General features: G+C 46.8%; 5 protein-coding genes across 8 annotated transcripts; 4 read left to right on the forward strand and 1 right to left on the reverse strand.

The window, feature by feature from the left end:
- The first annotated feature begins 18175 nt into the window (after positions 1–18175).
- LOC118087908 (C-signal-like) lies at positions 18176–33662 on the forward strand. Its single transcript, XM_035120978.2, has 6 exons — positions 18176–18317; positions 21881–21932; positions 23195–23382; positions 25063–25218; positions 30055–30165; positions 31472–33662. Exons 1-6 carry the CDS (start codon positions 18177–18179, stop codon positions 31583–31585), a joined length of 762 nt encoding a protein of 253 aa, XP_034976869.1. The 5' UTR covers position 18176; the 3' UTR covers positions 31586–33662.
- Positions 33663–34911: 1249 nt separating this feature from the next.
- AURKAIP1 (aurora kinase A interacting protein 1) lies at positions 34912–38927 on the forward strand. Of its 3 annotated transcripts, none has more exons than XM_035120059.2 (4): positions 34912–35002; positions 36287–36352; positions 37427–37896; positions 38800–38927. In XM_035120059.2, the coding sequence occupies exons 2-4, from the start codon at positions 36301–36303 to the stop codon at positions 38908–38910; spliced, it is 633 nt and encodes a 210-aa protein (XP_034975950.1). In that variant the 5' UTR covers positions 34912–35002; positions 36287–36300; the 3' UTR covers positions 38911–38927. The 3 variants fall into 3 exon arrangements, with proteins under 3 accessions (XP_034975950.1, XP_034975952.1, XP_034975951.1); XM_035120061.2 differs by having other exon boundaries at positions 34948–34985; XM_035120060.2 differs by having other exon boundaries at positions 34982–35118.
- Positions 38928–55571: 16644 nt separating this feature from the next.
- Positions 55572–83779, forward strand: MXRA8 (matrix remodeling associated 8). The gene is made up of 10 exons (XM_035119669.2): positions 55572–55979; positions 65328–65351; positions 66337–66645; positions 68447–68548; positions 70521–70982; positions 77540–77698; positions 78253–78283; positions 78752–78828; positions 80497–80574; positions 83423–83779. The coding sequence occupies exons 1-10, from the start codon at positions 55799–55801 to the stop codon at positions 83446–83448; spliced, it is 1449 nt and encodes a 482-aa protein (XP_034975560.2). The 5' UTR covers positions 55572–55798; the 3' UTR covers positions 83449–83779.
- An 11250-nt stretch (positions 83780–95029) lies between these two features.
- Positions 95030–196741, forward strand: DVL1 (dishevelled segment polarity protein 1). 2 transcript variants are annotated; one of them, XM_035121026.2, is made up of 15 exons: positions 95030–96375; positions 130631–130700; positions 140763–140884; positions 152235–152347; positions 173066–173204; positions 177491–177584; positions 178076–178145; positions 178848–178987; positions 180195–180271; positions 181213–181280; positions 183396–183545; positions 189189–189320; positions 191345–191512; positions 191719–191925; positions 195855–196741. In XM_035121026.2, the coding sequence occupies exons 1-15, from the start codon at positions 96206–96208 to the stop codon at positions 196289–196291; spliced, it is 2157 nt and encodes a 718-aa protein (XP_034976917.2). In that variant the 5' UTR covers positions 95030–96205; the 3' UTR covers positions 196292–196741. The 2 variants fall into 2 exon arrangements, with proteins under 2 accessions (XP_034976917.2, XP_034976918.2); XM_035121027.2 differs by having other exon boundaries at positions 95033–96375; positions 183396–183473.
- An 8898-nt stretch (positions 196742–205639) lies between these two features.
- Positions 205640–214293, reverse strand: LOC118086828 (taste receptor type 1 member 3-like). Its single transcript, XM_035118824.2, has 5 exons — positions 214103–214293; positions 212319–212622; positions 210304–211074; positions 209247–209462; positions 205640–206536 (listed from the first exon to the last, which is right to left on the reverse strand). Exons 1-5 carry the CDS (start codon positions 214291–214293, stop codon positions 205640–205642), a joined length of 2379 nt encoding a protein of 792 aa, XP_034974715.2.
- Positions 214294–218723: the final 4430 nt, after the last annotated feature.

Below are 218723 nucleotides of genomic sequence, written 5' to 3' on the forward strand. Positions count from 1 at the left end.
GTGGGGGGTACAAAAAGAGAATGGGTGGGGTCATACAATAACATGGGACAGACTTGAGGGCAGCAGATGGGAGGAATCCTTAGGCATGGAAAGATGGGCCTCTCAGTGTGTGGTGGATGAGTAACATTGCCAGTAGTGTTGGGAGCTTTCCGTATGGATTGCAGGCAGTGGCTTTCCTTGGTGCCAAATTTACACCAGCGGGGTAGAAGTGGATTCTGCTCCTGGTTCCAACTGCCATTTTGCTGAAGTGTAGTGGCGAGGATTTCTAGTTATAAGTGAGGCTTTGGGTTTCTGAAATTTTAAGACGGTCTGCTTTAAAATGGGACTCCCCCACTTTAGCTTCTGCCTCCTAAAGTTCTGCTGAAAGACAGAAGCTCAAAGAAATTTCTGAAAACGAAAAGTCTTGCCTACTCTAGAAGCCCTCGCCATAACACTGCCCTGTTTGACCTAATTTAGAGGGCAAGCTGTGGCTCTGGCTTGCCTTGAAATGCATGCTGACCCATTTGGCAGCTGAGCTAGTCACTGCTTATGCTATATATTTAGCAAAGAGTCCTTTATGGATAGCTTTATTTGTATATTTAAAATGAGACACCTGCATAAAAATAACCACAAATGTTTCTATCTTATAGCTAGAATATGTGGAATATTTGGGTTCTGCAATCCAATGCTAGTCGTCTTTAGATTAGACCCGTTCAAATTAATTTGAACAGGGGGACCCAGGTGGCGCTGTGGGTTACACCACAGAGTCTAGGGCTTGCTGATCAGAAGGTTGGCGGTTCGAATCCCTGCAACAGGGTGAGCTCCCATTGCTCAGTCCCAGCTCCTGCCCACCTAGCAGTTCGAAAGCACATCAAAGTGCAAGTAGATAAATAGAGATCGCTCCGGCGGGAAGGTAAACGGCATTTCCGTGCGCTGCTCTGGTTCGCCATAAGCAGCTTTGTCATGCTGGCCACATGACCCGGAAGCTGTCTGCGGACAAACGTCGGCTCCCTCGGCCTATAGAGCGAGATGAGCGCCACAACCCCAGAGTCGGACACTTTACCTTTACCTTTTTTAAAAAAAGTTGTCTCCAACCCTATGTTTGCAACTGGAAGAACTGTTAAGAGCTGCTGGCAGCAACCAGGTTCACCTGCCAGGTGAGGCACTAGTAAGTCCTGGCTGCCAGCTTAACAGGTGGAGCAGCGTTTGAACTGCTCTACAACCACAGCATTGAGATGAGCGATCAGGGAATGAGCACTAGTGGCTGCTGTTGAGCTTCCAAACTGTCTACAGTGGATCTTGATGCTGCTGCAAGGAGCAGATTGGAAAGGGAGCCTGGCAAGGACAAGCTGGGATGTAGTAGTGGCTGTTTCAGTCACCATGCATAGGAATTATATGTACAGTATAGGTGTTTTGAGCCCTACGGTCAACATGGCAGGGTAGAAATTCTAAAATGTTATTCCATGGTTGATGCAGGACAGTACACCCCAAAGTGACTTGCAAGAATTATTTATTTATTGCATTTATACCCCACCCTTTTATCGAAGGCACTAAAGGTGGTAGATACAGTTCACCCTGCCTTTGGTTACTCCCCACAACCATAATCCTGTGAGGTGCATGATGAAGTGGGGATTTGAACCCTGGTATGTGGCTATGAGACCTAGCAGTTCAAAAGCACCTCAAAGTGCAAGTAGATAAATAGGTAACCGCTACAGCGGGAAGGTAAACGGAGTTTCCGTGTGCTCCTCTGGTTCGCCAGAAGCTGCTTAGTCATGCTGGCCACATGACCCAGAAGCTGTACGTCGGCTAATAACGCAATATGAGCGCCGCAACCCCAGAGTCTGTCACGACTGGACCTAATGGTCAGGGGTGCCATTACCATTATGTGGCTATGAGAGAAGGTGAGCCCTCCAGAACTGGACACAATGTGGGAGTTGCACCATAAATTTCTTCAACGGCATTGATCCTGCCACAAGCTGGGCCAAAAACCTTGAATCCCAGTGGGATCTGCATTGTAACAACTTGGGAGTGGCCCTCTCCTGTACTTGAGGCTGAAGTGCAGAATAAGGGGGACTAAATCTGAGCAGTACCACTGTGTCCGTAAAAGGTCTCTGTAACCATCCCTTCAAAAATCCACAATGTGAGTCTTTGCTCTTGAGTTCCTCTTTGCACAGGCTCAAAGTCTCCTGCACGGAACATGGTCACATTTCCATTGGCTGCCAGGACTGCACATCCACCTGCCTTTCTGTTCCAAGCAGAAGAGGGATGCAAAGAGCTTCTCTTTATGAGCGATCGTGGTACCGTAACTGAGGTCGGTGCCTTTCCCGTGGACGGACATGCCCATACCATCTTGCGGTCTTTTCTCTTTCTGTCTCATAGCATTCTCTTCCGGCAGCCGTTTTGTGACTATGCTTTCTCAGCACCCACCAGCCCCAAAAGCTTGACCACCCCTGTAAAGATTAAGCTAATGATCAGGCTGGTGCACTGTTTGCAGGCAGACCTTCCAGGTTTCGTAGGCCCAGGAAATGAGAATAGACTTGTCCTAGTGTGTGCTATTTATTTTTAACTCGATAATCAACCTTCCCTTTTGATCCCCACACGTCCTGGGACAATAGTAGGTTATGGCTCAGTCCCAGCAGTTGTTGGCGCCAGCTCACGGAGTGCTTTAAAAACGGAAGCTTTCAGGACAAACCAGGGAATCCACATAATTGCTGGGTTCTTTGATAAGGCTCACCCTTAATGGTGGCAGCTGTGTGGGTGTGGGCAGCCCTGTGTGGAGCCTCAGTCAGCTTGCAGATGGAGCTGTTGGATTCAGGAGAACAAAGGGACTTGTGGGATCTCTAGGCTGCTTTAGCCAAAATAAAACCCCAAGCCCCTGGAGCCTAAAATCTGCCTTTATATGTGTGTCAAGAATTGGTGGTTCCCATAAGAAAAGGATCGGACAAGCTGGGGGGCGGGGAGAAAACATATTGTTCCAGGAGAGAATGTCTGCCTGCACATGTTTCTAGTCCTATAATTTGATCCCTGCCATCTCCACCTGAAAAAGGATTTTAAGTAGCATAAAACATCACTGCAAAGAAAGGAAGATGATGATCTAGCTAGCGGATTGAGAGATTGTGTTCTAGATCCTGCTTGGGACTATGATTTCCATCGCATTGGCTGGTTTTAAAATTTCTGTCCTGTCCATTCTCCCAAAGGAGCCCATGACAGCGCACAACAATGTAGGAAAACACTGCAATTAAAATAAAAGCATTAAGAATACTGTGTCTCAAAATATGCTTTAGTATTTTTTTAATAGTCAAAACAGCTTTACAGCTAATCACCTAATGCCCCATTGCACAGGTTCCTTCTATATACGGTAGCTTAGTTTCAATGGTCTTTGATACAGAGCATCTCTGACTGGCAACTTCTGCATTCCTGTGGGCTACTTTTGGCTGAAAAAACCTACTGAAAAACCTCCGGGAAACCTTGTCACTGAAGAAGCCCAATGGGCGAAACAAGGGTGTATCCTGAGAACTGCCTTGTTACTAAGCAGTTCCGTTTGTTACACTCTCAAGACATAGGATGATGCAGAAGGAAAATATCAGTATGAAATGGCATTGCCAATAGGAACTGTACGTTGTAATCATTGAACTTTACAATCCTTGGACTTTACGACAATAAATACATATAGAAGATTAATAGTAATATGATATGTTTTTGCCATCAGGAGCTGTACTTTTCCATTTTTTGATATGATGATTAAATTAGTTTTATTACATACAGTATATGTTATTTTACAGCCAGTTACGTGTGTGCTATGGTGTTCTAAATATGATTTACATAATGAGGCAATTGTGGTGTTTGGTATCTTGTTCTCTGTTTGACTTAGTGTAGTTACGATGCTTGGCCGATCTCGTGTTTTGTTCATCCTTTCTGCTGCGCTGGGAACGGTAAGAGCACATAGACTTGTGCATACTTCCACTTAAAAACAGTTCACTTGCTCTCTTAGGAAACGTTTAGTAACTGTACAGCTCTAACTGCGCAAAGTTGTTTCAGAGATGAAATAAAATGGGGAGAGTCTCCTACAGATACACCTCACCAGAGAGAACATTCCACAAAATGGGGAGCCACCACTAAGGAGGCCCTGTCAATGATCAGCACTAACCAGGTAGCAACAGCGCCATCAAGAGGGCTGTGCTGGCAGGGGCTGATGGGAGCTGGAGGCCCACAAGTTCTCCATGTCTATGAGTGGGGGAAGACTTTGATTCAGTTCCTACTTAATGCACAATTCCCAAAATGATACGTGAACCAAAACACAGCTAGCCTTTGAGATTTGCCCTGCTCTGAATTTAGCAGTGCCGTTCTCCGGACAAGTAATGTTTACCAACATGCCTATGCTAGGGTAAAGCATGCATCTAAATGCAAGTAAGTGAAAATAACACACAAAAGCACATTACATGAGGCAAACATGCATACAAAAATGTGCCTATTGGAAATTTGCATTAAAATACTGGTGAACAATCGGGAGGATTTAAAAAAAAAAAAAAGCAAAGCGATGAGGAAATTTGGAGACCTGAACTCAAGATTGAAAAAATGAGGGACTGAGTGAAGTTGAAAGTGACAGATTTGCCCACCCCTAGCTGTGCCCAATCCGGACCCTATGTTCTTTGGCCTCTGTTATCCTTAGATAGCCTTTTCTTTTGTTCTTTATTGTGGTGGAGCATTTTTCTCCACCTTTATCAGGTGTTGAATTTCGCCACGTAATTGTGCTTGGCAGAACACAGTGTCACAAGAAAGGTGACTCATCTCGAAGCAGATGCTCCCAAACTTTGTCACGTACCTGTGGCAAGCGGTAGTTCTGGCAACGTGGACTTGAGGGTTGGATTACCGTGATGCGCTGGGCGTGGGGCTTCCCTTGTGCTCAGTTCGGAAGCTGCGGCTAGCACAGAGTGCTGCGTCACGGTTGCTTACAGGCATGAGAACCTCTCGGCATATAACACCTCTGCTCAAGAGATCAGCAGTGGCGGCCCAACTTCAATGTGCTATCAAAGGTATATAAAGCCCTAAACAGCTTGGGACCAGTTTACTTGAAGGATCGCCTTCTCCCCGTACATGCCCACTCAAACGCTTCGATCTGGAGGTCCCCTCACTGCGAAAAGTGAGGTTACAGGCAACCAGGCAGAGGGTCTTCTCAGTGGTGGCACCTACCTTGTGGAACGCCCTCCCTTCAGATGTCAAGGAAACAAACAACTACTGTATCTGACTTTTAGAACACATCTGAAGGCAGTCCTGTTTAGGGAAGTTTTTAAATGTTTGATGTTTTATTGTATTCCTAATATTTTGTTGGGAGCCACCCAGAGTGGCTGGGGGAAACCAGGCAGATGGCCGGAGTATAAATAATTTATTATTATTATTATTATTATTATTATTATATTATTATTATTATTATTATTTTTTATTATTATTATTTAAATACTTGTTCCGCACTTGTAAGAAATTGGCCTTGTAACATACACTATGGAACTCCTGCTTAAAACATTTTTTTGTATAGGCAAGCCTAGGCAGTCATGTCAAAATTAACATGTGTTTATTTCTTTATTGCCCTCTGCAAGAAAGAATAGCTGCTGGCAACTCTATAGACCCCACCGCTGATGGAGTGGTCCTGCTTCCCATTTTTCTTTCTGCTGGAGCTTGGTGAAACTCTACATTTAATCCGTTTGACTGTAGCATTGACACCATTTTTGTTATTTGGTGTGGTGGGGAACCGTCGGCGCTCCAGATGTTGCTGAACTACAACTCCCAACACGCCGGGGCGTTGCCAAACACTTGCCGGGGCTGATGGGAGTTGTAGTTCATGAACATTGGGAGGGTCAAAGGCTACCTGCGTCTGCAGTGAGAGGATAAAATGTTTGAAGTGTGGAGGCTAGAGAGCGACAGGAATGTATTCTGTGTGAGTTCTACTTCAGCGTTAGTTTTGGAGACAAGTCAACTGATAGTTCGCCGCACCACAACCAGGGGGGTGGGTTAGCAAAGGATGCGGAGACCCAGCAGACTCTTCAGAGATCTCCTGCTCCCAGCAGAGCGACTTCTTCCAGAGTCCCCAGTTAAGAGGAAAACTCTTCCACACAGTTCAAAGCAGCAAAAGGTTTATTGTTTCTAGACACAAGACGGAGCTAAACACTGCAACCTACTATAGACAGTTCTTCTGGTCTTTGAACTAAAGAGACATATGTATGGACAGATCCTCAAAAGCTATCCCCATGCTAGCTAACGCTGCTATGTGAAACTCACAGCCTCTTCCCCTGACTCTCACAGATTCAGAGTCAGACCAAGGCAGCAAACAGGACATATCACAATTTTATCATATGTGGTGGTCTTGTAAAGCAATAAAGGCTTCCTGGGAAATGATATATACCGGTGATGAATGGGGAAAAAAATGTTTAAAATAACTTTTGATTTAAAAAAACCAACCCAGAAGCCTTTCTATTAGGAATTTATAGGTACCGACATTCCAAAGGAACAGAAAAAGACTTTTTATGTATGCGACAACAGCAATATGGATGCTGCTAGCCCAGAGATGGAAAGAAGAAAGAGAGATGGCAAACTAAGCTGTTAGACTACGCTGAAATGGCAAAACTGACCGAGAAACTCAAGAGACCAAGAAGACAAGCAATTCAAGAAAGAATGAGGAAAGTTTATAATTTATTTAGGAGACCATTGTAAGCAGAGGAAAACATTAGCAGGATTTTAATACCACTAGTAATGTAACAAATATTATGGATAATATGGATAGGTACAAAATACAGACTATGAAATAATATGCAGTTGGGAATGTTGACAATAGGACCCATGGAGGGGATTTTCAGTCACAAGATTCAGAGAAATCTCATCTTATGGATATGCATTTGATAGTGTAACTGATTTGCACTTGTAAAATCAAATAAAAATGATTTCAAAAAAAAAGGACATGCCACAGGACATAATGAAAGCAATGCCCTAGAGCAGGCATCCCCAAACTATGGCCCTCCAGATGTTTTGGCCTACAATTCCCATGATCCCTAGCTAACAGGACCAGTGGTCAGGGAAGATGGGAATTGTAGTCCAAAGCATCTGGAGGGCCAAAGTCTGGGGATGCGTGCCCTAGAGACTATTACTGTATGCCCATATCTACATTCCTGAGCCAATGGGAAGGTGAATGACTTGGCAAGTCATACACTCGACCTCGGCTCTGTTGCCGTGGTAACCCAGTGCACCTGACACCCTTATTTCAGAAGATCCAGACATGGAGGGTGTGCTCCTCAAAGACATGAGGCCAAGCACTGCGTGATTTAACCCAGTGTTCACATTACACCAACAGTTTGTGCGCACGAATAACTTGGGTTTATTAATTTTGATGGAACTACTCTGAATTTGACTTAGCTGGATACAACAGACCTTCTGGACCACAAGGCATTGCTTGGAGATAAGCCTTTAGGTGGGAACAAAGATTGACTCTTAGAGGAAGTCCTCATGGTCTAAGCCTGTGAGAGACAGGGGTGGGTGAGACTCCTCCTTCAGCTATGTGTGTTTGTGGGCAGGGAAAGACAGGTTTAGGTTTTCAGCTAGGATGATGTAGGCCAGGGATGGGCAACTTTTTGAGCTTGGTGTGTCAAAATTCGCCCAAAAAACGAGCATAACTCAGGTGGTGTGTCACTTCGAGAAAAAAACCATAATTTCACGAAATTTATAGTTTAAATAACAAAAAGGTATAATTGTAATATATAACTGTATTTAATAAACCAAAAACTAATTATTTAACCAAACCAAACAAAAAACCCCTTATTTATCACAAACTGCCCAGAGTTGTTGAGCTATTTGGGGGGAACTGCTGACAAAAGTTTTGGAGGATTTTTGGGGGGGTGTGCAAAAGTTGCTTTGCTTTTTTGGGGGGGGGGTGCCCCAAAGCTGCTGCGCTTTTGGGGGGGGAAAGAGAACAGAAATAAATGATGAATAATACCTTTGCTGGAACTAACACGCAGCACCGACATAGTCTGCCAAAGCGCCAAAAAACCCAGCACAGAACGGGTCAAAAAACGAACGCTGTTACACCCAATCATAGTCTGCCAAAGCGCAGGAAAAAACCAGCACAGAAAGGGTTAAAAAACCAATCTCTGGATACCAGCAGCAACAACAACAACAACAAAGGATCCGGGTTTTAACAGCGGAGACAAGCTCTAGCGGAGACAAGCTGTAGGGGGAGCGGGAGAACAAATGGGGGGAAAACAACAGCACAAATTTGCTGATAGGGCGCATGCCAGCAGTGAGGGCTCTGCGTGTCACGTCTGACACGTGTGTCATAGGTTCGCCATCACTGACATTGTAGGCTGAAGGAAAATTGTGGCATTTTCCAAGTAACAAAGAGACAGCCAGAATGGCTGGCTCCTCTGTAGACCTAAGCCTGCCTGCTCCTATGAGAGGAGCAAAGAAGAACCATCTTGAGATGTAAATGCTGAGAGCCCTCTCTCCACTGTCATCTTCTCCTTTGGTGATCACTCGTAGCAGAGTAAGATTGTCTTCCATAAACACGGTCTTAACAGTGAGTATGTAAGTGACTGGGGAGGCCAATTCTGGATCCACACATCCTTCCACAGTGGGGACAAAGTTTTCCGGGCGGATATTGATCATGGTGAGGGTTTGCCAAGCGTGCCTTCCTCTTAGCACGTTTCTCCCTTTCGTCCTGAGTTCGAGTGTCTTCAAAGCCCATGACACCTTTGGTAAAGGCTGTTTTCCAATTGGAGTGCTTGCAAGCCAGTTTTCCAGTTGTCGGTTTTCATATTACATTTTTTTTAGATTTGCCTTCCTTCCTGTTATCTCTTTCGGCGCATGCAAAAGCCAGGGAAAGGGTTTCTGTGGCAGAACTCAGTCAGGCGTCTTCACAAATCCTTCCTTATTCATGTGAAATTTCTCCCCGCTTCCCTTTCTTCTCCAAACAGTCTCCAGTAGAGAATCGGTACCTGTCACAGATGGGGATGAGTGCCGAGTGCCTGTTCTCAGTGCATATGGGTGCAAATATTTCAAGGCACATCAAGCACCATAACCATCAAGGGTAATATTTTGATGGGAAGCCACTGGAAGGAGTTTGGGGAGCAGAGATGTGTGTGAAATTGTTGAAGCATCTGGGGTGAGGAAGGATTGCAGAAGCTGGTGGCAGTTGTTTCAAGCGGTGTTAATTTTTATGAAGGATCAGGCAGGAGTATTATAAAACAATAAACGTTATTTGAACAAGCTTTCTTTAACTGCTAACTCTCACGAACCCTCCTGCTCTCTCCCTATACTTAAAGTGCTGAATCACTTCCTGGCAGCTCTTCCCTTAACCTGTGCTCTCTCTCATTGGCACTAAGGGCTCACATGTAATTGCCTTTGCTCTACATTTCTAGGCAGAGGTCCAGGATTTTCAGGTCTGTGTCCAAGCGCTTATTTCCCACCCCATCCCCCCACTGTTTCCCCTGCAAAAATCTGCTCTTTAATGCTGGACCGGAACAAACAGCAGCCCATGGAAAACCCACAATGCTGCTTGCTCTGATTCAGCAGTAGAGATCAGGTTTTCTTGGGGAATGTGGACGGTTGAAAGAAAAACACTCAGGCATGGACCAAGACAGTGCAGAGCAAAAGGTAAGTGTGCAGAGCCCTGAGAACCTCTCCTTTACTACTGTCCTAACTCCTAACCCTCTTACGTAGTTCTATATAACATGGACACACCTTTCCTTTATAACTTTAACAAAAGAAACCAATTACAGCTAATGATATAGTTTAAAGGGGACCCAGGTGACGTTGTGGGTTAAACCACTGAGCCTAGGGCTTGCTGATCAGAAGGTCAGCGGTTCGAATCCCTGTGACGGGGTGAGCTCCCGTTGCTCGGTCCCAGCTCCTGCCAACCTAGCAGTTTGAAAGCATGTCAAAATGCAAGTAGATAAATAGGAACCGCTACAGCGGGAAGGTAAACGGCGTTTCCATGTGCTGCTCTGGTTTGCCAGAAGTGGCTTTGTCATGCTGGCCACATGACCTGGAAGCTATACGCCGGCTCCCTCGGCCAATAATGCGAGATGAGCGCGCAACCCCAGAGTCGGTCACGACTCGACCTAATGGTCAGGGGTTCCTTTACCTTTATATAGTTTTAAAAGTCCATATGCCCCCTTGGATGTAGACATCATCTTTTAAGTGATGGGGTTCCTGTACTAGCTAACCTGTCTGGGTCTTTATCAGTTTTGCCACGGGAGACGTAATTCTTTCCTGGTGGTGCTTGAAATCTGTGGTATCCAAACAGGATGGTGTGAACGCTCATTCTGCTTGCGCATGATAAGTCTCTAGGCTGTGGGCCAACTGCTGTGGGCCAACTCTGCCCACCAGGTGTCTGGTCAAAACTGATTTATTTTGGGAGGCCTGAATTGCTTCTTGGGTGTTCTATTCTCACCCCCCCCCCTTTTAAAAAAGATTTTAAATTTCAGAGGTTTTAAATTGTGAAGGGTTGACTTGTTTTACATTGTGTATATTGTGTCATTATAGGGCTTGGGGGTTGGTTTGGATGATGCCTGTGGGTCCCAACCAAGCCAGTGATTTAGTATTTGGTTAGAGCGTACAGTGGTACCTTGGTTCTCAAACTTAATCTGTTACGGAAGTCCCTTCCAAAACCAAAGCGTTCCAAAACCAAGGTGCGCTTTCCCATAGAAAGTAATGCAAAATGGATTAATCCGTTCCAGACTTTTAAAAACAATCCCTAAAACAGCAATATAACATGGATTTTACTATCTAACAAGACCATTGATCCATAAAATGAAAGGAATAATCAATCAATCAATCAGTAGCTGAACTGGGTTCCTCCACACAGTCACCCCCCAAAAAGAGCCGCAAAAACAAAAATGCAAAATAAATAGCAAAACCAGACAGACCTCAGCGAAACACTCAAAACGGAAGTGTGGCACTCAAATCGGCTTCCGAAAAAAGTTCACAAACTGGAATACGTACTTACCGTACCTCTGGGTTTGCAGTGTTTGGGTTCCAAGTTGTTTGAGTACCAAGGTGTTTGAGAATCAAGGTACCACTGTAGTTTATAGTAGGGGAAAACTGCAGAACTGGCGGAACCAGTCTCTTTGTTAAGTTAATCTCCCCCACACCTCCTCTGTCCTTTCTATAGGCACCTTGCCTTTATAGCTGGGCCACTCCCCTTTGTCTCCTTTTGTCCCTGCAAGGAGGTGACGCCATTTCCCTTGCTTTGTTTTTCTAGAGCATGAAGTGAGAGAATGGAGGATTAAAAAGTACAAAATCAGTCCTGTAAAATTCCCATCCTTTGGTGCTTAATTTATTGTGGGTTCTTTGGGAGCGCGGGCAGGTTGCGATTGCTTTTAAATTAACACAATTTTAATAGTACAGAACAATCTCCTCCTCATTTCATAGAGGAGAGTCTAAAGTATAAAGAAGGCAAGCCCAAAATATTAATCCGTCAGTACAAGCCATCAGGAAGTATCAAAATTCAAGTCCACAATGTTCAGAAAGTTTTGTGTCACCTGGGAGATGTCTTTGTATTTCATCTTAGCTCATGTAAACAATAACACCAGGCCACAAAAGAATCTTTATACCACATTCTTTTAGTCAGAGGTTAGTTATTCGTGAATTTTTCCACCAACGCAACTTGCCAAACCATCTTATACCAGTTAACAAACATGGCGTCCTTTAGGTCTTTTCAACATCAAACAACTAGCCAGGCAGCTAGGTAAAGATAACCAATTTGAGGTTTGAAATGACAAATTTCCCATTGCCATTTTTTTAAAAAATGGTTTCACAAGGCCAATACTGGAGGTTTCCAATAGTTGCCGTCCCCTTTGTTTTAGGAATTTCTGCAAAGAACACAGTCCCAAACTGCCACATTTTCCCACATACTTTGGAATGACCCTGGTTCCTTACATGCTCAAGTACTCTTGAATTAGGGCCACATTCGCACCCTTTAAAGACCTATCACACCACTTTAATACAAGTCATGGCACACACACACCCCAAATAATTATGTGAAGCAGAGCCAGATTAAGACCTTTAAACACTGAAAATATTATGGTGTCCCCCATAATAAAAATTAAAACAATCAAGAGCAAATCAAAACTTATCAGCTACATAGAACTCAGAATAACATATATAGCGTACTGTACATTTAATGCAATACGTGAGAGGATCCACCAGGAAAGAATTACGTCTCCCGTGGCAAAACTGATAAAGAACCAGACAGGTTAGCTAGTACAGGAACCCCATGACTTAAAAGATGATGTCTACATCCAAGGGGGCATATGGACTTTTTAAACTATATAGTTAGCTGTAATTGGTTTCTTTTGTTAAAGTTATAAAGGAAAGGTGTGTCCATGTGATATAGAACTACGTAAGAGGGTTAGGAGTTAGGACAGTAGTAAAGGAGAGAACCTCAGGGCTCTGCACACTTACCTTTTGCTCTGCACTGTGTGTGCGCGTGTGTGTGTTTATATATATATATATATATATATATATATGATCTCACACTTCTGTATATAAGACTAGTTTGTTTGTTTTTACTTTAAAATAAGGTTAAAAATCTGGGGGCGTCTTATGCACTGATAGTGCATATGCCCATTTTCTAAATTTGGGGAACCCAAAAGTAGGGGGTGTCTTATGCATGAAAAAATATGGTGTGTGTGTGTGTGTGTGTGTGTGTGTGTGTGTGTGTGTGTGGTAAAGATGATTAAGTCCCTTCAAAGGCGACTATGGGGTTGCGGTGCTCATCTTGCTTTCAGGCCGAGGGAGCCGGCACTTGTCCACAGACAGCTTTCTGGGTCATGTGGCCAGCATGACTGAACCGTTTCTGGCACAACGGGACACCGTGACGGAAGCCAGAGCGCACGGAAACGCCGTTTACTTTCCCACCACAGTGGTACCTATTTATCTACTCGCACTGGCGTGCTTTCGAACTGCTGGGTTGGCAGAAGCTGGGACAGAGCAACAGGAGCTCCCTCCGTCACAGGGATTCGAACCGCCGACCTTCTGATCGGCAAGCCCAAGAGGCTCAGTGGTTTAGACCTCAGCACCACCCGCATACTGGGTTGTATCCAGTGCTGGTCTTCCTCAGAGGGATCTCACTGGGTGCTCTATCCCTGCAGCGAGAGGTCCAGCGCTTGCCCAAGCAGGAGAAATGACCTCTGGATAACCTTGCGGTCCTTGTTTATTTGGGAGAGGATCCCTTGCGCAGGAAAGGCCTCTCCCTCAAATGACAGGTCCGCCGTGTTCCCCGTTGTTGGTTTTGCTGTCCAGATTGAGCTCAAGCGCACACAACATGTGTCAGCACACAGCACCCTCCAACAGCTGGCATCCCTGAACCGTTCCTGTTGTGTCAACATGCTCTCGGAGAATGCCAGTGCGTCTGGCACCAGAGAGCTTGACTGATGTGCTGACAGCCAGGATTAAGCAAAGAGCAGATTCAAAGGTATCTTAAGCCATTAATGCCTGCTCCGATTGGCAAGGCGGCAAAAGCTGTCACCAAAACAGCCCGACGACGTGGGGAAGGCTGGGGTTTTCGGTGTTATGTAGGATCTAGCTTTGGTGTGAGGAAATGATGGACCTTCAGATGTGGCTGAACTACGACTCCCATCATCCCCGGCCATTGGGCCCGCTTGCAAGGGCTGATGGGAGTTGCACTTCAGCGACATCTGGAGGGTAAATGTCCCCCCCCCACTCAGCCTTGGCCAACCTGCTGCCCAACAGGTATTTTGGACTTCAGCTCCCCACAGTCCCAGCCCCAGGAAAGGGATAGCTTAACGACTGTTATCTATGCTCTGGTAACCTGAAGGTTAGATTCCTGCAATGTGTTATATGTAGGGCTGCCTCTGAAGATGGTTCGGAAACTTCAGCAAATGCAGAATTCAGTGGCCAGGTTGCTCACCAGAGCAAGATGCTTTGAGCATATCACCATACCTGCCAAGTCCTGGACTGCAGAATCCGGGACTGGGAGCCGCGTGACACCGGACGTTGCGTAGACGCAACGTCCGGTGTCGCTTTGCCCATCTATGGGCACCAAAAATGGCCGCCGCCGACACCGGAAGTCGCGTCTACGCACTTCCGGACATGCGTAGACGCGACTTTCGGCGCCGGCCATTTTCAGTGCCCATAGATGGGCAAAGCAGGGGGGGGGAAATGGCCGCCGGCAGGAGAATATAAGGGAGAATAACGGGAGACGAAGTGATACGGTGGACCGCTGGGAAACGGTATGAAAAAATGGGGGTTTCCCGGGGGAAACGGGGTACTTGGCAGCTATGCATATCACACAGATTCTGGTCTGACTGCACTGGCTACCAATTAGTTTCCAGGCCCAGTTCAAAATGCTGGTTTTGATCTATAAAGCCTTAAGTGGCTCGTGACTGCAATAACTCAGCTCTTTCCATATTAACCGTCCTGGACCCTGAGATCACCTTCTGAGGCCCTTGTGTGCCTCCATGAGAAGGGGCCCTTTCTGCAGTGGCTCCGCATTTGTGGAATGCTCTCCCCAGGGATGTTTGCCTGGTGCCTTCAGTATACGCCCTTAGGCACCAGGCGAAAACATTCCTCTTTAACCAGGCCTTTGGCTGATTGACATCCATTCCCTTTTAAAAATGTGTTTGGGATGGGGTGTGTGTGTTATTGGGTTGCTTTGTTTTTGTTTCGATTATGTATTTTATGTTTCTGTATTGTGATTTTATGTTGTAACCATCCTGAGACCTGCGGGTATAGACCTGTGGGGTCTACAAATTCAATAAATAACAATAACAAATACAGTCATACCTCGGTTTAAGTACGCTTCGGTTTCAGTACTTTCAGTTTAAGTACTCCGCAGACCCGTCTGGAACGGATTAATCCACTTTCCATTACTTTCAATGGGAAAGTTCGCTTCAGGTTAAGTACGCTTCAGTTTAAGTACTGCGCGGACCATCTGGAATGGATTAATCCACTTTCCATTACTTTCAGTGGGAAAGTTCGCTTCAGGTTAAGTACAGACTTCTGGATCCAATTGTGCACTTAAACCGAGGTACCACTGTAATAGGAACCTAGGAAACTGCCTTATACTGAGTCAGAGTTAGCCCATCAAGCTCAGTAATGCCTACATGGACCGGCAGTGGCTCTCTGGGGTTTTAGGCCATTCACCTCTTCCAGAGCATGCCAGGGATTGAACCTAGAACAGTGATGGGCAACCTTTTGAGCTTAGTGTGTCAACATTCGCCAAAAAACCGAGCATAACTCGGGTGGTGTGTCACTTCGAGGAAAAAACCATAATTTCACGATATTTATAGTTTAAATAACAAAAATGTATAATTGTCATATATAACTGTATTTAATAAACCAAAAACTAATTATTTAACCAAACCAAACAAAAAAACCCCTTATTTATCACAAAGTGCCCAGAGTTGTTGAGCTTTTGGGGGGGGAGCTGCTGTCCAAAGTTTTGCAGGTTTTTTGGGGGGGGGATGCAAAAGTTGCTTTGCTTTTGGGGGGGTGCCCCAAAGCTGCTGCGCTTTTTGGGGGGGGGAGAGAACAGAAATAAATGATGGATAATACCTTCGCTGGAACTAACACGCAGCACCTACATAGTCTGCCAAAGCGCCAAAAAACCCAGCACAGAACGGGTTAAAAAATGAACACTGTTACACCCAGTCATCGTCTGCCAAAGCGCCATAAAAAATAGCACAGAAAGGGTTAAAAAACCAATCTCTGGCTACCAGCAACAACAACAAAAAAGGATCCAGGTTTTGACAACGGGTTTTAGCAGCGGAGGCAAGCTGTAGCGTGAGGAGGAGTGGGAGAACAAATGGGGGGGGGACAACAACAACAGAGCAATTGGGCCGATGGGGCGCGTGCCAGCAGTGAGGGCTCTGCGTGTCACGTCTGACACACGTGTCATAGGTTCGCCATCACTGACCTAGAACTTGCTGCATGCAAATCTGCCCCAGGTTGAGGCTGCTGAACATACTCTGGGGCTAGGGGAAATTCTGGGGATCTGCCACAGTTGCCATGCCAAGAGGGGCTATGCTCCAGCAGGTTCCATTTCGTTAACCCTGGGTTTGCTCTTGGGTGGATAAGCACAAATTTGCAGCTATAAACAGCCATGGTGACTCCTGCCAATTGTTGTCTTTATGGGCCGAGACCTTTCGGAGTTGGCAAGGTGTTTGGCATTGCATGCCAGCCACCCTTTCCCATGGGCGGGTCACGGTTTGTGAACCGTGCTGAGTGAGGACAGTCATTTTCCCCCGGCAAGGCTGAGCTGGATTCTTTAAAAAAAAAAAAGATGGGGGGAGTATAAAGCAAAGCACAGAACTCATTATCAACTTTTTAAAGATCTTTAATATCCCCTACTGAACATCTCCCAAGATAATAATGCCCATTTACAGCACAAAGAACTCATAACCCACCTACTTTCAGCAACCAGAAACGTCATAACCAGGCATTGGAAGGACCTGTAAGGAGTAAGCATGGGCCAATGGTACTGAAGAGTATGGGAAACAGCCTTACTAGAAAAACTAACCAACAAGCTGAAACTGACACGGGGACAAATAGAAGAGGATGCCTTCACCCCGGTATGGTTCCCCTTTATCACACACACAGCCCAAGAAGACAATGACAAATATCTACTGACAGCATACGAATCAGTATGGCTAACCTGACCCAAAACACCCACCCACCCCACTCACACATGAAAACAAAGACCACCACAGCCAAGCAGAAATGAACAACCACACCCTTGGCCCAACCCCAATCTCTCTCACCATCCAAAGAACACAAGCGAATAAAGGAGTACCAACACAAACAAAGCTGACATCAAGCCCTACATATATTCAGCAAAACAGAAACATCGTCACCTGATCCCACCCCCATCCACCCTCCCACCCCCTATTTACATCGTTTCCCCTCTTTCTTCTTAGTGTCTCAACAAATGAAACCGATTTACAAAAAGGATATATGTAAAAATATGGGAGGCACTGCACACACCTTTGTAATTCAAGAAATCTTTAATAAAAATATATCTTTAATATCTATATATGTCTATATCTGTATCTATGTATCAATATTAATATGGGTATCAATATTGTTATCTATCTCAAGGATGAGGTGGGTTATCAGTGTTGGGGGAAGCTTAACTTTAGCAGTGGTTCAATGAAAGCCGCTAAGTGCTGTCAGAGGAAGGATGTGCTCCCCCCCCTGTGCTCCCCCCCAGCTTGAGAGCACCCTGCTGATTTCAATTTCAAATAGTACTTCAAAACTTCTTTCCCCCGATAATTTTTCACTGTTCTTTTTGTAAACCGTTTTGTGGTTTGCTTGTTTTACAATCACATTGCATGAAACAATGATTAAAAAATGAATATAACTCAGAAGGAGGTTGGTGGTGCTTATATTTTTGGACACACGCCATACCCTCCAACATTTCTCCCATGAAAATAGGGAGAATGGTAATTTCATAATGGTAATTTTACCATTTATACCCCACACATCTTACTGGGTTGCCCCAGCCACTCTGGGCAGCTTCTAACATATACAGGTGAAACTCAAAAAATCAGAATATCGTCGAAAAGTTCATTTATTTCAGTAATTCAACTTAAAAGGTGAAACCAATATAGGAGATAGACTCATGGCATGCAAAGCGAGATATGTCAAGCCTTTATTTGTTTTAATTGTGATGATTATGGCGTACAGCTGAAGAAAACCCCAAATTTACAATCTCAGATTCACAAAATGTTTAGGGGTATACGTACCCATGCGTACCCCCAGAAAAAAGCACTGGATAACTCCATACCTTCCAACATTTCTCCAGTGAAAATAGGGGCATCCTGAGGAAAAGCGGGACAATCTGGAATCAAATCAGAAATCAGGGATTCTCTAAATCTGGGGAAATAGGGGCACTTGGAGGGTCTGACACGCCTACATATGCAGAGTGCATAAAGGAATCAACCAGAGCTCACGTGGGATCCCTTTTTTTTTTTTTTAGGACTCCCTTTTGATTAGGAAGCGGAAAGACTTTTTTTGCCGCATCAAGAAGTAAATAAACAAAAGCCTCTTCTTGCCTGGCTCATCACGATGTTTATTGAACGGCGTCAAGATTAGGAGGGGCGGGGTTTGGGGCGGGGCCTCGCGGGAGGGAGGCGTGGCCCACCTTTTAAAAAGCCGCCTCGGCGCTCCAAAAAAAGTGCTCCCCGCGCTCTGCGATGGATCAACCGCTCTGCCGCTCCGTGCTCATCACCGGCGCCAACCGGGGCATCGGCCTGGGCTTGGTCCAGGGGCTCCTGGCTGCCTCCCCCTGCCCAGAAGTCGTCATCGCTACCTGCCGGTGCCCTGAAAGCGCTCAGGTAAGGCGGACACATTTCCTTACACACCTGCACGCACCCAAATACCCCAAGCCCATCTGGTCCAGGATCCTGATCCCCCTGTGACCAGCCAAGGTAACAGAGTGGTGTAGTGGTTAGAGGCAACGCCGGCAAACTGGGGTTCGGATCCTGCTCCCCCGCCCCGGTACTCTGCCATGAAGATCGCTGGGAGACCTTGGGCTAGTCACCGGCTCTACCAGACAAGCCTACCTGGCAGGGCTGTTTTGTGAGGATGAAACAGAGGGCGGGGGAAGATGAGAACTGCGGAGACCGCCTTGAGTTCCTTGGGAGGAAAGGGAGGATATAAATAAATATTGAGACCCTCCTCTCTCTCCTTCCCCCCCCCCAAATCCCAGCTCTGGAGGGAGCATCCTAAATCATGCTCCTTATGCAGATAGTTTTGGGAGACACCTTACCCTCCTTACAGTGGTGCTACCGGTATAAACCCTTCTGAAGATTTCCACTTTGCTCCAGAATGGGGAGACCCTCAAGTTCCCCCTTTCCAACACATTGTATTCCTGTAGTATGAGAGACACACACACACACCCCCAACACACACGCTGCTTATATCAGCAATGGAGTTCTGGGGTCTACTATCTGCATTTCCCTAGATGCTAAAGAAAACGACACATATTTTTTTTCATAAAATTATTATCCGGCTCTCTAGGATAAGTGAGGTGAACAAAACCAGCCAGTGAGTGTGGTTGCATCATGGATTTATATAAGGGCTAGAAGACCAGTTTTATTTTAAATTTTTAACTCTACCCACCCAATGCAGACTTTGCCTGTTGCCATTGCTCTTCCTGAGTGAGATTTAATTACGGTATTGGCAGACTGGCAAATTCAGGATTGTACAGTTAAAGTTGACATACAGCATGTACTTTTATTTGTACTGTACTTTTTATTTGCCGCTGCCTTTCCAAAGTTTGCAACATGAAAAAAAATACATAATTATGACATAACAGAAGCAGTCATAAACTGTTAATAAAACATTTTAAAATGTACAACCAAACAGAACAATTTTGACATAAATCACAAGAAGATCTAAAATAAAGATACAAAAAAACAAACACCCAGCAGCAACATCCGCCCAACACAAAAAACGCAAACACCCCATACTAAGAGGCTGTTCAGCAGCCTCAGCTTTTGTAGCTGGAGTCTGTCCAGGCCCCACCCACCCCAAGCTAGGTGGAACAGGCCTGCAAGACAGGGAGAAAATATTCCAGGACTCACAGACAATATAGTCTTTGGCCACTTCCACCTCACTTTATTTTTATTATTGGCAGGTCTCACGCAACAAACCCGCTTCCCCAAAAGGTAGGACTTTTTGAGCTAACAAAAGTGGTGGGGGGCGCAGATTGGAAAATGCAGGCTATGGCTTGCTTTGAGGCAACATCGTCCAGCTTCCCAGAAACAAGTGGGTGTAAATGCTCATCATGCCAACATCATCTAATCTCCCCACAAGCAAATCAGAATGAATCTTCGGTGAACAGGTTCTTGGAAGCACCTGCTTTCATCAACCTAAGCTGGTGTTTCTCAAACTTGGGTCTCTAGCTGTTGTTGGACTACAACTCCCACTATCCCTAGCTAGCAGGACCAGTAGTCAGGGATGATGGGGGTTGTTGTCCAACAACAGCTGAGAAACACTGATGATCCCAGGAACTGTTTCCTGGCCAGTCCCTCCCAAGTCAGATCTCACCAATTGGGATAATTTCTCTTCAATTTACCTAACTCTACACTCGCTTAGTAGACTGAACCCTCTCTGCTATTTCAATCCCTGTTCCCCTGGTTTGGAGAGATCCTTTTTTGCACCTCGCTGCTGGGCAGATGAGTTCTGTCTGTGTCTATTTTGCAGGGAGGAAAGCACATTCTGTACTTTCCAGTTCCCTGGGCTGCAAATTCCACCGGGAAGAGCTGCCACTCAGTGTGGTAGAACAGTAGCTTTGCTTCCAAAGGTCCCAGGTTCAATCACTTACATCTCCAGGTGGGGCTGGGAGAGACTCTCAGATTTCCAAACTCAGGAAAAATGACTTGCAGTAGAGAGAAGGACTTGCAGAGTAGATGTTAACATTGTAATTAGCATTTATTGCCAAGGAGGAAAGGGTGGAATCTAAATAACTATTTAGGGTGGTATTGAACAAAAGCGTTTCGCCACAAAGCACAAAGATTTCTGCTTTCATTGACTTGCGTACTGCAATCCCCAAATCTGTTTCCTGGTCAGTCCTTGCCAGCTCGGGGTGTGTGTGAAGTTGGGATTCTTTTTACCTTGACCTGCCTCGCTCCACACTCTCTTAGTTCAATGTACTAAGTGTTACCTAAATAGTAAAGGTAAATAACCCCTGACGGTTAAGTTCAGTAGCAGACTCTGGGGTTGTGGCACTCTTCCTGAGGGAGCCGGCTTTTGTCCGCAGACAGTTTTTCCGGGTCATGTGGCCGGCATGACTAAGCCGCTTCTGGCGAAACCAGAGCAGCGCACGGAAATGCCGTTTACCTTCCCACCAGAGCAGTACCTCTTTATCTACTTGCACTTTTCGGCGTGCTTTCAAACTGCTAGGTTGGCAGGAGCTGGGACCGAGCAACGGGAGCTCACCCCGTCGTGGGGATTCGAACCGCCGACCTTCTGATCGGCAAGCCCAAGAGGCTCAGTGGTTTAGACCACAGTGCCACCCGCGTCCCTAGCTAAATATTAGGGGTGTTCAATTCTCCCTAGGGGGTGGAAAGGCAACAGCTCAGTTAAACCATCAACAGGAGAAAATCGGTCTTGCCTAGGCTGGATTCAAACGCAGATAAAAATTGAGAGGCAGGTGGTTGCAGTCCCTTGCCGCTGCCCCATACATGGAGCATATTGGGGGTCCTTCCTGTTGCATTACGTCAGGGTTGGAATACCTTAAGCACCGCCTCTCTCTATATGAACCTGAGATCATCATCTAAGGCCCTTTTCTGTGTGCCTCTGCCATGAGAGGTGCAGAGGGTGGCAACATGAGAATGGGCCTTTTCTGCGGAGGCTCCCTCTTGTGGAATGCTCTCCCCAGGAAGGCTTACTTGGCACCTTCATTATAAAATGCCCCTCTTCAACCGAGCCTTTGGCTGATTAACGTCCAATGTGCTTTGAAATGTGTTGTGGGTGGGTGGCAGCGCCGTCTTAAGCGCCTCTGTCGCCATGGTGCGCCGGATCTCTCCGGCGCCCTTCCGCCCCATTTCCCAGCGCGGTGGGCAGGTGGGCGCCGCGCGCAGCGGACCGGCGGACCGGCCGGCCAGCGGGTGGGCACAGCTTGCAGCGCCCTCCTGGCGGGCCGGCGCCATGGTGCCCTGCGCCACCGGGGGTCTACGTAGAGCCGGGCCTGGTGGGTGGGGTGGGTGGGGTGCAGTTCCTCCCCCTCTCTCGTAGCCCACTGGCTGAGCATCCAGGGGGTCCAGCCTGCCAGCCCAGAAAGCCCACCCCCAGGTGAGTCGCCCACTTTGGTTGATGCTGGCAAGGGCTGCCATTAAAATTCATTTAGCCAGATGGGATGTCCACAAGTGTTGGTCTTGTTCTTTCTTTCTAGGAGCTGCAGGAACTCTGCAAGCAGTACAGCAACATCAGGGTTCTGCCACTTGGTAAGCGGAAAGTTTCCTCTTCTGCTCTGCGCCTGATGGCCCCCATGAAGGTATCTGAAGCTTGGGTCCCCCACCTGTTGTTGGACTACAACTCCCATCATCCCTGACCACTGGTCCTATGAGCTAGGGATGATGGAAGTTGTAGTCCAACAACAGGTGGGGGGGGACACCCAAGTTTGAGAGAGACTGAAAGAAATGGGATTGTATCCAGTGTTAGTCCTGCTCAGAGTAAGCCCGTTGAAACTGAAGGACAAGGGGATGTGACGAATCCCCCATTAGGAAGTATGGGGTTTTCTAATTGAGAGAAAGGTGAATCAGAGGTGGCATGATAGAAATTTACAAAATGGCATGGAGATAGTGGATAAAGAAAGGTTTTCCTCCCTTATTCAGAAAGATTACGTGTTTTTTCTTCTTCTCTCGGAGCACGAGAACTTGGGCACGTCCAATGAGGCTGAAAGCTGGAAGGTTTAGGACAGGTGAAAGGATGTACTATTTCGTGCAGTGCATAGTTTAGCTATGGAACTCACTGCCACTGGAAGCAATGATGGCCTGCCACCGACTTGGATGGCTGTAAAGAAGGGCTGAACTGATTCCTGGAAGGTAGGGCTCCTAGCCATGATGGCTGTATTCTTCCTCCACTGTTGGAGGCAGTAATGCTTCTGAATGCCAGTTGCTGGAAATTGCAGGTGGGGAGTTAGGCGTTTGTGCTCGGGACTTCCTGTGGGGGCAACCTGGTTGGCCACTATGAGAACCGGACAGTGGACTCGATGTAGCCCCTGGCCTGACCCAGCAGAGTCGTCTTATGTTCTTAGCATAATTAAGACGGGCCCATTAATTTCCATGGGTAAAACATTGGTTACAAACAACCGTAGGAGAAAGGCCATGAATTACACATCAGTTGCAAACGCAAAGAACAACAACAAAGAGAACAAGTTTCCATTCTTGCACAAAGACCGGCATGTGAACTGCAGCAAATTCTACTTCGTTTCTCTGCAGAATTCTCTGACATCCCTAGTTGCCGGTCTCTATAGACAAGGCTGGCCTATGGATCATTGTTCTGGAGCAGTTACTCCTTAACACCTCAGTGAGAGAGCTTCTGCTTTGCATGCAGAAGTTGACAGGTTCAATCCCCAGGTAGGGCTGGGGATGTCTACTGTCTGAAAATCCCTGCTGCCAGTCAATGTAGACAGTATTGGGCTAGATAGACCGGCAGTCTGACTCTCTCTATTATGCGGCATCTTCTCCTGTGTTCTCAAATCCAGACGTGGTTTCCGAAAGCAGCATCAAGGAAACGGTCAAGGAGGTGGAAGACATTGTTGGGGAGAAAGGGCTGAACTGCCTGATCAACAATGCCGGCATCAATGTCTCAGCCTCTCTGGAAGATGTCACCACGGAAGCCATGCTCAGGACCTTCGAGACCAACACTGTTGCCCAGCTAATGCTCTCCAAAGTAAGAACACAGTCGGTAAATCTGGCATCTACAATGTTCGCCTGGGGCAAGTAGTCCTCTGCCGCAGGTGAACAGCCAGGGACATTTAACCAACGGGAGTTCTTCTGTTTGGTTGCTAAGCTGCCTGTTGCTTGATCTGCATTTATTTTGTAAGATTTATATATCGCTAGAGTGTGTTTTTTTAAGAAAGAAGAAGCTCAAAGTGCTCGAACCGGTATGTGGACCTGTCAGTTTTGCAGTCTTAAGGCTGAGTTAACAGGAAATGGCCTGGGAAGAAGGTAGATTGGGGTCTGCGGGTGGTTTGCTCTGGTAGATTGTCATAGTAGAAGGGCTGTAGCTCAGTGGTAAAACGTTTGCTTTGTGTGCAGAAGGTCCCTGGTTCAATCCCCACCAGCATCTCCAGGCCAGGCTAGGAAATATTCTCTATCTGAAACCCTGAAGCGCTTCTCCTAGTCAATGCAGGCAATCCTGGTTAGTTGAGTCAATGGTCTGATTCAATCTCCTATATGTCTGATTGGCAAGAGTTTCTGACTCCCAAGTCGTTCTAAACAATTATTGTATTCCCTCCCCAACCCCCCATCTAAAGTATGCTCCTAAAATTCCTTATCCACGATAGCTCAGTTAAACATTGCACTTCAGTCTATAGGTCAACCTAGTGTATCGCTCACATTGGCTTGGCACAGATTTTGCATCTGCCTCCACACCCAGCTGCCATATCACACTTGGCTACTGTAGATGGACTTTGGGACTCTAGGCAGTCAGTCATGGGTGTCTTGGGGGCTCCTCATTGCAGCTCTGTTTCACATGGGTGGTCTTGAGAAACAGTCAACTGTGAAATTGGCTGCAGAACTTCACTTCAGTGAGAAATCACAACTTTTGATCTTTTTCCCCAAAATCAAGTTTCTAGTCCTTATTATGTTCACAATAAATTAATATACAGTGGTACCTTGGTTTATGAACACAATTGGTTCCGGAAGTCTGTTCATAAACTGAAGGGTTCATTAACTGAAGCGAACTTTCCCATTGAAAGTAATGGAAAGTGGATTAATCTGTTCCAGACGGTCCGCGGGGTACTTAAACTGAAGCGTTCATAAACTGAAGCGAACTTTCCCATTGAAAGTAATGGAAAGTGGATTAATCCGTTCCAGACAGGTCCACGGAGTACTCAACCTGAAGCGTACTTAACCCGAAGCATGGGTGTAATTGGTTCCAGAAGTCTGTTCATAAACTGAAGCGTTCATAAACTGAAGTGAGCTTTCCCATTGAAAGTAATGGAAAGTGAATTAATCCTGTCCAGATGGGTCCGCGGCGTTCGTAAACTGAAAATTCGTAAACCGAGGTGTTCATAAACCGAGGTTCCACTGTATAGATAAATAAATCGAGTTTCTATTCCTTCGGACCTGGAGGATCGGTTTGAATCTCAGAATTGCCTGAATCTCAGAAGCTGGAAGAGTTTCCAAATAAGATTTCTCAGGGCAGGAGATGGGAAATAAGAGGATATGCAAATCTCCTTTAACTTGCAGAGTGTATCCCCCCCTTTTGTAGGATTTGCTAAGTTGCTGAAAGGTTATGTTTTTATTTATTTTAAGAAAATGCTAACCATATGCTCTTTTTAAAAATATGTTGCTTGTGCAAACGTCACCTTCTGATTCCCCATTAAAAATAAATAAATTCCTGTAGGCATTTCTGCCACTTTTGAAGAAAGCTGCCAAGCAAAGTTCCACCATGGGGTGTCATCGTGCTGCAATTGTCAACATGTCATCCATCTCAGCCTCCATAGGGCTTGCAAAACACAATGACATTTACCACGTGATATACCCTTACAGAACTTCGAAGGTGAGTGTTCTTAGTAGGTAATTACCGGAATATTGGGAGATTGGAGAGGGGGTAGGCAGGGGGAGTGGGAAGAGATGTAAGATAGCTTTCAAAGTTATGTGTTTCATCTGATGCTACTCCTAACTTGGTGTACACCTGTTGAAGTTAATGGATCTACTCAGCAATGCTCCAAACCATGAATCCTTAGAATGGATGGATACTGACAAGCTGGAACATGTCCAGAGGAGGGCAACCAAAATGGTCAAAGGCTTGGAAACGATGCCTTATGAGGAACGGCTTAGGGAGCTGGGTATGTTTAGCCTGGAGAGGAGAAGGTTAAGGGGTGATATAATAGCCATGTTCAAATATATAAAAGGGTGTCATATAGAAGAGGGTGAAAGGTTGTTTTCTGCTGCTCCAGAGAAGCGGACACGGAGCAATGGATTCAAGCTACAAGAAAGAAGATTCCGCCTAAACATTAGGAAGAACTTCCTGACAGTAAGAGCTGTTCGACAGTGGAACTTGCTGCCAAGGAGTGTGGTAGAGCCTCCTTCTTTGGAGGTCTTTAAGTAGAGGCTTGACAGACATCTGTCAGGAATGCTTTGATGGTGTTTCCTGCTTGGCAGGGGGTTGGACTGGATGGCCCTTGTGGTCTCTTCCAATTTTATGATTCTATGATTTTATGATTACATAGGAGCGGTAGCAAGAAAGCGTTCAAGTAGTCATTAGCCTGTGCCTGTGAGTACTTTTTGTGACCTTTTGTCTTGAGCGAACCGGGTTGGGTGAATAGCATTATTGACTGATGAAGCTTGCTGCAAAACCTGGTTAATATTCGGAGAACAGGTCTCATCAATTTGGCTTCAATTGACTATTTGGCTTTGCGCTTCCAGCTAATGACTACTTGAAGAACGCTTTCTTGCTACCGCTCCTACGTGGCATTGTGCTTCCAGTGAAAGACTATTTGAAGAACGTTTTGTTTGGCCCAAGCAACGAGAGAGACACTGGTTCATTATATGTTTGAGTATCTCCAGGCTTGGTTATGCACATTGCACTTTAGCTTGCTCATTGTCCAGGAGGTTTATATACTTGTTCTAGTAAAATTGTCCTTTATATTCATAGCCAGTTCTGGTGTTGTTGGTTTGTTGTTTTAATGATTGTTATTACACCTGATAACTTTTTTGTGTATACCTTCTGTCTTTCCCGCCACCCTAACAGGCCCCCTTGGTGGGGATATGGGAGAGGGCCTTGTTGGTGGTGGCTCCCAGGCTTTGGAACTCCTTCCCTAGAGAAGCTAGACTGGTTCCCTCCTGGCTCGTCCCTCTGCTGGCAGTTGCTGTGAACCGCAGGAGGGGAGAGGGCTCTGGTGTTCAAACCCTGCTTGTGGGTTTTCCACGTACATCTGTTTGGCCACTGTTAGAGAACAGGATACGGGACTCTATGGGCCATTGACCTCATCCAACAGCTCTTCTTATGTTCTTGATGGGATGGAAATCTAACTGCACAATAAGAAAGGAAGTTGGCAAGGTAGAAGGTAGTGAACCAGGATAGAGAGGTGACTGGGTTTGAACAAAAGAGCACCTCAAATTCCGAAGAGCTAGCATATTACCATAGCTTGATATCTTCTGCCCAGCCAGTAAAAGTTGATTTCCAAATAGTGGTTCCAGTTGATATCATCCCTCATGTTAGATCTGTGGAGCTGGGTTCCCAACAAACAGATCTAGTTTGACACCCGCTTTAATCTCTAAGGGTCTTTTTTAGCTCTTGTGCGGAGATGAGATTTTCAGAAACAAACAAAATCATTCCTCCCAGTGCATGTTTAGTGAGTCAGCTACAAACGCCTAACATTCCCTAGCCAGCCAGGGATTCAGATATTAGGTGTTGCCTTGACAGGAATGATATTGTATTAGTTGAGGAAGGTTGCAGCACACCCTCTGCAAATTTAAGAGCTGGAGAAAACTATGTATGACAGAATAGGGGACAAAGAGCTGAGCGCTCTTATCGCCTCTTGACGCAACGTGAGATTTTAGGGTCAGATAGGAATCGCTGGTATTCTTCAGCCTTTTATGGAGGGGTATCATTTCAGACTTTTATTGTAGGTAAATCTCTTGGAATGTGGCAGGACTAGCTAACAAAATAACTGGTAAGAAGGTGGTTACCCTTTTGAAGAAATATTACATGACCGGCCTCCAAGAAGCCAGGATAGGCTTGAAGAAAAAGAATTTTTAAAGAAATCAAATTGCCAATAACATAGCCAATTACAATTCCGCCCCCTTTCTCACCTCCCATCCCTCCCTCTCCCACCCTCTAAGGCAGTGTTTCCCAACCTTGTGCCTCCAGCTGTTTTCGGACTACAATTCCCATCATTCCTGACCACTGGTCTTGCTAGCTAGGGATGATGGGAGTTGTAGTCCCAAAACAGCTGGAGGCACAAGGTTGGGAAACACTGCTCTAAGGCAGGCACAGGCAACCTTGGCTTTCCAGATGTTTTGGAACTACAACTCCCATGATCCCTGACCACTGGCCCTGTTAGTTAGGGATCATGGGAGTTGTAGTTCCAAAACATCTGGAGAGCCAAGGTTGCCTATGCCTGCTCTAAGGACTTCCCTCAGCTCCCCTCTCTGATTTGTTCATACATATTGCTTTCTGCATGTTACAAAATTGTACATATCATTAACTTATCTATCATATGTTCTACTAATAAATTGTGGGTGTTTATTCAAAATGTGCCAAGGAGTCCAAATCCTTTTGTTGTCTTTTAAAATCATGGGTCCCCAAACTTACCTCGCCGAGGGCCGGTGCCGCCAGCTCCGATCGTGCTGTTGGCCGGAGCACGCGTCTGTATGTGTGCGCACATGTGGTTTTCGACGCACTTCTGGGTCACCAGAACACCGGAAACAGCTTGTGCGCATGCGCATGGGCCTCCTCCGGCCCAGAAGCACACCAGAAATGCCACTTGCGTATGTGCACAAGCTATTTCCGACGCTCCGGCAACACGGAAGTGGGCAGCCATTGCACGCCGCACAGTTAAGAGCGGGCGGCTGGGGTCGCCGGGGGCCGCATAAAAGAGCCTCGCGGGCCACATCTGGCCCCCGGGCCTTAGTTTGGGGAAACCTGTTATAAATAGTATGTAAAAAGTTCCCATTCTTCTTTGAAGTCATGGTTGTCCTTCTCACATAGTTTGTATGTCATCTTTGCCAACACTGCATAACTCATCAGTTTTTCTTGCCATTGTTCTTTCGTTGGGATTTCCTCATTCTTCCATCTTTGTGCTAGAAACCAGGATAGGCTTGGACTAGACTGACATTAATATGAAGGGGTCTAATTATTGGATAAAACCTGCCCACAAGTTGCTAAAGTATGGTCTTGGGGCTTAATCACATGTGTATCTTCTAGATATGATACATTATATGATTTGTGCTGTATTTGTGATCTTCTGTTATTGCTTATTATGCTATTGTTATTTATTGTTTGTAAGCTGCTTTGGGATTCATTTGAATGAAAAGCGGCATAGAAATGCAATCCTGATTTTTCAGCAGCTTTTGATTCACTCAGGCATAATTGTCGTTGGGATAAAGATTGATAGAAGATTACTGATGCTGATGCAAGGACTTCATTGGGATACCAAGATCCAAATTATGATAGAATTTATCTCTAGGAAGAGATCAGTAGTCCCCGCTTGAAACTATGCTTTCTTCCTTTTATTTATATTTTAAACAAAAACACTCTATCTGACCTTGATAGTTTGGGATACAAGTCAGAGAGTGAATTTGTTCACATTAGCTGAAATGTGACATAGCCTCCTTATAATAATTTATTATGAGTTCTTTTTAAAAGGCGGTGGACGGCTGCCAACATTAGTCTTACTCAGAGTAGACCCGTTCCAATTAATGGGCAGGATGTAAGTTGGCTTCATTAATTTGGATGTGTCTTATCTGAGCAAAATTTAGCTATAACTCTATATCAATATATGTTGGGGGGAAGTGTTAATGCATAATTGCTATTATTAGAAATAAAAAAATGAATAATTATCAGTGGGAGCTCCTATGAGTTGCGTTCAATGAAGTTTGACAAGCTGGAACGTGTCCAGAGGAGGGCAACCAAAATGGTCAAACAATGCCTTATGAGGAACGGCTTAGGGAGCTGGGTATGTTTAGCCTGGAGAAGAGAAGGTTAAGGGGCGATATGATAGCCATGTTCAAAAATATAAAAGGATGTCATATAGAAGAAGGTGAAAGGTTGTTTTCTGCTGCTCCAGAGAAGTGGACACGGAGCAATGGATTCAAGCTACAAGAAAGAAGATTCCACCTAAACATTAGGAAGAACTTCCTGACAGTAAGAGCTGTTCGACAGTGGAATTTGCTGCCAAGGAGTGTGGTGGAGTCTCCTCCTTTGGAGGTCTTTAAGCAGAGGCTTGACAGCCATCTGTAAGGAATGCTTTGATGGTGTTTCCTGCTTGGCAGGGGGTTGGACTGGATGGCCCTTGTGGTCTCTTCCAACTCTATGATTCTAAGTTTTACTCAGAAGACTCAAATTAATGAACGTGATGAAGTTAGGTCTATTGACTCCAATGAGTCTGCTTTGAGTAGGGCAAGCATTGGCTTTGACCCGATGTTTCGGATTCCTAATGTTACTGATGTGTTGTTTGTTGCTTAAAAGTGGTTTATTGCTCAATAATAAAATAATTTTGCGAAAAGAAAAAAGGTGAATTTTCATAAAATTGTAGAGATAAGGGTCATCCGATCCAGTCCCCTGCAATGCAGGAATCTTGCCCAAGGTGGGGCTCAAACCCACCACCCAGAGGTTAAGAGCCTCATGTCATCTAACGCTTTCCACTTCTCTCTCTGACCTCCCTCCAAGGCGGCACTAAACATGGTCACGAAGTGCCTTGCTACGGACCTGAAATTGGAAGGGATCCTCTGCATAGCCCTCCACCCAGGCTGGATCCAAACAGATATGGGAGGGACAATGGTCAGTAAAGTCTATCTTTTCTCCCCCACTTTGGTTTAAGCAAGTTCTTTGCCCGCCACATGTTGTTGTTCCCTCCGTTTTTGGAGTTTGGGGTGGGGTCGGGTTGAGCTTGTTTGCAAGGTGCCAAAGACACAAATTCCCTTTCCCTTAAAAAACTGGAAATCTGACAAATTTCCATCTATGCAAGATTGGATCCAAACATTGACTGAATATGCGGAGTTAGATAAAACTTGTCTGAAAAAATAAAGAATAAACCAAAACAGGTATTTGTTTCAAAATGGGAAGTCTTTAAAATATATCTGAAAAACAATTATAGGAGTTTAAACTCTGTTGCAACATTTGACTAATTTCAGTAGTAGTATCAAGAAGGATGTGAGATCAAAGAAAAACTAAGAATAAGTTAAACCATGATAATAGTTTTTACCGGCAATAAGTTATATGTAATTGAATTGAGGAGTAGACGGGAGGTCAGGTCTTTAGTTAAAAGACCTCTTTTCTTTTTGATATAATACTTTGTGTTTTTTGTTTTACTTCGTTTATTATTATTTCTACTTGATTTTTGTTCAGTTTTGATGTATGGCTTTTTTCATTGAGCATTAATAATAATAAAAATTTACGGAAAGGGGCGGACTGATCAGTGTCTTATGAACACATAACATTGCCTTGCCACTGATCCAGCCCATTTATCCTTCCTATCAATGGAGGCTGATAAATTGGGGTGCAGTGGGCACTGCCCCACCAGCTTCAAGTCTGCCCTCTGCCAGGCCTCGCCTGCCTACTAACTTACAACCAGTCTAAGGGGTGGCCCTGCCTGCCAGCTTCCTCCTCCATAGTCCCAGTGTTGCCCCTTGTAGAATTCAGCATGGAGGAGGACGGGGGCAAAACTAGAATGAGTTGGCTCTGCCTATCGTTGGCTCTAGTGCCACCTACTGTTGGCCTCCCTGCCTTCCGCCCTACCAGTTCCCACTGCCTTCTAGTACTGTCCTGGCCCCAAAATGGCAACTAGGCATTCCATTTTGGTGACTGTAACCCTGGTTTAAGGAACCGTTTGGTGCCTAACTTATATATCTGAGTTTCTAACACTGGCTACCAGTGGACTACTAACCGAGGCCATTTAGGGCTTTAAAGGTCAGCACCAACACTTTGAATTGTGCCTGGAAACATGCTGGGAGTCAATGTGGGTCTTTTAGAACCGGTGTTGTGTTTTATGTGTGGGTCTCCTTTATTTTATTTTGAAGGACACTGCTGCTATAATAAGCTTCCCCCTCCCCCTCCCTCCCCCTCCCCTTCTCCTCTGTTCTCCTAGGCTCCGTTGAAGGTGCAAGATACCGTACCCGCGATCATCTCTCTCTTAGCTCAGCTGAGCGAAAAAGACAATGGTGCTTTCCTGGATTGGGAAGGGAAAACTTTGCCCTGGTAGCAGTAGCTCCTGGATTCCATGAACCTGAAACAACAACTTGAATCTGGATATATACATTTTAATAGGAATGGACTTTGATTTGCTCACTGGTGTTCCGCCTCACTGTGTTTTTAACACATACATAGCAATAGCTGTATTGAATGTGGTCCAAAGGCCACCTCCGTCCATCGTAGCTAGTAGCTGTTGACGGGCCTCCCACATAGGAAGTTGCTTCGTATCACGTCAGACATCGGTCCATTCTAGTTCAATATTGTCTACACTGACCGGCAGCAGCTCTATAGGGTTTCAGGAATGGGACATTCCCAGCCCTCCCTCTGAGTTAGGCCAGGCTGCATCCATAACTGGGATAAGTATTCTACCACACATGCAATCAGAAAACTCTCTCAGCCTATCAAAGCATGGATTACCTCAGCAAGGATCATGCCAATCTGAGTAGTTGCTCGGCGACACCTCCACTCTCTGACAGTTCGCCTGGCGAAATGTCAATAATGAACACTTAGCTTACTAACTGAATGATCCCTGCTGTTGTATTCCCAACAAGGTCATGGTGAATAGTGTCCAAGAGGACTCAGATTAATTTGGATACTCAAGGCAGAAAACCCCACTGATGTATTTCCTCTTTCCTGGTAGTAAAAATACAAAAAAACAACAACAAATAAACAAATCATTTATTAATTGCTTCCCACAAGGCATGACAAAGCAATTTACAACATATAGTCCATAAGTTTATTGTTCTGGCCAGAGGCTAAGACAAACTTGTAGCAATAGTATTAATAAAGTAATACAGAACACACATCTATAATATAGGCCAACATCCATGATGTAACAGAGGCAAGATAGCAGAGATACCAAAAAGCTTAAATCTAGCTTGATTTCAGATTAAACCTCCGAATGACCACCACAACTTATAGTGATTTCATCTAACTCATTTATCCTGGTTTATTTTGCACCCAGTGCACAGAGGGCCACTCTGTGTGTGTTGCAAAGCTATTATTGTCACTCGGAAGAAACCGAACCATTTCTGTCAGGCTGTACCTGCTTGCTTGTGTGAACAAAGGTTTCAGAAAGTGATCTTGGGGTCTATATAAGGTGCAGGCTAACAGATAATGAATGTCTGTCACCTGAAGTTGACCACAAATACAAAGTCTATCTGCGTACAGGACCTTGTAGCAGTCATCCCAAACTGCAGTGGGAATCACTTGGAAATGCAGCTCAATAAAGACATTTCTTTAGGAAACTTGTGAGAGTCTGGTCAGATAACTATCTATCTCTAAAATGCTCTGTTCTCAAGAGCAGATGCCAAGGGGGAAATCTGGTGTTTCTAATTAGTTGCGGGTCCCGTAGCTGACACTCAAAGTCAATGCAGAGCTCAGTTCTGGAAAACAATAGTCTGAAACATCTTGACAAGCTGCTTTACAGAGTTGCTTATCACTCAATTCCATATTACACAGCAGAGGGGGAAAATGATTGGCATGGTAGCAATCTTGCCTTAATTGTTGACCTGCTGGATTCTGTACGAAGAACTGATGCTGATATTCCTGATGGTAGAGTGTATTCCGCACAGTATCCAAAATTTAAATGGAGTTTGAATTGGAGCACCAGATCTCAACACCATAGAACAGGCATCCCCAAACTTCGGCCCTCCAGATGTTTTGGACTACAATTCCCATCATCCCTGACCACTGGTCCTGTTAGCTAGGGATCGGATCATGGGAGTTGTAGGCCAAAACATCTGGAGGGCCGCAGTTTGGGGATGCCTGCCATAGAACATTTGAGTAAGCACTTTACAGTACTATGAAATATCTTTAGGGTTCAATCAGCTGCCCTCCCTTTTTGTAATAAAAGTTCATCAATGCCCCCATAGTTTGCTTTGCGTTGACTTTCACTGCCTCAATTTGCCACTTCCAAGAGAGGGTTTCACTAATTGCACCCAGATATCTAAATGAGGAAGCTTGTTCTAGAGCTTGCTGTTCTTAGTATAGTTCCTTTCATGGTTCCGAGTGAAGCATTGGTCAATGGTACTGTGTCTTCCTCTGACCCCTGCTTGTTCTTCATGAATGATGATGTAACTTTGCAACAAGAGATACACTGAGCACAAAGCTTTGGTGAGATATCTAATTGTCTAATAGTTTTGTGGGTTATTCCTATCTCCTTCCTTATAAATTGGGGAAATGATACTCTTACCATCCAGAGGGCATTTGGCCTGTGTTGTTTTAGTGGTAAATAAGCCAGCCAGGCTAGGCATCCACCATTCTATGTATTTTTATAGAGCAGGCAGAAGCAAATCTTCTCCAGGAGGTTTATTTGATTTCAGGCAGGAAATAAGAACTTTTATCTCATTATAGGAGACTGGCTGCTATTCAGGTCGGTTAGCGAAATCCTTACACACTGTTAGTGCATGTGATTGACAGACTGACCACTGAAAATACTGCAAAAATATTTAACCCAATTGGAGGCAGGGATGGAGCCTTCCTTTGATGATCTCCCACTGTTATTGGGTCAATGACATATTGCGGAAGACACTCTGGAGTAAAGGGGAAACAAACCCAGCCTGGAAAGGCCCTTAATCATCCCGTCCAATATTTCCTTTAATCCAGGGAGGTGCTGGACGATTTCAAGTTCATTCTTCATAAACAACTTGAGTAACAAAGCAACAGGACAACCACAACTTCATACAGTGGTGCTGTTTGGTAATACTGTACTAGGGTTGCTATGTTTCAATAAGTAAGAACCAGGACACCCCAAAAGTTGATTCAGGACAAAACACCACCTTTCAGAAATCCCCCCCCCGACATCAATTCTGCCGTTGAAATTCTGGTAGTGTCCAGGAAAATCTGGACGCATGGCAGCCCTAGTTTGTGGAGTTAACAGTCTGGGCAGGGTGATCTTTCAATAGGATTCCTTCAAAGCATTGCAAGCAGCCAGCCCTGCCATTTAGCATGCGCACCTGCACACACACAAACCTTTCTGCTGAGTGTAGCGCTGGACTTCTTCCCATAAGTCCACCTTATATAATGAGTCACACCGTTCATCAATCTAGCCATGAGATGGGGAACCGTGACCCTCCAGACGTTGATGGACTCCAGTTCCCATCACTTCCAGCCAGCACAGCCAATGGAATCAGGGATGGTGGGTGTTGGAGTCTAGCCAACATCTGGAGGATTCCGACTGGCAATATACCTCTCCTGCTCCTGAGCTGCGTTCCTATCTGGTTGCTAGGGCGGGGATTAAGCTCACTGCGTTGCTATCCCACGGACTACCGCCAGAGGGGAGCAGCGGCAAATGGGTAAAGATATGTAGGAACTTTTTTTGCGCTGGAACTTCCGGGTGACCGGGAGGGACCTAGCTGCTCTGCCGGAAGTTGCCCGTTCAAACGGCCCCCATCGTCGCGAACAGGATGGTAAGCCCTTGTGGATGGTAAGTTAATATCGATGAGCAGCGCTTCTTCTCTGCCTACACCTGGAAGTAGGGCAGATTGACTTTAATAGAAGCCGTGTATTCATTTTGGAGGCTACATTAGTGCGTTATTTATGGTAAGAGTGCTAATAAGAGTGGCTGTTAATACTGTATATACGGAAAGGCTTTAAGAGGCGGGGAGAGGCTGAGTTGGGGTCCTATCTTATTAAGGGGTAGCCAGTGATACGTGGTTTACGGTAGCCTACAGCGGGAAGGTAAATGGCGTTTCTGTGCGCTGCTCTGGTTCGCCAGAAGCGGCTTTGTCGTGACCTGGAAGCTGTACGCCGATTCCCTCGGCCAATAACGCGAGATGAGCGCCGTAACACCAGAGTCGGTCACGACTGGACCTAATGGTCAGGGGTCCCTTTACCTTTACGGTAGGGAGGGTCTAATTCTGGGGGGATTGACTGGGCAGTGGGGGCTCACCATGAGGAAGGATGTTTCTGGGTGTGTGTCTGTGTAGTAGTAGTAGTAATAATAGTAATTATTATTATTAATACCCTGCCCACCTGGCTGGGTTTCCCCAGCCACTCTGGGTGGCTCCCAACAGAATATTAAAAACACGATAAAAGATCAAAAGTTAATAACTTCCCTAAACAGGGCTGCCTTCAGATGTCTTTGCAAAGTCAGATAGTTGTTTATTTCCTTGACATCTGAAGGGAGGGCGTTGCACAGGGCGGGTGCCACTACCGAGAAGGCCCTCTGCCTGGTTCCCTGTAGCCTCACTTCTCGCATAAAACATCAAACATTAAAAACTTCCCTAAACATGTGACCTTTAACACATCAGCATAGGGAGGTTCCTTACACATGTCCAAAAAAAGAAGGCAGAGAATGAAATGTGTATCAAAATCCACTGCTGCAATTTAAACAGAGGTGCCATACATCACAGTGGGTTGGAGAAGATTTTGGCCTCGTAAGTTGCATGCCTGCCTACTCGGTATGTTGTTCAGGTGCTTAACTTTTATCCTGGGACACAGGAAGTTGCTTTGTGCACAGTCGGTTCATTGTCCTGTCCAGTCTACGCTGACGAGCAGCCAGAAAGCCCTGGGTTTCAAACAGGGGCACTGCGTCATCTCTTCCTAAAGATGGCAGGCTTGCAAAGAAGGTACTCTACCACTGAGCTACAGCCCATGATTTCTGATGGTGTGTGGTTATGGGCACTGTATTTGGGGAAGGAGGGAACACAGTCCTATAACATTTAAAGGTTGTTTTTCCCTTTAAAAAAAATCTCTTGATTTCTGCTAGAGTGGTCCTCCAGTATGCTGCTACCACGACTGACATCTCAGATAGCGAGGGCCTCTCGATTTGCAGGTAAGCGCAACCGTTCTTTGGGAACATCAAGTAGATGCCATGCACCAGGTCAGACTATTTGCCCATCCAGACTAGTAGAGGCTCTCCAGGGATTCGGACCTTTCACATCACTTGCTGCCTAATCCTTTAAAATTGTTGGGACCTTCTGGATATGAAGAACTGCTCAATGGCAAAACTGAGTTACTCCAGCAGAGTTTTCTTGTGTGTATGATTTTTAGATATACTGTACTATGAACTTTAGTGTAGGAAACCTTTTTCTGTGGGGGTGAGGAGTAATTCCAGCAAAACTCTTCTGTTTCATACAAGCTGGGGTGCTACTTGAACTGCTTTGTTCTTCCTTTGAAGAGTGGAATAGGATTTGTACTTTTTAATAGTATTGTTGGGTGAGCACTTCAGGAATTTTGTGTGTGTGTGTAAAGCAGGAAATAAATGCTGCTAATAATAATAGTAAAATCCAGGATCGTGTAATACAGAGAATAGATTTTCTATAGCTGGGGTTACTAGGATAGAGAGGTGGCATGGTACCCACCACATTCCAGGGTACCCATCTGTGGTTGTGTGTTGGTTCATGTACACTGAATTGTACATGATCTCTCCATCAGTCATAGCTTCATTATACACACAGCCTGTCATTATGCAAGCCATTTTGTTTCCATGTGGGCATTAAACCAACCGTTCCCTAACTTTATGTCCTTCAGATATTAGACTCCAACTCCCATCATCCCCAGCTAGTACTGCTAATAGTCAGAGATGATGGGAGTTGGAGTCCAAAATTTCTGGAGTCTGTTAGGTTGAACCCGGTCATTGAGCACTTCTTTCTGTGACATGAAATGTTCCCTGCAAAATTTGTTTTATTTAATCATTTTTTTTACTTAATTTATTAACAAACTTGCTTTTAAGAAAACCTCAAAGCGGTTTACAAAAATATGACATGAAATGTCAAAATTATTGATTAAACATGGTTTTAAAAAGGCGTTTAAAAGCATTCGAAAGATTATTGAAAAAGTAGCTCATGCATTAATTTTTTAATAAATAATGAATGCTCACGTATTTGCAAACCGTGCTTCCACACAGAACGCTTTCTGTTGAGATCAGCCACCTCGCTTCCGATTCCTAGACTTGCCGCTTCCGCAAATTACAGCACACTTCCCTCAAACAGAAATGGAGCCCAACCCCAGCAGTGGTATGCGTTGGACCCTGAGCTGGAAGAAATCCTGGTGCCAAGGAAGATGTCGATCTCCCCCCTTGAAAGCTGGTTGACGGTCCAGTATGTCCTCCCTAAAGGTGGAGGTGCCGTCCATGTTTATGAGAAGCTAGGCTATGAACCCAACCATCAGTATGACCTCCCCCCATCTTCCCGGGGTGCAGAAGCTGAGGATGACAACGAGGAGGGGGGAGGCGAGCTGAACCGGGGCAAAATGGAATGCAAGAACGTTCTGAAGATCCGGAGAAGGAAGATGAACAGACACAAGTACAAGAAGCTGATGAAGCGGACAAAGTTTTTGCGGAAGAAGGTCAGGGAAGGTCGGCGCCGGAGAAAACAAGTGAGTGCGGGAAGGGAGGATTCTGGGAACTGGTGCTGGCATAGTCTGTTTAGCTCAGGGATGGGGAACGTCAGACCTGGGTGCTGAAACGTGGCCCTCCAGGCATCTGTCTCTAATGCTTTCACTAGGCTGCACCTCCTCTCTCTAGCCACACCTCTCACTGGCCCTGCTTCTTGCCTTGGAGTGCCCTGGGTGGAATGCATCCTTGAACTCTGGTACGACCTCTCGCTTATCTGGATGGAGGATAGAAAGGTTTGCATGTGCATATAGGAACTAGCCTACAGAATGAAGGCAAAATTCACATTTGTTGCTGTACCCACTTTTGCTTCTGGCCCTGCCCAACACTGGCATTGGCCCTTGGGAGGCTGCCCAGAGGGGAATGTGGCCCTTGGCCTGAATTCGTTCACACCTAGCCCCTTCCTGATTGTGCCCAGTCCTGTAGTTGAGCATTATCATAGAATCCTAGAATTGTAGAGTTGGAAATCACCACAAGGATCAGCTGCTCTAACCCTCTTTTGCCCAACTTGGGGAATCTTTTGCCCAACTTGGGGCTTGAACCCATGACCCTTAGATTAAGAGTCTCATGCTCTAGCGACTGAGCTATTTCCCACTATAGTGCAAATAGATGTGTCAGAAGTGGGATATGAACCTATGCCTCTTTATGTTCCTGTGTGATGCTGGTTCTTCACACCATACCTCCTTATCCACTTGTCAATTTCCTATAGACCTATTTCACTTTTGATGTCCCTTCATCATTTTCTTGACCCACACATAATTCTGCAGTTCCTAGTTCTGCACATTAATAGACTGCATCACTGCCATCCAGGACTTGCTGCCCCAAAGTAAACAATATCCTAAGGGAGATGTCACTAGATCTTGGTTTTTTATGTCTTGTCTTTACAGAAAAGGTTTGAACTAGATCTGAAACGCATCTGGAAGAGAGCCGGACTGAAGAAGGCTCCTGAGGGATGGACGGCACCCAAGATATATCTCAAGAATCTGAAGTCTGATTGACGTCGCCATGAGGTTTTTTTTTAAAAAAATTAAACAATATTTAAAGCAGAAGGGCAATTTCTTACTTAGTTTATTCATTTGTTGTTTTTATACATCTTCCTACTACCAAGACACACAAGGCAGTTTACAATTTAAAGCGCTAAGACAAATGATAGAACATATAAAAGTGGGATGGGGGTAGGCTGACTAAAGCAGGCCCTGTTGTCTGTTGTCCCCTTGCATTCTTTCCCCTCCTCATAGGGCAAGATGTGTCGCCTGTGGTGGGGGGAATGGAACAGTCTGAATGGGATAACCTGTTTTTTCCAGAATCGGTGAAGAAATCTAGCTGGGATTAGGCAACTGGTGTGTCCGCCCAACATCTGCAAATGAATAAAATAACAACTCTGAAACAGGGCAATCTGTGACCTTGAACAGAAGCACTTCCACACAGCAACATTTTGTTGGAGGGCCTCATCTGTGTATGCAAATACAGTGGTACCTCGGTTCTCGTAATCCATTCCAGAAGACCGTTCGACTTCCAAAACGTTTGAAAACCGAGGTGCGAAGGGCTGTCTCAAATTTCAATTGAGAAAATTGAAAAACACGTAGCGGAAGCCGTTCGACTTCCGAGGCGGGTTCGAAAACGGAAGCATTTACTTCCGGGTTTTTGGCATTCGGGTTCCGAAACGTTTGTCAGTGCGAGACGTTCGAGAACCAAGGTACCACTGTACCGCACATGTTCTCAAAGTGTGGATCCTTAGATAGAAGAGGGATGCTGTCAGAAGGCTTTGGGATCCTCCCAAAGTTTGCAGAAGTACAAGAAATATTTAGGAAAAACCCATGGTGGGAAGGGGACAGCCCCAAAAAGCCTCACGAGCACGGAGCGTGTTCTGTGGGCATAGGATGCTGGTGGGATGGATGGAACAGGAATAAAATGGAGGAGGGCGAACGGAATGGAGCATACTGGAAGGAAGCATGGCTGGCTGGCTGTGCAACACACTGCAACATTTTGCAACAAGCCCCAATGCATTTCTACATTATAAATTAGTCTTTTTAAAAAATCTGATTTCTGTTTACCATGGGACCTGCCTCTCCCTGGCACTGGGGGCCTCAACCCATGGTTGTACTGTAGGCCTGCCACCCTCGCCCCAGAAGGAGCATTCATGGTAAGTATCCAACGCACATTTAAAGCTGCCCATTCAGTGTCCTGCACCTGCATTTTTTAAGTTCATGTGTGAAAGGTGGAAATGAAGTATAAAACCCCATGTTTAGCGACTTTTTAGTTTAGAAAAATGGTGAATAAGATGGGGGAATGTGATAGACGACTATAAACTTGTGGTCCCTCCAGATGTTGCTGGAGTCTCCAGCCAGTGATCGGAATTGGGGAGATTCACCAACATTTGATGGAGGGCCACTGGCTCCCTACCCCTGAAAATAATTTAATGACTTTTTCTGTGGAGAAGTTAAGACTCCTTCCCCTTCTGTGGCTGACAGGATTAGTAAGTTTTGGCAAGGGAGCTCCCCTCTGTCTAGTGAGATTTTCCCCGCTCTTTTTGCCCTATAGCAGAAGAGGATTTTCCCGCTCTTTTTGTCCTGCGGCCAATAGGCAAGCAGGACCAGAAGGTTTCTTTTCCTTGTGGAGCTGCCTCTCTGGTCTAGGGAGCCCTGATATTGCTGGTGTGGGGAAGCACTTCCAATGGCAACAGCCGCAGTTTAGATAAATAAGAATTACCTCAGGAGTTCATGAAGTTTTGAAAAGGGTTCATCCCCATAAGGGGCAGCCCTGTAGTATATAAATTTGGAAGCATTCCCTAGAGGCAACAGAGTTTCCCCAGCCACTCAGGGCGGCTCCCAACGGGATGTTAAAAACACGATAAAACATCAAAACATTAAAAACTTCCCTAAAAGTCAGATAGTTGTTTATTCCCTTGACATCCACAGGGCGGGTGCCACTACCGAGAAGGCCCTCTGCCTGGTTCCCTGTATCTTCGCTTTTCACAGTGAACCGCCAGAAGGCCCTCGGGTGAATGATGGGAGTGGAGATGCTCCTTCAGGTATACTGGGCCAAGGCCGTTTAGGGCTTTCAAGGTCAGCACCAACACTTTGAATTGTGCTCAGAAATGTACTGGGAGCCAATGTAGGTCTTTCAGGACTTCACATGGCTGTTTGCAAACTGGGGTGGTGAGGCGGAGTGGGGAGAAAATGCATGCATTCGTTTTGCTTTTAACTTTTTAAATGATTTTATTGTCTGGTTGTGCGTTTTTATATTGTTGCCAACCGATGTAACAATTTTTTTATCATACAGCAGTATACATTTTTAAATAAAAGAATAAATGCACAGAACAAAGGCACTTGTGACTTTCCAGATGTTGCTTGGACTATAACTCCCCACATCTCTGATGACTAGCCAGCCTCGCAAGCGATATAAGGAAGGGGTTAGGATGAGCAGCAGAGGGAGCCAAAGTCCAAGGAACCCAACAGCGGATAATCCAGAAGTTAGTGTTTCCCAACCAGTGTGCCTCCAGATGTTTGGGGACTACAACTCCCATCATTCCTGACCACTGGTCTTGCTAGCTAGGGATGATGGGAGTTGTAGTCCCAAAACATCTGGAGGCACACTGGTTGGGAAACACTGCCTAGACAGCAGGTTTATTGAGCATTTATCATGATTTGCTTTGTAGGCTAGACTAGTGTTTCCCAAGCTTGGGTCTTGCGCTGTTTTTGGACTACAATTCCCATCTCTGACCACTGGTCCTGCTAGCTAGGTATGATGGGAGTTGTAGTCCAACATCAGCTGGTGACCCAAGTTTGGGAAACACTGGGCTAGACTATAAGCCCTTCAAGGCTCTTGCCTTCTGATGTTATTCAGTTGCATACTTGCAAATTCAAGCACATAATATTTATGATTTGGAAATGGTGTACAGATGGTTGAAGCCTGTGTTTTTCATTTGGTGAGGCTGAAGAGAGGGGTTAAAATATTTGCTGTAGTGTTGTCGTGAGAAAGCTGAACAAATGTGCTTTGAATAGTTGCAGAATATGAAGATGATAAAGACTGGCAACAAGCCTAGAACAGTACATTCCTCTCAACCATCCCGATAAAACCGAGACATCCCTTTTTTCGCACAAGTGCACAACAGCCATTTTCGGCGCCATTATCTGGCCACATTCTCGCAGGGCACCCCAAAACACATGCTTTTTGGGCACTGTGCCTGAAAAAGCACTTTTTCAGGGCCATGATATTGAGTGGATCACATGAGTCACATGGGAATGCAGCCCTGGAAGGTGGCGTCTTGGTTTTTCACCGCATCATGTTGGAGGGTGTGCAGTGTTTGAGATTTTTTTTTGCCAACAATGAAAAAGAAAATGAATGAATGATGAATGTACGGGGCCTCGGGTCTGGAGAAGGAGAACAACCATGAAACCAGAAGGATAGGTTAAGGTGGAATTTCCCTTCTAAAAATCTACTATCACTAAAGGTTTTGGATATTCCTTTGTGTGCTTGTGCAAGTATGACTTGAAAGTAGGGGCTGCTGTCTCTGCTCGCCAACCTCTGTTGGCCACGTGGACTGCACCATGACAACACCGTACATTTTTATGTATACAAGAAGACTAGTGAAGCGCCCTGAGATCTTGTGATGAAGGGTGGTATATAAATTTAATAAATAAAAATAAATAGTGTAGTAAAATTGTCACATTGTCAAAATAGTGATAAAAGGTAAAAGAGTGAAATTGTTTGGATTTCTCTCTCTCTCTCTATAAACATTCCTGCTATCTATTTCTGGCTATTGGTTATGATCACTCACCGACGATGCTCACACAACAAACCTGCTTCCCCCAGAGATTGAACTTTTTGTGATAAGGAAAGTGATGAGAAAATGCACAGTAGAGAGTTGTTTAATCTCCAAATAATAGAATAAAAATGTTTTTATAGAGTTGGAAGGGACCCTAAAGGTCAGGATGAATGCTCACAACAGGTCTTCTGGAAGCATAGTCTAATCTTTATTGAACATTAGTTTTGATTGGTTAATGGGGCAGTTATATGACTTGGGACTCAGATACAGGTACATTAGTAAAAAAACCCAACGATTTGCATGCATTATAAACATGCAACACCAGATGGCGCCAGAGAGCAGAAAGCTTTTCTACACAAATTTCCAAAGGGTTTCCCCCCTTTTGTTATAACAATCTAATTTCTGACTTATTTATAGTGTTTCTTTCCTGTGTGTAGATCCACCAAGTGAGCATTTGTCAAGCATGCTTTATTTGCTTGCAGGGTGTTTACATGTCTCCCTGTAAATCATTTGTTCATTCCACACTATTCAATAGTTTCCCCATTCCACACTATTCAATAGTTTCCCCATCACTTTTCAAATGGCAAAAAGTTCTTTTTTCTCATTTTTAAGTGTATTTGTTGTGCTAGGGTGACAGAGCGCTTTATCCACTTTAATAGCACAAATCTAAATTTATGGTTTGAATCCCTCCCACAAAATAATGGCTGTCTGGAGCTGCCCTTGGTCCCACTGAAGAAAAGTGAGGTGGTAAAGTGGGACATATGGCATTGCAGGGCTGTAGCTCAGAGGTGGATCATCTGTTTTGCAGGCAGAAGGTTCCAGGATCAATCCGCAGCATCTCCAGGTAAGGCTTGGAGAGACTCTGGGTCTGAAACCCCAGGGAGCTGCTTCCAGTCATTGTAGACAATACTGAGCTAAATGGAGGGCAGCAGGGTGGTGAAGGCTTGCCAGCACAAATGTTGAATCTCATGCACAAGTGTCTGCATAGGAGGGAGTATGTATGCAAAGCAATCACAGGCGGGTTTTATGGGGAACAATGAGAGCTTCCCTCCTCAGTTACCTGGCATGAGAATCCCAAGCAAGAATTGAGAACATCTCACAATGCTGGAGTTGACTTGTAAAAGGGACCTTAATGGGAGTTGTAATCCAGAACACCTGAAGCACACCGAGTTACGTACAGCTCCCATTATATGGCTGTGCTGATTCGGGCAAATAGGAGCTGTAGTCCAAAACAGCAAGTGCTCAAGAGGAGAGCTGTGAAAATGCCTTGGTGCTCTTTTCACTGGGGAGGAGATGTCCCAGAAGCCCTTTCTCTTCGTGTTGACATTTTTATAAGGCTGGGAAGCTTTAGCCAAAGCAAGCAAGCAAGCAAACAAACATGGACTAAGGCAAATGTAGGAAACCTGTGGCTCTGCAGATGCTGTTGACCTGAATCTCCCAGTATTTCTGACCATTGGCCATGCTGGCTGGGGCTGATGGGATTTGGAATCTTAACATGGCTAAACTACATTTCCCATTATTTCTTACCCTTGGGGCTTGCTCACTGTATCATGACGGGAGCCAGAATCCAACAACATGATGAAATTACAACTCTCACCATCCCTGACTGGGACTGATGGGAGCTGCAATCTAGCAACATGGTTCAACTACAACTCCCAAAATTCCTGATCATGGGCCACACTGGCTGGCTCTGATGAGACATCAGCGCCTAGAGACCCACAGGACCCTCGGCCCTAGACTTGGGCAAATCGGCAACTGTGATCCAGGGACAACTGTGGAAAAACTGACATGTAGCAAGAGGCTTTTCCTACCACCCCTCGCCTCACCTGCTTTTGCATGCCAGTTTTTCCTTGCCGTTTCGCTCCCTCACTTTCTACAAGCACCTGGGATACAAAGCAGCCTTTCAAAAAGAAAGCAGACAGGTTTGCTCTCCTGCTGTGGATCAGCCAGCTTTCTCGTCTGGAGTGCCCCAGGAACCCCAGCTGCCCTATGTTCTATTAACAGGAATAAAAGGGGCCTTTACAGTTGTGAGCTAAAAGAATGGTTTTTACCGTTCTTTTGTACGGTTAAATAAAAATAAAATAACGCCAACCCAATGCTGGCTTCTTTCCTTTTAGCTCTCTGAACAGTGGGGCAGCTAGGTTCTTGAATTTGAACCATCTACTGTATTGTTGGGAAAGATTGAGGGCACTAGGAGAAGGGTACGACAGAGGACGAGATGGTTGGACAGTGTTCTCGAAGCTACGAACATGAGTTTAACCAAACTGCGGGAGGCAGTGCAAGACAGGAGTGCCTGGCGTGCTATGGTCCATGGGGTCACGAAGAGTCGGACACGACTAAACGACTAAACAACAACAACTGTATTGTTGGATCCATGATGAATATTAATATTATTAATGCTGTTGTTGTAGTAGTAGTAGCAGCAGCAGCAACAACAACAACAATATGGTATTAGTACTACTACAACTCAGCACAGCTAAACACATTATATTGACCAATGATTTCACAGTTACTAGGAACTAGAACTGAGTGTAAGAGATGATATTGCTAAAACAATATCATCAGTGTCCGGGCTGAACGATGGGCGTAGAGACGCTCCTAAAGGTATACAGGGACGAAGCCATGACTGACAGTGACTCTCCAGGATATCAGACATGGGATTGAACCTTAGACATTCTCTATGCCAGACAGATGCTGTACCACTGAGCTTATGGCACTTTCCCAGTGCAGCCATATTGAGGGAATTAATATTACCACCGAAAGTGGGGTGATGGGGCCTGTACGGTGACTAAAGTCCAAAGCCTAATAATACCTTACTCCACCAGTGAGGCAATTCCTCTCAGCTTGCAACTGTCTATTTTCTCAAGAACGTGTGTGTCCAACCCATTCTGTGGGGGGTGGGGAACTGCTTAAAGAACTCACCAAGAGATTGCAATGTGAGTGAGATGGAGGGATAAGCTTTTGCAGCTGGGGAAGAGTGACTGAAGAGGGAAAGTCATGGATGATGATGTGAGTGTGTTTGGGTTGGGCTGGAGTGCAATCAAAAAGTGAGGACACCCTGCAAATACGCAGATGTGGTGACTGGGCTTCTAGCATTCAGGAATGATCAGCTCCTTGAGTAACTCTGAGTCAAATCCATTTCCCTTCCAGCCTGTGTGAGGTCACCCCAGCAAGGCTACCCTAAGCCGGCTGGAGACGTTTTGCTGTCTGAGGCAGAGCAACAAATAGTGCCCCTTGTAGTATTCCAACAGACTTGGCTTTCAAGCAGAGGTCAGGAACCTTTCTCAGCCCAAGGGCCGAATTCCCTTCTGGACCACCTTCTGAGGACCACATGCCAGTGGTGGATGCAGGGCAATAGTTGTGAATTTCGCCTTTGCATAGTAGGCCAGTTTCTGCACACACACCCACACACCCCTTTTAATCTTCCATCCAGACCAGCAAGAAGCATTATTACAGTTGGAGGACCTATTCCAGCCAGACAAATAAATTATGGGTGTGACATAGGGCCAGTGAAATGTGTGACCCTCCAGGGCTCTTTATATGGCCTTTGGAACGCTTTCCAGGCCACAGCCCTCACTGGCCTGGCTTCACAGCCTCCTTGAGTGATTTTTGCCTAGGTGAGAAGTGTACTGCCTCTCCAGTAATGCCTCTCACTTGTCTGGATGGAGGGTAGATAGGGGTATTTCATATTTCCTGAATCTTCTAACCTTCAGCTTAACTGGATGGCCCCGACTTCTAATGTTAGGAAGGAAGGAAGGAGATCTATCTTCAAGGTTAATTTCAATTAGGGTGCATTAACGCCACACGGTTGAAGCACACTTGTGCCACTTTTAAGGTCTTGGAGAATCCTGGGAGCTGTTGTTTGTTAAAGATGATGAGAAAACTATGGACCTGCAAGAGGTCTTCCAACAGCCCTTAACAAACCAGGGTTCTTTGAGGGAAGCCATGATTGTTAGTGGTATAAGAGGGCTTCAGATGCTTGGTGTGGGTGTGATCACTGTGTAGTAATTCTGAGTTGAAATGTTATCGTTCAGATTTCTCCTTGTTATCATTCTCCTTTAGCTTAGCAACTCCAGATGTGAGAAACTGGCCATTCTCTGTCGCCATGCATCTAAATTTGGCGGTGGGATGGTCTTATACCAATCAAAGCATATTTTGCACAGCCTTTTTCTTAACCTAAAAAAGCTCCTCTTTTTATAAAGCCTGAAGCGGCTTGGAAATTCCAGGCAAGTGTTAAGAAACAATTTTGGTGTGCCGCGATCAGGAGAAATAATACTTGCCCTCTTGCTCCCTGTAGAGTTTTTCTGTCCTCCTGCATTTCTGGGACTCAGTTGGGCCATGATTATGGGCAGGTTTGGAAGGTGGGGTGCAATTATGGGAGGGAATAAATGCTCTCCTTCAAAAGGTTGCAGCAACCCTGGTGTGGTTTGTGGGTGGAGTGGGTGGGGATGGTGCAGTTCAAAGTGTGAGGGCCTTAGGCTAGCAAAGTAGCATCTTTCCACCCTGCCACATGGCTAGCTTCCATCTGTGTACACACCATACATTTAAAGCAACCATCCCAGAATCCTGGGAACTGTAGTTTACCCTTCACAGAGCTACAATTTCCCAGCAGCCTGAACACTACATCCACCTTTTCCTCTGGCCCCACCAAATACTGGGATGTGGCTCCTGGAACATTGTCCAGAACGGAATGTAGTCTTTGGACCGAAAAATAGTTCCCCACCTTCTGTTTTAAACACAGTTTTCTCACTTCTGGGAGATCGTCTCTATCGCTGACCAGCACAGATGAGTAACAGAGCAAGGAATGTCACTTTCTGGCTTTTTGTACTGAGTTTCGGAGAGCGAGTAGACTGGGCAAGGCCTCTTGGCGCTGATTTGATCTCTTTGTTATTTCCTCCCAGTCCTCTGCCTTTGATCCATCCAGAACGGAGGAGTTGGAGGAACGTTTCTCCGCAGAATCGTTAAGGATAGGAACATAGGAAGCTGCCTTCTACCAAATCAAACCATTCAGCACTGTCTGCACTGACTGGCAGTGACTCTCCAGTGCCTCACCTGGAAATAACATGTGAAATAGATGCTCTTAAGAATCGCCAAGATAGCTCAGTCAGTAGCGCATGAGACTCTTAATCTCAGGGTTGTGGGTTCAAGCCCCACATTGGGCAAATATTCCTGCAGTGCAGGGGGTTGGACCAAATGACCCTTGTGGTCCCTTCTAGCTCTACAATTCTATGATTCCTCTTCTATTGAGCTGTAGCTTCTCTCAACAGTTACCACCTTAGGCTCCTCCGGGCAACCTGTTTATTAAGCATTCCTCCTGGGTTTGTTACTGGGTAACAGGTTTCTTGTACAAAGCTAACATGGAGCTTAGACGGTCCGCCTAGCCCATCATCCTTTTCTCACAGCGGCCAAGCAGGACCTGAGCACAAGAAACCCTCCTGTGGTTTCCAGCAACTGGTATGGAGGTGCTGTGGTCTGTGGGTTGCCGATCAGAAGGTCGGTGGTTCGAATCCCCGCAACGGGGTGAGCTCCCGTTGCTCTGTCCCAGCTCTTGCCAACCTAGCAGTTCGAAAGCACGTCAAGTGCAAGTAGATCAATAGGTATCACTGCGGCAGGAAGGTAAACGGTGTTTCAGTGCGCTCTGATTTCTGTCACAGTGTTCCATTGCGCCAGAAGCCGTTCAGTCATATTGGCCACATGACCCAGAAAGCTGCCTTTGGACAAACACTGGCTCCCTCAGCCTGAAAGCGAGATGAGCGCCGCAACCCCATAATTGCCTTTGACTGGACTTACCGTAACCATCCAGGGGTCCTTTACCTTTACCTTATGGAGAAGCATTACTGCCTCTAACTGTGGAGCTAGTAATCACCCTCCTATTTGAGGATGAAATATTTGTCTGATAAGGGGTGTTCCTTCTACTCATAAAAACGAATGTCCTTTGGCAGTGGTGGCTGGTGTGTGTGTGTGTGTGTGTGTGTGTGTGTGTGAGAGAGAGAGAGAGAGAGAGAGAGAGAGAGAGAGAGAGAGAGAGAGAGAGAGAGAGAGAGAGAGAGAGACCATACTTTGGTTTAATGTGGATTGTGAACCTTGTCCGTGCAGCATTCTCCTCGCAACTCCTGCTCTCCCACACTTTCTCCTTCCTAAAAGCAGAGATTCCCAATGCCACTGATGTAGCTCTCATATTCGGATTCTCAAAGCACGAAGCCCAAAGGGTTCACAATTCACATTAGGGAGAGGTATGGATGGGCTATTGGCCTTAAATTAAACAGCATTTTCTTGCAAATGGTATGCGACCGAAATATAGTAAAGCAAATACCAAACTCCCCTGCTGTAACACTCTTTCCTCCCAGCTGTTTTTGAAAAGGTTATATAACAGTATAGGTTTTTATAGCAGTCACCAACCAGGCATTTTTCTTTATATCTTTTTAATTTTATGCACCCACACAAGTGGGGGGGAGGGGAGAGACAATTTCCTAAGTTAATGTCTGGATATAACTCCTTTCTTTTAGAAGGGTTTTAAAAATTGCTTTCCTAGGCAAGTCTTCTGTTTTTCTAACTGGTTCCTATTAATGGTTTTGTTATTAATTCCAGGAATTCATAAAGAGGACGCTTGCCAAAAGGGGGAGAAGAGTGAATTTTGAGAGTGCTGTTCCATCCCAAGGTGTATAAATGAAAATGACTATCTGGACTGTGGAATCAATTGATGGGGGATAATAAACAATAGTTAAGCAGCAAGATCTCAAGACTGTGCCAGTATTTTATGCCAGGAGGAATTCAAGAGCATGCCAGAACTTTAGGTTTGCACAGTTAAAGTAGATTAAAGTGCCTTCCTGCCCCAGCACAACAATGCCACTTTTTGTTTTTTTAAAGTACTTTATGCTGTTGTGAAAGTCATGGGGAAATGTACTGGGGCCAGAGACAAGAGCAAAGAAAGCAAATTTCACCCTTCTTCAGTTGGTTAGTTTCTGCACACACTCAGATACCCGCACTGTCCTCCAGCCAAGTAAGTAGGAATCGTTATCAGAGTTCAAGGACACATTCTGCAATAACACTCCAGGAGGATGTGAAGCTGGGGCTGGTGAAGGGTGTTGTATGTCCTGGGGGGAGTTCTGAGGGCCAGATGAAGAGGCCTGGAGGGCCACATCTCCTTTCCCTTCCCTCCTATGTACTTATGTATAAATATGGCTCCACTAGCCGAAGTCTATGGCTCTGACTTCTGAGTAGGCATGCGTACATCTGCATTGTTGGTTCTGCCATGGGGAGGCTTCCATGTGGATGGGGCGCTCATTTGTGCGGGGCTAATCAGGGGCTGTAGTAGATGGTAATTAGAACACAGAAAGTACTCTGTAACACGGTGTCCATCAGGGATTCCAGGCCTGGTGAAGTCATGGGAATAATAGAGGGTTGCAGCTTGCAAGCCTGTAATTGCGGCTACATGTCATTTTGCCTTTGCCGCTCAAGGAACCAGGTCCCCTCAGTTTCTGTGTCAGCCTTGCTAGCTGGATTCAATTTAAGATGTTGCTTGATGGCGTGTGACACCAGCAAGCAGTCCTAAGATTTGCTCCAACTGTCCCTATGGTCTGATATCTGGTGAAGGACTCCCTCTGTTTTGGGCCTTGAGAGCGCAGGACTTCACCCAAATAATCCTGGGAACTGTAGTTATGAACACTGGAAGCTGTAGCTCTAGGTAAACCACAGTTCCCAAGATTCTTGGGGAGGGAGCAAGATTCTCAGCTTTCATTGTACAGTGTATATGCAGCCTTGTTTTGCCTTTTCCAGAAATGTTGGCATTCTTGAAGTTAACTCTTTGAGTTGGGGTATTATTTATTTATTTAGTTAATTAGTTTATGTACTACCATTATCTTCCAAGGAGCTCAAGGTGGTATATAATTGGTTCTCCTCTTCCCCATTTCATCCTCACAACAACCCTGTGAGGTAGGTTAGGCTGAGTGGCAGTGACTGGCCCAAGTGAGATTCATGGCTGAGTGAGGATTCGAACCCTGGTCTCCCAGGTAATAGTACAACACTCTAATCATTACACCACACTGGCTTAAAACAGGGCTGGCTCAACCATAGGGCAGGGTGAGACAGGACAGTTGATTATGGGTGTCATGAAAGAGCAGAAAACCAGTGCTTTAAAAACTTCTTATTACATTATTTTTACTTACGGGAAGAGATGCTTATGGGATTTTTCTGCAGCAGGTGCCGAAATTCCTTGGTCAGCCTTGGCTGCTATGCAGCTCTTTGATTGAAGGGGTGCCCTTTTCTTGTTCTGCCTCAGGCAGCCAAATGTCTTGGGATAGCCTTGTATCTAATGCATGTAAAATAATTTGTGTGGACAGAGCATAACTGCATCCAGTAGTGTAGTGGCAAATTCAGAGTGCAGCATCCTTTCATGATGCTCACACTATTGACCCTTCATAGACACCCCCTTCTAAGATTATACAATAATCTTATAATTTTACAATGATGCAATAATAACAATAATTAGGAGTGCATTGCAACCATCGGTGCAGATCTCACATGCTGCCATTCAGCTAGATCTGCTATTTTCTGTGCACGTACATGGGCAGATGATTTGGAGGGCTACAATACCTTCTTTCGGAGCGGCTCAGGTTGTGTTTTCTCTGAAGCTCAATTGTATGTAGCAGAACTTGTATCCCAGTCATTTGAAACTGAAGCCCCTTCAGTTGCGCTTTGGAGCATATAGTGACTAAAAAGTGTACCTATTATGCTGAGTCTTATGCCCCCCAGGTCCCAGACCACTACACCACTGTTTCCATCTCATCTCCCAGAATCATATGCATGAAATATGGGCAGGCTTTCAGCTAATTGGATCAACTGCAATTTCCCCTCCCGTTTCCATTTCTTGATGGAATTCACTGATGGACTTACAGTAAAACTCCCAAAATTCAGCAGCAAGGGTACGGAGCAAAATGGTGACTCAGGTTGGAGAAACTGTTTGAAACACAAAAGCACTTGCATGTTTTTGCAGGACTGGAAGGTGTCCTTGAACTCTGATAATGCCCCTTATTTGCCCTAGATGGAGGATAAAGGGGTCTGGGTGTAGAAACTAGTCTACCACACAAAGCTAAAAATTGTCTCTGGCCCCACCTTTCATTGGCATGTAGCTCCCAGAAGGTTGGACAGAAGGATTTGCGGCCCTGGAACTGAGAAAGCCCTAGCCCAGGCATCGCCAAACTTCGGCCCTCCAGAAGTTTTGGACTACAATTCTCATCATCCCTGACCACTGGTCCTCTTAGCTAGGGATCATGGGAGTTGTAGGCCAAAACATCTGGAGGGTCGCAGTTTGGGGATGCCTGCCTTAGCCCTTGGGCTCAGCTACATTAGTAAAGAAAAAGCATTTTATATGTGTTATAACACTGTGGCACCAGATGGCGCTGTGGAGTGCCGTCTTTCGCTACCGTGATTTCCCATTATGAAGTTTACAATGCTTTTTTTGATGTGTCTAGATCCATTTTGCCCACCCACCACACTGCACTCTGTATTTTGCAAAACACCGTGTCAGTATCAAGTAAATATTTTTACAAACGAGTTGCACTCGGTGCTAGTCATCGCCCACTTAAGTCCATTAATTTCAGTGGGTCTACTCTTGAGTAAAACCTAGTTGGATACGCAGCCAAATGTTTTAACATACCCTATTTTGGGTTGGGGGTTTCTTTTTGCATTTTCCTCTTGAATGCGTGGAAAGACAGGCCTGCTCCGCCTTTCAGACCTTGCAGCATGTCTGTCTTGCATGACCTCCCCAAACATGATCCCAGGGCCTCTGCTCTGACATACATCCCGAATCGCCGTGCTGGCCAAGAACAGCATGAAAACCTACAACAGCAGCAGTGAAGCAAAGCAAGGGCCCCCTCAGCCCGCAATGTAGCCAGCAGTGCTTATAGATTCCAGAGCTTTGCCTAGTGTTACTTCCGCCTTTCTGCCTTTCATTCTCCTCCAGGGAGAATTACCCAGCCAGCCTTCTGGAAACCAGGAGCACTCAAGTCATCCTATGTTTCCTATACCTCTGCTGCCGCCTCTTGGGGTGTGTGTGTGTGCGCGGCTCCTGGTGATCACACAAAGAGTAGAGGAATGTTTGCTGTTGGAAAAGGGACCCTTTCACATGGAATCGTTTACACTAGATTAGCAAATCGTGTTTTTTATATAAAAACACACACACACACCAACAACAACAATCAGAACTTCCCTGAACAGGAGAGTATGCAACATGGCCAAGAGTTCGCAGATACAGCTCCTCTCCTCTTTCCAACTCCAGAAAACATTATGGCCTGGATCCAGCTCCTGAGAACCAGATGCTGGGAGACAGAATCGAACTTCCCACTCGTCCCCTTCATCTGTTTCTAGGTTTCTCGTCCTCAGACCCAGCTGGCATGTGCACTAGAAACCTAGAGCTGCGTCCTACTAAATCACACTCAAAGTAGGCTTATTGAAGTCAATGGACCTAAGTTACCCTACTCATTTCAATGAGTCTAGTCTAAGAAGGCAGCCCTGTATTGGGAAGTTCCTAATGTTTGACGAAACCCAGCCAGATGGGCGGGGTATAAATATAAATAATAATAATAATAATAATAATAATAATAATAATAATAATAGTGGTGGTGTGGATGACTAACATTGGCTACAACCCCTGTTTTATGGCTTCACTTAGAAAAAGCACCTATTGCAATTCAACAATACCCACTCCCCTGAAAACTAATTATTGGTGCTGTTTATGAATTGCAGCACATGAAGAAGCATACTGAAGTGATTTTCAATATAATAACATATATAAAACAGCTACAGGTATAAAAAACAGTTAAAACGATTGAATTAACAACAACCACAATAACAACATTCTTTAAAAAGCAGGTTGTAAATATAGAAAGAGTTTAAAACATCAACAGCCCATGCGTAAAATCAACTCGAATCCAAGACAAAGAAGAATATAGGAAGAGCCTAGTTGCTAGATTAGGCCAAAGGCCAATCTGGTCCAGCATCCTGTTCTCACAGTGGCAAACCATGTGCCTATGGGAAACCCATAAGCAGGATCTGAGCAGATGAGCACTCTCGCTTCCTGCGATATTCACATGCGTGCTGCTTCTATCTGAAGGTAAAGCATAGCCATCATGGCTAGTAGCCATTGACAGCCTTCTCCTGCATGAAGAAAAAGAGCCATTGATAGCCTTCTCCTCCATTAAAGGAATACGAGTAAGGCTGGATCTAGACATATCAAGAGAAGTGTTTCAGGAAAACGCGTTGGAAGCTTTGTACGTACTGTATGAGAATCTCGTTGGGGGGAAAAGAACTCCACAGCGCCATCTGATGTCACAGTGTTATACTGTACAGTGGTACCTCTACTTACGAATAACTCTACTTACGAATGTTTCTACTTATGAATGGAGCTCCTTCCGCCATCTTGGATGCGGTTTAGATAGGATTTTTTCTACTTACGAATTTTTAGATAGGGTTGCTTCTACTTACAATTTTTTTCTCCCAATGCATCCCTATGGGATTCGACTTACAATTTTTTTCGACTTATGAATGTGCGTTCGAAACGCATTAAATTCGTAAGTAGAGGTACCACTGTACAATGCATATAAAAAGCCTTTTCTTTACCAAGCCAGCTGAGTCCTAAGTCTTTACCCCTCTTGGGAAGAAAGTTGTGGAGCAAAATGTGTAGGTACCTTCTAAGCAATTTATGTGAAATGAGAGTGTTTTAACAACCATGCGGAAGGCTGCTGCTTTTAATGGCTTGTGGCTACTAGCAGCTTCCTTGGTGTGGGATTGGTGAGAAAACTGTTTTGACATCTGGAACGTACCAAGGAAATGAGACAGAAGTCTGAGCTTGCAGCTGGTGGCCAAGAAGAAGCTTTTCAAGGGAGGGGAAGGCATGCTGTTTACTTTTCAGAGGCAGGGCAGGGGAGCAGGAACTGATACTGTTTTTAAGGCTGCCACAATACGATTCGGATCTGTCAGTACCTCAGCTTTATGTGGACTGTGAACCTCTTTGATTCCCCCTTGTTTTCCTCCAACTGCTACTGTCCCACAGTTTTTCCTCCTTAAAGCAAGAGATTCCCTATGCTTTGAAAACCCAAATGGGTTTTCAACTGCGTACGGAATCTCCGGATTTAGGAAGAGGAAGGTGTGGAGGAAAATGCCACATGGACAAGGGGGACACACAACAGGTTCACAATCCACATTAAGCCGAAGTGTGGACAGGCCCTCTGTTGTTCTGCTGTAGTGGAGATCCCTGGCAGATACAGTGAAAAGAGGCGTCAGGTTTAGGATTCCATTACATAGGCACTCGCTTGCCCCCTATCAATGTTCATTTCAAAACACACCAATATTAACAAAACCATCCTCAGTCTCTCCACCACTCTCATATCCCAAGGAACTTGGGTCTCTGGAGGGGTCTGGCCAGCTGTAAAAAACGGTTGTGTCTGTGTGTCAAACAATATTAGAGTGAAGGGGCACTGTTATTTCACGAATGCCTGGGGCCAGAATAGCAGATGTGGCCCCCTCCAGATGTTTTGGACTATGGCTCCCAGCGCCCCTGACCGTTGGCTGTGCCAAATGGTGTTCTTGGGAGTTGTAGCTCAAAACATCTGAAGGTCACCGCGGTGGCTACCCTGGCTGCAGTAGGGCTTTGTTAGGGCGGCAAAAGTGAGTGTTTTCCAAGTGATCTTGTAATAGCTGCAAAATTAAGCGAAAGGAAGAACAGCAGAAAGCAAGGAGAAGGGAATACAGTACAGAAACAGGAACAGAACCCAGGCAGACATCTGGCAGAATGTCAAGGCGAGGAAAGAACAGCTGGATTTTGTAAATGCCCGAGAAAATTAATCCCATACCCAGGAGGGAGGCGGGTGGGGTGGGAGGTTGTTTTTGGAACTCTGGGGCCAGCAAAAACTCGCTCTGTTAACATCAAAAAGGGGCTTGGGAGCTCCTTGCAGGGGGAAGTGTTGTTCAGAGAGCCCGTGTGTTATGTAGAAGTTGAAGCTGCGCAGCGAAGTGTTGGGGAGAAGAGAGGAGGGGGGGAATGGAGAAAGAAGGCAAGAAGTAAAAAACCTGTAGGTGGGGGCAGGACTGCTGCATGCCCATGTTCGCTGGGCTGTAAACTGATGAGATCATGTTTTCAAGCAAGGAAGGAGAGCAGGGAAGAGCAAACTGAAAGAGGTTGTCTTTTGGGCAGGGAAGGAGGGAGAAAGAAAGAAAGAAAGAAAGAAAGAAAGGTAGAGCAAGCAGGAGACATGAAGCACGCAACCAATTTCCTCCTGGGCCTGTTGCTGTTGCTGCTGCAAGGTAAGTTTCAAAACAAGTTCTATTTGAAAGATAATAGTTTTGTTCAGGTGGGCTGCTAGGAAGAATTCCGTAGAGGCCAGAGTTGTTGTTTTTTTGCAGAAAAGCCAGCACTATCTGCTTGTATTAGGAATATTTTGGAGGAAGCACAGCAGGCAGAAATCCCACAGGCCAAACCTCACCACTGCATCTGCATCCTTGGGGATGCTGCACCGATTTAATTTCTGCACACACTACTGTATGGAGATGCTGCGGACAGAAGAATCAGTCCTGTATCACTGAGGTGAAAATTGCGTAGGATTTCACTTACAAATACTGTTGCTTTTGTTTTGGCTTAGCTGCTATGCCATTAAACACAGCCCGAAATGCAAAAATCAAGCAGATGCAGCTTTTCCGGTTGTAGCGTTGAGTGGTAAGAAAAGGCTTCATTTGTTGGGTCTTCTCTGTGTTAGGTTGCTGTTAAAAGCAAAGAAGCAGGATCAGTAAAAATAATAATATTGCAGCGACCTTAGAACACCTGGGGAAGCAAAGTGGTGTAGATAGAGAGCTACCTGCAAAGGTGTCTCATTTTTTTTCCTGTCTTGGACTCAGGGGAAAAGCATCTCTGTCTTTCTCTTTCTTTCTTCACCCCCTCTGCCTCAACTCCCCATCTGTAAAAACAAACAATCTATAAAGTATGCTGTATGTTAGAGAGGTTTGCCAAATATTACATACAGTATTGTTTAAAATCAGACAAAGCATGGCAAGTCAAAAGAGGAGGGGGTCAAAAGCCAGACTGATACAAATGTTAGACAATTTGTATTTGTAGATTAATCAGCTAACTGTGGGAGCAGCCCTAATTATCACTGGTAAAACATTTAGGGCATTGTTGTTGATGGCGTTTCCCTCTATCAGTGAGTTTCTTAGCTCACATTTAATCCTTACAATAATTGGGCAACTTTTAATACTCTATAGTGGGCACACAGATCAGGGGTGGAACAGAAGCTAATGATTGATGCAGAGCAGACTCTCATAATACTACAAATGGTGAGGCTTGAGTGAGTTAGGGAAGAGTTTGTTAAAGAAAGTTCAGAAAAGAAAAGATTTGTCATTGTAGAAGGATGCAAAGTTTTGACTTAAACCGAGTTCCTACTCATGCCAGTGAAGTATTCTGTATAACCTAAAAGCTTGCTTACATAGCTACAGTCTGCTCAAAACTGGTCTGCTAAAAGTTTTTTAGCATCTGTCTTTTCCATTCCTTTATTCTTCTGGGAGATGGAAATAGTTACTGGCCCAAGATCCCTTAATGGGATGGATAGTTGACTCGGGATTTGAAAACCAGGGACTCTTCAGTCTTACATAACACTCTTTTATACCAAAATCTCTTTAGCCTTTCCCTCTCTTTCTGCTGCAAAGTGTGCTGCTGCTGCTACTTTCTTTTTCTTTTTTTAAATGAGGTTTCGCAAATACATCCAAAGCAAAGAGACTTTGCCTAGGGAAAGCCTAGTGGAAAATTACTAGAGACGAAGGAGAAATTGGATTCCGTTTGCATTTAATGATGAATTTGCTTAATTAACACTTTCCAAAACAATACACACAAACAAAATGCAGCCATTCTTCAAAACTCATCCTTCTCAGGATCTTGCAATGCAGTTCTCCAGCCAATTTATGTGTGCAAAAATGCATATACTAGGGTTAAGTATACATTAAGAGGCATTATATTAGGGGAACTTGCTTCGCAAAAATGTCTGTATCAGGGAAAATTGCATTCAGAAATGTGTGTGCGTATTAGGAGAAATTTTCACAGGAAATGCTGATGGGTTATCACCACCACCACCACCACCACCACTGATTTATTAATCGCCTTCTAAACCACCATCTTTGGGACGCGGGTGGCGCTGTGGTCTTAACCACAGAGCCTAGGGATTGCTGATTGGAAGGTTGGTGGTTTGAATCCCTGCGACGGGGTGAGCTCCTGTTGCTCTGTCCCAGCTCCTGCCAACCTAGCAGTTTGAAAGCACGTCAAAGTGCAAGTAGATAAATAGGTACCACTCCGACGGGAAGGTAAACGGTGTTTCCGTGCGCTGCTCTGGTTCGCCACATGACCTGGAAGCTGTACGCCGGCTCCCTCGGCCAATAACGCGAGATGAGCGCCACAACCCCAGAGTCATCCGTGGCTGGACCTAACGGTCAGGGGTACCTTTACCTTTTTAAACCACCATCTTAAGGTGATTTGCGTATAATTAAAAACATTCTAAAAGAAAAGCAACAAATACATTGAAAAACAAGACTGAAAACCCAAACAAGTGGAAACTTGTCGCAATGACCCATTTATCCAGCTGGGAAAGCCTGTTAGAACAAAAACATCTTCAGTTGTTTCCGGAAAGCGCAGATAGTACATTTTCATGAGGATTCTTCCTTTTCTTAAATTGCAAACTGATGTGGAACTGAAGACTGAAAAAATGAGAAATGGAGAACCCGAAACTTGCATATTTACCAATCCCTATATATTACTGAGCTGTGTTGAACAGTTGCTGGCATACTGAAAGTAAATCAAGATTTTTCTAGGAAGACCCCAAAAGTTGAGTGTTTAAGGCAACCACTCTCCCTCCAGTAATTGGCAAGTTGAGAGCTGCTGAAAGGTGCAGAGCTGAATGGGTGGACCAGCATCCTCTGTACAGCTCAATGTGCACTGGGCATGGGCCTGATCCAAGCTGAATTCTTGCATGACCCTGCTAGAAGGCTATTCCGGATGACCAATTCACTGAGCACCCAACCCAATTTGCTAGCACAAAACTGACGTGGAGGTTAGACTATCAGCTCCTGCAGATAACCTCTTTACTGAGCATTCATTCTGATTTGCAAGTTTTTGCAGAGTGCCCAGGGGTCAGCAAACTTTTTCAGTCCACTGTCCCTCAGACCTTTTTTGGGGGGCTGGACTATATTTTGAAGGGGGGAAAAGAACGAATTCCTATACCCCACAAATAACCCAGAGATGCATTTTTTTAAAAAAGACACTTTCTACTCATGTAAAAACATGCTGATTCCTGGACTGTCCCTGGGCCGGATTTAGAAGGCAATTGGGCCACATCTGGCCCCCGGGCCTTAGTTTGCCTACCCATGGGTTAGACTATCAGCTCCTGCAGATGACCTTTTTACTGAACATCCCAATTTGCTGGCACAAAAGTAATGCAGAGGTTAGTCTATATAAGCTCCTGAACACAGCCTGCTTATTGAGCATCCTTATTGAGCTGTGTCTGGTCTTTGCTGTGATTTGTTTGCAGGTCAGCTAAATGGCAATGAGCACTCCTCCTGATTTGCTTGGGGGGGGTGTTTGCAGGTCCTCCCGTTAATCGTTTTGTCACCTGCCCCCTAAATTTTCCAGTGCATTTCTCCATCACTTTCTCAACCCCCAAAAGTCTTCCTTTTAAAGTGGGTAGGTTGTGCTTGGGGGAAAAAGTGCTGCAATCCACTTTAACTGCTGAAATCTGAATTTCTGGTGTGCACCTGAATTCTTCATGCAAAATGCCGACAGTCTGGCAATCACCAGAATATGCAGATGTTTCAAGAAAGAGGCAGGCAGGGAAGGAGGTGGCCCCCTTGTACCGTTCCAGATGCTGTTGCACCTGGGCTCATTCATCCCAGCCCGAGGGCTTCCTTAGGCACTTGGCTGGCTTGGCAAAGGAGGGAAGGAGCCCCACCCTCCCAGACCCAGCAAGCTCTTGTCAACTCTGATAGCATCTTTCCTGGGCTTCGGACCCTCCTAGCTTTGCTACCCAAGTTCCAGGTAAGACCTGTCAGAAGATTGAAACTAGGTCATCTTACATGCAGGGTGTGCTGAACCTGGGATGGCTATGTGCTCCTTTAGAGGAGAGTCCTCTAAAGGAAGAGCTGTCAGAGGGCACTCCTCAATTTGAAGAAGACCTCTTTTTGAATGCATGAGTCTGTTTCCTTACTCTTTGCACTGTCTCAGCCTCTCCTGCATGGAACATGTCCCCTTTAACATGCCCACATTTCACTGGGTGCCAGGAGTGAACACACACACATCTGTTCTGGAGTGGTGCCAATGGCTTCTCTCTTGTGTACAAGTGTGACAGTGACGGATGGAGGTGCCTTTTCTCCATTGATGGGAGCGGGCACATCTATACGGTTTTGTGTCCCTGTCTCTTTCCCCCACACTTTTAGATGTGATTGCCATTTTGGGTTAGGCCATGTCTCCAGGGCAGCCATTTTGTTACTGGCGCCCGCAGGGCCGTCTTAAGCAGGTCGGGCGCCCTGGCGCCGTGGTGCGCAGATCGCTCCGGCGCCCCCACCCCGTTTCTTCCCACGACTGGTGGGCAGCGCCCCCTGCCAACCCGGCACCCTGGCGCCCCACGCCACCCAGCCTAGCCCTAGAGCCGGCCCTGGGAGCCCGCGTCACTTTCTGAAATTTCCATAAATGTGCTTGGTGGCCCCCAAAAGTTGGCAGCCCCTGCTCTACACCTTTCCTTTCTTTAGCCACCACTTTTGTGTCTGGACAGGGCAGTTTAAAACATACACAAAGCACTAGGCAAACATTATTTACAGGTGGTAAGAAAAAAGCACTCTGCCCAAACTCAGAGGTCCCCTTGCCTCCAGTTCTTTTGTTTTCCTGGTACAGAACACAGGTGCTGTGACTGATCCTTGGTGATATTTGCAAAGCCTTTTTTTTTTTTTGCAGTACAACCAGTCTTTGAATACATTTTCAGAACATTTAACAACCGGGCAATTGTTTCAGCCAGCTGGGGCGATAGGATCACCTGCCCTGGGTTCTGCCTGGATAGAAGCCCAAACGGACATCAAAATGCCATGCCACATATTGGTGAATGGTTTTCTTTTCAGGATGGAATGAGTTGGTGTGTCTTCAAGCTGTCAGATATAGCTTGCTCAGAGGCTCAGCGAGGGCAGCAGGACGGGCAGAAGCGGGAACTGTTGCAGCTTCTCCCTTTCCCTGTGCTTGTAACCTAATTCAGTAAAGCAGATTCAGTTGTTGAAAACTGCAGGCAGCTAGTTATAGCACTGCAAGCATGTCACAGCCTTGCAGGAGATCTAGGACTTGGGTGGTCTTTTATCGTGCTAGTAGGTAAGCCTGGCACAATAAAACAGCCCAGAAGCAGGGTTAAATGCTATTCATAGCTCAAGGATTGTGCTGTTCCAATGAAAAGGCACATCTGGCAAGTTTCCTGCTTTTTGGAAGGACAGCCAATTATATTTATTTTTTATTTTGTAATGATTTGTAAGATATTGGGTCTATGGGATCTGCGAGGTAGTTGGCATTTGTTGCATTAACCTGAAAAATAGAAACAGCACGTGTGTTTTCACACACATGCCTTGTGGAAGGGCCTTGCCACTTCCTGTATCTGAAAAGGCAGGCACCATGTCATGACTTTGAAGCAGTGATGATGAGACTCAGGTCACATCCATACCATCCATTTGAAGTCGTCTTATACCCAGAGATGGCCCAGCCATTAGGCAGGGTGAGGTCATTGCCTCAGGCGGCAGAAGCCCCCTAGGCGGCACCTCTGCATGTGCCCTGCCTCCTCCTCCAGTGGTAAAGCAGCAGCGCCGCTGGCGCCAATTTCAGCACCAACAGTGGCAGGGCGTGCAGCAGTGGCAGGAGCAGGTAGGTGGTAGCGGCAGGGTGGCACTTCCTGTTTCATCTCAAGCAGCGAAACGGGCCACACCGCCCCTGCTTATATCACAAGTGTGGGAAACCTTCGGCCCACCAGAGGTTGCTGAACTACGACTCCGGCCATTATACATGCTTGCTGAGGCTGATGGGAGTTGGCTGGCCAACAACTTCCCTGTTATACCACGTTAACAGCATAGCTGCCAAGTTTTCCCTTTTCTCACGAGGAAGCCTATTCAGCATAAGGGAATTTCCCTTAAAAAAAGGGATAACTTGGCAGCTATGGTTAACAGTCACGGCTTTCCCTTCCTCAAAAGAATCCTGGAAACTATAGTTCGCAAAAGGTGATGACCACACAGAGCTACAGTTTGCAGCACATTTAACACCCCTTCCAGGAGTAGGGCAAAGTGAAAAAGTATGCTGAGATCTACAGATAAGGGGTGGTGTACAAATTAAATTAAATTAAAACAAAAGAATGAAGAGGGGAGCAAGTTAGTTTCTCACACAAAAATGGGAAGACAGTTACTTTCTCTCTTTTTAATGAAAGCTGGGAATCTGAGGATTACACCGGTAGTTCCTCGGAGAGAAGGAAACAGCTGCCTCTCCCCATTGATGCCCGTGCTGTCTGCTCAGCTATCCACTCAACACCTGAAACAAATAGCACATAAGAGTTTGCCTTTGCTTGTAATTCTGGCAATGCCGAATTGCATAGTGCACACTTTATTAACATTAGCTTTTCACACTGGATAAAATGTACGGAAAAACTGACCTCTTTTCCAGGCATTTGATGGACTAGAAGGATGTTTGTTAGTTATGATGATTTTGTTGCAGCTTAAGCTTCTTCGTACTATATAATTTTTTAAAAAAAGAAAAAGTGGTTGCATTTTTTTTAATAACAGATTTTTTTTAATTTACGCTCTTAAAATGTTTTTGTAAGTCCCTTGGAGACCTTTTGTGTGTGTGGCAAGTGACTAGTAAATTTGGATAATAAATTATATCAGCGTTTCTCAACCGCTGTTCCGCGGCACACTAGTGTGCCGCGAGACGCTGGCTGGTGTGCCGCGACGTGCGGCGACGAGAAGGGCGATTTGCATTGTCACGTGCCTGGCGGCCGCCAATACACAAAGCTGACCCACCGGAAAGCAATATTTCTCCTCCTCTTTCCCAAAGCTCAGTGCAAACGAGCCTGGCGGCCGCCAATGCACAACACTGACCAGCCGGAAAGCAATATTTGGCAAGTGTTTCTTACAGTCATAATTATAATATAGGGCGGCACAGAGTTAAATTTTTTAACTTTTTTAATGGTGGTGTGCCTCGTGATTTTTTTCACGGAACAAGTGTGCCGTGGCCCAAAAAAGGTTGAGAAACACTGAATTATATGACACCAGTGCCCATTCTGCAAACAGTGTGAGTGACTGTGATTCAAGAAGATCCCTGCGTGCAAACTGGGAATGTGACAGGTATAAATCATGTGTGCAAACGGCATGAAATGAGCTGCAAATATGCAAGGTAACAAATTAGGCAATTCCAAAGTTGAGCTTGTGGAAGGGATGAGGCCAAAGAGTAAGGGATGAGGCCAACTTCCCCCGCCACTAAAAGCTACCCCCCCGATACCCCCTCTGGCTGCTTTTACCCAGTGGTGGCTGGTACCCACTGGGAGTACCTGCCCCATCTGCCCAGATGTATCAGCCTCCACTGCTTTTAGCCCCTCATGAGTGTGTGTGGGGGAATATGGGTAACAGCACCCCAGCATTTCCAATGTGGCACCCATGAGCAACACAAAGCCCTCAAGACACCCACATTGGCACCTTCAAACATCCCTTGATGCCCCATTATATAATTAAGAATTAGTTGGGAGGGGGCTCTTTTGCTGTGGGAGGGGCTTGTCTGTTTCTTGGGGGAGAGCATTGCCTACTTTTTTTGTCTTGCATTTTGTCTCGCAGAGGTGTGGGTGTGTGGGTGTTTGCTCGTGTTTTGGGGGGGGGGTTGGAGAGTAGGGAGGTCCGAGCATCACCAGAAAAACTTTGTTGTTGCAAGTTCCTTAAGGAAGAAAGGAAGGCCTTGAAAACCCTCCATGTGTGATTATTCCCATCTGCATTCCACCCTCATTGCTTCTTGGCACCAGTGCCAGCGAAAACCAAGGCTGCAATCTGACCTCCTCCACGGAGCAGTAATTTGGGATGGGAACATATCTGCTGCCGGCACTGTTTAAAAACAAAAAAACCAAACCAAAAACGCCCAGACTTTCCAAGGGCAGAGAGGGGAGTAAGAACTCTTTGCTTATACAGTTGGCTTTTCCTTTTCCAAAATGTCCGCTGTGGGAGGAGATTCACCCGTGAGAAAAACACTGGGAAACGTGGAAGGCCAGGCCTTAGCACAGTAATCCCCAAAACAATGTGCAGCGAGAGGGAACCACAAGAAAGAAATGAAATAGGACTGTAGGACTGTAGAAAGCTGCCTTATGCAGAGTCAGACCACTGGTCCATCTAACTCAGTATTTTCTACACTGGCTGGCAGCTAATCTCCAGGGTTTCAGGCAGATCTGCCTTGTGCCCTGGAAAGGAGCGTAACAAAGCTGCCTTATGCAGAGTCAGACCAATAGTCCACTTGGCTCAGTGTTGTCTACACTAACTGGCAGCAGCTTTCCAGGGTTTCAGGCAGGGAGCCTCTCCCAGCCCTACCTGGAGATGCCTGGGATTGAAACTGGGACCCTTTGCATGCAAAGCAGAAGGTCTACCACTGAGCTATGGGTCTACCTCTGAGATCATATTTCTTGAACAGCAAATAGACCTGCAAAAAAACACCTGTTGCAATGTGGTACCAGCCAGTCTCTTTATCGATCATGGGTGCGGAACGTATGGCCCTCCTGATGTCGTTGGACTCCCAGCTGCAAAGGGCATGGCCAACACCCAAGGGTGATGGGAGCTGCAGCCCAAAAATGTCTGGAAAAAGGCCACAGTTTCTACAACTTGCCTTTCCATAAAAAAAACCTCCAAGGACCCTTAACATAATCCGTAATAACAGATAATGTCATTCGCAAGCAATGAATGGCAGTAAGTTAAAAGCATGTTAGATGCCAATTAGTACACAAAATGGCAAGGCGACACAGAAACCAAGCTGGCTGGCTCTGTGAGGTTGGCCTCTTGACAGAAGGTTATCAGCAAGCGGGTTGATGTTACAGGATTCCCATGTCCTGTTGGAAGCCTGGTAATTTTGGGGATGACATGTCTGACGGCTACAGAGTTGGTGCATCTGCTTGGTGGGGATCTGTGTCCCTGAATCTAGCAGGATTTTGGTCAGGCCTACTGGGGAAAGGGCAAACATCCCTTTGAGGCTGCGTCTTGGCTTGACAAGTCAAATCCCTGAGAGGAAACACAACTACAGTGGTACCTCGCAAGACGAATGCCCCGCAAGACTAATTTTTCGCAAGACGAATGCGTCTTGAGATCTGATGGTGACTCGCAAGATGAATTCGTTTTGCGACAAATTCGTCATGCGAATCGCGATTTCCCATAGGAATGCATTGAAATTTAATTAATGCGTTCCTATGGACAAAAAAAGAAATTTCGATGCATTCCTATGGGAAACCACGATTTGCAAGACGAATTTTTTGCAAAATGAATTGACTCGCGGAACGAATTAAATTCGTCTTGCGAAGCACCACTGTAATCAATGCAGATCCACCTATTGTGTCACTAATATTTCCTTTTCCTTTCTCCTTTCAGAGTCTGTTGTCCATCCCTATTCAGGTAAATACAAATATTTCATATGAACTTCAGCTGGTTTGTATGAATTATGTTAATGGTGTAATAATGTATTTATGTTTTTAAACTTGTTGTAAGTCACTTGGCAACTTTTGGTAACAAGCGACTAACAAATCTAAATAATAGTAATAGTAATAATTACTGCAATCAAACCATGTTGCATGTCACAAAAACTTTATTACTTTGTGGGCCTGGTGGTTATGGGGTTGGTGTAGATCGGGGGTGGGGGTAGGAATCTGTCTCCATGACCTTAAAAATCCTTATAAATTGTTATAGTGGTTATTTATTTTTACATTTATAACCTCCTATAAGGAGCCAAAGGTGGCATATGTAGTTCTCTCTCTTTCCCCATTTTATCCTTACAGCAGCAACAACATCCTTGAGAGGGAGGTTAGGCTAAGAGAGTGTGCCTAGTTCAAGGTCACTCAGTTAGCTTCATGGCCAAGTGGGGATTTGTACCCTGATCTCCCAGGTCCTGATCCAGCACTCCTAACCACTACAGCACACTGGCTGGACTAACACCCCATGCACACTTATCTGGGAGAAAACCCCATTGAACCAAATGGGACTTCTCAGAAATAAGGCATGTATGGGATTGAGCCGCTATGAGAGTTTACAGCTGAGATATGATCTGCTCTAGGCTAGGGCTGCCGGTGGTTAAGCTGTTAGCCATTACAGCTATTGTTGCAGCTCCACTGCTGGAGGCAATACGCTTCTGTGTACCACCGATAGACAGGAATCACATATGAGGAGAGCAGGTCCTGCTTTTGGGCTTCCCATCGGGGTATCTGATTGGCCACTGTGAGAACAGGATGCTGGGTGTTTGGCCTGATCCAGTGGGGCTCTTCTTAGGCTGGCCTCCATGCGGTTGTGGGTTCAAGTCCTGGTGGGCAGAGAAAGACAGGCTTTCGATTGCGGGTGCATCTCCCCACATGGCTTCTTCTTCCCCCCTCTCTCTCCCATACGACAGCCCCAGTGGATGCTTCCAATCTCGAGAGCGTAGTAGTGTCTGTGCAGAACATCACTGCCAAGGCGGGCACTCGAACGGTCCTCTCCTGCAAGAGCTACAGGATGGTGTGGACCCAGGACCGCCTGAATGACCGCCAGCGTGTGGTCCACTGGGATCTGTACAGGAACCAGTATGGAGACTACAAATCTGAGCGACTGTGCGACATGTATTCGGCCGGGGATCAGCGAGTCTACAGCGGCTACAACCAAGGGCGGATTTTCATGCCGGAAAATGCATTTGTGGATGGCAACTTCTCACTGGTAGTCAAAGGTACCAGGTCCCAAGATGGTTACTCTCTCTCTCTCTCTCTCTCTCTCCTGGGTATGAAATGAGCAGACAGGAAGAACCGTAGCTCAGTAGCAGAGCATCTGCTTTGCATGCAGAAGGTACCGGGTTCCATTTTTCGCATCTCTAAGTAGCGCTGCCAGCCAGTGCCAGCAATGCTGACCTAATTCGATGGGCCCAATGGTCTGACTCAATTATGAGGCAGCTTCCTATGTTCCAAATCAATCCTTCTTTTTCTTTTACAGTACAGCACTCCCCCCCCACAAAAAAACCAGAAGTTAACAAAGAGAATAAATATTTTAAAAACAAACAAAAGCAGCATTTCTAAAAACCCAAGAGAAGTAAACACTGGATCAGTAGAAATCATAAAGCAGGACCTTTTGTGATTTCAAACGTATTAATTTTGTTTCTGTTTTCGTTTGCCAGTTTTGGCCAAAGCAGGGGTGTAAATATAATGCATTAATGAGTAGCTCATCATGTAAAAGATCTGATTAGTTAGTACTGGCAACAGGGCCTAAAGCAGCCCAGTGGGAGCTGAGCATGCTCTGTGGCCACAGAAAGCTGCAGTTCTGTTTTGGGGGAGCGCATAGCTGTGTACAGTGGAGGCTGATCCAGTCCCAGTCTACCCTGCCAACCCCACCTTCCTTCCTCACATCCCATCAAGGGGTGGTTCTGCTTGTCATTGGCTCTAGCTCCACCTACTGTTGGTCTCCTTGTCTGCAGCCCCACCAGCCCCCATGAGCACCAGCCATCAGTGTGTGTGTTTTGTCTTGAGTGTAAGGGGAAACCAGGGGGGAATGGAACGGAGTATCCCAGAACTGGGGTCTTTAGCATCGTGAGCGAGCTTGAAGTTTGGCTTGCTAAATACCAGCTCTCACCACACGAGGGCCCAATTATCACCTTGTGGTGAATTTTCCATGTTAGAAAGTACTGTAACATGATGAAGCTGGGGGAAATAGCTCCTTCCCCCACCTTTCATCATCTACCACTGATCCTTACACAGGAGGTGCTGATTGTTGGTTTATTTAGGATAAGCTACAGTTCCCAGGAATGGGACCCAGGTGGCGCTGTGGGTTAAACCACTGAGCCTAGGGCTTGCTGATCAGAAGGTAGGCGGTTTGAATCCCTGTGACGGGGTGAGCTCCTGTTGCTTGGTCCCAGCTCCTGCCAACCTAGCAGTTCGAAAGCACGTCAAAATGCAAGTAGATAAATAGGAACTGCTACAGCGGAAAGGTAAACGGCGTTTCCATGTGCTGCTCTGGTTTGCCAGAAGTGGCTTTGTCATGCTGGCCACATGACCTGGAAGCTATACGCCGGCTCCCTCGGCCAATAATGCGAGATGAGCGCGCAACCCCAGAGTCGGTCACGACTGGACCTAATGGTCAGGGCTCCCTTTACCTTTACCTTTACAGTTCCCAGGATGCTTTGGGAGAAGGCATGTGACCAACTTTGGGAGGTGGTGGGCTCACCTTAGCTGGATATATTTAACTGGAGGTTGGGCAGATATGTGTCAAGAATGCTGCAGCTGCAATACTTCTGCACTGAGCAGAGGGTTGATCTAGATGACCGTCAGGGTCCCTTTCTTCTCTAAAATCCGATGGGCTGTGCCCAACTAAGTTTGGCTCATAGTGGACTTGTGCAAATTAAGGAACTGAAGTTAGTCTTGCCCATTAACTTGGATGGGTCAACTCTGGGCAAGACTAGCATTGGCTACAACCCCCATGTTTTTGTGGCCTGGATGCCAAAGTTCTCCCTCTCCCTCTCTCCTTACTGCATTTCAATCAAGACATCTCCAGGAGTGACCAAGGCATCTACTCTTGTAACCTCCACCACCATTACTGTCACCTGTACGAAATTGTGAAGATACAACTGGATGTAACCGAAGAAGGTAAATGTTGTTGTTGTTGTAAAAGATCTGCGGCAAGATGAAAGCGGGAGGGTGTGTGTGTGTTTGTGCTTAGTGTTTTTGCTCCCCATCATGTTCCTCTTTTGTAAACTCGCACAAGTCTTGTTTGAGGCAGCCACATGTACAGAGCAAATGCATGGCCAGGGAGCTGTAATTAAGATGTTTGTGGGCATCAGAGCATTGCCTGTCACAAGGCTGCATCAAAGGGCTTAGAGGAGCATCAGCTGTACTGTGCCGAAAATGAGGCCTAGGGTAATTCCAGGCTTCTCCCTCTCTGTGCGGACTAGCAAACCCTTTGCAACCAGGAGGATCGCTTCCCCCTATCTGGCGTCTTCCACTTTTTGTCAGACTACAATTCCCAGCAGCTGCAGCCAGAAAGTTCATCAGAGATGATGGAGTCCAAAACATTTGGAGTCGGGTGGTAGCATCAGGTTGGGAAAGGCTGATTTAGGGAGTAGGGAGATTTTGGACTTTTCAAAAGACTGTATGGGCTTGTGCCCAGTATAGTTCTTAGTAAGCCTCACCTCAGAAAGGATATGGTAGCGTTAGAAAAGGTTCAGAAAAAGGGCACTCAGAATGAGGCTAGGCTGGCAGATGGCTCAGATGAGTGGGGGATTTGAACTCTGCTCTTCCCGGTCCAAATTTGACACCTTCTCCTCACTACACGCTGCAGCTTTGTCACGATTTGTTGTGATTCACTATGCTGGGAAAAGCTTGATTCAGTTTGTACCGTCATGCCATTCATCTGTGCAATAGCTCAGAATATGGCTCCTCTCCTGGTTTTGTGGAGGAGAAGATAAGGAGCAACAGATGTGTTCTTAATTGGCAACATGGCTTTGGTCGCTCACATCTAAAGCTGCTTTGGAAAGTACCTTGAGTCATCTTGCACCAGCCAGTTCAAGTCTTGCTTTCTGAGCATCTGTGGGTGCAATTCCGCACAGCAAAGTCAACCACAGGCTGGAACCTTGCCCAGAGATGTGGAACAGGAGCCCCCCAAGTGCTGTTGGACTCCAGCTGCCATCAGCTCCAACCATCATGGGCGATGGTAAGGGATTATGGGAGTTGTAGGGTAGCAACATCTGGAGGACCACAAATTCCCCATCATTGGGTGGAAGGTTCTTGGAAGCTGGGATCACTCTCCAGAAAGAAGACTCCCTCCTGTGGTTGCTCTGGCTTTTATTAAGACAGATTAAAACAGGGATGGGGAACCTGTAGCCGCCCTGATATGGTTAAGCTCCCAACTCCCATCTCTCCCAGCCATCATGGTTAATTTGTCAAGGATGATGAAAGGCTAGCATCATCTAGAGCAGGCATCCCCAAACTTCGGCCCTCCAGCTGTTTTGGACTACAATTCCCATCTTCCCCAACCACTGGTCCTCTTAGCTAGGGATCATGGGAGTTGTAGGCCAAAACATCTGGAGGGCTGCAGTTTGGGGATGCCTGATCTAGAGCAAGGTTTCCCAAACCTGAGTCTCCAGCTGCTTTTGAACTACAACTCTCATCATCCCTAGCTAGCAGGACAAGTGGTCAGGGTTGATGGGAACTGTAGTCCAAAGAAGATAGCTGGAGACCCAAGTTTGGGAAATCCTGATTTAGAGGGTCAGTTGTTCCCCATGCCTGGTCTAGGAAACACAAAGTCAAGTCAAAATACAATAAAACACTCCAGAACCAAGCATAGAAGACCAGAAGCTAAAGTCACTGAGTAGAGGTCAGGGAAGGTAACTGAGCTTCTCCGTGGCCTCATAGTTCTAGGAGATATGGGCCTTTGTTGGAGGACACACCTATTTCCATGTCTTTTTTTCCCCATAGCATATTGGTGAGGAGAGTTGGAGCTATAGGCTTGGCACAGCAAAGGTTGCTCTGAACTTCCCAGTGCTTGGAGAACAGCACATGTCAAATGGTATCTCGTGAATTGTAGGGTTTATATGTATCTTTTCTGTGGTTCTTTCAACAGTCGAAGAAGCGCAGAAGTTTTGGGATGGGGAGAAAGTTGTGATCGTGGCCCTGAAGGGAAGCGCTGTCTTACTCCCCTGTATTAACCGGAACCAAATCTGGACCGAGCGGCATGATGAAGAGGATCAGCAGGTGGTCCACTGGGACTGGCAGCCCCCAGGGGTGCCTCACGACAAGGCTGATCGACTCATTGACCTGTATGCCTCTGGAGAGGGGCGCTCTTATGGCCCCTTGTTTATCCGGCAAAAGATGAATATCACTGACAAGGCTTTCGCCCAGGGAGACTTCTCCTTGAGGATATCCGGTTTGGAAGTGGCTGATGAAGGCACCTATTCCTGCCACCTCCACCACCATTACTGCGGCCTTCACGAACGCAGGATCTTTCAGGTCTCCGTTGTGGAGCCGGAACCGGAAAAGAAGGTGGTCGTGGTGAACTTCACTCGTCACAATGCGCCGGCTGCAGGTAGGTAATTCCAACACAAACATGCACAGAGTCAAAATTGGTCTTCCATCAAAGGAGGCACTTTTTGCTGCTTCAAAGGAGGCAGTTTAGCTGCAGGAAAATATTTGCCCCCTCTTGAAAGATAAGGAACTTTGTTGTGAGAAGAAAATAGCTACCGGTACTTCTTTATCTATCTATAGAAGAGGTTGATGCCAACTATGTTTTACTCATAGCGGACCCATTGGAATGAATGGACTGAAGTTGGTTATGTGTATTAATTTCAGTGGGTCTACTCTTACGTATGATTAGCACTGGATTAGCACAGGAACTTGGTTGAGAGATATTGGCTGCCCCTTGAACAAATTATTGTCTCCTCGTGAAAGATAAGGGTCTTTGCTCCGAAGAAAATGGCTGCTTCTTCAGCAACAACAAAAAAAGCCCCCTTAAGAAAGGCAAGGATCTTCCTTGCGAGAAAATGGATGTCACCCTCACAATGATTTCTCCACCACATGAATGTAAGATACTTATTTTCGGGGGGGGGGGGGATGACCACCTCATCATAAGAGTTTGCCCACTCATAAGAACAAGGTCTCTATAAACTTTTTTGTGACAAAAGGGCTCCCACTCAACAAAATATTTTCTCTCATGAATGAGAGTGAGCTTTGTTGAAGAAGAAGAAGAAGAAGAAGAAGAAGAAGAAGAAGAAGAAGAAGAAGAAGAAGAAGAAGAAGAAGAAGAAGAAGAAAAGATTGCCTTGTCACAAATATACTTCATGACATATTTGTTGTGTGGTGATGCCTGTTTCCTGAGAAGATGTAACTTGACCCTCAGAATTATCTGAGGTGACATCTCCTCATGTAGGCCTCAGTTCGGAAGGGAGGTGGTTCAAGCTCACCTTCCTACCCACCCCCCCCCCTGTCCCAATAAGGATAGGGATTCCTTCTCAGATGGCTTTTTTGCCACCTGTGTTGGTTCCTGCTCTGGTTTTAGGAGTCCTGATGTGGTGGGGTGTCTTAGGTTCAATGAACTCTTGTTCCCCATCATCAAGCTCAGAGCCAGGAACATGGTCCAGCTCCTCAGCCCACGGTGACCCTGTGGACTTCAGGGTCATGACACCATCATGGAAAGGTGAATCAGGTGTGCAACCTCACTTACATATCAGAATCCTTTGCAACAGGGGTTCCGTGACAAACAGGTCAATGTGGAAAATGGTTGCCTAAAGCTCAAAAGAGCCACATCCTTCTCAGTTTCACTCCATTCCATGTTTTCCATCTCTGGAATAAGTAGGTACCTTTCAATCTTGTTCTCTTTTTAAAGATATCCCAATCAAAACAGTGAGAAATATATGTGGAGTTTTGAAATCATTTTTTTAAAGAAAACCTGCAGGGTACAGCTCTATGCTTATTAACATTTTAAAATATTTATCATGCTTTTAATATTTATTGGCTGTTTAATACCGAAGCTGAAGATGGCATGATAATTTTTTAATGGGCTGGTGATGGTAGTTTATGGAGCACCACAGTGTGTGTGTTGGGTTCACGAGTGGGGGAATGGGGGGAGAAATCAGATGCTATATGGGAGCAGCTGGCCTTATGGGAATACGTCAGAAGGCTCAATTCAAATTTGCACATGGAAACTTGAAAAAACAACAACCAATCATAGAGAAACTGAATGAGAAGAAACCGTTCCCATCCACACACCCCAAACAACGAGTGGAATTTATTTCGATTACAACCAGATAATTGTCCCAAATCCTGAGGGAAATATATTTCTAAGCAGTGCATAACAAAAATGGGTGGTTTTTTTGGGGTGTGTGTGTTTGTGTGTTTCATGCCCCCTTCCACAGCTCAAACTCCTGGGTGGAGTTTTCCCTTCTTTTCTTGCTGAACCAACGGGAACAGTATTTATTTTACTTCTGTCTTTTCGCTTCAGAAAGGCAGCTGGAAGTTCTCACCGGCTTGTAAAGATTACAAGAAGAGCTCTGCGGGATCAGACCTTTGCACTCAGCTCTCCTTACACACGCACTCACCCAAACATCCCACTAATCCTAGCAATAAACAGGAATAATGCCCATCCTCCCATTACATCCAGTCCTGTATCCTCTTCTGACAGTGCTCAACCTGGTGCCCCTGGGAAGCCAACAAGCAGGACAAGAGGCCAAGAGAACTCTCTCTCCCCTTTTGTGATTCCCACCAACTCGAACCTAGAGGTTTACTGCCTCTGACAGTGAGGGAAAGTACATAATAATAATGGCTTCTAGCCATGGGTAGCCTTCTCCTCCATGAGTTTGTCTGATCCCCTTTATAAGGCACTACCTTTCACGGGATCAAATTCTGGTGGTTTAACTGTTGCGTTGTGTGAAGAAGTACACACAACAGAGATGGCTGCTAGCTTCGATGGCTATCCTCAGCTTCCACTGCCAAAGGCAGGCATGCTTCTGCTGGAAACCACAGGAGGGGAGAGTGCTCTGGCACGCAGGGTCCTGCTTGCTAGTTTCCCACAGGTGTCCACTGTGAGAGAAGGATGCTGGACTAGATGGGGCCATTGGCCTGATCCAGCAGGTCCTTCTTATGTTCTTACTTTCTTCTATCTGTCGTGAATCTTCCCGCTTCACTGCCTGTTTGGTTTTCCCCAATACTGGGGAAAAGCGGCAGAGGATGCCACTCGGGCGCCTGGGGCGGCATGCCCAGGGGTGGGGCGAGCCGGGTCTGCCTGCCTCCTCCCACTCAGTCGCCCTACACCTGGGGCGGTGGGGGGGGAGACAGTGGGTGGACTGTTTGGGCAGCGCGGAGCCTGCACTCGCCCAAGCCACCACGTCTCAGACGTGTGGCTCGGGTGTGCTGCAGGCCCCGTGGTGAGTGCCACCTGGGATTTTGTCACACACACCCCTCAGTGGTGACACTCGGGGCTGTCTGCACCCACCGCACCCCCCTTCCTCCACCCCTGAAAAGCGGCGCAGTGGGAAATGGATTTGTGTTTACTCAGCAGCGAGAGTTGCTGCAATCGCCTCTTGGAAACCCCCCCCCCCCGTGTGACCGTGCAAACTCCTACAGGGACAGAGCCTTAAAACACACATGCGCACGTAAGGAAAGATAAAGAAAAATCATAGCCACGAAGCTTTTCCTTGGATCCTCTTAATCCTGGGCGCAGCTCCAAATCTGGAACAGTTCTCTAGACAGGAAATGTTATTCTGCTTACAATATCAACATGGCCTAGTTCTATTTTGGCTGATCCTCGCCGTCAAATCTGAAGTTAACTCTATGGCTTTCAGTGGAAGGTGCTTCTCACCCCACCCCACCCCCACCCCACCACCACTTTTTCTTTTTAAAACCACAACAGCAATAAGCCATCTGTTCCCTGTTTTTATGGGTTGCTCATATTTTGTGAAAAGGGAAGGTTAGCGTGGCGTTATCACCACCAATTAGAACATCTTCAACATATGTTGCGGCGTCTTTACTGGCCTTGTAGGCTGCCTCGTAGCTTAAGTTTTAGTGGGAAAAGAGTTGAAATTTTGCCTAATTTTGAATTAGCCCTGCTTGATCAGATCAAACGCCTGTCTAGAGGAGGAGGCTTGCCATGGCTACTTGCCATGATGGCTCTGTAAATGGTATATAAATTTAATAATAATAATAATAATAGTAAATGCTTCAGCTGTCAGAGGCAGTATGCCTCTGAATACCAGTTGCTGGGAATCACAATCGGGGAAAGTGTAGGCTTTCCATAGACATCTGGTTGGCCACTGTGAGAACTGCTAATCCCACTTGCCTGCATTTTTACTCATACAGTGGTTCAAGAAGTCTGTACTTAACCTGAAGCGTACTTAACCTGAAGCGAACTTTCCCATTGAAAGTAATGGAAAGTGGATTAATCTGTTCCAGACGGGTCCGCGGAGTACTCAACCTGAAGCGTACTTAACCCGAGGTATGAGTGTAATTGGTTCCGGAAGTCCGTACTTATCTTGAAGCGTACTTAACCTGAAGTGAACTTTCCCATTGAAAGTAATGGAAAGTGGATTAATCCGTTCCAGACAGGTCCGCGGAGTACTTAAACTGAAAATACTCAAACTGAGGCGTACTTGAACCGAGGTATGACTGTAACCATTCCAGGGTGTGGCACTCCCCTTTAGTCTCAGACGGGGACAAAACTCGAATGAGTTGGCTATGTCTCCACCTACTGTCAGTCTCCTTGCCTTCTGCCTAGAGAAGAAGATGGAGAATTCCGTCGGAGACAGAAATGGGAGGGTTGATTGCCACAATCTGTAGGTTTGCCCCAAGGTCAGGAATGGAAATCACGCAAGCGAAAACGAGCTGTGTTTGCTATCATTGTTTTCTTCTTCGCAAATGTAACATAAACCGTTTTGTCACTTTCTGCGTTTCCCTCCCCTTGAAGTTAATTAAGTATTTAATTTAATGGGGTTGTATCCAATGCTAGCCCTACTCATAGTAGAGCCATTGAAATTTTCATTTTTTCCCGTGGGCCTACTCCCGGTAAAAATTTGTTGGACGCAACCCAGTACTTATTGCATTAGTTTCGGCCATAGTGGATAGCCAAATGAGCAACATAGGTTTTAGTGGAACCAGAACTGAAGCAGAAAGGAGGAAAGGCAGGGCGGGGCAGAAATCTCAGCCTCCTTGCAGGCACTTCATCAGTCCCAATGGGCAGTAGCCACCACTGATAGGGACTGCGGTACAGACTTGTATTGGGTGTGGGCGGTGAGACATTCCACAAAGCAAAAAGATCTCCTGCCCTAACCTCCTACCCCACAAGGTAAATTAAACAAAACAAACCCAGACTGCCGCTACCAGCCGCTCATCTGGATTTGTCTAACCCCTTTGAATGGCTCCAAACTCTCTTTTAAACATGACCTGCCTTGCTAATCTGTCCAGAGAAATACATTCCGCACTGGCGACTTACTCTAAAGTTTCCCTTCTCCAGCTCAACATACGCCCTGCAAAGGAATGGATTTCTGGCTTACTCCCTGCATTGCTGTTCTTTTTTCAGTGTGTGCATGCATGTGTGGTTTTATTTTGTTTTATCTAAACTCGCTCTCTTGGCCTGCGTCAACATTCCTTCCCCTTGGTAAGGTTTACAGCATATAAGGTTCCTCTGAACGATCCGTTCTGATTTGCCTGCAGGAAGCTTACACAGAAGTTAGATAGGCTGTGCCTGGTTTTTCTTCAGGATTCATTCTGAATTGTTGGTGGATCAGTTATACAGCAATGAGCACTCATCCTGATTTGCTTTCGGGTTGTTGGTTGTAGAATTAGAATTGAAGAATCACAGAGCTGGAAGGGACCCTGTGGATCATCTAGTCCAACCAGCCCCCTGCAATGCAGGAATATGCAGGTGTCCCATACAGGGATCGAACCTGCAAACTTGGCGTTATCAGCACCACACTCTAACCAACTTACCATATCCAGCCTCCCGATATGGAAATGTGCAGAACTGGAGTTAAAATTTGGGGAAATGAGAAACTAGTTAAAAATTCTCAACAGCAAGTGATTGGATAAACTTCTGAGAGAGTTGCTGCCGATTAAAGTATCCCAGATTGACAAGTGGTGTAACTTGGTATGATGTGCTCCACGTCATTTTGTTCCATAGATGTTAGTGGCGGCCATTAAGAGTTGAGCCCACAGTCTAATGGAAAACATTTATTTCCCCCCTCCCTTTCTTCTATGAGGCTCATTGAATGAAACTGATTTTTCAGGAGAGTCGAGACAGGCAAAAGGCAATACTTTTCAGTGATAGGGCACGGGATTAATGTATGGAATCTACTGCCGCAAGGGGATTAGGCAAACGGATGGAGGAGGATCAGTCTATCAATGGCTATTGGCCATGATAGCTAAGTGGCGCCTCCATTTAGCAGTATATCCCTGAATATGCAGCCCAGGAAAGGGCTGTAGCTCAGGCCTCTAGAGCACCTGCCTTGCATGCAGAAGGACCCAGGTTCAATCCCCAGCATCTCCAGGTAAGGAGCTGAAATATTCCTGACTGAAACCCTGGGATCCTGCTGCATGTCCCAGCATTAAGCTTCTTTCTTTCTCCAAACCTTTATTAGGCATTACAGATATAGACCATCTTAAAACATCCATATACAATTTTTTAAAAATATATACAAAGAAGCAGCCTTATAAGATATATAGTAACAGAAATTTTCATTGGAGTGTCATCTTCCTGCTAAACAGTGCCATCCATCACTCTAAGAGATACTATTGACAGAAGCTCAGCCACCCTTGCAGTTACCTCTGGGATAATATCAGACAGGTAGAATCTGATATTTTTACTGTGCCATGAACGCACTAAGCTAGATGGACCAGTGACCAGACTTGGGATAAGACAGCACCCTATGATCATGTGCTGAAGGGCAACCATTGGAATGGTCTGTTGCCAACATGCCCGGCCTATGCGCTTCCCAGAGGCTAAGGCTATGGCTTCCTACATGCAAAGCATGCGCTCTATACCATTGAGCCACAGTCTGGCTTGTTATGAGCTGTTAACCTAGTTTGTTAGTTTCTTCCCCTCTGCAAGAAGAACCATTGACCCACCTCTTCTTCTCGGTTTCCCTCTCTGCCACCCAGATCCAAACGCCGGCCGTGGCCACAACGTGATCAATGTCATCATTCCTGAGAGCCGTGCTCATTTCTTCCACCAGTTAGGGTACATCCTGGCAACGCTGCTGCTCTTTATTCTGCTCCTGATCCTTGTGGTACTCGTCACACGCAAGCGCCGGAGAAGAGGTGAGGTTCTGGGTGTCTGGAGCCCTCCTGGTGTTCTACTTATTTTGTGTTCGTGATGATTTTGTGCTCGTGATTGTGTTGGGGCAGTTATATCCAATCCCACTTTCAATACTATTGCAGGGGTCCCTGCTCTCTCCCAGGGTTCAGTTTCTTTGGAATGAAGGTCATTGGAGACTGGAGTGTCTTTATGATTTTATTTACACATATATTCAACTTGAGCCTAGGATGGAGGGGCTCACAACACCCTTCTGAGTAGAGGAGTGCATTTATTTTGCAATTAATGAAATCCATTCCTTGCATCCATTATAGCACAGATTGCAAGAGGTATGAATGGGGTTTCCCAAAAGAAAGTACCCTGTCTGATTCAGGCATGTATGCGCACCCTATAGTATCTTGTCAGTTCAGAATGGATGGCTGCTAAAGTGGGAACTGATTCGATCAACAAGCATCATGAAAATGAGATGTGAATTGGTTTGTGACTGCTTATTCATGCCTGCAAAAAAATAGTTCCCTGATGTCAAAGCCCTTGAGTGACTTTTCTTTCTCTCTTCTAGGTTTTGAGTGCAACGTGAGAAAATTTGATGAGTGAGTAGAAACTGGTTCCTTGCACCAAAGAGACTTGTTGTCCATCAATAAGTAGAACATTGAAATTACGAATGCCTGAGGATTTCATTTGTTAAAAAAATCCAGTATGAACTGATCTGATATGCCATTCCTGGACTAATGTCTCACTTGGGTTATCCCATCAGATGTTTCACTTCTCCAATTTATCATCTAAATAGCACCTATTTGTTTACTTATGGGGATCAGGCAAACATCCTGACAAAGAGTGTTGCATTTTAAAGCAGCCTCAGTTTATATTAGCTAGTAGCCATCAATGTTCATTTAAGCAAACATTTTTTCCTAGCCTCTGTGCTCATCCTGAGTGATTAAAAGTTCAAAAGTGTCAAGCAGAGTCCATTCCCATCCGTTGCACAGGTGTGATGATGTATAATCTAGTGCTAGAAATGCATCTGACTTAAAAATCAGAACCCTCCTCTTTTGCTTTGCCAGGAAAGAAGTGAATCTCAGTGAGTTCCCAGTCCACACACCAGATATATCCAACTACAAAAGTGAAGACATTAAGCTGGGTAAGTGTTGGAGGTTGTTTTGGAGTAGTAGGCATGCCCTTTACACATTCTAGAGCTGAACTCTGAAAACTAGTATTGCCTTGGAGCCAGCATGATGCCTGAACAATGGGGAGAAGAGGCAACATGGCTTGAACTGGTGTTTAATTAGCTGTTGCATTGCACAAAGTTTCTTAAAAAAAATACAGAAAGAACATTACTGTGGTATCTTGGTTCTCGAACAGCTTGGTTCCTGAGCAAATTGGCTCCTGAACACTGCAAACCTGGAAGTAACCCGGTTTGCAAATGTTTTTCGGAAGCCGAACATCCAACCTGGCTTCCACTTGAGTGCAGGAAGCTCCTGCAGCCAATCAGAAGCCGTGCCTTGGTTTTCAAACAGTTTCGGGAGCAGGGGCGTGCCCAGGATCAAAATTAGGAGGGGCACGGGGCGGGGCCAAGACATGGGAGGGGAGGGGCCACAGTGGGAATGTGGGCGGGGCTACATGGCCTGCGCCTCCCAGCTCTTCCAAGGAGGCGGCCCCAGGCTCCCGCTGCGAAGCTCCAGAGGTGCGCGGGGAGCGTAAGCCTAGGGCCGCCACACTGCGCCCCTCAGCCTTTTGCCCCTGCCTACGCCCATGTTCGGGAGTCAAACGGACTCCAGGAATGGATTAAGTTCGAGAACCAAGGTGCCACTGTAAGACAAATTCTGCAAATTATGAAGCTGGGTTAACAATACCCAGCTGTGACTTCTCTTATTCATTATTTGTTTATTTTAAAAATGCATATCCTGCTTTTCACCATGCACTTTAGGTCTCAAAGATGTTAACAGCAAATAATTAATAATAATAATAATAATAATAATAATACAAAATTTAAAACATAAATCTCAGAAATGTAATGAAAGAACAACAGAACATTCGTGATGCAAAGTCCTCCTGAAGTAAAATGGTTTTAACTGGACGTGTGAAACTCAGCAAAGATTCTGGCTGACTTCTGGTGGGAGGGAGTGCCACATAGCCCATTGCACTGAAAGGACAACTTTTTGTTGACACAAGTGCTTCTGGTTCATGAGGAAGAACCAATAGTGTTCCCCCTGGATGCTCTGCTTGGGACATACAGGGGAAGATGGGCTTAAGTTGCTCATGGCTTTGTATACTAGTACCAGAATCTTAAACCTGTACTGCTAGCAGATGGGAAGCCACTGTAGGTCTTTCAAGACCGGTGACATGCGTTAGCAATAGCCTGTTCTTGTCACAAGTCTAGCCCCAAGGACTAGCCCCAAAGATATTATGTTTATTTCTTTGGAAAGTTCACAGATGGTCTGGCCTCTTTGAAAAAGGTAAAGGTAAAGGACCCCTGACATTTAAATCCAGTCGCAGACGACTCTGGGGTTGTGGCACTCATCTCGCTTTACAGGTCCGCGGGACCTTCCCGCCAGAGCGGTACCTATTTATCCTCTTGCACTTTTTGGTGTGCTTTCGTTGCGGGGATTCAAACTGCCAACCTTCTGATCAGCAAGTCCAAGAAGCTCAGTGGTTCAGACCACAGCGCCACCCGCATCTTTACCCCCCCCCACACCCAATAACCAATCTGCACACTGTCTTTGGAACTTAGATGGGTGTCTTGGGGCTTTCGCCTCCACCAGCTTCTGTTCAGTGCTGCTCATTGAACTGAGATCTTTTCCTGATACAGATTACAAGAACAATATCCTGAAGGAGAAGGCGGAACATAACAGGGTTCTCTCACCTAAGAACATTGACTTAGATAAAGGTAAGAGAAGGAGGTGAAGTTGGGGCAATTTGTGTTTTCCTTCCCGAAGTTCCCCACTGCATGATGGGAGAGGGTGTGTCACCCTCTGGTGTTAGCAAAGCCGGCCACAGATGGAGAAAAAGAGTTTCCATAGCTTTAACCCTCTCATCATCCCACCACAGCTTGCTTTGTTGTTGTTTAGTCGTTTAGTCGTGTCCGACTCTTCGTGACCCCATGGACCATAGCACGCCAGGCACTCCTGTCTTGCACTGCCTCCCGCAGTTTGGTCAAACTCATGTTCGTAGCTTCGAGAACACTGTCCAACCATCTCGTCCTCTGTCGTCCCCTTCTCCTAGTGCCCTCAATCTTTCCCAACATCAGGGTCTTTTCCAAGGATTCTTCTCTTCTCATGAGGTGGCCAAAGTATTGGAGCCTCAGCTTCACGATCTGTCCTTCCAGGGAGCACTCAGGGCTGATTTCCTTAAGAATAGATAGGTTTGATCTTCTAGCAGTCCATGGGACTCTCAAGAGTCTCCTCCAGCACCATAATTCAAAAGCATCAATTCTTCGACGATCAGCCTTCTTTATGGTCCAGCTCTCACTTCCATACATCACTACTGGGAAAACCATAGCTTTAACTATACGGACCTTTGTCGGCAAAGTGATGTCTCTGCTTTTTAAGATGCTGTCTAGGTTTGTCATTGCTTTTCTCCCAAGAAGCAGGCGTCTTTTAATTTCGTGACTGCTGTCACCATCTGCAGTGATCAAGGAGCCCAAGAAAGTAAAATCTCTCACTGCCTCCATTTCTTCCCCTTCTATTTGCCAGGAGGTGATGGGACCAGTGGCCATGATCTTGGTTTTTTTGATGTTGAGCTTCAGACCATATTTTGCGCTCTCCTCTTTCACCCTCATTAAAAGGTTCTTTAATTCCTCCTCGCTTTCTGCCATCAAGGTTGTGTCATCTGCATATCTGAGGTTGTTGATATTTCTTCCGGCAATCTTAATTCCGGCTTGGGATTCATCTAGTCCAGCCTTTCGCATGATGAATTCTGCATATAAGTTAAATAAGCAGGGAGACAATATACAACCTTGTCGTACTCCTTTCCCAATTTTGAAGGTTGCTTACAGCTTGCTTACAAGGGGGTTATTATGAGCTCTGTGATTGATTTTTGGTTGCTGGTGATGAGTCACTGTTTCCCTGCAGGAGAAATGCCAGCACGCTGGTTTCTGATGTGCTAGCAGAATCTTCTTGACACTTTCTTCCACATTCGAGAATTCTCCCTGCCGTTTACCATGCACTTACTGAGTTTTCAGCACTGGGTATTTAATCCGCGTTCACACAGCATTATCCAAAATGCATGTGCTTCCTGCCCTTTGCTATAAACTGCTACTTTTTAATGCACTGTTTCCCAAGCCAGCTGGTGCTCTTGTCTCGCTGTGGAATGGTGAGATAAATAGAGCCGTTGAAACAATTGCTCCTGAGTGTCCTTATGGTTGCAGCGAGGCACGCAGGTTGCCTTGGCATTCCAGTGACCTGCATGCTATGAAACAGGAGGGTCGGTGGCTAGAGCGCAGGTCGTGTAAGTTGCGATCTGAACATGGGTGAGGCTGCACCATCGTGCCGACCACATGGTGGTAGCGGCATTGAAGAAAGCTTGCTTCTCGGCTACCATTGTGTCTGCAAGGAGCCCTCTGGCAGAGCTTTTCTGGGTGGTGAATGGGCTTTTGTTTTCTGGCCGAGAGAGCGTTGCTCTGACATCCTGCGAAAACAACATTGCAAGGCACTTTCGGGATCAAATCACTCAGAATGGGTCAGAGTAGGATGCCACAGTTAGAGGTGTCCAGAGCATGGTCTGCCCCATCTATACTGGGTCAGTTTAGTTTATTGCAGCCTGAGGTTGCAGACAAACTGCTTGGAGAAGTATGGCCGACCACCTGCCTCCTTGACCCGTAGTCATGTTGGCTGCGTAGAACTAGCCATAGCAAGTGTCAGGAGTAAGCAGTACTGTACTCCATCAACATGCCATGCCATTTCCAGGCAAACCCAATGCTTTTTAATTGCCGTGGTTGCTTCAGTTTGGTTTTGGAATCATTCTGCTTGCTTTCCTATTGAGAGTGATTTATTGCATACTCTTGTTATCTCCCACTTGGACTACTGCAATGTGCTCTACGTGGGGCTACTTTTGAAGGTGACCTGGAAACTGCAATTAATCCAGAATGTGGCAGCTAGACTGGTGACTGGGAGTGGCTGCTGGGACCAATGAGAGATCTGCATTGGCTCCCAGTACGTTTCCGAGCACAACTCAAAGTGTTGGTGCTGACCTTTAAAGCCTTAAATGGCCTCGGTCCTGTATACCTGAAGGAGCGTCTCCACCCCCATCGTTCAGCCCGGACACTGAAGTCCACCGCCGAGGGCCTTCTGGTGGTTCCCTCATTGCGAGAAGTGAGGTTACAGGGAACCAGGCAGAGGGCCTTCTTGGTAGTGGCACCCACCCTGTGGAACGCCCTCCCATCATATGTCAAGGAAATAAACAACTATCCTATTTTTAAAAGACATCTGAAGGCAGCCATGTTTAGGAAAGTTTTTTAATATTTAATGCTGAATTGTTTTTAATACTCAATTGGGAGCCGCTCAGAGTGGCTGGGGAAACTCAGCCAGCTGGGCGGGGTATAAATAATAAATTATTATATTCACTCAAACATAATATTTGTTATTTCTCTTTTTAAATTATTGGAAGCTCTTTGCTACTTTGGATGCTATTTTTTCCGGAAGGGGGCATATGTTCAAATTTGGATACATGCAACTGTGGCTCAGTGGAATCCTGGCATGAAATCCCCCTGATCCTCCATCTCTTCTTTTTGATTTCAGATTTCAGGAAAGAATACTGTAAATGAAAACAAGGATGCAAAGCTGCTGGCTGGACCAGAAGCACCAATCGGAATTGAAATGTAACAAGAGAAGCGTCGTTTTTCCTTATTGCAACATCCTTCTAGTTACCAAAGAGCTCTCTGCAGACTTCCTTCCTGTCTTGGTGGTAGCAAGGACATAGATGATAACTTACAGCGCCATTCTATACATGTTGACTTGGAAGCAAATCCTATCGGATTGTACTCAGTGTTAGTCATACTCAGAGTTAGGGCTGTCAGAGATTTCTGATGACAACAGAAACAGGAGCAGAAATTGCCAGTGTTCGCTTAGTTGTTCCTTGCCAGAACAAATCTTTTTTTTAAAAAAAAAATATATATAATTAATTTTACAACATACAAAAGTTCAAAAAAAGAGAAAACTTGAAAGGCAAACCATTGATCATATATATATATATATCTCTTATTTAGACTCCCCCTATCTTTCTGCGGTTCCTTGTTTTTATAATATTTTACTGGAATGCCCAGAACAGAAATCAATCCAGTGAATACAATCAGTATTCACTGTTGCTGTATTCAGTCCACAAATGATACATAATTGATAACCTTCCCCAACAAAAAAAATGCATTGTGTTTCTTTTGCACTGAACAAATGGGGTAGAATAATGTAATGACAATGTAATAAATTCTGTAAGTTACATAAATTGTGTAATTTTGTCGCAACAGACAGTGAAACAAATAATGTTGTTTTTGGTGGATGGTGAATTGCAGCAGAGCAGAAACAGTGCTGCCTGCAAAGAGTACAGGGCAGAATGGTAACGATGTCTTCATACATCCCTACTCAGAGTAGACCCATAGATAAATTATGACTTAGGTCCATTAATTTCAGTGAGTTTGCTCTGAGCATGACTAACATGGATACAGTCCATTGAGTCCAATGAAGCTTATTCCTTTTCTTCTGTACACACTTATCTAGGAGTAAGTCCCATTGGATCTCAATAGGACGAGGGTATAGAATTGCACTGTTTAAAACTTCCTCTTTCTTATTCTATAAAATGATCATTTCCCCCCCCCCTTTTCATAATTATTTTGTTGCATTTGTATATATCTTCTGAGAATTTTTTTAAAATTGTCTTTTTCTAAAATGAGCTTAAAAAAGTAGGAGCTTGGATTACTGTTAGACACAGAAGAGATTTTGCAGTTTTTCTTGTACCAACATTTAAATGATTTTTTTTAAAAGATGGCTATCGACTTAAGCCTGCTTTTGCGGTTGCTGAAACATGCTGCCTTCCACGTTAACACAGAACTCTTCCATCAGACATTTGGGTCAACAAATCTGAATTGGCCCACCTTTAGCTCTCCTAAGGAACATAGTGAACTGAATTGGACCAATAGTCCACCTAGCTCAGTACTGTCAACCTTGACTGGCAGCGGCTCTCAATACAAACTTCTCTCCCAAGCCTACCTGCAGATCCTGGGGATTGAACCTGGGACCTTCTGCATGAAAAGGAGACATTCCACCATTGAGTTACAGCCCTTCCCTTTGGCGTTTCCGCACCGCCTTTAAATTTCCTGCAGCCTTTCTTGAAGGGGTGTGGGTGTCTTGAGGCATGAGAATATAAGGTGTGGGTTAAGTAGAGGACCCTGCAAGATCCTCTGGTGCCTTCTTTTAAACCTCTTTCCAGTCCTGCAGATCCTGATACCTCATTCCATGGTTAGAATTGCAGAATTGGAGGGGGCCTTGTGACCAATCTAGTCGCTCTCTCCAGTGAGAGTAACCCTACCACACATCAAGGTAACTGGTTTACACTGTCAAACCGCTCTTCCTATTAAACAGTGTTTTGCTGAATGTACCTCCGAAACCTGCCCTCCTGATCTGGTTCTCTGCCCAAGTCCTGCCTTCTTCCGTGTGACAGCCTTTGGGACTTTAAAGAGTGCTGTCGTGCCCTGCATCCATCTTCCAGGCTCTGCCCAGTCTCTCACTGTTTCCCAGTGGGATGTAGCCACAGACTGGCAAATGTAGGTTGTACAGTTACTATTGATTAGGAGTTATTGTCGTGTAATAGACTTTTCACAATCAGGCAAGTGTGTGGTAACACTGGTTTTTGACGAAACATCATGTAGCCTCCCCGTAAACAAATCAGAACTAATGCTTACTAAATAGACAACACTGTCAAATCTCTCTGGAAGCAAATCAGGATGAATGCTCAGTAAACAGGCCCCTATTCTCTAGGCTAAACATGCCCAGTTCCACATGCTAAGTCAGTTCACATACACGCCATGCATTTAAAGCCCTCTTCTGCTGCTTCAGCTGTCATAGCTTCCCTCAAAGAATCCTAGAAATGGTAATTCATTAAGGGCTCTGAGAATTGTCAGAAGATCTTTCCTAGAGCTACAATTCCTAGCACCCTCAACAAACTGCAGTTCCCAGAATTCCTTCGAGGGAAGACATGGCTTGTTAAAGTGTTTTAAAATGTATAGTGTAGATGTGACCCCTCGTTGGTTATAGAGTGAGAGTTTTTTCTAGCTTTTGCTTTCCAAGGTTGGTAGATAACACAGTAAATAAGATGGCTGCTTGGAGTCCAGTGTTCTTTAGAAGAACTTGGCGATCATCTGTGTCTCTCTCGGAAGCCAAAACTGCCTTCTTGCCATGGACGGTGGCGGCATCTCATAAGATCCCTTTTATGTCAGTGAGTCAAAAATCAGATCACTTTAAGCTGCCTGTTCCAAGCACAGCACACTGGCCAAGACTGAAATGGGTCACTTAATCATCAAGCTCCTGCCACGTTTTAACTTCTTTCAGTTCACCCAATGCTGCAAAGCTGCTTAGAGGGGAAAGGAAAGGAAGGTGTCTATGAGATCTGGACTGAAGTCATCTTCACACATGGCATAACTTCCAGAACAGTGATTGCTGCCCCCAGATTTCTAGTTTTAGGGCAGTATTCTATAAATAAGCAGATAGAAGTTTAAAATGTTACTAGCCTCCTATGAGTGTTCACATCATAGATTCATAGAATTGTAGAGTTGGAAGGGACCACAAGAGCCATCTAGTCCAACCCCTTGCAAATGCAGGAATATTTTTCCCAATGTGGGGCTCAAACCCACAACCCTGAAATTAAGAGTCTTTTGCTCTACCGACTGAGCTATCCCAGCCTTCGCCAACCTGGTGTTGTTCAGTGGTTTTGAACTACAAATCCCACCAGCAGCTGGCACTGATGGGAATTGTAGTCTAAAAATATCTGGAGAGCGCCTGGTTGGCAAAGGACAGTTTGCATGCGGGACATGGAAGCTGGGAAACGTTTCCATGCCAATCACTGAGGAGGGAGTTTCTTTCCTTAGACTAGCTCAGACACCAAGCGAGCTGGGGAGGAGGGGTAGAGTAATCTGCCTTCTCTGCCAGCCTGCTCATTCGCTTACATGGAATCCCCTGGTCGCCTGAGGTGATCAAGTTAATTGTTCAATACATGACTGTTTTAGGGGGAACCATTTCATGTAAACTTGTCTTTCAAGTAAACCCTGCCATGGTAACAAAGGATTCTGGGTATGGTAGTTTTTCTTGAGCATGTGCATCACTGTTTGCTCTTCAAGAATCGTCCTTGGCCATAGTTTGAAAGTTACATTTTATAGAAAGTGCTGAGGGCTTACCCACTTGCTAAATATGTTGAGCACTGGCAAAGCATAGAGGCTGGGATCCCCTGCCTGCCCCAAATACAAGCCATTTTCTCTCTCATCCTCAGCTCCAGAACTGCAATATGGAAGATGAGGGTACTGACCTACCTACCTTACAGGGTTGTTGTAAGGATTGCAACATGGTGATATCATGCTGGAAATGCTTTCACAACTGGGGGGGATCAATTCATAATAAATAAATAATTCAAAAACCCACATTAGGGCAATGCCTTTATTTGGCCAACCAAAATGCCACAAGATTTCAGGTTCTCCGTAACTCTTCATTAGGCTAATTCAGATGAATTTTCATGGGGACTTGAAAAATAAATTGGCAGACTGATGTGGAAATGTGGAGAGCTGAACTTAAGGCTGGAGAAATGAGAGAAACCCGAAATGGCAGTTCACCCATCTCAAGCTGTAAGTCTTGCTCATTGCTCTGGAGTGGACATCAAAGGGACTTGACTCTTAACGGCATCCCACAATTAATTACACTGAGTAAAGCTGGCTTGTTGGGCATATTTCATCCAGTAAATATTGAGATTTCTTGTTCTCCAGCAAAGATTGACACATATCCAAATTTATTTATTTTGCCCCTTTAAAACTATTGATACCACAAGCAAATATTCATTTCTTTAAAAAATAAATAAAAACTTGATTTGAAAAAGAAAACCCAGATATTTTTTTGCATCCTGTTCCACCACCAGCTGACAGTGCGGAAGTGAGAAGCATCTGCTACAGCCATTACACTGTTTCTGGGGGGAAACGGTATTTTCATTTGGAAACAGTTTACATCCTGCTGTGTCCTTAAAAAGGGTTATGTTAAATGTCGTTATAACTCAACTATTCGGAAGAACGCGTGTTCCAGAAAAGAAAAAGAAAAAGGAGGGGAGGAAATTCTTTGACACAGAAAAGAGGGGCTTAAAATAAAAACACCCCAAAAATTCATCTGGAACTCTGGAATCAATATTTGCTTCTGTGGCTTTATAGCTGGTAAGAGTGCAGTCCAATCCTCAGGATATATGACTGTTGCCTTGGTAACAGAGCTGACAGCAGCGGCCTGCTTTGGGAGAAAATTCCAGGCCTTTGGGACGGAGATTTCTTGACCTTCAATACTGAAAGAGGGGGCAGCATTTTTGCTCTTGAACTTTTCAGAGCAAGTAACCCAAGTTTTGTTTCTGTGTAGGCTATTATGAAAAGAAGCGGGTTGCATGGAAGCTGTTTTCAGTGAATAGGGCTTTTTGTCAGGGCCTATTCTACAGAGTAGAAGGCTAGTCTACTAAGGGAATTGGCTTAAGTGCCCTCTTCTGGCATATATGGGAACAGGAGCACGCAACACCGGCTCCAGCGATTGGCTGGCAGTATGAAGCCTTCGGATTCGTCGGGCCTGGTATATAAGCAACACAAAGGTTGGCCTCTCACACTGTAGTCAGGGCAGCACAGCAGTGACCTCCTGCTGACTGGACTTTGAGCAGCAGCCCCCAGGGACTCTGGGAAATTTAGCGCCATTAGGGTGGGTGAAAGTGGGTTGGTTTGTTCACTAGCGGGCTTTTTTTGTGGTTAGAGAAACGATGGGGGAACTGAATTGAAGAAAGTGGGATGAGCAAATGACCAAAGGGAAGACATATGAATATCGCACAAGTGAATCTGACCGAATGCTCGATAAAGACCATAGTCTAACCTCTGCAATCTAGACGACTGCTTGATAAAGACCATACTTTAACCCTGTGGTCCCCAATGTGGGACACACGCCCCACAGGGGTGCAATTTTATTTTTAAGGGGGCAATTCGAGAATGAGTTATTAACAGTAAATGGCCTTTTAGGCTTCCTCCACGTGAATAGGTGTTCACTTTTTGAATAATAAGAATTACATGTCAAGGGGGGGGCATCAGGATTTTAGAGATGCTTATGTGGGGCATGGCCAAAAAAGGTTGGGAACCACTGGTATAACCTCTGCAATCTGGATGGCTGCTTGATAAAGACCATAGTCTAACCTCTGCTTAAGCGAATCAGGATGAATGCTCATTGTTGTGAAACCTCCCCACAAACAAATCAAGATGAATGCTCGATAAAGACCGGACATAGTCTAACTTCTGCTTAAGCGAATCAGAATGAATGCTCAATAAACAGGTCAGCTGAAACAGCCAGTACTTCCAGCTTGGCCCTGGTAACCACTAGAGACTAAGCCTTCTTCAATCAAGGAAGGGAATGGGACCATGCAGCCTTGTCCCCTGCTATCAATGGGACAAAGCCTCTGAGTTGTTATAAATTCTAGGACCCAGGCATAGCATCACTGGGAACCTGCTTTATGCCAGGTCAGACTATTTGCCCATCCAACCCAGTTTTGTCTACTCGGACTGGCAGCCACTATCCAGGAGTCTTTCCCATTGCCTATTATCAGATCCTTCAAACTGGAGATTTGAGGGATAGGACTTGGGACCTCCTGCACATGCTCTAGCGCTGAATGAAGCTCTCCTTACGGTTCCAAGAGTCGTCTGGTCACCAGAACAGTACTAAAGGTAAATATGGTAAGGTGTGGAATAAATGAAATGCACACTCAAGTTTAGGGCTGCAAGAGTTGACTGGGCCCTTTCCTTCCCATCAAATGAAACCAACTGACCTGTGCCCATAGACCAGGGTTGGTAAAACTTAGGTCTTCAGACCATAGATCAGGCATCCCCAAACTTCGGCCCTCCAGATGTTTTGGACTACAATTCCCATCATCCCTGACCACTGGTCCTGTTAGCTAGGGATCATGGGAGTTGTAGGCCAAAACATCTGGAGGGCTGCAGTTTGGGGATGCCTGATATAGATGGTCAGTCCTTATCCTTACAGGCTTGAAGTATAAGTCTTTTAGTGTCCGTGATGGCTTGTAAAATCCATTTTTGTATCCCCTTCTGTGTGTTTTGCCTCTTAATAAATTTGCATTTTAAAAAATCAACTAAAAAAGGTTAGGGTTAATCCAATGCTGGTCCTACTCAGAGTATATCTATTGAAATTAATAGACACAACTAAATTAGGCCTATCAATCTCAGTGAGTCCACTGAGTAAGTAGAACTTAGTTGGCTACAGCCGTCAGATCCCACAAGTGTCATTTAGGCTCCACTAGAGATGAGGGAGAAATTCAGTTCAGAATCTACCTAATCCACAATACGTGAACTGGAACACGCCTCTGAATTTTGCAATGCCATTCTTGAGCCAAGTGACTTGTGCAAAAATGCATATGCCAGGGCAGGAATGCATATCTTGGTGAGAATAACATACAGTGAATTATATTAGGGGAAACTGCTTTGCAGAAAATGTGTAAAGTGGGCAGAACTGCGTATAAAAGTGTAGTATATCAGGAAAAATTACCACAAAAATGCTGATGAAATTTTGTGAGGACTTTAAAAAATAAAATCAAAGTGATGTGGCAATGTAAGGACCAAACTTAAGACTAGAAAAAAATGAGAAATGAAGAATTGGAATTGACAGATTATTTTATCCCTAAACTCCACCCCTCCGTTAGGGCAGGCACACCCCCTGCACAGTGTTTGAGCCCCAGGGGACTCCAGTGTATTTTGATTATCTGCATGTGCATTGCGAGGATTGATTATGTGGTGGGGGTGGTAGGGTGAAAATTGCAAATCAAAATTGTCCGTAATTTTGCCATGTTGGGGATTGAAGTGGATAATTAATTCATATTATTATGAGAGTCTAGGCAGGCAGGCTGATCTTTGCCACAAACCAGCCCAGATCTTAGAGACCTAATTTGCAAGACAGCTTAATTGAATGCAGCTTGTTTGGGGGGGGGGACCCGTGCAGGTGTGGAAATAAGTGGAAGTGCCACATTTATCCGATGTGAACATTTCACATGCCCTTCCCCATTGCGCAGCTGTGGCTCGTCAGCAGGACGTGCTTATTTCCGGTGGATGATTAAAAATGTGTTAATTGCTGTATCTTTCTATATGGATGAGAGCTTTCTGTGGGTGGGTGTCTTCTCACACTGCATTCACTAGGGACAGTGTGGGGCGCAGCCCATAGCTGCCAAGTTATCCCTTTTTTACAGGGATTTTCCCTTATGCTGAATAGGCTTCCTTGTGAGAAAAGCGAAAACTTGGCAGCTATGGGCGCAGCCACAGAAGGAAGCTCCTTCTTGGAGATTAAAAAGATGCTTTTGAGATCACATGCTAGGAATGAAAGGTGTTTCCAGACAACCAGTTTACTGAGTATTCATCCAGATTTCTTTGCAGGGAGATTAGAAGACATTTCTAGTGCATCTCAACTTTCATTTCCTTCTAGGAAAAAGCCCATTCTTTCAGGAAAGTGGGTTTGTTGCGCAGGACTTCTCTATTGACAGTAATTGCACCACACTTGCTAACAGGAGCAAGATCCTGTCAGCATCTAACAGCTTTGCTCAGAGGCCCACACTGGTTGCTGATTTGCTGCTGGGCCCCATTCAAGACAACTTGGGACCAGTTTACCTGTGAGATCACCTTGCTCCATATATGTCACCTCAACCGCTTTGATCTGCAGAACTGCCACAGGTGCCAGATAATACTTGTTCTGCATTTGTAAGAAATTGCTCTTTTAGCTTGATAGCACCCACACTCTATAGACATCAGGCAGGTGCTTTCACTGTACAACTTTTGGTGCCTGCTCAAAACAGACTTGCTTAGGCAAGCCTATCCAGAGATGTAGAACGCTGACTTTAATGTTTCAATCTGACTTTTAGTTAGTTGTTGATTTTATTTTATGAATTAAATAGCTTTTAGTTGTTGTTTTTCTTCTTGTTGTTGTTCCTGTTTTACTGATAATTTCATTGTTTTTTTCCCTTCTTACAAACCACTTTGAGTTTTTTTTTGTTTTGTTTGCACAATTCAAGCGGTTTATAAATTTTGTGCGATTGTTTCCTGGGTGTTTTTTATTTCCGTGTGGGATTCCAATACCCAGTGTCTTGCAAAGCTCATATGTGCAACAAATGGGAGCGAAATGAGTTACTGCGGATACCTCCAGACCGCTGGTATGTTACAGGAGGAATTCAAGTGTATATAGAGAGATGCACATTCGCTCAACAAATCCACCTTGAAAAAAAAAGAAACTAGCTTTTTGTAGTTAGGAAAGTAACGCAGAAAGGCATTAAAAAGTCCTAGATGGATTAATGAATAGCAGGAAGGTATATAAGCACCCTGCAAGCATTTCAGGACGAAAGCTTGATAAAGTATGGATATAACTTTACCTTTGTGCAAGGAAATCCGGGTGAACGCTTAGTAAATTATAAATTATACTCAGTTTTTGACTTAGTTGGGCGCAAGTTACGTGGCATATAAGGAAACGGTTGTTTGAAATTAGGGTTTGGGTGTTTTTTTAAAAAAATAATAATTTGTTTTATTGGCTTTAAGGACACCTAAGAAGAGCCCTGCAGGATCCAGACAATGGCCCATCTAATCCACTATCCTGCTCTCACTGTGGCAGAGCAGATTTCTCTGGGAAGTGTGCAATCAGGACTTGAGTGCAACAGCACTCTCCCCTCCTGCTCTTTCCAGCAACTAATATTCAGAGGCATACGACTTCTGACAGTGGAGCAACAGACACAGGCATTGTGTCTAGCAGCCATTGATAGCCTTCAGCTCCACGAATCCCAAAGACTCCTGGCCTTCCCCTTGTAAGAGACGTAGGAAACCAGATGATCTCCCTTTCACTGTGCAGGAGTCTGGTCATTTGGAACTCTCCGGTGTGATTCCTCCCACCCCGTGTGCTTGAGAAATGAGCTATTTTTCGATGAAGCATAGCACACAAAGCTTAGATACATGGTACAAAAGGAGCACATTAAAAAGGTCACCTTATCAGTACTGCCTCCATTGTTCTCTGGGGCTAACCAAGCAACTAATCTGTGGAAATACGCCAGCTTTTTGGAAACGGCTACGATCCCATGACCTTCTTAGGTTCTTTAAAGTACTGTACTGTAGTTCCCCGACCTACTGCAGCCAGTAGATTCAGGCAGGATTTGCTGCAATGCCTTTGCTACACCCTAGTGGCCAACTGATTCTTTACAAGCTCTCTGAACGTAGTATTGTTGCATCACAGTGTGCAGGCTGGGCTTAAATTTGCACCTCAGCCCGATTCCTGCACATCCCTTGGCCTTGAAAGACTGTTCCTGAGCATGTGCAGAGTGCATTTTGTAATACTAAACCTGGGGGTCTCTACATGCACAGCAGGTTCTCGCTTGCACTGACCTCCTTCCCATCAACAACCCCTTCAGCGTAACATATTCAGGGGCTTTGACGCCAGGCTAAGAAGGGAGGGCAGGTGTGTGCGTGTTGAAGTTGCCCACCTAGTGATTCAAAATATCAAAATGGCTGCTGAGCACCAGCCCTTTGTCAATTGACATTTTCTCTCTGGGAAGGGCCTTTTCCATCCTGTGCAGGCAACCGCACACTCTCCAGGCAACAATATCTTTTTCATCTTGACTTCTTTTCTACCCTCAAAGTCAGAAATCACTTCTATGTTGTTTTTTGAAGAAGTGGGGGCATCAGGTTCCATAGAAGATACAGATTGTATGGGATGTTATTTCTTCTGTATTTAAGACAACTCCTTTCCACAACCTCTTTTGAGGAGTGTACTGGATTCACTTTCCTTGGAATGGGAGTGGGCCCCAGTCCAAGTTCCCTTAATCTCTTGCCCTTCAGCTCATACCTCTGGCAAGCAGGAGCTTTTAAGGTTACCTGGCGAGGAGAAGGACAGCCTCAATGAGCTTAACAGGCATGGCTGGCTGGCTGAAACAGGGACATGCCACACAACTAAATTTTGTTACATGTCCCCACTTGCCCATTATATTATACAGTGGTACCTTGGTTTAAGTACACAATTGGTTCCGGAAGTCTGTACTTAACCTGAAGCGTACTTAACCCGAAGTATGAGTGTAATTGGTTATGGAAGTCCGTACTTAACCTGAAGCGTACTTAACCTGAAGCGAACTTTCCCACTGAAAGTAATGGAAAGTGGATCAATCTGTTCCAGACGGGTCCGCGGAGTACTTAAACTGAAAGTACTCAAACCGAAGTGTACTTAAACTGAGGTATGACTGTACCTGTATATAATATAATGCCTATATATACAAGCATTTATAACCCACTCTTTAAGTGGAAAAGGTGCCAGACTGGCCTACACATCAATTAAAAATAACAACCTCACAGCCCCTTCAGGCTCACAATCTACAAATATGTGACTCATATTTGAGGAAAAGCTAAACCTGCTCTCCCGTTCCAACCTCTTTACATCATTAAAATTTCCACGTGTTTTAAAAAAACAGTAAAAACAAACGAGTCATAGACTATGAAAGCTGCAGTAACGACAATGGGTAATAAGACAACATCTATATATGGACAATATTCTTATTTATTATATTTATTTGTTGCTTACTACAAAAAATTGTCTCAAAGCGACTTGCCATTTAAAAGCACACACTAAAAAAATATTGTAACAAAAAATATGTATCCATTGTAACTGACAAGGCCCAGATGCAAAAGAAAGTGAGATATATCTGCAGTATTTCAGGGATAAGGACTCCTTCGGGTTTCTCTGTATGGCCTGCAGGACTCTCCCCACGCCACCCCCCTTTCCTCTGACCACACCCCTCTACCTTTGGCCACACCCCTCCTCGTCCTCCTTTTGCAATCGCTCGCCTTGGGGTTAGGCTGCGTCCTCGAACTCTGATAACGCTTTTTGTTTGTTTTGCTTGCGTGGATGGAGGCTAGAGAGGGGTGTGCCAGTATGTAGAGAAACAAGCCTGCTGTTCAAAGCATATAAAGAGCACCCGCTGCTCCACCCGCTTTGGCTTCCAGCCCCGCCCACCGCTGGCATGTGGCTCCTGGTAGGTTGCCTGGAAGGGAATGTGGCCCTGGAGCTGAATAAGCTTCCCAGATCTCTTACCTACCTGCTAAAAAAATCATAATCAAACAAGAACCGCAGCCACTGGGCGACCTTAAGGCTGCTTGTGGAAACTCGCACATCCAATTGAGGGAAGCAGGAAGAGGTGGACTAGTCACATGATTCCCCCCCCCCCTGCAAATCTGCTCTGTGTGACTCCAGGCAGGAGGGCTGATCGCGGAGGTTTCCGCTCGGTGCTTCATGCAACACCTTCAAACGCGTGCCTGCACGACCGGGCCGGCGGGAGCGTTTTGTGGCATGCGCCCCTCCTTCTGGATCTGACCTACCCGCGGCGCAATTGTTCTGCTTGCTGCAGCTGCTGCTCCTGCGCGCTTTGGAACGCGGGCGCGCCTTTTGCCCGCGGACGGGGGCGCGCGCGTGGTTGCAACAAAAAAACAAACAAACCCCGTGCCGTGGCCCTTTAAGCTGCGTGTGTGGGGAGGAGACTGCCGAGAAGAAGAGAGGACTTTGGGTATAGAGAGAGGGCATTTGTGTGTGCGTGCCGAGGAGAGACCTCTGGTTTGCAGTTTGGGGAAGGATCTCTAGACTCCGCCGCCACCCTTCCTCTTTACCTCTCCGCCAGCAACACGCCTGCAAGCCCGCCTTTGCAAGCCAAAGGCTCTTAAGATCTCTAGGTCGATCTCACCGTTGCAACATTTTCTTCTTATTAAGTGTCATTGCAATAAACCAGGATTTTGTGTGTGGGTGAGAGCGATCGCTAGTACCGGGGCGTTGGGGAAGGGAAGGCACGCATCTCCTTTGTGGGTCTCCGGATTTTGGAAGCAGGTTTGCAAGACAAGGCGGGGAGAGGAGGTCGATTTTGATGCTGTAAGCATCCAGCCCCCAACGTTGGGGATAATGCATTCTGGCGAGCCCACATCCAGGTGCCTGTCTCCGTCTGTGCCGCTAAGGGGCGGTGTGGGGCATGACAACCCTTCTGCGTATGGCTCGCTACGGTAGCATTCCGCAGACACTGACATTTCCCTTCCTGTTTGGAAGCAAGCCTTGCATTGTAAAACGAAGGATCTGAGGGACTGGCACCTTGAACTTGGCCTTGATTCCCCCCCCTCACCCACCCCCTTTTCTCTCCCCCCTTTCTTTCTCTCTCTCTCTCTCTCTTTCCTCCCCTCCTTGGCAGATCTCCTCACACCCCCAACCTTCCCCTGTTCCCCCCTCCCCTTCCAACCTCCCCCAACACCCCTTCCTTCGTCCATGGCGGAGACAAAAATAATCTATCACATTGATGAAGAGGAGACCCCTTATCTGGTGAAATTGCCCGTCTCCCCGGAAAAAGTCACTTTGGCAGATTTTAAAAATGTCCTCAGCAACCGGCCGGTGCATAACTACAAATTTTTCTTCAAATCTATGGATCAGGATTTTGGGTAAGTTGGCATTCTATTTTTATTTGGCTTTTTTTAAAAAAAAAAAGAGGTGGGGGAGGACGTTTGGAAACCCAGATCTGCTTTGCCACGTTCCTGTGTGTTTGCATGACTGCCTGAACGCAGCGTGACTTGTGTCTTTCTTAAAATGTGGCGAGCTTTCTCAAATCTGCTGGGGTTTGCGAAACAGCCCCCACTTGCCCCTATCACCAGGTTTACGCAAAGCTACTCTGAATCCACACCAGAGGCTCCCCCTCTGCCGTTATACATGTCAACCTTTGTGGGGTTGGAGGGGGGAAGGGTGGTGTTTGGAAATGACATACATTAATATCACGGTTGTAAAAAAAAGGAGGGGGGTGACATATTCCACCCTCCCCTTTGGCTGTCAAAGGAAAACTGGATCTGAAATTGTGGATTTCTTTCTTTCTGGTGGCTTTGATCAAATAAAGGGGACTCTAAGGGAAAGGGAAAGGCTCCCGATTTTACGTGGTTTACCGTTCTGGAAGCAGTGGGCATTGCCAGGTTGGTGAAGGTTTAAAGCCTGGAGGGGATGACTGCGGGGCGTCCGGATTTCCCGAAACGTGGGTCTCTGGGTAGAATCGGTGGGTCCAGCGATGATGATCATGGCTAAAAGTTCCGGGAGCAAAAAAGGGGTTGCCTCCAACTCGGACCCTCCTCAGAGTAGACCCATTGAAATGAATGGGCCTAAAGTTGGCCATGTGCCGATCAATTCCCATGTGTCTGCCCTCTGAGCAGGAGCACTGGATCCAACCCAAAAGGTGTGAGGGGCCTCTTTGCCTTACCTGCTCATAAAGGTGTTGCTTTCTGAAATCTGGGTTGCTAGTAGGGGTTTGTATTTGGCCTTAGACTTCTGGGGCCAGCTCTTTTTTTAAGGAGATGCTAAGCCCCCTCCACTGGGCAGTTTAGGGGGGCTGTGGGTGTCCCCTCTCCCAGATCTTTTGGGGTGGAAGTGGTGTGTGAATTTTTGTAGGTACCTTTGGTGGGTGGGGTCCTTTTTTCATTCTTTTTTTTACTGTTTCTGCCTTGGCAGTGCCCCAGAGATGAACAAATTGTAATCCAGGGAAGGGCCATGGCTTGGGGGGCAGAGCATCTGCTTTGGCCTTAGAAGGTCCCTGGTTCAAATCCCAGTGGCATCCCCAGATAGAACTGGGAAAGGCTTCCTGCCTGAAACTCTGGGGAGCTGCTGCCAGTCAGTGTAGACAATACTGAGCACGATGGACTAAAAGTCTGACTCAGTGCAAGACAGCTTCCTATGTTTTGGTGTGGGGGCATATCCCTTAAATTTAGCTTGCCAAGGAGAACTAGGAATGCCTATTCAATTCATTTTGGCTCTTGAGAGGTGGGGAGACTTCCATCAGGAAGTACTGGGGTGTCTTTCTAATTTTTTTTACTTCTTCTGCTTCCTGTTCATCCTCTCCCATTTTGGCAGCTGCAAGGCCTGGTACCATATATGACAGTGGTCCTCCTTTAATGTCTGGGGGTCTCTGTGAAGTGGGCCTGATTGCCCTCTTTTGGGGTGGGTAGGAGCAGGGTATAGAATCATAGAAGTGTAGAGTTGAAAGGGACCCCGAGAGCCATCTAGTCCAACCCCCTGCAATGTAGGAATTGCTACTAAAGCATACCTTTAGAATCACAGAAGTAGCTTACTGGATTGCATTAGACCAATCCGTAAAAATGGAAGGCATTTCCAGATGTGCTGGGGGGGGCGCTTCCTTTTTGTTTTATTACTGACTGGTGTCAGGAGATGGAACAGAAGAGGGATGAAGAGTGTGCACAATTTGGGGGACCCGATAACCACTGGAATTCATAATACAACAACAACAGGAGCTTGTTCCTCAGAAAGGTAGAAGGAGGGACCATACTGCTTATGTTTTTTGAGAGGAGGGGGCGTATCGTCTTGTCTTGGGCTGAATTGATCACCCCCACCAGCAGTAGTGGACAAACGTATATAAATGTTAGCTGGCAGGAGCATGGCAGTCTGTGTTCCCCTGACCAACGAAGGGGTTGGCACGGAAGGGGGTTAAGACAAGGGGTGTTGTGGGTGCTGTGCCTTTTTTGCACCCTCACAATGCTTTGCTCCGGGTGGTGGGTTCCAAAATCTCCCTGCAGGAGGTTGAAGAGCTCTTTGCTTGTCTCTGGGCTGTGGAGAAAGTGGCCAAGGTATGTCCAGAGGGGAAAGGGCTCTGCCAATGCCTCCCTTGTTGTTTGGGCATCGAGAAGGGAATTAAAGAGCCCTTTGTGTTGTGTCTCAGCTTGGGAGAAATCGGGTGAGGTGCATACGGTAATAGTTCATGTGAGTGAGGTGTTGATCCTTGGAAACGTGTCTCCTCCGCTTACTTATCTCTAGTCTAGGGACACCTGCTCTGGGTGGTTCTAAAATTGCAAACTTTCTAGAAAAAGAGGCCTTGCCCCCTTTGAGGTGGGCAACTTGCATGTCTGAATGTTTCTCTACATTTTTTTAAAAGCCCCGCTCATAGAAAACTAGGCTAGGAAGCTTCTCCCTGATGTGCCGGCTTTCTTGGGGCAGGGAATTATTATTATTATTATTATTATTATTATTATTATTATTATTATTTTGCATCCAGGTGACTTCAGTCATGTGCGACCCTGCCATCAATCTGGTCGGACTCTGTTGCCTGCACTGACTGGCAGCAGCTCTCCGGGGCTTCAGACAGGGGTTGTGCCCAGTGTTACCCAGAAATGCCGGGATTTGCATGTGCAGCAAGTGCTAAAACCACTGAGATAAGCCCTTTTGCTTAAGACATGAGAACATAGGAAGCTTCCTTATATCGAGTCAGGCTATTGGTCCATCTAGCTTGGTGTTGTCTACACTGACTAGCAGCGGCTCTCCAGGGTTTGATGTGGGGGTCCCTCTCAGCCTTAACTGGAGATGACATTGAAGCTTGAACCTGGGATCTTTTGCATGCAGTGCCGATGCTCTGCCACTTAACTATGGCCCTACCCTGTATTTAGGGGCTAGAGACTAGATGAACCTTTGAGCTGACACAGCAAGGCTCTCCTTATGTTTCTACGACATAGACATTCTTTAAGGAATAAAAATATTAAGAAGTCCACCTTAAGGCCCCTTGGTGGCCCCCACCCCACACTCCCCCCAGTCTCTCCACCTCCAAGATCTGTATTGTCTGGTTCAACACACAACCACTTGTTGGCATTTAGATAATTAAAAAAGGAAGGAAGAAACCACAGGCCTCATCATCTCTGGCTCTTTGGATGGCAACCATGAATCAGCATTTGAAATCTAATAATCTCTTGGTAACAAGCCTCCCCTCCCCTCCATGTCGGACGGCTCGTACCTGTATCTATTTCCGGCACTGCGATCTTGGTGTTGTGTGTCGCCTGCAAAAAGGTCAGGCGGAGCGGAGGGAAGTGGAATGATGCAAGAGAGCCCAGTGGAAAACAGATTTGTTTTATCCTGAGTGTTTTCCTGGACACAGTCCTCTCAAGGCAGGGCACGGGCGACATCAACCCCAAAGCTGGAACAATTTAATGTTAGACTGCATACATACACCATATGTTTAAAGTGCATTTACCCCCCCCCCCAATCAATAATCCTTTGAACTGTAGTTTGTTAAGGGTGCTGGGAATTGTAGCTCCATGAGAGACAAGTTATGGTTTCTAGGTTTCTTGGGGGGGGGGCTGTTTTAAATGCATGGTGCGTATGCGGCTATTTTATTTAAATGCCAGATTCATAAGAATGTAAGACAAGACAAGGCCAAGAGCTCACTTAGCCCAGCATTCTGTTCTCTCAGTGGCTAACCATGAACCGCAGCATTAAAACAGTAGCATATTCAATGTAATCACATCAGTTAAAATTCAGAACCATCAAGTAGTTGCTGGACCCCAGCCCCCCTCGTCGTCTGTGAGCATTGGCCATGCTGGCTGATGGGGGCTGGAGTCCAGCAACATCCCAAGGGTCAGAGGTCCCCCAACCACTGTAGAAGCCAGTATATTCAGAGCCTTTTTGTACACTGAAGGGGCCAATTGTGCAGAAGGGAGTTCCACACAGTAGGGGCCACCACTGAGAAGGCCCTGAGCCTAGAAGTGACACTACCAGGCCAAGACTTTGGGGGCAGAGGTCCAGGTGCCCCCCCCTCAGCAGAATAGGCAGGAGGGGCCCCAAAAGCAACACAGGTTGAAGTAAGTGAAGTAATTCAGTTTACACCTGAAGTGCAAAGTGTGTGTTGCTAGGTGTTTCCAGGCTAGCTATCAGGTGGAAGGCAGGCTTCCACTTTTTTGTTGTTGCTTGCCATGGTAAGTGTGAGGTTTGCTTTCCTCCTTGGAGCTGTGAATCATTTCAGCAGTTGTGGAGGGGAGAGGAAGACTTGGATGCACAATGGCCAAACCAGATCAGCCCCCTTGTCCACTTCCTTCAGTCTTCAAATTCCTCACTCCATTTATCTATTTTATTTATTTATTGCATTCGTTTCCCCCAAGGAGCTCGAGGTCGCATATGTGGATCTTCTTCTCAAATTTTATCCTTACAATAACTTTGTAAGATAGGCCAGGCTGAGATACAGCAACTCCATGGCCGAGTGGGGGATTTGCACCCTGGTCTCCTAGGTCCTAGTCCCACACTCTAACCACTGCACCACACTGCCTTTCCCATGTGGAACTGTTGCAACCCAGAAGCATTCGGGAGCATTAGATCCTCACACACAGCAACTGCTTTTCTTAATTTCCCATTCCCTGTGGCAATTAAAGTTCCTTAACCCTGCTGACATCCAGCACCCTGGGGGATAGTGATTTTGTTAACCTGCATCAAGGAGACGGTTGCCTTGTTGATTGTCTTGCTTCTGTGCATCCGCTGGATTGCTCTGCTGTCATTATGAGTTCCTGCTCTTTGCTTGGGGTTAGGGACATAGCAAGCTGTCGAATGCCAAGTCATTTATCTGACTCAGCGTTGTCTACACTGAACGGCAGTGGCTCTCCAGGGCTTCAGGCAGGGAACCTTCCCCAGCCCTCTTCTGCCTGAAGAGCCATTGCCAGTCGGGGTTGGCAATATTGAGCTCAGTGGGCCTGTGTCTTACAGGAAGGGCCATGGCTGGGTGGTAGAGCATCTGCTTGCACGGAGAAGTTCCCAGGTTCAGGCTCCAGTATCTCCAGATAGTGGTGGGAATGGTCCCTAGCCTTAAGCCCTAGGCAGCTCCCACCATCAGTGCAGACAATACTGAGCTAGATAGACCAGTAGTCTGACTAAGCAGAAGATCTGCCTATGGTTTTTTCTTTGACTGACAGCAAATCTCAGGCACCCCCTGCTTCCTGATCCTCTTAAGTGGAGATGCTGAGGATTGAACCTGGGACCTTCTGCATGCAAAACCAGGGCTCTACTGCTGAACCACATCCACTCTTCAGAGCCCCCCAGTCTCCCCTGGCAGGGCTTGCCTAGGGTTTGAATGCCAGGATTTGAATCTCCCCGCTGTGAGGATCTTGCCTCCTAGACCAACAAGCCCCATGCCTTGTCTGTCGTGAAACCCCACCGCCTTGGGAGAGCGGTTTTGAAATTCACAGTCCAGACCCAAAGGTTGTTTTCTAAGCTGCTTGCAGGGGCAGCCGTGGTGTTTTTGATTGCAGTTGTTTGGAAGGCTAGCAAAAGCCAGGATCTCGTGAAGGCATGGGAGCTTGTATCTCATTTGATGTGGTAGTGGTACAGATTTCGGGAGTCGCTCCCTTTCTCTCTCTCTCTCTCTCTCTCTCGCCTTATCTGCAAGCAGATGCCTGGAAAGACAGACACTCTTAAATTTCTAATTAACGGCCGGATTATAGACCGTTGTTACAACTGACTTGGGAGCCACTGTAAAAAATTGGATTTACAGCTGGAAACAGCCGTAGGCAGCTCTAGGTTGCTGATGACCTCCGGCTGCCTGGAGTCAGGCGAAGAGAGGCTGAATGTGCAAAGTGTCATTATCTTCCTGTACCAGAGTCTCCCTGATGGAATCTCAGGGGTCGTCTCGAGTTCTAGCCCTGCTCAGGGTAGGCCCATTGAAGTCAGTGGGCATGACCGACCTGGGTCCATTCATTTCAATGGGTCTGTCCTGAACAGGACTTAGCTGGATACAACCTGATGTACAATCGGACAAGAGCCTTCCAGATCTGAGCCAAGCTCCGTTCAGGCCAGCGTCCAAGAGAAGCCAGCCAGTTGTTTCTAGGAAGACTACAAAGCAGAGCAGAGCCATCATGGCTAGTAACTATCAATAATACAGTAAGTAGCCTTATCCTCCAGGATCGTCCAGCAGATCCTCTTGCCTATGTAGTTCAGAGGTCCCAGGTTCATTCCCTGGCATCTCCAGATAGGACTGGAGATCTGCTACCAATCAGTGTAGACAGCACTGTGCTGGGTGGGCCAATTATCTGACTCGGCATGAGGAATTCTAAAAAGCGCCAACCGGCAAGTCAAATAAGAATAATGTTGGCACCTGTCTGCCTCAAGAGACAATGGAGCGCGTCTCTAGGGGTGAAGCCAAACCACTGCACCAAAGTGACCTCCCCGGGGCACAGGCCTGGGTGGTGTGTGTGGAGGTCCTGGGCTGCCCAAATGACAGGACCCCCCTCTCGGCCTCACTGATGTGGTCCAAAGAAAAGCAGAGCAAGACGTTTGGCAGTGGCTTGGCTGCCGGAGTTACCGGAAGGAGGCGTACAAGGCGCCATCCAACTGCCTTAGGGACTCCACTGCAGATTTGTGTAGGGTTTACTTTTTAGCCTTTTCTTCTCCCCCAAGATGTCCCACAAGGTAGCGGAGCTTTAGGGCCAGAGTTTTCCTTCTCCTAGATGGAAATAAGAATAACATAGTAAGTTATCGTAACTTAAACTTGATTTCTGGCATATGTAGGATGGGCAAGATGCTGACACCTCCTGAGGTGCTAGAATCCTTCTGCCATGCCTGCTAATTTCTCTCCCCTCCTTCTCTCTCCACATCCCTTAGCTCATAATTATGACACAACTCCTAGTTTAGCTTTCTCCAACAGGGAAAAAACCCCAACCCCCCCCCCCCAGATAGCGTCACCGGAAGCAGTACAAACCTGCGCCAACTTCATAGGAGCGAGAAGTTGTTTGCAAGCCTGACTGTGGAGTTGGGGCCTTGGCATCCCTCTTGTCTTGGGGCACTTGCATTGCTGGTGCTTCCCCCCTCAACTCTGTAATTTCTAAAGCTTCTTCATTAGTGCAATTTGCTCCGTGTGTGTGTGTGTGGGGGGGAATCAGCGTTGTTCATATTCCTATAGCAGGAAGGCATTGATGACTGGTGGCTGCTAGTTATTCAGCACATTCCCATCTGCTCAGGCAGGAACTGAGCAGAAGTGGAGTGCAGTGGCCTAGCTGATGGAAGTTAGGCAGCAAAGGAAACAAAAATCTGGGCTTTGTGGCTGGCTTAATATCTAACTGAGAGTTCTTGCTGATGTTTGTTGTTTGCTGCGAGCTTCCTCCTGCTTCGTCTCAGTGTTGCCCCTTGTAGAACTCAGCGAGGAGGAAGAAGATGGGGACCAAACTAGAATAAGTTGGTTTGGCTTCTCATTGGATCTGGATCTGCCTATCATCAGCTGTGGCTCTGTCCACTGTTGGGTTTCTTGCCTTTTGCCCCACCAGCCACTCATAGAATTAGGAAATTATAGAGTTGGAAGGAACCCCGAGAGTCATCTAGTCCAACCCCCAGCAATGCAGGAATCTCAACACACGGTCTCTCATCCAATTTGAAACCACACCAGACCCTGCTTAGCTTTGCAAATGTGCTAGCTAGCAAGGGGACCCCTGCCTTTCTCACTGGCCTGCAATGTTTGGAAGCTGCTGGCACAGAGACATTTTGTGCGTGTCTTTTCCCGCTAAAGAAGCCCAGCGAACCTGTGTGTCCTGGAAAATATTTCTTAATATTTTTTTCCTCTCCCCTCCGCCCCACAACCGCCCCAGCCCGCCTTCTTCCTTGTAAGTGGTAATTAGATTCCCCATTGCAGCTTGAAATGTAAAATGCAGGCTTGCTGCAGACTCCCGTTCCTGGCTCTCTTACAAGGTGGCTGTGTAGGGCTGTAATTTGGCAAGTGGTTTGCAGCTTGGCAAGCGGCCTTTCTGCCACTGAGCCAAAACAAGAAGGGGGTGGGGGGAGTGAGAGTTTTGTGTCAGGGAAGCAAATGGTTTTGTTGACTCTCTCTTTCCGCAACACACTTTTTTTGGGTGGGGGGGGGAACCGAGTCTTGCAGGGAGAGCAGCCTGTCCGGATATGACTTAGCAGTAATACACATGTTGTCACAAGGGCACGGCCCTTTTCCTGGCTCCTCCTGAAACAATAACCAAAAGACGTAATAAATAAACCCGCAGCTTGGGAATGAAATGTGCCGCTGAGTTTGCTCCCGGGCAGAAAGAGAGTGGAGCGGCAAGCTGGAGCTTGGCCAGTATCTGGGTGCAGCACAGCGACTGGCCCCATGTCAGTTTCCTAAAATATATATATGTATGTATTTCAGCGGAATACTTGGCCAGGGCACCATAGAACCAGCGTTGCGGAGCTGGCTGCTTGTGAACTATCTTTGTTGCGGTTCTAAGCTCTGATCCGCTAGCAAAGATGGCGTAACAACGCGATTCTTTGCCTTGGCAGGTGGAAGGAGGGGGGGAAGAATCCTGAATAGCTGCAGTGGTGCAGTCAGGTAGTTTTCAAACTCTGGACTAAGTTTTACTCTGAGTGGACCCATTGAAAGTCATGAACTTATGTTAGTCCTGCCCATTATTTAATTTACTGTATTTGTTTCCAGCATTTGTATCCCAGTCTTCAGCCAAAAAGGCCTTCAGAGTGACTTACGTACAGTCCAAAAAAGACCGTCCGTACAATCTTAAAAAACATGACACGCAAGGGAAAAGGGACAGGGAGGGAAGATGAAAAAGCAAAATCAAGAGTCAGGCATCGGTTTCTAAGCATGTGTTCCTATAATGAGCAAAGGATGACACGGTTCAGGGGCAAAGAGGGGCCTGATGGAGCTGGGCCTCCAGCAGAGCTGAAGAAATCTGTCTTCTGCTTCCTGTCTCCCACTGAGGCAGCTTGGTGGAATGGCTGCCCCCAGGTGACTGTTGAGGGAGAGGAAGCCTGACGGGACTGACCTGTCGCAGCAGAGCCAAGGAGGAGTTCTGCTTCTCAGCTCTCCCAGTGCTAGAATCAGTGGGTCTACTTTGAGCTGGACTAGTATAATGGTCTTCTTGTACTCCCTCTTCTTTCGATGGGTCAAATTTGCTTACTTCAAAATTGCTACTGCGGGGGGATACTGCAAAGTGGGGTCCTAGGCCTCTGCCCCATAATCTGGTACCCCTGGGCTGCTGCTGCTGTGGTTCCAGAAACCCCACCAGCGCCCACTGTCTTGAGGAGGGTGGCCACATGATCGATGCCGTACATTTGAAGCCCATTCAACACACATTTAAGCCACTTGGCTCCCTTCCCGGCAAAGGACCCTGGGAACTGTAGTTTGTTAAAGGTGCCAGGAATTGTAACCCTGTGAGGCTGGGACTACAGTTCCCGGGATTCTTTCAGGGGGCTTTAAATTTGCATTGGGTGTTATTTTTTTAAACATACGGTGTGGATTTGCCCTTGCTGTACAGAAGATAGCTCTGTCTGTCAGCTGTGTTTCCCCTCCGCTGTCAGAGGCAATGCTCCTCTGGATACAGGTTGACGTGAGTCACAAGTGGGGAGAGTTGCTGTTCAGGTTCTCCCTTTGGGTTTCCCACTAAGGCATCTGCTTGGCCCCTGTGAGAACAGGATGCTGGACTAGATGGGCCTTTGGCCTGATGCAGCAGGCTCTTACCTTCTTAAGGACTGTCTAGTTCAGGGGTAGTCAACCTTTTTATACCTACCGCCCGCTAATGCATCTTTCTTGATGGTAAAATTTCCTTACCCCCACCAATGCTTGATGGAAGCCAAAGAACCCCCTACCGCCCACCTAGAATCCTGAAACACCCACTAGTGGATGGTAGGGACCAGGTTGACAATCCCTGGTCTAGTTTAAAGATGGTTTGAAGTTGCCATCAACAATGAGTACCTGAACAACAGACTGAATAGGCACACAACCCACCTGTTCACAGGCATCCCAACTATATTGAGATATATTGTTGTTGGTTAGTCGTTTAGTCATGTCCAACTCTTTGTGACCCCATGGACCAGAGCACGCCAGGCACTCCTGTCTTGCACTGCCTCCCGCAGTTTGGTCAAACTCATGTTCGTAGCTTCGAGAACACTGTCCAACCATCTCGTCCTCTGTCGTCCCCTTCTCCTAGTGCCCTCCATCTTTCCCAACATCAGGGTCTTTTCCAGGGAGTCTTCTCTTCTCATGAGGTGGCCAAAGTATTGGAGCCTCAGCTTCACGATCTGTCCTTCCAGTGAGCACTCGGGGCTGATTCCCTTCAGAATGGATAGGTTTGATCTAGCAGTCCATGGGACTCTCAAGAGTCTCCTCCAGCACCATAATTCAAAAGCATCAATTCTTCGGTGATCAGCCTTCTTCATGGTCCAGCTCTCACTTCCATGCATCACTACTGGGAAAACCATAGCTTTAACTATACGGACCTTTGTCGGCAAGGTGATGTCTCTGCTTTTTAAGATGCTGTCTAGGTTTGTCATTGCTTTTCTCCCAAGAAGCAGGTGTCTTTTAATTTCGTGACTGCTGTCACCATCTGCACTAATCAAGGAGCCCAGGAAAGTAAAATCTCTCACTGCCTCCATTTCTTCCCCTTCTATTTGCCAGGAGGTGACGGGACCAGTGGCCATGATCTTGGTTTTTTTGATGTTGAGCTTCAGACCATATTTTGCGCTCTCCTCTTTCACCCTCATTAAAAGGTTCTTTAATTCCTCCTCACTTTCTGCCATCAAGGTTGTGTCATCTGCATATCTGAGGTTGTTGATATTTCTTCCGGCAATCTTAATTCCGGCTTGGGATTCATCCAGTCCAGCCTTTCACATGATGAATTCTGCATATAAATTAATTAAGCAGGGAGACAATATACAATTGAGATATATATTGTGTTCCTATTTAAATCAGAGTAGCTGTTTTTCTGCTTTTGCATCTATACACCTCAGAGTTTGCAAATGTTACACAACACTGCCATCCTCTTTCTCTCTCATTAATTGGTCTTATTGTTATTTTTAGGTGTGTGTGTGTGCATATGTTAGACTTAATTGTTCACTTGATACGTTGTGAGCCACTTTGGGCGCAGTTTTATGGACAAGTGGTATGCAGATAATAAAACCGTAGAACTGCAGAGCTGGAAGGGATCCCCAATTCCCTGCAATGCAAAAATTGCAGCTAAAGAATCCCTGACAGATGGCCCTCCAACCTCTGTTTAAAAAGCTCCAAAGAACAGGGGATTAAGATGTAACCTGGAAAGAGGGCAAGGCATGGCTGGCTGGCATCCTGAACAGGAGGGCTCCCCGGGGCAACAGTTTGTTGCCGGCACTACTTTTCTCCTTAAAGTGCCCAAAGAGGGCTCAGAAAATCGGGACTCTTGTTTTGCAAGTCTTCAGAAAGTAGAGGCTGTTCTTGGTAAACCCAGGGCAGTTGGAGCGAATGCATAAAAATGGGGATCGGGTAAGTTTTTGGAACTCCCCCACCCCAAGAACTGTGGGAGCTATAGTTGAGATCTTGCAAAGCTACAGTTCCCAGCACCCTTGACTTCCCAGGCTTCTCTGTGTATGTGGGTGGGGAGTTGTGTTCTTTAAGTGGACGGTGTGTCTGTTGCCTGTGGCTAGCCTTCGCAAACCATTTCCAGCCGTTTCTCCTTCGCCAGCTCCCCGACAGCCCTGAGCAGGAACAATCTCTCTCGTGGTCTGGGTGGGGCACATTCTTTTATTACCCGCGGATGCTATGAAAACACAGCCGGGGGATGCAGGGGACGGGGGCCCTTTTCCTGTGGCTTCTGTGCTCCGGAGGGGAAGAACAGCTAAGCAAAACAAATCAATCAGGGGGCTCTGATCTCTGTGGGCCTCCCCTCTGAGTGAGCTCCTAGGCAAAAAAGGGAATATACAGTTTATTGTCTTTTATGCTCGTTCAGCTTTAAATCTGCACCTGATATGTGGAAAACTTCTACTGGTATTCTGCAAGGAATAGGATAGCTCCATGGGTAGAGCATGAGACTCTTATTCTCAGGGTTGTGGGTTTGAGATCCATGTTGGACAAAAGGGGGTTGGACTAGATGACCTTTGTGATCCCTTCCAACTCTTAAGATTCTAGGATTCAACCTTGATTCCATCTCTCTATGTTAGTGGTAGAGAACCTTCTGGGCAACCCTGGGAGAGGGCATAGGTGGTGGACTCTCCTTCCTTGTAGGTTTGTACAGAGGTTGGATGGCCCTGTACCAGGGATTCTTTGGCTGTGTGATTCCTCCATTGCATGGGGTTGGACTAGGTGACCCTCGGGGGTCCCTTCCAACTCTACAGTTCTATGACTCTGTGGCTGGAGAGCTGCATCACAAAATTCAGACAAGAGCAGATCTCGAGGGTTAGCCATGTTTCATGGCTGAGTTCCACGCAGTGAAAGGAAGCAGGCTACTGTATATCGGAGGCTGACATCTACAGAGACAGGCAACTTCTCCATCTAGCTCTGTTTCAGCAGCTCTCCAGGGTTTCAGGCAAGGAGAGTCTCCCCCAGCCTTACTTGGCGATGCTGAGAATTCAACCTGGGACCTTCTGCATACAAGACAGATGCTCTACCACTGAGCTGTGGCCCTTCCCTCTGACTCCCACCAGCCTCAGCTCACATGGGATGATGCGAGTTGTAGTCCAACTCGGCTACCCCTGTGTTAGCGATAAGTGCACTCAATTAAGACACAAAACCGGCTGCCACAAGATGTCTTGGGCGATTGTCTTGGGCGGCTTCAAAAGAGGGATCCAGCCAGTTCATTTAGCGGGGAGGACTGGTTTATCAGCGACTATCGGCCGTGACAGCCCGATGGAGCCTCAGAAGCAGTTTCCCTGTGAATACTTCGTGGTGAAAAGCAATAATGAGGAGAGGGCTGTTGCCTCCCTGCCCTGCTTAGAGGCTTCCGGATTGGCCACTCTGCAAAGTGGAATACTGAGCTTAGATAGGCCTTGGGTCTGATCCAAGAGGCCTGGAAGTGAGCTTGGAATCGTGAACTTGGAAATGGGAGTATCTCTCTTGTGAACTCTCGGTAGCCTCTGGCATTCCCCAGGCAAGGGTGTGTGGATGGACCACCTAGCAGGCTCACATTTCGGAAAATATCCTAGTCAAGGAAGCATCTGTTGAGTGTAATGCTTGAAACATCTGCCTTTGGGGAACGGATATATACTTCCCTGCCTCCAAGCACCAATCACACACCTTTTCGTTTCCCATGTAATGAGGGCAGGGGAAAGAGATTTCTCTCTTCTCTCTCCTTCTCTCTTCTCTCTCCTTTGTGACTTGGCCCAGTGGTTGTAGGCTGACAGCAGGCAGAAGAGGTCAAGCACACCCTGTAGCTGTAGCTGAGAATCTGCACCCTGATTTCTCCAGAGGGAGAATCTTCATGTTCACACACCCCGTTTGTATTGGGCTTTTAGAATTGTACAACTGGGGTTGCATCCAATGCTTTACATGCTCAGCATAGTCCCGTTGAAAGTAATGGGCCTAGGTTAGTCATGACCACTAATTTCAATGGATGCACCCCTTGGAAGGGGTCTTAGAAGTCATTTAGCCTAACCCTCTTTACTCGATGCAGGAAATCTATGTCTACAGCATCCCTGACAGATAGCTGTCCAGCCCCTGTTTAAATATCTCCAGTAAAAAATCCAGCGTAGTGATAAAACTGCTGGCATATTTGCAAAGCTAAGCAGGGTCTGGTCCAGTTTCGGATTGGATGGGAGACTGCATGTTGAGATTCCTGCATTGCTGGGGGTTGGACTAAGAACCCTTGGGGTCCCTTTCCAGCTCTACAATTCTATGATCCTCAATATGTCTGTCCATGATGTGAGATGACTGGCAGGTGGGTTGCCCCGCCCACCTGCCAAAGTCATCCCTTAGGTTTGGAGAAAGATAGCGCTCTGGCCCGTTGGACCCAAAAGGTTCCCAACCCCTGATCTGGTGTCTCAGGAAGAAAGCTAAACTCAAACACTTCCCCCTAGCATGCTATATTTCTGTGTGCAGAGAGAACTGTGGGTTGTCCTCTTCCCCAGTAGGACACCCAAACAACCTTCCCTGCACATGGAAATCCAGCATGCTAGGTGGGGCCAGTCAGAACTAGCCTACAGACCAATGGCCTTTCAGATGTTGCTGAACCACAGTTCTCATCAGCTTCAGCCACATCAGCAGCAGTCAGAGATGATGAGAGTTGTAATCCAGCAGCATCTGGAGGGTTACAGGGTTCCCATCCTTGCCATAGAGTAGTGTTTCCCAAACTTGGGTCTCCAGCTGTTTTTGGACTACAACTCCCATCAACCCTGACCATTGGTCCTGGTAGCTAGCTGTGATGGGAGTTGTAGTCCAAGAACAGCCAGAGGCCAAGTTTGGGAAACACTTCTCCGGCCTACATTCCTGACTGCCTCTCCAGCTCTGGGCCCCTGTCTACTTCCTGGTTCAGCTATCTAAGAGGGGAGACCACCTCCTAAGGAAACATGAAGTAGTAATTTAATTAAATTACAATCAATCAATCAATCAATCAGATGTTCTGAAAAGGAATGTTGCAGAGCTTGGAAGGCCTTCGGAAAACAGCAACCAAAAATGATCAAGAGGTCGGATGTCTCCCTTATGACGAAAAGCCACAACATTCAGGGCTCTTTAATTAAATTAACTAACTAACATTTAATTAGAGAAAATATAGGTAAGGGAGACATGAGAAAAGTGCATAAAATAATTCAAGTGGCTAGAGGAAAGTTTTCTCTTGTAACACTAGGACTCCTGGCCAACCAATGAAGCTGAATGTTGGAAGATTCAGGAAAGATAAAAGAGATGACTTTTACACGCAATGTGCCAAGTTAAGTTTAGGATTCGTTCCTGCAGGAGAGGTAGCAATGGCCACCAGATTGGATGGCTTTAAAATAGGATTAGAGAAAATTTGTGGAGAGGAAGGCTTTTGGTAGCTTTTGGTAGGTTTTGGTAGCTGCTGGCCGCAATGGCTATGTTCTGCCTCTGCTGTTGGCAACAGTATGCCGCTGAATAGCAATTACTAGGGATGGCAGGTGGGGAGAGTGGCTGTTTCACTTAGGCGATGCTTGCGGTCTTCCCACAGGGACATCCAGTTGAGAACAGGGTGAAGGGCCTATGGCCCAGTCTAGCAGGGCTCTTACAAGTAATAAAATGTGATTAGAATTCGAGCACCAAATATCTGTAAAGGCCGAAGAGTGGGCAGGCATGATCCAATGCCTAGTGGCCTCTTTTTGGCTCCGTTTGAGACCTCTGGTGGCCTTACCCAGCTGCCCAAACAAGGACCACTGTGACAGGGCTTCCTTCAGAATCTGGGCTAAAAGTCTGGTTGTCTTCTGACAACTGCCATTCAGCACCCTCCAGTTCTAAAGGGTTTTGTATTATATAGCATGCAAGAGAATCGATACGGATTGATTTTTCTTTTGGCGTGTGCAGTTGTCTGGGCATGCAATTTTCTGACTTGGGGGCGTGAGGAGGGAGTGTTTGCTGCCTTTTGCAGAGCTGGACCATGTGATATTTTTGAGATTGCAATGGATTTCTCCCCAGTCGCTGGCCTCTTCTGAAATGCAATTGAAATGTCTAGCTGTCCATCTTGGGGTGTCTCTTCCCCCGGCACCTTCATAGGAACATAGGAAACAGCTTTATACAGAGTCAAATTGGTCCATGTAGCAGCTTTCCAGGGTTTCATAGAATCATAGAATCATAGAGTTGGAAGAGACCACAAGGGCCATCCAGTCCAACCCCCTGCCAAGCAGGAAACACCATCAAAGCATTCCTGACAGATGGCTGTCAAGCCTCTGCTTAAAGACCTCCAAAGAAGGAGACTCCACCACACTCCTTGGCAGCAAATTCCACTGCCGAACAGCTCTTACTGTCAGGAAGTTCTTCCTAATGTTTAGGTGGAATTTTCTTTCTTGTAGTTTGAATCCGTTGCTCCGTGTCCGCTTCTCTGGAGCAGCAGAAAACAACCTTTCTCCCTCCTCTATATGACATCCTTTTATATATTTGAACATGGTTATCATATCACCCCTTAACCTTCTCTTCTCCAGGCTAAACATACCCAGCTCCCTAAGCCGTTCCTCATAAGGCATCGTTTCCAGGCCTTTGACCATTTTGGTTGCCCTCTTCTGGACACGTTCCAGCTTATCAGTATCCTTCTTGAACTGTGGTGCCCAGAACTGGACACAGTACTCCAGGTGAGGTCTGACCAGAGCAGAAGTACAGTGGTACTATTACTTCCCTTGATCTAGATGCTATACTCCTATTGATGCAGCCCAGAATTGCATTGGCTTTTTTAGCTGCTGCATCACACTGCTGACTCATGTCAAGTTTGTGGTCTACCAAGACTCCTAGATCCTTTTCACATGTACTGCTCTCAAGCCAGGTGTCTCCCATCCTGTATTTGTGCCTTTCATTTTTTTTGCCCAAGTGTAGTACTTTACATTTCTCCTTGTTAAAATTCATCTTGTTTGCTTTGGCCCAGTTGTCTAATCTGTTTCAGGCAGAGGGCATTCCTATCCCTACCTGGGCATGTTTGGGATTGAACCTAGGACCTTCTGCATGTAAAGCAGATACTGTACTCCTGAGCTAAATCCCTACTCTCTCTCTTTCTCTCTCTCTCCTTTCGTCTTCTCAGCTTAATAAACTCATCTTCTCAGTTTCCTGGAGTTCCTCACTGCAAAAATTATTTTTAAAAAAACCTTGCCTCCTCCCCTCTTCCGCAGTGATGGATAAAGGCTCTTTGGAGAAGGAACAATTTTATTTCATCCTGCCTCTTTAAGTATGAAAAAGAATTCAAAGCTCCTCTCTTAGGTGTGAGAGGAACTCCCCCTCCCCATGTCTTGCGTTTGGGGATTGGGGTTTTCCATGTGAGGATGTGTAGCTCACAACAGGAAAAGCAAGATGGGCAGCGAGAAAACCTGTCTGAATAGGAAGGTCTTAGCCTGCCTGCAAAAGGATAGCAAAGAGGGAGCCAGTCTCGCCTCTCTTGGGAGGGAATTCCACAGGGAGCAGCCACAGAAAAGGCTGTGTCTTGGGTCACCACCAACCATGCTTCCGGTGTTGGTGGGACCGAGAGAAGGTGCTCACCTGAGGATCTTGGCACCTAGGCAGGTTCATATAGAGAGATATGAGTGTTAAGAGTTTTGTGTGAGAATCTGTGCCCTCTTATCAACTCAGATATTGACTTATATTTGGCTCCTGTGGCACCATGTTGCGTTTGAGGTCTGATTAAAAGAGGAGCACAGACTTGACAACCCTGGAATCTGCCCTTCTCTTCAGGACCTGGGAAATCAGACATTCCTCTTGGAGTCCAGATCTGGCCGATTCAGTGGGCTCCTCAATGGATAATCCTGAGTCGAGGTCATTATTGGAGGAATTGCGTTGGGCGAGCGGGCACACAAAAGGAGGTTTGGCCTGGTTCCCACTAAGATGTCAATAGTGGCTTGTATGCTAATGAATATTGGCTCTGTGTTGGCAGGGGTTGGGGAGGGACAGCGGTGTGGCCTTTGGCTCAGCTCTGTCTGTCTCAAGCATATTTTCGTTGCACAAGGGTGTTCTGTTCCCGAGTGAGGGCACATCCACGCGTGTCTGCCCCTTAACAATTAATTGGAGGCGACAAGCTGGTGAGCAAATACAGAAGTGAAGTGTTCATGGAAGGCCTACGTCCTTGCCTTTGGTCACATGCTCAGAGGCCCTAGGGTGCTGGCCGACTGCTGAAGTGGGTGGTTGTGTAAGATAAAACCAGGGGAGACGGGTTGAAGTATGCTTCAACATGGGCAGCTTCCTAGCATCCTGAACAGGAACTCTCTGTACAGCAACATTTTGTTGCAGATCCCACTTTTAAGCCTAATAATAATAGGATTGTATCCGTTGCTCGGTCTACAGAGAGAAGCTCATAGACGTGGCTAATTAAGGTTCATTAATTCCAATGGGTCTACTCCCATTATGATGATGAAATGCAGGAACCACCCCATGAAATACAGGTGATACAAATGAGTGTGACACAATGCATCGCATCCGGGGTGGGAAGCCTTTGGCCCTCCAGATGTTGCTGAACTACAACTCCCATCAGCCCCAGCAAGCATGGTCAATGGTCTGTGGGTGGGTGGGAGTTGTAGTTCAGCAATATCTGGGAGGAAGCTCCACTGAATTTAATAGGACTTGTTTCTGAGTAGCCTTGCTGGCTTTTGAGCAAATTGCTGCCTGCTGGCCACAACTAACCAGATTGCAGAGGGAATTAAAAAAGAGGAAAATCATTGAAAATAATAATTTTTTTTGGGGGGGGGGAACAGACTGCAATGCCACCAGATAAATAAGAGAGTGAACTGTTGTGAACCCGCCAAGTGACTGAAGGTACTGCTGTCTTCACTGCCTGCAATAGAAGGTGGATGATAATATTGGCCCACCTTGCAGGTATGTTGTTAGGGTTAAGTGATTGATGGCCCAATCATATACATGCTTACCTAGGAGTGAGTCTCACTGTACTCAGCAGATCTTACTTCTAAGGAAATGTACAGTACATGGGTTAGCGCTGTCAGAGCCCTTCTCATAATACTTAAAATGCACAATATACATGCTGCTTGTGAATAATACTTTGTGCATCTTATGTGATTGATTTTTATAGCTTGCTCTCTCCATGGTCCCGACGGATGTGAAGGCAGTATTTGGAACTAAATTAACGATTTCCTTCACAGGCCAATATGGAAAGCCTGCAAGCAGGACCCGAGTATAGGTGCCCTCTTCCCAGGTTTCCTTAATCCAGTGATGGAGGGAGAACATAGCAATTGAGCTATTTATTTATTTACTGCATTTCGATCCCACCTTTTCCTCCAAGGAGCTCAAAGTGGTATACGTGGTTCTCCTCGTTTGACCCCTGCAACAACCCTGCGAAATGGGTCGGGCTGAGAAGCAGCAACTAGCCCAAGGTCACGCCAGTTAGCTTCATGGCTGAGTGGGGATTTGAACCCCTGCTTCTCAGGTCCTAGTCCCGCACCCTAACCACTACACCACACTGGCCATTGACAACATTATCCTCTGTGTTCATTGCATCCGAGGGACATTGGAACTGGGCCCCAGGCTCCCGCGCCCTCCTCTTCGGGGCATACCGGTATGTAGGGCGATGGGAGTGTCGCACGGAATGTATTCCCTGTGTACTGTGGTTAATTGGTTCCTCTTTGTCTCAAAGCTCCTTTCACCCTGCAGTAATTGTGGGGGTGGCCCAGGTGTTGTAAGATGCAGGCGCATAACGCATTGCCTGCCAGTAAGCTCTGGTGCTCTCATCTCAGCTGGCTGGGGAAGGCTCCATTGTGTCATTTTCGCTGTTGAAACCCTGTTCAATGTGTGTCCCATGAGGAAGTGTGGGGCAGGGGCAACAGGAATCATATGGGAGTGGGGTCACACAAACTGCGTTCTGAGCCTGTGGCACTGTTGTTTAACTTCCTCCTGTTGTGTGCGCGTCCCAGAAAGTTCCTTTCCATCCGGTTGGGTCTTGACACGTTTTAATGAGTCATGAATTTATTTTCAGTGTACGAAGAATTTCAGAGGTGTTGAAGACGGGGTGGGGTGGGGTGGGGGAGACATTTAGAACCCACAGTTCCCCCCACCATCTTAAGGGACATGTAGTGGGTTGGGAAGGGGGGTTGTTTTAAAATATAAAGGGGGGCAAAAGTGACTGAAGAATGTCAGTCACAAAGATCTTAATCGGATAAAGGAGAGTGCCTTTTGTGCCTGCAACCAATGGGCAGACCTGGGATTGGTGAAGCCGACGAGCCTGTGAGATAATTGATTTTGCCAGGCTTGGCAGGCTGATGGAAAGCGACTCCCGGTGACGGCTTTTAGGATCCGATTGGTTTTGACAGCCTTGAGTCAGTCGCTGCCACCGCAAATGAGGCACATCGCTCTGGATGGAAGCAGCTCTGGTTTCCCCTTCTCATCTCTGCATCAGGAGCACTCAGCCTTCAGTCCTCCTGTCCTGACCCCTTGCCGGCTTTGCAGTTTCCTGGATGAATATTTTTGCTTGGCCTGTAATGAGGCTGCTCTGATTCGTTGGGAAGTCGTGCGTCCTTGAGGCCGATTGGAAGCAGGGCTGGAGAAGTATTAACTAGGGGGGATCGACAGGTTTGTCTCTCCCTGGTCAGCACAGGCCAAGCACGAGGTTGCTGTCTGGTTAGCTATCCTTGTCACTTCTGACAATCCCTAGTCTGTGATTCCAGGCTACTGAGCCAACCTCAAAAGATCACAAACTTTGTAGGAATGGCCAGTCCCAGTCAGACCAGAGGGCTGGATGATCTGATTCTGTAGACTCTCCAAATCACACCTTCATTGAGTGTTCTCCCCTCCCCCCCCACACACTCCCGCTGGAATGCGTCCTTTAATTCTGATCATGCCTCTTGTTTGCCTGGATAGAGGATAGAGAAGGGTGTGTGAGTGGGTGTAAAAACTGGCCTTCTGCACAAAGGTGAAATTTGCATTCCTTGCTCTGCCCACTTTTCCCTCTGGCCCTGCCCACCCTGCCATGTGGCCCCTGGAAGACAGCTCAGAAGGAAATGCGGCCCCTTGGTTGAAAAACCAATCTGCGTCTTCTCCAAGCTGCCAGCAAACTGGTCCTGTCTCTTTAGCAGGCCTTGGCATGCACTGGGAATCGGGCAGCCTGTGCGCTCTTGAACTTGGGAAGGCCGATTTGGCTTTCAAGTGAGCACAAGGCAAATAAAATTCTGGCGATGGCTGTGTAAACAAAGCAGGGAAGTTTGTTTTTTAAAAACCCAGAGAGCCTTGAACATGTTGCATTCCAGGAGTCTGAAAGAGGCACTATCTGCACTGTACATTTAAAGTAGTGTGATACCACATGGAACAGCCATGGCTTCCCCCACAGAATCCTGGGAAGTGTAGTTTGCTGAGAGTGCTGAGAGTTGTTAGGAGACCCCCATTCCCCTCGCAGAGCTACTGCTTCCAGAGCAGTCCAACAATTAGTTCATCTTCACAGGAAACTCAAAATACAATAGCATATTAGGTCAAAGTGCTGGCAAAGCTTCAGGGAAAATGTACACCAAAATGTTAAATGAGGCAAAAATTAGAAGCTGAAGCAGACAGGTTCACCCACCGCTAAAATCTGTATCAAACTTCCTTGAAAGTCGCAAATGTTAATTGAGGGATGAGAGAGCTTCTGCAGCTCCAAGCCGAGGAGCTTGCCTTGTTTATCGGAAGATCTTGGGCCTGGAATGTGTGTTTGGGGTGTGCCAGGAGTGCAAGCAGATGGCAGCACTGTTTTAATGAGGGCACGGCCTTCCCTGCCGCAAGGAGCTCTCAGGCGCTGCGTTCCTGCGTCGGTTTTGCATTAGGCAGCTACCAGGGGACACCTTAAACGACTCCTTCTCGAAGCAGACCGGCAGAGGCTCAAACCAAACAGCCCAGTAGAACGAGGCGAGCGAGCCAGAAGCCTGTTGCTAGCTGGCTGCTAAGTGCCCCGCCAATACCTTTAGGGCTCCGCTGAATGCAAAGGACTGGCTGCGTGGTTCATCCTTTGTTTGTTTATTTATTTATTTTTAAAAACTGTTACAGCACTGTTTTCTCAGGGCAATTAACAAGTTGGGCAATTCATTAAAGAGGGCGGAACATGGCCAGCGGAAACTGTACAGGACGCTGGATTTGCGTTTTTAATTGTTTTGGGGCCAGAACAGCTTAGGAAAACAAGGCAACGGAATAAAAATATAAATCTTCCTGTCGTGCCATAATAGCAGCACGTTTACGATAATCTGCCACTGTGTACCAAAGCCCACTGTTTAGCCATGCTTTGGCAGATTCAGTTGCCTCCCACTGCTGGTGTCAGTAGGTGGCGCTGTGGTCTAAACCACTGAGCCTAGGGCTTGTCGACCAGAAGTTCGGCAGTTCGAATCCCTGCGACGGCGTGAGCTCCCGTTGCTCGGTCCCAGCTCCTGCCAACCTAGCAGTTCGAAAGCATGTCAAAGTGCAAGTAGAAAAAATAGGTGTACCGCTCCAGCGGGAAGGTAAATGGCGTTTCCGTGCGCTGCTCTGGTTCGCCAAAAGCGGCTTTGTCATGCTGGCCACATGACCCGGAAAAACTCTGCGGACAAACGTCGGCTCCCTCAGCCAGTAAAGTGAGATGAGTGCCGCAACCCCAGAGTCGTTCGCGATTGGACTTAATTGTCAGGGGTCCTTTACCTTATAAGACCGTTGTAAGACTTCAGGTCACATCCACATAATCAGAAGAGCAATGCTGGATCCGGCCAGTGGCCCATCCCGTCCAGCATCTTGTTCTCACAGGATGCCCCTGGGAAGCCTGCAAGCAGGATACGAGCACAAGAGCCCTCTCCCCCTCCTGCAGTTTCCGGCAACTGGCATTCAGAAGTGTTGCTGCCTCTATTCCAATCGTGGAAGCAGAGCATAGCTATTGTGGCTAGTAGCCATATCACACATTTAAAGCATATTTAAAGTACATGGATCCCCTGCCCCTGCAAACCTGGGAACTGTGGCATGTTAAGGGTTCCGGGAATGGTAGCTCTTTGGGGGGTAAACTGGTAGTGTCCAGGATATTTGGGTGGAAGCGCCATACATTAAATGTGTTTTAAATATACGGCGTGGATGGTATGTTGGTGAGAGCCCTTCAGCTCTCACTCCTCAATTTTCACCAAACTGCAGATGGCGATTAGGAGCCAAATATGGGCTAAAACAGCAGGGGCATTGCAGTGACGCCGTGCTTTCGCCGCACACCAGAATGGTTTTCAACTGGTGCCAGCTCCTCCTGCCACTGAGTCAGCAAGCTTTGTTTGGGTTGGCTGCCGCATGGGCACGCGCACAAGGCAAGGCGATGTGTCACTGAGCGCTTTCTCCCTCGCTCTTGCCAACGTGCCGTGCACCACTTGGTTCCAGAGCCTGGTTTTTTATTTATTTTTTTGGCACCCAGGCCCTGACATCTTGTGCTGCAGGCAGAACCTCTTGCTCTGTGATTCATGGCTTCTTCTCAGGAAAAAAAAAAGGTGGGGCTGCAGCTGCAGATGAGGCAGCAGCAAGACCAGTATCTTCCTCACCTGTATTTTGGAGATGTGTCTCACCTCTCAGGACAATCCTAAGTGCTTATAGTTGTTGGGCATTCGCACCAACCGAGTGGCAGCAGCAGCAGGGTCGATGAAACAACAAACTTGTCCGCAATATCTTTGCTTGCTTTTTATTTTTGAATATATGCAATACATACAATACACCCCTCTTAGCACCATTCCTCTATACCTCACACTACACAAACTCATGAAACATTTGGGTAACTTAAATGCAATTTTCAAAATAATCAATTACCAAGGGAAATGGAAGTACAAAGAGGCTGAAGTAGCATTTAGATCTAGTAGGATAGTAATAAGTTTAAATGTAAATCATATATTAAGACTTCTAGATCCAATGATATATTGAAATACTGGGAATGTGTGTGTAAATGGATCAAGAAAAATACCTATAAATGAGTTATTAGAAGAAGAAAAGGGTAAAGAAGTAGAGAGTGCTATTTTAGATATAAAAACAAGAAACATGGAAGGGAGGGAAGGAGGAAGTTGATAGACCAAGAATTATATTAGAGAATTGTTTTAGACAATTTTTTTTCTATTTTTTGTGTTTTATGTATTTCTTTTTTCTTGTATGTTTGTTTTTGTATTTTTGTATTTTCTTTCCTTTTTGTATAAACTAGAAAACCAATAAAAATATTTATTAAAACAACAACAAAATAATCAATTACCCAAACACCTTGCCACAATCAGTGCAGCAAGGAAACTCCACCTCCAATTATTCAAATTGTCCAAAAGCTCACCGGTGTGCTATCATTCAGATCAGGGCTACAAACACACATCTCTGAGTAGCACCATTGACCATGCCGATCTTAAAGAAAAACCTAACAACAGTGAACTCCTTTTCTGTGTGTCTGAGAAATCGGTCAGTTGCTTGCTGCTCTCCTTGAAGGAGCAGGCGTGCAATCGGGCGATGCTCCTGGATCCAGCTCTGTCACTTGGATGTCCAAGTAGCCTCAGTGGCTGGAAGCACCCTTTTTCAGCTGTGCCAGTCATGATCGCTGTCATTCAGGCATTGGTAACTTCTATGAGGGACTTTCCTTGTGCTTGATCCAGTATTATTATTATTATAATCATCATTATTTTATTTATTTTATTAATACCCCGCCCATCTGGCTGGCTGGCTTCCAACAAAATATTAAAATACAACAATTCATCAAATATTAAAAGCTTCCCCGAACAGGGCTGCCTTCAGATGTCTTCTGAAAGTCGGATAGTTGTTTATTTCTTGGACATCTGATTGCAGCTAGTGCAGTATTCTGCAGTACGGTTGGTAACAAGAGGGAGATCTTCTTAGCTTATATAACACCTCTGCTCAGAGATCTTAACCCGGCTGCCAATTTGTCGCCAAGACAAATTCAAGGTGTTGCTGTTGGTATGTAAAGCCCTTAACAGCTTTGGACCATTTTACAGCTGGGATTGCCTTGCCCCATTTGTGCCCGCATGAGACTGCTTTGATCTGTGGAACTGGCACTGTTACAGGTGCCACATAATACACCCCGCACTTGTAAGAAAGCAAACTCCTAGCATGGCAGCACGTACACTTTGGAACTCCCTGCCTGTTGACACCTGGCAGCTGCCTTCGCTGTACTCTTTTCGGAAACCTGCTTAAAACATATTTGTCTAATCAAGACATGTAGAATGCTCATCCGTCTTGGTCCAATAAGTTGCCACAAAGGACAATTTACTATTATTTGTTGCTGGAGAAACACACACTTGATTGCTTTCAGTATTAATGCGGCATTAATGTGAAAATTCTCGAGGATTTTGTCCCCTTCCTTTCCCCCACTCCCACAAAGCAGACTTGAGGTGGCCTACATTTCCTGCCTTTCTGCATTTGGTGCTGCAGTCGAGAGGCCTGGGAGTCATTCTCTTGTGGAGGACAACTTGATGGGTGGTGGTTTTCAAATGGAAAAAAAGTCTATTTTGAGAGTGCTCTCCCCCCCCTCGCCTGCCTCTTCTTTGCTTGGATAGCTCAGTTGGTTAGAGTACAGTGCTGATAACATCAAGGTTGCGGGTTCAATCCCTGTATGGGACAGCTGCATCTTCCTGCATTGCAGGGGGGTTGGACTAGAGGACCCTCAGGGTCCCTTCCAACTCATGTGATTCCTTACAGGACCTGCACACATGGGGTGCCCTGTCTCCTGTTCTGCCCCAATCTTCCAACATTCAGCTGCATTGAATGCCCCCGAGTTCTAGGGTTAGGAGAGAGGGAGAATTTTTTTTTTCTCTACCCACTTTCTCTAAGCCAGGCATGATGTTATAAACTTCTCTGGTGTCGCCTCTTGCTCACCTTTCCCCTAAACGGAAAAGTCCCAAATACTGCAGCCTTTCGTCATACGGGAGTTAACTCCTTGCAGGCTACTCTTGCAAAACATATGAGCGTGCCAGTCCATGGTGTGTGTTGGAAATGGCAAGTCTAGAAGGCCTTTTTCTGACAGAAGATCCAAATCAATCAGGTGTTGCATTCCTGCCGCCTTACTCTGCATACTAAGGGCTCCAACAGGTAAATGGAACCAAATAATCCAATGCTCCCCATGTTCTGCCCTGTCAGTCCCATTGCTCACCAGCTTCCATAGGGCATAGGCACTTATAATTTAGTGTTCCTAGTGTTGCAAATTTTCATTTCAGAGCTAAGGGTGGTGTCAGAGGGTCGTCGTGGCTACTCTGGAGTAACTCCGCCTGAGTCCAGTTTGTCTTCAAAGACGTTTATTGTGCTCTTTGTTTACAGTGTAGAGACAGCTTAAAACATGACCTCTCATCCCGAATCAGAATCCGGCAATGGCGTACGTCTGTTCCTACGCCAGCAAAGTAGTCTGGGCACCCCAAAACGCCGCCCCCTTGACCCGCGTTGCGGCACTCTTCTTACTTCTGGCGCCGGAAGGAGTGATGCCCTTTCAGCTTCCTCCCTCAGCAGTCGGTTCCCTGGCTCTGCAGCATCCCAAAGCGTCTGCCTGCATCCCTCCACCCCCGAGCTTTCCCATTGTTCCTCACTCTGATTTCTCTCCCCCTCCGAGTCTCTTCCTCCCCCTCTGGCTGCTTCAGAATCATTGGTGCTCTCTGTACTTGACGAGGCGGACGTCAGGATGATGGGGGCTGGCTCCCTGTAGGGAGTCACCCTTACAGGTGGGTTTCATAGATGTGAGCACTGTCATAGGCCAGGCGTGGGAATAGCGGGCCCAGGGAATGTGATTTCCAGCATTCCTAAAGAAATCAGTCTGCCAGTGTTCGCAGTGAACCAAGAGGGAAGCTATGGGAAGTTGAAGGAGTGTTCGTCTTCAGCCCAGAGGACTGGCCCTTTAAGGCTCCAAAGTTCTTTCAAAGGGGTGGAGCCTGGAGGAGGTATAAGAGACCCCAGTCTGCTCCCAACCTCTGCCAGAGTGAGTTGCTCGCTCGGAGCTCTCCACAGTTCGGCAGCCTTTGACTAGCCTTGGCGCTTTCCCTGTGAAGTCTGGTGTTGGGCCACAATGCCATAGCTCTCCCAGGCAAACCGTAAACTAACAAGCCATAGAACAAATCTTAGTTACGGCTCATGGATAGTTGAGAGAGAAAGCTAAACCGGGAGCAACATGCTAGGGCCTGGCTCAGTGTGGAGCAGCAGAACGACCAGGTAGGAGGAAAGCTGGGGACATCTATTCTGGAGCTCATGCGTTCGTGCTAAGCCATGGTTTGGTTTAGCGTCCTGTGCAAACCATGGCCAGAAGAACAGGCTCCTTTGGAAGGTGATGGACCCCTACTTTGCGAGAGGTATCTACGCAGAAACTGGGTAGCCATCCCTCAGGGCTGCTGCAGTTGCAAGATTCTGGCTCTGAGTAGGGGGGTAGACTAGATGAACCTCCAAGAGGGAAGGACTATAACTCAGTGGCAGAGCATTTGTTTTTATGCAGAAGGTCAAATCCCACTATCTGCCCAAAGCCCTGGAATGCCGCTGCCGGCCACTGCAGAGTTGGATGAATATATTAGGCAATTTCCTATGTTCCTACAAGGTTTCTTTCCAACACCACGATTCTGTGCATGGGGTGGAGAGGAAGCCGGCATAAGCCACACCCACCCAGCTTAAACTGGCGCTAGCTTTTTCCTGTGCCAAAGGTCACGACCAAATATCAGCTTATGTTTTGAACCAGCTCCTCCTCTTGTCTGGAATTTCTGCCCAACCCTCGTCCTCCAGAGGGAAACAAAACAAAACAACCTTGCTATTTTAAGAGGTGGATGTTCCAACAGCTTGTGCATAATTGCTCCCTGGAGAGAAGGAAAGCCAAGCCAGCTGTTCTAGGGGGGCTTTTTGGTGGTGGTGGGGCTGTGGTGCTCCCAGTCCCCTAGCTGTGCAGTTAAAAAGAACCTCCTGCCCAGAGTAGTTTTGTTTTCTGCTCTTGGAAATGAGAGAGAGAGAAATGGGTTGAGAGTGCTGAAGTTAAGCAGGCCTGGGAGACCAGGTTTCATTGGTCCTATGAGGTTGGCTGGATGACCTTGGGCCAGTTGCTTGTTTTCAATATAAACCGCCTTGCAAGGTTGCTATGAGGTTGAAGTGTTTGTGTGTGTGTATGAGAGAGAGAGAGAGAGAGAGAGAGAGAGAGAGAGAGAGAGAGATGACGAATGGGGGAGAATCTTGATTGCATTTAAAGCCAAACCTGCCTAATTTTCACTTCCCGAAACAAAGTGTGAATCCAAATGCAGCCATCTTTCGAAACTCACAGTTCTCTGGATTTCTGCTGTGTGATTTGCTGGCCGAGCCATGTGTACAAAAATGCACATACTGGGGTAAAGTGTGCATGAAAATGCACACATTAAAGGAAATAACATAAACAAATGCATTGGGATGAATTTGCTACGTAAGAAAAGGTAGGCTTGGGAAAAATTGCATACAAAATTGCTTACATTTGGCGTAATTTACACTGAAATACTGATGGATTTTCTTGAGCACTTAAGCGAAAAGTATAACTTGGTTGTTGAACGGAATCTGTTCCAGAAGTCGGTTCGACTTCTGAAAACGTTTGAAAACCAAGGCGCAGCTTCCAATTAGCTACAGGAGCTTCCTGCACTCACTCGGAAGCCACGTCGGACGTTCGGCTTCCCAAAAACGTTTGCAAACTGGAACACTCACTTCCGGGTTTGCGGTGTTTGGGAGCCAAAACTTTTGAGTATTAAGCTGTTTGAAAACCAAGGTATGACTGATATGGAAATGGGAGGAACTGACTAGTAAAACTGAGAGAAAATTAAATTGACAGAGTCAGCCATTCCTAGTGTGTGTGTGTGGTGGGGGCTGTTACTAGATGAACCATACTGAGCTCTTTTGGAGAGCTAGTGGGATTAAAAGGAATATTTATTTTAATTGGGGGTTTTTTTGGTCAACCATTCTAAGCCTGTTAATGGAAAGATGGGACATAATTGTATGTGAATATTGCAGAGCCCCATAAGTCTCTGTGTGTGCACGCACTCCATCTAAGCCAACCTAAGGCGTTTCAGCTTCACAGTGCAAACATGAGATGTGAAAACCTGCAGGGTGTCTGTTCATTTATTTATTTGATTTGAGAAGGTTTATCCACTGGTCGGAGGCAGGAATACTGGGAATTGCAAGTGAGGAGAGTGGCTTTTGCGCTGGGGTATCTGTTTGGGCCACTGTGAGAACAGGATACTGGACTAGGAGGGTAGCCTAATCTAGCAGCCGAGCTCTTATTAATGTTCTTAGGACATATCAGGATTAACATCAGATAATGCCTGTGAAGGGCTTTGAACACTCGAATGTTATGTGCGTGTTCAGTTTGGTTAAGGAAGAACTGCTTTTCCTTGGTAACTGTTTAGCTCTGTGGAGGACCAAGAGTGGACACCGTGGGTTTTTTGGTACCACTTCCTGTCTTGTTGGCCGCACTCAATATTGCCCTTCCTTAGCGTGGAATGTGACAGCACAAGATCAATAACGCCAGTTGTCACTTGGAAGAGCTTAGAAGAATTGTTGCCGCAAATCTTTTATTTATGATGTGCCGAAGCATTTGATGTGAGGATATTCAGCTCTCTTCGGACCCCCTCCCCCTTTTCTTACAAGCATTTTGCAGAATTTATATGTATATATGTATGTATGTATGTATGTATATACGTTATGTATGTAGAGCCCCTCCAGAGGCCCACTTTGTTGTGCATTCATGGTGATTTGTCCTCATGATGCTGTTGGTTATACAGTACCTGATTCCCACTTTCAATACTGCAAACGCTTTGGGGCAAACATATTGTTTCATTTCTAATGGGTGCATGTAGCTTATTATTATTATTGTATTATTTATACCCCAGCCACTCTGGGTGGCTCCCAACAGAAGTATTAAACTACAATAATTTATTAAACATTAAAAGCTTCCCTAAACAGGGCTGCCTTCAGGTGTCCTCTAAAACTCTGGTACTGTGGTACCTCGGTTTGCGACCGCAAACCGTTCCGCGGAGGCGTTCGCTCGCCGAAGGCATGCTTCTGCACATGCGCGAGCTGCGCAGATTACGTCTGCGCATCCGACGCCGCAGAACCCGGATGTAAACATTTCCAGGTCTGCGGCGATCGCTCCCTGAAGCGTTCATAAACGGAGGTAGTCGTAAACCGAGGTTCCACTGTAGTTGTTTTTCTCTTTGACATCTGGTGGGAGGGCGTTCTTCTTGCTGAAATCCTGTAACTTCTATATGCCATCAGTAATATTAAGGGGGGGGGGGGAGGTTGTCCCGCTTTCACTGTACTATAGCACCAGAGTGGCAATATTGATGGCAATAATATACTAACATTGGGGAGGCATTGCAGAACAACTAATAAAGTGGAATTACATGCGTATGGTCCAGGACAAATCCACCACTAACACACTATTATTGCATCAGTGACATGCTGCAGAATATACAGTAGCATCAAACTAAACCAGCAGTCAGGAGATTGTGTGTATGGATGTGCATGCATCCCCCCCCAATACATAGACCTCTTGCCCATGTGGCCATCAAGCTTTGGAGCTGGGAATTTGGTGTTGGTGGGTGGGTGGGTCACTGCGCCGTTGCCTGGACAACCTCTGCCTACCCCTGCGGATTCAAAGTTGGAAGGAAAGCTGACGTCACATCACACTTGCCAGAGGGCTGCATGTCACGTTCAGTGTGATGAGCATCTTGTCGGTGCCTGCTCTGGATAAAGAGGAGTGCAGTTAAATCAGGTTCCGTACCTAACTGCTGAAAATCGACTCTCTTGTTTGCTTGGTTGCCTGGCAGAAACCCTCACTCACCACAGGCGAATGGCAATTAGCCTGTCCAAATTTGCCACTTGCCACGGCCAACCTTGTAAGAAAGGAGTACCGTTGAAAGAGATGGCGATGATGCTGTACTAATTCGCTGCTCAATCTCTCTTCCCCACCCCACCCCATCTTAACCTGATTTGTTTTCCCCCAAGGCGACTCTTAAAAGGCTTTGAAAAAAATGAAAACAGAGGGAGAGCAAACTCTCTTTAACTCATTCTGCTGATTAAATTGCTACCAGGAATGTGTGATGCAATAAAAAAAAAGTGGAGCATCGAGAGCGGAGCTATCGAACTCATTGTTTTAATAACTAACCACCCGAAGCATGCGTGAATCAGAGGCGCTGTTCAACTTCTAATGTGGTTTTGTTAATTCACCTAATATATATTCTGCTTGTGCACCGGTGGGGCACATAAACAACCGACACGGCCTTGCACTGCAAGCCCAGTATCGTCTGCTCTGGCCCGTAGTGGCTCTGGAAAATCCCAGCTCAGGACCTAAGCACAACCTGCAGGACCTAAGCACAACAGCTTTCTCCCCTTCTGTGGTTCCATGCAGCTGGTATTCAGAATCATAATGCCTCTCTGTCCATGGAAACAGAGCATATCCGTCATCTTCTTCTTTGGGGATCACTTGTAGCCGAGTAAGATTGTCTTCCATAAACACGGTTTTACCAGTGAGCCCGTAAGTGACTGTGGAGATCAATTCTGGATCTACACATCCTTCCACAGTGGGGACATAGGTTTCCAGGCAGGAGTTGATCACGGTGAGGGTTTGCCAAGTGTGCCACCTTCTTAGCTCATTTCTCCCTTTCATCCCGAGTTCGAGCATCTTCAAAGTCCACGACACCTTTGGTAAAAGCTATTCTCCAAATGGAGCTCTTGCAGGCCAGTGTTTCCCAGTTGTCGGTGTTTATACTACATTTTTAAAGATTTGCCTTCAGAGAGTCTTTGAACCTCTTTTGTTGACCATTTTTCCATTTTTAAGTTCGGAATACGTAGAGTAGTTGCTTTGGAAGACTATAATCGGGCATCCGCACAACATGAACAGTCCAACGAAGTGGATGCTGAAGAACCATTGCTAGCAGCAATCAATAGCCGTCTCCTCCACGAATTTGCCTCATCCTCTTTTCAAGCCAGCCACGTTGGCCGCCATCGCTGCCTCTTGTTGTGGGAGCCAATTCTATAATTTAGCTGTTTAGGTTATTAAAAAGGTAAAGGGACCCCTGACCATTAGGTCCAGTCGTGACCGACTCTGGGGTTGCGCGCTCATCTCGCATTATTGGCCGAGGGAGCCGGCGTATAGCTTCCAGGTCATGTGGCCAGCATGACAAAGCTGCTTCTGGCAAACCAGAGCAGCACATGGAAATGCCGTTAACCTTCCCGCTGTAGCGGTTCCTATTTATCTACTTGCATTTTGACGTGCTTTCGAACTGCTAGGTTGGCAGGAGCTGGGACCAAGCAACGGGAGCTCACCCCGTCACAGGGATTCGAACCTCCGACCTGATCAGCAAAGCCCTAGGCTCAGTGGTTTAACCACAGCGCCACCTGGGTCCCTTGTTTAGGTTATTAGGTTAATGTTATTGGGCAGCGTGCATCAACTCTGCAAATCAGGATACCAGGGGGGAATGCAGGGCGGTATTGACGACTCAACAATAAAGCTCTGCCCCAGGGAGGCACAGGTCCCCCATCCCTGCCCCACAGTCTCGATCCAACACTGATAAAGCCTTGTTAGACTTCGGCTCTCTGCGAGTAGATTTCCAATGTCTTATCTGCAAGGGGGAGAGAAACACAGCCCTCTGTCTGATTTCCGCCTTTTGCAAACGCACACGGGTTTTTTAAGGGTACCTCTTTGATGAGGCTTTGAAGACTCACTCCTTCCTTTGTGCCCCCCACCCTCGCATGGCAGGAGAACCACGGAGGGAATCATTAAACAAGCAGAGGGAGTGGTGTTTTTAAAGGAAGCAAACAACTCCAAAAAGCCAAACGAGGCACCACCAGATTGTTGAGGTTTCCAGGTGGGGGTGTCCCCCCCTTGGGACCAAAATGGAAAGATCTGAAGTGAAGCAAGGAGGAAACAAAATTGTGTTTGTTTTGCACGGGGAGAAGCAGCTCATTTCCCCCCTCCGGAGATGAATTCTCAATTTGTGGGCTAGAGAGACACTAATATGGGTTGAAATATTGCAGGTGCGCAGCCAGAAGCAAGTTCATTAACTAATTAAACTCAACCATGGGCTCAAAGTATCAGTCCTAGAATCATAGAGCTGGAAGAGGGACCCCAAGGGACATCTAGTCTCACCCCCTGCAATGCAGGAATCACAGCCAAATGATCCCTGACAAGCGGCCATCCAGTCTCTGCTAAAAACAACAGCGACAACAACAACAACCAGTGAAGGAGAGTCGATCACCTTCCGAAGTCCAAAATTGTCAATTTTTTTGAAATTCCAAACCTTCACAACTCAAAAACGGGATGAGATGAAAAATTAAAATTTTAGAATTAAACTTAGTTTTGATCATTCAACAAGTGTACAAAATATGGAGAAAATTGGATGGCATTAGGTAAAATAAATAAATAAATTTTGATCACTTGTCTTCTCCAGGTTAAACACACCTCTATGCCTAGAGAAACACACCTCTATTCCCTCTATGCCTAGAGAAAGAAAGCTGCTTAATCTCTGCATGGGGGGCCTGTGTTGCTCAAGAGGGAATTTCCTTTGCCTGTGAAAGGTCTTGAGTTCAAATTATGGCAGCTCCAAGTTCAGAGAGAGAGAGAGAGAGAGAGAGAGAGAGAGAGAGACCTCAGCTACAGTACTTGGTGAATAGTTTGAGTGGAAAGGACCTTGGGGCTGGTTAATTGCTGATTGTTGTTAAAATGTTTTTGATTACTACTTTTAAACAGTTTTGTACTGTACTGGTAACATTAATAGCTTTTTGTAAACCACTTGTGTTTTTTGTTACACTCAAGTAGGGCATACATTTTGTTAAATAACATAAGTAATGCTCCCCCCCCCAAGCCCGCTTTAACCCTTTCCATGCCAGCCTTCCAAAAAGATTGTCGATACAGTCTTTTTTATTTTTACTTATTTTGATACTGCTGGTCGTCTCTCTCTCTCTCTGTGTGTGTGTTCTGCTGTTTTAGTATCTTTCCTGGGTTATCTGTCATTTATATATTTTAAAAAATGGGCTAATTGCATTCTGGGAGGAGTTAACCCTTTAGGGCTGATGACCAGCATCTTTAAAACAGTTTGAGACCAGTTTTGCCTGCGAGATCACCTTGCTCCTTATACGCCCACTCCACAGCTGTGAGATCTACAGACCTGGCACTGTTACAGGTGCTGCATAATATTTGTTCCACAGTTGTAAGAAATTGATTCTTTAGTGTGGCTGCGCCTACACATTGGCATCAGACACTGTCCTCTTTACTGTGCTCTTTTCAACACCTGCTAAAAACATTTTTGTATAGGCAGGCCTGTCCAGATATGTAGAATGTCAACGTGTGTTTTAATCTGGCTTTCAGCTTATTGATTTTTATTATTATTACCTGTATTTGAATGTCTTAAATTGTTGTTTTAAATTGTTTTTCATTGGTGGCTTCATTGTTTTGTTCTGGTTTTTTTAAAAAATACAAGCAAGCAGTATATAAATTTCATGAAATAGATGGATGGATGGATGGATTTATGCATGGATGGAGGGAGGGAGGGAGGGATGGATAGATAGATAGATGGATGCTTTCCTTCTTTTCAAAGCACTGCACATTAAAATGCCATTCTCCGATATGAACTCCTGATGTTTTCCCGTTTCTCTCATCTTCCTCCATCCAGGGTTGTGAAAGAGGAGATCTCGGATGACAATGCAAAGCTACCCTGCTTCAATGGACGTGTCGTGTCTTGGGTATGTAGAGCCCTTTCAATTCTGCGATCGGTAGAAATGTTTTGGGGCCCTGCAGGAGCCGTTGCTAGATCTAATAAGACAAGAGTGGTTTTATAGTCAGTCCCTTCTCTCGGAAAACTCAACATTTCACAACAGTTTAAAACAATTTAAAATCCCCAAGATTAGGTAGTTTCTCATTAAAATCCCACCAGATGTTAACTGATCCCCATACCTAGTCTGAGAATACCACTGTGTGGTTGCATTGCTTTGGAAAATACAAATTAGGATGATTAATGGCCTTTAAGTGCGAGCTGAATCCAATTCCTACCCTACCTCACTTCTAATTCTGATGTCCGGGTTGTAAGTTACAATTGCAGCATCCCAGGACTATTTTAAGGCCTGTCTTCTACACTCTGCCTGTTTGGCACAGGCCTGGTTCCCACCTGTGTGCTTGCCTCTTAACAGTGGCTGCCGCATAACCATTACAGGTAAAATATCTCAAGTACACCTTCCACATTCCCTCGTATGCCTTTGTTTTTCTGCACAGGCTGTGTGCTCAAGCTGCATGGGTCCAAATGTTGAGAAATCAAGCGATGGTGTTAGTTTTTTGCTTTGTTTTCAGCCGACAGGTACTTTGCTCTAATGCCCTTGCTCTGCTTAAAAGCCTGTAATCACATTATTATTATTATTATTATTATTATTATTATTATTATTATTATACCACTCTGCAAAAATTTCCATGCTTGCTGGCAGATTCTGCAGGCATTTCACTCTTGGCTGTGTGTGTGTGTGTCTTTTGCCGTTTATTTTGTATTGGGAGGTTTATGAGCGGTTTGCCGCGATTCGGCATGGCTTTATGACTCTTGAGGGTGACTCACAGCGCTAACGTGCCTTTAAGTCAAATGGGGGTGGATTTATGGTGCTTTTAAAGCTTGGTGTGGGTATAATCATTTTTCTGGGATGCTTTTACCAAACATTTCTTCAGACCTGTACTAGCTCTTGAGTTGTATCCCTAGCTACTTCTACTCAGAGAGTAGCTAGTGAACATGGCTAATTACGGTCCATACATTTCAGTGGGTTTACTCTTGAGTAGAGTTAGTTGGCTATAACCCCTTGTCCCTAGCATCATTACTTGGCGGTTACTGAGGGCTGTTGGGTAGACTTCAAACTCATTTGCTAGACGCTTTTTATGAAATAATGTGTGGCAGTTTTAGAAATTCAGATTATAAAAGCCAGGCTCCAAATAGCTCCTTTAACCAGGGTTACAGTCACCAACACACAATCCCTAGTTGCCATTTTGGGGCCAGACGGCTCGAAAGCCATATTTTTCAATACAACTTTTTGGCTCCTGAAAGTACTTCTGATTGTGCAGATAAAATGCAACAGATAGAATTCTCCAGGATGTGTTGCTAGTGTGTGAAAACTGTCAAGATCCAAGGATCCCCAGGCATGCACCTCCAGGTGGTGGGGTGGAGACAACAGGCACCATCCTGGTGCCTGGGCATCTTCACTTGGTTGAAAGTGGCCAATAGCCCAGGTGCAAAAATGCTCAAAATGTGGATTTTGAACACTGATGTGTGGTTTATGGCAATTGCACACAAGGGCTTTGTTGTCTCTGGTACTCCTTGCTTCAGCGGTGGGAAACCTTGTGCTCCTCTAGATGATGCCCAGCTTCCCATCAGCCCCAGCCAGCATGGCTAATGGTCAGGGATGATGGGAGTTGTAGTCCACCAACTTCTGCGAGAGTCATGGATTCCTCATCGCTGTTCTGCTTTGAACAAAGGAAGTTGCCGTATTCCAGGCTGGAGGCCCAGCTAGCCCAGGATCCAATCAAATTCCTCCAGGGTGCCCACAGGTGCATGGCATGAAGGCAACAGCCCTCCCTCACTGTTAGTCATAAGAACCTTAAAGGAGCTCTGCTGGATCAGGCCAGTGGCCCATCTAGTCCAGCGTCCTGTTCTCACATTGTCCAACCAGCTGCCCCAGCCGAAATCCCACAAACAAGACCTGAGCACTTGTGATTCCCTGCAGCTGTTATACAGAGGCAGAACATTGCCAGTATGGCTAGTAGCCATTGATAAGCCTTGCGTTCACTGAGAGTTCCTGCTGGCATCGTAGAGAACTTCTCCTTTTTCTTCTGCTCAGCACCACGGACAAAGCCACAACGCCTCCTGCTCTTGAAGGAGTTGGCGTGCCTTCGTGACTCACAGCGAGAAGCATCCGCAACTGAAGATCAGGTTGTCTCTGGAGTTTCTGCCTTGAATAGGAGCTGTAGGTGGTGTCTCCCAAGCTATTTTGCCATTTGGACTCCTTGCCCTTGGTTTATTCTCCTCCCTTCGTGTTTTGAAGGACCAAGCAGTTTGCCAGAGGCCGAGTGTCATCCTTCACCCATAGTGGTGCAAAAAAATAAATTAATTAATAAAGATTTGTGGAATGAAAAGTTACAGGATTTCAGCAGTGAGAATTAGAGGACATTCACTGGCTGGAAACGAAGCCGTGTTTTCCTCCCTGAAACATTTGCAGGCTCAAACAGCATCGAAAGCGGGATTGTGGACCATTGTGTGCTCAAATAATCATGAATCCACAATAAAGAGGGGGTTTTGGAGGAGATCTGGGGGTTGCCCATGTGACTATTTTCTGTAAGAAGACCCAAAAAGTAATTGGCCCCAGAGCAGCGTCAGGGAGGGAAGATGGAGCCAATGAATGAAATGAAAAGATTAAAACGTTTGCCTAATTCCAGGGGGACTGCTTTTCTCATCTGTCCAAAGCAGTAGCTTGAGGTCAGAAATCAAGATGACATAAAGTTGCAGCGCCAAGTTGCTAGCTTCTGTAGTTAAATTTTAAATTACCCTTTCCTCAGGATCTTAACGATTCACCCGCATGCTGACTTTTGGGGTAGTGCGTAAGTTTGTTTCAATCACTTCACTTCATCAGCTTCTTTTTAAAGCTACTCTGTCAATTACAAATAGGTTTGATTTTTTTTATTTAAAAAATCATTATAATATCCCTGCAGAGGACTGCTGTCAGCAATAAAATATCTGAGTTGTATCCATTGCTAATCCTACTCAGAGGAGGTCCATCAACACGCCTTAAGGACGGTCTGGATTCTTACACTCCACCTCAATCATCGAGATCCTCCAAAGGCCTGCTTTTGGTGGTTCCACATGCCCCTCTTGGCCTTTACTAGGAACTGAGACTTTAGTGGAGCAGGCCATGCCCTGTGGAACTCCCTGCCAGTGGAGGTTTGGCAGGAATCATCCAGGCATGGTGTTTAGGGAGCCTTTTTGCAATATGAATTTTCTCTTTTCAACCATTCAGCATTTAATGATGTTTTATTGATCGCAGGGATGCTTTTTTTGCTTATTTTATTACCGTATATGTTTTAAACCCCTGGGTGGATATATTTATGAAGGTGCGGGTTATAAATATTTAAATAAATAACTCGTGTTCATTAATGTCAACAGGTCTACTTTGGGTAGAGCTTAGTTTGACACAGATTGTTTCCTCCTACGAAGACTGGTGCAGATCGAACTTTGCTTGGTTAGGAAGGGCAAGTGTGTGTTCCTAGCCTCTTCCTCTCCTGCTTAAAAACTTGCTCCTTAATTTTCAATTTTGGCACTATTTATATATCCTGCTGCTCAGTTGGGAAAAAAAAGCTCCCAGAGCAGTTTTCAGATAAAATGAAAACAAGCAAGATAGTCCTTGGCCCTCAGGCTTAAGGAAAGAAGTGATGGGGAGGGAGGGGTGGGGAAGGCAAACACAGGAACTGGTTCCGATTAGCATGCTGTCTGCACTGGTGTGTGGGGCCAAGTGGCTCATTCCAAACCCACTTCTAACTGCAACTGCACGCTGCGGTTCAGAGCAAACCATGGTTTGTGAAAAATGCCGGAGCAGTTGTTAAGCATTATTAGTTAAGCATTATTAGTCCGGGGGGGGGGGGGCTAAATGGAAATTCATGCGCAGAAATGGGCAAGGAAACTGCAGAGAGCTCCTCGTCTCCTAGCCCTTGAAGGACCAGATGCGCAGCCTGGGAGTCATTTTGGACTCGCAGCTGTCCATAGAGGCACAGGTTAATTCTGTGTCCAGGGCGGCTGTCTACCAGCTCCATCTGGTACGCAGGCTGAGACCCTACCTGCCCGCAGACCGTCTCACCAGAGTGGTACATGCTCTAGTTATCTCCCGCTTGGACTACTGCAATGCGTTCTACGTGGGGCTACCTTTGAAGGTGACCCGGAAACTACAACTAATCCAGAATGCGGCAGCTAGACTGGTGACTGGGAGCGGCCGCCGAGACCACATAACACCGGTCCTAAGAGACCTACATTGGCTCCCAGTATGTTTCCGAGCACAATTCAAAGTGTTGGTGCTGACTTTTAAAGCCCTAAACGGTCTCGGTCCTATATACCTGAAGGAGCGTCTCCACCCCCATTGTTCAGCCTGGACACTGAGATCCAGCGCCAAGGGCCTATTGGCGGTTCCCTCACTGCGAGAAGCAAAGCTACAGGGAACCAGGCAGAGGGCCTTCTCGGTAGTGGCACCCGCCCTGTGGAACGCCCTCCCATCGGAGGTCAAGGAGATAAACAACTATCTGACATTTAGAAAACACCTAAAGGCAGCCCTGTTTAGGGAAGTTTTTAATCTCTGATATTTTAATGTATTTTGGTATTTGTTGGAAGCTGCCCAGAGTGGCGGGGGAAACCCAGCCAGATGGGCGGGGTATTAATAATAATAATAATAATAATAATAATAATAATAATAATAATAACCATGAATAGGAGTATCTGAAGAAGTGTGCCTGCACACAAAACCTCATACCAATGACAAACTTAGCTGGTCTGTAAGGTGCTGCTGGAAGGAATTTTTTTTATTTTGTTTCATGAATAGGAGTGCAGCCAGCCAGTGTTATATCTACGCCAGTCCTTATTCATGATGCTCACCAATAAAATTCTGAGATCAAAAGCTTTACAATTCACCTTCCATTATTTTTCCACCAAATTCCTGAGCAGTTCATTAAACCCTGCGTCCTCCTTAACTTTATAAGTTGGCCTAGCAGGATTGGGACCACCTCGGCCAGTCCACGCCCTTCCACCATCGAGGGCTCTCTCTGTGTGTGTGTGCTGTTCACGACCTCCGTTGCCTCTTGATAGCTCCTGAAAAGGCAGCCCCATTTTCTTTCCTCCGACAATCCAGGCCCAGCCACCCTGCTGGGGCCAGCTCTTTTTCCTTGTGAAAAGAATTAAGCTGGCTCACTGCGTGCTGATTCTGAGAGGAGCCGAGTCGCTGGCTGATGATGGCAGGTTGCGCACAGTGGGTTGACCATTGTAGGCCATTCTGCCTTATTTCCAAGGGAGGCACCGCATTAACGGCGCATCTCTTCCCCGATTGGCTTCCTTGGGATTGACACGGCTCCCAATTGGTTTGCGGTGATGTCATGCTTCATTTTTCTCCGGCTCCGGCATTCTGGTGCCCATTATCAGAGGCGTTAAAAAAAAAACCAACGATATATACTTAGTCTCCTTTTGTGCACATGGATGCTTAACAGGCCCACTGCCCCATGCGGTTGTGATTTTAATGAAAATAAATTTTTAAAAAATCCATTCAACTTAGTATTGGATTGAGAGTCGCCACAGGGAGGGGCCCGCTAAATTTGCTTGGGTAATGCATCACTTGAGCGTCAGCGGCTGGGCGAACACATTGTGGAAATTGTATTTCATTGTAAGAGGTGGGTGAAAGTCTTAATTCAGGGAGGACGTCGGCATCCAAATCACACATTACGTCAAACTGTGGCTTGTCATGGGCTGTCAATCCAACTAAGTTCACCTTCACAGCATACATTTGAAGTATATGATTACCACTTTAAACAGCCATGGCTTCCCCTGAAGAATTCTGGAACTTGCAGTCTGTTAAGGGTGCTGAGGGTTGTTAGGTGACCCCCTGCTCCCCACACGGAACTACAATTCCCAGAGTTCCCTGTGAAGAGGGATTGATTGTTAAGCCACTCTGGGAATTGTAGTTCTGTGGGGGGAATCGAGGGGGTCACCTAACAACTCTCAGTACCCTTAACAAACTACAGCTCCCAGAATTCTGGGGAGGGGGTGAAGACATGGTTGTTTTAACTAGTGTCATAGTGCTTCAAATATATGATGTCAATGCGGCCTAATGTCCCACTTAGAATAAACCAATTGAAATTATCGGTCTTATGTTAGTCACAGTCAGTATGTCTACTCAGACTAGAACTAGCATTGGGCACAACCCAGACATACAATGAAAAAATGTGAGCTGAATTCTTTGTGTGTAAAAACATAGAGAGCTGCTTTATATCGTCCACAGCCATTATTCCATTTATCTCAGTCTTGTCTACACTGACCGGCAGATGCTGTCCAGGATTTGAGGCAGGAGTCTTTTCCCAGCCCTGCCTGGAGATGCTGGGGAGTGATTGTGCCTTTTAAAATAGAGTACAGTAAGCCCACAATTGGGGGACGCTGGTGGCGCTGTGGGTTAAACCACAGAGCCTAGGGCTTGCCGATCAGAAGGTCAGCAGTTCGAATCCCCGTGATGGGGTGAGCTCCCGTTGCTCGGTCCCTGCTCCTGCCAACCTAGCAGTTTGAAAGCACATCAAAGTGCAAGTAGATAAATAGGTACTGCTATGGCGGGAAGGTAAACGGCGTTTCCGTGCGCTGCTCTGGTTCGCCAGAAGCGGCTTAGTCATGCTGGCTACATGACCTGGAAGCTGTACGCCGGCTCCTTTGGCCAATAGAGCCAGATGAGCGCCGCAGAGCAACCCCAGAGTTGCAGGACCTAATGGTCAGGGGTCCCTTTACCTTTACCAAGCCCACAATTTACATGGGCCTTACGTTCCTGGGACCGTGCCTAAAACCCAAATCAAGTACAGTTGTGTCTTGGTTCTCGAACAGGATGCATTCCGGCAGTCCGTTTGACTTCCAGAACTGTTTAAAAACCAAGATGCGGCTTCCGATTGGCTACTGGACATTCAGCTTCCAAAAATCGTTCGAAAACCGGAACACTCATTTCCGGTTTTCGATCATTCGGGAGCCAAAATGTATGTTCCAAGGTGTTCGGCAACCAAGGTACGACTGTATAATCAAAACCTATTGGGTTCAATGGTGGGTGGAATTGCCAAAGTCATTTTTCCTGGACCACGTGCCCTTTCCGCTACTTAAAAAAACAAACCCACTCATATAAAACGGAATGTGCACAAGTTAAATGTGTACAAGTTGCAGGCTTACTGCGAGGATGGAAGGATCGATCAATGTCACTTCTTTCTGTTTCTTATTTTTCCAATCTAAAATTCAATCTTAAAATTGTCCTTTAGCAATTTGCTTTTTAAAAAAGTCCTCATTTATTATCCTACTACATTTTTGGTTGCAATCTTGCCTAATGCACACTTTTGCGAAGCAATTTCTCTTCATTGTGCATTTTTGTAGGCTTGCTTTTTTCTTTTTTCTTTTGCTTTGCAACGTTATTGTTGTGGTTGTTGTTATTTATTAATTACCCGCTCTTCACCTAAGCTTCCAGGGCAGCTTGCAACATGAAAACACAGTATTAAAAACATTTTAAAATAGCTTATGATCATGAAAACAAGGTGGGCCCTCAAAATACACATCTCAAAAGCTAGGGTGAAGAGATTCGTTGTCAGTATTCTCCGGAAGAAGTGCAAATCTTGAAGAATGGCGGTGCTTCAGTTTGCATATTGTTTATGAAAGTGCAAATTTGGAAAATTTTGGCTCTGCTGGCTGGGGCCGATGGAAGTTGTGGTCCAACCACATTAGGGGAGTGCCATGTGGGTTAACCTTGCTTTAAGCTGCCTCAATGCTTTTCGTCTTTCCTCCTCCGTCTTTTTCTGCTCTTGACGAAGGCAGGCGACGTCAGCAGAAAAAGGTGCCTGTCTTTCTCTCCAAAGCAGTAGAATGTGATGTCTTAGAAAAGTTTTTCTTTTTAGATTCTGAGATGAGCCCAACAGGGAGGAAAGTCACTTGTGTGACTCTTGCACGATCCTTCCCTTGATTTTCTCTTTTTAAAAGATTGTACAGATATTTCCATCAGTCAAAGAGCACCTTGGGGAGGGACAGCCTTTTCTGCTTTCTGTTCATCCGTCTCATCAACCTGCCTCCCTGACTTACCTTTTTCCCATTAACGGTTCCCTTCTGCGCCAGCTACAGGATTGCCAATTTCACCAAGGGCCGGCATAATCTTATTCTTTCTCTGTTTCCCTGATGGCTCTCATTTTGGGAGATGGGCTTGTCTCTGATGAGAAACATATTGCCATTTTAGGCTATTCTAGGGGGAACAAAAAGTCTCCATAATTCATGCCTTTTGTGGCTGTCTTGTCTGTGTGATATATTCTTTTCCCATTCCCTTCCTACCCCTTGGCTTTATGCAGTTCGCTTTCCCCCAACGGCTTGCTGTCATCTATGATTTCACTTTGGAAATGTAGCTGGTTGCTGAACGAACTAATTAAAATTGGGGAAATGTGCCAGTCGACAGAAGCTCAACTTGGTGTTGCAACTTGGTGGCCAGCGGAGGTGGGCATTGGGGTACCTCCCGACTGTCAGTATGTCATGGGTGTGTGTTCAGGCATATACTAGAATGTTAAGTTTGCACGTTCAAAGTGTTTTGAAGTGCTCTGTTGTCCTAATGCAAGAAATCTACTTAACAACAAAAAAGAATCAGACTTCTTGCTGTTGGGAAATGCATTGGAAAGGTGTGGACTGGACATATGACTAATGGGAAGATGTATAAGTGCTTCTCAAAGAGCGAGCAGGGAGTAAATCACACCGTTCAAAGTTGGAGCTAACTCCTTATTAGCAAAAACATGATCTTCACAGACTTGGCTGGGTGTCAGGACTAAATGAGCACAGCAGCTCATTCCCAATAGGTCTTACCCCATGAATCAGTTGCCAGGACTGTAAGTCCATGCCTCCCCACAGCCATCCAAGTCCCCTCCTCTCCAGAGCTTTCCCCCAGCAATTGGAGACTATGCCTGCATGCAGCCTGCCGCTGCTCCACCTCTTTCAGCCCTCTTCTGGTTCTGGGAGACAAAAGGGGAGGGGAGCAGCAGGAGGGAGAGACACCAGTGACTCTTCACCAGCCTGACACATCTCTTATCTCTTCGCCGCCGCCTCCCTTTCACCAGCTTCAGCTTCTGCCTCTGATTCTGGACTTCTCTCTGCCACAGAGTCACCCAGCTCACTAAGCCCTGTTACCCCTTCAGCTTCCAATACATCCTATTCCCAGTCTTCGTCCTCTGACCGCTTGTTGTCATCCCACCACCATTCCCTGGGCTCTGAGCCTTCTTCCCTTCTTGGTTCCCCAGCTGGTGGCCCCCACCACTCTTCTATGTCCAACCAGTCCATGACAGCGCCCTGCGAGCCGATCAGGATGAATGGGCATTGGACCTCCCATGAGGTCTGCTGCAACATGTTGCTAAGGCAATCATAGTGCACTAGGGGTGGGTTTATACTGGGCTATCCACATATAATTCTGCTTTATTAGTGGTTCTGCGGTGGTTTCCTGATGATAGGAGATTTATTGCCATCTGGAGGGGCAATTCTTGTACTGTACAGTCATACCTCGGGTTAAGTACGCTTCAGGTTGAATACTCCGCGGACCCATCTGGAACGGATTAATCCACTTTCCATTACTTTCAATGGGAAAGTTCGCTTCAGGTTAAGTACAGACTTCTGGAACCAATTGTGTACTTAAACCGAGGTACTTACAAGTAGGACAGAAAATAAACGGGAACATATGTGGTATGAAAGGTTACAGGATTTCAGCAAATAGGACGCACCTCCACTCATCGTTCTTTCTCTGGCCTCTGCACACTTCCTTCTCCTGCTTTTCTATGACTGAGGCAAAGGGCTACATACAGTGTTATGTTTTTCTGCAAAGATGCATTACTGTTTCAGGGGTTTGGGGTGTGTGTCTTTTTTTTAACAAAGCATTTCCCCACGTTTCTGCAAACAGGTGCAATTGAGGATCTGAGACACGCGTTGCACTTTTGGTGGTTTAAATGCAAACTGTGCCCCTGCTTCTGACTCCGTTCTCCTCTCTTGACTCTTCCAGCTGGTCCTGGCCGAGAGCTCCCATTCGGACGCCGGTTCCCAATGCACCGAGAGCCACACAGATCTTCCTCCTCCCATCGAGAGAACAGGAGGCATCGGAGACTCCCGCCCCCCTTCCTTTCAGTACGGCTCTTTAAAATATATGTATATGAATGTACTTATTAATTAATGGTTTTTTCCCCTTTGCCGCAGAGTGATCTAGGTTCTGTCACTTTGTGCCAAGCTTCTGCTACATCTGAGAGGTGTACCTATTTTTCAAAAATAAAATTGGGGCTGCCCTTTGCTCTTTTAAGCACAAAAAGGCTCTTCAAAAGAGAATATGATGAATCAATTGTGGGGAACTTGCAGCCTGTGGCTTCCCCGTTTAGCCCACAAAGCCATTTTGGCCAGGCTATGGAAACCTGTGTATATCTGACATCATATAGGGCAGGCATCCTCAAACTGCGGCCCTCCAGATGTTTTGGCCTACAACTCCCATGATCCCTAGCTAACAGGACTAGTGGTTGGGGAAGATGGGAATTGTAGTCCAAAACATATGGAGGGCTGAAGTTTGGGGATGCCTGGTCTGACATCATGTATGATATTAAGTGTGGAGCAGGTAAAGAGATGTCTGGGCCAGATCTCAGGTCCCCCAACAACCTTGCACACAGACCCTGAGGTACCAGCTGACAGTAAACTGGTCAGTGCTTGCAAAGCACCACCCACAGAACTACTCAAGCCCCAGGAATCAGCTGATAAATCAGCTGACACCGTTGTGATGTCAGGAGATTGACAGGTGGAGGCGTTCCCAAACTCCGGTATAGACATAAGAATATCCCATCCTTTCAGAAGCCTTCCCTTCTTCATTTCTGCCTGAGCTCCTTATCTGTGTGAGCCTTCCTGACTGGCAGGTGAGCATTACTTGAGTTTGGCTTATTCATTCACTGCTGCTTTGCACGCTAACTTTGTCCCTCCCCATCCCTACTAAATCCAGCAACCTGTGGAGGGCTCAGGTTCCTCTGTTCTTCCTTACAGGCAGAGTAAGAACAGACGCTTGGTTTTGGGGTGTTCTTGTATTGCATTAGGTGACTAGAAAAATCACCTGAGTGTCACCCCTTGGAAAACAAAACAGGAGGTTCAGCCTTGCAGAACTGGAAAGTCAAGAGTGCAGAGATTTTGTCCCTTCCTGGGCCATCTCTCCAGCTTTTGCTTTTTCTACTCCTGGAAAGTGTCACAGCCACTTCTGTACCTACTTTCTGCCAGCCTGATGAGGGGCGGAGAAATGGAAGGCTTGTGTTATGGCTACTGCTGCCAGGACTTCCTTCTATCCTCTCATTCTCTTGCTGCCCCCTTGTGGCTCTCCCGGGTCCTAAGCGCCTGGGCAGCTGCCGTCATGTGATCGGCTGGTCTGACTCGTTCTTTGTCTCCCGCTCACACTTCTATGTTTTCCTAGGAACACAGGGAGCCGCTGGACACCGAGTCAGGTCACTCAGTAGCTCAGTAGTGTCTACACTGTATGGCAGCCCCTCTCTCAGCTGTTCCCAGCTCTCCTTTGGAGATGCCTTTGGGGGTGGAAGCTGGGCCCTTCTGCATGCTACAGTTCTTCCCTTCAGAAAAGGGAACCTGGAAAAAACAGCCCCCGGACACCGAAAAGCCACCAAGACTGCAGCAGCTGCTGCACAAGAACCTAGTGGTCCCGGTGGACCACCTGGAAAGCCGACATCCCTCCCCAGCGACCACGTCGGATCGGCCCCAAGGACACCCGGCCACCGGCGGAGCAAAGCTCCGTGGCGCTCAGGGAAAGCTACACCGCGGAGCGCCGACGCTCCGGCGAAAAGGAGAGCGCTGAAGCCTGCATCCCGGAGCGCCGACGCTCCGGTGTAAAAGGAAAAACCCCCGAGCGCGCTGCCGCCGCCGCCACTACTCTCTCCCCCCTGGGACATAGGGAGGAGAGAGAGAGAAAAAAAAAACATACCGGAGGGGAAGGAGAGTCCCCACGTGCACCGCCGCGGCTGCGGCTGCAGCCGCCCTCTCCCCCACCGGGACGGAGGGAGAAGAAGGAGAAAGGACCCGTCCTGCTGTCCCCACCATCGCGCTCTGGACTAGCAGCCCTACCGAGGGATCCCCCACCACTAACAAGGGAGAAGAGGCGAGGTAGGAGGACAAAGGCCGTGGGGGAAACACGAGGCCAAAAAACCCAGGCCCCAGCCCAGCTCTCATCCCACCAACGAGGCCCGTCGGAAAAGACATTGCGTTTGCAATTTCTTGAATTTATTTTTATTTTTATTTTTCATTTTATTTTTTCACTCTTTTTTTTTCTTTATAAATATTTTTCCTCCAATTTTTTACTACTATCACTATTATTTCCCCCTATTTTTTCTATTTAAAAAAAAAAAAAACACTCTTTAAAACCTGATTTTTGTCGTTGCTGTCGTTTTACATATATACATATATTAATTGCTGCTCTCAACGGGCGAGACCCAGAGAGAGGCAGCGGGAGATAGAACTCCCGAAGGGAGAAAGAACACTGCTTGAGATCACCCAAGGAGATCTCTGCTTATTTTTTGTCTTCGTTTTTGTTTTGTATTGCTTCTCCCATTTTTACCAACTATCTTTTTTAGCTTTTCAATTTTTATATAACTCCCATTTTGCAATCTCTATTGTTACATTAGCCCCCCCCCCAGCACTCTCTAGTCCTTCTAATTTGGAAAACAAAATAAAAACAGGAAAGGCCCCCCCATTTCCCCCCTCCTTTTCCTCTTCCCCCCCTTTTTTTTCTAGTATCCCCCTTTTTAAGGGAGGCGCTGCCATTGCAGCCACCTCCTCCACAGAATTTTGCTTTTTTTACCCCCTTTTTGGCTCTGTCTTGTGTGTGTGTGTGCGTGCGTGTGTGTGTGTGTGTGTGTGTGTGACCTATAATTTTTATCTCCATTTTACCTTTTAAACCCACCTTACTCTTCTCCCCCCCACACCAGCATCTTTACACCACCTATAACATCCCACTCCCACCCTTAACATACAGAACCCCCCCCTTAGTTACTAATACCCAATCCCCCCCTTTATGCATTTCCCTTAACTCTCCCTCCCACCACCCCAGCCACCCCGCTTCCCGCCCCCCACATGCTTGCACGACCACTTTATTTTATTTCTTAAATCCACCCCATACCTAACCCCAGCACCTCTCTGTTTAAAAGGGGACCTCTGCCACTGCAGTCATCCCTACTTTGATTTATTGCTAATACCCCATCCCTCACACTTTCAAATACACTGTTCTCCACCCCAGCCCCAGCCCCCAACCTATACCGCACCTAAAGTGTGCCTGCTCCCCGCTCCCTCCCCCCTGATCCCCAACAACTACATACCTATACCCCCACCCACTTTCATCAACAACCCCCCAGCAAACCCTTACCCCACACCAAACCTAAAAGCACCAATACAATATACCACCACTGCTACTACTTTCCCTCCTTCCTCCCTTCCTTCCTCCCTCTCTCTACCGCCCTTTCACCCCTTCCCTCCTCCCCACTCCCCCACTTCCCTCCAACCCCCATTTACCTTCCAGTCTCCTCCCCCTCCCCCTTCTTTTTCCCTCCTCCTAAATCCCCTCTCCATCCTCTTTCCCACCCTCTGACACTATACAGTTCTGTTTAAATCTACCTGAAAACGACCCTGCCAAGCTCAAACCCTTTAATTACCTGTTGTGGCTCCACAACCCCACCTTCCACCCCCAACTGGACCCCAACACACACCCCCTGAACACACGAGGGCGCACCACTGAGGAGAACGCGAGAACTCCAGAGAAGCCTGCAATACACAACCCAGGCGACACACAAATGACCGCCTAATTCAAACGCTCTGAATAGCCACCAATCAACGCCTGATCAATCCAACAACCTAACACCACGACTCCCAATCACAACAAACCCCACTCCAAGAAGTCACCAAGCAGACCCCAAACCGAAAACCCCAGGGAAACCACGACAACACCAACCGGGAAAATGGCAAACAGCGCTGAGAACGCAACGCCTCTCCAAGAAGACGACCACCCAATGACTAAAAAAGATCAGAGGGACCTGGAAACAAGACTAATAGAGAGAATAACGAAAGAATTAACAAAACAGTTCACAAAGCAACTGGAGGACACAGTGGCCCCCCTACAGGCACAAATCAATGAACTAACATCCAAACTGGTAGCTCTGGAGAATGAGAACCAAACACAAAAAAGGGCAATAGAGCAACACCAGGAGGAAAACACACATATAAAAAAGAAACTGAACGAACTGGAAACAGAAAACGAAGAGCTGAAAATCAAACAAGCGGACCTTGAAGACCGGAATAGACGCTGCAACATCCGCTTTCGCAACTTTCCGGAAAAAGCGGAAGAGAAAAGCCCAGCGAACCTAATAGTAAGCTGGCTAAAAGACACAGTGCCAAACCTGAAAATTGAGATAGACGACCTGGAAAGGGCGCACAGAGCTCTAAGACCCATGCCAAAACCCAACGACCCCCCAAGGGACATCATCGTGTGCTTCGCACGCTACAAAAAGAAGGAAGAAATCTGGAACTACCTTAGAAATTCGACCAACCTTCAATACAAAAACAATCACATACTGGCCTTACAAGACCTGTCCCAAGACACCCTAAACCGGAGGAAAACCTTACGCCCATGCACCCGAAGCCTCCAAGAAGCAGGGATCAAATACCGTTGGGGCTTCCCCTTCCGCCTCATTGCAACAAAAAACACAGAACAATACACAGCTACCAACAAAACAGAAGCCAGGCAACTACTGAAGGACCTCGGACTCAGCACCCCACCGGAATGGCTCCAAGAGGACCCACCAAGCGTCAGCCAAGACCAAGACAATGAAACAACAGCAAATGGCTGGACAAAAGTCCAAAACAACAAGAAGAAAAAGGCAAAGAATCGAGAGCAACACAAAGCGCGCCAATACAGCCAAACAACACCATCAGGCGCGAAACCTTCCGGCCGACCGTACGACACGAGGAGCCTGACCAAGACCGACCAAGACAACACAGCACAGAGGAACGACCTTACTGCAACAACAACCGCAGCAAAATGAAGCAGCCGGAAGACATCCCAAACTGAAGGACTGGTGACTCTCCCCTCCCTCCCCTCCCCCCTAGGCTATGAACAACACTGACACCAACAACATTCTCCCCCCAGCCCCACACCCCCACAGAAACTGCCACTCCAACACCAGTCCAAACAACCTCAACCACACCCCCATCACCCAACAACTCACAACACACACCCTCAACACACACACCCCACCCATTCTAAGGAAAAATAACAAATGCAACCTACACTACCCAACCTACGATCAGGCTAAAAGATAAAACCCAATCAGCACAATGGTGGCACCAGAGAGCGCACCAACACTCACACCTACACCCTAACACAAAAATGATGTTGCTATTAATACTGGCAACATTGTTCCCAAACCTTATACCCGACATCCATGTCGCAAAGACGCTTTACATTGTCTCGCTGATCACCCCCCATCGTAAACGACAAGGGGGAAGGCCTGTCTCTGAACACGGCACTCCACATCAGCTGAGACCCAGGGCCAACCGGCCAAGGGCCGGACGGCCCAAAATACCCCAGATGAACACCTATAAGACTACACATAGGAAACTCTATACAACTTACTCCCTACTCTCTAACCCAAATCTAACTCTAACCCCACTAGCCCCCTACCCACCACACCCTAGGTCAGCGAAACCCCAATGGTTCAGTAAACAACACATAGTGAGAGACACAGGACAACCTGGACGGGTTGGCAAGGAATCGCCTTACACAACAGATAGACGTGATGGCTAGCTTAAAAGCGATTACACTAAATGTGAGGGGGTTGGGAAACCCCATTAAAAGAAAACGCATTACCTCATACATAAACACCATGAAACCACACATCACCTTCCTACAAGAAGTACACAACCCCCCCAAAGGGAACAAACTTCTGAGCGACCCCCGCTTCAGTCAACAATGGGTGGCACAAGGCTCAGGAAAGGCCCGCGGAGTAGCTGTAATACTTAATAAAGACCTAAACTTCAAAGCCACAACAGTCCTGAAGGACAAAAAGGGCAGATTCATTTTCATCAAAGGAACACTAGATGGCAAAATTAAACTGACAATCGGCTCTATATATGCCCCAAATTCAAAACAACTAGAATTCTTCCAGAAGACACTGAACAAACTTCTCTCCTTCATGGAAGGGGAAGCAATCCTAGGAGGCGACCTCAACCTAAATATGAAAGGCATATCCCTAAAAAACATCCAATCTACAACCCCATGGGCAACTTTCCTTCGTGGAAAACCCCCAATAACTAGGGACTCTTACAAGTTAATAAAACTGCTAAAAGACAGGGGTCTCTACGACATTTGGAGTGAACAAAACCCGGGAGACACTACCCACACATTCCAATCTGGACGGCATGGCACAACGTCCAGATTGGACAGCATTCTGCTCACACAGAGTCTAATCCCTTGGGTAGAATCATCAAACATAGGCAACATTAAAATCACAGATCATGCCCCAGTAGAAGTCACTATTAAAATAGGAGAGAGAACACATAATACCCCATCATGGTCCTTTAACCCCATCCTAACCACAAACAAACAAATTAGAGAAAGTCTCACAAAAACCCTCCAAAATTACTTCAAAGAAAATGATGTAGACAACATAACAACCCCCCTCCTATGGGACGCAATGAAAGCAGTCACCAGAGGAGCTTGCATAAAAGAGAAAACACTCCTTAAAAAACAAACCACCACAAAGATTAGTAAACTGGAACAAGAAATTACAACCCTCTCATCACGCTACAAACAAACAGGATCCAAAAAACTTCTTAAACTTATAGAACAAAAGAGAAGAGAAATAGATTCCCTAGAAATTAATAAAACAATGATCAACATTCTATATTCTAAACAACGCTTCTACGAATATGGAGGGAAGAACTCCAGACTATTAGCGAATAGATGCAGGAAAAGAACACTCAAAACAAGAATACACTGTATCACCAAAAAAGACGGCAACACAACATTCTCCCCCAAAGAAATAACTTCAGAATTTGCAGAATTTTACTCTAGTCTATACACATCCCACAACCCACCTGAGAAGGGAATAAAAGAATTCATAGCAGGGCTGACCATGCCTACCTTAACAGATGAAGAACAGGAATACATGGACAGGCCCATCACCCCAGAGGAAATAGACACGGTCCTAAAAAACCTGAAACCACACAAAGCCCCAGGCCCAGACGGCTTCACAGCAGAATTCTATAAGAAATTCAAAGAACCCCTAATGCCACACATGACTCGCCTATTTAACGACATCATGAAAGGGGGGCCCATCCCCCAAACCTGGACCCACTCCAAAATAGTCTCCATCCCAAAACCACTGAAGGACAATCTCAAAGTCGAATCATATCGCCCAATCTCATTAATAAACCAAGACTACAAGATATTCACATCAATCCTGGCCAACCGCTTAAAAAACTTCTTATGCAATTTAGTAGCCCCAGATCAGACTGGCTTCGTCCCTGGTCGCAATATCACAGACCCCATCAGGAAACTGCTGAACCTAATCGAACACAGCAAGGCAACCAAAACCCCACTGACAATCATGTCTCTAGACATCCTCAAGGCCTTTGATTGCCTAGAATGGAAATACCTGTTAGCAGTATTAACTAGCATGAAATTTGGCCCAAACTTTCTACAAGTCCTCAAACAAATATACTCCCAAGCCTCAGCAAAATGCAGAATCAACAACATAGACTCCAATAGCATAAAAATCCAAAGGGGCACAAAACAAGGATGCCCACTATCACCCTTCCTATTTATACTGGCCCTAGAACCGCTAGCAATCCGAATCCGTGCAGCCACAGACATCAAAGGAGTGGAAATAAAAGGCAGAACATATAAAATAGGGCTCTTTGCAGATGACCTAATGGTCACAACATCAGACCCCTTAAACACAGCAATCTCCCTAACCAGAGAACTCAACACATTCGCAACGGTGTCAGGCCTGCGAGTAAACTTTGCAAAATCAGAAGCCATGTGCTTCAACACTCCTCCCCACACCCAGAAAGAACTCACTAATATCACCAAAATAAAACTCTGCCACACCAAGTTCAGATACCTAGGGGTACAAATAACCAAAAATCTCAACAAATTATACCTACACAACTATAAACCCTTGTGGCGACAAATAAACAAAGACCTGAAGAGATGGGACACCATGAATTTCACCCTCTCAGATAAAATGGCAATGATCAAAATGATCACCCTCCCAAAATTAACCTACTTATTCCAAACCCTCCCAGTCTGGATCCCCCCAATTCAACTCCGCAGATGGCAGAGAAAACTGCACTCCTTCATCTTCTCACATAAAAAACCAAGAATAAGCACCAAATACCTGCACCTCCCCACCTCACAAGGAGGATGGGGAATCCCTAACATAGAAACATATTACAGGGCCAATCAAATACGACATATAATCCCGTATATACTGGAAGATGAGACAAAACAATGGATACACTTAGAGAGAGACACAATTGAGAATATCAGCACCACAGCATACCCATTCTTCCCAAACAAACTAAGAAGGATCCCCACAACACTTAATAGGTACACACAAACCATGTTCAAAGCATGGAAAACAGAAACGGACAAACTAACCCCAACCACATCCCCACTACTCCCCCTGGTCTACCATCCATTATTCCACCAGGCAGCACAAAACATCCAAACTAAAACTTGGCAAACCAAAGGCCTATATCGCCTAACAGACTTCTATAAAAATAACATACCTCTGACAACACGAGAAATACAGGATAAACTAGAAGACACCCAAATACCCTGGTTAGCACAACACCAATTACATGCCCTCTTAAACAAGCCAGTAATAAAATCAGCAGCAACAAGACCCCTGACACCTTTTGAAAACCTCCTTCTAACGACAAAGGGTCACGGCAAAGGGATGGTATCTGCAATATATAAAATACTGCACCAAAATTCCACAAACTCAGACGCAATAAAAAAACAATGGGAAGAAGATATAGGCTATGAAATCAACCCCACTCAATGGACCAGAATGTGGTCTAAACCCCCATTTAAATCCATATCAGCAAAAAGGAAAGAACTCACTCTGAAAACCATCTACAGGTGGTACCTAACACCACGAAAACTAGCACTAATACGCCCAGGAACCTCATCAAAATGCTGGAGAGGATGCACATCAACAGGCACATATTTCCACATGTGGTGGGAATGCCCCAAAGCCCAACAATTCTGGAGAACAACCGTAAGAGAAGTAGGTAAAATAACCCAACAAACATTAGAACTTACCCCAGAACTGGCCTTGCTAAACATCTTCCAGGACAATAATGCCCACCTACATCACAAAGAACTCATAACCCACTTACTCTCAGCTACCAGAAACACCATAACCAGACACTGGAAAGACCTGGCAGGAGTAAACATAGACCAATGGTACCAGACGGTATGGGAAATAGCCCTATTAGAAAAATTAACCAATAAGTTGAAATTGACACGGGGTCAAATAGAAGAAGACGGCTTCACCCCAGTATGGTTCCCCTTTATCACATACACAGCGCAACACGACAACGACAGAAATCCACCAACAGCATACAAATCAATATGGCTAACCTGACCCGCCCACCCTACTCACATAAAACAGACCACCACAGCCAACCACAAAAGAAAACTATATCCTAGGCCAACCCCAACAACTCTCACCATCAAAGGAAAACAAATGCACAACAAAGAACCTGCACAACCAATGCTGACAAACCCCCCCCAACACACTTTAAGTAAACTAGAAACATTGTCACACTACCCCCACCCCCTTCCCTTATCTACCGTTCTCCCCCTTTTCCTCCCCAATGTCTCAACAATTGAAACTGATCTGTAAAAATGCTATGAGAGACACTGCCCATGTCTTTGTAAACTGAGAAAACCTTTAATAAAAATAAATTAAAAAAAAAAAAAAAGAAAAAAGAAAAGGGAACCTGGAAGCTGCATTATACTGAATCAGATCATTTTTAGTAATAATATGTCCAGCTAGCTCAGTATTGTCTGGCAGCAGCTCTCCTGGGTTTGAGATACAGTAGAGGGTATTCCCAGCCCTCCCTAGAGATGCTGGGAGTTTGAACCTGGGTCCTTCCTCATGCAAAGCAGATCATAGAATCATACTGTTGTAGAGTTGGAAGGAACCATGAGGGTCATCTAGCCCAACCCCCTGCAACGCAGGAACCTTTTTGCCCAACGTGGCTCTCGAGCCCACGACCTTGAGATTAAGAGTCTTGTGCACTACAGATAGAGGTACTCAGCCACTGAGCTTCCTCCCAAGCTGATTTCTCCCTCCAGTCCAGTATTGACTGCTCTTTACAGGTAGCAGCTCTGCAGGCCACCCTGCTCATATTTTACATTGGAGGCACCAATGAACTCACGTTTTGGACCTTCTGCCTGCAAACCAATATTCTATTCCAGGCATAGGCAAACTCCGGCCCTCCAGATGTTTGGGACTACAATTCCCATCATCCCTAGCTAACAGGACCAGTGGTAAGGGATGATGGGAATTGTAGTCTCAAACATCTGGAGGGCCGGAGTTTGCCTATTCTATTCTATTCTATTCTATTCTACATTTCTATCCAGGAAGCTCAAAAGTGGCGTACATGGCTTCTCCCCTCTTCTCCATTTTGTCCTCACAGCAGCCTTGTGAGGTAGGTCTGAGAGATAAGAGCGGCCAGCCCGAGGTCACCCAGTGAGTTTCATGACTGAGTGAGGGGGGTGGGATTTGAACTCTGGTCCTCCCAGGTTCCTGTCTACGATTCTTAACCGTTGCACCAAACTGACTACACCAAACGGACTGAGTTTTAGATCCCCGCCCTCTGCAAAAAGAAAAAGAGAAGTGCATTTGTTACCACTGTGAAAACTGACCTACTGCAAACCACTCGCCTTACCCCCACATGTTAGGGTTAGTTCACTCGCCTTACCCCCACACATACCAAGTCTACAGGACTAGCTGCCCAGTGTGTCATTCCAGCCCAGAAACAACTTCTGGTCACTAGATGGCGCTGCTGAGACAGATTGATTGCAGGGTTGGCACCAAGAGAACAACTCTGGTCTTTTTGCATGAGATGGAAAAACAGGGGCCGTATCTAAGGGGGTTAGAATGTCATTTTAGGGCCGGGGGAGCTGCATGCCTCGTGGGGTATGTATTAAAATATGGTTGCCCGCCTATAAGAAACGGCTGCCGTTCTCTATCCACACCTGAGATGGCACTGTATGGTGAGGACTGTACCGTATGCCCGACTGAATGCTTTTGAAACTGTTTTGGATCCAATTGCAACAGACACGCAAAATGAACCCCGCCGGGGTTTTGGGCAAAACGGTATGCAGTCTTGTTTCGAACGCCGGTCACGCCTTGTGCTCTCTTCATTCCTGCAGCCCAAACGCTGCAAGCAGCCGAGATGGACTGGACAACGAGACGGGGACGGAGTCCGTCATCAGCCACAGGAGGGACCGACACCGGCGGAGGAACCGAGAGGGCCACGAAGATGGTAAGTTGGCACTCCCTTGCTTTGTTCTCTTTGAGGGTCCCCTCAGCCGTTGTCGCCAGCTTCTTTTGCAGAGATCGACCTCAAATATTGGCTTGGGGATTGTGCAAAACACAAATGAATTGCATCACACCGGCAAGTATCACATAGCCTTCCGTGGGCTGCTTATTTGCACTGCCAAGGACGGGTCAGCTGATAGCACATCAGTGCCGGTGCCGCCTGGTTGGCGCTGACCCAGGACACAGGGCCTTCTTGATGGCAGTTTTCTGTTTTGTGGAATGCCCAGCCAACCCAGCAAGGTGCGCCTGTCCCCCTCATTATGAACGTTCGGGAGGAATGAAGACACATTCTAGTTCACCCAGGAATTTGACGGCTGGGTGGACGGTTGGGAGATAACTGGGGCTGTGTCCGGTGCTAGCCCTACTCAGAGTAGACCGTTGAAGTTAATGGACATAACTAACTTGGGCCTATTAATTTAAAGAGGCCTATTCTGAGTCAAACTCCGCTGGATACAACCCATTGCTCTTAGCGGTCTTGAAATTATTAGCTGGGAGAGTGTGTTGTTGTTCTCAAACGTTTTAAATGCGGCTTTATTTCATTTTTAACAGTATTGTTTTATGTGTTTGCCACCTTGGGCACCTTTGGGAGAAAGGATGGCTTATAAATTATTAAAATTCCTTCAGTAGCACCTTAAAGACCAACTAAGTTTATATTTTGGTATGAGAAGTGTGCATGCACACGAAAGCTCATACCAAAATATAAACTTAGTTGGTCTTTAAGGTGCTACTGAAGGAATTTTTTTATTTTGCTTCGACTCAGACCAACACGGCTACCTACCTGTAATTATAAATTATTATTATTATTATTATTATTATTATTATTATTATTATTATTATATATTGCAAGTTCAATTGTGCTATGGTGTGTGTGTGTGTGTGTGAGAATTGCAGTGTATATGTGGGGCCCACAACAATCCCACTGGTCTGCAGATGCCCGAAAGGTTTGCAAGCCCTGATCTGCCCATGTCTACCTGGAAGCTTCCATTTTGCTTTTCTTTCTTTCTTTCTTTCTTTCTTTCTTTCTTTCTTTCTTTCTTTCTTTCTTTCTTTCTTTCTTTCTTTCTTTCTTTTTTCTTTCTTTTTTCTTTCTTACATTCATTCCCCACCTCTTCTCCAGGGAGCTCAAGGTGTGGCATGCACAGTTCTACCCCCTCCTCATTTTATCTTCGCAACAACCCTGTGCGGTGGGTTAGGCCGAGAGGCAGTGACTGGCCCAAGGCTCCACCTCCTGAGCTTCGTGGCTCAGTGGGGATTCGAACTCTGGTCCTCGTCTGGCACTCTAACCACTACGCCACACTGGCATTCCGGAGCAGAGAGCGGTGATTGTGGGAAGCATGCCCTGTGCCTAATTCCCACTACAATGCATTAAGAACTCTGCCCCTGTACCTTTTATTCCCTTTTCAGTTTAATTAGCAGATACTCTGCCTGTCGCTCTGTCAGGACAGCAAGAGCTATTCAGCAGTGGAACGGACTCCCTTGGGAGGCGGTGGACTCTCCTTCCTTGGAGGTTTTTAAGCAGAGGTTGGATGGCCATCTCCCAGGGATTCTTCAGCTGAAATTCCTGCATTGCAGGGGGTTGGGCTAGATGATCCTTGGACCCTTCCATCTCTACAATTCTATAATTTGATTCCTGTGGCTGTGGTCCATTGCGTTCTCAACCCCCTTCCCTGTTGTGCGTGTGCCGCCCTCTGAAATACACACATTTGCGTTGACCTCCTGCTGTTTCACCTGCAAAGCAAGGTTCCCAAAGGCCCCTAACAAAAGATTTGTTTTGTCACTCCGGCTTGGAGGGAAGTTGGCCTTTTGCAAAGTGGTTTTCAAACCAGAGCACGTGGGAGGTTGGACAACGGAGAAATAATTACATGGAGCTGGGGTGGGCAGGCAGATGGAGGGGGGTGGAGTGATTTTGGGAAGTGTATGTTGTTGTGTCTTTGTCTCCTATCCTTTGCATTTTCCCTTTTCAGTTTAATTAGTAGATATTCTGTCTGTAGCCCTGTCTGCTTTCTTAACACTGCAAATGAGAGACGCCTTTTGTCCCAGAGTGTGTGTATGTCCTGCCTCCTCTTGAAAAAACATGCATGGTTACTGGTTGGAGAAAGTGACCAGCTCCCGTTTAAAGGGGTGTGTGTGTGTTTAATTATGAGCATGGGAGGTCTGTTCTTGGGACCCCTTCCTTGCTAGGACAAAGGTTTCTTTTTCTTTAACCACTACCACCACTTCCGTTTGCTAAGGATGAGCAAGAAAAGAGGAACTCCGTTAGGGAGGTAATTAAGAGGTGGGGTTCCCCTCCCACCCCGTCCGTGCTCAGAATGTTTTAGAGACTCTGCTGGGTGGTGTGTTGTTGGTTGTTTCCGCCCCATCCAAGTGTCAAGTGCTGACGTAATTGTTTGGATGCTGGCAGAATGGCCTGTTCCGTGGGAACCTAGGAAGCTGCCTTCTACTGAGTCAGGCCATCGGTTCGTTTATCTCAGTATTGCCTACACTGACTGGCAGCAGCTCTCCAGGGTTTCAGGCAGGGGACAACCCCAGCCCTCTCTGGGACTGGGAAAGTGGAGTAGTGCTGAACACACACTCGCTCGCTCCATTCTGGGGACCTCCAAGCAAGATCATGGTGGAAAAGGCTCTCGGTGGCTGTCTTCCAACTTCAGGACGTCTCTTGAGAAACCAGTTTTGCTGGCGAACATCGGTGGGAGAGGGACATTGGCCTCTGGTTGGGCTGCTGGAACAGTAGGCCTCTGTTCTGACCCAGCCCAGGGCTCTTCTGTACTTTTGAGTCTTGGGTAGCACCTGTTATTCACAGGTATACTTCCTCTAAGTATGGAGGTTCCATTGGGATACCGTGGCTGATAGAGCTGCCCTCCATGACTTATCAAAGCGCTTGCCGCATCAGATCCGAGTTCCATCTGGCCCCAAACGCTGCTAGCAGCTCCCCTCTGGCTTGTGGACACCTCCGCCTTCATTCCTCTATAAAGCCGCGGCATTAGGCTGTCCTTCCTAATTAGGTGTCACTTGCCAAATGGCCGGGGCTGCGCTTGGCGTCTTAATTAACTCAGATTGTCAGTTCTGAACAGAAACGCCTCCCTTGATTTCTCTCTGCCCTGGCCTCTCCGAGGTCCTTCAGGATTCGCACTCAGAAGCATTTCCATGACCCCCTCAGGCTGCCTCTGCTTCTTCCAATAAAAGCGACGGAGGCTGTGGTTCGGCCCCAGGAGAGAAATGCCATTGCCTTAATTGTCACGGCGGATCGGAAGGCCCCTTTCTCTGAAAGCCCTGGCGGCCTTTTCCGTTCTCTGATGCTGAAGTGTGAGGTGATGAAGGTCAGGCGGCCGAGGAAAGCCTTGGTCATTATCGGGGGAAAGTGACTGAAGTCACTGGAGTGGTACGGGAGAAGTGAACGCCCCGGAGGCGGAATGATTGCCTGTCTTGCTTTGGAGGGTGGAAAATGTGATGGAGACGTCCCTTGTCTTCGCAAAATGAAGGGGGCAGTAAAAAAGGCCAAAGAAGAGTGAACTTTACACTTTAGGAGCCAAGAAGAGAGGCTGGTTGTGATTCCTCCGATCACAGAATTTGCTTGTTCGGAAGGAACCACTCCTGCAGGAGCTTGTGGAACAGCATGGTTCAAGGCCCAAACCCTCTTTTTGCTCCCAGGCTCAAAAGGTGGTAGAGTGTCCTCCATCAGAGGTTTTTAAACTGAGGCTGGATGCCCACCTTTCGGGGATTCTTGAGCTGTGATTCCTGCATTGCAAGGGGTTGGACTAGACAACCCTTGGGAGAACCCCCTCTCAACCCTACAACTCTGTAATTCTAAGCTCATCCTGAGTGGCTTGAGGCCAGTTGCCACCTCTCACCCCAACCTGGATTTCAGGGATATTTGTGAGAATGAGATGGGCAGTTTGAATCAGGAGAGTGGCCTGATCTGAATTGCTTCCCCAGCCATTGCGTTTGTGTAGCAATGCCCTCCGATCAGTGTAATAATAATGACACGTGACACAGAATTTAAAGGTTAAATTGGGTGGTTCAGGCCACAACTTTATTAAATATGCATGTTGAGCGGAATTGGCTTAGGCGTTGGAACCTATCAGACTAAATCCGACTCCAACCCGTGTGTTGAAGTCCGTGAGAAGTTAACCACCAGTAAGGAACCCGGCGATGCCGATCAACCGGAACTCCTACTGTGGCCACCGTACGGGGCGTGCCTTACGGCCCTGGCGACTCCCGGCTCTGGACCAAGCCTCGCCCCCGGAATCCTTTAACGGAATTACTTCTCCAAATTTGGGCAGGTGATGACGCAATCTGCCCCTCCTCCATCTTATTGTTATGCAAATTTCCAACGCCTAACCGCCTAACCTAAGTTGTGACGACATGCTACGAGGTAGGCGAAAAACCCATCATGGCTAGCCCAGTATGGGAAAAGTCCTACCCGGTCCACTGACTAACCAGGCAACCGACCAGGTCCGCAGCAGCGCCCCCTATTCTCTTTTTAAGGGGCGGGTGGGCGGGTGCTTCTGTTCGCTCCGGCGAACTGGGGATAAAGAGAATGAGCTCCGGCAGCGCGGTGGGTTAATCGCTGCGGCCCCGCCCCCCCATCCCTATTGGACAGGGGCGTGGGTGACGCAGGCGGGAGCTTCCATTGCGCAGGGGCTGACACTGCAGCCCCCACGCAATGGGCTCGTCGGGCTGCCCACAACTCCACCTCCGGCAAAGGCACGGAAGTGGTTTTGTGTAGCAATGCCCTCCGATCAGTGTAATAATAATGACACGTGACACAGAATTTAAAGGTTAAATTGGGTGGTTCAGGCCACAACTTTATTAAATATGCATGTTGAGCGGAATTGGCTTAGGCGTTGGAACCTATCAGACTAAATCCGACTCCAACCCGTGTGTTGAAGTCCGTGAGAAGTTAACCACCAGTAAGGAACCCGGCGATGCCGATCAACCGGAACTCCTACTGTGGCCACCGTACGGGGCGTGCCTTACGGCCCTGGCGACTCCCGGCTCTGGACCAAGCCTCGCCCCTGGAATCCTTTAACGGAATTACTTCTCCAAATTTGGGCAGGTGATGACGCAATCTGCCCCTCCTCCATCTTATTGTTATGCAAATTTCCAACACCTAACCGCCACTCGAGCCCCCCCAGGCTCGCCGCCAATCCGCTCACATGTTATAATAACCTAGGTATTAATTTCAGCGTAACCCTAATTAGAGGTTTAGCGCTCTGTTAATTCGTTGTAAGATATGAATTAAATTATTACCGGGGGAGTGTGACCCTACTCTCTTATTCGCCTAATTAAGATCTACGTTATCCAGGACATCACGTATGGCGGCAATAATGTTCAGTAGCCAGGCGTCATTCCCGATCGGAGAAAGGTGAACGCCATCATCGCGATAGAGGGCTGCTTCACTTCGCTTCAGGGTGGGATGCTGTATAACCCGGCCATTCAATGATAACACTCTGCGGGCCACGACTGAGTTCAAAAGCCTCCTGGACTTGTTCAAGGCTTTAGGGCAACGGCCATCACGCCAACAGCGCCTTTCCAGCAAAGAGGACCACAGAAACGTCATCCGCGGGAAACTCTCCCTCATCAAGTCAAGATCTTTGAATATATGTTTCCTCAACTCGACCGCGTTGCGGTAAGCCAGGTCGTTTTCGCCAAGTTGCACAATCAGGAAATCTGGGGGGCCAAGTGAACCAGCCCGGGCCTGGATGATCGGCAGCAACTCGTTCCACCGCATACCCCTTCTGGATATCCAGGAAACCTCCACATTATCTGGGAGGCCGAGCCCGCATCCCAGACCAACTTCAATTGCTCTTCTCTGGGCCCAGTGCACTATACTGTGCCCTGCTATCCAAACCCGGATGAAATGGTAACCTGAAAAGTAAAGATGAAAGCCGTATCAGCACTGCCACCAGAGTCGCCAGCGTCAACCTACGTGCGAATGTACCTTTTGTAAGCATTCGACTTCCATCTCCCCATCTCCTGGATCCTTTCCGATGACAAGCCTAGATGCATAGCGGAAGTGGCAGCGCCAATTCTAAAGGAATGGGCAGAAAATTCCGCGGGGTTGTACCCGCAAAATGCAATGGCTTTGCGAAGTACCCTGGTAAATTGCTGGCGAGTGAGCCGAGCACCATCATGGTGAATGAGCAACGGGCCAGGACCCGGCGGTCGGAGATAAAGATACCGTCTAGTGTCCTTCACTGGACAAGGACCTGCGGCACCTGTTGCCGGGAGGCGAATGCTAGCGCCTCTCCCCCTCTGGTCCGTTTTTGAGTGGCGGACGTGCACAATAGCTTGGGCTTCGGACAGTGATAGATCCCGTAATAATATACCCCGGGTAATACCATCAGGGTGGTCCTCACACACCACTTCCCCAACCCTAAGGGCCCCGAAGTAAGCTAACGAAAAGGCTGCCGAAAACAGCCGCGCTTCAAATTTGGACCAACAAAGAGTCCTCAAATGCCTATGGATTTGGGTAAGCATCTCAAACGTGATGGGCCGCCTGGAATCGGCAACGGGGGGCTGCTGCCTACGCCAGCCTTCCATTGCTCTACGCAAATGGAAGTTATCGCACGGGTCGGTGAGATAAAGAGATTTCGAGAAAAAGGTGATAGCTGCTGTGTGGATGCCAAGGGTCTTGGCGGCGCGACCCAGCCCTCTGAGGTGTACCACGTATTGCATAACCTCCTCAGGGGTTGGTGGACTCTCGATGCGCCCACCAGCGCCCTTCTGCCGGAAGGCAAGGAAGTCTGCCCATGCTCGTTTGTAGGAGCTGAGGGTGGCGGGGGCCACGGAAGCAAATACTCCCTTCAGGATTTCCCGTTTCCAAGGTTCCATAGGTGTTCCGGGAACCTCTCTGGACACTGCTGCGCATCTGGTGCTAATGAGCGGAAGCAGTCCATCTGGAAACGAGACAAAGCATCTGCGATATTATTGCTTAGCCCCGGCACGAATTTGGCTGAGAAGTGTATATTCAACTCGAGACTGCGCAGCACAAAATGACGCAGGAGGGCAGACACCCGCTCCGACCGCGACGATTGCCTGGTAAGCACACTGACTACCGCTTGATTGTCCGTGTTGAAGCAGACCCTCCGGTTCCTGAAGTCGTCCGACCAAAGATGCACTGCTACCACTATGGGAAAGAATTCTAGAAATGTTAAATCCCGAGTAATGTCTGTATTTTTCCAACTAGGAGGCCAAGGTTCAGCACACCATCTTCCTCTGAAATATACCCCGAAACCAAATGCGCCCGCTGCGTCTGAATGAATCTGAAAGTCGGAATATAATGTAATGTTATCCTGCCATAACGATACGCCATTGTAGTGTTCTAGAAAGGTCAGCCAGTTCAGCAGGTCCGCTTTGACCCCTTTTGGCAAGCGAGCCCTATGGAACGGTCGGGTTAGTCCTACAGTGAGCCTGGCAACCCTCCGGCAAAAAGGGCGCCCAGGCGAGATTACTCTACAAGCGAAATTAAGGTGCCCTAGTAGCGACTGGATTTGTCTCAACGTGACTTTTTTACGGGGAATGAGCTGTCTAATCAACTCCTTGAGGGCTGTAAGTTTCTCAGCCGGTAAACGCGAGGTTTGGGCTACCGTATCCAATTCAATACCTAAATACGTCAAACGAGACACAGGTCCTTCAGTTTTTTCAGCTGCTAGCGGCACCCCCAGTTCGCTTGTAAGGGAAGCGAAGGCCTCCATGAGACCTGCGCAATCAGCACTGAGCGCTCCACCCACGAAAAGGAAGTCATCCAGGTAATGAGTGACACCTGACAGACCAGTCCTAGCACGAAGGGCCCAGTCCAGGAATGTGCTAAATGTTTCAAAGGCCGAACAAGCGACGGAACATCCCATAGGCATAGCTTTGTCGATGAAATAGGCGCCCTCGAACCTAAAACCCAACCATTTGTAGTCGAGGGGGTGTACAGGAAGGAGGCGGAAGGCCGATTCGATATCGCACTTCGCCATCATGGCCCCTTTGCCAAACTGGCGAACCAGCTTCACGGCGTGGTCAAAGGACGCGTATTTTACCGTACAAAGCTCTTGCGGAATACCGTCATTAACTGAGCTGCCCCTAGGGTGCGAAAGATTATGAATCAACCTAAATTCTCCTGGGGCCTTTTTAGGAACTATGCCTAGCGGGGAAATGTGAAGGTTGGCTATGGGAGGGGTTAAAAATGGGCCCGCGACCCGGCCCGCCGATAGTTCTTTATTTATCTTCTTGATGGCTATGTCGGGTCGCTCCCTGACTGATTTTTGATTTGGTGGGTCAGTTGTGGAAGGCGGGATCTGGACAGGGATGCGAAAACCAGAAGAGAAACCCTCTTCGAGGTACACTGCAGCAGATCTATTAGGGCAGGGGTTCCCAACAAAATTTTCTCGAGGACCCCTCATCGAGCCGCTATTGTGACAAGGACCCCCATTAATTCCTAATCCTAAAATTAAAAAGTGAGAGCCAAATTAAGAGTCTTTTTTATACGTTTTTTACAGTTACAACAGAGTACTCCATCATTATACAGTTAGTTTTAATTTTCAGTTCTTAATGAGATGAGTTAAATCTGTCCTTTGAGTTCATTATTTCTGAAATATTAGGTTCCAAACTTGAAACTTTCACTCTGAAATCTGACTGCAAATCTCTACCTGCCTACTAGTCAGCAGAAAATAACTTTTGGCTCCATTAGCACCTTTTTATTAAACAATTTTGGCTGAGTGAAACATATCCAGCGCCGTGGTGCGAAGATCCCTCCGGCGCCCCCCCCCCAAATTTCCAAGAATTGACAACCTTTTTTAGGCGGGGGACCCCCAAAGTTGTTGACCATTTTTAGGAAAGGTTCCCAAGAGAAGAAGCTGACAAGAAGCAGCGGGTGGAAATTAGCAAATGCTAAGGAAAGAAGGGGTGAAAGAGAGAGGGAGGGAGGGAGGGAGGAGTCAGAGAAAGAAAGAGAGGGAGAGAGGGAGGGAGGGAGAGCCGTGCACAGCGCCCAAGCGGCTCTTGCTTTTCTTGCTGGTACAGCGAGCTGGGAGAAGGGACGGACTGACAGGAGGCTCCCGTCCACCCCCCCCTCCCAGCTCACAGCAAAGCAAGCGGAGCAGGCTTGGTAACTGGCAGCAGGGGGGAATGGGGCATCCCAAAAGTGCTCCTCCTGCCTTCCGTGCCTGCGTTCCAACGGAAGGCAGGCAGGGAAGGCAGGCGGCTCAGCCCGGGAGAGGCTGTTGCTTTTGCAAGCAAGGTGACAGCCTCTTCGGGGCTAGAGCGCCTGCATTTCATGGGCTTCTCCCACCCAGTCACCCCTCTGTGCAAAGGGGGCTGATTTGTAAGGCGCCCGCACTGCTCCCTCACTGACAGAGGGGGTAAGACCACCACCCCAAAAAACAGTGGCCCCCTCTCTCTCTGGGGGTGGGGGTGGGCGGTGGAATGGGGTGGGGGAGGGGAAGGCGCAGCTGCCGAGGTGAAGAGGCGACCTCGCGCCCGCTTCAAAGCCTCCCACCGGGTCCTGAATTGAGGGAGCAGGGGCGCCCAGCAGCGAGTCCGCCGCCCTCCGCCGACTCGGGAGTCTAATTGGGTCTCCTCGGAGGAGGCGGAGCCACGCCAAAAACTCCACAGAACAGCGTCTGGAGCTGCTGGCCACAGGCAGGGAGAGGGCGGGAAGGAGGCAAGCGAGCTCTGGGGCTTTCGGCGCGGCGCCTCCTCCTCTGAGGAGACCCAAGGAGACTCCCGAGTCGGCGGAGCGGATTGCTAGGGGCGCCACGCCGTGGCAGCAGTGCATGGCGTTCCCGCTGCGCGCGCGCCGCTCAGTACGCGCATCTTGGGGAGGTGATCTTGCGGACCCCTCTGGCATAGCTCGCGGACCCCTGGGGGTCCGCGGACCACTTGTTGGGAACCACTGTATTAGGGTATAGGGCTAGCAACATTTTTAAGGGGTTCAGTTTTACAGGGGAGTAGGCCAAGGCTAGAGAACAGTTAAACTCTATGCTGTCCGGAGGCTGCACCGTGGGAGGCACCGGGGGGGTATCTGGGGCCCTGGTGAGAATTGCCCTTGGCCCCCCGAAAGGACTGCTTCCCCTTGAAGCAGGATACCCCCGGATGCTGACCCAGGCACTTCTCACATTCGTGAGTGTATTTGCAGTTGGGCCTCTGGCAAAGCCCTTTATTGAACTCCCAACAGACCCTGCGCCACGAGTCTTTTCTAGGCTCGAACCTGCTTACCTTCGGGGGGTCAGTTTGCTTTTTCTCAACATACGGCACTACATGGTTACTCCAGTAATGTTGGTGCCGTTGGTCCCAACGCGTTTTTGGGTTTTTTGAAGCATTCCTGCGGAAGTCCTCGTCGTAGTTCAAAGCTGCCGTCTCCCCCGCCATCTTGTGAGCCAATCTAACGTCGGCCATGTAAGCAAATAGGTGCACCGCTCGCTTTGGATATGCCGCAGAGATCACGGCCGCCCAGATGTGAATGCCCTCTAACCAATTTTCAAACGTGCGGTCCGCCCGAGGCGTCCTATATCGCCGACCCCTGTAATCCCGGCGCTTCTCCCCCTTTCCCATCATCTGAGTCAGGGGAAGAATGGTGAACACATCGATATAGTCCCCATTTAAAAATTTTTCCCTCTTTTTATCTGACAAATGAGAACCCAAAAGGATATCCGTGTCCGAATTTGTGGCATACTTCTCGTCGGGAATTAACGCACCGTCGCGCCACTCCAGCATACCCCTAAATGACTTACGATGGGCGCTGGCCCTCCTTTTATGCACCCAGAGGGGGAAACCCATCTGGTCCTCCCCCACACCCCAATAATCCTCCATTGGGATGTCACATTCCGAATCCGAGGACGTACCTGTGTCGTTGTCCGAATCGTCCCTTCTGCTCCTCTTCCGTTTCTCCGACTTCTTCTTCGCCTTTCCTCCCTGGCGACGGTCTTCACCATCCCGCGTCTCCGCGACTCCGCCCACCGCGAGCCCCGCCGCCTCGTCATCCGTGGTCGAATCGCGCGCCTGCGCCCCCTGCTGAGCCGTAGCCGCCGCGGGCTGGGTTCCCTGCTGACCTGCAACAGACTGGGCCGCCCCGCTGAGGGAGCCGGGCGCCTGAGACCCTGAAGCCACTGAATGATGGCCGGGAGCATTGGAGCGTGCTTTCTGCGACCGGGTACGCGGTCCCTGAGCCGCATCGCTAACCCCCCCCCCCCGAGGTGGAGGTAGAGAAAAAGGAAGCAGAGGTGGAAGGCCCATCCTGGTCATCGAACTGGGTATCTGCTACACAATCCTGTGAATTAGGGGGGGACTCATCCTGTAGGCTTTCGGCCAGTGGGACCAGCGTGCTGCAGAGAGGGCCCAACTGGCCGCAAATAGATTGCAATGCATTAACCGCCTGGGCGAAAGCCTTAGGATTCACCTTAGCTGCCAGGTTTTTGGCCTGGCCCTGCTTGCCCTTGGAGGCCATGGTCACAAGGACTTTAACAAAGGCTCTGAAATTAATTACCTCCCTTATATTATTATGAATATGCTTATGTTTATTTTATTTTATTTATTTATTTATTTGTTAATTAATTTTAATTAATTCCTTTATTATTATTATTATTATTATTATTATTATTATTATTATTGTTTATTTATTTATTTATTATTATTATTATTATTTATCTATTATTTATACAATTATTAACTATATTTACCTATGTATGAGCCTGTATTCTCCTATTACCCCGCCTATTATTTATTTATCTATGTACTGGCTGTATCTGTATATTTATTATTATTGAACAATTATTATTTGTGACTTCTTAATTATACTAGCTAATTCAAAAGAATTACAAAGAGGCCCAGAAAAATATATAACAAACTATCAGCAACTTCTATATACTGCGATCAATTCCCAATATTATGCCCACCAACAATAATCAAACCCAAAATTAACTTCAGATAGCAGCGAATATCACTAATTGCCCAGTACCACTTTATATTATTTTATTTATTTATTTATTTATTTTTTATCCATATATAATTAATTCCGAGTAAGATTACCAGAGAGCAGTCCACCCAATCAATTCTTACTAACTGCCCGCGGTAAACCAGTTAGCCGATAATCAAAAAATGCACTTGGGGAATTGCAAGAATTAATTAAATGCCATGAATTAATTCAAAACCAAGATAAGACAGGTTAACGTAGGTTAAAACCAGAACGCACTGAGAACCAATATAAGGGAATAAACAGTGAGCTGCTGCTACCGGCAAAACAAAAGCCACCCACAAGATGGCGCCCGCCACGTGGATGAATTAGCCACTCAAAATGGCGCTGCCCTCACAAACACCGCCCTCCCCAAGATGGCGTTAGGCAGCAGGACAAAAACCACAAACACAGCCACACACACAGCCCTTCCCAAAATGGCGCCCGCCACGTGGATGAATTAGCTTCTGTTCGCTCCGGCGAACTGGGGATAAAGAGAATGAGCTCCGGCAGCGCGGTGGGTTAATCGCTGCGGCCCCGCCCCCCCATCCCTATTGGACAGGGGCGTGGGTGACGCAGGCGGGAGCTTCCATTGCGCAGGGGCTGACACTGCAGCCCCCACGCAATGGGCTCGTCGGGCTGCCCACAACTCCACCTCCGGCAAAGGCACGGAAGTGGTTTTCCTTTCCTAAGTCCGTCCTCTGGTTCCTGGCTCCCCTCCATCCTAAATGGCTGCCTGTGGGCATGCAAGTGGGCAGCAGTGGTGGCAGTTGCTGGGGTGTGAGCAAAGGCTTATGCCAACAGTGAACAACTTCTTCTTCTTCTTTTTTAACACGAGGACCACATTTCATTGGGGGTTATCTGTTGAGGGCTACAGGGCAGGTTGCAGCTGATGAGAAACCCAGGAAGCTGCCTTGTACCAAGTCTAAGCAACCCATCCACCTAGCTCAGTATGGTCTGCACTGACTGGCAGCAGCTCCCCAGGGTTTCAGACAGGGGTCTCTCCCCAGCCCTACCTGGAGGTGCCTTGATTTGAGCACCTTCTGCATGCAAAGCGAGTGCCCTAACCACTGAAATACAGCCCTTAAGACAAATGAACATTGGAAGCTGCCTATCGCCCACCTAGCTCAGTGTTGTCTGCACTGACTGGCAGCGGCTTTCCGAGGTTTTTAGATGTGGGACATTCCCAGCCTTACCTGGAGATGCTGGGAACTGAAGCCAGGACCTTCTGCACGCAAAGCAGGTGCTCTGTCTGCTTGCCCTGGCAGCGGGCAAAGCAAAGGCAGGCATAACCTGTTCTCTTTCTCTTTCTCTTTCTCTTTCTCTTTCTCTTTCTCTTTCTCTTTCTCTTTCTTTCTTTCTCTCTCTCTCTCTCTCTCTGGAGCATGCCTTGTCTGGTGACCCCCCAAAACCTGGAGTTCCCCACTGCATCTCCTCCTCGCTCTGCACCCTTCCAGTGTAGCCTAACCAGAAGACCACAAAGCCGTCTCCTCCCCTCGTCCTCTCACCCTTTTGTCTACTCTAAAGGACACCAATCCCAGACCTCCCCGGCTGCCCTCCATATCCTCCTAAGCTGTTAACATGGCCCAGCCAATCTCCCTGTGCTTAGCTATTTTCATCTCCCTTCATAATCCACCCCCCTCCAGACCCCTTCTGTTGCAGCCCTCTTGAGCAATTGACACACGTGGCCACGTTTTCCTCTAAAAGTGCCCAGAAACCAAATGTCGGGTTCCACAATTGACTCCCTCATGGGCCCTGCGAAAGTCATGGGATAGTAGACTGTGAATCGTTTTCATTAGCTTTGAGGTGGCAAGCCCAGGTTTGTAGGGGGTTGGCGGAGGGCTACGACAAAAAACTGGAGCGGAAATCGCCAATGCTCTCATCTTTCCCGCATGTCCGGAATGGAAATCAGTCGAATGCAAGTGGCATTTGCTGCTGCAGCTTTCTGTCTGCGTTGCGTAATCAATACATTTCCCTCTGCAATTTGCATTCTGTTTCCTTTGCATTGAGATGCAAAGGGCGGAATAATGTAACGAGGACATAGATTACGTAAGTTACGAAATTTCTCAGTGGAATAGAAACAGTGCTGCATGCGAAAAATACAGAGCGGAACAGAAAACAATGCCTTCTGGCATCCCAAGGCCTGAAATTGATGGGGACCTGCAATTTCTCCTAACTCTTGCATGGTTCTGCACGTTTCCAAGCATTCGCTCGTCCTATTCACACATTACCTTTTTAAAGTGTACATTAAAAAAGAAAAGAAAAGCACCAGCCACTTTGTTGGTCTGCTGCAATGAAAGGGTCTCGTGGCTCCTTATAAAGACCAGGACGTTTTGTTTATAGCATTATATTTCGTGAGCCAAAGCCCGCTTTGACGGGTGCATGCGACAGTATTTTCACTTGTAGCATCACGGAGCTGGAAGGGCTCCTCAGAAACCACTTAGTCCAACCTCCTGCACAGCACAAGAGTTAGCAGGTGTACAGTGGTTCAGTGTTAGAAGCTGGAATTGTGGGGCACCTGCCAAGACCCCTCACATTCCAGCATGTGCCCCATTGCTGACCCCTGGGGCATCGTGGCCGTTCTCTGCTACTCCTCCCTGTTCTTCATCTCTTCTCAGTTTGATGGCAAGTCATCTACTGTACCTTTCGTTTTTACACAATGATTATGGCAGTGCTGATATTTTGCTTGCTTATAACCCTGTGTGGTTTTGCATTCGGACATCTTCTATTAGCCTCGCTTTGTATTAAGGCCATGCGTTGCCCATAGTCTCGCCGCAGAAGAAAACTGATTACTATAACAAGCTAGTTTTTTGTGCTCGGCTCAAAGGGAAATGACCTGTGGTGGGGACAGGTGAATCTTGTCACTTCTGGTTCCTCTCAGCTTCCCACTCTTCCAACCTTTTCTGCATCATTTCTGCATCATTTTACAATTTAGTTATTAAAAAAAACCCAATTCCTCATAATTCCTGATGTTCTTTTTAAAAAAACCACTCACGAATATTTGCCAGCATTTTACTATGCACTTCTTTTATCCATTTTTTGAAGCTGTTTTGCCATTTTTCTTTGCTGTTTTCATGGACAGACACCCTGCCCCCCCGGGTGCTACCCCCCCATGTTTTTCCGGTCGGCAAACTGTGCCACGAATTCCAGAGACGTGTAGATTGAGAAGGAGAGTTTTGTGTGTGCGCTTCAGTTTGGCGTGTGTGCTTTACCTGTGTGTGTGTGTGAATATTAGGTAGGCTCTCATGAAAACAACCTACCAAATTTCTTCCCCCATCTCGGACCTGCAGTGGCCTGTGACAGACTCTGCCTGAAGAGAGCTATTCATTTTCTGGCAGCTGGCGAGCCAGGAAATGGTAGGGAACGTGGCCATTGGGAGACAGTTTTGCATAGCTCCCCCCTCATTGGCTTAACGCCGAGAGGGGGGGGTGGCCTGCCAGAGGCAAATCTGCACATGCCGGCCGGGGTGTCTTAAGGTATCTCCCAGCACAAGGAGTCTGGGCCGGGGGCTGGTTCAAAGAGACTTTCGAGGAATCTCAGCAGGCGAAAGTTGTCCTCCATTCTGGATTGAACAGGTACAATTTTTCTGTGTGCTATAGTTTTTTGTCTGGAAGCTGCCATTTGGGAGGGATGAGAAGCCTCAGAGGTAATGTCCCCTCCTGCGTTCCCCCTTTGTGGCTCTTACAAACGAACGAGATCCTTGAAAGCTGAAATACTCGGTTTTAACTCTCGTCTAATCCCACAAAAGCTTATGTTTCCTGAAATCCAAAATCCAAGCGCTTTGGCTTGAACCGGGGCTTGAGGATTAAGCTGCCCTGCAAAGGTTTTTTAAAAAATTATTATTACAGTTTGGGCAACTGTTTTGTTATTCCCAAGAGGCCAAATCCTGCCTCCCTTCATCTGCTAAATAAAGAGGATCGCGGCAGTGGCTTAGCACAACTCAGGGGAGCCGAAATGCAATACTTCCCGAAAGGGAGGCGGCGTTCGCACGCAAGTGACTGAAGGCGCAAGCTGGATGATGGCACATGCAGCTGGCAGCAATTTCCACAGATGTGGCGGTGCTTTTTCTCGCAGCCTTAAGGCATGGGAATCCCCTACTGCAGGGACACCCATTGTGGCGCCCTCCAGGATGTTGCTGGACTGCCTCTCCCATCAACCCCCTACGCCCACAGCAAAAGATCAGGCTGATAGAAATAGGGGCAGAATTCGATTTGGTTTGCCTGCAAAAATGTGAATGTTCCTATTTGCACTGTCTGAATCAGTCTGCAAACCGAAAAGCAGCAGCCCTTCAAAATTCACACTGCTCTGAATTTTGCAATGCAGTTCTGAAGACCAAGTTTTGTGTACAAAAGCGTGAACAGAAACGCATGTGTTTGTGAGAACCGTACACACACAAAAATCCATTACTTTGCAGAAAATTGCTTTGGAAACACCTATGTATTAGGGGAAAGCGCTTATAAACTTGCATGTTATTAGGAGAAACACGCTGGTGGATTTTTGGAATGACCTTTTTTAAAATGTACAAACTGAGGGGATTGAATGTTGAGAATTGAACTTAAAAGCTTGGGGAAAATTAGAAAGTGGGAGAAAACTGAAATGACAGATTCACCCTTCCCCTTTCGGAGATGAGGGGAGCTGTACCCCAGCCCCCATCTGGGTATATGTCCTGCCAGCTACTGCCTTGTGCCTTAACGATGGTCTGAAAATCTAATCTCATACAACTGTTTTGGCCTTCATACGGCAATTTTTAAAAATGCACACATTTCAATAAAATCTCTCCACAAAGCACACCACTGCCCCATGCCTCTTATCGCTATAATCCAGCACAAGTTAGTTGGAAATAATCATGCAAATTGAAATGGCTTAGGGATGAAGAGCCTTTATCCTGTGCATCCCAGGATCCCAGTCTTTAAAAGGATTTGGGGGGGTGGGTTTGCTGGGAATAATTACAAAAATGAAAGTGACCCCTTTCTTAATAACACCCCCCCCATTTGTGGCTGCAAAGTGTTTTATTCGTGTTTTATTTCCTGCAGCTTCGGGGAAGATCCGGCGCTTGGCGAAATATCTTCTTGGGATTCCTTCAAGGAGCAAAGAGGCCTCCTGATCTCCCTAAGTGTGCTTTGCGCAGTCTCTGAGTCTCTTTGGGGTTGAGTTTTGCTTAATGCTTCAGCCGAGTTGCTGAAGTTCTCTGCGTGGTCTCCTCCTCCTCCTCCTCCTCCTCCTCCTCCTCCTCCTCCTCCTCCCAAATACATCTGGGATAGCTTTGTTCAGAGCGCTTGGCTTTTCTTCCTTAAACTTACACAGGCTACGAGCTGAGAGGTTGACACCTCAACGTGTTGTGGTCACTGCGGATTTGCCTTTTTTTGCATTGGGTGGTGCACCCTGGCAAAGGGTGCTCCCTCCGCCCGAGATGGTGACTTCTGCGTTTTGGGAATGTTTGGGCCGAGGTCGGCCGCAGCGGGATGGACCCCGTGTGGTGCCACGGCTGCGTCCATGCTCCCCTCTGAGACCCGCCAGCAGCACGAAACACTCTCCCCCCTGGGGGTGTCGCCTTCTGAGGCCAATCAAATGCTACCCAGAAGCTCCGCCTCCTGTACATCACTGTAGGTATCGGGCTTGTTAAGAACCGCTTCCGGGGGGTGGGGCGGGCAGGTGCCAACCACTTGCATGTGGTTCTGTCTTCCAAAAGGAGTTTTCGTCGGTGCGTTGATGCATTGATGGGACTGCTGCAACCTTGGTTTGCAAAATCAGCTGCGTACACACTCCCATCTCTTCCCCTTTCCAGATGACAGATGAAGTCCAAAGAGCTCTCTAGCTACAGTGCAATAATTTTTTTTAATGCTCTTTAATGCTAACCCAGTCTTTGAAATGTAATTGGCAGGCGATTCAGGATAAGGAAGACTACAGGTCCATGCTGGAGCATCTGTTTTAAATGCAGGCTGTCCGATGTTCAACCCCTGGCATTTCCTGGTAGGACTGGGGAAGGCTTCTTGTATGAAACCCTGGAGAGCCAGACAATACTTAGCTTAGATGGACCCAGTGGTCTGACTCAGTGTAAGTTCCTATATCTTAAGGGAAAGGCTGTAGCTCAGTGGTACAACATCTGCTTTGCATGCAGAAGGTCCCCAATAGCATCTTCAAGTAGGGCTGGGAGGGACCCCCTTCCTGGAAAACCCTGGGGAGCTGCTGCCAGTCAGTGTAGACAGTACTGAGCTAGGTGGACCCTGTACAAGGCAGCTTCCGATGTCCCTATGGTGGAAAAAAAGGAAGTACTTGCTAGTGATGCAGTGCATGACTGATGCATGGAACTTGCTCCCACAAGACATGGCGACAGATGGCTTTGAAAGGGGGTTTAGGCAGAATCGTGTAGGATGCCTTGCTGCTGTCTGTTAGCCATGAGGGCTGAATTGAGCCTCCAAGTTCCAAGGCAGTGTACCAGCTGGGGAGCAAGAATGTGGGCAGGAAGTTTCCTTCAGGATCTGCCTGCAGACTTCCCAGTAACTGCTTGGTCAATGCGGGGAAACAGAATGTTGGACTACGCAGAGGGTTGGCTTGATCCATCAGGGCCACTTTTATTTATTTTTTAATCAAAATTTATATCCAGCTTGATTATAAATAGAACCACCAAGCAGTTTATATATAAAAGCAGATATCAGGTATTCCCCCCCCCAAAAAAACACACACATCTAAGTGCAATTTAAATCTATAATAAGCTAAAACCAGATTAAAGCATATGCCAACTTCGGAACAAGTGGATGGGCTTGCTCAACCAAAAATGTTTTAAGCAGGCGCCGAAAGGAGTATACCGGAGGCACTGATGTCAATAGGCAGGGAGTTCCAAAGAGTTGGGTGCTGTCACACTGTAAGGTCGACTTCTTACCAGTGCAGAACAGATTTCATATAGCACCTGGAATGGTATCAGTTTATCAGATTGAAGTGATCGAGTGGGCATATAAGAGGTAAGGTGGTAATGCAATGGGAGTTTGCTAGCTGCACCCCGGAGGAATCCTTCCCTTCCTGCAGAGCCTCGCCATCTTTTGCTTACACAGTCCTGCTTCCCTCCAGTGCTGTGCTGAGAACATTTGGCTTGAAGAAACACACGCCTGAAACGTTCTTGGGAAAGTTTGCTCAATCTCTCCCTGTCTCTCTCCCTGTCTCTCTCCTTGGGGTGGGAACTCTTTTCAGCTCTGAGGGCCACGTTTCCTCATGGACAATTTTTTGGGGGCCGCAGACCAGTGGTGGGGCAGGGCCAACGGTGGCAGACCAACCAGGGTGACTCTGAACACTGCATAGCAGATTACATTCCAGCTCTGCAAAACTTAAGCTTTTGCACCATCCAGGCGAATGAGAAGTATATCACATTCTAGTTCAAGCTAAAAAAGCAGAGCAGAGTTATTGTAGCTTTGGGATCTAGGGGTCTCACAGCCTGGGGAGGGTTCTCAATAGCCAGACAGAGCTGGCAGGCCAGATTTGATGCCCAAGGCTTGTCATCTCCCTTCACTGGCCTAAAGCAATATCAGAGATGGGGCAGAAGAATATTTCTTCCCAAGTTGATGGGTATGGGAGGGGTTGAACTTTTCCCCTGGGTCTCTTCTTCTGCCCTTGTTTTCGGAGTTGTCTGTGTGAATTTCCCTCTCCCCTCCATCTCTCAGAACCAGTTCACATAAACAGCTGATGTGGGCCATTAATTCTTCATAATAGGTGGGAGTGGATTTTGTGTGTGTGTGTGTGTTTCCTTTGGGGATCAATCATTGACTTGGCAATGAATGAGGAATCTGTGCTCAGGGTCTGTATCAGACACCTGGGACTAGCCACTCCTTTGCACCCGGCTGTGTGTGTGTGAGAGAGAGACCTTCCTTTCCATCCCCACAGGTTTTCAGTTCAGAATTTGGCAGTCTGACAAGGGGAAGCTGGGTCAGCAGAAGATATTTGGAGGTGCCCAAACATGTTTGCTCTTTATTGAACACAACTAAGTAATCTGGAAAGAATTTTCTCCTGCTAGGTACTAATCCTTATTCGATTTTCACACACACACACACACACACACACACACACACACACACACAGGCGAAGCTGTTGGTCTTGAGAAAACCTCCAGTTGTGTTCCTGAATCTGTGCCCCCTCCACTGGCATGTGTTTGTTTTTGCTGGTATCTTCTGCAACATGCCAGTAAATGCAATGATAGCGCAACCCACAACCAGTATGCACAGCTGGTGAAAAAATTAACAAATGGGTCCTTGTGCACATTTGGACGAAAGATGGATACCTGTCTGAAAAGGCTGAAGACGGCTGCACCAGGGGTGTGATTGAATGCCGGGGAATAGCATTTTGCTGTAAAGAATTCTCTTTTCTTTAAAAACGACGAAAGTAGTTGAATCCCTAACTTGCTTGATACTTCTATGCTTCTCTCAGTGTTGTGGTGCAATCATTTATTTGTTCCATTTAGGAATCGCTTCCCATTAAACATCCTGGAGTGATTGATAATGAATACATCATATAATATATATTACTATAAATATATCAGCAACAGCGCTCTTAGTGATGAATAATAGCCGCCCTTTCAGCCACTAGCTCAGGGTTGAATACATCCCTGTGTGGCTGTTTAGGCTGAGAAATACTGATGGGTTCAAGGTCAATTAGCAAGTTTTGCACCTGACTGTGGATTGGAACCCGGGTCTCCTTGTCCAGAGCCCTTCTCAGTGTAATGTTGCCTTCCTTCCCCTGCAGTCTCCCGCATCAATGGGCACCCAAAGCTGGACCGACACCGGGAGCACCCACCGGGCTACGACAGCTCTTCCACCATGATGAGCAGCGAGTTGGAGTCCAGCAGCTTCATCGACTCCGACAATGACGAAAACACGAGCAGGTAACGGACGGGCCTGTGTGCGAGGCAAGGAGCGCAGGAAGGTGCCTCGTAGCCAGTCTGCCAATGGTTCACCGTTGCTCAGGGTTGCCCTCTGCCTGAAGCCCTGGGAACTGCCACCAGGCACCTTCTTTTGCTGCTGTGCCTTAAGGGAAGGTCCGTAGTTCAGCAATTGGAGTGTAACACAGGTGGCCCCAGGTTCAATCCCTGCCTCTGCAGGTATGGAGAGACCCCGTGGACAACACTGAGCGGAGATGGGACAATGGCAGCTTCCTGAGTTCCTCTTAAGAGAGTCATCACAAAGGACTTTGTCGTAACAAATGGCAAAACTTTAATCCAAGTTACACCCTGCAATAACCTGCCTTCAATGATTATGCACACATCTGGCAACCCCACCGTATACAAGTCTTTCCACTTCTGACACTTACCTTATTAAGCCTAGGTGGGTGGCGCTGTGGTCTAAACCACTGAGCCTCTTGGGCTTGCCGATCGGAAGGTCAGCATTTCGAATCCCCGCAACGGGGTGAGCTCCCGTTGCTCTGTTCCAGCTCCTGCCAACCTATCAGTTCAGAAACATACAGGCGCAAGTAGATAAATAAGCACCTCTGTGGCAGGAAGGTAAACGGCGTTTCCGTCTGCTCTGGTTTCCGCCACGGTGTCCTGTTGCGCCAGGAGTGGTTTAGTCCTGCTGGCCACATGACCTGGAAAGCTGTCTGTGGACAAATGCCAGCTCCCTTGGCCTGAAAGCGAGATGAATGCTACAACCCCATAGTCGCCTTTGACTGGACTTAACCATCCAGGGGTCCTTTACCTTTTTATTATTATTAAACCTAGGAGGTATTAAATACCAAAGAAATAATAGTTTTTGTCCCTCCTGTGCCACTAAGGCTTTGTGATGCCTTGCACACCTGTCCTTTTTTTATTTTTTGAAATGCCAAACTTGGACTATGCTCTCTGCGTGGGAAGGAGGGTGCTCGGCCACCAACTTCTTAAAGGACACCCACCCCCGTTTGCCCAATGTGGTGTTCTTTTCTGATCCATTCTCTTCTTCCCCTACCCCCTTTTAGGCTTCTCAAAGGAACACAGCATCTTTAACCCCCACCCCTTTCCTTTCCCATTTTTTTTTTTAAATAAGTGGAATATTTCTGTAGCGGTGTATGATCTATGCTGGGATTGGATTAAGAGCAGCCCAAAGTGGGTTACTGGAGCGTCGCACGCTGGATCCAACTAGATCCACCCTCAGTGTACATTTTCATAACGCCCCTTTTCCCCACCCTGCTCCAGATTTTGATCCTTCCCTGTAGAAGAATAAATAAAATAAAACGAATGACTGCAAAGGCTGCTATGGAGGGCCCCTTTCCCCCCTTTTCCTTTCTGAGCTGAGGGAGGGAGTCTTGGCACAAGCGAGTAGCTGGCTGGCTGGCTGGCCGGCCATCCAGTTCGTCGGGGTGGAATGTGCCAAGGTATGTTGTTTAATATTACAAAGATGATGTTCATAAGCGGATGAGACATTCCGTCGGTGGGGGAGCTTGGGGAAGGGGGGGGGCAGCGGCGGCGGCAGCTCCTGAGATATGGAAGGGGGTGGATTATTCTGCACAAAACAGCAAGAGGAGAGACTAACAAAGCTTTTTGTCTGGCATTGTGAAAGGACACACCGGCGCAAGTGCACTTGTGTACCAGCAACTTGCGGGGGGGGGGGGGCGGGGAGCATTGTGGGGCTGAGAAAGGAGGCCTGGAAATTGTGTTAGAGAGGGGGCACATCCCTCATGCCCCACCTGTGCGTGAGTACTCTGGTCTTTCTTCTTCTTTGAGAAATATGCGTCTGCATAGATAAGAGAGTCTGCGTTCAGTTGAAGCACCCCCCTTCGAATCCCAGGAACTGTCGTTTACCCCTCACAGAGCTGCAGTTCCCAGCATCCTTAACAAACTACGGTTCACAGGATTCTTAGCGGTGTGCTTTAAATGTCTGCTATGCTATGCATGCAGCCGGAGAGTAAGTACTCTACTTTTCCCCTTTTCTGGATAGACGTAGAGTAGCATTGTATGCCACACCTGCTAGGGACCTTCTGCATGCAAAGGGGGCGCTCTGCAGCCGAGCCACAGACCTTTCCTTTTCATTATGAATGGAGACATCTGTCAATTCCTACCAAACACTGTGCTCCCTTGGCAAAAAGTAGCTATTAATCAATTCGCAGGCTTTTTGTGGGGAGGGAAGAAGGAATTATTCATATTAGGGAATGCAGTGCCAGGAGGGTTGGTAGGTTTAAAACTCCTTTCCCTACATGCAAGACCTTGGTTCTCTGAAGTTACTCATTTTTGCAGTTTTCAACATTTCCACAACAATTTGTGACTTACATTTTCACAATTACTTTAAAAAAAAAAACCCCAGCATTTTATTGCAAATTTCTCCATAATTTTTAGTCATGTACACATTTTTGTGATTAGTTTTCCCTAACACAGTGGATTTTTGTAGTATCTTTATCGAATCAATGCATTTTTATGCACCTCTTCCCTAATACATGCCTTTCTAAACATATTGCTCGGTTGGACCACTGCATCGTAAAATTCAAAGAAGTGTGAATTTTCAGAGAATAGCCATGTTTTGGTTTGCATATTGGTTTGGGAGGCACAGAGTTAGGGAGTTTCTCATCGAAATGCAAATGAGTTTGAATTTCTCCTGCATCAATTGTGACAGGTTACAGGTTCCCACAGTCTGGCTTAGCTTGGCTTGGTCCCCTCAGTGGCAAACCTGGGTTTGCAACCAAATAACAGAACTGCCCCTTCCTATTTGTGTTCCTTAAGTGAATCACAGTTAATGCGGTCTGTGCAATAGCATTGACAATCCCTGAGCTTTGTCCCTGTGAGATAAACATATTGAGTGAGATCATTGTTTCTGGGATCCCTAATTTAAACAGCACATTGTTTCCATTCCGCTTTCCTTCCCGTCTTTTCGAGAAACGAGATTGTTTTGGAAACTTCGGGAGTCGATAACGGCGGCATCACCCTGCAGCTCCCCCTTGTGGTGAGCCACTGAACAGCAGGTGACGGCTTCTCAGTGGAGTCTCTTTAAGGAACAACTGCACCTTCCTAGGCTGCCCATCGGACCATCCTTGGCAGGAAGGAGTACAAGAGGGCCAACAAACAGAGCTCCCAAAAACCCAGTTGTCTTCACCCCCAAGCTGTGTGGTGGGAAAAGAACTGAGGGGAAGCAAAAGCCTACCATCTGAAGGAGAGCCCCTTACCCTAAGGGTCTCCCCTTGGGATAGACTTCCCTAGCAGCCTTTCGAAGCACCATCCCCATTGCTTTGCTTAGGGGAAAGAGCATAGTCCAGTGGTAGAGCACCTGCTTCGCATGCATAAGGTCCTGGGTTCGTCTCCAGGTAGCAGCTGTCTGAAATCCGAAGAAGTGGCTGTCAGTGTTTAGGCAATATTGAGCTAGCTGGACCAATGGTCTGGCTCCACATAAAGCAGGTTCCTATGGGATATGGGATAAGAAGACCAAAGGCAGAGACGAGGTCTATTTGTCCCCTCCATTCTGTTCTCAGCAGGTTTTCACCATCCCTTAAGTGGATGGACATGACTAACTTAAGCCCATTGATTTCTGTGGGTTTATCCTGAGCAGCGCACCCTATCTGTACAACCTAGCAATTCCAAAATATAGACGTGCTTTTACCCTCGCAAGACTGAATGTATAGCCCTCGGCTGTACTTGAGGGATGATTCCAACAGATTCCACACGAAAAACGCTCATGTCCCTGCGGAGATGGCAGCACCGAATCAGTGGCGCATGCCCTCCTGGCATGCACTCTTTACAAAGACCTGGGGAACGAGATTATCACCTCTCTTTTATTGTCCAGTCCAGGTCGTCCAACCACTGCCACGGTGTCTTTTCTCCTGGCAGGTGAAGAGGAGCAGATGACAGCAAAGGTTGCAATGTTTTTTAGCTGGGGCAATCAGAATAAGGTCCACTGTTTGACTGCTGATTCAGGATCCTAAACTGTGTTTTATTAGAATCAACTTTTTATTTTGTTCTGTGTATATCGCAATGCTCTTTTGTTGCTATGGCCGATGGCTAAAGCAAATAAAGTTTTATTCATTCATTCTGAGCAGAACTGAGTTGGATACAACGCAGTGTGTTTTCACTGGCAGCAGGCTCAACTATGAGGGCAAAAGAAAGCAAATTTTGCAACCTGTCAAAATGTGTTCTGAATTTTCTCCTTCTTTCTTTCTTTCTTTCTTTCTTTCTTTCTTTCTTTCTTTCTTTCTTTGTCCTCTTTCTCCCCCTCCCAGGTTGAGTAGCTCCACAGAACAAAGCACTTCCTCCCGTCTCATCCGGAAACACAAACGCCGTCGCCGGAAACAGAAGATGCGACAGATTGACCGGGTAAGCCTTTGTGGTTTGGAGTTCCCAGCCTTCATTAAGAGCGTGAAGCGGGGGACGGGGACGGGACAACCTGTGGCCCTCCAAATAGTGCAAGACTCGAACTCCCATCAGCCCCAGCCAGCATGGCTGGTGTTCCAGGATGATGGGAATTGTAGTCCAAAAACATCTAGAGAGCTGCAGGTTCCCCATCCCTGCTTTAGACAAAATTGTAAATAGCTGTTGCCTGGTCACCTGTGGTGAGTAACAAGCATCCCCAGGCAACGAAAGAAAGTTCTTCTTTTCCTCTTGTTTTCAATGCTAACATACCGGTAGGTATGTGTGGGCTAGCAGCCTCGTGTTGTAGTCTTATTTATAAAGATGCCACTGAAGTTGGCCTTTGAACCGTTTCTTGGCTTTCTGCCTATGTCATTGCCCAGCCGACTCTTGCAATAGCCACGTTCTGAACTGCAGAAACTGCACATTATTGCCAGCTTCTCCTTTTTGTTTTTCAGTCGTCTTCCTTCAGCAGCATCACAGACTCTACCATGTCCCTGAACATCATCACCGTCACCCTCAACATGGGTAAGCCCTATTGGCTGAGCTGCTGTTATGTCATGGCATGCTCACAAGGGATTCTAAACGCTGAGGTGGGAAGGTGCAGTCGCAAAACGTGCACATTTGTGATGTGGCAATGACTCTCTACCCATCTTGCCTCTACCGAAGCAAGCTAGGTGTGCACAACCAGTAACTCGGTACTTTGGAAACTGGGGGAAGTGGCATGGTGCCGTCAAGATCTTGTTGAGCTCCAACTCCGATCAACCACAGCCAGCATGACTAGCGGTCAGGGATCCAACAACTTATGGAGGTTCCCTGTCCCTGAACTGGGCACAACATCCAGAAAGGAGGGTCCCTGCTGTGTCTCTGCATGACTGGCTGTTTGGTGTGTTTCTTGTATATGAACAAAACAAAGACATAAAAAGTTGCAATTAGGGGGTATATTTCAAAGCACAATTGTTATAGTGGGCATTGGGAGTCTGACAACATCCGGATGACACCGTGTTGGCTACCCCTGTGACGAGCCTTTCAAAATTGCTGGTTCCATGCCTCAGCTAACCTTGCTTCTCTCCCCCATCTGAATGGCCCAGTCCTCTGAGGGCGGGGGGAGAGAGCCCTAGACCCCTCCAGTAGGGGACAAGGGGGTGGGTGGGTTCTATTTAGAAGGCCACTTGTGGCCCTCCTCCAATTGCACATTTCCACACTCTTTCTCCTCTCTCTCCTTTCCAGAAAAATACAACTTCCTAGGAATCAGCATCGTGGGCCAGAGCAACGACCGGGGAGATGGTGGCATCTACATAGGCTCCATCATGAAAGGCGGCGCTGTGGCGGCTGACGGAAGGATCGAACCGGGGGACATGCTCTTACAGGTTGGCACAAGCCTAGGCTCCTAAGGAGAGCTTGGCCTCTGAATCGGGGCGAAGGCCCAACAGATCCAGCATCCTCTTCTCACAGTGGGCAACCAGAAGCTCCTATGGGACGCCCACCACCAAGACCCAGGCACAAGAGCCCTCTACCCTCCTGTGGTTTCCAGCAACTGGTAATCAGGAGCCTCCAACCATGGAGGAAGAGAGCATAGCCGTTGTGGCTAGTAGCCTGCGATAGCCTTATCCTCCATGAATTGGTCTAATCCTCTTGGAAAGTCAGGGGGTCATCGCTTTCCACAATTGTGGGGTGCCATGAATTCCTGCGAGCGCAGGACGAGGCTCTTGTCCTGTTGGCGATTTGCTGGCAGGCAGCCTCCTGGGGGTCACATGCCGCTGGTGGGTGGGGCCAGAGGCAAAAGTGTGCGGAGCAATGAATTAAAAATTTAATCTTTGTACAGCAGGTTGGTTTCCACACACACGCCTTTCTGTCCTCCACCTGGTCAAGCAAGGGGCATCATCCGAGTTGAAGGACGCATTCCAGCCAGGCAAAAACACCCCAGGAGGATGCTAAGCAGGGCTGGGGTGGTGGTGTGGCCTGACAAGATTCCTGAGGGCCAGGTAGACAGGTATAGAGGGCCACATTGGGGACTGAGCCATCCTTGTATGCCAGGTGTGGGGAACCTTTGGCCTTCCAGATGTTGTTGAACTACAACTCCATCATCCCTGGCCATTGGCCATGCTTGCTGAGGTTGATGGGAGTCCAGCTACATCTGGAGGGCCACAGGATCCCCACACCTGATGAAGTTCCTTGGAGTAGGGCTCTAGGTGATGAGCATTCAGTCCAGTGTTCAGCTGGGAGGCAGCTGTTGTGCTCATGTCCTCCTCCTGGGCTTCTGACAATGGCAGACTTTGTGCTTAAGAATTTCAGCGGCACCCAGTGCACCACTGAAATTCCCCCCCCCCCCCCCGTGCCTCTCGCCTTCCATTGTTCGTCATTGTTGTGGCACCCCCTGCAATGCCCTTTCGGGTTGGCACCCAGCGCGGGTAAACCAGCCTTCCTCCCCATAATTTGCCTCTGCTTCTGATTGGCTAAATTGAGAACGGAATGCTTAGCCTTTGATCTGACCCAAAGAAAGGCCCCTCTTCATCTTCTTACGATTTGGAGGGGAAACCCCTGGCAATAACAGATTCCTCCCGTGTTGCACTCCAGGTGAACGAGGTCAACTTCGAGAACATGAGCAACGATGACGCAGTGCGGGTCTTGCGGGAAATCGTCTCCAAGCCGGGGTGAGTGATCGTAGCAAAGCCAGGGCGGTGTGTGTTTGTGTTACTCCTGCAGTTGATGTGTTGTATCCTACTCAGAGTAAACCCCTTGGCCTTAATGTAGTCAGCATTAATTTCAGTGGGTGTACTCTGAGAAAGACTTGGTACAGCTTATTGACTGCAGCCAGTGCAGAGAGCAACCTCCCAAAATCTGTCCTTTGTCTTATATTGTATTTTAAACAAGTGTGTGTTTTAATGCTCATGCTTTTCATCCTTTGTGTGCTGTGCTTTGTCTGGTCTGAGACTGTATAATAAATGATTTCATTTGATTTGACTCCCAAAATCAGCCTGGGTTCAGGCTCGGGGTTATGAAGAGACAATGTTGTGGTTCTGAGATTTGGGTGTACTCGGGGGGCTGTGTAAATAAGGCTCCCAAGTTCTCAAAACTCAGACCCTGAGACTCGCAGTGAGTGCTGCGGGGTTTGTCAGAATCCCACATTGGGCTGCATGGAGGGAGGAGATGTGAGGACATGATATATCAGATAACCTCCAAGTTATTCTTTTTAAAACTTCCTGCATGTAGAAAACTGGTATCTCAAGGCGCAGAGAGGACTAGAAGTTTTCTCCTTGGCGCACTACTTTACCAGATGCAGTGAGGTGTTGTCGTTTCTTGTTGATGATTTCTAATAGGGCAGGGCAATCAAAATAAGGCCTCTCTCCTTCCCACCCCTGTGAGTTTGAAGCGGTGTTGTCTGAGATGGACTCTAGCACTTAAGCTTTACTGAGTGAAGAGCTCAGAGTAGAATCAAAGGGCAGAGGGGTGGTGAGATTAGGAGCCTGGAACCATGTGGCTGGTGGGAAGCCTGATAGGCAGCCATTGACAGAACGTAATAAGGTAATTCCTTTGAGTGTTCTGTTTTCGTCCCCTTCATAATATATATTTATTTTCTGCATTTTTTCTCCAGCCCTATCAGCCTAACAGTGGCCAAATGCTGGGATCCTACGCCCCGGAGTTATTTCACAATCCCCAGAGGTGAGTGATCCAGCCATTGCGAACAGCCTTAAAGCACACACAGTTCATGGCATTGATCATACACAAGGTTTTATAAAGGAGTGCTGCTGCTGCTGCTGTGGAAAGAGGGGAACTTTTGATCTAGAGCAGTGATGCTAGTGGAGAGGCTATGTAATCTCCAGCGGTTGTTAGACTGCGACTCCCACCATCCCCGCCTGTTGGTCCTGCTGGCTGGGACTGATGGGAAATGTAGTCCCACAACATCCGGGGATCTGAGGTTGAAGAATACACATCTAGGGAGTCACCCAATGAAACGGTTTCATCTTCTAAACCATGGATGTCCAACAGGTCGATCTGGAGTGACTGGTCGATCCATGGGAGGTTTTGGTAGATCACGGTAGAGTGCTGGGTCTTCCATCTGGCCTTTTTGCTGTGAGGCTGTCTCCTTGGCGCTCTATCACTGAGCGCCTGTTTTCATTTATTAGACCCCATAAGTGGGACGTTCCTCCCCCAAAATAGCTCAACAGACAGTTCTGAACTGAACCCCCCAAAATACAGAACGTTCCTCCCTAAAAAAGCTCAACAACTTTTACCTGAATCCCCGCAAAAAGGGTTTAGATCACTGCCAGATTTTAATCGTGTGAGTAGATCGCAGTCTCTTGGAAGTTGGACGTCCCTCTTCTTTATGCTGCTTCGCACAGTTTTTATGCTGGCTTTATGCTCATTCTATGCTGGTGCTACTTTTGTCTCTATTGCCTTGCTTGCTAAATTATTTCATTTTGTATTTTAATTACTTTCAACTTGTGAACCGCCCAGAGGATGCAGTTAATTGGGCAGACCGTAAATGCAGGAAGGAAATAAATAAGAGTCAGGACTGGCACAAGGAAATTCTTGGTAAAACAGACATGGCAGCAGGGTTTCTGCATTTGTAAACTATGGATCCGACCTTAAAGGGGTTTGTGTTCTCTAGCCCAGAGTCCCTGAGGTTATTTGCTGGAACTGAAAGTGCACGTTTGAGCTGGACCTGAAATGAAACAAGCAGAATCCTGTTCTGATTGGCTAGACAACGGCAGAAAGCCCAGCTTGTTATTTATGCTTTTAGAAGACTGGCCAATAGGTACCCTGGATGCAGGGCCTTTTTAGCATGGGCAGCCAAAGCAGCTTTTATGTCAGAAGGTTTTGGAAGATGATGAAGATGAATAATTATATTTGTATGCTGCCCTATACCCGTAGATCTCAGGGTGGCTCACAACATAAATATAAATATAAAATATTGATATTTAATTGTGTTTTCCTTATCTCCTTCTTTTGACAAGCTTACCCAGATGTTTAGAACGCTGATGTGCCTTTTTATCTGTTTTTAGTTTACTGGTGATTTTAATCTCTCTGAACGTTTCGAATTATCGCCGTTAATTGTTTTCATTGATAACCTTATTGTTCCACCTTTTCCGTAAACTGCTTTGAGGTTGTCATTGTTGTTTACAACCAAGCGGTGTGTGAATGGTATGAAATAATAAAAGAAAATGAATATTGCATTTCATTGTATTCACAGTTTGAATTCTGCAGAATGCAATAAAATGCAATACAGTGGTACCTTTACTTACGAATTTAATGCGTTCCGAAAGCACATTTGTAAGTCGAAAAAAATTGTAAGTTGAATCCCATAGGAATGCATTGTGAGAAAAAATCCGTAAGTCGAAGCCACCCTAACTAAAAATTTGTAAGTACAGTAGAAAAAATCCTATCTAAACCGCATCCAAGATGGCGGACGGAGCTCTGTTCGTAAGTAGAAACATTCGTAAGTAGAGTTATTCGTAAGTAGAGGTACCACTGTATATGGGAGAAATGGGAGAAGCAATGCAAATACTATTAGGAACCACCCAGCATCCAGCACAGTGCATTATAGAGACCTTTGTTAAGGGTTTGCCAAGACCCTTAGCCATTTTCAAGTGGTGGGGAGGAGGGGAGGTTTCGGGAGCTATGTTGCATGCAAGCTTTTTCATGTGCCCAAAGCCGCCTTGAATGCTTCTCTAGGGAGGCAGGATATAAGTGTTGGAAGGAAAGAGATGAACCGCCACGGAGTGTGCCTGCTAACCCTTCTCTTCTTCCCCCTCCCCGTTTTCTCTCGCGTTCCAGCTGAGCCCGTGCGGCCGATCGACCCCGCCGCCTGGATCTCTCATACCACGGCCCTGACGGGAGCGTACCCCCGTTACGGTATGAGCCCCTCCATGAGCACCATCACCTCTACCAGCTCCTCACTAACAAGCTCAATTCCCGATTCGGAAAGTAAGTCACACTGCCGCCAGGACCGGGCAGGTTATTTCCTCCTGCGCAGGGCTGGCAGTGTAGAGCCAAACAAACAAAACTCCAAACAAAACACACACACACACACACACACACACACACACACACACACGAAACCCAAAAGCAAAAAGAGATCCAGCAACAACAATGCTGTGAGGAGCATAAAACTTGTTTTCCCTCCTCCACCCACGGCCGTCCAAAACCCGGAAGGATAAGGTGGTCAGCAGCTGCAAGGCGTCGGCAGCTGTGATTTGCCTCTGCTGTAGGAGGAGGCAGGAGGCCTCTGAATGCCAGGCGCTGGGTATTGAATGTTGGGAGAGCTGGTGATGCTCTCAGGGTCCCGCTTGCAGGATTCCCAGTTGGGCATCTGGTTGGATGCTGGACTAGATGGGCCATTGGTCCGATTCAGCTTCAGGGCCCTTCTAATGTCCTTATTAAGGACATTTGCTTATTTGCTAGGGGACTAGCAAATTCACAGGGGATAAGGCTGTCAGTGTCTATTAACCACAGTGCCTAGAGAGCTGCTGGACTAGAAAGGACTCAGCAGGGCTCTCCTTATATTAGTAAAGCACAGGGCTGGGGGTGAATTTTTCTTCTTCTTTCATTTTTACCATTCAAATACCTTCGCCTTTTAGAACAGCCTCTAGCCCTTCACACCCCACTTTTTTCCTCCAAGGAACTCAGGGTGGTAAACATGGTTCACAACAACCCTGTGAGGTAGGTTGGGCTGAGAGACAGTGACTGGAGCAACGTCACTCAGTGGACTTCATGCCCAAGGGAGGAGGGATCTGAACCCTGGTCTTCCAGGTTCTATTGAAGCACTCGAACCACTACTCTACACTGGATAGTGGCTTAGCTGCCAAGTATCCCGTTTTTCGCGGGAACCCCTCGGATTTTAATCCGTTTCCCGCTGTTCTCCCGAATGGAGAAAAATCCCGGAAATCCCCCGGATTTCCTACCTGCCATGGAGCCTCCATTTTGGGTGCTGCTCTGACCATGTGTGGGCACTGGAAATAGGGCAGAGTGGCACCGGACGTCGCTTCTACACATGCCCGCCAGCCACCACCAAGATGGCCGCCACCATGTGGCCACTACCAAGATGGCCGCCAGGCATGCGTAGAAGTGACTTCCGATGCCGCACTGCCCTATTTCCGGTGCCCACACATGGTCAGAGCGGCCCCAGAAGTTGCTTCTACGCAACTCCCGGTGCCGCGCCGCTGCTGATCCCACATTTTTCGGAGGGAGACTTGGCAGGAATGTAGTGGTGCGGAGATGGGCATACTTTGGGTTAGAGGGCTATTGCCCAACGCTCCCTCCCACTCCAAAAAAACTTGCTATAGGTACTGGTTGAGGCCTCAGAGTCCTTTACAGTACCATCCTGCAGAGAGAAGGGAAGGGGCATAGCTCAGTGGTAGAGCATCTGCTTTGCATGTAGATGGCCCCAGGTTTGACCCCCAGCATCTCCAGGTAGGGCTAGAACCCTGGAGAGCAGCTGCCAGTCATTGCAGGCTGAACTGAGCTATCTGGACACCTCCCTGCGAAGATCAGCAAATAAAATCTGACTTTGCCTTTATTTTAGTCAAAGCAGCCTTCTCCAACCTGGCGGTCTCTGTGCTGGCTGGGGCTGTTGGGAGTTGTGGTCCAAAATGCCTGGAGGGCACCAGGTTGAGGAACACTGATCTGAAGTCCCTACCCCCTACCCCTGGCACATGCATGCACTATTATGTGCATACGTGAGATTGTTAGAGCCTTTGGCTGTCTGCCAGCAGCTTGCCGTTGGCTGCTGTGACATTCTTTGCATTCTTTTGGGGAGATAGCGATTTATGTGGCTGCATGAGACCCCCCCCCCTCACAATCGCGTTGCTGAAGTAAGGACTACTTCGGGTTTTTTTATTATAAAAATCTACAGCAAAAACTGGCGGTCTGATTTCCTAAAGTGGATCGTGGAAGGACAGAAGAGGCTTCCCCTGCAGCACCGCACGCCTTGCTAACATCGCCCAGACGTTAGAGACCCTTGGCATGCGGTTCTGAGGGTCTTTTTCAGTGGATTTAAATAGGCTGGTTGGCTTTTACAATCCTTTACTCAGCTACAATCCTTTACTCCCCAAGGGGGAGACGAGCAAACTATGGCATTCATTTCCAGAAGATGTAGAGATGACGGTGGCTGCCAACTTGGAGGCTAGCTTGAATTCTATCAGTGGCTACTAGCTATGTTCTCTTGCTACTGTGAGAGGCAGTATGCTTCTGAATACCCAGTTGCTGCTCTATAGGAACCAAAACAGGCAGCTGCAGTCTTTCCATCTCCATGTGGTTTCTGCTGTTGTCTTGTCAGTCTCCCACCCACCCACCCACCCACCCACCCTCGACACACCAATACATAAAACCCCCACAATGGGCTCTCCCAGTTTATTGCTCCCCACGCATTCAAACCGGAATGTCGTCAAACCCAAAGCACAGGTTACTTTCCTCGCTACTAACCGAACTAGCTTCCTGTCAAAGCCAAACGTTGCCACAGAGCCCCTGGCGAGAATCGGTTGCAAACGGGAACCAGGAGCCTTTGTGGGTAAAACGGCAGGTGGTGGATGATGGTGTGCTTCTGGTGTCGCAAGGGTGTGCATGGCCTGAATCTGTGTGTTCCCAAGTCTTCCTTCACCACGCGCTCCCCCCCCTTTTCTGACTGATGACATAAGCATGGAAAAATAAGTGGATCCTGAAGTTTCTGTGGGAAATGGACTGGGTCTTAATTCAGTGCTGTAGCTCCATTAAAAAATAAAATCCAGACATGTTCCGGTAGTGCAGCTTCGCCAAGCTGATGCCTTCCAGATGTTTTGGACTACAGCTCTCATCAACTTCAGGGTCTGTCTCTCCTCTTTTCTCTCTCTCCCCTGCCAACTCCTCATCCATCCATTCATTCATTTCTCTTTCTCCCTTCTCTGCCCCAGGGATTGATGGGAGTTGTAGTCCAAAAATTATTGAGGGCAGCCTCCCTGGGTGCCTAGATGGCTCCACCCACCCCGGCACCCCATTGGTCTCCCCGCTGGCCTGATAGAGGTATAAAAGCTTCTGGTTCAAGCTTGACTTTTTAGTCTGGGGCAATTGCCAGGTTGGCCCTGACTGCCTGGCTTCTATCTTTGATTCTTTCCTCTTCCCCCTTCGTTTGCTGGGTTCTCCCCCAAATAAATAAATATTTTCCTCCACATAGAAGACTAGCCTGTTAGAGAGAAGGGCTCTTCTCCCAGACATGTGAGTTTTCCATATGCAGGAATTTGATTTCACTTGCGCAGAGAGGGCGTTCAAACATGTGAGCCTCCTTCTCCTTCAGGTGAAGAGGTATAGCCCAGCAAGCTTGAGAGCAGGTCACTAGGCCAGAACGGCAGTTTGACGTGACTCTAGTCAGCCCCTCCCCAGGCCGTCCCCACACCTTTCAAGACCAAGGAAGTGCCCTGAGTGATGCCATCACTTTTCATCTGGAATACTTCACTTGTGAACAACCTTAAAGTGGGGCTGAAAGTGATAAAGATATATGGAAGTATCTCAGGTATACTTCTTCAGCTAATGTAGGTTCCATATCCAATTTATTAAATAATAATAATAATGGGGACGCAGGTGGTGCTGTGGGTTAAACCACAGAGCCTAGGGCTTGCTGATCAGAAGGTCGGCGGTTCGAATCCCTGCAACGGGGTGAGCTCCCGTTGCTCGGTCCCAGCTCCTGCCCACCTAGCAGTTTGAAAGCACATCAAAGTGCAAGTAGATAAATAGGTACCGCTCCAGCGGGAAGGTAAACGGCGTTTCCGTGTGCTGCTCTGGTTCGCCAGAAGCGGCTTTGTCATGCTGGCCACATGACCTGGAAGCTGTACGCCGGCTCCCTCGGCCAATAATGCGAGATGAGCGCCGCAACCCCAGAGTCGGTCACGACTGGACCTAATGGCCAGGGGTCCCTTTACCTTTACCATAATAATAATAATAATAATAATAATAATAATAATAATAATAATAATAATAATGGGAAGAAAGCCTAAATTACACAAAAAGGCTAGATACACGTGTCATTCACAGAATGCAGTTGTGCAATAGAATTCAGGTCTGTCTTGACATGAAATTTGGATAAACAGAGATATAGATATCCTCCCCAATAAAGCACCAAGTATCTGCAGCACAGGCACTTCAATTTGAAAGATGACGGTGGCCATGCTGGTCTCCATTTTAGACAACATCTATTAAAAGCAAGAGATTTCAATGAAATTTATTTGAACGCTCAAGAGGTTTTGGTGCCTGTAGGGGGAGATCCAAATAATGACACCTGCCCCCTTCTCGCTGGCCTCCATGCTGTCTGTTCTTCAGCACAAGCCATGCCGAAATGAAGAGAAGCCACGCAGGATTTGCCAGTATAGTCTTCAGGCCTGGGCCTGAGGTGTTTGGGTACCTGAAGGGGGAGACCTAATTGCTGCTAACTTCCCTAAGGCTGGAAGTTCACAAACAAGAACTTTCCACTGGATTTTTGGGAGGCTTTGAAGAGAAAATGGCCCATCTCTTTTCCCTTTTTTTGTTCCCCTTGTTCTGAGGGGGAAGAAAATGCTGGTTTGTGGCAGCCATTGTCCCCCCCCTCCCCCGAATTCCCTCAGAACTTCACTCTGGGTTGTACCCGATGCCAGTCCCACTCAGAGCAGACCCATAGAAGTTAATGGATGTGGCTACCTCAGGTTCATTCATTTCAACGGGCCTCCTCTGGGCATAACTGAGTTGGAAGCAACTCAGCATCATGATGGGTAACATTAAAATGAGGGGGACAGATCCTGAAGCTGAGGCTCCAATACTTTGGGCACCTTATGAAAAGAGAAGACTCCCTGGAAAAGGCCCTGATGTTGGGAAAGATGGAGCGCACAAGGAGAAGGCAACGATGGAGGACGAGATGGTTGGATAGTGTTCTCGAAGCTACGAACATGAGTTTGACCAAACTGCGGGAGGCAGTGGAAGACAGGAGTGCCTGACGTGCTCTGGTCTATGGTGTCATGAAGAGTCGGACATGACTAAATGACTAAACAACAACAACATCCTGCCACCACAGCCTCCACCTGTGATAAGTTTCACAGCTCATGCAAAGTATTGCCAGAATGATCCCTTTCACCATTCTGAGGGGGGAAATGGTGACCTCAGGCAGCTATCATTTCTCTCCCAGAATCCCCTCACAACCGCTCCATGTCATGATGTAGGTTTGTAATGAGGGGTATTCTCCTGCTGCCCTGATCAGCCCCCATCAGCAATGAGTTTCGCATTTCACCCAAAGTACTGCAGAAACAGTGCCTTTCTTGTTTATCGCCTCCAAATGAGGCGGCCAAAATGGAGGGGACTAGTTTTCCTCACACCCTGTCTACTTCTCTCTTGCTCAGCTGAAGTTCATTTCAGTTAGGCTTGTGAAGGAGGAGTTGCTGGCCGGTTTTACCTCATGGTCAGGTCCTTCTCTCTCTCTCTCTGCAACCTCCACGCTAAAATGCCCACCTCAGCTTTCCTCATGGCAGGGCTGTCCTTGCATAAAATTGCTCCCCCCCCCCGCTTTCCCTCTCTGCCTCCATCCATTCCTTGTTTCCTTTATAGCAACATCTCCGTCTCCTCTTCCTTTTTCCCCAGAGCTGGACGAATCCCCTTTAACTGTTAAAAGCGACATGGCCACCATTGTCAAGGTTATGCAGTTGTCGGATTCCGGCCTTGAGATTCGGGACAGGATGTGGTTAAAAATTACCATCTCCAATGCAGTAATAGGTGAGTGACTCCTGCTTCTGAGGCTGGGGGAGGGAGAGAAGGTACCTTACTAAATTGAGGTTTTCTTCTTTGCCACTGATGACGTTTGCTTGTGTGGGTGCTTATGAAGGAACTAACCAAACCAGGTTTCACCAACATGGTGCCCTTCAGACGCTGCCGCACTCCAGCTCCTATACCCTGCCAGCTTGGATGAGGAATTGTGAATTACTGTCACAGCTTGTGTGTTTTCCCCCGGAACAGGGAGGGAGTGGGCTAGATGACCCTTGGCAGTCCCTTCCAACTCTACAATTTTATGATTCTATGAATTTTAACAAGGAGAAATGTAAGGTACTACACTTGGGCAAAAAAGAAAGAAAGGCACAAATACAGGATGGGTGACACCTGGCTTGAGAGCAGTACATGTGAAAAGGATCTAGGAGTCTTGGTAGACCACAAACTTGACATGAGTCAGCAGTGTGATGCAGCAGCTAAAAAAGCCAATGCAATTCTGGGCTGCATCAATAGTATAGCATCTAGATCTAGGGAAGTAATAGTACCACTGTATTCTGCTCTGGTCAGACCTCACCTGGAGTACTGTGTCCAGTTCTGGGCACCACAGTTCAAGAAGGATACTGACCAGCTGGAACGTGTCCAGAAGAGGGCAACCAAAATGGTCAAAGGCCTGGAAACGATGCCTTATGAGGAACGGCTTAGGGAGCTGGGTATGTTTAGCCTGGAGAAGAGAAGGTTAAGGGGTGATATGATAGCCATGTTCAAATATATGAAAGGATGTCATATGGAGGAGGGAGAAAGGTTGTTTTCTGCTGCTCCAGAGAAGCGGACACGGAGCAATGGATTCAAACTTCAAGAAAGAAGATTCCACCTAAACATTAGGAAGAACTTCCTGACAGTAAGAGCTGTTCGGCAGTGGAATTTGCTACCAAGGAGTGTGGTGGAATCTCCTTCTTTGGAGGTCTTTAAGCAGAGGCTTGACAGGCATATGTCAAGAATGCTTTGATGGTGTTTCCTGCTTGGCAGGGGGTTGGACTGGATGGCCCTTGTGGTCTCTTCCAACTCTATGATTCTAAGGTGTAGCATGAGAAGCCCTTACTTGCTGGGGCTGATGGGATTTGTAGTCCAAAACAGCTGGAGGGCACCAGATTTGCACAGGAGCATGGGGCAGTGCAAATGTAATGCAGCCCATCCTTTAACCTCAGGTAGTGAGCAGCCTCCTCTCCTCCTCCTCCTCCTCCTCCTCATTCCTCCCTTCAATTCTTCCTACTCTTCCCCATTACAGTTAATGGTTTTGTCCACAGCACCAGCCCTAACTGTGGTTAACAATAGCTGGGGTCCATGGTAACCAGGGCTTGAAAGTAGGGATGGCAAACCATGGTTTCAAGGAGGGAACATAGCACCAGCTTCTACTCCCACTTATTATGTGGTGTATTAATCTGAAACATGTTTTCCCCAGCTTCAGTAGGTTTAAGCAATCTGCATATTCTCCGCCAAACCAGATTTGGCTATATAATGATACAGTGGTACCTCGTGTTGCGGACCCGATCCGTTCCGGGGTGCCGTTTGCGCCCTGAAAAGTCCGCAACCCAAGTGGCGCTTTTGCGCATGTGCAAAAGTGCGATAGAGCGCTTCTGCGCATGTGCGAAGTGCGCAGAACGCTTCTGTGCATAAGCGCGCTGCGAAACCCAGAAGTAAACACTTCCGCTTCTGCCGCGTTCGCAACCTGGAAAAACACAACCCGCAGCGGACGCAACATGAGGTATGACTCACTGAGAGCAAGCGAGGGCAATGGGGACTGAAAGCAAGTGAGGGCACAGGCAAGGTAAAATAAATAAGTTTTCATTTTTACAAGCAGTGCCGGTTTGGGTGGACTGTCAAGTTTTCCCTTTTCTCGCGAGGAAGCCTATTCAGCATGAGGGAATTTCCCTTTAAAAAAGGGAGAACTTGACAGCTATGGTGGGTGGGGGGGGGGTAGAATGACCAACTTGGTGGTGCTTTCCCCCTTTTACCACTCCCCTTGCTGTTTGCAGGAGCGGACGTGGTTGACTGGCTTTACACGCACGTGGAGGGCTTTAAAGACCGAAGGGAGGCCCGGAAGTACGCCAGCAGCATGTTGAAACATGGCTACCTCAGGCACACTGTGAACAAAATCACATTCTCAGAGCAGTGCTACTACGTCTTTGGCGATCTCTGCGGCAGTAAGTCCCCCTCCTTACGCCCTTTGGGGGAAGGGTCTGATCAGCAACGGCTTTCCCAGGTCTCAAGTCCTTCCCAGCCCCAGCTGAAGAGGCCAGAGATTGAACCTGGGGCCTTTCGCACGCAAATCAACACGCTCTACCCCTGAGCCATATTGTTCTGTGTGTCTGCGCCATCATGGAAGTTGTTTTCTCCTTTCCGTCTCCAGATCTGGCTGCACTGAACCTTAACAATGGTTCCAGCGGAGCTTCAGACCAAGACACTCTGGGCCCCCTCCCGCACCCAGCCACGCCTTGGCCCTTGGGGCAAGGCTATCCTTACCAATACCCCCTTGCCCCTCCGTGTTTCCCGCCGGCCTACCAGGACCCAGGCTTCAGCTATGGGAGTGGCAGCGCAGGGAGCCAGCAAAGCGAAGGTAGGCTGTCTGGCGCGAGCATCCCCCTTCCACGATTTCCATTCCTGCTGGCCGTTTGCTTAGTTCTTCCCTCTGCCCCACCCCTTGGTGTTCTCCCCCCCCTCTCCTCATGACTCCCTTTGTCTGTCATGCATGGAATCGGTTTCTTTCTGCTGCAACGTGAAGGCCGGTCAACGATTGTTTTAAATGAGCTGCCTGCATAGATTCAGTAACCTGGTTCACATTAAATGGCATGGTTTAGCATATGTGAGTTAAAGTCACAGGTTCCTGGAGTGAAAATCCCAGCCACAGCTGTCCTCTCCTGATACTGGTGCACTACCCAGAGCTAAGCCATGGTTTGGCTTATATGGTTCGTCTTGCTGCAGACAAACCACAAACTGTAACCAAGGTTTGTCTTGCTTTTACCACTTGTGCTTTGTTTGAAGTGAAACAAACCATGAGCCCAGGCTTGAACATAACGCTAAGCCAAACCATAGCTTAGCCCCAGGTAGTGTTGTTGCAACTGTACTAGGAAGGAGTTCAGTGGCCCATGATCTTAGCCCAGAGAATACAAACATGTGGATGTTTGTATGCTCATGCTAAGCTATAGTTTGGCTCAACATTACCTGCAAACTGTGTCAGTGTCTAAGATTTCTGGAGGAGGGAGTAGAGTTGCGTTTCCTAACATTGGTGGCCAGATACAAACCATAGCAGCATTAAAAAAAAAACACCCATTGATAGCATTAGTATTATCTGTTGTTAGGCTCCATGCAAAAGTCAGTAATTTAACATTTCATATCTAAAAATAAGCATTATTTTGGGTAATGACAGATCAGCTATGAAAAACAAAACAAAAGGTGAGGTGGGGGGGGGAGAAAAAGGGAACTTGGATATTCTGGCTGTCGCCTGTCCAGCCTACCACATTCCTGTCCAACAAAGACTTGTTTAAGTTTAGTTGCTGAAACAGTGAGCTGGGCTGCTTTTTAAGGTTGCATATTTATCTGCATCATTTAGAAAACATTTCGAACTTTGTGCGGTGAATTTGTGCAGCCACAGTGAATGCCTTCTCCCAAGCCTTGAACTTCTGAGGGCAGTGGAAGTGCCAAGCCACACACTCACTCTGCCTGCTGGCTTTAACACCTGAGAGGGTCTGTAGGGAATGTTTGGGGCCAAAGTCATTTATACCTCCTCATATGAGCATCTGAAGAATGGCCTTGGCAGGAGACTGTACTAAGCAGGTTGCTATGAGGAGAGGTGTCCTTTCTTGAATGCACAGGTGCAAGGAATATGCTATATTAGGCATAAAGATATCTGGGAAAGTGGGAGCAGAGAGCATGATAGGGGTAGCGTGTTGCTTTCCCCTTCACTACCTTCTGCCTAATAGTGCATTGCTGCTGTGGCTGCTGCAGTTGTGTGTGTCATTTCACTTGAAGCTTTTCCCCTTTTCTTTTGTAACTGTTATTCCCTTGTTTTGTCCTGAGCAAGCATTAGACTGAAGGATTCATAAAGGAATGGCTGGGACTGGTAAGCGTCTCACACACCTCCCTTGAAAACTGATATTATTGCTTCATATATAGCATGATCATCTAGATTCTTGTGTCTTCCTGCATTCCGAAACTCTTAGCGTGTCTCTCCTCCCCATGCTCTTCTCTCTGCCCCTCTGTCCTTTTTGTTTCCTTTTGGATTATCCTGGGCTTCCCAGCCATCTGAGCTGGGACAGCCTGCAGAATAGGAAGCAAAGCTTTCACTGGAGAGTTCGGCTGGAGTTTCCCCAGTGCTGATCAGCAGATTGCAGTTTACAGGGTGTCATATTCAGTTAGGAAGCAGGAATTGCTGACGTTCTTCAGCACCTTGGAGAGCTCCATTGTGAAAGAGATATGGAGGACTCCCTGGTCCTGAATGGGGTAACTGTGTCCCTGAAGGACCAGGTGCGCAGCATGGGAGTCATCTTGGAATCACAGCTGTCCATGGAGGCACAGGTTAATTCTGTGTCCAGAGCAGCTGTCTGCCAGCTCCATCTGGAACACAGGCTGAGACCCCTACCTGCCTGCAGACTGTCTTGCCAGAATGGTGCATGCTCTGGTTATCTCCCGCTTGGACTACTGCAATGCTCTCTACGTGGGGTTACCTTTGAAGGTGACTCGGAAACTGCAATTAATCCAGAATGCGGCAGACCGGGAGTGGCCACCAAGACCATATAACACCAGTTCTGAAAGATCTTCATTGGCTCCCAGTACGTTTCCGAGCACAATTCAAAGTGTTGGTGCTGACCTTTAAAGCCCTAAATGGCCTCAGTCCTGTATACCTGAAGGAGCATCTCCATCGCCACCATCCAGCCCGGACACTGAGGTCCAGCGCTGAGGGCCTTCTGGCGGTTCCCTCGCTGGTTACAGGGAACCAGGCAGAGGGCCTTCTCGGTAGTGGTGCCTGCCCTGTGGAATGCCCTCCCAGCAGATGTCAAGGCAATAAGCAACTATTTTACTTTTAAAAGACAACTGAAGGCAGCCCTGTTTAGGGAAGTTTTTAATGTTTGATGCTGTATCGTTTTTAACATTTGGTTGGAAGCCACCCAGAGTGGCTGGGGAAACCCAGCCAGATGGGTGGGGTATAAATAATAAATTGTTATTATATTGCTTTTGATGGAGATTTGAGCTCAACTGAGCAGCTAGATGGCAAAACCGAGAGCTCTAGATCTGCTTCCAGTCTGAGAGCTAGCAGGAATTTAAGGGGACAGAATATTACCTTCTGAAACTTCACACATTCCAGATGGAAACTCTTCTGGGAGTTTATTAAGGAGTGATGGTCGATAAAGGGATAGAGCTGCAGATCCTAGAGTCCTTTCTTGTGGAGTGTACACACTCAAACACACACGCAAACTCTTTCTCTAGATGGTTCACAGAATGCTCTTCCCATGGTCTGGATCTTTGGCCAGCTTGAGGGCTGTTGGACTGTTGAGACGAGCTTCTGCTGTCTCAGGCATCGAAGATGGAGAACTCATTGTTCTTCCCTTGCCTTGCCTGTGTGTGTGTTTTAATGCAGTATTTTGGATACCTAAGTACAAAGAATAACTACAAACTCCGTGTGCATGCCTGGTCAGCAGCCATGCTTCCTGGAAAGCCACTTTTGATTCTTCTTATAGCAAACTTGGATGGTGAGTGCCAACAGGACTGTAGCTAAGATGAGGCCACTCAGAAACAAGAGGGAGGCATTGGTTCATGCAGAGGTATCCCAAGGATTGCAGAAGTACCAAAGACCAAACCAACCACCCAACACATTAAAAGCAAACAGACAACTTACCAGGGCAAATCCTCCAAGAGACTTGCATGACCTTGAAGACTGAGCATGCTCCGCAGTCATGCAACATAGAGTGTCCGTTGGAAAAATGTGGAAGGCCACACTTAGAGGGAGCGGCCGGCTGGAACCCTGAACACAAGCAGGGCTTTTAGGTGGGAGAATACAGGGCAGCATTTGGTTACATGTTCCCCACTTGCAGATACATGGGATTTCAGGACATTTCAAAATAAATATCCGTATGAATTTTTTATTATTTCTTCAGGGTTGCTTTTCGTTATTGTTATGAAACAGAATACACCCTTTGTCGTTGCTTTTTTTTTTTTACTCCAGCGTGTTCCCCCAAAAATGATCACTTCTCCCCCTTTTTGAAAATGTTGCTGTGTTGCTTCTACGAGGCTTTCAGTGTGGTTTCTGGACATCCATGCATGACAAAAAGTCACACCCGCTTCTGCCCCGGCAGTTGTGCTCACCCGAGTCCTGTAGCCATCCATCGCATGCGAACCTCGTGCGGGACCATATGTATCCTTACTGCTCCACCTGTTATTTCTTCGCCGCTTGATCGGCAGGCGTCGATCGGAAGCCTAGGCGATGTGCCACTTGCGTTTCTTTCCCCTTTCACTGACCCCCTTCCCCTTCCCTTCCCTCCTTCCCCCTAGGAAGTAAAAGCAGCGGCTCTAACCGAAGCAACAGCGAGAAAAGCCGGAGGACCCTGGCTCGGGATAAGGACCGCAAGTCAGCCGGCAGCGGCAGCGAATCGGATCCCACTGCCCGGAGCGGGGTAGCAGGGAGCATCCTTCGGCGCGAGCGGCCAGCCAGCCAGCTCAGCCAGCTCAGCCACCACAGCCACCACAGCCGCGCCTCTGCTGCCCCCAGTGAGAGGAGCCCACACAGCCGCCATTCGCACGGGCCTCCGGGCGTTCCACCACTCTGCAGCCTCCCCAAGCTGGGCCCCAAAGTCTATGGGACAAGTGGGCCCCCTGGGGGCCCCCCTGTGCGGGAACTCGCCTCCATCCCCCCCGAGCTGACCGGCAGCCGCCAGTCGTTCCAGAAGGCCATGGGCAACCCTTGTGAATTCTTCGTTGACATTATGTGAACAAGAAGTGCCTTCAAAAGACTCTTGTGCGGAGGGTTTGTTTTCTTGGGGTTACTTTTTTAAGTTTGCAAATTGACGCTGGAAAAGAAATAGGGGTGGAGACAGAGAGATTGGGGGGGGGGGAACTATTCGGATTGTCCTTTGCATGCCACGCCTTCCTGACTCTTGATCTTTGCAAGCAAACGAGGAACAGAAATCCTGGAAACTTAGATATATCTGCAAATCGGTGGGATCTTTTTTTTTTTTTTTAATTCTCCTTCTGCTTCCCCTACCCTGACCAATGTGATTGATTGGTGTTCTCTTCACAAACCTTAATGAGCTTTGGTATCTGTGGCATCCTCTCTCCAGTGCAATTATACTGTGTTCTCAATCAAGAAATAGCGTTTTATATAGTGCTTTTAAAAAGCAACAACACACAGTTCTCCAGTCATGCATATTTGCACTTTTTTTTTAATGTTCTGGTTACTTTCTTTCCATGGGGGGGACCCTTCTTCTTCTTCTTCTTGCTATGAAAAGGACAGTGCTAGCCAGTAGCTATAAAATCTAAGGTGTGTCTGCAAGTGGTGCATTATGGGAGTCCTGTATCCAAGCATAAGTGAAGATCTGGCTCTGTGCCATGGTTTTGCTTCCTTTCTTCCTTTTCCTATTCAGGCCTTGTTTGCACTCTACGTGATGCCTGGTTCTACACCATGCGATTGCCCTAAGAAAGGGGGAAATAACTCACTTGGTAGAGAGTTGGGATGAGGTGACAAGTTCACCACCGCTGTGCTTCTCCCTCCACGGCACGTCTTCAGGTTTGAATCGTGCACTGGACTTCTCCGAACCATGAAACTACGAAGTGTTTGCCAGTTACCACAAGCAGCTGGGCCAAGAAGTCTCCCATCCACCTTGAGCAAGTCCTGCTCCTGCCTCCGTTGTTTGCTCACGCTCGCTCTTTCTTCTTGTTTCTCTTTGCTAAAGGGAACAAGGAAACCCATCTCTTGGCTCTGCTCTCTTTCTCTGTGGCATCAGCTGCTAGCATTTGCTTTCCCCCTGCACTGAAGGCAAAAGCAGCTGGTGCCAGAGAAAAGGAATTCGGTGTCCAGCTTGCTTTCCATATAAGAAAACAGGAAGAAATTCAACTTGGCCTTTCATGACACCCAGTGGCTTTTCATCTAAGCGTTTGCAAACCACAAAATCTGATTCTGGTTACATACCCAATTTAAAACAAAGACAGCGCTGTTAAAAATAAATGCGACAGCGACTGTCACGTACCAATAGAAGCTGATACACACAAGAGTCACGTGGGAAATTTCCGTTACCACCTGCTTCCAAATTTGTACGCAGGGTAGAGGGGGAAATTAGCTACCTGTTCAGTAACTTTAAGCGTCAAAATGCACCAGTGCATCAGAGACAATTACATACTTGTGATTTGTTAAGAATAGAATGTCCCCAGGACCACCTTGAAGGATTCGCAAGGTTGGAGAGGCATCCCTCAGGAATACTGCAGTCATGGGATAGATATCCTGTTTAGGGATGGCATTGAACTCAAGTGGTCCCAGTCCTTGGATGGGAAGCTTGAAATGCCAGTCAAATGTAGCTGTTTGGGTTCTGACCAATGCCAAGCAAAGTACGGACTTATGGCTTGAGCGATTCCCCATATCTGTGTCATAGACCTGCCACCCAGATGAGAATGAGAAGCAGGGGTTGTGTGTCACTTGATATACTTTCCTTTACTCTCTGGTTGACCTAGGTCAGGGACAGAGAATCTGCAGCCTCCAGATATTGTTGGACTACAACTCCCATCATCCCTGATCTTGGCCGTGCTGGATGGGGACTGATGGGAATCAGACTCTGAAGAACTCCGGTGGGACACAGGTTCCACAACCTTGCCCTAGATAATGGTGGATCCTTTTTAAAATTTAGGATTGTCAAGTGGGTTGGTTTGCACTTCTTCATGATCTCTTCCAAAAACCTGTACAATGTATGTGGATGTTTGAGGTTACTACTGTCTTGCAATAGATGGAGGTAGTGAAAATCACTGAGTGAATGAACTTGAATAAGCTGGCTTTCCCTTAGGAGGGAAACCACTTAAACTTTGCCCAACCATGTTACTGTTTGGACAGTTTTACATCTCCCTGGTGCTGTTTTCACTTCTCGTTCTGGAGCAGTGATGGGAGAAATCTGTGGTCTTCCAGATGTTGCGGGACTCCAGCTCCCATCGTCAGTGGTCAGAGATGGTGGCAGGTGCGGTTCAGCAACATCTAGAGGGCTACAGGTCCCCCATCCTTGTCCTGGAGTGACAACCAGCTGCCATTCTTGTTCTGCATCTCTGCTGGGCTGTTGTTGTAGCACTTCATAAAAATGATGGGCATAAACTTCCAAGATTGCCGCCAAAGAAGATCAAAAACAGACATAAATTGTTAAGGGTGGTGAGAGTGGTTTTGAAAACCTGTGGGGGGGTTTTTCCTGGCATGAAAGCATACATACATACATTTTCCTGTGTCTATGAACAAAGGCCACGAAACCACCAAGAACAGACCAGTTCTAGAAACATTGGAGAAAAGCTGATTGTGGTTGGTGGCAATTGGTTAGTACCCACTAGTGATACAATGATCACATACACCTCAACTTTGTAAAAATATTCCTGTCTCTCTTTTGGGGAGGTGAGTAAAGTGAAAGGTGGACAGGTATTGAACGTTATGAGTGCTGCTTAAAAATAAATTGCAAAGCCAAAATGCCCACCTGATGCTTCAGTAAGATGGACAAGGTATAGTGTTGATATAGTATTTGGCATGGAGTGTACATGTTCTAGGCAAGTGAGGAAAGTGAGATGCAATCCCCAGGTTTACAAGTTGTTGCATTCTCTGTCACATGTATTTTATCTGTTTTCGCCCTATTTGTTTCTTCTGGGCGATTTGAGATTTGAGCACTTAACTGACCATTGGTTTTATAAGCTGTGTTGATAGCACTGAGCCAGTAAGATTTCCCAATGTGTGTGCTGTGTGCAAGCCGGCCCCTCTCTTTATAGCTTGCTCATCAGGAGGAAAGGAAGTGTGTGTGTGTGGGGGGGAGAGAACCGGCCTTCTCATTCCACATCCGTCCACCCCCCTCCCCAAATACTCATGTGGACTGCTGGCTGTCTTCTGTGTGGTCCCCTCCCTTTTCATTTTTAAATGAGTGTTTTCCTGTACTTTGAGCTACAGCATCCACAGTCTGGCCTGGCGCAAATGCTGACGGATCGCTGGACTTCAGAAATGAGAATGTTTTGCACATAGCAGCAAGCTTTTTGAAGTGTCAGAAATGTTGGTCTTTACCATTTTTTTTAAAATAAAAAAAGTCCTTTGCAGTCCTTGGACTGGCTGTAAGAAAGAGATATAGGCAGGTGGATTGAAGGCAAACTGAAGTTGGTGGGGCAGTGCCCCATTTGTCTTCATGAACTAGCTTCTACTGTGCATGAGGGAGAATGAACCCAGTACTGCCCTCCTCCCAGGTTTGGCTTGGTCATTTTGTGTTCCCACTCTGGGAAATGTAGTTCTACAGTGGGGAATGGGAGGGTCTCCTAACAACACACCCCTTAAAAAACTACAGCTCCCAGAATTCTGTGGGGGGGGGGGGAGCTATGGCTGTCTACAGTGGTATCACAGTGCTTTGAATGTATGGTGTGGATGTGGTCTCTCCTGCACCCACCCCCCACCCTCACTTCCGCATCACTTAAAGGTTTTGCTGACCACCAGTCCACATGCTTATGTTTTCAAGCTCAGCTTCTCAGCGATGAGAGCTAGAACCTCTTAAAAATGCTTTTTTTAAAGCTGAGCGAGAGTGCATGATTCTGTGATCTACAAAACATGGCACACTTGCTTGGCAGTTGAGTGCAATGAATATACAGTACATGGCTTTGCTTATCAATTGACAGGAAAATGTGCAATTGCTACTATAACAAATTTCTGTAGCAGAATAAAATTGCTAGCACTGAACTTTCCAAACTGGGCTGGAGCCGTTTGGATGGCTACTTGTGTGGCGAGAAATAAATTAACTAAAATAATTAAGTGTGTTAATGTTTCTTGGCGTCATATGAGCAAATGTACATTGTCGAAGAGTTCCTGAGAGGAGGGTGCTCACTGGCTATGTGTGAGTCGCCACTTTCGGCTTGCTTCCTTCCCGTCAGCTTCCACTGGGTTTGGGGCATTGATCCATACACGTAATGGACAGAGGGAATTATCCAAACCCAGTGAAGGCTGATATGAAAGAAGTAAGCTAAGACTACTGACTCATCCAGGGATACGATGGGGAGCCTCTGAAGGCAAATAACTTGTGCATTGGAAGTGGCTTCTTGGTCCACACACCTAATGGAGAAATGCCATTGCAGAGCTCACCTGCTTTTTGGCTGAGGGTGCCTGTCGCATCTCTGGCTGAGAAAGCTCTCAGCTTTCCTCCTTCCAAATAGCCTCCATTGGGAGCATGTCATTTCGGTGCATCTCCGCATACAGCATGCAACTGTCTAGCTCCCAAAAAGGAGAGGCAGCAGAACTGACCTGCTATCACAGGAGGTTGCCTCTTATGTATCTGCATAAGCTGCTGTTCTGGGCTTTTATTTTGAATTAGGAGGAACACCGACATCATAGATAGAATTGTAGAGTTGGAAGGGGATCCCAAATGCAGAGACACTTAAAAACAAAAGCTTTGGGCAACGGTGAGAGTGACTGTAGCTTTCTGCTAGCTTGTATTAAAAATAATAATATAATAATACATGAAAGCATCACGGCTATCAGAAATTTGGACAAGGCTGTGTTAGCACTTCTACTTTGGGGTCATGTGGAATAACCTCTATATGTTTCGGTTTCCTCTCTGTCCATTTTGTGGGTGGATGGGTGCAAGTTAAAAATGTCAAGCCAGTCAAAATGACAAAGTGTTAGCAGGTCTGTGCTTTTGGATGTGGTGGCAGCGGCATGCTTTGTGAGAAAGGCTGTGACATTATAGTGACAATTGTGAGAATGGTTCTGCTTTTTTGCAATCACCTGTTTACCTTTCCCAACTCTCTCTCTCTCTCTCTCTCTCTCTCTCTCTCTCTCTCTCTCTCTCTCTCTCTCTCTGCCCAACTGCATGCTCATCTTTCAACTGTTTGGAGTTGCAGTGGTAGCAATCTCTCTCCCCCCCCCCAACCAATAAAAATAATAATCTTGGGAATTGTGCTTTTGTAGGGCATCCATGGGTTGTCTCGAGTGCCAGCCTTCCTCAGAGTAGACCCATTGAACTTAATGGGCACGATGAACTTAGGTCCGTCAATCTCAGTAGGTCCACTCTGATGGATGCATCCACCCATGTCAGTTTCCTGCCACCGCTCCACATCTTTGGTTTACAGTGGCAGGGAGAAATCTCAGAATAATATAAAGTTGCCTATCTCCAGCTCAGGCCATTGCTATATCTAGCCCAGCGCCGTCTGCTCTGACTGGCAGCAGCTCTCCAGGATTTCCCGACACAGCAACGTAAGGGACTGGACACCCTGCAAAGCACTTTCCCTGTCACTGTGGTTATTCCTCAACAGCTGGTTTCTGGGGAAGGTTAGCAGCTCAGTGGCAGAGCTTCTGCTCTGCATGAAGATTGCAGGCTCAGTCCCCAGATTGCCAGCTCAATCCCCCAGCTAAGGCTAGGAGAGTTCTTCTGCCTAGAGAACTGTTGCCAGTCAGTGTAGTAGATTGTACTAAGATGGATAAAGCAGTTTCCCATGTTCTACCAAGTCAGAACAAGCAGATGTACTGCCTGTTCTGACTGGCAACAGCAATTCTCACCAGGGTCTGTGGTCTTTTCCATCGAGCACTTCTTGACCATTTTTAACTGGAGATGCCAAGCCTTCTGCATGCAAAGCTTGACCATCGAGCTGTGGTGCCCCCTAGCAGAGATGCTGTTATCAGATGCGGTGAACTTGCCAAGGGCTCCTCTCTAGGCAGCTCAGCTTCCTTGCAGACATCCCAAAATAGATGTTAAGAGTCACAAATCAGTTTACTTGAGGATGCGAATCTCGAAGAAGAGGAGTGTGAAGACCAGCTGTTTCTTCTTAAGGATATATAGTTAAATGATGTTACATCCAGTCAAGGTTTACTGAAGAGTAGACCCATTGAAATTGATGGAACTAAGTTGCATCTTGTCCATTAAGTATTGGGGGGGGGTGTCTTCCCTTGAGTAAGACAAACATTGGCTACAACTTTATATCTCCAGTACTTACGGCAAAACTCACACGAGCAAGCGTTTAGAATAGCACAACTATTTGCTTCGTGAATCGTAAGATCTGCAACACCCCTGTGGATAGATACAGGCATAGACACGCATAGATAATAAAATGACACCACCTGTGTAGCAGGGGGCAACCTTGGAACCTTTGTGTGGACCTGTTAGGGATTCTTAGAAGCTTCCCAATTCCAAAATAGCTGTTAGGTTGATGGCAGGTGTAACACAGGTAGCTGCCTTAAGTTGGCCAAACCTTTTTTAAGGGGTACATTGGTCTTCAACCTTAAAACTGGTTCACCCATGTTAAAAATGGTTCACTTGCTGTGTCCCAGTGGTTCTGTGCTCTTTCTACAATCTTTTAGAGTGATCCACCCCTGATTGTTTTATCTGACTGTAATTGGACAAACATGCCCCACTGTCTTGTCATTGACCTTTGGTCAGTCTTGCTTTTGTTCCTGTTCTGTTTTCGGGCAGATCCACACCATCTGTTTAAAGCACATGGCTTCCCCCAGCCAACCCTGGGAACTGCCATTTCCCTCCCACAGAACTACCATTCCCACTACCCTTAACAGATTGCAGTTCCTGAGATTCTTTGGGGAAAAGTCTTGTGCTTTTAAATGCACGCCCCTTCAACTCTCTCGGGGTTCCTTCCAACTCTACAATTCTATGGTTCTATGTCAGGGATTCTTTAGCTGTGTGATTCCTGCATTGTAGGATCTGTGAACTTTGAATGGTGTGGATCTGCTGTTAATCCACTAGGTGGACTCATCCCTTGGCTTTTTTAAAAATTTCATTTATCTGGATTGTAGTGAGTGACTTCAAAAGAATGATTTAATTCTAATCAGTGATTAGAAAGATGTGTAAAGAATTTATGTACAGTAGAGGAAAATAATTTTAAAAAATGATTTTAAGTAATGACTGGAGGTGGGGAGAATCTTTACTCCCTATCACTCTCAAACGTTAACTGTCCTAGAACTGGTTCAGTTCCCAAGATCAGCCTTTGGGCAGTGTGAACCGTATTGTTTCCCCCTTTTAACATGTCTATTTCATAATTGAATTCTTTCTTTTTTGTAGATATTGTATTAAAATTCAAGTGTCTGTATAGTTAATATATAGCAGCTTATGTGTAAATGCTATTTTAAACACTAAAAAAAGCTTTTAATTTTTACGTGACAAATGCACTTTCCTGTCTTTTCTTCATTTGTGATGATACTTTATTTTGAGAGGTGTGTGTGTGTTGTGTACTGTATATTTCATATTCTGCAAGCACCGTAACTTATTCCTGGGTGACAGTCTAACCTTGCTTTGTCCTGATGTAGTTATGAGTCTTCTTCATAGCCCAAGGTTTCTTCTTCTTCTTCTTCTTCTAGTAATCAGGGGATTTGTGGCTGGTGCCCATTGGGACTGGTAGGGCAGAAGTCAGGGAGACGAACAGTAGGTGGCGCCAGAGCCCATGACAAGGAAAGCCAGCTCATTCTAGTTTTGTCCTCATCCTCCTACTCCCTGCTGAGTTCTAGGAGGAAAACACTAAGCTTAAAGAGGAGGAAGCTGACAGGCAGGACCACCCCTTCAACAGGTTGTCAGGTGGGGGCTGGCTTGGGGCAGGCTGAAACTGGTGAAGCAGTGGCCCAAATGGATTGGGAATCAGAGGGAATATTGGGCTGTGCGTGTGCCACATCTCCCGATTCTGTCTCTTGCAGAAGCACTTTTAAAGTTACACACGTACGTGTGTGAAGTCCAAACACCTTCACCTGCATTGTCATCCAAACCTGTCCCAAAGGCTTGGGTCCAGTTAACAGCATTGCGCACCTTTTTAAACCACGCGAAGCATATAGGAAAGAGACAGGAAATGTTCGATTACATCCAAATAGATCATCGTGCATCTATTTGTATGCCGCTTTGTGCCCAAAGTAGCTCACAGCATACCAAATGAAGAATTAAGTACAACAGTTTGGATCAGTATGTACAAGTTTGTATAAAGCAATGCAAATAAACCAACCTAGTTTAAAACTGAACAAGAGAAAGGGTAATGCCTAACACAGAATAGATAGTGCATCCAAGGAAATAGCAGAGTTGAAGAATATCCAGCCCAAGGTTTCTTCTTCTTCTTCTTCTAGTAATCAGGGGATTTGTGGCTGGTGCCCATTGGGACTGGTAGGGCAGAAGTCAGGGGTTACAAACCAGCAACAATCCTCTCTGGCTCTGCTCCGCACCCTTCTCAGGAACAAATTCTTAAACTGTGGTCATATCTTGCTGGCGTGGATAGAGAGGGCTGTGTGCGCGCATACACACATGGAGAAGCCACGGACTTTTGCTCATACCTCTACGGAGAATAGAACTCTCTGAAGGTAAGTCACCTGCTCATCTGCCCATTTTTGCCTCAGGCTCAGTCCATTACTGGCGAAAGTTTGCCCGCAAGGGGATACGGCCCTAAGGCAAGCTCCTTGTTTAGAGTGTGCTTGCCCCGCTCTGGCACTGCCGATGGTAGACTGTGCTGTTTTCCCTCGCCTTCGTTTCTGCAGCCTGCTGGAACGGCTGCTAATAGATGCAGTGAGAACCTCCTTGAAACTCCGTAGCCGAAGAACCACTTGACGTCCTCGCTGAGCCAGAGTTCTGTGTCAAAAGTGCTTATGAGTCTGTGACTTAAGGCCCTCCAGATGTTGTTGGACTCCTGCTTCCATCAGCCACAACCAGCCTGACTTAGGGAGGATGGGAGCTGTAATCTAACACCCTGGGGACAGGTTAAGGACATCTGCTCTAATTCCTACAGTAGGAATGGCGAACTTGTGGTTCTTCAGAGGTTGGATGCTGGCCCCATCCACCATGGTAAATAATCAGGGGTAGGGTGAAGATAGTGGAGTCCAGCACTATCTAGTGCAGTGTCTCTCAAATTTGGGTCTTCAGCTGTTGTTGAACTACAACTCCCATCATCTCTAGCTAGCAGAGATGATGGGAGTTTCAGTCCAACAACAGCCGGAGACTTAAGGTGCCCTCCAGTGTTTATCAAGTTTGAGAAACTCTAGAGGGCACATAAGAATGTGAGAAGAGCCCTGCTGGATCAGGTCAATTGTCCAGCATCCTGTTCTCACAGTGGCTGACCGGATGCCCCGGTGGGGAGCCGGCAGCCTTCTCCCCCTCCCTACGTTACTTGGTTTCTGGAGCATCCGGCTTGCTGTCTGCCGGAGGGTTCTGGGGCAGGCAGTGGAAGTGAGCGTCTATGTTCATGTGGGGCGCGAAGAGCACGATGTAACACACTGGGTAATAGTAGGAGCCGAAGATGGCAAAGATGCTGGCCAGGCCAGCGAAGACCTGGAAGAGGGCGACAAACTTCCCTTGGGAGGTGGCGTAGGTGGGCACGAAGAGTGTCCAGATGATGAGGATGAGGATCATTGCAAAGCTGATGGACTTGGCGGCCTTGTCGTTCCTCTGGTCCGAGTTGTGCCCCATGAAGGTGCAGAGGCAGCAGACGGCAGCCAGGACAAAGTCATGGGCTTGGAGCAAGCTGGAGCCCGGGAAGGAGCTGTAGCCCGGGAAGGAGCTGTCCCGGCATTGCACCAGGATGGTCTTCTCTAGCTCGGTGCTCTCCTCCAAGGAGGGAGGGTCCCAGCAATACCACACGAGGCAAAGGAGGGCCTGGATGGCTATGTTGAGGAGGATGCAGAGGCCCACCAGGTGCTTCCTCAGCATAGGCCTCTTCAAGGCCCAGCCGAGCCCTGAGCTTTGGAGTGTCTTGCCAAACAGTGTGGCCAAGCTGATGGTGAAGCTGAGGAAGAAGAGGGGCTGCCGGAGCTTGCAGACCATTGAGGTGGGCTTGATGACGAATAAGTAGAAGCTGCTGCAGAAGCAGGTTGAGGAGAGGACAATGGAGAGTGTGGGGAAGCCACCGACAAAGCGCATGGCGGGGGTGCCGCGGTGCTTGGCCAAAATGCCGGTGACAACGGCCATTTGGGCCATGGCCAAGACCGTCAAGGCCACCATGATGATGGCGAGGGTGTCGGTCACCTCCAGGTATTCAAACACTCTGTCGTAGCATGTGGTGCTCTGTGGAGGAGACCATTTCTCTCTAGGGCATGGGGTGCATTCATGGGGATCTGGATGAAAAGAAGAGTTGATTAGGCAGGAAGGGGAGGAGACTGAGTAGAACTATGTTGGATGCAACCCAGTTTGTTTGGCTGAAAAGTTGCCCTTTCCCTGGTTAGTCTGATTTTTGAAGATCCTTTTTTAATGCCAGTACTTTTTTTTAAGAAAGCAGTCTTCAGGTGACAGTCATTGTGTGTAGGAGAAGAAGGAATACCTCTTCTAAGATGGTGCCAAAAGAGGCGTCCCATCATGTTTGTTTGTTTGTGTGTGTGTGTGTGAGAGAGAGAGAGATTAAAAGATGCCTCTTCTAAGTTAAAGCCTCCCCTGCACCACCAAAAGGGTGGCGTTGTGCTCTAAACCACTAAGCCTCTTCGGCTTGCCGATCAGAAGGTGGGCGGTTCGAATCCCCGCGACGGCATGAGCTCCCGTTGCTCTGTCCCAGCTGTTCAAAAGTACACCAGTGCAAGTAGATAAATAGGTAACGCTGTGGCGGGAAAGTAATCAGCGTTTCTGTGCACTCTGGCTTCTGTCACAGTGTTCTGTTGTGCCAAAAACGGTTTAGTCGTGCTGGCCACATGACGCAGAAAGCTGTCTGTGGACAAATGCCAGCTCCCTTGGCCTGAAAGCGAAATGAGCACCACAACCCCATAGTCGCCTTTGACTGGACTTAACCGTCCAGGTGTCCTTTACATTTTCACCTTGCCTTACATGCACCACCTGAGACAAAGTTTACCCCCTCATCCTTTCTATTGTTCATTATCGTGCAAACGTAGTTAATTGGCTAAAAATGCATCTGGTAAATCTTACTTAAAATGTAAGACTCAAACATGGGGTGGAGAACATGAACAGGAGCTAAAAATATTGATAAGGCAAAAAGAAGAAAGACGTGCTGGTCCAAAACTTCGCTGCCAATGTACAGTTGTTGAATGAGGAGGCACCCTTGGCACATCTGGAAAAACTCCAGCTCACCATTTTTGTCCTGGAAGTAATTTGCAGGACAGTCTTCACACAGAAAGCAGCAATTATGTTCTCCTCTCAGCCATCTCTTCTGCCCTGGTTTGCACTCCTGTGTACATCTTGATATGGGGGGCTTTAGGAGAAGAAAGAGAGAAAGAGAGAAAGAGAGAAAGAGAGAAAGAGAGAAAGAGAGAAAGAGAGAAAGAGAGAAAGAAAGAAAGAAAGAAAGAAAGAAAGAAAGAAAGAAAGAAAGAAAAGGTATTTACTGACTCCAGTGGACTGTGCTGTCCCCACCACCACTTTGGAAACCCTGTCAAGGCAAGCTAGCCCCCGCCCCTGCTTTCCTGTACATCTGGGGTTGCCAACCCTTTAAGGCCCCATAACACACTTGGACTTCTTCTTTTTTTTAAGGAAATGCCATGGATGCCACCCGCTCTGATCTTTCTCTGCTCTCCTGTATCATTCCTGCACCCAGCTACCACACAAGTGATAGAGAGAAAGCAAGCAGACTCCGTTTATCCCAAAGTATATCTAGTAAAGCGTCTCCACCCCCATCGTTCTGCCCAGACACTGAGGTCCAGCGCCGAGGGCCTTCTGGCAGTTCCCTCGCTACGAGAAGCCAAGTTACAGGGAACCAGGCAGAGGGCCTTCTCGGTAGTGGCACCCACCCTGTGGAATGCCCTCCCACCAGAGGTCAAAGAGAATAACAATTACCAGACCTTTAGAAGGCATCTTAAGGCAGCCCTGTTCAGGGAAGCTTTTGATGTTTGATGGATTTCTGTATTTTAATATTTTGTTGGAAGCCACCCAGAGTGGCTGGGGGAATCCGGCCAGATGGGCGGGGTATAAATTATTATTATTATTATTATTATTATTATTATTATTATTATTATTGTAGTAGTAGTAGTAGAATGAATCCAAGCACTGAAGCATACATAAAGGTGATGGAGGAGGTGGGAAGGATTGCCACTTTTCCAACTTTCCTCCAGCTCAGTGTACTATCCAAGGGAGAAAATAGTAGCCACCCTCAGCACCTCTACAGGGAGCAGTGAGTGAGGGCCTCAAAGGTGCCAGAGGAGGACCAAAAGGGTGTCATTGTGCCCAGGAACGCTGTGTTGGCAACCCCTCCTCCAGCTGTCCCTGCAAGCCAGTAGATGAGGAAGCAAATAGGTAGTGACAAGACAGACGAGCCACCACTGCAAGTTGCAGCAAGGAGCAGAAGTTGGATCCAGCAGACAGCAACCCTTTGAGAGCTCTGTAGCCTTGACAGCTTCCTGAATATGCCAGCTCCCAACACTGCTACCATCATGGGAAAGGGAAGCTTCTATTAGTGGGTGGTCCAAACCGAGGACTGAATACTGGGCGATAAGTCAGCAGCCTGAGATGATCTATTTTCTTTCTTTTTCTTAAAAAAATTCTTATGTTTCTAGTCCTTATGCCTGAAAAATCTTGCTGGAAGAAAGCCAGCTGACATGTGAGGAACAGTAGGAAGAGAAGGATGTGGACCTTTAAGGTTAAAGATGAGGGGCAATGGAGGAGGATGAGAAAATCTCTTCGGTAGGCCTAGAGAACCCAGTTCTGTTTAAACAGAGTTTGGACTTAATAGGGACAGAATATGAAAACTGCCACCACCATTTGCAGAAAGGAGGATTTGTTTTGTTTTCACTAAAAGCCAAGAGGTATGTAACTAGTGAATAAGCAACTTAGTGCGAACCTTCCCTTCCTTTGTGTTCCAGCGGATCTTTGATTCGCTGATGTCGAGCTGAGGTTGCAGGGGATGATAGCTACCGAAACGGACAAACTCGTGGTTTCCAGGTGTGGTCGCATCCCAGAAAATCAGGTCGTAACCTGTTGGAGGATCTCCCGACTTGCTGAAATGAACCAGATGAGAATTGATGGTAAAGTTGACGCGAGCTACTTCTTCCAGGAGCTGCAAAACGAGGAGAAGAATCCAAAGAACTGTAGTTATTTAAAACCCCAAGTGAGGAAGGTGGCAGCAGAGGGTTGGAGGCACATCAAAGCTTCTGGTATATTTTTTATTAAAAGCATAAGGTCCTTTATACTGCCTCCTCACCACTGATGCAACACCTGCTTTCCATGGGCATCTGGTTAGTGCGAGAACAGGATGTCTGATGAGATGTGCTTTTGGCCTGATCCAGCGAGGCTGTTCTTGCACTCTTGTGCACCAAATACGAAAGATTTGCAAAGCCAAACTAGGCAAGTGTGTGGGCAATCTCCCTTTGGTGAGGATGCTAGGTATTACCGCCCTGGGCTGGGCAACGATGCTCTTTTGACTTAGAGGCCCTAGATTGACCAGATAACTGGTGGTATAAAAACTAACAAATTTAAGTGCATTTTTTAAATAATAAAAAACATGTGCTTCTTCCTCCTCCTAGCCCTCTCCCAATATTTCCCATCTTCTCCCCTCTGCAGCCTCTGAACTATGACCTTCTGCAAACCACTGTTGTAAATCTATACTGTCCTCCTCAGGAGGACTTACGGCCCCACACCCTCTTTTAGTGTTTATGCCTAAGTGGAATGTGCCCTTGAAGTCATGCTTGTCTGGATGGTGGGTGGACAGCGGTTTGTGGACATATACTAGCCTACTGTACAAAGGTAACCTTTAATATAGTTACCCCATCCAATAACTCAATAACTCAGGTAGAAGGAGAGAGAAAGAGAAAGAGAGGGTAGAGTCCTTTCACAATGACCAAAGCCAATAAAACTCACAGCCCTTGCAGGTAACCCTGTACTGCTTCCTCCTCACTCACCTGCCAAGGGTAGACCTCTCTGCTCATGTTGCACCACTTGCGTGTGGCATTGCACTGAAGCAGCTGGTGGAGAGCATGGGCGACGACGTAGACTGCTTTGTAGGTGTTGAATGAGGTGTAGAACCTAGAGTGATTGGTGTCTGTGGAGAAGTTGGCATGAGTCAGAGCCCTGCAATCAGAGCACTGCTCATCCCCCTCACTGGTGTCAGAGCTGTTCTGGTCCCCACCAGGATCTGCTACGACATTCTGCACATATTCACGGAACCCAGGCATCTCCCCGCTTCTTATCGCTACCCCGATGATGGTTCCTATGCTCGCCAGGTTCGGAATAAGAGCAATGTTTGGCGAGGTTGCCCAGCACTCGCTGGCGATCCACACTTTGCCAGTGATGCCCCTGCTGAGCACCATCCTCAGCAGCGCCTCCGCACTGCTCGGTTGCGCGAAGATCACCGTGGCATTGATGTTGGACTTCTGGAGCTGGTCGGCTATTTTGGACAGCTCCTCTTTCCTCTTGCTTTCCTCTGGGTCGCTCGGGAGGATGGCTTCATAGGCCACACACATATCCTTAGAAAGAGCCAGCTGGACGAAGATCTGCAGGGCCTGGCGGCCGTATTCATCGTCAGTCACCAAAGTGGCCACCCAATTCCAGTTGAACTTGCTCAGGAGCTGAACCATGGCGTTGGCTTGGATTCGGTCGCTGGGGACGGTCCGGAAGAATGATGGATAGAGTTGCCTGTCACTTAGCTTATCGCTGGAACTGGCGTAGCTGATCTGGGGAGACATGGAAGATTCACGGAAGATTCACGTGGTGCATGGTTAAACTATGGAACTTACTCCCCCAGGAGGCAATGATGGGCACCAACTTTAAAAGAGGAGTAGATAAATTCATGGAGGAGGATAAAGGCTGCCAATGGTTACTAGCCCTGGTAGCTATGCTCTGCCTCCATGGTTGGAGGTAGTAATGCTTCTAAATACCCGCTGCTGGAAACCACAGGAGGGAAGAGGGCTCTTGTGTCTTGCTGGTGGGCTTCCCACAGGCATCTGGTTGGCTACTGTGAGAACAGAATTCTGGGCAAGATGGGCCACTAGCCCAATCCAGCAGGCTGTTATTATCTTCTTAGATGGAGACTATGAAAATTGGGGTATTCAAACAACCGTTGAATTGACACAATGCAATTAAGCAAGCGGCAGTGATTTGGGTGTCAGGGCATCTATGAACAGATAGAATCCAGCTAAGTTATATTCAGAGGTGGCTCACTGAAATTTGTAAACCTAAGTTAGTCCTGTCCTCTATTTTAAAGAGGTCTGTTCTGAGTAGGACTAGCATTGGACACAAGGCATAGGGGAATAATGAACAGACATACTTAATGCCTATAACATACATAGAATCACAGAAATGCATCGTTGGAATGGTCATTTAGTCCAGTCTCTGCAATGCAGGATAATTAAATGATTAAAACAGCTATATAAATGCAATTCATATTAAGCAGCAGCAAATTATGTGTGAATTATTTCAGTCCCTGATAACCACATCCAAAAGTTTGAGAGAAAAGGTGCACTTTCATTTGTTTCCCAAAATAAAACAATGATGCAGTTAGATGCATGTTATTGGGGAGAGCATTCCACTGACATTCAACTGAAAAGGCCCATTGATGGCAAAGGTATATCCAGCACTATCATTATACAGTATTTGGCGAATGTTCTTTATCCTGGCTTTTGAGACCCACCTTATTTCTGTGATTTTAAGGTTTTTTTTTAATATTGTGTGATATTGTGCTTTTAATATTAGTGTTGTGTTTTAATTGCTGTAACCTGCCCTGGGACCTTAGTGTGAAGGGCAGGTAATTTATCATAATCATAATTCTTGATTCTGCTTGTCGACCACCCCGATGGATCTCAGCCTTCTGCCTCAATGTAGTGCCCTGGATCCTGCTCAAAACACACCAGTGGGGGCTCTTCCTTGAAGGGAGGAGGAGATCTTCATAAGAGCCAGTGCAATGCGCTTCCCATCTTACCTCTGGGATCAAAAGAAACTTCAGGAACCGAGCCACCAGCATGCTCAGCTCCGAATTGCCGGGGCCAACAACGGCGACAACTCGAGGCTTATAGTTGGTATAATTGCATTGCACCTCCACGCCATAGTGATTGGGGTACTTGGAGAGGAAGGACATCGTGGGCTTGTTGGCCACGGCTGGGTTGTTGCAAGTGTTGTGGATTTCATAGCCGAGCTTGACACCGGGGAGCAGAGAAGTCGAGTTGTTGATTTCGTCGATGGCAAAGCGCATGCTCAGGTGCCTCTTGTAGCCAGTAATGTCAAAGCTTAGGGAGGCGGTTAAAAAAGAGTTAATCATTACAAGGACGGTGAATGACAAAGGTTCCTTTGCTGGACTTCAAGTCAAGAATTGGGGGTGATGTCAAAGGTGCTTAATTTGTTGGGAGTCTGGGTGCAATTCAGATAGGAGTTTAGACACCTTAGATTGCATCTTGTTTACAACTTCCGCCTCTTGCACTTCTTTCTCAGACCTCAAGGTCATTTTGGATCTATCCTCTGAGAACAAAGGAGCCTGTGTGACTGCCTTTGTCTTCTCTAGATTAGTTAGCTTAGAACTAGAAACCTCTCTATCCAAGTTATGCACTTCCTATAATAAGCAGCTTTGTTATTTTCTTACTCTACAAATATCTCTTGTGTGTGTGGTTGCTGCAGATGAAATCTGGTCTCTAATCAGACTCAGAAGCCACACTCTGAACACTCTGCATATGCCTAATTTTACTGAGGTGGAACAACCTTTCTCATTAGGACTGTACCATTTCGTTGAAGCACCTTGGAATGGCAAAAACGAATAGAAGGTTGAGTCAGAGATGAGATGGGTTGGGATAAATTGATCACACAGGCCTGACTGGAGTTGGAGCCCAACAATATCTGGAAGTCCAGTTTCTTCATCCCTGCTCTAATAGATTCTCCAATTAGCAGTCTCAGTTAGCTATCCTTTTCAGTCTGGACATGGCAAGCTTTTTGCATGACTGACTTAGAAGTACTATCATGCCTCTATGCAGTGGCAGGACATTGCCTTGCTTAAGCTGGGATCAAATGAGACCTTGCTGTCAGAAAATGATGTCCCAGAATAAACTGGGACCAGGGAATCTCTGAGATCACCTCCACAAGACAATGCCTCAGCCAGAAAATCAGAAGACTTGGGAGTCTCACTATGTCCCCAATTAGGCTAACCCCACACAATCATTGCTAGTTTGGTATGGAGTCCAAACTTAAGCTCTTTCTGCTTAGCACAGCTCTCACTTTGTCACATGAGGCAGCCTGGTCAGAGTCCTACTTTGGAGGAGAGACCAGGGCTATAAAAGTCATAATTGGGGGGCAAGGATAGAAGCAGACAGGTGGAATTCTTAAACCCCAGTTGGATGCCTGGAAGTTGCTTGTGCAACAACCTCCATAGGCTCGTTCCTAGCCTAGGTCCCCTCTAGACAGCTCCTCTTCCGTTCAGCACCAACTGATGTTGGACAGCTCCCTTGCAATGTTCGAAGCCCGGAATGAGATCCTCATAACAAGTCTGCCTGAAGCTGTGGGGTGATTTTGGGGGTGGTGGTGGTCTGATTTTCCCAACCCAGGTATTATTGGGGGGAGGTGTCAGAAAATTGTGGAACTTGATATTGAAACATTTCCTTTTACAATGATGAATGAAATGTTTAAGAAAGAGCTTTTCCATAACTTCAGATGCCTGGAAATTTTACATCTCTAGTCCTGGTGGACTGTGCATTTTGCTGAGGTTCTTTTGGTCCTTCTCACCTGGAACACTTGGGGGTCTTCAGCTCCACATCCTGGGCTAGGTACTGTACTTTGGAGTGAAAGGCAAACATGCCACCAAGGACAAAGTCCCCCGGAGCACTAAACTGTGTCAACAGGGACTTGGCCTTCTCTTCGTTCAGTTGTATGGAAAGGACGGGAACCAGGAGCCCAAGCAGTGCGCTGAGAGCCATTTTAGCCTGTGCAGGGGGAAATGAAAGGTAGATCTCTGTTTTATGCCTAGTGTTTACATGCTGTTTGTCATGTGAGATTCACAACAACCCTGCAAGGCAGTACTTCTTCCAGTGTTGCAGATGGGAGGCTGAAGGGTGGAAGGTCTTGTCTGAAGGCCACCTGGTAGAGAAGCAGTATACAAACCAGCAGCTTTGTGATGTGTCTGCCGCCTTATCCTGCTGGGCGTGAATGAATTTTTGTGTGCACCTGAACCCTGTGGAAAGAAGGCTTGAACTCCCTGTCCATCAGGTGGAACATGGGCAGTTCATTCTGGCTTGGTCACTGTCTCCCTTTACCTTCACAGGCCAACTTTGATAGGTGGGTGGGACCACCCACTTCATCAATCTTCTGATATCATGGTGGCATCAGATGATTGACAGGTGATCCAGCCCACCTGTCCGTGCTAATAATAATAATTTATTATTTAAATGCCACCCACCTGACTGGGTTGCACCAGCCACTCTGGGCAGCTTCCAACAAATTAAAACATCGAGCACAGTAAAACATCAAGCTTTAAAAACTTCCCTATACAGGGCTGCCTTCAGATGTCTTCTAAAAGTCAAGTAGTTGTTTATCTGGTGGTTCCTTCACTGCCAGAAGTAAAGTTTCAGGGAACCAGGCAGAGGGCCGTCTCAGTGGTGGCGCCCTCCCTGTAGAATGCCCTCCCATCAGGTGTCAAGGAGATAAAGAACTACACAACTTTTAGAAGACACCTGAAGGCAGCCCTGTATTGGGAAGTTTTAAATGTTTGACAGTTTTTAGTGTTATTATAGGTGTTGGAAGCTGCCCAAATGGGCAAGGTATAAATGATTAAGTTGTTGTTGTTGTTGTTGTTGTTGTTATTTCCTTGACATCTGACGGAAGGGCATTCCACAGGACGGGCACAACTAGTGATAAGACTCCTGATCTGGCCCACAGCTTTATATCAGCTTGAATGCTTTTTACTCTGGCCTTTGAGGTGTATGTTTTTCAGATCCCCCTTATATTTTTTTTGAGGTGTATGTTTTTCAGATCCCCCCTTCTGTGATTGTAAGCTGTTTTAAACTGTGTTTAATGTTCTATTTTAAATTTGTAGTGAATGGTGGGTAACTGTTGTTGTTATTCAGAACATTTTTGCCCTGCTAAGAGTGACTTATATGCAATCAATGAAAACAAGACCATCCCTGCCTGCAGACTTACAATCTAAAAAAACAAAACACAAGGGAGGAAAGGACATGGAAGGAAGAGGGGGGGTCAAACTTGGGCCATTGATCTTATAATGACCAGTCTGCATAGTTCAGGGGTTGGAGGTGCTTGATAGAATGAACCTTCTGCTTCCTGACTCTCCCACTGAGGCAGCCTGGTGGAATGGCTTGCCCCCAGGTGACTGTTGAGGGACAGGAGGCCTGATGGGTCTGGCCTGTCCCAGCAGAGACAATGGAGCGATTTAATACTAATAAATGTGATAAAGCAAACAAGCTTTCCTTGCAAAACAAAGGGTTAATGCACTTCATATTAAGAAAATGTTTTGTTGTGATTCTTTTCGTAGAACCATAGAGTTGGAAGGGCCTGTGAGGGTCATCTAAGTCCAGCCCCCTGCAATGCAGGAATCTCAACTAGATCATACATGACAGGTGGCCACCCAACCTCTGCTTACAAACCTCTGAGGAAGGAGAGTCCACCACTTCTTGCGGGAGTCTGTTCCATTGTCGAACAGCTCATACTGTCAAAGTTGCGCCTGGTGTTTAGTCGGAATCTCTTCCTTGTAACTCGAAGCCATTGATTTGGGTCCTCCAGAGCAGGAGAGAACAAACGTGCTTCCACCTTTCACATGACAGCTCTTTAGCTATGGCTATGGAGTCAGTTCATAAGAAAGGAGGAATAAACTTACCTTCCTTTATTTTCTCTGCTTCATATCCATACCTGTGGTCGCTCTCTTTTTCAGCCCATGAAGCTGCGTTCCGCCCTTCTGTCTCTGGCCATTTGTGTTTGATTCTGATTGCCTGCTTGACTAGGGTGGCGATCTTGGAGGCGATGCCCACTAGGCAAAGGCTTTAAAGCCTGGGAATATGTTACATTTGAATAGTAGCCAGTGGAACGCAATGACAAATGGTGCCTGGGCGACTCTGCCCCGTGAAAGGGCAGGTGGAGGCCATTAAATCAAATCATAAGCAAAATGAATCATTTGCATGATGTTCTGGAAATAGTGGGTGGCCATCTGGCAGCCCATGGGCCAAATCCAGCTAGCAAAACAATATTATCTGCCCTCGCCATGCAAACGTGCAAGCACGAATGCTACAGTGCTGAACTGTTAGTAACCTGTGGTCGGTTAATCCTGCACCTGCCAGGCCCAGTAAGCTGTGCAGTGGCTGGGTGTTGGTGGGTCGGGACTTGGGAGGGAGAAGAGAAATTTGCTTTTGCGTTTTGATGCCCATCTACTTCATTCACACTTTTTCGAACGGTGTATGAGCTGAAACACAGCTGTCTGTCAAAATTTGCACTTCTCTGAATTTTGTTATGCAGTTTTGCACTTCTCTGAAATTTGTTATGCAGTTTCCCAACGAAATAAAGTGCACACAAATGTGTGCACATTATGTATGAAAATTATGTTCAAAAATGCGTATTTTATAAGCCAAAATAGCATTAAAATGAATTGTATCAGGGAAAATAGTAATGCATAGATTAGGCAGAAGCACAAGCCCAAATGTGTATATCAGGACTCACTTCATGTAAGTTGCACTATGGCACAAGAGTTGCCCCTCCAGATGGCCGTAATATGATAGCATTGGGGAAGCATCGCAGAACAACTAATAAAGTGGAAAGATTTGTGGACAGTTCAGTATAAATTTACCACTAATGCACTGTTACTGCATCAGTGATATTTTTACTCTGGCCTCTTTGACACCTGAGATGTTGTGTTTTCAGGACCCATCCTATTCCTGAGTCCTGAAATCTGTTTTAACCATTTTCAAATCTGAGTTTTAAATAGTTGTAACCCACCCTGGGGCCTGCTGGTAAGGACAGGTAATAAATATAGTAATAAAATAATAACATCTGTATAAAACAAGCAAGCCCCACCCCCACCCCAGCTTGGAGGTAATAGGTTTGATATTTTGTTCTTTTGAAGCTACCTTATTAAAACTTGATGTCTGCTTCTACGGTGGGGTGTTTTAGTTGGTCCTCAGTGGTCTTAACATTCTGTAATTGGTCGTGACATTTGTCATTTGCAGTGATATTGCTGGTCCCCTTTCCTGATCTCTTTTTTGCATATCCATTGAGGCTTTGAGCGTGAATTGGCTTTAACTTGGAAACAAAACTATTTGCATTGGGGGGGGGGAATGTCCTGAGGCTTTTCTCGCATCATCCCATCTCATTTTCATGTTCTTTGCAAAGAGATTCAACCAGTGTATTCAAATCTCTGTGAGAAAATAACCCCCTTGTGCTGCCTTTAAGCCGTAAACGTATCTGGTTTCAGCTGGTTTCTGGCAAATGTGGGCAACATAATGGGTAGGATGTCTAGGATTCTTCCTCTCAAAAATACATATTTTAAAATATAATTGCTATTTTCCATATCTTCTTTCAACCTTTCATCTCCCTTATTTTATTAAAATGTGTTTTAGTTACTACATATGTAATCCTGCCTATCCTCCAAGGCTCTCCCTGCCTTCCACTTTATTCTCACAACTAGCCCTGTGAGGTAGGTTAGCCTTAGCGACAGCGACTAGCACTAGCTGGCCAAATGGAGATTTGAATCCTGATCTCCCAGGTACTGGGACACTCTGACACTCAAACTGCTACACCACTGGCTCACTCAAAGCACCCAAGATAGAGTTATCCTGTTTTATGTTTCCAACAAGCTTGCATGATAGGTCTGACACAAGAGAGGATGGCTGGCCCAAATGAACATCGCTGATTGTCAAGGCTTAGGGATTACTATCCCTCCCTCGGTGGGAACCCAAAAAAAGCAGATAACACGAAAAGTCCTTACCACATAATTTATTCAGTATCCACAGAGTGAGACAAAGGGATGTAGTCTCTATGCAATGATGGTGTTGCTCTAAGTAAAGTCCCAACCCCCTTCGTCTCCCTTAAACTACATCAGTCCTGCATTGGCAAATCTGAGCCTTTTGCCACTAAGCTCTCTGTTCTTCTACTCTCAATGCCCGTCTGGTCCTGGTAGAAGGGGTGGGTGGGTCAGGAATGCTTTCCAAGGACACTGAGTCTGTCAGCTGTCTCTCCCCTCGTGCTGCTGCTTCCTGCTGTTCCTCTTCCAATATTTCCCAGCTTCTGCCCTCTGCAGCCTCTGAACTACAGTGGTACCTCGGTTTATGAACACAATTGGTTCTGGAAGTCTGTTCATAAACTGAAGCGTTCATAAACTGAAGCGAACTTTCCCATTGAAAGTAATGGA

This window comes from Zootoca vivipara, chromosome 6 (genome assembly GCF_963506605.1).
Source record: "Zootoca vivipara chromosome 6, rZooViv1.1, whole genome shotgun sequence".
Lineage (NCBI taxonomy): Eukaryota > Metazoa > Chordata > Lepidosauria > Squamata > Lacertidae > Zootoca > Zootoca vivipara.

Coding starts and splice junctions, on each gene's coding strand:
- LOC118087908 (XM_035120978.2), top strand. CDS start 18,177: ATGGATCAACCGCTCTGCCGCTCCGTGCTCATCACCGGCGCCAACCGG. Junction 25,219..30,054: donor ACCCTTACAGAACTTCGAAG/GTGAGTGTTCTT, acceptor CCTCCCTCCAAG/GCGGCACTAAACATGGTCAC. Junction 30,166..31,471: donor CAGATATGGGAGGGACAATG/GTCAGTAAAGTC, acceptor CTGTTCTCCTAG/GCTCCGTTGAAGGTGCAAGA.
- AURKAIP1 (XM_035120059.2), top strand. CDS start 36,301: ATGCTGCTACCACGACTGACATCTCAGATAGCGAGGGCCTCTCGATTT. Junction 36,353..37,426: donor GAGGGCCTCTCGATTTGCAG/GTAAGCGCAACC, acceptor GCTTCCACACAG/AACGCTTTCTGTTGAGATCA. Junction 37,897..38,799: donor GTCGGCGCCGGAGAAAACAA/GTGAGTGCGGGA, acceptor TTGTCTTTACAG/AAAAGGTTTGAACTAGATCT.
- MXRA8 (XM_035119669.2), top strand. CDS start 55,799: ATGAGATCATGTTTTCAAGCAAGGAAGGAGAGCAGGGAAGAGCAAACT. Junction 65,352..66,336: donor TGTTGTCCATCCCTATTCAG/GTAAATACAAAT, acceptor CCCATACGACAG/CCCCAGTGGATGCTTCCAAT. Junction 78,829..80,496: donor AAGTGAAGACATTAAGCTGG/GTAAGTGTTGGA, acceptor TTCCTGATACAG/ATTACAAGAACAATATCCTG.
- DVL1 (XM_035121026.2), top strand. CDS start 96,206: ATGGCGGAGACAAAAATAATCTATCACATTGATGAAGAGGAGACCCCT. Junction 177,585..178,075: donor AGATGCGACAGATTGACCGG/GTAAGCCTTTGT, acceptor TTTGTTTTTCAG/TCGTCTTCCTTCAGCAGCAT. Junction 178,146..178,847: donor CACCGTCACCCTCAACATGG/GTAAGCCCTATT, acceptor TCTCCTTTCCAG/AAAAATACAACTTCCTAGGA.
- LOC118086828 (XM_035118824.2), bottom strand. CDS start 214,293: ATGGCTCTCAGCGCACTGCTTGGGCTCCTGGTTCCCGTCCTTTCCATA. Junction 209,463..210,303: donor GAGAGGTCTACCCTTGGCAG/GTGAGTGAGGAG, acceptor CTCGTTTTGCAG/CTCCTGGAAGAAGTAGCTCG. Junction 206,537..209,246: donor GGAACACAAAGGAAGGGAAG/GTTCGCACTAAG, acceptor TCTCCTCCACAG/AGCACCACATGCTACGACAG.